Consider the following 241,229-nt stretch of genomic DNA (forward strand, 5'->3'; position numbering starts at 1 on the left):
TAACTAAAGTATGAATTGTCTCGCAGGATATGATGCACAGGGGACAAGATGGTATCTGGGAGCTGAGCTGAATTTGTTGTGAGTCTTGACTTCAGTAAGCTTTGGATCAGTCCCTCACTAAGTTGCTGTGTTCCTCCTGACCAGTACTATGTGGGAATAGTACAAGGTGATAGGTTGTTGCAGCTGATGTGGAAACCTTCAGCTGTGCTCCGTTAATGATGGTTGTCTGGAGGAAAAGGTCCACAGAAGAGCAGTTTGAGAACTACTTCTGAGCAGCAGTTCTGCTCTTGCTCTGTTGTTGCCTCTTCTTGTGTGTAATTAGGGTCAAGCTCCAGTGCACAACCGTGTCTCCTGCTGAGCCTTCCACGCACACACAGGTTTGTGAGACTTGTCAATTGCAATTAATGAAAACTAGTAGCATTGGACATGATCAGAGGTGCTCAAATGCTATAGTAAAAAGAACAGGAGTACTTGTGGCACCTTAGAGACTAACAAATTTTTATTAGAGCATAAGCTTTCGTGGATTACAGCTGTAGTGATAGTGGCTAAGGAAATGCCTATACATAAAATACACTAATACATGAGGAGTAGATGTTGTTTTGTTCTCTTTTCTGTATTTGAATCAGAAATGAGTCTGGAGGCAAAGGCTCCCAGAATTAAGGGATGATCTAAACTGGAATTGGGGTTGTGGCCCATGCCTAATTTGAATAATATTAATTACCTCCCATGTTATTTATTCTTTAGACAGACATGTTTTTATAGAGAGCGGAAGAGCACTAGGGGCCTGATCCTGTGCTAATTGTGCTGGCAAACACAGAAACTCCTGTTGGCGTTAATGTGAGTTTTGCCTCTGAAAAGACTGAAGTATTCCATAATGATGGAAGACCTGGATTTGGGTCCAAACTTTTGCACATAGCTCTTATCTTTATAATGAACTGAAGTAAACACTAAGGTGGAATCCTAACTCCATTGAAGTCAATGAGAGTTTTGCTATTGACTTTAACAGAGCAAGGATTTCACCCCCAGGTACAAACATACCAAACTTTGGTGTGCTTGAAATTCAAATTTGGAGGCTAATTTTACAGCATAAGGCTGTCTCTAATACTTATTAGATCCCACTCCTCTTCCCATTGATGTGAGTTTTGCTATTGATTTCAATGGAGCAGGATTGTTCCCTTAGTGACACAGTGCTTCAAGGTGCTGTATTTTAGAAATGGAATGACTTTAATTTATATTATCACAGGTAATTGTAGAGAGCAGACTGTGTTTTATTTATACTGGGAATGCGCTCAATATTCCCAGCCTTGGAAGGAAGAGACCTTTGTAATGTTTACCTGATGCTTCTGTGTATGACTTTAAGGCAGGGGTTTGGTCCTAATTAATTGAATAAGTACTTTAATCCCTGGCCTGAGGGTTTCCCATAGAGTATTAGCTGTATTAAGAAGGAAATGGATTGTAATCCCTTTAATCTAAGCACAGGAGAACATGATCCTTTCACATTTCTGGGAAGAATTTCCTTCCTGGGTGTAACATCTACTCTAATGGTAACTTACATAAAGTATGAATGGAGACCAGGCAGTCCTAATTGTACCTAATTTTAGTGCTGGCCTATTAGAAGTGCATGACTCCGTTTATGCTGGAGTATTAGCAGCGTGTTACAAAAGTGCACATATTAAACTGCAATTATATTATTATTTATATTTCTGTGGTGCCTAGGAACTCCAGTCATGGACCAGGACCCTATTGTGCTAGGTGCTGCATAGAGAACAAAAAGTCCCTGCCATCAGGTTATAGCCAGAAAAGTTTCTTCCTACAAATGGCCTGGCAGGGGTCTATACTGACAATGGTGCAGTGACCAAGACAAACAGATGTTTTTTCTCCTGGCTGGTTCTGCAAACTTAGCCCAGGACCAGAAAGTCAATCTCGCGTCTTTCCAGCTCATGTGCCAATAATAAAGGTCCTGGAAGTCAGAAGACACTTTTCTTGAGGGGAGTTAGAGCTGGTTGAGTTTGTTTGTTTGTGGGGTTTTTGTTGTTGTTTGTTTTGTTTTTTTTATAAGTGTTGACTTTTTGGTGACTATTTTTTAGAAAATTCTAATTTCAGTGAAGCTGCTTTGCTTCCTAATCCCACCTGCAACATTATTAATTTTTTAGGAATTTTTAAATACTTTTAGAAAACATGTTGAAATTTCAAAAAATCAGTAAAAAAAAATCTTTGCAAAACTTTGATTTTTTTTTTTTTAAACCACCTCTATTTGGAATAAGAGAGAATATATTCCAACTCACTCTCCCCTCTGTATAACATCGACAGGAATAAAATAACGTTTTTGGATAACTCTAATGGTACATAGCCTATGCGGGCCCTTTGCCTAGGGGTTCACTCATAGAGAATAAAAAAACCAGCCCCTGCCCAAAGAAGCTTATGCTCTAAGGGCCCCATACGGCCCTATCCTTGGTGGTCATACCTGTGGAAGCAGCAGGGGTTTAGTCTGCCCCACCCTCCCATGGGCGGATCTTGGGCATTCCACTAACAACAAGGAGTTTCAGACGTTAGAGCTTTAGTGCAGAACCACAAGCCAGGCCCCCTAGGTAGCTACAAAAACTAGCCACCTAACATAATATTTGAAACTCTCTGTAATGAGCAGCCTCTTCTGTCTTTTCCATACATTTGATATGGAGCGCACCTGTGTCTTTGTTCTTCAGGCAGATTACTAAATTTGAGCAGTTCAGTGCAGGGTCATAGAAAACCCCACCACAAAACCTGGCTGTTTTAGGAGCATTTAAACATGAGCTGGTCTCACAAGGAATATATACACCGAATACTGTGCTCATGAAATCAACTGACTTCCTCGAGCTGCCTAGAACCCCCACTGGAGCTAAGATGGTGGGAGGAGTGGTTTTAAAACAAGTGATATATACTGGCTCCAAGTGTGATGTCTTGACCTGTGATGCGACGTTTAGATCCACTCTCTTCTCCATCCTGGACTTCGCTGTTCTTCTACTGCTCTAGTCATTCTACTGAGCCGCAGTCCTGTCTAATACCTCACACCTGCTTCCTCCACTTCTCTTTCTGACCTGCCCTGTTGGAATCTATGGAGACAATCCAGAGAACATGCAACTCTGCTACAAATAGGTTAGGAGGACTTGTGGCACCTTAGAGACTGACAAATTTATTTGAGCATAAGCTTTCGTGAGCTACAGCTCGTTCTCTACATATATAAATCTCCCCACTGTATTTTCCACTGAATGCATCTGATGAAGTGAGCTGTAGCTCACGAAAGCTTATGCTCAAATAAATTGGTTAGTTTCTAAGGTGCCACAAGTCCTCCTTTTCTTTTTTGTGAATACAGACTAACACGGCTGCTACTCTGAAACCTACAAATAGGTTGTCTTCTTCTTTAGTTCTGCCATCTTTCTCACCAAACAGCTCTTTTGCCCTTCTCTCGTACAGTCCCATGCTAATAGTCCATCACCACACCATCTGTTGTATTAACTTGGATGCATGGGCCCAAAGAGTTAAAGCTCTTTACATGAGCCTGAAAGTGTCCAACATTTAACAGTTTTAAACAAGGTGTGGGATTTGGTATACAGAGATCTCAGCCTGCTTAGTACCATGGCAAACACGCTATTAAACATCCTTTAAATTTTTTATTGCAGATACAGAAAAAGAAGGAAACATAGTAAAAAGCATTTGAAAGGCAAGGTGTTAAATAAGGCTTTTATTTTAACAACGTCCCTTGTTCCCTTTCTCTTTAGCTGGAGAGAGTTTTTAGAGGAAAAATCCCCTTGTTTGACAGTCTTTTAGACTGTCACATAATTGTTTTGGTTTTTTGGGGGAGGGGGGGTGGAGGGATGGGAGAAAAAGGTTAGTTGAGATGGGCTGAAGCTGTCATTGTTGCTGTCAAAATTGGATCCCGTTTTATTTTTTAAGACAAAACAAGAAAAATCCACAAAGGGGAAAGGAGAACAACAAAGATAGAAAATGCAGCTTCTGTCTTTCGTGTCGACTTTCAATTGCAACCTCACTGCTGGAGCAACACAGACACGGCACATGGTTTTATTAGCTGCTCTGAGACTTGGCAAACTTGAACCAGCAATGGGCTGTTTAGGAAACTATCTTTAGCTCCCACTTTAGTCACAGGCTCACAGCATTATGGGAAAATATATTTTCTTGGCTGGCCAAGTCAGACTCTTATTAAACAGCAGGGTGAGAGAGAGAGGAAAGAGAAGAAATAAGGTAGGGAAGGAAAAGGACACATGGAGGAATAGGGTGGGAGACAGTCTTCCATCCCAGGTGGTTTTTGGGATTAGTCAAAGCCAGAGGACGTGATGATGTCATCTGTGTCCCTCTCTTGGCCTGCTCTGGTCACAGAATCTCTCAGTATCAGGATGATCAAGGTCCAATGATGTCACGGTGGATCCCAGAGTCCCAGGAGGAGATGAAGTTCCTTTCCCTTCTTTCAGTCAGCAGTTGTTGCACTCACACTTCACTAATTTTCTCTCCCAAATCTTTTCTTTTAAGGACCCCAAAAGGGAGAGATGGATGGAGTAGTCTGTCCTCTCATTACTGTGTCCACCAATTAGTCCTAATTTCCAACACACCAATTTTGGTTCATTAATTTCTGGTCCCACACTTGTTTTGTTCACCAGATAGGACTTTAACACAGTCCTTGGGTTATATCAGGAGGCCTCTTTGTTTGAACAAATTCAATCTTTTTGTCTCCCTTTTCCCACTGGCGTTTATTGTTCTACGTAATTGGAACATTTCATAAACTTTCATCGGCTTTTCCACACTTTAGCTCACACCTGGAGTAAATTTGTAGGCCCATTTATTATAACCCATCCTGGACTCCTCCTCCAGCCCTCTCTCCCTGGTGCAAGCCTATGTCATGTGCTCCGGGCCTGGCATAATGCATGAGACTCGCTGTTGCCCACTCCCACCCTGCCCTGGGCCTCACTGACCTCTTCCAGGAGCTGATTGACAAGATCCGGTACGAGATTCCTCCAGTCTGTCCCCTTCCTCTCCCCTGTGCTCTTCCCCCTCCCGTACCCTGTCCTCCTCTACTCTAGATACTGACTGTGAGGCATCTCTCATACTCTCACTCCAACCCTTCCACCTGTCCACATCACTCTGTGTCTTCCTGAAGATTGTTCCCCTCACTTTGATCCTGTTTTCATCCGCTCTTCTCCCTCTGCCTCCCTCTCCTCACTGCTCAAGCACTTTCCCTCTCTTCAAAACCCAGCCCACAGCTCCAGCCACCACCCCATCTCCCTTCTCTCTGAGCTCCTTGAATGGGCTGTTTACAAAGGCTGCCTTGACTTGCCTTGTGGATCCCCTCCAACCTGGCTTCTGTCCCCCGTGCTCCACTGAGTGAGGAGACAATGGGAGGTATTGAGGGTGACAGGCAGTGACAAGGTGTGGGCTGAAGGGCAGTGGAAGGTACTGGGGTGGGGGCAGTGAGGGGATATGGGGAGGGGTCAGTGGGTATATTGGTGTCAGGGTAGTGAGGGGATATAGGGAAGGGGCGAGGGGGGTATGGGGAGGAGGCAGTGGGGGTAGTGAAGGTGACGGTAGTGAGGAGGTATGGGGTGAAGGGCAGTGGGGTATTGGGGGTGGGGGCAGTGGGAGGAATGAGAGGGGAATGGGGAGGGGGCAGAGAGGGTTATTGGGGTGGGGGTACGGGGAGAGGGACAGTGGATTATTGAGGGTTGGGGGCACTGAGGGGGCTATGGGCTGAAGGGAAGTGGAGGTATTGTGGGTGGGGGCAGTGAGGGGTGGTATGGGCTGAAGGACAGTAGGGGTATTGAGGTGGGGGCAGTGAGGCACCCCCAATGGGGTGAAGGGCAGTGAGGGGGTATGGGGTGGGGGGCAGTGGGGTATTGGGGGGGGTGGGGGCGCCGAGGGGGGGTATGGGGTGAAGGGCAGTGGAGATATTTGGGCATGGTGATATTGGGTGTGAAGAACAGTTGTGGGAATGTTGGGCAGATGTGTCACCTCTCCACACCATGTATATCGCTTGGCAGGGTTGGAAGGGATCAGGACTGCAGGCTTCCCAGCAGCAGACATGCCCATTGCATGGTGGGGTGTCCAAGGGGGCATGTGGGTCTGGACCCCACCCCCATCTCCCTGCAGTAGGCCCCCTCTGCCCCCAGGTTCTGGAGCCAGGCACCTCACAAAGGGCGGAATGTTCTCCTGCCTGCCCTGGGAACACTCCAGCCCCACACCGACCGCCCAGCCCAGCCAGGCAGCACCCTGGGGCCAGAACCACCCAGCCACTTCTCCCACCCGCAGACCTAGTCTCACAGGTACCAGAGTGAGGGGATCATAGCGGGATGCCAAGGCATACACACACCACACCTGCCTGCCCCAGTCCCACCTCCGGTGGCCAGTGGCCACCTTTGGCGCACAGTGGCCCGTCTGTGTCACCACAGAGCTTTGGGCTGTTCTTGACATGCCATGTGAAGGATCCTCTCTGCTGTGCCGCAGGGCACTGTTGTATCCTGCCTGCTGCCATCCCATGGGGTGCAGAGCGCTACGCTTGCTTGGGTCATTCAGTGGGAGGGAGTGGATGCGGGCTGGCACAGCTGAGGGCTTAATCTGGTATATTAGTACAGTTGCCCTCAAAAGACTGAGAAGTCTCCTCCCCCCGATGGAACTAATGGGCGAATGGCCCTATATGCTCAATGCCAAGCAGCCCCTAGGATCAGGCCCGCAATCCTGCCCCACTTACTCACCAGGAGCAACAGCCCCACTGAAGACCATGGGAGCCCTTGATCCAGAGTAGGGTAAGCAGGAGTGGTTGGTTTGTTGTTTTACTAACCCATCGCTCTCTTCCCTCATTCCAGGCTCTTGGTGCACCATGGTGGATGTGATACGGAAAATATCCATTTCCAAGGTGACGCCCATACTGGGATCTCTTTCTCATTGGCATTTGCCCACTGCATGATGGTGAAAGTGAATCATGAGCTCCTTTTGTTTGTCAAACTGAGAAAAAACGTGCATCTAAGGACAGCAAGATTCCTAGTTTTCTTTCATGTCTAAATCAGTCCTCTGTAAGGCAGTCAGGGAAATAGGTGAACTCTTGGGACAAGCGAATGGGACGTATAAAATATATTCTTACCCATAAAATATATTCTACACCCATAAAAAAAAAAATATATATATATATGCTTCTACCACAAGCAATGTTTTGTATGATCCGATGTGTGGATATAGTTCCTGGCTTCTTTTAATGGAATGGTTAAGGAAAAACAAAACGGTTTGAAATAGTTAAGCTTTACCTTTTTGTTTTTAAAATGTAGTTGAATAATTAAAAGCACTTAAGCATGTGCTTAACTCCCACTGACTTCAAAGAGCCTTTAGCACATGCTTACATTTAAGTACATTTTAAGTACTTTCATGAATCAGGATACACACATGCATAATTTTAAGCACACTGAAGTGTGTGCTTTGCTGAGTGGGGCTGGATTTCAGCATGTGCCTGAGTGCATTGCATAATCTGGGCCTATATTAACATTGGATCTGAACAAACTGACCTTATTCACACAAAATAAGGAGCCTCTTGGCTCCCACAGGAAGTTAGCATGAGTAATGTCTGCAGGAGCTGGCCACAGCGGTTGAATGACAAAGCAATGGGAACATGACGATCTATCTGAACTGAGATCCAAATTGCTTGACAATGGTAATTTTAAATGGAAGATCACCTTTTATTTTGCTAATGAAAAACTGTCATTACAAAATAGGACATAGGCATCCATGGAAGGTAATTCCTGAGTCATCAAGTCCAGTCCCTGGTTATTGCAGGCCACCCCGTCACATAATCCTGGAAAACGGCCATACAAAATCTAGCATCTTGTCAAGAACAGGGCTGATCTGGGGCCAACAGCGGCTTTCTTCTGCAGCAGAATGTGTCACTCCCACCGGCTTCGGTGTCTAGGAGCAGCCACTTTTCCAACTGGATATTGATCTCATGTTTAGATCCATCTTAATCAGTCACCCTACACTGGTCAAACCCCATGTGAATGATGTTTTAAGTACATCCCAGATCCTCAGCTGGTGTAAATTGGCGTAGCTCCACTGAAATCAATAGGACTGCCGGCTGAAGATCTGCCCATAGAGTGAAATTCAGAGGCTGATGAACCATTTGCATTATATCTTGAAGGCGTAAGTGGGACCTTGTGGTGCATGGGCCTGGTACTGACCCTTTGCACCAGGGTGAATTTCTTCCCTACTCAGAACACGTTTGACATGATAATGAGGAAGCTGTTCAAAAGAAACCCCCAGAATTAGAATGGAAGAGGCCCCATTGCCAATGGCCTGATGTACACTGCTCCACAACAAGGCTGGCACAGAGGCTCTGGGACTGTCCAGCTATCCCAAGAATATTCCCAGCATCAAGAGCTGCAATCTTACATGGGCTGAACACACAGCAACCCAGGGAGACACAGACGGGGCCCAGAAGAGGAGCTGTGCTCTTATGTGGTTGTCTGAAATTGGGTTTGATAAAGCATTTAGCAGCTTTTGTGTAATGACAGCTGATCCTTTCCAAAGCTCTTCCCCCTCCACGTAATTCAGCTGTGTGAGCGGGTGATGTGATGCTATACTCTTGGAGTGAGTAACAGATTGTGTTTTCTTCTCTCTGTTCAGCCACCTGCATCTTTGGACATGTACAAGAGCTCGTACATGATGGACTACAGACCGTACAATGACCACAAACCACCCATTGAGAATCATACACAGGTACACCAGGTTTTTCCTTGTTTAGTTCATCAATCCTCCATGACCTACAGAGGCCACTTGGCAGCACAGCTTGGCTTATATCCAGGCATCACATTGTCAGCTACAGTCCGTGAGCACAAAGTAGGGTAACTCACACTCACACAGTGTGGCTCTGTTCCCCTCTAGTGGCTGGACCTGTGTAGAGAAGTTTGTGAGTTGGCTACTGACTTTGAGCTAACAGGTGGGCCTTCTAGTAAAGGCAAATAGAGTGAGATTAATGCTTTTAGATACAGAGGTCTCGCATTCCTGCTGCCGCTGATCTATCAAGGGGTGTCCTGAAACAATAGGAATTGTCCCCTCACAACTGGCCATACGGGGGAATTGAGACATGCCAAAGGGATCATTTAAGAGCACTGATCCCATGTTCGTTCACTGTGCTTCTAAATCCCCCCTATATGGTCAGTTACCAGGGGGCGGTCATACATAAACCCCCTAATCAGTACACTCCAGTTTCTTACTGAGTTATGGCGTGTGACTAGCCCAATGGGTATAAACGGGTGAGTCAGTGTAACAATGCTGGTTCTGGCGGGACCCAACTGAGAGTGCCAATTCAGGACAAATTGCTTGAAGCAGGGCAGTTACAGTCTAAGGCTGGGGTTTTTCCACCTCTAAGGCAAACCAGACCAGCCAGACAGATAGGACTTTGGTTTTACCCCACTGGCTAACCACAAGTCACACAAGCAATTCCCTTAGACGCTCCAGTCTGACACCCAGTGACTGACACCCAGTGTTAACCTGGCTGGCACGACAGCATTTGAGAGCAAAAGCTTATGCCCTAGCCACCAATGCTTTCTCACAGTCTAAAGCAGCCTGAAACCAAAGGTTCACATTAGGTTCCACACTCCGCTCCTCTTCTCCCTTCCCCCTTCTGCTTTTCCCCCCTCAGTGCCAACTTCTATCCTTCTGCCCTCTGGGAACCAGGTACCATCTTCGCGGCCGGTTCGGCTCATTAACATTCCCGACACTAAACTCTGGCTGTTCTCTTCGGCTGGCTACTGGTTTTGCAGGAAGCCCAAGCCTCAGGTGGCTGTTCCCCGTCCAAGCTCCCGGCTTTAACCCTCTGCTTGCCAGGGCGCATCCACCCCACAGCTCAGACGGAGAGAGAAGTGTTGTCTTCTGTGTCACCGACCAATACTTCAGTTTTTATTCTCTAAAGAGCCTTGGAAGGCCATGTGCTCTGTCTGGATGTCCTGACGTGTGAGTGGGCTTCTTTGGGTGATTAGAATGGGGGAAATGTCTGAGCACCAGGGAACTTCACTGGGCTACAGCTAGTGTTCCCTCTAATGTTTTACGTCCATGTGCAGAATGAATTTTGTTATGTGCACCAACATGGAGGTGATGTGTGGTGGGGGTGGGGCCAAGGGGATTGGGTGCAGGAGGGGGCTGAGCACTAGGGCAAAAGATTGGGGTGGGGGGGTGAGGGCTCTGGCTGGGGGTGTGGGCTCTGAGGTGGGGCTAGGAATCAGGGGTTCGGGGTGCGGGAGGTGGTTCGGGGCTGGTGCAGGGGGTGAGGGCTCCAGCTAGGGGTGAAGGCTCTGGGGTGGGGCTGGGGATGAGAGGTTCAGGGTGCGGGAGGGGACAGAGGGTTGGATGTACGGGGGTGAAGGCTCCGGATGGGGGTGTGGGCTCTCTGGTGGGGCCAGAGTTGAGGGCTTTGGCATGTAGGCTGCCCTGGGGCTGCGGCGGGGAGCGAGGACTCCCTCCAGCCCTCTCTCTTGCAGCAGCTCGGGGCTGGGGGAGAGGTGCCTCTCCATGGCCGGGGCAGCTCTGGGCTGTGCCAGGCCTGGGGAGGGGCGCCTCTCCCCAGACTGTGGCAGCTCGGGCTGGGCTGGGCTGGGGAAGGGTGCCTCTCTTATCTCTGCATTAAGTCCAAAGGCTGAGACGAGAGAGAGAGAGTTGCCCAGTTTAATTCTATTTCCTTTCCATTTCAAAGAACTCCAGAGAAATTCATCTTCTGGTATGAGGTACTAAAGGTTTTTGAAAGAAGGGATTTACCAGGTCGTTTTCCTTGATGGAATGCGAAGTTTAAATGAGCCACAATCCATGTTGCGTGTGGAGAAGTCAGGGAATTCCTTAGCCACAGAGGAATGGTTCCAAACAAATATGGGAGGTTGTGGTTTTGGAAAAGTAAACACGCCAATTATGTCCACATCAAACTAGACAGAGGACAGACAGATACTTAGGTATCTGGTTACCTTTTATTCACTACTCAGAGTACATTAACCTGCAATCAAACCAGCACACCTGTCCAATTATTTTGGATATTAACATTTGATAGACATGCCCGGCTCTGCTAAATATATGTATGTAGAGATGTCACCTGCTTTAATAAAACCACTCGATATGACATGTGTTGTAATGATACTCACTCTATAATATGGTAACACACTGTTGAACAGGAAGATCTGATGACTGTATTTTTGTGCAATGTCTCTTTACACAAAAGAGAACAGTTGTAACGCTTGTTTCGTTTCTGTTATTTACATGGCAAGGATTTGTAAACTTGTTGAAACTTCCTAAATAAATGAATAGTTAAAAACAAAAACAAAACAACTTCCAGTGATGGGGATTCCAGAACTTCCTTTGGAAGCCTGTTCCAGACCTTAATTTTCTTATAGTTAGAAAGTTTTTCCTAATATCTAACCTAAATCTTCCTAGCTGCAGATTATACCCATTACTTTTTGTCCTATTTCAGTGAACATAGAGAACAGTTGATCACTGACCTCTCTATAATAGGCCCTAACACAGGGGTGGGCAAACTTTTTGGTCCGAGGGCCACACTGGGGCAGCAAAACTGTATGGAGGGTAGGGTAGGGAAGGCTGTGCCTCCCCAAAGAGCCTGGCTCCCTCCTCCTATCCGACCCCTCCCACTTCCTGCCCCTGGACTGCCCCCCTCAGAATTCCTGACCCATCCAACCCCCCATGCTCCTTGTCCCCTGACTGCCTCCCCCCCAGGACCCCACCCCCTATCCACCCCCCCTGCCCCCCGACAGGTCCCCTGGGACTCCCACGCCTATCCAACCCACCCTGTTCCCTGTCCCCTGACGGTCCCTCCAGAATCCCTGACCCATCCAACCCCCCCTGCTCCTTGTCCCCTGATCTCTTCCTCCCAGGACCCCCCCATCCCGTGACCGTTGCCCCGCTCCCTGACTGCCCCAACCCCTATCCACCCCCCCTTCCCCTTGACAGGCCCTCCCGTGCTTATCCAACCCTCTCTGTCCCTGAACGCCCCCCTCTCTCCCTCCAGAACCTCCTCCCCATCTCACTGCCCCCTGACAGGCCCCCCTGGGACTCCCACACCTATCCAACTACCCCCTGCTCCCTGTCCCCTGACTGCCCCCGGGACCCCTGGCCTCCTTACCATGCTGCTCAGAGCAGCATGTCTGGCAGCTGTGCCGCCTGGCCGGAGCCTGCCACGCTGCCCTGCAGGAGCGCGCAGCCCCGCCGCACAGAGCACTGCCCGCACAGCGGTGTGGCTGTGGGGGAGGGAGCTAGCCTCCCCAGCAGGGAGCTCCAGGGCCAGGCAGGACGGTCCTGCGGACCAGATGTGGCCCACGGGCCGTAGTTTGCCCACCGCTGCCCTAACATATTTGAAGACTATCATCAGGTTCCTCCTCGCCCTGCAGTCTTCTTTTCTCCAGACAAAACATACCCTGTTTCTTTTTAACCTTTCCTCATATGTCAGATTTTCTAAACCTTTTTTAAATCTTTGTTGCTGTCCTCTGGAGTCTCTCCAATTTGTCCATATCTTTCTTAAAGCGTGGTGCCCAGGATGGGATAGAGTACGCCAGCTGAGGCTTCACCCATGTGGAGTAGAGCAGGACAGTTACCTCCTGTGTTTCACATACACTTTCATTAATATACCCTAGAATGTTGTTAGATTTTTTTCATAACTGCATCACATTGTTGACTTTTATATTCAGTTTGGGATCCACTGTAACCCCTAGATCCTTTTCATTAGTACTCCTGCCTAGACTGTTATACCCCATTTTGTAGTTTTTCATTTGATTTTTTCCTTCCTAAGTGTAGTCCTTTGCAATGGTCTTTATTGACGTTCATCTTGTTGACTGCTGGTCTTAGCTTCTGGAAAATCACCTGGGTGTGATTCAACTTACTCCTTCCCCTTCCACTGTCCACCCTTAGGCTTTTTATAAAATTACTAGCATATACATTCTTTTTGCTCCTCTTCATTGGTTACTTCGCCATTTTAGAGTGGAACCCAGGCTATTGCAGCAGTATGTAGCATTGTTCTGAAGTGGGAATGCTTCAGATTCCAATATGTTCTCTAAGACTGTTCCCGTATTACGGAAAGATTAGTCAATAACAGGCACATTGGCTTTTTAGGCTGTTATTCTTGCTGTCCATCAGCCATGATTCCAGGCATCATGGCTCTGTTTCAGCTTTTCTTGAAGGTATTATCCATGCTGTCAGTAAGCAGCAAGCTGGGTATCCCCCTTTGCTGGCTTGGCTAAAGCTTTTGATGCTGTGAATTATTATTCTATTTTATCTGACAGGTTGCTGTTTGCTCAGAGTCTGATGAACTGGGTTCCAGGGCTCTCTGCAGCAACGTAAGGAAGGCGGGCTGGTTTTATTTCTCAACATCATGCTGTTATTGATGAAGTCCAATTAGGTCTGTTGTGGGTCCAGTCTTGGATCCTGCTCCTGGATCAGAGGACAGACCCCAAGGTCCCCGTGGAAACCTGTTAGAGTCACACAAAATAACGCCCCACAACCATAGCAAAAATAGCAATGAAAATGGCAGAAAGACGAGGAGGAGGCTGATCTGTGACTTTCCGTACATTTTTAATATTGTATGTTTCATAGATTCATGTAGTAGTCTGATCTCCTACATTGCAAACAAGCCATGGAATTTCACCCCCCTCTATTGAGCCCAGTAACTTGTGTTTGACTAAAATATATTTTCGAATGCTACAGTTCTCCCAATGGCTCTGGTTTAACAAAGTATCTTATTACAGGTAATCTTATAGCTACTTTTAATATATTTGGAGACACTGATCCCAAAGGGTTCTATACTTTGCAGTAGGCAGGTAACCTCACATTTGGAAGTCACTGAACCATCTTTCCAATGTACCCACCTCACCTCCATTCACCTGTGACTTGTTTCTGCAGATGATTAAGTTAGCAGAAGCCCAGCTAAAGGCCAAAGAGTTGGCACGGCCTTCCAAGTCCCAGCTTCCAATGATGTATAAGGAAGATCCCATCAGCCAGAGAAAAGAAACTGCAGAAGGACCACGCACTCAAGCAGCTGTTCGCTCTGATGGCAAATTGGAGATGGGTCACACAGACTGCTCATTTGGTCCTGAATCGTTCCAAGAGGTCCAGGAAGAGCAGAGGAAGTATTTTAATACAGTCCTTCCAAATGCTGAATGCTACCTCTCTAAATGTTATCCCCATCCTGAGCAAACTGCAGCCCACGAGGACAAAATGGAGAGAACACAAATGCCCACCATGCCAGAAAGAGAGGCTTCTTCTCCTTCACCATTTTATCCCCAGCCTCCTGTAACAACTGAGCAAGGTCCAGGAAAAGATGGTAATTCTCATTGTACTTCAGCTGAGGGTTGTTTAAGAATGCAGATCTGAATTAGGTGGCTGAATAGCTGGATCTATCGAAGGAACTTGGGTGGCCCCCATTACCATAGTGTTTGAGCACCTCACAATCTTTAACATATTTCTCCTCACCACACCTCTGTGAGCTAGGGCAGTGCTGTTAGCCCCATTTTACAGATGGGGAACTGAGCCACAGAGAGACTAAGCCCAGATCCACAAAGGTATTTAGACTCCTAATGTCCATGGAAATCAATGGAAGTTAGGAGTCTAAATACCTTTGTGGCTCTGAGCCTAAGTGACTTGCCCAACGTCAGGCAGGAAGTGACCGTTAACCACAGAACCATCCCTTCTTTCAGCAGTCTGACGTGCTGGGGTGCCTCACAAACAGTAGACAGCATCATTTCACAAAGACGTTAATATCCACTTGCTTAACATCATCATTCATCTCCCTCCTTCCCTCCACTCATGAAATAAACTGTGATCCTGATCCCAGCCGGTATAACTCAGCGAAGCTCTACTGAAGTCACTGGGGCTACGCCAATTGATACCGGCTGAGGATCTGCCCCAGCATCTTTATCAGGATGGAAGCCAAGAGAGTAATTTAAAAATGATGGTGACTTTCCTTATATCACAATGTGTGTTCTCCTCCTCCTAGATCAGGAAGGGCCAGAGTTTTCCAAGCGAAGACAAAGTCAGACCTGGGACAGCTATCAGCAATTTATCCTGGAGACGTGCAGAGCAAGGCAAACAAAAGCTCAGCAGAACAGGAGCATGGTCTTGGGGTCTTCTGTGTTTGGGAAAGGTTGGTTGATTTAGCTGCATGGCAACAGTCTAACCGTGAGGTGTCCTTACAGTGGAGCGGCTGGCCCAGCTTTGGGTTTTGGTGTTAAAGCCAATGAAAAGATACTAGGGCGAAGAATGGGAATTGAATAAACAGGGTGAGAACATTAGATACATTTCAGGGCAGAGTGGAAGGGGGCTCTCATTTGGCACCCACAATTCAAGTGCAGGTGCATGTCAGAAGGGCAAGTGCTCAGATTTGCACCCACAATTAATTTTTGTGGGTGCAACATTTTGCAAGTGCAAATTTCACTCATGCCAAAGGAGGTTGGAGGCCAGTCCCTTGAAAATTTGCTTTTGCCAGTTTCTACAGAACTCTGTGATTGGCCACATCCACATAGATCCCATGGTCCATCTGCTTAACCACACGTGGAATCTTACGTGAGATCTCTGGCTGAAAATATACGTCTCTACTTACCTCAGACAATGGGGAATGTCTGTTAGTTGTCAGTAGCATTAAGGTAAATGGGCCTAATCCAGAGCCCAATGAAGTCAATTTTCCATTGACATTGCTGGAGTTAGGATTGGGCTCCATGTCCTCTTTTGGAGCCAGCTGCTGGAGTGCCACATAATCACAAACCCTGATTCTGTCCAGCAGGGGGCAATAGGGCACAAATATTAACCAGTACATTGCGTTCTGACCAACATTGTTCTGCATTTTAAAAAAATGTTTGAAGATTGTAAATGTTTGTTAGTTACAATATGGTTCAGTACCACCCTGAATCATGTTATAGCACAAAAATAATTGCTAAAGCTCTTTACCATTAGTGTTAACTTAGCATTAACCCAGTCATCGTTATTTTAGGGCAGTTTTTCTCAACCTGTTTGGGCTGGTGATCCCCTTTGGACTTAAAAAAACCAAAAACCATGATCCCCCTATTAAGGCTTTAAAAGGTAGGGGGATGAAGCCACCCAAGCCCCACAACCTGTGCAGGCGCTGAAGCCATCTGAGCCCTGCCACCAGGGACTGAGAGCCCAAGCCCGTGACTCCCTTCTAAACCCATCCCGTGACCCCCAGGTTGAGAAACACTGATTTAAGGAATCCCTACAGGATTGAGCAAGAGATGACAGCCAAGAAAGTGGCCATTCCCCTAAACCAGCTCCTTCCAGCCTATAGATCCGGTCTCCTACAGAGAAAGAACAGAAGCACTTCTATTGGGATAGGGATGGTCGGGAGAAAAACCAGTGCAGCAGAGCTGGCAATCCTCACTATCCCCTCCCCTAGCCTAGATCTGCCAGGTATTTGTCCTCTCCGCCTGTTGAGAGGCCACCCTACAGTTCTAATACTGGGACTGAGTCGTTGCTTTTCTTTGTCAGCCTTTGGGCCTCTTATCTGCATCAGCTTACTAACAATATCTGTCCTACATTCCCATGCACATTACTGTGTCACTTATTAGAAGCTCAGAGAGTAGGACAGACTGTACGAGGGCGGGGTGGAGGGGCGGGTGGGAATAATCCTGCATGGGCCTGGAGAGAGTCTGAGTGACCAAAGAGATCTGTTGTACTTCTGCTTTCTTTGACTTTCTAACTCCAATCTCCCAAAATCCATATAAGATCCGGAGGGAATAACTTAAGTCTAAAAAGCTCTGCCGACCCTCTGGAGACATTGCTAAACCTCTTTCCACTGTTGCTGTCTCTGGTTCATCTCCACTGGTGGTAGCAGCAGTGGAAGCCCTAGTGTTGACAAGGTGCTAGTGGCTGCTGATGTTTCCTGCCTTGTGTCTAAGCAGGAATCCACCACAATGTGCTCAGGAAGCCTTGTCTACACTAGGGCTGCCATGAGTGGCAATAGCGGTGGGATAAAAGCCTAATGCAGAGACCCTATAGAGCTAAAAGATATGTCTATGGAGCAGCTGGGAGGTGTGGTTCCCAGCTCAGGCAAGCGTACACCTGCTAGCTCTGCTCAAGCTAGTGCACTAAAAATATCAGCGTGGCTGCAGCCGGAGGCGGGATGGGCTTGCTGACTATGTACCCAGGCTCTCAGATGGGGCTGCACCTGGGCAGCTAGCCAGAGCCGCTGCGTGTGCCACCGTGGCCACCCTGCTATTCAAGCTGACATTTGTACATCCGCTTGAGCCGGGAAATAGGCCTTCCAGTGGCTGTGTACGTGCTGTGAAACTCCTATGGTAGCAGGAGGGGCGGTGTGGACAGACCCTTTAGGTATTTGATCGCGCTGATCTTTTAACAGATGGCAGCAATTCGGATGGGGCAAGCACCTACAACACAGATTACAAATGCTGGTCCGGAGTCCACAACGGACGCTGCAAAGCGCAGAGGAATTTCTCTAAAATTGTCTTGGAAGATGGCCACTTTAACCAGTAAGTGATATTTGGGCATTGGGGCGAGGGGGAGGGGAGAGAGAGAGAGCTTGGGGATCGTTATCTGACGGTTTAGAACCATACAATAAGATGACATGATATTTCTCAGATGTCTCTTTTCTTGCGCATACTAGGCAATGTGTAATAAATAACTGAACAAATACAAATAAAGCACCCCTTCAAGATAAAATAATTTCACAAGGCCTAGTTCAAGGCCTCCCTTTTAAAATGTCATGCAAGGGGATGTTCAACTCCAGTGGGCACAGGCACTGGCTTCCTCCTTTCCCCAGGGGTGCTCAACCCCCATTCTGTCCCATACCCCATCCCCACTCCACCCCGCCCCGCCTCTTCATGCCCAGTTCCACCCCCTCCCCGAGCATGCCCATCCCCACTCCTCCCCCGCCCCATCAGTGCCTCCTGCATTCCGCTGAACAGCTGATCGCAGCAGGTGGGAGGCACTGGGAGGGAGGGGGAGGAGTTGATCCTTGGGGCCATTGGTGGGCAGGAGGCAGTGGGGGGAGGGGAAGGAGCTGGCTGCAGTGGGGTGCTGAGCACCCACTAATTTTTTTTTCTGTGGGTGCTCCAGCCCTGGAGCACCCCTGGAGTTGGCACCTATGCCAGTAGGTTTCCCGCATTGGAGTTTCCTACCAAACATCCCCTCAAGAAAGCAGTTTGGGGCCCTGGAGCTGGCAGCATGTATGACTCCTCTGTACAGGCCAAACAGCCAGGCACAAATGACTCCTGAGAAAATTAGGAGTGGCAGATCATGCCATATCTCACTGGAAGGGTGATTTCCCCCCCACCCCATTAGATTTGCACTGAAGTCTTGACTTTGATCGATGACCTCAGAGTCATGTGACGTCCAGGGATCCTTCCTACTGGAATTAGAAATTCTCATAATGCCTTATCTAAAGCAGGGGATGTTTCCCAGTTACAGCCTTTGGTATAGCAGTAACTCTGCAACTCCTAGTTCAGACAGGCAGAGTCACTGTTTGCACCAGTGGAATGTATCCCAATTTCAAGCAGGTACAAATTGCATTTTTCCTCCTCTGCACCTGGGGTTTGCACCAATGCTCAGGTGGCTGGCCAGCTGCTGCTGAAACTGGGGCAAATCCCCGGTCTAGACAGGGCCTTAGTGCATGGAGTCTAATAGGGTAGAGCTTGGCTTTGATGTTACCTTCTCACCCATTATTCTTGTGCTCCACAGGAGCCCCTGGGTTTCAGAATACAAGGACAGCTACAGTATTTTCTTGCAGAAGCTGAACTGGCCGTCTCACCACGCCATGTCAGCTCTGTGCTCTGCCGTAAAGCCCATCACACATCTGTCCCATGGGCTGGCTTCCCACAAGCCCATTCCAGTGAATACAGTCTTCTGAGCCTTGCCATAAAGGCCGTGGTAGGTGCCAGGTTCACCCACAACGTTCTCACTAGAGCCAAGTCACATTTTGACATTGTCATGAGAAATGGACAATTTTTTTTTTTTTTAAATAATCCCAAACTTGAGACATTTTTTGATAGGGTCCCCCCCCTAACTAATTGGGACTGATAATGAAGTCATCCATGCAGAGCCAAGACCTGGTCTCTTAACTCATGCAACTTGTCCCCAGATTTTGGGTTAGGGCTCCTCTTTGATGCACAAAAGGGAAGAGATTAGAGGTGTCTGGCTGTTTTACAAGCAGTTGGAATCCACAGAGATGAGAAAGACCTGCCAGTGGGGTCAAATGTCATCAGGAATAGCTGTTACTGGGGCTTCTGAGCTGTTCTTTGCTTCTCAGGTAACTCTGCTCCAACTCTGTAACTTCTGACCCTGCCTCTTCATTGTGAATGAACGGGGCTTGTGTCTTGAGCGAGGCCTGTATTCAGAAAAGTTCTTAAGCATGTGCTGTAAATCCATCTTCAGTCAGGACCGCATATAAGCACCGGGTCCAAAGCATGTGCTTAAAGCTGAGCACGCCTGTAAACAGCCAGTCCCAAGTCAGGCCCTATAAAATCATGAGATTTTAAAAAATAATAAACTTTTGGTTCTTTTTATTTGTCTTTGGGTTTTTGAGCTTTTTGGATTCACATTTTCAAGCTTTTATCCACAAACTTGTGGACTAAAATCTTCATATATTTTTTTAAAAAGCTGGGATTCCCACATAATCACTTGACTCCAGAAGCTGGGGCTTTAGGAAAGACACCAAATAGCATGTGATTTGTGATAAAACTGCAGAAGCTGGGACCACTGTTTAAATACTGTCCCGATTGGGGTGCTTTTCTCAATCGGGGCCTTAACGTGTAATTTGTCTATAATTTTCTATACTAAGAGCTTTCATCCCAATGTCTAAGGGTCTCGATTTCTTTAGCATGCATCACCCATGCATCTCTTTTTCTGATTGCAGCTCTGGGATCTCTCCAAGATGTCAGCCATGATAATATCTGAGCAAGACTGTAGAGACCTGGAAGATCCTTTGTTCCATATTTACTGTTGTGTTTATAGAATATTTTTGAAGTAATTAACATAGGTCTTTTTTTTTTTTACATACAAATTTTTATTAAAAGAAAACTAGAACTCTGGTTTCATTGTATATGAAGAATTCTCTTGAGTATAGTGCGGTATGTTTAGCTAAAGAAATATTCAGGATGCTTCAATTAGTTGTGTTATAAATAAAATTTGGCAATAAAATTTATTTTCCAACAAGCAGTAGGTGGTGGTAAATTGTGTTGATTTAACCTGCTGTATATTAAATGGCTTGTATTCTCATTCAGTGAAATTTATACCTGTATTCGCTAACAAAAAGCTTTGTTTATTCATAGTTTAGGTTGCTGGGTGGTACCTGGTGTCCTTCCTGAACATTAAGATCAGCTACACTCAAACCTCTGAAAACTAGGAAATACATTGTTAAAACACACGCTACCCTTACAATACAACCTTAACTCTGCCCCCTGCAGCTAGCAATAGCTACCGTAATGATCCAGCAAGGGTGGTGCCAAAGTAAGCAGACATGAACAACGACAAAGAGAATGTGCCAATGTTTGCACTGTACTTGACAGATTTGAATTCCAGAATTGATCTGCATGGTCACTGGAAGGTCTGCTGCTAAGTGCGCAAAATTAGTGATGGATTGTGAAGGCTTCCAAAAATTCTGCTATGATGTCACCGATATTCAAACATGGATAAACAGATTTACTTCCTTTTCTGCATGCACTCCAACTGCACACTGAGGGTGTGTCTACACTACAGCAGCACGGCTACGGTGCTACAGTTGTGCTGTTGTAGTGTAGCACCATAGTGTAGACATTTCCTATACCAAGGCAAGGGGTTTTTCCACCAACGTCGTCAATCCAACTCTCCGAGAGGCACCACCTAAGTTGACAGAAGAATTCTTCTGTTGACCTACCTACATCGAGAGGGTGGGGGCAGATCAGGTTGGAGGGATTAGTTGGACGAGCTGTCACCGCTATGAGGGGAGGTGCACGTTTACTCTGAAACACCAAGTGTGCCTCTTTCAGCGCTGAGTTCTGAAGGCTGCATCGTGAGTGGTGCACAGGGGTCTTCTTCTCATAGGGTTTGGCAGCAGCCTGGTGAAAGAGTTATAGCATGCAGGAATTCTGGGGTAGCTTATGTGGCGTAGGCTCAGTGTTTGAGGATAGGCAGCACCCATTCGCTATGCCTGACCTAAACACAAATTTTGCCTTGGCAAAGAGCAGGACTTCGTCCTGCAGTGCTTACGTGCTCTGTTCTCCAAGTGTTCTGAAGCAGCTATATGGGCAGACTGTTAGTGTGTGTGTGGGGGGGTGATGAATGTGTTGAGGCATTGTGAGGGCACAGTTAAGGGTGCACTGTGGGGGTGGCGTGCACCTTAACTGTGTATCTCCTGGATTTCAGAGGTCTGAGTGTAGCTGAACTTGACATCCTGGAAGAGCACAAGGTATCACTGTGTTAATGAAGTTTTTAGTCAGAGAATTTCCTAGGGTTTTGCAGTTTATTTATAAACTGAAAAAGAGCTGCTGTTTGTAGGAGTGTGTGTTAAGTTAGGGAGGTACAATTATCACCTGGGTTTGCAGATTGGAGTTAGAACAGGTACAGGAGGCTACAGGGTTTGTAAATGGTCCTCCTCCCACCTGTGCATTTTGTTATAGGCGAATGATGAGAGTGGTCATACTATGGAAGTTTGAGTGTGGCGGTCCTGACAGGGTAGAGAGAGAGAACAGCCATGGGATATTTCACAACATTTTGAAAGTTTTTGTTCCATGTAGGTTACAGTAACCTTAAGTATATGGGAGGAGACTGGTGTCTCTCCTTCTCAACCTGCCCCCACTGTCCCCTGCAGTATATAATATCCCCCATAGCATGTAGTCCCCTCCGTAGCATCTCTCCCGCAGCCACCTGCATTTCCAGGTCCCGCTTCTCTTTCTGTCCCTGTGTCCACAGCTAAAGCTGACCCTGAGCAACGTGGAAGGCTCAGAGTGTGGTAAAGCGGCCCATTCATCTCAGTGTGATGTTCTCAGCTGAATAAGAACACCCCATCGAGAAGAGCCTGAGATAATTCTTCTGTCAACCTAGCTATTGCCTTTTGGAGAGGTGAATTAACTACCTTGATGGAATAACCCCTTCCATTGATCTAGGAAGTGTCTACAGTCACTATGGTGCTACAGCAGCACGACTGTGGTGCCATCACTGTGTGCCGGTAGCATAGACACACTCTCAGTGTGCAGTTGGAGTGCATGCAGGTAAGTAAGTAAATCCATGGAGATCAACACAACCTGAGACAATAGCAAGTGTGTGTGTGTGTGTGTGTGAAAACAGCTCCATTCAGCTCAGGTGGGTATCTTATCCCCTGTCTAGATTTCAGCTCTTGCGCCAGGCATGGAATATACCTGTTCTCAGCAATTCACCCCACTCTCAGCACTGTGTGCTTGGTGCATGCTGTAACCATGCCCATTATCAGCTCCCAGCTAGGATCTCAGGGCTCTGTGCTCTGCACCGAACATGCCCATTTCATTCCCCTCCCCTAGCTCTGCATTGTTTGCCTCGTCCCTGCAGCAAGTATGCCTGTTCTTAACTCCCCACAGAACATACTTAGTCCCCATCCTGGGCATATTTAGAAGAGAAACAGAAATGGGGGATATGGAAGCAGGAAGGTTTTGGGGGGCAGAACTGAAGCCCCCTAAATCCCTCATTGCCCTGCTCCTTCTCCCCTAAAAGGTGAGCCTGGATCCCCTTCCCCATGGCTAGAGGCAGCATGGGGAAGGCTAAAAGTTCTTTGTCCCTTCCCTTCATTGGGAAGCAATGGAGGGAAGGGGAGGCCCCTGAATTTCTTCTCTCAGTCTGGTGGAGGAGCCATGAGGTCTGTGGAGTAATGGTGGGAGAATGTGGGGGAATGCACAGATGGCTCCACTTCTCTCCCTCCCTCCAAATACATCACTGCAGGGGAAGGTGCCCAGCTTCCCTCCCCCCTCCCCATTCTTATGGTTCTGCTCTGTCAGTGCCCAAAAAGCAAAGATCCCTCTGAGGCCAATCCCTGATTCATCAAAGGCTCATAGAAAAACTAAATTTTTTGAAAGTTGTAGTCATCAGACTGGATTTTCAAAGCAGTGGTTGGCTGAGCCCTTATACTAGTAAGGGTCATGGGCTAAGGGGGTGCTGGCTCCGTGGTAGCTTTACCAGGTCACAGCCCTAAGGGGCTAAAGAGCATAGTCCCCATTCTGTACTGCCCCCCCCCCCCCCCCGCAACACGCACTCTCCATCACGTTGTTCCAATTCCCTAGCTCTGCAACAAAATAGTTATAAGAATATGACAATGTTATGAGCACTCGTGTTTGGGCTTCCCTTAACCAAATGACCCAGAGATTTGCTTTCTTTGATCACGCTCAGTTTCATTATGCAGAAAACATAACGACTGAGTCATGAGGACATTACCCTAAAGGTTTATTGTGTTTCAACTTCCCTATAATCAATGCCAATTTCCTTGACAATACTTTTAAGGTAAAAATCGGAGTCCTCATATGAATTTTAGAGCCCTTTAGATTATTGCTCTTAAAACAGAAATGTTAGCCTCAACGCACAGCTTACAAAAATGAGCCTCAGTGGAAGGCAAGGAATACACAAAGGCCATTATCTGTAAAATACCAAGGGTAGGGCTCAAACTGACAGCGTATGGGTCATACATCAGAATCAGGTGATTTTGAAAAGTGCTAGCTTTTTGGTGAGGGCTGGCTGTATTTCTGGAACCCTTTGCTCAAATGACTCCAGATGTGGGCCACTGATACTACCCAACACGTCCACGAGCCACAGGAAATTTCAGACTAATCAGAGTGAGCATGTCGAATTCAAATAGTTGAACTATTAGAACTTATAAATAGAATAAATATTAGAACTTATAAATAGAACTTCAAATAGTTGACATTTAAACAGACAATGATGCTAGGATCACTGCACATCATTAGCCATACATCCTTAATAAATATTCTGTACATGGTCTTTTTTTTACCAGGCTTAGGAGATTTAGAAGCATCCTCCTCTTCTATTATATATTTATTAAAAACTGAGTGTTTTCTGGGAGTTACATAGCTTTGTAGCATGTATAACAAAGGACAGAGTAGCCATAAGAAGAATCTTAACATACCGTTTCTCTTCAGTTGGATCTAGCTAGGTATTTAGACTGCATTCTTCACCATGGTCATCAAGCACCGGACTTGGGCCTCTGTCTAATGCTTTGGATTTGGTCATAAGGGTCCAGCTAACAGCTGTTATGCCAGGATCCTATTTCAGGATGCAGTTATTTTTAGAGGGATTTCTTGGGACTCAGACAGCAATGCTTCTTCCTGCCTCCAGATGGCACTGCATAGCTGTTGATTCCTTCCAACTACAGAGTTGGAGTTCAGAGAAACTCAGTGAGACTATGAAAGATGTCAAATAAATGGTACTTCCAAAACAGATGGTGGGAAAGGACATGTGTGTGAAACAGCTTACCCACAAAGCCCCACTGAAACACCTCTGCATCATCAGGTGTAAACAAAGGCTTCTGAACGGGCATTAACAAACGTACAGAAGGCTATTGATTATTATCGATAGGTACTGCAGTAGTGCCCAGAAGCCCGTGTCGTGGACCCAAACTCCATTGTGCGAGGTGCTATACAAACACAGCACAACCAGATTATCCCTACCCCAAAGAGCTGCCAAGCTGAGTACGGAAGTTAGTTTTCCTGTTTCCTTCCAGCTTGAAAACACAGCGCGACCCTCTTACTTTGTCTTTCCGACCTGTTCATCACTAAAGTGCAAAGGATTCATAAAGCACTCCTCCTGAAATGGTTACAGCCGTTCGTTATTCAGCCCTCTCATGTCACTGCCCGGTCTTACCTTGGGAGGTGGTGGGGCGTAGAGGTTAGAGCTCAAAAGCTGGACTCTGGCAGCTAGACACAGATATGATATTAACTTGCTATGTGACCTTGGGCGAGTCACAAATTCCAGCTCCTTCAGCTGCAGAACTGGGCTAATTCTCACCATGCACTGCTGCACGGTGGGGAATGGACATCTGTAAATTCCTGATGGCAGGGCCCACGGAAAGGCAATAGAGTTGGGACAGCTATTAGCAGAAAGGAGTCAGACTAGGAAATAAAGCATTTCAGGAAGCCCCCCTCACTCTCCCACCCATGGGGCATTATTAAAGGCTAATCAGTGCAGCGGTCAACTACCTACCAACTACTGTTAGGGTTTTGATACGATATTTTCACCATGGCTGAAGACAGCAGGCTTGCACAGGAGTCACTGTGAGCACATGGGGGGGTACAGAAGTATCAAATGAGGACATAATCGGAAGGCAATCGGGTGGCAAACCCTGTAGAAATTAATACAGTGAAAATTGTTAAAAATGGAAAAAAAATACTTCCCCGTTTTGCTGGGTTCTCCTGTGAGGATACATCCATTAATGAATGTGAGGCATTCACATTTCACAGGCAATGGGACCATGTAAGTAGATAGCCTGTTAATAGGACACGAATCTTTACTCCTCATTGTCACGAGTTCAGATCCATCCAGGTTCATCACTACTTTAATGATATTTAGTTTTTCCTGTGCTTTTACTGTGCGTGTGGGAATCTCAGTCTAATTCCAGCAAACAGATGGACATATTACCCCAAACGGCCACAACTGACCCAGGATTCTCACATGACAGGCTCAGCAGCAAGCATAACAAGCCATGGAGCCAGAACTGCCCTCTCATTATAAAAGTTGCTAATTAGGCTCAAGCAACCCTGGTGGGTCCCAGTGTTAGTGCTGGCCTTGATTTCTAGCTAAATGAAGGATACCTGGTTCCAAGCATGTCAACCTACACTTTTCCTAAGCATTAAAGCAGTCACTTAATATCAAATAAAAATAAAATGTCAAAGGATCTACAAAGATAAGGTACAATGGTATCCTAACTACCATTGTGATGAATGGAGTTGATTAAAAAACAGGAATTTTGCATCCCATGGGAAATGCTGATATTTCGACAACAGGAAACAGGCGTTAGATACACACAAAAAGAGAAGACCTGAGTTGTCAGAAGAGATATCTGCTGCAATCAGATATACTAATGCTACATTTATTAGTGCAATACAGAACAGTGTCTTTGGAAAGGAAAAAGGTTAGCAATATTGAGGATAGTCATCCCTGGTGGATATCTTTCAGTAACAATTATTTAGCTCCTTTTCAGCTTTGGCAATTAGGCCGAGTTTTTGAGGTGTGCTTACAGGGCAGGAGTGAAGTTGCTGCGTGTCACCTTTTTAGCCTTTGGACCCCCCCCGAATTCTGCAGAAAACTGGGGATCAAACTGGGGGAGGGAGGGGGGCTAGCTCAGTGGTTTGAGCATTGGCTTGCTAAATCGAGGGTTGTGAGTTCAATCCTTGAGGGGGCCATTTAGGGATCTGGGGCAAAAATTGGGGATTGGTCCTGCTTTGAGCAGGGGGTTGGACTAGATAACCTCCTGAGGTCCCTTCCAACCTCTATGATTCCCTGGTCTCCTGTAAGTTGCAGCATTCTGAACGCTCCTGGCCTATGGGGCCTTTCTGGCAGCCAGGAATAGCAGAAGTGCAACGGCATCCCAGCTACACCCCCTTTTCACTAGCCACACTCTCTCTGCCAGGAGCCTGGATGGGGAAGGTACAAAACAACTATATGGTTATGCACCCCCTGGGGAATTCCCAGGTAGCTAGTTATGCTAGTGACCAGAGCAGGTGAAAAGAATCTGGCCCTTTGCATCTTTGGATTCTGCCTTTGTTCTTCAGAGAACTTATTTATTTTCTATTACTTCCTTTTCATGTCTGGAGAGAAACTCGTGTTGCACTCTCTAATGTCAGCTTTTTCTGATATTGCCAGTGATGTCTATAAAGCTTGTTTCTTTTCACCCCCTGCTATGGCAGAGATGACTAAAAGCCACTTTAGACATATGTATGGCCTGACAAAGTACAAAGTGTGAGTCATAGAAGCTTTCCAAGCTTTTTGTTGCAGTGATCATTATTGAAAATACAATTGTGAAATCCCTGGTGACACTCAGCCTATGTGAAAATAAAGGAAGGAAAGACGTATTTGAATACGAGATTTAGCCAAAAAATTCAAAGAGCTCTGGTCTTGGTGCCCCACACAGGACATAAGAATGGCCATACTGGGTCAGACCAATGGTCCATCTAGCCCAGTATCCCTGTCTTCTGATAGTGGCCAATGCCAGGTGCTTCAGAGGGAATGAACAGAACAGGGCAATTTTGAGATGCATCCCCAGTCATCCAGTCCCAGCTTCTGGCAGCTGTAGATTTAGAGACAGCTGGAGCATTGGGTTGCATCCATGACCATCTTGGCCAATAGCCATTGATGGACCTATCCTCCATGAACCAATTCTTTTTTGAACCCTGTTATAGTTTTGGCCTTCACAACATCCTATAGCAATGAGTTCCACAGGTTGACTGGGTGTTGTGTGAAGAACTATTTCCATTTGTTTGTTTTAAACCTGCTGCCTATAAGTTTCATCAGGTGACACATAGCTCTTGTGTTGTGTGAAGGGGTAAATGACACTTCCCTATTCACGTTCTCCACCCCATTTGTGATTTTATAGACCGCTATCATGTCCCCCCCCTTAGTCATCTCTTTTCCAAGCTGAATAAGTCCCAGTCTTTTTAAACTCTCTGCATGTGGAAGCTGTTCCAGACCCCTCATCACTTATGTTGCCCTTCTCTGTACTTCTTCCAATTCTAATATCTCTTTTTGGAGATGAGGCAACCAAAACTGCACACAGTATTTAAGGCGTGGGCATATGATGGATTTACATAGCTGCACTATGTGATTTTCTGTCTTATTAGCTAACCTGTTCCTAGCAGTTGCTAACCTTCTGTTCGCTTTTTTGACTGCTGCTGCACATTGAGCAGATGTTTTCAGAGAATTCTCCCTACGTCCAAGATTTCATTCTTGAGTGGTAACAGCTCATTTAGACTCCATCATTCTGTATTTATAGCTGGGTCTATTTTTTTCTAGTGTGCTTTACTTTTCACTTATCAACATTGAATTTACTCTGCCATTTTGTTACCCTGTCACCAAGTTTAGTAGATCCCTTTGAAAGGGCCCCCAAACGGGACTTTCTGTACAAATACCCAAGTCTAAAAATCAAACTAAGTGGAGTCAAAGAGACTTGGAGACTACAAGTTGCCTCGTCACAAGATCTCAATGTTTTTCCCCACACAGCACATAATTAGCTGGTGGAACTCATTGCCACAAGACAACATTAAGGCTACATCAAGGCCATGATATTAACAACATTAAATAAGGCATTAGATGTTTATATGGAGAACTTCCAGAGTTATATTAAAACACACACACACAGAGGTTTTAGGAAAGTGTTAGGCCCTCATTTTTCAGGGCATAAACCATCCTCTAACAGAGGTCAGGAAGAAGCATTCCCTGGGGGGCAGGTTATCCCGTAACTGTTACTGCAGGTGCCTTGCATCTTCTTCTAAAGCAGTGATGCTCAAAACTTTTCCACTCACGCCCCTGTCTACCAGTAATGGAAGCTGTCCATGCCCCCCCCCCCACACACACACACTCATTACTGCACAGCCAAGGCTTCCTCAGCAATGGAGCTTGAGCTGAAGGTGGAGCTGGGGGCAGAACTGGTCTGAGAGACGGAGAGGGAATGAGGGCACAGGTGGGCTGAGGCTGGGACTGGAGCAGGGGTCGGAGAGGAAGTGAGCGTGGAGCTGGACCTGGAGGCGGATCAGGACTGGGAGCTGAGCCTGAATGGGGTTGGAGGCAGAGCTGGTTTGGGGGTGGGATGGAGGTGGAAGCATGGCACTCCCTCCCCATGGGGGCTGGCCCTGGCCCTGCTGCATGCCCCCGAACGTTCCTCCATGCCCCCCTACATTTTGAGAACCAGCCACTGCTCTAAAGCATCCAATATCTGCCACTGTCAGAGACAGGATAGCGTATTTAGGTGGCCTGCTGGTCTGATCCAGTGGGGCAAGTCTCATGATCAGTAATCTTCCCCAGAAAGGAAAGAATCAAGGACAGGGCAGTAACTGGAGAGAAGATCAGTGCCAAGAAGTGGTTTGTTGAGACAGGCTCTATAGGAGAAATTGGGTTCCTGGTCTTCTGCAAGAGCCAGTTGACATTCTACTCTGATAGGGTTTCATAGTTGTAGCTGCGTTAGTCTGTATCAGCAAAAACAACGCGTACTTGTGGCACCTTAGAGACTAACAAATTTATTTGGGCATAAGCGTTTGTGGGCTAAAACCCACTTCATCAGATGCATGTAGTGGAAAATACAGTAGGAAGATATATATACAGAGTACATGAAGAGAGGGGGTTGCCTTACCAATTCTAATGAGACAATTCAATTAAAGTGGGCTATTATGAGCAGGAGCAAAAATCACTTTTGTAGAAGTAATCAGGGTGGCCCATTTCAAACAGTTGACAAGAAGGTGTGAGTAACAGTAAGGGGAAAAATTAGCATGGGGAAATAGTTTGTAGTTTGTGTAATGACCAATCCACTCCCAGTCTTTATTCAGGCCTAATTTGATGGTGTCCAGTTTGCAGATTAATTCCAGTTCTGAAGTTTCTTGTTGGAGTCTGTTTTTGAAGATTTTTTGTTGAAGAATTGCCACTTTTAAGTCTGTAATTGAGTGTCCAGGGACTCTGAAGTGTTCTCCGACTGGTTTTTGAATGTTATTATTCTTGACGTCTGATTTGTGTCCGTTTATTCTTTTGCGTAGAGACTGCCCGGTTTGGCCAAAGTACATGGCAGAGGGGCATTGTTGGCACATGATGGCATATATCGCATTGGTAGATGTGCAGGTGAACGAGCCCCTGATGGTGTGGCTGATGTGATTAGGTCCTATGATGGTGTCCCTTGAATAGATATGTGGACAGAATTTGCAACAGGGTTTGTTGCAAGAATAGGTTCCTGGGTTAGTGTTTTTGTTGTGTGGTTGCTGGTGAGTATTTGCTTCAGGTTGGGAGGCTGTCTGTAAGCGAGGACTGGCCTGTCTCCCAAGGTCTGTGAGAGTGAGGGATTGTCCTTCAGAATAGGTTGTAGATCCTTGATGATGCGTTGGAGAGGTTTTAGTTGGGGGCTGAAGGTGACGGCTAGTGGCGTTCTGTTACTTTCTTTGTTGGGCCTGTCCTGTAGTAGGTGACTTCTGGGTACTCTGTCAATCTGTTTCTTCATTTCAGCAGGTGGGTACTGTAGTTTTAAGAAAGCTTGATAGAGATCCTATCGGTGTTTGTCTCTGTCTGAGGGATTGGAGCAAATGCGGTTGTATCTTAGAGCTTGGCTGTAGACAATGGATCATGTGATGTTGTCTGGATGAAAGCTGGAGGCATGTAGGTAAGTATAGCAGTCAGTAGGTTTCCAGTATAGGGTAGTGTATATGTGACCATTGCTTATTTGCACTGTAGTGTCCAGAAAGTGGATCTCTTGTGTGGACTGGTCCAGGCTGAGGTTGATGGTGGGATGAAAATTGTTGAAATCATGGTGGAATTCTTCAAGGGCTTCTTTTCCATGGGTCCAGATGAAGAAGATGTCATCAATGTAGCACAAGTAGAGTAGGGGCGTTAGGGGACGAGAGCTGAGGAAGCGTTGTTCTAAGTCAGCCATAAAAATGTTGGCATACTGTGGGGCCATGTGGATACCCATAGCAGTGCCACTGACTTGAAGGTATACATTGTCCCCAAATGTGAAATAGTTGTAGATGAGGACAAAGTCACAAAGTTCAGCCACCAGGTTTGCCATGACATTATCAGGGATACTGTTCCCCCACTACAGCAGAGCAGGCTGGAGAACATGTGTATCCATCTCACTATTTCTCCCCTGCTCTTCCATTTGAGCTAACTTCCCCAACCTGGCTCCATCCTCCCAAGCACCGCAACGGGGAGAAGGGCTGGGGACTGTGATGATGCTGCCCATGGGAGACAGCTGAGGTCACTCAATTAGGGTGAACTGCAAAAAGAATGGGGCAGACAAACCCCAAAAGCTGGTGGATATTCCAATACTTAGATTTACCAAGCCGGCACAAAACAGCTTCTATATTACCTCACTGGTTACTTAGAAGTTCAAATAATGCAGTTCCCTTAAAGTGCCCAGCCGCAGGCCTCCACCCAGACACACATATCAGATAGGAAGATGATTACTGAAAATCTTATTTCATCATATAAAATAAAAGGTTCTTCCAATCCCAAAGGATCAGCCATACACTCAGGTCAAATGACAATTTAGATCTTACCCAAAATACACGCTTATAGCCAATTCTTATTAACTAAACTAAAATTTATTAAAAAAAGAAAAGAGAGAGAGAGTTGGTTGAAAGATCAATATACAGACAGACTTGAGTTCAATTTCTTGGGGTCCAGACACATAGCAGAGATGAGTTTGTAGTCGCCAAAAGTCCTTTTAGAAATAGTCCATAGGTTATAGTCCAATGTCCCTATTCAGGGTGACTCCAGTCAGTGACTGGGGATCTCAATTCTTATGTCTCAGGGTTTCCCCTTCTTGAAACCCAAAGCAAATCTAAGATGAAGGAGGATCATGTCCCAGGGTTTTTATACATTTCCAGCAGCCTTTTGGCCTGAGAAAACAATAGGCTTAACTTTCCTTCTCCCAAACATCATGGCAATTAGCACAGGGTAATTTATCCATTAAACAGTTCAGATACAGGTTACCACAACCTTCAAAGAGATATAGACAATAATACTATTTCACTCAAGTGTCTTCCTAAATATTAATACTCCTTTTTTTGATCTTTGAATCAAAGCCATAGTAATAGACAAGACTTGTTTGCTTACATCACAAGACCTGAGCAAACAGCTACCCTTCTATCTCTAACAATGCAGGCTTGCATTTCAAAGCTCTATTCATTTACATATCTTCCTAACAAACCTTTAAAGTTCGGCCATGGGTCAGGTCAGTCTGTGTGTTAATTAACTCTTTCTGTGTCACCTTTCAATGAGATATTATATTACACTCATAACATCAGAGGGACGAACAGCTTTCTGCTCCCCAAGGGCTGGCTTTTTGGGAGGCCAAGCAGGGAGAGGGATGGAGGCCACTGGAGGAGCTCAGCCCGCTGACTGTCAATGGCTTCTAAAAGAAGGGCAAGCAAAAACACTGGCACTACTTTGCTGCTGGAGAATGCAGGTATTGATCCTACAGCCTCTTGCATGCAAAGCAAGTGTTCTACCACCTGAGTTAATTCCCCTGCCTTGCTTGCAAAGCTCTTGATCCACACATGTCATACCAGAGGCCACACCATCCCTGCACCAGCTGGTGACTCCTTCCAAAAGGGCCCGGCAAGCACTCAATTCCTGTGGGCCAGCTAGCTCAGCTGGTTAGAGCATGGTGCTAATAACGCCAAGGTCATGGGTTCAAGCCCCATGCTGGCCACTCAGTGTGCTGGATGGAGAGGGTGACTTCTGCTCTTTTGGCTGACTACTAGGGCTCAGAGAGGCCAAAAGGAGATGGGCTGAGTGGCTTGCAGGGAGCAGGCAAGAGCCTTGGTGGGGGAAAGGGCCAGACAGCTCAGGTGCTGTACAGGGTGAGGGTGACAGCGGGAGGCTCCTTTCCTCCCCTCTCTGGGCTCCTTGCTCAACCTGCTGGCTGAAACGGACTTGGGCCCGGGGAGGGGAGGAAAAGTGGTGCTCACACAGGCTCCCTGGCACAGCATACAGCAAAGTGACCCTACCTCCGCCAGGACAGACACCCACAGACTCACTGTTCCAAACCAACGCAGCCCTCCCCCCTTTGGCTCTCTCTGGGCTGTCTGTGTCCTCTGGTCCACGGCCGCCATGCTGGCTGAGATCAGGAGGCTGTGTGGTTTACATGGTCTCAGCTCAGCTGGTATCACGTGCCTCCCTGTCCCATCTCCTCATTCCCTTCATGGACCCCTGGGATGTGAGCAATTCTGTATTTGAGTGGCACTCTCTCCCAGCCAATCAACTTTGTGTAGACTAGGAAGGCGGGGGAAAGGGATCACGCCCTAGTGACAGCTCAAGAAAGGGGCAGGTCCCCCACTACAGCAGATCAGGCTGGAGAATACATGTATCAGTCTCACTGCTTCTCCCATGCTCTTCCATTTGAGCTAACTTCCCCAAGCTGTCTCCAGCCTCCCAGCCAGCGCAAGGGGGAGAAGGGCCGGGGACAAACAGCTTTCTGCTCCTCAAGGGCTGGCGTTTTGGGAGGCCAAGCGGGGAGAGGGATGGAGGCCACTGGAGGAGTTCAGGCCACTGACTGTCAAGGGCTTCTAAAAGAAGGTCCCTTGCCGCTGGAGAATGCGGGCATCGATCCCGCTGCCTCTCGCATGCGAAGCGAGCGCTCTACCACTTGAGCTAATTCCCCTGTCTTGCAGACAGGCCTCTTGATCCAACCATGTCATACTGGAGGCCACACCGTCCCTTTGCCAGCCAGTAACTCCTTCCAAAAGGGTCAGGCAAGCACCTTCTTCCAGTGGGCTGGCTAGCTCAGCTGGTTAAAGCATGGTGCTAATAACGCCAAGGTCATGGGTTCGTGCTGGATGGAGAGGGTGGCTTCTGCACTTTTGGCTGACTGCTAGGGATGAGAAAACCAGATGGGCTGAGCAGCTTGCAGAGAGCAGGCGAGAGCCCTGGTGGGGGAAGGGGCCAGACAGTGCAGGCGCTGGGCAGGGGAAGGCTCCAGCCACCTCCTTTCCTCCCCTCTCTGGGCTCCTTGCTCGACCTGCTGGCTCAAAGGGACTTGGGCCCATGGAGCAGAGGAGAAGGGTGAGCCTGGCCAGCTGCCTTCCCAGCTCATAGGAGATGAGGGTTGAGCTGGCAGCCAGGGAAGCAAAATCACAGGGCTGCTGGCTTTCCCCCATTGTCCCCAATGGGTTGGCCTGATGGCCCCAATTCTTGCTGGCCGCCATCTCCACCCAAATGTACCCAAAAGCGGATCATGCTCTCCAGCCCAAGCCACAGAGGAAGGCTTAATACTCGGCACCCCAACCTAGGGGAGAGGCTTCAGAGTCGGCCTGCGCAGGGTGAGCTTGGGAGTTCCCTGGACCCCATCCTCCCACTGACCACAGGCAGCCCCCCAAGCCCACACTGGAGCCCAGAACTCAGACAGGAAGGAGCAGGAGGAGCACTCTGCCCTGGGGCACCACCACTCTAAGTCAGCTTGAGTTGCTTTCTCTTCTACCCAGGGGTGGCAGGTTTGTAGAAATTTTGGTGTTGCCCAGAACCCTCCTGCCCCAAACTCTGCCCCCGACCTTCCTAAGGCTCTGGGAGGGAGTTTGGGTGGGGGGGAGGAGGTCTGGGGTACAGGCCCTGGGCTGGGGATTAGGGTGCAGGAGGGGTGCAGGTGCAGGCTCTGGGATGGAGTTTGGGTGCTGGGTGCAGGCTCCAAGTTGGGGCAGGGGGTGGGGGTGCAGGCTCTGGACTGGAGGTGTAGGAGGGGGTGAGGGGTGCAGGCTCTGGGACGGAGTTTGGGGGCAGGAGGGGGTGTGTGGGAAGGGGGAGAGGTGCAGGCTCTGGGAGGGAGTTTGCGGATAGGAGGGGGTGCAGGGGTGAGGGCTGTGGGGCCGAGGATGAGACGTTTGGGGTGTGGGGGGATGAGGGCTCTGGCTGAGGCTGGGGTTGAGGAGTTTGGGGAGTTGGAGAGGCTCAGGGCTAGGGCGGAAGGGCAGGGTAAGGGCAGCCTGCCCTGCCATTAGTGAATGTGGGGCACTAGGACCCTGCGGCAGCAGTTGATGTGGGGAGCCGGCAGAGCAGAGTCAGCGTGAGCTGCAGGCTCCAGGGCCGGGGGAGGTGAGCCGGGGCAGCAAGTGGGGGCCAGAGGACACTCGGAGGAGGTGCGGGGAGGGGTGGGGGGCGGCAGACGGGGCCGGGGAAGAGACCTGGCCCCAAACATTGGTGGAGCCGGGACCCCGGGCCCTGAATATTGCTGAAGCCCAGGCACCACGAGTGTATATAACTCGCCGCCCCTGCTTCTACCCCTTTTCTCCCAAATTCTGATGGCCTCACAGGAGCCATCCCTGGGACACAGGGAAGACACAGGCACGGGACTCTACCTAGCGGAAGCCAAACGCGCATACCAAGAGTTTATCACAGGCTATTGAAGCACTGTAGAAACCCCACTCAGATGCATTGACGTAGCTAAACTTTACTTCCAAGAGCCCTACGTGTGCAGAAAGCCAACTTTCTTGTGAAAAATTCTCCTCTTTTGGCTAACTTTCCAAACTGCTCCAAATGGGAAAACACACACACACTGAAACCCCCAAACACTCCTAATGCTCCCAATCGAAAAAGAAAGGAAAGAAAAACTAACAACTGTTTCCCCATGCTAATTTTTCCCCCCTACTGTTATTCACCCCTTCTTGTCAACTGTTTGAATTGAATCACCCTGATTACCACTACAAAAGTGATTTTTCCTCCTGCTGATAATAGCCCACTTTAATTGAATTGTCTCAGGCAACCCCCATCTCTTCGTGTACTCTGTATATATATATATCATCTTCTTACTGTATTTTCCACTCCATGCATCTGATGAAGTGGGTTTTAGCCCATGAAAGCTTATGCCCAAATAAATTTGTTACATTCTACTCGGATAGTGGCCTCAATACCTCTTTACTGACCTTTTACCAGCCATCAGGAGCATGGATCTCACATGCCAGAGCCTGTAGATCCTCCAGAGCTTTGGAGGGTGACCTCTGGTGATACTGAACCAGAGAACACTCTGCTGCATAGAGGCAGAAAAACCCATTCAAATTCAAGTGATTTTATCTGCAGATGAATCTGACAGTTCCTCACAATGGGACACGCTCTGTTACAGAATGCAACAATCCAGACTAAGTAGATTTTTATTGGCCACCCACTGGTCAGGGCTTTGGCCTTGTGGGTACAATAGCTCAGGTTCACCTTCAGCACAACCACAGTGTAAGCTTCTCAGGGTTCCCTCCCCACTCTGAACTCTAGGGTACAGACGTGGGGACCCTCATGAAAGACCCCCCTACATTTATTTCTACCAGCTTAGGTTAAAAACTCCCCAGGCACAAATTCTCCCTTGTACCTTGGGTTTAAGTAACTGCCACCACCAAGTGATTTAACTAAGAACCAGGGAAAAGGACCACTTGGAGTTCCTCTTCCCCCAGCAATCCCCCCAAGCCCTTACACCCCCTTTCCTGGGGAGGCTTGAGAATAATATCCTAACCAATTGGTTAAAAAGTCATCAAAGACCCAAACCCCTGGGTCATGGAACAATGGAAAAAATCAGTCAGGTTCTTAAAAGAGGGATTTTATTTAAAAAAAAAGAAAGGTAAAGATCATCTCTGTAAAATCAGGATGGAAAATACTTTACAGGGTATTCAGATTCAAAACATAGAGGATCCCCCTCTGGGCAAAATCTTAAAGTTACAGAAAACAGGAAAAAACCTCCCTCTTAGCTCAGGGAAAATTCACAAGAAAACCAAAAGATAAACTAATCCGCCTTGCCTGGCTTACCTATACTGGTTGCAATATTGGAGACTTGGATTGGGATGGGTTGGAGAAGATGGATTTCTGTCTGGCCTCTCTCAGTCCTAGGAGAGAGCCCCCACACAAAACAAAGAGCACAACCAAAACCTTCCCCCCACCTCCCAAGATTTGAAAGTATCTTCTTTCCCCATTGGTCCTGTTGGTCAGGTGCCAACCAGGCTATTTGAGCTTCCTAACCCCTTACAGTTAAGGAGGCTACCCTTAGCTGTATGTTTATGACAAAGCTATAAAAATGCTTTAGCTCTAAAGGAGTGAGTTTGTGTGTATATAACTGCTACTTGATGGATGTGACAAGAACTGCTCAACCACAATGTGGCATGTTCTTTACAAACACTGTACAGCAGGTGTGGAATCCTTACATGGCGGTGAGTATTTACCAACTACTGGCATGAGTAAACACTCACCAAAATGAGCAGGGATTGTACGATCCAGCCCCATGTCTATAACAGCTAACATATGTCCCTTACATTTTAGTGGCAGGAGCCAGAGCATTTTGGAGCAGGTGAAGTATGTATAACTGTATAGTTTTGCAATGCTGCCATACATGTGTATTATAGTCCTGGGGGAATTCTGCACCACTGCACAAGCGCAGAATTTATGTCCCCTGCAGATGTCTTTGCTTCCCCTCAGAAAAAGGGCTTTCTGACAGGGAAGCAAAGGGAAGCCAGAAGTGCGGTCATGTGACCCTCGCCAGCAGTATGTTTTGGGTGGCCAGGGCAGCTGGCAGAGAGGTAAATACCTGTGGGGCAGGGGACAGGACTGGGGAAGACACAGCTGGTGGCTCCTACCCTGTGCCGGACTCAGCTGCTAGTCCTGGCTCGGCTTGAGAGGATGGGACTTCCTGTTCTTCTACATGACATCTGGGGCCAGGTCAGACCCACCCCCAGATTTCTCCCACAGCTGCAGGAAGCTCTGAAAACTCTCGCCCTGCCCCCATTGCTCCTCAGCTGCAGGGAGAGGGATCCCTGTGCAGGGAGCTGTTTCCCCATCCACCCAACCCCCATGCATCCAGAGCTCCTCATACCCAAACCTTCCTGCTGAACTTTACCTCCCTGCACTCAGAACCCCCCTGATGAGCCCCACACCCCCTGCACCTAGACCACCCCGACAAGTCACCCACACCTAGATCCTTACCCCACCAAGCCCAAACCAGCTGCACCTGGATCCCCACCCCACTGAGCCCCACTCCCCCAGCGTCTGGATCCCCCACTGAGTCCCCCACATCCAGACCCCCCTTGCTGAGCCCCAAACATGTTCACCTGGTTCCCCCTGTGGAGTCCCATTACAATTGCACCCAGAACGCCCCAGCAAGCCCCTGTGCATCTAGATCCCTCCCCGTACCTATATCCCCCACTGAGCCATCCGCACTCAGACTGCCCCACACAGAACCCTTTCAACCCACACCTGAATTCCTCCACACTTGGATCCTGCCTTGCTGAGCCTGCCTCCCCGCATCTGGTGCGCCTGGCATGGAGGGGCAGGGCCCTGAGGTGTTTCTGGTGCAGGCCTGGCCCTTGCGCTGTGTCAGCATTGGGTGCAGCCTCACCGCTGAGTCCGTGTCCGGTGGTTCGGGGGAACTGCACAGTGATCACCCACCTCTGCAGCCAGTGGCCTGTGCTCCCCAATGCCATGCTGGAGCCTCCACATTATTTGACAAATACAATTTGAAGAATCTTAAAGTATTGTGTGCAGAATTTTGAATTTTTTGGCACAGAAGGCAATCAGGAGTAGTATTACAGCCTTCTCCTGTATTGAAACAGAACAACTCAGTTACATCTCAAAGGCCCAGTACAGCTCACACCTCACGGATATTCTCTTCTAACTCATGTGATGGGGGCCTTTGTTTTTGGAAAAAGAGAATTTTGGCTCTCGGCTATTTGCAAATTCACTGCAACAAGCAAAGGTGTGTAGCTTAACGACAACTGTGAAGTGCTTAGATTGCCACACATGTGTTACAATAGATGTAGCAACTGGGACTTTTAAAAATTGTTATTTTACTGCTCTTCACAAGAAAGGGCGCAAATTGGAGGTATTTAATTCATCTGCTCTAGCCGATAACCAATTCAATGTTTCTGCCCACCCCTAAAATCACCTTTTCATTGGAATTCTAGAAACCCTCCAGCAATCTTAGTCTTTATGATACTCAGACTAAGGAGAGGAGTACTTGTGGCACCCTAGAGTACTCCTTTTCTTATTGCGAATACAGACTAACACGGCTGCTACTCTGAAACCTGTCAGACTAAGGAGAGTCAGCAGTTTTCTTCCTCGGTCTCTGCTCTTTCAGTGGTAGTGCTGCAAATGGAATAGCTATAATCAGTGAGCCCTTACCCAGCTGGACTTGGAAACACTAAAGCAGAGAATCAGATATAACACATTGAAAACACCAAGGCAGCTGCTAACTCCTATTTTCTTTGTGACACTGATCATAACTCCTCCTCCTAGGTGCATTTGAATTCCATCTTTTTTTATTTACAGAAAACATGTTAATTCCAGGCACATTGTGTGATATCCAGTTGAGAGCAGGACAAGCTTAGTCCTTTCTATTCAATAAAGCCACTTTCTTTCAAACGACTTTAAATGGTACAGCTTCTCTGTATTGCCTTGGCAACAAATGACACATGCCAGCTTGGTAAAACTTCCTCTTAAGGTTGAACAATCTCCAATGTGTCCAAGTGCAAGACAACTAGGAGTGAAAATAATGGAGTGTTACTAGCGCAATGCCTTCCCCCCCACATCAGTTTTCCCTTAGATCCTGTTTCAATGCCACAGTTCCCATGTGAATTGCTCTCCTGCACACATTCAAGAGCTGAGATTTGAAGTATGGCTACAGACATACTATCTGTTTAGATGTTATATCAACAGCTTGTAAAGTATACGTCATGTCCCCCAGTAGTGGCTGGTTTACAAGAGAAGGTAACAGCCAGCTACTGCTGCTAGCTAGTGGAATTACTCCTTTAGTCCAAGAGGCAAAGATCTGTGCTTTTATGCTGAAGGCTCAGGGTGATGGGCTGGGTCACAGAAACCCCCTTAGGGCTGCCACCTGATGTACTGAGACTACCTCTGAGCCCATTTTCCCTGCCAGCTTGGGACTTCAGTACCTTGCCTGGTCGTGCCAGACATGCTAGCCTGCTACAAACACAGACCCAGGTCTGAACCACATCCCCAGAAAGCTGCAGGCTTAACTGAAAACAGCTTAAGAAGTGCTCCTGTCTCTAACACCCAGATACCCAGTTCCCAGTGGGATCCAAACCCCAAATAAATCTGTTTTACTCTGTATAAAGCTTATACAGGGTAAACTCATAAATGGTTCGCCCTCTATAACTGATAGAGAGATATGCACAGCTGTTTGCTCCCTCAGGAATTAATTACTTGCTCTGCGTTAATTCATAAGTAAAAAGTGATTAAATATAAAAAGTAGGATTTAAGTGGTTTCAAGTAATAACAGACAGAACAAAGTAAATTCCAAGCAAAATAAAACAAAAACACGCAACTCTAAGCTTAATACAGTAGGAAACTAAATACAGGTAAATCTCACCCCCAGAGATGTTCCAATAAGCTTCTTTGACAGACTAGACTCCTTCCTAGTCTGGGTCCAGCAATCACTCATACCCCCGTAGTTACTGTTCTTTGTTCCAGTTTCTTTCAGGCAACTCTTTGGGGTGGAGAGGCTATCTCTTGAGCCAGCTGAAGGCCAAATGGAGGGGTTTCCCAGGGCCTTATATAGTCTTTCTTGTGGGTGGAAACCCCTTGTGTTCTCCTGTGCAGAATCAGAGCTACAAGATTGAGTTTTGCAGTCACATGGGGAAGTCACATGTCCATGCATGACTCAGTTCTTTACAGGCCAACGCCATTGTTTACATGTTAGTTTGAACCTTCCCAGGAAAGCTCAGATGTGGATTGGCATCTCTCAAGGTCCATTGTTAGCTAAGTACTCCCAATTACTTGAACAACCCCTTCACAGTATGTTGACCAAATCTGCTTTATGTACTTCCTACAGCAAACACTTTAAATACAAGCATAGAGACAACACTCATAACGTCAGATGTAAAAATGATACATGCATATGAATAGGATAAATACATTCAGTAGAACATAACCTTTGCAAAGATATGTTACATGGCATATCAAGCATAAAACATATTCCAGTTATGTCATATTTATATCCATAAGCATATTTCTATAAGGCATTATGGGGTGCAACATCACACTCAGAGTTCAGACTCTGCTGATGGTCTATGCCAGGTGGACATCACATCATTGTGACATGCTGGGGTCAGGGTGTAATCCAGACCAGGGAGGCACTGTGTCACCACTACCCTGCAACCTTGGGTGCCTTGCAATACTTTGCTGCAGTAGCTCCCACCTGGGATGCTCAAAAGCAGCCTTCCAGCATGCCAGTCACATCCTGAGTGTCTGTGTGCAACTGCAGCCTGCCAGCCACACTTCAGTTACACTCTGGCTTTTACCAACTTTGGTTACCTCTTCTGGGTGATCCCACCACACTCCCAGTCCGGGATGTTCCCCCAAACGTGTACGTCTTGTACTGTCCAGCCCTTTCCTGGACAGTTCAAATGTATTATGTACATTATTCCTTTAAAGGAATAATATATACTAGCATACCACCTTAAATGGAGTTACCCAAACAATTTAATTTAAACACACTGGATTAGATAAAACAATAAAGCAAGTTGATTTAATTATAAAAAGATAGATTTTAAGTGAGTACCAGCAATGAGTCAGAGTCAGACATGGTTACAAGAAAAACAAAGATACAATACTGGATTTAAAGCAAAATTTCTCATCACATACTTCCAACAGCATTATTGACTAAACACTTCAGATCAGGACTCCACCCCCAAAGTACAACAGCGGTTTCCTTTGTCTTCTCGGGTGCAGAGAGTGTGGTGGACAGGAAGAGAGAGAGGGGTGTCTTAGCATGTTTGCCCCTCCTTTTTATAGTTTCAGTCCCTCTTTGAAAAGCATGACCATCTGATAACCAAGAGCGTAGGTGCCAAATTCTTCTGGCACAGGTGGGTGCTCGATCCCTCCCGCCCTGCCCCGACTCCATCCCTGCCCCACCCCCTCCCACCCTGCCCCCATTCCAACCCCTTCCCCAAAGTCCCCACCTCAACTCCACCCCCTTCCTGCCCCTATTGGACTCCTTCTCCAAATCCCCGCCCCTGCCCCGCCTCCTCCCTTGATCGCACCGCGTTCCTGCTCCTCCCTCCCGGAGCTTGTTATTCTGCAAAACAACTGTTTCACGGTGGCAAGTGCTGGGAGGAGAAGCGGGGATGTGGCGCACTCAGGGGAGGAGGCAGAGGTGAGGTGAGCGGGGGAGGGGAGCTTGGCTATTGGCGGGTGCATAGCACCCACGGAGTTGGTGCCTATGACCAAGAGGCAGGGTGTTGGTGGAGGAAGAAGACCTCATGCTCTTTCTCTGCTAACAAGCAGATCTTTGTCTCTGCCCGCCTTTCTTGCCAAAGACTGGCCACTTCATAGGCGATGGCCCATCAGCTTTGTTGACGCTTGGCCTGCATCAGCTTGCCCTTTGTCTCTGAGAAACTAGTTTAAACACTCCCCAGACTTATCTGGGAAACACACTTCAGTCATGATTTCAGCTTATGTTCATAACTTTACACATAATGTTCTTACATGCATTTTACCGTGATATTACTGATCAGCAAATTGTGAGTTTTCAAATTGTACCTCACAAGACATGCCTTGTACAAAGATTATTACAAAAGTGTATAGGGTGTGAATACAGGGGTCCATTCCATCATAATCATCTCTACAAAATAGCTACATAAAATAACCCTTGCTTTCCTCTTGTACTACAGGAGTCAGCAGTTCCAAAGTGGTAGTGCTTTTGGCTTTTTATGACCGGTTCTCTAGGTTCCCATTAAAAATGAGCATCTGTGCTGGGTCAATTACCCACTCCAATAACCTTCGGGCAACTGCCAACTTTGCCCGAAACAAAAATGGTTCAATTCCCCACTGGTGGAAAGAATGGAGGTGGCGGTGTGGGGAGGGCAGGAGACAGGTAGGGGGACAAGGTGGTAAAACTAAGAAACAAAAGTCAGGGCTAAGGAGAAGTCAAAAATAAACCAACTAAAATAAGTGGGCCTTGTAGTAGCTTTATGGGCATTTGGAGAGATAGCATATTCTACAGTATATTCTGAATTGAATAGTCAAATCTATTTCTGAATGACTAAATGAACTGGGTAGTTAAAGTCATGAGTTCACCTGTGCCGCAGTTATTTGGGCTTTTTCAAGGTTTACTGAAAGAAAATAGAACATCTATCACAAATCCATCCAGATAGACACAATATTAACTACAAAAATCTACCTGCCATGAAAACTAAGTCTTCCCCTCTTCCTCAGTATCCTGTGTGAAATAGGATAGGCTTTCCCTAGTCTATTTCCAAGTGACCTGAAGGTCAATAAATTCAACTTCTGTTGGACCAAAAGTGGTGGTGGTGGGGGGACGTGACTTCCAGAGTCAAAGGTCCCCTCACTGAAAATGTTATCCCTCCAGTCCCAATTCATGATTCTAAGGAACAGTAGGAGGGAAAACAGCAGAATAAAGATAATGAACTTCAAGAATGCAGAATTTAGCAAAAATCAGATAATTGGAAGGTAAGATCCTGTGGGAAGCAAATCTCATGGGGGAAAAAAAAGAGACCAGAGAGCTGGCAGTTTTTTTAAAGAGACATTATTAAGGACACAAGAGCAAGCTATCCCAATGCGTGATAAAGACAGGAAGTATGGTCAGAGATCACTGCAGCTTAACTAGGAAATCTTCAGTGACCTGACACTCAAAAAAGACACACAAAAAGTAGAAATTAGCTCAAATTATGAATGATGACTATTAAAAAACAAAACAAGTATGTAGGGACAAAATTAGAAAGGCCAAGGCAACAAATGAGATTAAAATATCTAGGGACTATGACAGGGTATACCTGTTGGAGGCCCTGAAGTCCAACTACACCCCTTCTCAGGAAGAAGCAGAGAAGGGGAGTCCTCCGGGTCTGCCTCATGGAAACAGCCAATCAGAGCTCAGCAAGCAGAGATAAGAGGAGCTTCAGGGCCTTAGCAGGTCAATTCCTAGCTAGGGCAAGGAAGGGTGCTCTGGCCAAAGGCACTTGATGGGCTGCATTTGCTAAATCCAAGAGCAAGAGAATCTGAAAACTCTAACCCTAAGGTAACAGGTAAAGGGACTAGGTGGGAAGAAACCCAGAGAATGCAGCAGCAACTAATTAAAGGAAGCAGTATATGGCTTCTGTTTATAGAGTCCCTGGATTGGAACTTGGGTTCCCCTTCATCCCCCAGCCACTAACAAAGTGGCCTAGCCCCAAGAAGAGACAAGGTTTCTTTAGAAGCCTGAGCGAAGTGTTGGATTTATAGGGCCCAGAGATGGGGCTGAAAAACCTGGTGAGGGCAAACAGTTTGGTGAACTCTTTGCTACCCTGAAAGGGGTCCATTTTGACGGTGTGACTTGGCTGGGTGGGTGAGCCACTGAAGATCTGTTTAGCAAGGTCTGCAACCTACAGCGGGTGCCAAAAGTGGGGGAAAGATTGCAATACCACACTCCTCCACTAGGAGGCACTTAGGAGGTGAGTGCATCCCAGGGATATAAACGGTAACAAGAAAACATTTTAGAAGTACATGAGAAGTAAGAGGAAGACCAAGGACAGGGTTGGGCCATTACTCAATGAGAAGGGAATGTACTAGCAGGAGTGCTGTAAGCAAGACGTGAGAAATAATTCTTCTACTCTTCTCAGCACTGGTGAGGCCTCAAGTGGAGTATTGTGTCCATTTCTGGGCACCATACTTCAGGAAAGATGTGGACAAGTTGGAAAAAGTCCAGAGGAGAGCAACAAAAATGATTAAAGGTCTAGAAAACATGACCTATGAGGAAAGCTTAATAAAAGGGGGTTATTTAGTCTGGAGAAGAGAAGACTGAGGGGGGACATGATAAGTCTTCAAGTATGTAAAAGGTTGTAATATAAAGAGGAGGGTGATAAATTGTTCTCCTTAACCACTGAGGAGAGGACAAAGAGTAATGGGCTTAAGCAGAAGCATGGGAGATTTAGCTTAGACATTAGGAAAGAATTCCTGTCAGGGTAGTTAAGCACTGGAACAAAATACATAGGGAGGTTGTGGAATCTCTATCATGGGAGGTTGTTAAGAACAGGTTAGACCAGGGGTTGGCAACCTTTTAGAAGTGGTGTGCCGAGTCTTCATTTATTCGCTTTAATTTAATGTTTCGCGTGCCAATAATACATTTTAACATCTTTTAGAAGGTCTCTCTCTATAAGTCTATATATTATATAACTAAACTATTGTCATATGTAAACAAGGTTTTCAAAATGTTTAAGAAGCTTCATTTAAAATTAAATTAAAATGCTGATCTTACGCCGCCAGCCCGCTCAGCCCGTTGCTGGCCTGGGTTTCCATTCAGCTAGGCCGGCAGCGGGCTGAGCGGGGCCGGAGGCCGGGACCCCGGCTGGCAAGGGGCAGGCAGCCAGAACCCCAGACCGGCAGCGGGCTAAGTGGGGCCGGCGGCCGGGACCCCAGCTGGCAAGGGGCAGGCAGCCAGAACCCCAGACCGGCAGTGGGCTGAGCGGGGCTGGCGGCCGGGACCCCCAGACTGGCAGTGGGCTGAGCGGCTCAGCCTGCTGCCGCTCAGCCTGCTGTCCGTCTGAGCTTCCATCCGCCGGCTCCTGCCAGCCAGGGTCCCAGCTGCTGGCCCTGCTCAGCCCACTGCCAGTCTGGAGTCCCAGCCCTGTCCACATGGAGTAGGTACCTACCTTCTCCCTGGGTCTAGCCATTCTCTTCCTCTCTCTCTGCACTGAGCTGAGGGTGGGAGCGCACTGAGCACAGGGCTGGGGGTGAAGGAGCAGGCTGGGGGTTGGGGTGCAGGGTCTGGCCAGGAGCTAGAATGAGGGAGGGGGCTCAGGGTTGGGGCAGGAGGTTTGGGTGTGGAACGCTTACCTGGGCAGCTTCCATTTGGTGCGAGGGGTGCAGGTGGGAATGGGGGTGTGTGTGTGCAGGAGCTCCTGTTTGGTGCTCAGGGTGGGAGTGGGGATGTGGGGGGTGCAAGAGTCAGGGCTTGGGGTGTGGGGGGGCTGGGTATGTGTGGGGGGTGCAGGAGTCAGGGCAGGGGGTGTGTGAGGAGGGTGCAGGAGTCAGGGCAGGGGGCTGGGTATGTGTGGGGGTGTGCTGGAGTCAGGGCAGGGGGCTGGGTATGTGTGGGGGTGTGCTGGAGTCAGGGCAGAGGTTGTGGGGGGGGGGGGAGTGCAGGGGTCAGGGCACGGGGCTGGGTGTGTGTGAGGAGGGTTCAGGCATGAGGGCAGAGGGCTTGGAGTGTGTAAGGGGGGGGATGTAAGGGTCAGGGCAGAGGGCTCGGGGTGTGGGCTGGGGTCGTGGGGGTCCTTCCCTGTAGCAAGGGCTGTCAGCTGATCGGCCGCAGGGAGGGAGAGAAGGAGGGGCAGGAACCCAGCACGCTGGGGGAAGAGGCGGGGGGAGGGGGAAGCTTGCCTGCCCTGCAAGGAGAGAGCAGTGGGCGGAAAAGAGTGGGCCGGGCCGGATTTTTAGTGGCACGCTGCTCTCTGCCCGGGTCTGGCAGACAGCAGCGTGCCATTAAAAATTGGCTCGCATGCCATATTTGGCACGTGTGCCATAGGTTGCCGACCCCTGGTTAGACAAACACCTGTCAGGGTGGTACAGATAATACTTAGTCATCTCTCAGCACAGGGGACTGGACTAGATGATCTATTGAGGTCCCTTACAGTCCTACATTTCTAGGATTCTATAAAACTCAAATTACTAGCTTTGGACAGTTTACGGCAGACCTTCACATTGTTTTAAGTTTGCAGTGTTATAGCTGTTGGTCCCTTGGAGAGACAAGATGGGTGAGGTTATATCTTTTTTTATTTTTCATTATTTTAATGCATTCTTTATCAGAGAATTTTTGAAAGTTCATTAAAATGGTTATTTATTTAAGGGCTTTCTAGATCCCACCACAAATTATTCTTGTGGACTCTAAGAGGTTTTGGATCTCTCTCATTCTTATCTGTTCAACACCATTGGGAATTGGTGGAAGTCCCATCACTGCAATCTTTTAAAAGGAGACTGAAGAAAGGCTTGAGGATATTTTACAGATGACAATTATGAATTGTCAGGACATGGATAAAAACAAACCAATAGTTCTTACTTAGCTATCATTTCTATGGATTCATAACCACAGTGGAGTTGCACAAATATAACTGTATCCTGAAGCTGGCTGAAAATACAGCAGTCAAAATATTGGTGTTTTGAACATCTAAAGTTTTCTTTTAGATTCCAGCTGATACTCTCTGCAATTCACATAAAGGGACCTGCAGCAACATCAATTAACACCTATACAATTTCCTTACAAATTAGGTTCCTAAATATTTTATAACTGTGGTCTTTTTGAAATCCTCTGTTTATAAAAATCAACTTCAGTCCTGCTGTGATGATTACCTGATTCAATATTAAGTCTCTTGTGAAAGACTGAATACAGAAATTCAGAATTCTTAGAACCCGCCACTTAAAATGAAATATCACAACCATTATTCGCCATATCCTATAATATGGATCTTCCTCTTTCTTAACACTTGGAGAATCAGAGAAGGACTCTTAACCTCATGTCTATCAATTGTTTTAACTTTATAAACCGTATTGTTTGGTGTAAAAATGACTGTTTCCTATGATGTTTTACTGCCCGCCTGCAAAGTGTGTCAGATCTTCTGCTGTGTCAACATCATTTTTTGGACAACCAGTTTTTCCTCTCGTTTTCTAAAGGAAGTTCTATGCCATGACTGTGGCTCCCATCTGACAAAGCACTTAACTTTATTAGTTAAGCACATGCTTAACTTTAGGTACCTGACTACTCTCATTGGCCTCCTGTGTTTAACAAGCAAGATCAGATGGATTATTGGAGGGAGTGAGTTTAGTAGGCAGACACCATCCACCCACACAGCCGGCCCACATTGATTTTCCTAGCCTATTAACTTCAAGGGGACTATTCCCACACTTAAAGTTAAGCATAAGTTTAAGTGCTTTGTTGAATCAGGGCTTGCAGGCACAAATAAATTTCAGATTGGAATTAAGGTGCAACTTTTTAACAATGAGGGTAATTAACTATTGGAACAATTTAAGGGTGTTTGTTAATTCATCATCACTAGCAATTTTTAAATCACAATTGGATTTTTTTCCTGCTCTAGTTCAAAGAATTATTTTGGGGAAACTCTGTGGCCTGTGTTATACAGCAGGTTAGACAAGTAGATTATAGTGGAACCTTCTGACCTGGGAATATCTGAATCATAACACTGTGGTCTCAAAGAGGATTCTTCCCCAAACTAATTAATGGATCTGATCAGCAGATGGGGGAAATCAACATGGGCAGGCTGTGTTTAGGGCAGGATTCATGACTATGAAATGCCCTCCTTCCAAAGATCTGAGATAATGTTTGTTGGTCTTCAGACTATGCAGCACAAGTCTCATCTTTGTAGCCAAGCCTCTGATTCCTTGCAGACACTTTTCTTTCTTCGTCACGCTTCTGTTTTATTTAGTTCTTTATGCCTATTACCCATAATTAAGGCTTCGTGTCTGTCACGGAAGCCACGGATTCCGTGACCTCCATTACTTTTTCTCCAGCGCCCAGTGTGGCTGGCTTGGGGGTTGGGTGCAGGGTAAGTGCTTGCCTGGGGGGACTCCCTGGAAATGGCTGGCATGTCCCTGCAGCTCCTAGGCAGAGGGGCCAGGGGGCTCTGCATGCTACCCCTGCCTGCAGGCATTGCCCCCACAACTCCCATTGGCTGTGGTTCCTGGCCAATGGGAGCTGTGGAGCCGGGGCTCGTGGCAGATGCAGCGCGCGGAGCCCCCCTGATCTTCCCTCCCCCGAGGAGCTGCAGGGACATGGCCACTTCCAGGGAGCTGCACAGGGCTGAGTAGAGAGCCTGCCAGCCTTCCCAAGCATCACCCCCCCCAGCACCAGCTGAGGTCCTGAGCCACCCACTCAGAACCTGCGGCACCTCCGGACCATGCACCCGCAGCCCCCCAGCCCAAGTTTTAGTTAGGGGTATATAGTACAAGCCATGGACAGGTCACGAGCCATGAATTTGTTTACTGCCCATGATTTTTACTCAAAATACCCGTGACTAAAACATAGCTTTATCCATAATTGCCAGAGTAGTGAGAATGCTACTCGTGACTGACTGAAGGAATGGGCAGCTGGTCTCTTTTCACAATGTTTTTGTGTGTGGCATCTCAGCTTTTGTTAGTATTCAGTGACAATATCTGCCATGCTTGTATGTGGGATACTGAATTTGTAGAAGACCAAGTGTCTTTATTTTCTTGATTTGAATTTATGGAATGAATGGATGGCTTGGATCAAAATATACATGAGTCATCCATTGGAAAATGAAACATTTTTCTTTCAAGAAAATGTATTCTTGTCTTGTATTGTGTGACTGTCCTAGCAGCAATTGCAGGGTAATAACTGCCAGATGTAAATAGATAGTCAATTCAAACTGCTCTGCCGAAGATCAGCTCAGCCATTCTTTTGTATGCAGATGGGGTTGGAGATGACATCTGCTAACTTGCACCAATTTTGTAAATTCCTTGCCTTGTTCCTTAATTACATTTTCATCAGTTATGACCTTCACCTATACTACTGGTCAGAGATTTGCCATTCAAAGTTTGTTTTTGTTGTTGTTTTTTTTTTTTTTGACAGAAAATACAGTTTCGGCAAAATCTCAGTTTTGACAGCGTTTTTTTTTTTTTTTTCTGTTTCACCCAAATTTAAACATTTTGGTTTGAACAGAATCAGAACATTTCATTTTGGGTCAGTTCAATATTAATTTTTTTCTGCCTGAGCTGCCATGGTGCCTCATGGTAGTTATAGCTAGTGTGGCTCATGCCCCCCTTCTGCTTATCCTGCCAGGGTTCTGGCTGGACTACATCGCCCATGATGAATCACATCTGTTTGACTAGAGGGGAGACTAGTGCATCATGGGAGATGCAGTCCAGCCTCATAGCCTGGCCCATAGAGGAGAAAAGGATCATAAAAGGCACCTGTATTAAATTCCCCTGAGGCACCATGGCAGCTCATGGGGACAGATTAGTGTTGAACCAAGCCAACATGGAAGATTTTGGATTGGTTCAACATTCCAAATCAAAACATATTAACTTTTACTAATTAAATTTGAATCCTACCATATTGTGTCAGACAAGCACCTTCACACAATACTTGATGCTAAAAATTGCAACATCTAACTTCTAGGCTTCTAGGGAAAAAACAGTAACAGGAACAACACTGCAAGTCAGAGAGCCTGAGTTAGGTTATGGAATGAATAGGTAGAAACTACGTACCTTAGAATGCGATCCACAAAAGCCAGCCTGCTAGCCAATGGGATGCATGGAAAACGGGCCTCACCCCTCATGGAGAGAAGTGCTTCCCAGCAGCCTGGACTATCAGCCGGAGAGTGAGAATGACTTTAGCCCAGTGATTTGGGCACTCACCTGGGATTGGCAAAGCCCTGTTCAAATCCTTTTTCTTCATCAGGTAAAGTTGGACTTGAACCTGTGGTCTCCCACATCCTGTGTGAGTGCTCCAGCCACTGGGCTAGAGGTTATAAAAGTAGACTGCTTCCACCAGCTGTCTTGTACGGAATTAGGAAGCCTCTGAGCATGCCTACCAAATCAGCCCCCAAATACAAAGTTAGGTGTACAAATGTATCTTTCTCTGGTTCCTGGATCACTGGGGTTTAGGTTCCAGGACATCTTTCTCTGCCTAGACTGAGGCAGCAGTGTGCACAAGCATGGGTGTATGTAGGGAGTATGGGTGCCTACAGGATTAGTCACCAGCCACGTGGAATTTTTGTGGAACACATTGGCACCTAAATCTGGGAGTTGGGTACCTAAATACCTGAGTCTGACCAAGGTCATTTGAGAAAAGCAGCCTGGCTGAGAACAGCCACCCACCCAAAAAAAGTTCCCAGCACTTCCTCCCCTTCCTATGCTCTTTGTGTGAAACTGTACCCCCATCCGCACCACCCTCATACCAGCTCTGTCCCCTACAGCAAACAGAACTCCATCCTCCCTTCCCTCCATACAGAACTCTGCCCTCCCCCTGCCTACAACAAACTCAGCCCTCCTACACCACCAAGCCCATCTGCCCAGCACCTGTAGTTGAGTGACTTGTACTCCGCCATCCAGAAAACCCTGTCCTGCTCCTCCCCACATAACCTCCCTCAGCAAGAGCCTCATCTACTCCTCTGTTTCCATGAAAACAGCAAATGCTATAAATATTATTGCTTTTTGTTCCTGCTCTCACCTCCCTTTTAAATTTATTAATTTAAAACTCCTCCAAGTGGCAAGTCTGCAAAGACACCATGTAATGAACAGTGCTTAATTAGTATTTCTGTGCTTGCTCATTAGAGAGCAATTGCTTTTCATTCCAGATAGACCTGTACAGCCCACCATGCCACAGATGGTCAGTTATTTGCTGTGATGGTTTGGTTTTTAGAGGACTCCTTTCCCACCCCATCCTCAACCATCGGCACACTACTGCACTTGTGGGGGAAAAGTAAAAACAGTGTCACAGCTGTCCAAGTAAGGCATTCAACGGAGTCCCTGTCTGTGGCTCAGAGGTAGAGGGGGGAAAGAAAGGAAAGAAAGGAAAGGGGAGGAAGTAAAAGAGAGACCATGGGGGGAGGAGAATAATGTCTCCCCTTCCCCCATTGGCCAAACAGTTTAAAAGACGAAGAACATGTTTGGGAAGTTGTTGGACTTAAATGTTCCATGGTAGGGAACCACAGCCAATGGGAGCTCTGGGGGCAGTGCCTGCAGGCAGGGGCAGCACACGGAGCCGCCTGGCCGCACCTCCACTTAGGAGCCAGAGAGAGATACTGGCAGCTTCCTGGGAACCGCCTGAGGTGAGCACCACCCAGAACCTGCACCCCGAAATCCCCTCCCACACTCTAACCCCCAGCCCTGAACCCCCTCTTGCACTCAACCTCCTTGGCCCCAGCCTAGAGCCTGCACCCCAAACCCCCTCCTGTGCCCCAACCCTGATCCCCCTCCTGGAGCCCAGACCCTGCACCTTCTCCCACACTCCAACCCCCTGCCCCATCCCTGAGCCCCCTCTTGCTCTCTGAACCTCCTTGGCTCCAGCCCAGAGCCCCTCATACCAGCCTCCCCCAAGAGCCCACACCCACAGCTGGAGCCCTCACCACACACTCCCTGCCCCTCCTGCACCCCAAACCCCTCATCCCCAGCCCCACCCCAGAGCCCTCACCTGCTCCCGCACCCCAACCCCAGAACCCCCTCCTTCACTCCAAACCCCTCATCCCTGGGCCCCCCCAGAGCCTGTACCCCCTCTCACACCCAAACCTCCTGCCCCAGTGGAAATGAGTGAGTGAGCGGGGATGGGTGAGAGGGAGGAGGGGATGGAGTGAGTGGGGGTGGGGCCTCAGGAAAGGGGTGGGGCAAGGGTGTTTGGTTTTCTGTAAATAGAAAGTTGGCAATGCTAGTCAGAAGCAGGGCTGGAGCAGGGTTGGGGTCCCTGTCCCTGAACAGAGTACAGACAGCCAGCCTGAGGGCTGAGTCATAGCTAAATGAGCAACCCTGGTCCTGCTTCAGCGAAGGGCATTTGTTGTTCCCTGGCAGTTGGGAGACTTATGGTGGGGCGCACAGTTCCATGGCAACTGGGGTATTCAGTGAAGAGAGGAGAAGGGAACTTATAAAAGAGGAACTATTTCCTTTGAAGGGTACAGCGGGAGATGTGTGGGGCAGGGTGTCCATTCTGGAGATCAGGCTTTCCCATTTCATTGGCAGATCTAGCCTTTTAGGAAACTGGGTGAGAAAAAGCAGTGAAACATGACAAAAGCGAATTCTGGGGGCAGCGAGGAGAAATGTTTCTTTGTTATCTTTTGGCAGCAGAAGTCGGAAGAGGCCAGAATTCTGATCTACAGCTCCTTGATGGAGAAGCACTGTCTGAATTCCCCAAGGGTAGTGATCACCATAGAGATACATCACAAAATCATGTGTTAGAGATGAAGATGACCTACATTTAAATCAGTCACTCGGAAATGCAGGTTTATTGCCTGCACTACACTCGGCATCATTTTGGCCCTATTAGTATGAAAACTAGTCAGGTAACTGGGCTACCACCAGTTTCCTTGGGAAGCTATTTCTATCGTAATATACATTTTAAATGCATGATTAATCATTATCATACTGATTTTTAAGAAAGATTAGGGCCCCAATCCTATGTATGTGTACTCAGAATTCCCAGTGAAGTAAACAGAACGTGGAGGTACTGAAGGTTCCAAGGAATTTGGGGTAGAGGACCTCTTTGGTGAGCTATGAGCCTGGACATTTAGAGCCTGAAGGCTTGGAGAAGTTGGGGGGAGTGAGTGGGGAGGGGGAGATGTCAGTTGGAATGATTGATCCCAATGGTTTTATGGCAGCATGTGGCAGGTGGTGCTGGGAAGCTGTCAGATGGAATGATGAGGGCCCAGAGTTCACATGGGAGTTGGTGTGTGTTTAAGGGGGTATGTGGCACCTAAAGTTCCAAGGTGGTTAGTTACAAGATATTGGTGGATCTGTTGGAAAAAAGTGGTAGGTTTTGTTGTTTCATAACAGCTGGGGCATCAGCGGGAGTTTTGGGTGTACAAGGAATCCAAGGTCAGATCCTTAGTAAAAAGGGGAACAGGTTTAATGGTAGTTCACAGATATCTACCTAGCTTAAATAAGTTCAGTAAATACTGCAGAGACTGAGATGCCCTTCCTTTACTAAAAGGAATACCTAGAATACTGCAAACATGAATGTTTTCTCAATGCAAGTGGCAAGTTTTTAAAGTTTTAAAACAAACGCATGACAATTCTTCACGCAGGCTATGGCTCCACTAGAGAGCTTACAGCCGCCCCGCTGCAAGCTCTCTAGTGGAGCTGCTCCAAGCTGATGAGAGAGAGCTCTCCTGTCGACTTAATTACTCCAGCCCCTGCAAGCAGAGGTAGCTACGTCAGCAGGAGAAGCTGTCCCACTGACCACACCTTCCACACGGACACTTAAATTGGCATAAATTGTCACGGGGGGAGGGGCCGACTAATTCACGCCCCTGAGCAACATACGTTATGTTGACTTAAGCCATAGTGTAGCCATAGCCAATGACCAATTGTTCCTTTGAAAGGTTTAGTTATTCAAATGAAATGGAATGGAAGTAACTGATTGACCTTTTATCACATTCAGACAAGGAAAACATGCAGTTCCATTCTTTACAAACTCTTTATACAGTGAAGACCTATACAAATTTGCTAGACTTCAGTATCTTCTCGGACCTGCATCTAATACCATAATTTGGTTTCCCTGGCAGCGAAACACAATCCTCTTGAAGAGAGTATTGAACATCTGACACTGCATTTGAAGGATAAATATTTAACTGCCAGATCCCATAATGAGACAAGGTGGGCGAGGTAGTATCTTTTATTGGCCCAACGCCTGTTGGTGAGAGAGACAACAACACTACACAGATCACAGGTCAGGTTTTAGTACCTATTAATGCCTTAAGTATGATTGCAATTCACCCACCCACGCTAATGCTAACAATATTGATGTCATGCCAGAACACACTGTAAAACAAAGTGACAATTAAAATAGCTTTTTTAATGGTGCAGTGATTTTAACCAGCCAAATATAACTCTCCACTTGCAACACATTAAACATTTTTTTAATTTATTTTTTTGCCTCTCTGTGATCTGAAGTGGGTAGGCTCCTAAATCAAGCAGAGCTATTAAGGTTCTATGGCCATTTTGCAATTACCAGGCAGGGTAGGTATTTATTGTTCTAAAGAAAAGACGAAGCAGCAGCTTTTCTTGTTGCAAATAAAATACTAAGATAATTGGGGGTTTAACGAGGGTGTGATGTGCATTGTAAAGAATCACTTTCTTCTAAAACTGAACGAGGAATTTAGTCTAAGAAAATTATCCTTATTCTGGGGCTGTAGAGCCTCTGCCTAGAACCTTCTCTAGCCTGGCTTCCTTTTTTCAAGTTGATAGTGTCCCTTTAAGATTGTCCTTCAAGAATGGAGGGGACGCCTAGCAATTTACTTGATAAAGAGACCAAAGATGGTCAGAATTTAGGTAGGTATTTTTGGATAATTCAGTTGCCACCTCTAATCAAAACAGGAAGGAGCCACCCAAAGAAGCCCCACATGAAAGCAAAAGGGAACTACAGTTCAAAGAGGTGGTGCTCTGGCGTTGTCTGTAGCACTGCCAAGTGCTACCCAAAGTAGGATACGCATGCAGGCTGACAAGATCATAGAATATCAGGGTCCGAAGAGACCTCAGGAGGTCATCTAGTCCAACCCCCTGCTCAAAGCAGGACCAATCCCCAACTAAATCCCCCAACCCCCAACTAAATCATCCCAGCCAGGGCTTTCTCAAGCCTTCCCTTAAAAACCTCTAAGGAAGGAGATTCCACCACCTCCCTAGTTAACCCCTTCCAGTGCTTCACCACCCTCCTAGTGAAAAAGTTTTTCCTAACATCTCACCTAAACCTCCCCCACTGCAACTTGAGACCATTACTCCTTGTTCTGTCATCTGGTACCAGTGAGAAGAGTCTATATCTGTCCTCTTTGGAACCCCCTTTCAGGTAGTTGAAAGCAGCTATCAAATCCCCCCTCATTCTGCCGACTAAATAATCCCAGTCCCCTCAGCCTCTCCTCATAAATCATGTGCTCCAGCCCCCTAATCATTTTTGTTGCCCTCTGCCAGACTCTTTCCAATTTTTCCACAGCCTTCTTGTAGTGTGGGGCCCAAAACTGGACACAGTACTCCTGAGGAGGCCTCACCAGTGCTGAATAGAGGGGAATGAACACGTCCCTCGATCTGCTTATACAGCCCAAAATGCCATTAGCCTTCAATCAAAAATGATAGAAATGGACTTGATTAAATCAGACTGATGCTATACTAGCATTGTTCAACCCACTCACTTATTCTGTGACAATTTACAATTGAATCAACATGGCTGCTGCCTCTCTACGCAGGGTTTGGGGTCACGGTCTACCTAAGTAGCTCAACCGGTCTGGCCAAACTGCCCTCATTCCCAGAGATCTCTGGGGGTAATGTGAGGGGAGGGATCACTTAATTATGCAGAAGTCCAGGGGCCACTCTAGCTATAGGCAAACTAGACAGTTGCTTAGGGTGGCAGATTTCTGGCCAGTTGTGTAGGGCAGCAGATTTTGATGGAGGGGCTGCCAGGCCACACCTGAGTAGAACTGTGACCTCATGCACTGTGTCACAACATAATCTACTCAGGTTTGGCCTGGCAGCTCCTCTGCTATGATGGAGGAGTGACCAGACAAAGTCCGAGTCACATTGCAACTGCCCCTGCCAGAGCACAACTTCACTCACTCAGATTTGCTCAGCTGCCCCTCCATCATGATCCCCAGATCAAATCCTTTCTCCACTTCAGGCAGAATGGGGAATTGAATCTGGGTCTCCCAAATCACAGGTGAGATCTCTTATCCCAGTGGTTAGAGCAAAGGTGGGCAGTACCACAACCTCCTCCCCTCTAGCCTTTTTGTGTGGAGTGAGAGAGGCACCTCAATCAGTGTTTTTCAAAGTTCAGGTCGCGACCCAGTACTGGGTCACAGCATGTAAGGCACGGGGTTGCCTTGCTCAGCACCCAGGGACCCTAGCGGCTCCAGTCAGCACTGCCAACCGGGATGTTAAAAATCCCGTCGGCGGTGCTGCCCAGCTAAGGCAGGCTAGTGCCTACCTATTTCAACACTGCGCTGCGTCCCAGAAGCGGCCAGCAGTGGGTCTGGCTTCTAGGCAGAGGGGCCACAGGGCTTCGCATGCTGCCCCCGCCCTGAGCTGGGGCAGGGGAGCTGTGCCTGGGGGCAAGAGCCGCGCGGAGGCGCTTGCATGCCTCCGCCTAGGAGCCGGACCTGCTGCTGCCGGCTTCCGGGACCGCAGTGGTCCGCAGTGCCAGGGCAGGCAGGAAGCCTGCCTCTGCACCCCAGCTGCACTGCTGACTGGGAGCCGCTGGAGGTAAGCCCATGCCCCAAACCCCTGCCCCAGTTCTGAGCCCCCTCAACCCCGGAACCTCTTCCTGTACCCCAAACCCCTCATCCTTGGCCCCCCCAGAGCCTGCACCTGCAGCCCACAGCCTTGACCCCTTGCACCAGTCCTGAGCCACCCCAAATGCAGAGCCCTTCCTGTACCCCAAACCCCTCATCCTGGACCCCACCCCAGAGTCTGCACCCCCAACCCAGAACCCTGACCCCCCCCTGCACCCCAACCCCCTGCCCCAGCCCAGAGCCCCTCCCACACCCCAAACCCCTCATCCCCAGCGCCATTGGGTTGTGGGGATCAACAATTTTCTTCAACTGAAAATTTTCTTCAATAGAAAAAAAGTTTGAAAACCACTGACCTAAATCATTCTCACAAGAAATGATTTAAGTGCCTAAGCTGCATGACTCCAGGCAGTGGGTTCCGGTTTGTGGATTGCTAGCAGAGATAGGCACTTATGTCCTGGCTGCAGGAAGATGCCCATCTCCCCGAAAAGGGGTGGGGCTTTGGACACACCCCTCTTAGGCAGCTCTCCATTCAGTGCTGGGTTTTGTAATCATATTCTTATGTGCCTCTCTCTCCCCATACATTGTATAGGGAGACTAGGTGCCTAACTCAGGCTGTGTGAATCTCAGTGTTGTTCCTGTGATATTCGAGCAGCCTAGAAGTTAAGCATTGCAATGCTCAGTGTTGCACTGTTTGTCCCTTTGTGGATCTGGGCCTCGATGTTTCTTTTTAGGGTTGATAGAGAATTTGTAACAAGATGTGGAGCCCGTCTTGCATTTCTTGCACACCCAGAAGTCCCAGGGCCTCTGTAGGAGTTCTGAGAACACCATATACAGGAGTCTCAGGTCTTTAATTTGTCATGCTGGTCACAGGAACAAAATCCTGCTTTAGCTAACAGCATCTTCCAATGGAGTAGGGTTGGGGCTGGTGGGAGGAATTAAGAAGGCAAGAGGCTAGATGAGAGAAAATAGTTCTGTTATTCTTCAGGTTTGCAACTGACAAAGAATTCAACGTGCACAGTGATATATGGACACCTACAATGTCCTTCCAGCTCTCAATCTATTCACAGCAGTGCTGGGGTATGAGCAGTCAGGACAATCTGAAAAGGATAGACAAGTTGATGGGAGCTCCGAGTGTGTCTATCCTTTCCATGCCAAAGTTATTAAAGGTGATTATGAAGTTAAGTCCTACACTACAGTCAGCATCAAAGTTATTAGGATTCAAGAGGCCAAAGAATGCAGGGGCTGTCTGATCAGACCACCTGCTTTCTTTATGTACCTCCAAGTTAGCCACCCTCCACCCCACCCCAGCCCCTTGCCTTTAAGGCTGAGTACAGCATTTGGTACCATGTGGCAGGAAGAGTGAGTCACAAGGAGATAGCAGGTGCCATTGCAGACCTCAACAGCAGATGCTCCACTGTAAAAATGATTTCAGGATGAGGCTTTTCCCATAATAGCCTACAAACCACACACCTTTAAACTTGGATCATCTTATTTTGGGGTGATTGGAGTCTATTACATTTAAGTTTTACTCAATATTTCACCATCTTCTCCCTGAGTACCTTGAAAATAACTTTTGGATAAATGTGATGTAGTGCTGGCTTTTGGGCTAATCCCAGGCTGTGTACCTTTAATTGCCTGTATAGCATTACATTTTGAGAATATTGTTTTGTAGTGAGATCTAAGAGATAGGGTGTTTATATCTGAGATTTCACCCAAAAAATGAGATTTTTGCACAAAATGAGATCCCTCCCCCATGAGTTCAGTGCAAATCCATTCTTGTAGAAAAGTAATTTCACTTCAAAACTCCACTGCATATAAAATGTGGTTCATTTTTAAAGCCAATATGATTTTTCACTGAATGGTTCATTTTCAAATTAAGAATTCAGTGATTTACCACCACCACCGCTCCCATTTTGGGGGAGCTTTCTGTTTTGTAACAAATATGAAAACACTTTAGATTCTGACCAATTTTTGTTGTGAAAGTGTCCTTGTATTTTTGAACCTTAAAATCTAAACTTATCCTTTCCTTTTTCTGTGTGAAGCATTTTGTTATACGAGACAATGGACCTGATTCTCCTCTGACTTTTACTAATTTTACAGTGGACTGACCCCACTGACTTCAATAGAGAGATTTCTGATTTGCACCTGTGCAAGAATAAGTCCATTGGATACAAATACATTATTTTGGATAAACCAGAGATATTTTGTGCTTGCCCAAAACAAAGATACAAGCCAATTGAAAAAGATTGCAGTATGGTTTATTAGGTTTCCAACTTCATTGTAAGTTACAATCTTGACAGAAGCCTATGTTTAAGAGGGTTTAGATAGTAATAATTCATCTTACATAAGCTTACATATTCTTTGCTTACACTTACTATTGAATCTTTCTCTTTACCACTTTAGATTCTTTTTCCAAGTACTTGCTAGTTTTCAAAAACCAGTTTGGTAAAAAGTGTCCATTATTCCACAAACTATACAGGTCCCCTGAATGGACCAATCAATCAGCATGCTGCTTCATTTACAACATAACTGCAGAATTTCCTGTTCTTATTCATATATTGGCTTTGCAATCTACAAATACATGGTGCCCATAAATGTAATGCTCTTCATTTTAAGAGCTAATCTTGCTATCAAAGGGATCTGGGGAATATGATCAATACATAAAGCAATACACTGGGAGGAAGAGAGTGGGTTACAAGTCTGTACTCAAAGAGAACTCAAGTTTTGTTTGAGAGCCATGCAACCCACAAGCTAATACTTCTCATGTTCAGGCTTTGCTTTACTTTTAAGCTTTTTACTCTAAGCCTTTTTCAGCAAGTCGTTTGGCCAGCTGTACCATTGCAAAGAAACAAACGACACCAAACAGTCACAAATGATAGCGTTGGGAGAGGGTAGTTTGGTAAAGCAGAGTATGCTGATGGGCAGGTTGAGGAGACAGTTCAGGCTGGGGTACATTGCCTGGATTGGAGGGCGGTGGTGGTAGGGTATATGCCTGCCTTTGGCGGAGTCGCTGGGGTGTTGTGTGCAGTGACCATAGTTTAACAATTTTTTTTAGAGCAAGTGATCAGAAAAAAATATTAACAAAATAAAAATGCTGAGTCCAGTGCTGTTTGCTTTATAGCTCATTGGAGATACATTCATACCAGTGTAATATCATTTGCACATCAAGGAACTGAATGTACAACTGTGGCCACAGTCCACTTACAACTTGTTTCAGTAGAGTTGTGGGGGGAGATTTAAAGTCAGAATTTGCCGTATGTTTATCGTGCATATGAACAGCAAAATAAACTCCCTCTTTTCTTGTAATCTTGAGATACCAAACCCTAATCAATGGCTTCCTCAAATCCAACAGTTTGAGCCTTAGTACAGAAGAAATCTATGTTGTGATCCCTCAGCTCAGTGAGTCCAAGCTATTTCCTAAGAGTATTTACCTCTCACTATGGAGGGAAAATTGGAAGAAAAATGAGACACTTCCAAGCTCCACCCACAAACCAATTTCAAGACCCTTGAGATGCCAGAATGAGACATTGCTTATAGAGGATTGTGAAAATCTTCATAGTCTAATTGCCTCTCTATTTTCTTACATGCTTTGATCAGCAATCACATGATTAACAATGCTGGTATTTAAATTTTAATTATTGCACATGATGATGCATCTCAGACTCAGATGAATCTCAGATGCAACAATCAACCAAGAAGTAGCCCCTCACAGCAAGATCCAGCATTGCAGCCACTCCATTCCATCTTCTCCTTCATGCCTGGTACAATGACGTGGCCCTCCAGCCACATCACACTCATTTCCATCCCCACTTGCAGGATAATTTGTACAAAAGAAGTAGTGTCCCTCAAATCAAAAGCAATAAACAGAAGATCCTTCTCCCCACCTGAGTTCACCTTCAGTTCCACACTCCAAACTGGAAAGTAAACAGAGCATAAATTCTACCGCCCTTCTTGGGCTCAATTTTCTACACACTCTTCTCCTCCCACTCTGAATCTGTAGAGCTCTTCCCCATTCTCATTACATAGCACTGGAGTGGAAGATGGCAGCATTCATGGGGCCCACTCTGTTAAGTGAGAATTCACAACGAATGCCATCAACTCGGTGACAGAACATCGCTCAGCGATCTCCAGGTCATCAGAGCAGCTACTCAGCAAATCCTAAAGTTCCTCCTCAGGGCCATACAACTTGCCAAAATGCAAGTACCTTGGAAACTTGCTGAAGACTTACAACATCAATATCCTCATGTTGCAAGAGACCCATGTTGGCAATGACCAACAGGCTAGGTGCTACCATATCTATGGATACAACCTAACAACTAGCCATTATCCTAAATATAGCTTGGCAATATACATCAAGGATCACCACCACCAATTTCAATGTTATTCCATCAACCAAAGAGGAGACCACATTTGCCACAACTATCAAAGTAGGGAAGCTCTGCATTACCAACATCTATAAAGCCCCTAGCGCAAGATGGCCAAAATCCAGCACTCCTATTCTATGACTATATGCAGGTGATTTTAATCGTCACCACACTATGTGGGGCTATAAAACAAATGAAACTGATGACAAAGATCTCATGGACTGGATATCTGCACAAGATTTACAACTCATCTACAAACTAAAACAACGATCAACATTCCATTCCAGCTGCTGGCAACATGGGTACAATCCAGACCTACCATTCATGTCTAAAGACCAGTGTGGTAAAACTCTCATCGTAACTCATGGAGCACTACTGGCATTTCCGAACAGCCAACATAGGCCTATAATGATCTATGTAGGCATAAACATTCCTGTGTTCTTTCTGAAACAGGTACCATGATAGAATTTTGCTAAAGCTGATTGGGATGCCTACAAACAGACTGAGAAGATTGTTGCCAGGATTCTAGTGAGACCGGAATGCTGTCAACGGTTCTCAGGGCTCCTGAAAGTAAAGGAAAGAAGAACATTACCCAAGGCTTCTGAAAAAAGCACACTCCCTGCTGGACAAGAGAGATGCAGGAGTTGCTCCAGCATTACAATCAGACCAGGCTCTCTCATACTGCAAAAGCCCTGCTACACTCCCTTGACACAGCAAGACACCAGCGCTGGCTTAACTGCGTGCAAAACATTGATTTTACACATTCAAGTCCTCAAGCCTGGACACTACTGTGACATCTTGGGGCCGCTAGTCCCACAGAGTACCGGCCACCAAAAATCCAGAGAAACTCAATAGCCTCCAAACTGCTGGCAAATACAAAAGGACCACTTAATAAACACACAAGAAGAAAAGTGCATCAACTCTACCGAACACTTGCATCAATCCCTGAGGAGAACCTTCCACTGTCAGCACTGAGGAAGTAAAAGGACTTGCCGTGATAGAAAAAAGAGAAGGCTGCAGGCCCTGACGGTATTCCGCCAGAATTCCTTCATCATCTCGGTCCCAAAGGACTCCAATGGCTAGCAACATTGTACTCCACTACCTTAAGGACAGTGTGGATCCCTGAAATATGGCATGAAGCAATGGTAATTGCCATTCCAAAGCCTGGAAAGCCTCCTGATGAAGCAGGAAGCTAGGGGCCAATTTTTGTTCTATGTACAACCTATAAACTTCTTGAACGTATCATCCTCAAAAGAATACGCTCTTTTACTGAGCCAGTTATCCCTGTCTGACAGACTTTTGGCCAAAACGTAGTTGTTGTGACCAAGTTCTGGCACTCAAACTCAAATTGAAGCGGGCTATCAAAAAAAACTAAAGACTGGCACAGTATTTGTTGACCTGTCATCTGTGTATGATACTGTATGGGTTAAGGGTGGGATGTTGAAACTTGCTAAAATTATACCTTGCTACCAAACACTTCACTTGCTGTGGACCATGCGGAGTAACAGACGCCTATGGGTGTACCTGGGTAACAAGACCAGCTCACCCCGTACCATAAACGGACTACCACAAGACTCTGTACTTGCGCCAATATTCGTAAGTGATATGCCTCCAACTAAATCACGAAAATTTGGATATGCAGATGATCTTGCCATGACAATCCAAACATCAAACCTCCATGACATTGAGAAAGCATTAACTACGGACCTCCAAAATATGGAATAATATTTCTGGAAATGGAGGCTCAAACCAAAGCCCTATTTCATTTTGATAATAGGAGTGCCAAAAACACACTGAAAATAGCTGTGGTAAAAATATGCAAAAGGATTAGACTCCAACATATCTTGGAGTGAAATTCAACAGCACCCTCTCCTTCCATGATCATCTTGAGACAGTAGCTGCAAAGATAAAAACGAGAGCCAACATAACCCAGAAACTAGCAGCTACAACATGGGTGCACCAGCCTCAGGGCTGTGAACAACTGCAATAGCACTTGTATATTCAGTAGCTGACTGTTGCGTACTGATATGGAGCAGATGCAGCCACACATGACTTGTGGATACCCAATTGAATACAGTGATGCGGTGCATCGCGGGAACCCTTAAGTTGACTCCAACCCCATGGCTGCCTGTCCTGTCTAACATCGCTCTCCTGCCAATACGCCGAACTGCTGCAACATTCCATCCAGGAGAACAGATGCCTTCCTATTCACCGAGACCTTGACAATGAAGCCCCCCCCCCCATCCCAGCAACATCTTTCGTCCCACAAGCCTTTCTGGGAACATTCGTTTAGCCTCATGCAGTCAGGCTGTGATCAGAGGGAGGCTTGGAAAGCAAAGTGGGCTAAACAAGACTTAAAAAATAAGCACCTCGTGCCAGATCCCACGCAGAAGGCTCCCGGGTTTGACCTTCCACGATCATCTTGATCAGCTCTGAACCAAATTCAAACCAACCATGGTAGATGCGGATATCTAACGCAGAAATGGAAAATCGAGAACTCCCCAGCGTGCGAGTGTGGTTCCCCACAACAGACCATCGAACATACCACTACCTACTGGCCAATTTATAAATACGAAGGGGGCATCACTGCAATAAATTCTGCGACTCCTGATGTAGCCATTTGGCTCGATCAACTTCAGGTGACATTGTAGTTGCTGCTCTACCCCAGCCATACGCAAGAAGAAGATTACAGAGCAGTGCTCTGTAATCACTGCCTCCCAGGGTTTTCTCCTAGAAGCACCAGCTCCTCCCAAGCTGTTCACCTGCTCTGCTTCATCCCTAGAGTCCTTCTACTTTTCTGTCTCTTCCAAGACTAGATCCTTACCCACTTCTATATGACTGGGGGGTCAGCCTTTTTCAGCCTGTATCTCAGGGCTGCCTCCTCCTCTCCAGCTGCTCTCTCCTTTCAGGGCTAGCCACAGGAGACACCTTCCATCTGGTACCTCCCCTGTCAACTAAGCCCTCAGCTGAGCACTCTTCAACCTTTTAGGGAAATCACCCAGCTTCTTCCCAGCTGAGCCTACTAATTGCCTCAAACTACTTAATCCCCAGCAGACCAGGATCAGCTGGGAAGAGAGTGCTGACCATCACAGGTGTGGCTCTGCCTGACTAGCCTTAAAGGGCTAGCCAGCCTTGGATAGTCAGTGCATACCTCCACAGATATGGTTGCAGACATCACTGCACTGGTTACATCTTGAAGGTATTCTTTGCAGCCATAGACGAGGGACTTGTCTTTAAATGGAAGCTGAGATTCGAGTGCACAAGATAGCAAAATAAAGGAGGTGGGGGTACACTGTATACTGAAGTATCTTCTCATTTCAAGCCCTGTTATGCTCACCAGCGGGGACTCCTGGACCTGCCCCTGCTCCCACTGAAGTCTGAGAGTTTTGCTATTGAGTTCAGTGGAAGCAGGAATTGGCCTTAGATTGGCAACAATTCTTGGGTGTTTTCAAAGAAAGGCAAGAATTGCACATCTCTTATGCCACTCAGCTGCAAGTGAAGAATTACAGATTGTGATCATGTCAATTGGAGTTATATATAGCCTGACTGTTCACAGAAATTCCTAGTTGAACACTCTGTTCTTGATTTGCCTTCTGTGAATGTGTCTAGTTTGGGATAGGCAATGATTTATGGATGAGGATGACTTGATCAGTTAGAGCAAATGACCAAAATGAAGACATGATAACAGGGCTCTGAGATCAAAAGGTGGCTTTCCACAAATGTAAGTGTGACATACCAAGATGGAGTCCAGACTCTGGGGCTCTCTGTCACCCCTGCCCTGCAACCTTGGGTGCCTTACAATGCCTTGATGAAGTATCTTCCGCCTGGGCTGCTCATAAACAGCCTTCCAGCATGCAAGTCATGCTGAGTATCTGTGTGTAACTGCAGCCTGCCAGCCACACTTGGGTTACACACAAGGCTCTCAGCAGCCTTGGTTCATAGAATATCAGGGTTGGAAGGGACCTCAGGAGGTCAACTATTCTAACCCCCTGCTCAAAGCAGGACCAATTCCCAATATTTGCCCCAGATCCCTAAATGGCCCCCTCAAGGATTGAATTCACAACCCTGGGTTTAGCAGGGCAATGCTCAAACCACTGAGCCAGCCATCGCTGCCCACTGCAGGGTGACCCCCAACAAACCCTCAGCCCCAGATTTCCCCCCAGAAATGTATGTCCTGTACTGCCCAGCCCTCTCCTAGACAATACAGATATTTTAAGTCCATTATTCCTGTAAGGAATAATATGCCAATTTATTATCTCAGTTATTCAGACACTTAATTTCAAACACATTGTATTAGATAACAGTAAAATGAGTTGAACTACAAAGAGAGATTGAGTACAAGTAATGAGGCCTAAATCAGAAGTGGTTACAAGAAAATGCTTACGAAATGCCTAACAAACTATATCTAATTTCAAGCAAAGTTTCTCACCACATGCTCCATCAGATGACTGACCAAACCCTGTAGGTCAGGACCCCTTCCCCAGAGTCCATCACCTGCTTCTTTTGTCTCTTCAGGTGCAGTGAATGTGACAGGCAGGGAGAAAGGGCAGTGCCTTTGTGTTTGTCCTTCCTTTTTATAGTTTCAGTCTCCCTCTTGAAAGACATTTCCAGGTAGGCACTAGGAGATAAAGACTATGTAGAAGGATGTTCCCAGCTGTTTTTTTCCACCTGTTTGAACTTCCTTTGTCTTCTCTTCCTGTTTGATGATTGTTTACTGCTTAATGCTTATTAATGCAAATTAAGCAGAGCACACATTCCTTTGTTTAGGACAAACCTGTTTGCCAACTTCTGTTTGGGCAGGGCTGTGGGGTTTGGAACATATGTTAATAACACCATACAGGGAAATCTTAACTTCACATACAGTGTTGCCAGGCATATTTTACCAGGATAATACTGACCAGCAAATTATGAGTTTTCAAAGACCACCTTACAAGGCATACTTTGTACAAAGATTACTACAATTCTGTGTAGAATGTGAATACAGGGGTGTATTCTGCCACAGTAATATTTTACATTTATATAGCACCTATCATTCCAAATGACCCTAAAGTATTTAACAAAGACCTTGTTGATAGTCATAGTTTCACAAGTTTAATCTTAAATTGGTTTATCAAATCAAGTTAGTTAACTGGTACAAATAATAGATAATCTTAATTCTATTTAAACCAGTCTTAAATTGATGTAAACTGAATTAATATTTCATCAAATTAAACTAAACTGAAAGAAGCCTGGTTTTAATCAAATAATATCTACTCTGTATTTTGCTCTGATTTAACTAAATAAGTTTATTCAAAGTTGCACAAATTTAACTAATGGGCTGATTTTTGTAGACAAGGCCTATTATCTCCCTTTAGAACAACGCAACGAATCTCATTATTTAAAGACCATTGAAACAAATTGAAAGATTCCCATTAACTTTAGTGGGCTTTGGATCAGGCCCATAGGCTGCAAGTTCTTTGGGGTAGGGACCGACTTTTTATTGCATATGTGTACAGTGCCCAGCACCATGGGACCTTGATCCTTGATTGGGGCCCTGTAGTAAGTACCACAGTACAGATTCTAAGTAATAAGACCTCACTTTCAAAATTCTGATCTAAGGGACTGTGAGAGTGAACTTCATGGAAGAAGTCAGAATATTGGGAACTCGGCCACTTTTGTTAAGAACATAAGAACGGCCCGACTGGGTCAGACCAAAAGTCCATCTAGCGCAGTATCCTGTCTTCCGACAGTGGCCTGTGCCAGGTGCCCCAGAGGGAATGAACAGAACAGGTAATCATCAAGTGATCCATCCCCTGTAGCTTATTCCCAGCTTCCGGCAAACAGAGGCTAAGGACACCATCCTTACTCATCCTGACTAATAGCCATTGATGGACCCATCCTCCATGAATTTATCTAGTTCTTTTTTGAACCCTGTTATGGTCTTGGCCTTCACAACATCCTCTGGCAAGGAGTTCCAGACCATGCGTTGTGTGAAGAAATACTTTCTTTTACTTGTTTTAAACCTGCTGCTTATTAATTTCATTTGGTGACCCCTAGTTCTTGTGTTATGAGAAGTAGTAAACAACACTTCCTTATCTACTTTCTCTACACCAGTCATGATTTTATAGACCTCAATCATATCTCCCCTTAGTGGTCTCTTTTCCAAGCTGAAAAGTCCCAGTCTTATTAATCTTTCCTCATACAGAAGCCATTCCATACCCCTAATCATTTTTGTTGCCCTTTTCTGAACCTTTTCCAATTCCAACGTATCTTTTTTGAGATGGGGCGACCACATCTGCACACAGTATTCAAGATGTGGGTGAACCATGGATTTATATAGAGGCAACATGATATTTTTTGTCTTATTATCTATCCCTTTCTTAATTATTCCCAGCATTCTGTTCACTTTTCTGACTACTGCTACACATTGAGTGGATGTTTTCAGAGAACTATCCACAATGACTCCAAGATCTCTTTCTTGAGTGGTCACAGCTAATTTAGACCATTTAGACCACCATTATGGAGGTTTTGATTGTGTCTCTATAATGAAGGAGGTGTTCCAATTTGCACTTACAGTAATTCAACCTCTTAAGTTTGAAAAATGTGTAATGTATTCTCCCTGTATTTACTGCATTACTCTGTTAGTACAGACTGAATTGTCTGAAAATGTGTCATTCACTAATATACTGACTCTCCAACATTTGTGCTGGAATCTGAGAATAGTTTTAACATCTAACAGCAATATCACATACAAGTTTAGGACAGGAAGTGAAGAAGTGTACTCTATCCTGTTGAAACTACAAAGAATAATTGTAGTGATAATAAAAGTTATGGTCATGTTAACACCACCCTATACCAAAAACCCACCGACTGCTCTGCCTACCTTCATGCCTCCAGCTTCCATCCCAGAAACACCACATGATCCATGGTCTGCAACCAAGCGCTGAGGTACAGCCGCATTTGCCCCAGCCCCTCAGACAGAGACCAACACCTACAAAATCTTCACCAAGCATTCTCAAAACTACAATACCCACATGAGGAAATAAGGAAACAGATCAACAGAGCCAGACGTGTACCCAGAAGCCTCCTGCTGCAAGACAAGCCCAAGAAAGAAACCAACAGAACTCCACTGGCCATCACATACAGTTCTCAGCTAAAACCTCTCCAACACATCATCAGTGATCTACAACCCATCCTGGACAACAATCCCACACTTTCACAGGCCTTGGGAGGCAGGCCAGTCCTCGCCCACAGACAACCCGCCAACCTGAAGCATATTCTCACCAGCAACTACACACCGTACCATAGTAACTCTAACTCAGGAACCAATCCATGCAACAAACCTCGATGCCAACTCTGCCCACATATCTACACCAGCGACACCATCACAGGACCTAACCAGATCAGTCACACCATCACCGGTTCATTCACCTGCATGTCCACCAATGTAATATATGCCATCATGTGCCAGCGATGCCCCTCTGCTATGTACATTGGCCAAACTGGACAGTCCCTACGTAAAAGGATAAATGGACACAAATCAGATATTGGGAATGGCAATATACAAAAACCTGTAGGAGAACACTTCAGTCTCCCAGGACACACAATAGCAGATTTAAAGGTAGCCACCCTGCAGCAAAAAAACGTCAGGACCAGACTTCAAAGAGAAACTGCTGAGCTTCAGTTCATTTGCAAATTTGACACCATCAGCTTGGGATTAAACAAAAACTGTGAATGGTTCGCCAACTACAGAAGCAGTTTCTCCTCCCTTGGTGTTCACACATCAACTGCTAGAAGAGGGCCTCATCCTCCCTGATTCAACTAACCTCGTTATCAATAGCCTGATTCTTGCTTGCATATTTATACCTGGAAATTCCCACTACATGCATCTGACGAAGTGGGTATTCACCCACGAAAGCTTATGCTCCAATACATCTGTTAGTCTATAAGGTGCCACAGGACTCTTTGCCGCTTTTACAGATCCAGACTAACAGGCTATCCCTCTGATACTTAGTTATTCAAACTCGAATATTATGATGATGCCAGAGCTGACATTCCTATGAAAAATGTCATGGGATCCTTAGGGTCTGATCCAACATACACTGAAGGCAATGGAAAGATTGCCATTGACTTCAGTGGGAATTGGATTGGTCCCTAAATGACTATTAATCAGTTATCTAATATAAGCTGTCTAGTTCTTGGTTTGATGCCTCAGCAAAATGATGGCTCCTCTGGCAGCAAAGCTCCCCTAATACCATTCTATGGCAGTGGTTTAGTGCTGGCTCAGAGAGCAGTGTCACCTACAATGGTTGGAAAAGGAGGGATTGAAGAAATGTGAAAGCAAGGTGGTGGTATTCAGATCAAGCCCATAGGCACAACTCCTGAGATGATTGATGGAGACATGTCCCTATCAATGAGGCCATATGTTTCATGTAGTTTCATTCCCGATTCCTTCCTATGCCAACTTTTATATGTTTGCTCCGATAAAGGACAGAGGTTGGACTAGATGTCCTTTTTCTTTTCCTAAAATGCCATGCTCCAGTCCTTGGTAGATCATTATTTCCCTTTTCCATAGGCATCTCATCCCCTATATAGCATCTTGTAGATTATTATAACCGATTTAAAAAAACCTACTACCTTGCCTACACCTTTGGAGAGCTAGAGTTATGTACACAGGCATGTCCCCTGTAAGCCACCTGAGAGATCTTTATGAAATTTCGGTGGTTGTAACTCTGCAAGCCTATCTCCAATTCTCTCCTCCCCATGTCCGCTCACACTGGCAGGCCATACTCACTGTGACTGTGGCTGGACAGTGGTGTTGTGCAGAGGGACTACAAAGCTGATGTGTCAATAAGCATGTCTGATTTAACTTATGGGAATAAGGGAAGGAAGTTCTGCAACTTATCTTTCATTTTCCATTGTGACTGTAAATACAATGATACATCCATCTGTTTTATCTGTGGCTGCTGCCATTGTGCCTTGAGGGGTGCCCCATTGTGACACAGACACCCATTAGTGATTCATTACTGTGTCAGCAGTTGTTCTCAGGCCTGACATTCATTACACCTAACACACGGTCATACTGGAATCTAAAAGGCCACATGTAAGATCATTGGAAAACTAAACTCACTGATCATTAATATTCTTGCATGACGTATATACAGGGTGTGTATAAAAAGTTATGAATGTGGAAGAATTATATTCTTAGTGAGTTTGGCAAGCCATACATAAGCCCAGTCTGCCCTAGATGTGAAAATGTGTATTTGTCAGTCCATTCTCATCATCAGGCAGAGACAAAAAAGGCCTATGTACATATAAGGTAAACAAAGCTATCAGGAGAGGGAGAAGGCAACATGACATCTGCACCCTAGGAGAAGAGAAAAACTTTACTGGGTTATAAAGACAGCAAGTCTGAATCTCAAATGATAAGTAATCAAATCAACTGATTATATACAATATTACGGCACTATAAGATTATCAGGTAAGGCCTCTTCTGAAAGCTAATGACACACTGGTGATTAATATCATTGTGGAATGTATGTATTAACACTGAGGAATTAAGGATACTCACTGATTATGTTGTAAAGTCTAATCAAATACAGATAGAAACAGATTCCCTCCCAGGCAGGAGGGAAGGCAGCTATCTGTCTCCAATTGAATTAAGCAAAGTATGACCAAAAACAATGGACAACCCATTTACACACAAGTCAGCAGAGGGGTGGGAAAACCACAGGAAAGTAAGAACAGCATGAAGTCACCTTGAGTCTGGGGACCAAATAGTGAGTTTGGAAAGATAATAAAAGGCAGGAGAAGAAGCCGTCTTAGCATCCATCACTAGTCAGCCACAAGAGGCCAGAGCTCTAGCAGCTGAGAAAGATGGGTCCTTTAACAAAGATAGTTGAAGTCACTGAGAATGGAAGATTGGTGAAGAAACTACCTGGAACAAAGACTGTAGCTTGTTAAGTTCAGTCTTAGCCCTTAGAAAGCCATTTTTTAACCCCTTCTAACTTTATTCCTTCTACTTTGTAACACTTAACCTAGGTCCTTTAGTTAATACACTATTTTATTCTTACAATAAGCCAACTCAATGCTGTGCTCAACGGGAAGGATTTATTTACCCCAGTTAAGTTAATAAGCTGTAATGTTCTTGTCTCTTTAAAGGAGCAAACAAACCTTATTATTTCTTAGTGTTCCAGGAGAGGACTGGACCCTTCAGAGCAGATGGTTCTGGGGAAATTCAAGACTGGGATTGTATTGGGGTCACCTCTGCAAGGAGTAACCAAGGACGGGTGGGTACCGGAGTGGGGCTGTTGTGTTATAGGCAGGCTGCTGGGATCAGAGTTCTGAACTAGGGCTGCATAGCACACAGACACTTGGGATACTGCATGCGTGTCTGTTGGTAACCAGGCAGTGTGCCACGGTGGCAGAACATTTAAAGCATCCAGGATTACAGGGCAGGCAGTGACACCCCCTTACTGGTCTGAATTGCACCCAAGAACGTGACACCCCTCCACATCCATGGAACACCTGACGAGGAGGAGGAGGAGAAAGTGGACTAGGGAGGACTTGTTCACTGAGATCATGCAAGCCAGTGCTGCGTTGGACCTTGAGCAGAGGGCCTGGAGTGCTAATATAACAGACAACAAGGAGAAGGGAAGAGAAGATAGGAGAAGGAGAGGGAGATGCACCAGGACATAATGGAGCTTCTCTGGTATCAAACACAAAAGCTCCAGATTCTTGACCTATAGATCTAATATTTATGTGCTCACCTCCCTTGTCAGTCAATGGCGAACTCCATTTCAGCAGTTTATTATGCTCCCCAGCATTCCATATGGCATCATGGGCTGCATCCCTGCCCCTACTCCTCTGTGCCAGGGTACAATAAGGAAAGTCACAGCTTCACATACACAGACCTTTGAGAACCATGGTTGGTGTAAGTTTGGCATAAATGGCCTGAAATGGACACAAATGTTTTCTAGCATTCTGTCCTGTCAATTTATTTTAAGAGTTTATACTGTTTCTTTGTTTCTTTAACTGCACATTATTCTTTGCACTGTTTGTTATGCAATGTTTTGTTTTTTTGAAATTTAATCTTTATTACTTCATAACATATACAGAAGAATGGCTAGTGTTACCGAAAGCCCATATTGATTGTAACTAAACAGGACCACAGAACTCAGGTTCAGCACAAAACACTTTGTAATGATTATAAAGTTACAGCGAACCCTGCATCATTTAAGGTCATTAACAGACAGTGGGATATTCATAAATGTACACCAAGCACAGCACAATTCCTAACAACATCCAAAACTTCAGGGCCAGGTACAGCACAGCACATTACTGAGGCTGACCATTAAAATGACCTTCCACAGCATCCCTCAGCTGCATAGCTCTGTGTTGAGCTCTAATTGCCCTTGTGTCTGGCTGTTCAAAGTCAGGCAACAGCTGCTCCATCTGCACCCTCCAACCCACACGGCAACTTTTCCATTTGCCTCACAGATATTATGCAGGACACAACAGGCAGCTATAACCATTGAGATATTTTTCTCATTGAGATCTAATCTAGTGATTAGACGCTGCTAGCGTCCCTTTAATCTGCCAAAAGCACATTCAACTGTCATTCTGCACCTGCTGAGCTGGTAGATGAACCTTTCCTTGGAGCTGTCAAGGTGGTCAGTGAATAGCTTCGTGAGCCAGGGAAGTAAGGTGTAGGCTGGGTGCCCCTGAATCACTAATGGCATTTCACCAGTGATAATCTGCCAGACAGGAAAGAATGTCCCTGATTGCAGCTTTCTGAATAGTCCTGTGGTTTTAAAGAAGTGAGAATCATGCACCTGGCCAGTCCACACTGATGTCAGTGAAACATCCATCAACACTTGCATAACCATAGAAAAGTAGTCCTTTTGTTGATTTACTCTGTGGCAAGGTGGTCTGGTGCCAAAATAGGGATAACATGGAATATTAGGGTTGGAAGAGACCTCAGGAGGTCATCAAGTCCAATCCCCTGCTCAAAGCAGGGCCAACACCAACTAAATCATCCCAGCCAAGGCTTTGTCAAGCCAGGCCTTAAAAACCTCCAAGGATGGAGATTCCACCACCTCCCTAGGTAACCCATTCCAGTGCTTTACCACCCTCCTAGTGAAATAATGTTTCTGAATATCCAACCTAGACCTCCCCCATTGCAACTTGAGACCATTGCTTCTTGTTCTGTCATCTGCCACCACTGAGAACAGCCTAGCTCCATCCTCTTTGGAACCCCCCTTCAGGTAATTGAAGGCTGCTATCAAATCCCCCCTCACTCTTCCCTTCTGCAGACTAAATAACCACAGTTCCCTCAGCCTCTCCTCATAAGTCATGTGCCCCAGCCCCCTAATCATTTTTGTTGCCCTCCACAGGACTCTTTCCAATTTGTCCACATCCCTTCTGTAGAGGGGGGAACAAAACTGGATGCAATACTCCAGGTGTGGCCTCACCAGTGCCGAATAGAGGGGAATAATCACTTCCCTCGATCTGCTGGAAATGCTCCTACTAATACAGCCCAATATGCCATTAGCCTTCTTGGCAACAAGGGCACACTGCTGACTCATATCCAGCTTCTCATCCACTGTAATCCCCAGGTCCTTTTCTGCAGAACTGAACTCCATCTGCAGCTTCTCTGTAAATACCACCACCAAGCTTGAACTGGTGTTCATTATATCCCTTAGCAATCTGTCCTCAGAGAAATCATGGTGTCCTCCATTGTTGTGGTACTTCCTGCAGTTCTGCAAATACCAGAGGATTGTTCATCCTGTGTTTGCAACATTCACGACAATAGTGCTTATCTGTGCAGTCTCCATGCTCCTGTCAGAGTTGGTGGACAGCAATAAATGGATGCAGGTTTGTGGGATTTTAAAAGAGGCAAAAAATTATAGGATATGGAATATGGCATTATGGGATGGAGAGAGTTGCATGATGGGAACTTGACTCCTACCTCCCAGAGCTCCCTGTGAGACTCATATCCACCCCACCATATACTGCAAAAATCCCCCAAAAGGCATTGCTCCAGAGGTGGTACGTGGCACACTGGGATACCTACCCATGTGTAAGGATGAGGCCGTTTCTTGTAGCCATATTGTAAGATCTGAGGCCTCTTTCCACAGCCATATTAGAGCAGCAGCCGTGAGCTAAGAAGCAGAATGTCACATCCTCACATTCCATCTACATTGCATTAAAAGAATGTCATATCGGGCTGTTAGGAAGGCGATCCTGTCCTCATAGTACCCATCACCACCAGAAAGAGAAACAGATCTTAAGACGGTTAAAGAAAACATTATTTAATAGCATTCTGTCTGGCAAGAAATCACTTATCAACAGTTGGGGCTGTGAAATCTCTACTTCTTTGTTTTGTCTTTATGGTCCTCGTTCCTCTATTGTTTATCTGTATGGTCTCTGTCTGGTTGTTTGATTGATTCTTTCTGTTATATAACTAATTTTGCTAGGTGTAAATCAATTAAGTTGGCAGGGTATGACTGGTTAAAGAATTGTTTTACAATATGTCAGGATTGGTTAGAGAATTGATTAATAATATTTTAGTAAAATGATTGGTTAAGGTACAGGTAAGCAGGATTCAAGTTTCACTATATAAACTGGGATCCAAAAGGAAGTTCTTTGGAACCAACTCCAGGACACAGCCCCAAGATCAGAGCTGCCAGACCTCAACACCCTGCCAATTACCGTGAAGAAGCTGGAGTTCCCCAGATGACCTGATCCTGACTGGCCATCAAGAAAAGTTAATCTGCCTTATTGACAGTGGTGAGCATTGTATGTTTAGCATGTGCATTCTGTTTTGGTTATTGCTAATAAATAGAGGTTAAGTAGGATATTACTCTGTAAGGCTCTTTCACTGGTAAAATACCCCATAAACTTGCCATAGGAATTGAGTATGGGCAGCCCTGAGCCCTAGGAACTGGATAAGAGAAGGTGCCTTTCCTCCGGAGCCCTAGGAACTGGGAAAGGGTGGGTGTGCCTACATTAACAAGGTTATGTTAATGATCTTTGCATCAACACAAGCATTCCCGGGGAGTACGTGAAGCACGGATGCAAGTAGCCAAGTATGAGCACACAGGAGCAATATACTGACTGTGATGGCTTTACACTGACGTAACTTGCATTGACCAAAGTTTGTAGCGTCGACATGGTCATATAAAAGGTGTGCAGGTTTAATTATAATGGTATAGTTAAGCAGTACAATCCTGCTAGTGAGGACACAGTTATGCTTATATCAGTGTAGCTTATTCCCAAGAGGAAGGGGAATAAGATATGCCAGTATAAGGCATGTTATACTGATATTAACTGTGTCTACAGTAGGGCATGTATGGTATAACTATATTGGTAAAAAACCCTCTAACTGAAATAGTGATAGTCGTACAAAACCTACGTTTAGGTCTTCATCTTTATAAACATTGAGATCCTCAAATGAAAATAGATATTAAGGTGTAAAATATTAACATATCTTGGAGTTATCAGACAACTGCTGGCTGTTACTGCTGTGAATCACGCCATTCAACAAGTCTTTGGTCTCTGCTGGAATCTGGATGAAATGGCTCAGAGAAGGTTATTTTTCCTGTGCACAGTTCTTCCATTACATTGTTGACATTACAGTGTGTTTAGATTTGTGGAGGTGTCATGTCTTCTCTCCTTCTCATCCCAAGTGTATAATGAGTTTGAATTCACATGATATGAATGATCAATTATAGGATTTCACATGATCTGTACAATTACTGCTAAAAATAATCCCTACTCTTACTTGCTGAAATACAAAAGTGAAACCTGGCTTATTTATAGAGGGAACTACATCATCCAAGCATATCCCTGAAGGGCTGATATTTAGACTGTCTAGTGCAGCGTTACCAGCAGTTCAATGCATATATCTCTTTTTTTTCCCCCCGCCTCTTCCCCTCCAGTTTGAATATTTCTCTTTGATTTGCAGCTTTCTACTGTGACTCTTCCTTGAAGCTCAGGTAGGACTGTTCTGACATCAGCGAGCAAGATAAGCTCTGGTACCCATGGTGGGCACCGAGACCAAAGCCAGCAGGGGGGAAAGGCACAGGTCACAGCTCAGCAGCCAAGTCTGTGATTCAAATTGTGCTGAAAGTGCAAGAGGCGAAGCGTATTGCCTCTGCAGGCCGGAACGTAAGGAGCGGGGAGATGAATCTAAAGAGCCTTGTGAAACACAAATGACTCCAGCTCTGTTTCAACATACAGGTTCTGGCAAGGGGGATTCATTTCAGCAAATCAACACAATCTGTCACGAGCAGAGCTTGGGAGCAGCGTGCGTTATACATCCATGCACACTCTCAGGAGTACCTCACCGCTTCACAACTGCTCAGTATTTTTTGACGTGGTGATATTTTTAGTGCGATTACAGAGCCAGTTAGGCCCACAATGAATCTGGCTAGAATGAGACGTTCGTCCAGTGAAGGAGAGGCCCACATTCATACCACAGCAGGGCGCCCAATTAGGAGTCTCAATCCTGTGTTTTAGGCATAATAATTTAGGCCTAAGTGCAGATTTGAGCTTCCAGCTCTGGAACCGGGCGCACCAGCAAAAGCCGGGCAGCACTGGAGAGGAGCTCAAGCTAACTCTGTAATACAAGTATGGAACGTACTGGCCTCAGCATGCTTTAAGTGCTACACAGGCCCAAAGCCTCAAGCCACCACCACTTGGGCAATGCTTCTCCCCTCTACTTTGTTGCGGGCTCTATGAACTGTAATAGAGCCCCGACAGTTTGCCTTTGGAACGCACCAGATTGTATCCTAATAGCTGATCTTTTCAAATGGTTTCCAGAATACAATAATCCCAGTCCTCCCCCAGCCCCGAGGCAAATTACTCAATCCAAAGCACTATTCAAAGGCAATCAAGCCAAGCAGCCTTGTGAGAAAGTGATGGGTTGTGTTGGAGGTTCAGCTTGCTTGCCAGCATTTATGGCATTTGGAATTAGAGCAGTGAGTCAGGCCAGACAAATGGTAGTGCCACCTACTTATTTTCCAGGGCTAGGTTCTGCAGTTCCAGAAAACAGCCCGTGTTCAGTTTGCCAGGAAAATAACGAAAGAAGAAAAGAAAAAATAACCTCCTTCGGCAGCTTCCTTGAGCTTGACAAACAGGTTCCTGGATGACTTTTCCTTGATTCTTATTTTGAGAGGTGAAAACTGCAGAAGTGTGCTCCTGCTGGAAATGTAGAACATCAGTGCTACAACATAGCATTGCCGGCAGCCAGGGAATAATACAGGGTGAGGGTAATAAATAAACTATTAATGGGAGCTGTAGAGCACCCTGACACATTATGCTGCCTACCATTTCTTTTTTTGTCAGGGTGTGAGGCATGGGGAAAATGAGAATTCATTTCTCACTCCTCATTCAGTACAGTGCTCTGCGACCTGTATTTCACTGTGTCCACGGATCGGGTCTGGTCCACAGTCAATGGGAGCTGGATCAGGCCTATAGAACCCAGACACTGGAATTTCAGTCTAAACTCCTCTTGGACTTATATTAGCAATGTTTAATGGTTAATGCGCAGAACTGGAAGTCTATTCCAAACTCTGCCACTGACTCATTATGCAGCTTTGGGCAAGTCGTGGAAGCTTACAGAAGAGTCCACTAATTTGATAGTTTATTTTTGAGTGCCCTACTTGAGACATTTTGATGTGCCAGAGTGCTGAGCATTCAAAGTACCCATTTAATTCAGAGAAGAGTTGCTCTGTTCCTCTGATAATTCATCCCTGGGTCTCTCAAATTGGGCATTTAAAAAAAAAACAAAAAAAACCTGAGGCACCCATAATTGGACAGTTGAGGAAATGTAGGGTTTAATCTGTGTCTCAGTTTACTTATCTGTAAAATGGGACTAATACTTCCTTACTTCACAATGGTAATTTGTTTGCAAAGTGCATTGAAAGTCTCAGATTTCTGGAAGGCTTTGCATAAGTGTGAATAGGAGTTGGTGCATACCCTACAGTAAGATAGGTAGGATGTGCCCTTTACAGGCAAAATTGTTTATTTTACAAGATACAGAGAAGATTCTGTGATAAACACCCACCCAAATACAAGAAATCTGCCCAGAGGCTATACAGAGATTAGCAAACAAGCAACTTCACAGAAATTAACAAATAGAAATCAACTATTATAATTCTTAGAATTTAAACACACACACACACTTCACAAAAGGTACAACAGGCACACTTGATATGCGACACTTGGTCTTATTGTGTGTGTCATTATGGCTGTGGATTCGGGTTAAGAACTCTTCCCTGCCATCTTTAGATGCTACTGTTTGAATTATAGAGCATCTCATGGACAATTCTAGTTCCAGGGATGGCTGTTGGTCAGTCAGTCAAAGTGGAGTGGCTCTATGCCTAACACTATCAATGAGACCTATCTCTAGTACAAACGACAGCCCCCTTGTAGCAGAGATATGTACACTAATAATCAAAGACTGAATTGGGAAATAAAAATAGTTTTATTGTATTAAAATGAAGAGAAACTGTACAATGCATTGAGTAATAGTCAGTTACCAGGCTGGCGGCATGGTTGTCCCCTCTCTGGGGCTAAGCACGCTCCCACAGATGACAAGCCTTGAGCTCTCACCTCTCTCAGGGGATAAGTACTCCATTTGCTCATTCTTAGACCAGGATCTGGATTACAGATCCCTGTGTACTAACCAGCAGGCTTGGCTTAGGTTTAGCACCTGCAGTTCTGGCCTTTGGTCTCTCTGTATACACCATTGGTCACAGCTCCCATACGGACTTTTCAAAACAAAGGATCATTTATTCTTAACAAGAAAACCCCTCACAGCATTGGAGAATGAGGATTTTAAAACAATAAAACAGGCCTATCTACCTAGAGCTTCTAATCGCCCCGCCCTTCGCCCCCCAGTGCTAGTCACATGGGTCCAATTTATTCAGACTCCCTCTGTGCCGACCTGATCCCCCAGATTGCTCCTGACAACTGCCCCCTCACTCCAGAGTGACTAACTCTTCAGTGTCATTTTGATCTTAGGGTCCCAGCCTTGGTAAAACAGTTGTGTAACCTGGCTCGAGCTAAGGACAGTAGGCTCTTTACAGCCACCCTGATGAGGTTTACCCAGAGGAGTCCTGTCTCTAGTCATGGTTTCATTTCCTGTGTCTTTTTCCTAACAGACTAGATTAATAGCATATAGTCAGATAGGAGGGACCCCTTACAACTGGACAATCCACAGCATATATAGCATGGCTTAATTCATACACAGCAGCTCCACATCTTTCACAGTGATAAAATAAAAATGTCCACATCAGACCAGACCAGTGGCCTATCTAACCTAGTATCCAGCCTCTAACAATGGCCAATGCTGGATGTTTCAGAGGAAGGCACAATTCCAACAATGCAATACTCTCTACTAGGGAGGCCTGCTTCTTACTGACGCCAAGCTTAAGCCATAAAACGTGAGACACATTGTGGGCTAGATCCTGAGCTATAGTAAAGTGCTCCATTGACTTCAATGGATTGATTCATGCCACCTGACGATCTGACCCTTAGAAGGCAAAATTCTACTGTTAGATATATGCAGCAATCCATCCTAAACAACCTTAAATGCTTTATAATAATGTTACTGGGGTCATTAATAAGACACTATAGAACACAACTGTCAATCTAATAGCCGGTTAGTTTGCCTGGTTAGTGGTTTCTTCCAGCCACAGTAATAGCCTTAGTTATAATCTGTTGCTTTTTTTCCTCACTATGCTTTCAGGCTATGACAGCATCTTGGGTAGTTCTGTTTTAGCCAGTAACGCCACCAGCCTTGTTGTATGTTTAATTCTTTCAAGAATGACTGTGTCAACCATTTTTTCTATGATGCCTGTATCTGGATACTGCTCAACACACACATCAGATGACAGATACTTGTCTGGTTTTAGTACATATATAGGAACACCACTGTGTCCATAGGAGTTCCCTAAGATGTGCCAAGAGTACTGGTTATTATCTTACATCAACATTTTCCTCTCCCAGCTGCACGGAGTTTCTTAATTTGCACAGAACTCATGTATGCTGTACCTGTTTCACGGGTGGCATTCCCTCTGATAGCAGATGTTTTGTTTGTGGAACAAATGCAGACTAAGGCATAAAAATGCACAGAGCAGTAAACAGAAGAGGATTTTGCTCTTATTCTGAATGTCAATAAAATGTTAAATTTGGGGGCAGCCATGTTGTACTGTGATCCTTTGAGATTCCCCACACTAAGCAAAGTTGGGCCAGGGTAGCACTTAGGAGATCTTGAATGGGCTAGAGAATTTGGATGTGGCTTGGCAGTGCCACTCCCCCCTCTAAATCAACATTGAACCAATTGTCAGGATCCCACTCAGGGCAGTCATGGCCAAGGGTGAGAGCCGGGGCAAACCTGAGGCTAGGAGTAGCCAAAGTGTTCATAGCCAGGTCCAGGCCAGGGTCAATATCAAGAGTCCAAATCAGAGTCAGGTTTCAGGGTCTGAATCACGAGGAGAGGTCCAGGAATTCAAATGCAAGGAGCAGGACTGGTTGTAACAGCTACAGAAAATCCACACTTTCCCAAACACTTCTTGGCATGCCCCTTGGTTTTATATAGGGCAGGGTGCCAATCAGGAGCCATGGCGCTGCTGTCTGTCCAACCCTTGAGGTGGAACGTCCCCTGGGCTGTGTCCACAGCAGGTTATGAGAGGTGGAGTGCAAGCTAGTTGCAAGTGCTGCTGTGTGGCAGCCTGGTGACATCAGCTACCTGGGAACTCTAAGATCTGGGTTCTAGACCTGCTGGGCCTTATCCCAATGCCTTGATATGATGCCAGGGGACACTGAGTTGCTGACTGCTAATCTTCCATAAACGTCTCATTACACTTATTGTGTTAACCCTCATGCCCTGAGCGAATTCCAGCTTACGGTTTTTCTCCCCGCAGTTCTGATTGTACATGGTATTTCCCTGCATATCCTGAAGTAAACTGTTGTAGGTGATGTTAAACATCGGATGCACTTACCCAAAACGTAGCTCCACTAGTCTCTGTGGTCTTCTCCTACTTCAGAGAGGGACACTGATTCTCATCTGCCCCTCAATCTGGCTTCTGGCTTCTATTTTGTTTTCCACCTGCCAATAGTTGTGCTCCTATTTTTGTGCTGGCATTGAGTTGCCTGTGCAAACAGGTGGTTAGATGGCTACCGACCATTACTGTCAGTACCCTGAGAGTATGCATGTGCCGTTATTTGGAGGTTCAAAATTGCTCCCACAAAAACAGAGGCCATTGCTGAAAATCAGACCCTAAGTGTGCACAGTCAGTTAAACTTGTCATTGCAGAATGCTGAGGGAAAACGTCTGACAGGGAAAATATAGTCTGGTGACTGAAGGTGGAGGAGAAAATAGTGTTAATCACAAATACGAAAGGCGTCATGACACAGATATCACTTCATTATAAGTGGAGCTGGTCGCACCACCTACCATTAAGGTGCCTCAACACTTCCCATTGTAAGACCCTGTTTTCAGTTGCTTATAACTTTGGTAAACTTCAATCCTCTGGGCTGAAGTTTTCCAAGCTGGGTGTCTCTCTGAGACTAAATTTTTTGGAAAATCTCAGCCAAAATAGTCCACCCATTTCTGAAAATGATGCAAAGGAAAAATGTTTTAAAATTTTTTTCAATATTAAAAAAATTGGCAACTTTTTCTTTGGCATTTTCTAACTGTTGAGTTCTTGACTTTGCCAACTTCAGATAGTTATTTTAAACTTAGTGTTTTTGTGTGTGTATAATGTTGTATATATTTAAACAGAACACTAAGTATGACAAATCTCAGCAGGTTTCACATCTCAAAGAAATCTAATTTTTAGTCCTGATGAATAACATTACGTTGTTTGAACAGAAACTGAGTGATGTTGCAAATAGACATGAGCTGACAGGATGCAGCATCTTAGAACAAAATATGTTTCTTCCTTTTGTAACAGAGCAAAAAATAATGTAATCGGTGGGTGCATCTTTTTGTGGATTCCAGTCAGAAGCTCTGTTTACTACCCAGCTCTCCTCAGATTTTAATAGGCCTCTATCTCAGGACAGGTATGAGAGGAACTGCTATCTCTCATTTCTTCCCTCTTATTCTTCTGCTGCTGCCACCCTGTGAATAGCTTAGTGTTAAGAGATGGGATAGTAACATCAGAGGCAATTCACCACCTCAGGAATAAAAGAGAAAAGCTGGAAGAAACTTACTGGGAACACAAAACACCCGCTGGCCAGGGGATGGGTGGGCTCTGCTGCAAAATGACCACCTAAGGCCTGCAGCTACTTGTCTCTCCTGGATTTAATGGATCAGTTTAGTAGAAGAGCACATCGGAAAAGGCTCCTATAAGAAGGTTAATCCCCAGTAAAGAGTCCATTAGTGACCAGGCAGTTCCAGAGAAAGCATTACCCAGGGAATGACATTCACTGGCAAATTAGACATTGTAGTGAGGGGAGGGGAGTATTTCTTTTTCTTTTAAATTTGTTGCTTTTCAATTTCATTCTTCTTACGTCATGAGACTGAGTCAATGGGAGCATCCAATTTACTATCACTGTGCTATTCAGTATTCTGTATACCTCAGCCAGATCCCTGTGGTGACTGGTGATGCAGAACTACGAAGCACTATTATTACTCTAAGCATTGTGCACGTCAGTGTGAGAGTCTGTCTAGATTATGCTAGGCCAGAGCAAATCACAGCGATCGCACAACAATCATACCAGCCTGAAACCAGACTGAAAATTCTCCACACAGGTGCCACAAGTACTCCCTTCTTTTCTCTTTTTTGATACAGACTAACATGGCTGCTACTCTGAAACCACACAGGACTGTATGTTGCCATTCAGACTTCAGTACCATGGACAGGTAATTGAGCACGTTATCACACAGAAAGTCCGAAGGGTGTTATAGCCCTGATCCAGCAAAGCACTTAATCATAGATCTCAATGGGACTACTCACATGGTTAAAATTAAGCCTGAAGGCTATGTTGGATAGGAGCCTATATTATTAGCAGCAGTAATCTGAATGATAATGTATTGGTACTAACAGAGTTTAATTGCCCGGCTTTTAATGGTCCCTGTGTCGTATAGGTCTTGGAAATGAGACCAGGGGAGGAAAAAGATATAAAATATAGAAAGGCTCTGATAGTTATATGAGGCAAACTAGCTATTATTTAAATATCAAGTATTTGTTGCTTCTATACCTTGATTTGAGTTTCTGTTTTATTGATGGCTCCATGTATTAGAGTTAAGAGCTTGTTTTAGGCCATTTTAAGAAGTTAATTCCTTAAATGAATTTCAGTACAATGGGCTAAAGTTTGTTTGCCTTAGTCACACATTTAGTCTCATTTCATTCAGTGGGACTACCTGCATGAGTATGGAGGTCAAGATTTGGCCAGATGAAGTCAACTAAAGGAGAGGGAAGTCTGGTCTACTGGCCAGATCACAGAACTGGGAGCCAGGAACTTCTGAGTACTAATTCTGGATCTGGCAAATGATCTCCAATATTCTACTGTTGTCTAGAAAATAGTTTGTAACCTACTGGAAAAGTGGGTGTTTTAGTGTCCTTCTAGTAGCTGGTCCACACTGATAATAACAATTACTCTTGTAGCTCAAGTGGTAGAGGTCTATGCTGGAGGTAGTAAGGTCTGCAGATGAGCCATGCGAGAGGACCTTATGGTTGGATGTGATAGAACATGTGTTTCCAGTTTTCTTTTTTCAAAAAACATATGGTTATTTCATTCACACAATGAGAAAGCATCCTTAAAAACAGATTGATAGTTCAACACATTATAACCTGTCACTTATGGGGCAATAAGCAACCAGTTACAAGTATTCCATATTTTGTTCATTTGTCACACATTTTGATTGCTGGTGTCAAATGCAGGTTTGAAGATTGAGAGAGGCACTGGGTCCAACAAACAATTAAGCAATAGCAAAGATGGTATAGTAAGTCTGGCTTCCTTAATTTTCTGGCAGTACGCAAAGCTGCTGCTTCCTGAGACTGAGTGTAAAGGTTGCCATGCAGTCCAGCAAACAAATTATTATGGCAGCTGATTCTCTTGGGGTGAGAAAAGCATGAGTCAGATGGAGTGCAATCTGCTAAGATTATGAGATGCGTTAGCGCTCAGTGTTATGCAAGCAGCAAAAGGGAACATTAAATATTTCAAACAATGGGCTTGCAGAGACAGGCAGGATCAAAAAGGACATTGAGATTTCAGATTTCAGATGAGGGCTTCATCTAATGGCCAAAGGGCTCTCCCTAGCAGGACCCTTCTGGGAAATCTGTTTTGAGAGCCCCGTGACAGACTGCGTGTGTCTAGCTTTTTAATGGCAATAACAACGGAGTGCTTGAGAATGGTGCTGAATGTTTACAGGTCAGTCACAGGACAGGCAGCCCCAGTGTAAACCGGGCCACAGGAGCCTACTGTGGTGCCTCAGTCCTGACTTGCCTCTAGCTGTCCGTCTACACTAAGAGGTAGGGGTGTGATTCCCAGCTGCCATACATATACTTGGACTAGCTGTCATCAAGCCAGCACTAGGATAAATAGCAGCGTAGCTTCCTTAGCACAGGCGGCAGCGAGCAGCAGCGCAGACTAGCCGCCCCGAGTACAAACCGGTCTGAAACTGGTGGGAAACTTGACACTTTCTCAGGGTGCCCAGGACTGTGAGTCACCTGGTTACCCACCTGCTTTCGTCAAGAGAGAGATTTGCTGGTGCTAAACCGAGTGTCGGCTCCCTGACGCCTCCAGTCTGCTACCCACCCAAACAATCTCCTCTGGGCTATACTAGCCCTTATTTTACCTTGTGGGTCTAATAATAGCTGCCCCCCTGCCCCAAACCCCCTTTGAAGTGTTCTGCTTTAGTGTCCAGCCCCTTATCCTCTGGACACTCACAGAAGTACCAGGTCTTCTGTCCCTCCCCCTCCTTTCTGCCCCCCTCAGGACAGCGTACGCACCATCCTGAATGGTTCAGCCCAAGATCAGCTCTTTGTATAATACCACAGCACTGAGTTACATTTATAGTGAAAACAATCATATGTTTTTTATCAAAGGTTACGATTTAAGAGCTAGCGAGTAAGGATAATGGAAACAGAAAGGTTACATATAAAATATTTCATAACATGCTGTCTAGAGATTAAATTTAACAGGCTAATCTCCTGTCTGAGGAAATTTGTCTCACCCCAATGTGCTTTCCAGCGCTTCCAACCAGGGCAAGTTGGGATCCCTTTTTCACGAGTTTAATCGCATTGCTCAATTTCACCCTCTGGTGCAGGATAAAGGGGTGTCCTTTTGCCTTCCCTTTTTATTTCCCAAAGTTCATTGTTTGCCCTCAGAGAAAGGGCAACCTTCTGTGGTTTGTTCTCAGGTGTACTCCTTTCCTGTTGATTCAGGGGCTATGTAAATGGGACTTCCACTATGTTGGCTTACAATGCTTCATTTACATTTCAGCAGAGCTAGACCTCTTATCACTTGTCTGAAAGAAACCTGTTTTTTTCTTTGGTGCCAGACTTTAAAAACATATTTTCAGTACCTACACACAACTCCTTAAATGTCATCCATACCTACAGTTCTGAGGATGAGGATGACACAAGCTTTCATTAGGCACCTCACAAGACATCATTTATGGATGAATACCATGCAAGTGGTGTGCTAGATGTAGTGAGTTTGTCAGGCCTGTTCGGAGTTACTGTTACACAACCGTGAACCCTTTGAGAGTTGGCACTGAGGGGTTCTTCACACCACAGAATGTAGTTGGCATGGCTAAGCTAGGCCTCCACTGTCACCACTCACGGCTACTTATACTCATGCTAGCTTGATGTGTACACAAGCTGGGAGTCATGCCCCTGGCTCGTAGCGCAGATAGAGTCTAAGGGTATGGGTCACAGTCATTGTGTGGTTTAGTGCATTGTCCATCCCCTATTATCCACAATAAAACCCCTGAAGCATGTTTCTCAAATTGAGTACAGGATGAGGAGCCCTAAATGTCTGAGTGAGGGGGGGTAACTAAACACCTAAGGCTGCAGCATGCCTTTGTAACCATGCCGGTTTGCAGCGTGGACAGTGTTAAGGAGCTTGGATCTGGACTCGATTCTCAGTAGTTCTCTACTTCCGTTCCAGCAATGCGCTGAACTCTTTTCTTCCTGACCCCCTAACCTGATCTATAAAGGTCCCTGTCCCCCGAATGCACCCGGAGTAGCATGCTGCACTGACCACCTCCGAACAGCTTCCTGCTACACACTATTTTTTTCACAGCAATACTTGCTTGCCATGGAGGAATTTCTGAGCGCAGCCGATTGGCCCACAGACGATATCTGGGTGCTTGTCAGCATCTGGGCAGAGAACACTGGGACGTGTCACTCCACATTCTTTATGAAAATATGCTTATGATACGAACATGACATAACTGAGATATACATTATGCAAGATGGCTCGTGTGAGATATCAATGGAAAAGTTATGATTTACTGAAAGCAATTATCCAATGTGTATGCCTGTATCATTTCTGTATCTGAAGTTAGGAATATTGACTATGTATCTGTATTTCAACTATGCTACTTTGAGTGACGCCCACTGCTAACACGACAGGTACAACAATGGAAAAGCCAGACAGGGTGGGTGGCCCATCAGCGAGGACAATAGACTGAAAAGCTTGGCCTTCCTGTGGACGCTCCATACTGCCACTGACTTATGGTCGCTGTAATCCTACAGAGTCAGGTGGTCTTGTCACCTGATACTAATTACCTGGGACTTCTTGTAACTTTCCACTGTAAGGGGAGCAGGGTCAAGTTTGGGAAACAAAGGATTCCTGCCTTATGTAAATCCTATTTAGGGGCGGGGAGTAAGGCAAACAGCACTCCTCCTCTCCATGGCCTGTCTGCCCAAGAAGAAGGAGTGCAAAAGGGAAGGCAAGGGGGGAGTCCAGACTGAGACAGGGGTCCAGTCTGAAAAGGAATATAACTGGAACTCTGAACCACAGAAACTTTGCAAACTGCCTGCAACAATATCGAGGGTGAGAAATACTATTTGTAACCAAATTCTTTAGAGAAACTAGCTTAGTTTGCATGTTTGATTTAATTTGCTTAGTAATCTGCTTTGTTCTCTTTGTTACCCCTTTTACCACTTAAAATCTGCCTTTTATAGTTAATACAATTTGTTTTGTTTATTATTAGACCCAGTTTCTGTAATTTTAAACTAGGGGAGGGGGTAAGAAGTGTGCAAACCTGCGTCCACATTGAGGGAGGGGGCAAATTTCATAATATATCTTTGGGTCTGCACTCCGAGGGAGGTGGACATCTGAGTGCTGGAGCAAGTCCCTGAAGCTGAGTCTTCCCAGAGCTGATCTGCAGCTGGGTGTGGCCCTGCCTGTGTGTGTGTTCGAGGAGGTTTGAAGAGCCTGGCTCAGCAAGGCAGGTTAAAGGGGGCCCATGCTGGCAGAACAGGTAGACTCAGTGATATATCAGCACATCAGGTGGCTTCCCAAGGGGTCCAACCCCTTACAAACACCACTGTGATGACTCTGGGCAACGGAAGTAAGAGGAAAATCTGACACTTTTCCTACTTCCATCTCCCAGAGTCATCACCACCATACTCCATTATTGGAGCAGTAGGAATATTCATATTTCCAGTGATATTTCAGAGAGGCTGGTAACCACCATGCAGGCGGGCGGGCAACCACCATGCAGCAAAGCAGTTCAGGGAATGAAGGAAGCATCTGAAGTTCCTACACAGGAGGTCCAAGGCTCCAGCAATCGGTCTGGCAGGGGATATTGTATGTCATCCTTCTATAAGGAACTGGATCAGGTGCTGTCCAACACCCTTGTGTTGAGCCTGAAGTGGTTCATGATGTCCTTGTAAAAGCAACATTATTTGCAGTATTTTCACTCCTCTCTGCACTGTCCCTGTAGAGATCCATGCAGCAAACCCTGGCCGGAGCAGGGGAGTGAAACCGTCCCTTCCCTCTGACTTAGAACCGCAGTGCAGAGTCTCTTTGAAGTTGCCTGAACCAAAAGCTTCAGGTGCTGAGCTTTCTCCCTGTAACTTTCCCAAAGAAAGACTATCTCCACACTTTGCTCCGCCCCAGCTGAGACCCATGCCAGCTAAGCCTGGTGTGTGGGGTGGTTCAGTGTCCAGTTTTGTGGACACTGAAAATCATTACAGTACCCCTGTTCGGTTGCTTGAGTCAAAAGCATGTGTTGCTGCATGGGATTTTCAAGGAAAGCTAATGCCGTGTTTTTCTCCATCCCTCTCCATTCCCCTGAAGTTTGGCAGGCACAGGGGGTGCAGGGCATTCTGGGTCAGCCAGGATGTTGTGTGTGCTGGAGTCACAGTTTGGGCCTCCTTTCCCCATCATAGCAGGGAATATAGGCTATTTCCATGTTTGTGTGATCCCAGTCCTCCAAGCATATTTCAGCAAATGTATCGTGCAGTAGAAACTCCAGCTAGTTCTTGAGATTCACCAGCAGTGGAAATCTACTTGGGCTACCATCATAGCTTACCAAACCCCACCATTCGGAAATATGTAGAGGGGTGATCATTAGCAGAAACATCTCTCTGGATCCCCAGCACAGTACTGGAAAGCCACCTGCCTTTTCCATTTTGGTACTTTGAAAACTGCAATGTTCTCAAGATGTTGGCCAGGCTTTAAAGGAACAAAATAGAAAATGGCAACGTGGCCCCTAGAACTAATTTCCCTACTTCACTACAAACCCTTCAGAAGTTACTAACATTGAAAATTCATAAAATCCCTTGATACAGTAGTAAGATTTTTAATAGTTAAAAACAGTAATAATTTTTTCTCACCATTATTTGTAACTGCTGCTTCCTCATGGGAATGTAAAAGTTGGTTGAGAACGAAGGCTGTGGAGACAAATTATATACCTGGAATGCTCAACAGAATCAACATTATTGCCTTCTCCAGCAAAATCATGTTATGTGGGAGGATTTCTCAGCTATTTCCCAAGGACTTTTTAGCTTTTGACACGGTCTCCCACAGTATTCTTGCCAGCAAGTTAAAGAAGTATGGGCTGGATGAATGGACTATAAGGTGGATAGAAAGTTGGCTAGATTGTCTGGCTTAAAGGGTAGTGATCAATGGCTCCATGTCTAGTTGGCAGCCGGTATCAAGTGGAGTGCCCCAAGGGTTGGTCCTCGGGCCGGTTTTGTTCAATATCTTCATAAATGATCTGGAGGATGGTGTGGATTGCACCCTCAGCAAGTTTGCAGATGACACTAAAGTGGGAGGAGAGGTAGATATGCTGGAGGGTAGGGATAGGATACAGAGGGCCCTAGACAAATTAGAGGATTGGGCCAAAAGAAATCTGATGAGGTTCAACAAGGACAAGTGCAGAGTCCTGCACTTAGAACAGAAGAACCCCATGCACCGCTACAGACTAGGGACCGAATGGCTAGGCAGCAGTTCTGCGGAAAAGGACCTAGGGGTTACAGTGGATGAGAAGCTGGATATGAGTCAGCAGTGTGCCCTTGTTGCCAAGAAGGCCAATGGCATTTTGGGATGTATAAGTAGGGGCATTGCCAGCAGATCGAGGGACATGATCGTTCCCCTCTATTTGACATTGGTGAGGCCTTATCTGGAGTACTGTGTCCAGTTTTGGGCCCCATACTACAAGAAGGATGTGGAAAAATTGGAAAGAGTCCAGCGGAGGGCAACAAAAATGATTAGGGGACTGGAACACATGAGTTATGAGGAGAGGCTGAGGGAACTGGGATTGTTTAGTCTGCGGAAGAGAAGAATGAGGGTGGATTTGATAGCTGCTTTCAACTACCTGAAAGGGGGTTCCAAAGAGGATGGATCTAGACTGTTCTCAGTGGTAGAAGAGGACAGAACAAGGAGTAATGGTCTCAAGTTGCAATGGGGAAGGTTTAGGTTGGATATTAGGAAAAACTTTTTCACTAGAAGGGTGGTGAAACACTGGAATGCATTACCTAGGGAGGTGGTGGAATCTCCTTCCTTAGATATTTTTAAGGTCAGGCTTGACAAAGCCCTGGCTGGGATGATTTAGTTGGGGATTGGTCCTGCTTTGAGCAAGGGGTTGGACTAGATGACCTCCTGAGGTCCCTTCCAACCCTGTTATTCTATGATTCTATGATTAAAATATAATAATTTTTCTCTTTGAATTAGCAGGACCTGCAGCTCCCAACAGCAAGCCCATTCCAACAGGAGGGCTGAAGCAGAACCCCAGAGAGGAGGGCATGGGCAGAAATAGGAGCAGGGCTATAGAAGACCTGACTGCTGAGACGGAGAAGAGGAGCCAGAAGCACTTGGATTTCTTCTGGGCAAGACAGGACCATTCCCTTGCCCAGGAGAAGACTGGCTGGCTGATTTTTGGAGGAGGAAAGGCATAATAAGTAATGGGTGCATTCTCTTAATGGAGTGATTAGTAAGGCTGGTGGCTGACAGAGTACAGCACCCATCTGTTGCCAAAGCCCCAGCTCCAACCTATCAAGTGCCTTCTCATGCTCCTCTACCACTGGCTGCCACTATGGAACACGTACGTCCTCCTACAGAAACCCCTCTGACTGGAAAGGAGGACAATGCTGGGTCTTCTGGAATCCAGGAACAGCAGCTTGTACCAGACCCCAAAACTCCTGGGAGGAGATGTACCTGCATTTCCCCAAGAGACATTTTCACCCAGTATTCACCCCTTCTGAGGAGGAGGAGAAGGGGAAGGGGACCAAAGGCAATAAATGGTGGGTGGTGTTCATTGTGCTCAAGTCATTTTTACAAAATACATTGTTCTGTTTTGCATGATATTGCAGTGACTACGTTTTTCTAATAATTTTACTTTTGCAGTTTTATTACTGCTTTATACATTGCCCCTATTTACTGTAATTCAAAGGTGTTTTCCTCTGACAATAAAGAACCATCTGCTATCTCTTAGTATTAAAGTTTACAATTTGTCTGTTTCCCCTCTCAGGAGTATGACCTTCCTTGTTGTTTGGGCCCCACATATGGACAGTAAAAGGTGGAATCAATGTCTTTCTTTGTTAACGTGTTTATTGACCATCTAGACAAAACAAGAGAGAGAGCGAGCAGTGAGCGTATAAACAATACAGCTGCTAACCATCACCGTCAATACAGCCATCAACAGCAGCTAACCAACACCAACCCGATAACACAAAGTGGTTGCCCAGCAATAATTGCCTTACTTAATGTGTGCACTCTGACACGTGGGGACGGATAGCAAACATCGTTAACAGCAACTCAAAATGGAACAAAACAATCATAACGCTACATAGGTCCCTAAATATTTCCCCTCATTTAGACGTACAACAGGGACAAGAATAGGTTGGTAGGGCATCCCATGGCATAAGCAAAAGGCTGCTATCATCTTCTCTCTTCCTGCTGTGCCATGATGCGTGCACATATGGTGTCCCTAATTTCCTTTGCCTACTAAGACCCAAGACCTGTATGCATATATTTTGGATCTGGCTGCCTGGTAAACAGTTCTCAAACCAGATCTGTCCTGAGCTCACGCAGGACAGAAACACTCTGCTCGGGGCTCACAAATGTTGTGGAGCATGCAGCACGGCACTATTATGATAACTGAGCTTTTCACATTAGCATCGAAACATATCTGTAAGCATCTCCAATGAGCTTTCAGCTTACCAAAAGCTCATTCCATGACCATTCTGCAGCTACTTAGTTTGAACATGAAATTCCTTTTCCCAGGGTCATTGTCGCAGGGCAGAGGTATAAAACCTTTGAGTGCCCTGCTAAAGAGCCGGCTCCCCCCTGTTTCCACGTAGGGTGGCCGGGTGTATGGGCCCAGACCCTTAGCAGGGAGCCCAGCTGCAGACCCTAATGAGGGCAGGTCTCAGTGTGATCTGCTGAGCCTAGTGGAACCAGCTGGGTTGATGACTGGGAAGGCATATAAACCCAGGGAAGATCTCAGGAAGGGGGCAAGCCAGGCAGGAAGATAGGAGGGTTGAGGCTCTGTCTCTGCGGGCTGACACAAGCCTCAAAGACCAGAGGACGCAGTGAGGGGTCGGAGCAGGGACAGGCGTTGGGGGAATTGGGACTGTACAGCCACTGTAAATAAAAGAACACAGGTGAAGCACCTGCAAGAAGCATCTGAGACCCTTTCTTTGGCCAGCCCAAGCACAGGGCACAGCGACAACGGGAAGGAAACTTGTGCCGTCCTGTGACAATCATAGATAACAGGGTATGGTTTCATAAGCCAAGTCATGAGCAGGTATGCAAGGTCCCCCAAAATAACAGTTGGAGCAGATACACTATACAGGACAATTTTGTTTGTGGGGAATAAAGTCCCCATTTCCACTTTAATTTACAATCCTGATCTTCTCAGCACACTTGTGTCATGAAACTTACCAGTGCACCCCACGTCAGTGTTCATAAATCTGCCTATGTGGTCCACAAGACCTTGCAGAACAATACAATGCAACACCTCAGGAATGGAGGTTGTTCGTAACTCTGAAATATTCATAACCCTGAATGAAATGTTATGGTTGTTCTTTCAGATGTTTACAACTGAACATTGACTTAATACAGCTTTGCAACTTTACTGTGCAGAAGACAAATGCTGCTTTTAACCGTCTTAATTTAAATTAAATAAGCACAGAAACAGTTTCCTTACTTTGTCAAATCTTTTTTTAAACTTTCCCTGTATTTTTTTAGCCGTTTATATTTAACACAGTTCTGTACTGTATTTTTTTTTTTTTTTGGTCTCTGCTGCGGCCTGATTGCGTACTTCCAGTTGCAAATGCGGAGTTTGGTTGACCGGTCAGTTCAGAACCCTGGTGTTCGTAACTCTGAGGTTCTACTGTAGTACCCTTTTCTGTTCACATATTCACTTGCCCCTTATGGTGGGGCAAACTACTGGGACATGAGTTCCATCAATGGCCCTGAGCAGTTTGGAAACCCATGTCTCTCAAAACTAGCTATTTTTTCAGGAATGTTACTTACACCAACCACCCATGGGTTAACCACAATGTTATTTGCCTCACAAACCACGACCACTACAGTGGACCTCCCACCCCCAGATTGGTTGGACATGGACCTATAGCTGTCCGAGATAGTTAGCACCACAGGGCAATACCAACCCACTTCTCAAAAGGTATGGCTCCCTTGAATCGAGTGTTCTGGTGCTCAAGGGTTGATGAAGCTCCTCACACACCTCCAGGAAGGTCCTGTTTCTCATGAGTAAAGCTATGATTCAGTCTTGGGTATTTTTAGTAAAAGTCATGGACAGGTTATGGGCAATAAACAAAAATTCATGAACTGTGACCTCTCCGTTACTTATACGAAAAATACCCATGATTAAATCTTGGGGGAGAGGTGCTGGGGAAACGGGGGGAATGAAGGGGGCTGCTGCTGGGGGGGGCACCCGGGGCCAATGGCACCAGTTGCTTGGGGCTGTGGACTGTGGCTGCTCCGGCTGGCCACCCAGGGACCACTGCCAGGGCCAGCGGACCGTGGCTACTCCAGCCAGTCGGCTGGGAACTGCTGCACGGGGCCACAGACTGCAGCTGCTCCGGCTGGCCCGGGACTGCTGCCGGGCATCACCAGAGCAGTGGCTGGTCTGGCTGTCCCTGGGGCCACTCCAGCAGTGGAGATTGTGGAATCTCCATCACTGAAGATCTTTAAGAGCAGGTTAGACAAACACCTGTCAGGGATGGTCTAGATAATACTTAGTCCTGCCATGAGAGCAGGGGACTGGAGTAGATGACCTATCAGTGTCCCTCCCAGTCCTGTGATCCCTTGATTCTATGATTCCGGTGGGCTGGCCAGTGACTGAAAAGGGCCAGGGAATGGAGGTGGGAGTGGGGATTCCCTGGGGCTGGTCAGTGACTGACAGGGGGCAGGGAATGGAGGTGGGAGTGGGATTCCCTGGGGCTGGTCAGTGACTGACAGGGGGCAGGGAATGGATGGGGCAGGGGGATTCCCTGGGGCTGGTCAGTGACTGACAGGGGGCAGGGAATGGATGGGGCAGGGGGATTCCCTGGGGCTGGTCAGTGACTGACAGGGCCAGGGAATGGATGGGGGAAGGGGGATTCCCTGGGGCTGGTCAGTGACTGACAGGGGGCAGGGAATGGATGGGGGAAGGGGGATTCCCTGGGGCTGCTCAGTGACTGACAGGGGGCAGGGAATGGATGGGGCAGGGGGATTCCCTGGGGCTGGTCAGTGACTGACAGGAGCCAGGGAATGGATGGGGGAAGGGGGATTCCCTGGGGCTGGTCAGTGACTGACAGGGGCCAGGGAATGGGGGCGGGGGGGATTCCCTGGGGCTGGTCAGTGACTGACAGGGGCCAGGGAATGGGGGCGGGGGGGATTCCCTGGGGCTGCTCAGTGTCTGGCCTGGGGGCAGGGAATGGATGGGGGAAGGGGGATTCCCTGGGGCTGCTCAGTGACTGAGGGGCCAGGGAATGGGGGCGGGGGGGATTCCCTGGGGCTGCTCAGTGTCTGGCCTGGGGGCAGGGAATGGATGGGGGAAGGGGGATTCCCTGGGGCTGCTCAGTGACTGACAGGGGCCAGGGAATGGATGGGGGAAGGGGGATTCCCTGGGGCTGCTCAGTGACTGAGGGGCCAGGGAATGGATGGGGGAAGGGGGATTCCCTGGGGCTGCTCAGTGACTGACAGGGGGCAGGGAATGGATGGGGGAAGGGGGATTCCCTGGGGCTGCTCAGTGACTGAGGGGCCAGGGAATGGGTGGTGGCGGGGGGATTCCCTGGGGCTGCTCAGTGACTGACAGGGGGCAGGGAATGGATGGGGGAAGGGGGATTCCCTGGGGCTGGTCAGTGACTGACAGGGGGCAGGGAATGGATGGGGCAGGGGGATTCCCTGGGGCTGGTCAGTGACTGACAGGGGCCAGGGAATGGATGGGGGTGGGGGGATTCCCTGGGGCTGCTCAGTGACTGACAGGGGCCAGGGAATGGATGGGGGAAGGGGGATTCCCTGGGGCTGCTCAGTGACTGAGGGGCCAGGGAATGGGTGGTGGCGGGGGGATTCCCTGGGGCTGGTCAGTGACTGACAGGGGCCAGGGAATGGATGGGGGTGGGGGGGATTCCCTGGGGCTGGCCAGTGAGTAACTGCAAGGGGCTGAGAGCTATTGCTGGGGACACTGAGGGGGATCAGGGTACTACTCCAGACTGGATGGGGCTGGGGAGAGAATTCCCTGGCTTCCCGGCCACGAAGCAATCCCTGTTTCCTGCAAGCACAGAAGCCAGTTGCAATGGCCTCCCGCACCGGACCACACTGAGCAGCGAAGGGCAAGAAGCCCCAGCCCAGCCAGCGGCAGGAGACCGAAGCGTTTGGTGCTTTGGAGAAGATGCGCCCCCGGGTGGCCTTAGGTGTTAATGCTGCCACTTGGAGCAGGTGAGTGGGCGAGTCTCGCATCCTCTCCGCTTCTGCAGCCGGCCCAGGATGTGTAGGCAGAGCTGGTGGATTTTTAAAAGTAGGATCTGCTGAATCAGAGCCTGAGAGCTGTCCAGGGCTGTGTGTGGCCATGTGCTGCAGAAGGGAGGCACCCCCTGGTCGCACACTCGCTGATGGAGAAGGAGATGCTGCTGTTCCACCTGGCACACTCTCTAGGACCCAACACTGACCTAACTTCAAGCCAGGAGACTTAGGGAAGGAAAGGTGAGTGCACATGCTCTGACTCCCTTCATTGCCCGCCGTGTTTCACCAGTCACGGGCATTGCATTTCCTCTGTGCCTCCTGTTCTGATGTGTGTCTATCCATCCATTCATTCACTGAACCATTCCCCCCCCCCGCCCCAATCCAATTGCATCAACTGGGATAACACATTTTACATTAACCTCAACACTTTACTTGTCACGATATGAGGAGGAACAAGGAATTTATAATCTAGCAGTGCCAATACTGCCTGGTTATTTGTGGTGTTCATTATATAGCATCTAGAAGCTGGGTTACTACTGTTATTTTTGAAAACTTGGAAGGTGAAATGGGGGTGGGGGGAAAGGAGGTTAGAAACGGGCAAAGTAGATGTTTTTTCGCCAGTCTAAAAGGTACCCTAGTTACCAAAAGCCAGCTACACATGGTTAGTTCCACTGTGTTTTATGTAGCAGAGGTATTAATTAGCAGCCAATTTACAGTTAGTACAAAATTCAGTATGGAGAGAATACAGAATGTGATATACACATAGATTTAGGTGTGTGTGTGTGTGTAGTACATATGTACCCAAGCACACATATTGAAAATGCATATAGAAGTGTCTGTTTCTTACGCATTTATTTTAACTATACAGTTGTGTTCATATCCAGATAAAACACATGAGCACACTGTGCAACTACACTCATCCAAGCAAAAATATAACATGGAGACAGCAGTATAGTTAACAATAAATGTCTGAAATTTAGCCTCTTGCATTTGAAGGTGTAAATTAGAATATGCATATTTCTACCTTTGGCTCTGGATTTGTAACCCACTTTATTGACCCAGACATATTTCAGTGAGTGAGACTTCCTGGGAGCTGGTTATATCTGAACATATTAAATATAAAATGCCGCATGCTTCACGGATCTGAAAAGTGTGCTGCTGATAGAAGATTGCCAGGTTTTTTTCCCCACAAAAGGAAAAATATGGATTATGTGGGAAGCAAGCAAGCAAACAAAAGCTGGGAGTTGTGTTAAGTACTGATAGCAAGGAAGGCACTGATAATGGGGAGAGGGGAAGGGGGTGCGCTGTGGGAAACCAGCTCCGAGGAAGTTTCACGCGCTGAAATACGTCTGTGTCAATAAAGTAGATTCCAAATCAAGAGCCAAAAGCAGGACTATGCATACGCTAATTTACACCTTCACGTTCCAGTTGCTAAATTTCAGAGCTTAACCTGCCCAGGGTATAGTATGAAGGATGTTTGAATGCCTTGTGAACAGGGAATGTTTGGCTGTGTGTATGAACAGTCACACATGACCCCCTGCTAGACTAGAAGCTGAAGGCTGTGCTATCTATGGAAAAGTAATTTTCCCATGAGGTCTTGGATTTTGACGTACGAGTTCAGTTAACCTTCAGCTCCTGCTAGACTATTAGGAATTGAAGAGCATGAAACTGGAAAGAACATCCACTCTTATAGTTGCCATAAGAACTGAAAAATTGACTTAAATCTCAATGCCACGGTTATTTGGAGGTTCTTAATTCCTCAGAGAGACTCTTCCAGTAGCTATCAGTACATACACTGGCACAAGTTCCTTGTGACTTGCACTGACTGTCACTTGATTTGCAGATGAGCTTTAAAGCGTTGGCTTGAAACGAAAAAAGCCATAAATGGGTGGAGTCCTGGCTATCCAAGGGACTGTCTTGCTTACCTGGCATGTGATACTGTGGCAGCAGTAATCGCGTGAGGCAGTCAAGCTAACAGCCCCCTAGTTTGATAGAGAGGGTGCTTGGGACAGGGCATTCTCAGTGTAGGAGCCTAGGTCTTCAAGAGTAATTAGTGATTTTGGGTGCAAAATCTGAGACATCTTAAAAGAGGCTGATTTTCACAAAGTGCCTTTCATTTGCCCTTTCAAAAATCAAGCCCCTTTGAAGTGTCTCAAACTGGACACCTAAAGTCAATAGTCACTTTAGAAAATATGGGCTCCAGGATCTGGAAGTTGCTTCCCCATGTGGGTTTGCCAGAACATCAAAAGTGCTAGGCTTTGGAGTGTTTGATGGGAGGTATCCTGGGGCAGGTGTCGGGAAGGAATTGACTTTGCTTTGTGGCTGGAGAGTTGTTCTGGCAGGTGGGTGAGGAATCATTTCTGAGGGCTAAGTTTGATATTTTGCAGATGGGTTACTATCTTGGCTGGTGTTAGGAGGCTTCATTTTGATTTAATGTATCACATTTTAGCATGTGTCTAGTGTGATGTGCCAGGGTATAATCCAGACTAATGAGCAGCTGTGTCACCCCTGCCCTGCAACTTGGGTGCCTTAATATGTCTTGCTACAGTAGCTCCCAGCTGCGCCACTCACAAACAACCTCCAGTATGCAAGTCACACCCTGAGTGTCTGTGTGTAACTGCAGCCTGCCAGACACACCTAGTCACAGTCTGGCTCTCACCAGCCTCGGTTATACTGCAGGGTGACCCCAACACACCCTCAGCCCTGAATTTCCCTCCGGAAATGTATGTCCTGTACTGCTCAGCCCTCTCTTAGACAGTACAAAATATTGTAAATCAATTTATTCCTTAAATGGAATAATATGTCATCTTATTATCTCAAATAGTTATTCAGGCACTTCAGTATAAACACACCGGCTTAGAAAAAAACAGTAAAACAGGTTTGTTAACTACAAAAAGAGATTTTGAGTACAAATAATGAGGCATAAAAGTCAGAAATGGTTATAAGAAAAACAAAGATAAGATGTTTACTATTACCTAACTTAACAAACAATATCAGATTCAAGCAAAGTTTCTCACCACATGATTTCAGCGTCTTACTGAGCAAACCCTGTAGGTCAGGACCTGTACGCCAGAGTCCAACGAATGCTTCTTTGGTCACTTCAGGTGCAGTGAATGTGATGGGAAGGAAGGGGGGAGGGGGGGCTTTGGGTATTTGTCGCTCCTTTTTATAGTTTCAGCCCCCCTCTTGAAAAACATTTCCAGCTGGGCACTAGGACATAAAGTGTCTATGTGGAAGGATGTTCCCTGATGGCTTTTTCCTCACCTGATTGAGCTTTCTTTTTTTCCCTTCCTGCTTGATGACTCTCTTTACTGGTTATATGCAAATTAAGCAAAGCACATATTCCTTTGTTTAGAAGAGACCTGTTTGCCAACCTCAGTTTGGTCCGGGCTGTGGGGTTTGGAACATGTGTTAATAACTTCATGCAGTGAAATCTTATTATGTCACATGGAACGTTGCCTCATTTATTTTATCAGGACAATATCGACCAGCAAATTATGAGTTTTCAAATAATACCTTACAAGACATGCCTTGTACAAAAATTATTACAATATTGTGGAGGGGGTGAACCCAGGCGTGCATTCTGTCACACCTAGAGATTCTCCAATAGTTCGGGAGGTTGGGTTTGGCTAGTTGGGTTTATGGAACTGAATTCTAGTTGCTGTGACATATGTATGCTATTAGCTTGTGACTTCAATGTTAGCTATGGATCAGCAGTACGTTTCTACTGACCCTCTTCAAATTTGTGTGCACTAACACTTCGACATGGAAATGGAGCAATTCAACATTATCAAACTGAAACAGTTTGATGTCTCCAAAATCGAAATTTGTGGGAATTTCCATTCTGTGGTAAATTTCAAAATTTCAGTTTTTCATTCTGATTCAGAATAAAAATAAATGCCAAAATGTCAGAAATTTCCCCCAAATGGAAATTCCATTTTCCAACTCTCTAGCCATGAATATATATTACACCACCATTCTGATCACGACTAGGAGTCGAACTAGGGAACCTCTAGAGATAAGAGCATAAGCCTCTCTAGCTTGACCTCAAGGACCAAATTCCATGACTAGGAGCTGTAACAGACCCATATCATCAGAGGATCGGGCACAGAGGGGGGCACATAGAACATACTGAACAATGGGTTACGTATGTATCCAGACTAAGCAGAAAAATCTTCTCATCCACCTTGACAAGGACCAAGATGATAATGAGAAAATTTTTTACTTGCCCATCAAATCAGATTACTCACCCCAGGGGAGTGGAATTTAGCAAGGCTGCTTTAATTCTAGATTCCCATTGCTTCTTTTTCCAATGCTCAGTGCTTTTTCCCTGTATCAAGCGTCCCCTAATTTTGTGCTTTTCATTCACAGGAAGGCTTTTAATTTTCATGATGCCTTTCAGCCAGTGTGGCACATATATAACACTATCATTGGGATTACAAGCTCCCCCCAGTGAATCAGTAACAATGACACAGCGCGGGCAGATTGCTAAGGAGGGTGCGTGGGACTTTTTAAGTGAATGAGACATAATTATAGTTTTCATCTTTTCTTCCATAGACCTGGAATTAATTTGCTTCAAAGCCTGTGTTTTTTTCTTCTCTGCTTCAGGTCTGAACACTGGGGGAAGATGCTGATGGACAAAAATACATCGTCCCTCTCCAACATCTCCTCCACTGCCCTGTCCTGGATAAGAGGAGATGGCAACTGGACAGGGGCAGGAATGGGTCCCCGGGAGGTGGCTGTTGGACTGATACTAACCTTCATAGACTTGATCACTCTGTTTGGGAATACAGTGGTTTTTATCTGCCCTGTGGTGGAGAAGAGGCTGCGTACCGCAACTTACATGTTTATTATGTCATTAGCCATGGCAGATCTCCTCGTTGCTTGTCTGGTCATGCCATTTAGGTAAGAACTGCTTGTAAGGTAAGACCTGCTAGTAATACACTTATTTGATGGCATTCAGTAGCGCTTAGCTCAGTGGCTACTATGTAGAAGGCAAGTCTAATGGTCTAGTAGATGGTGCATAGGAAACAGGACGCCTGGGCTCCAGTCCCAGCACTGCTACAAACTCACCATGGGTCAATCACTTCACCTCCCTGTATCTCAGTTTCTCTACCTGTAAAATGGGAATAATGATGCATATACTCAGGGTATGTCTACACTGCAGCTAGGAGCCTGCTTCCCAGCCTGAGTAGACAGACCCGTGCTAGCTCTGCTTGAGCTAGTGCACTAAAACCAGCAGGGTAGCTGTGGGTAGCACTAGCAGCTGCCTGAATACATACCCCCAGGGTCCGGACAGGTTTGCGCTCAGCTAGCTTGCAGTGTAGATGTGCTCTCCCTCCCTCAGAGACTACTCTGGCATTCCTTGTGAGCCTACGAAAACCACTGGAGGCAATGGGAGTTTTGTGGGCTCAAGGAATACAAGATCAGGCCCTCAGTTAGTTCCAGTCTTCAATTTAATAATTATGTTTCCATTAAGATAATATCTTGGACCAGATTGTTCTCTCATTTACACTTGTGGAAACCAGGGGCAACTCCACTGAAGTCAATGGAGTTAAACCAGAATAAAACCAGAGTGAGAAAAAATCTGAGCTCATATATTCAGAAAAATGTCCTACCCGTGTAGCACATAACACTTGTATTAGTAACCTGACATATTTTTAAAGATTAGATTATTCATCCTATTTTTATCCCAGTAATACCCTCTTTAATATTTCTTCTAGCCCAGTCCAAACACCAGTGGAGGAGGGGAGTGGTGTTCTTGCAAAATAAATGTTTTACCTACATAAACAGGACAGAACAATTGCTATCATTTTCAGCTGTCTGGATCTGCTTGTGATTTATAAATGGAAGACTAAAAATTTTGTTTTGTTTAAAGCTGTCTGCATTGAGAAGGCAAAAATGACCAGGATGGTTTTCCTTTATTATTGTATTCTGACTGCACTTTCACTGGTGAAAACAAATTCACGGCTCTAATGATTGACATGAGGCTAAAAAGACTAAGGAGGGATTAGACCAATCGCTTTAGACCTTTTAGGCCAGATTCACCACTATGATCTGACTGCATTGTTCTCCTTTGGTGATGCAAAATGGCCATAAACCCAGTTTAACCAGCTGGTTAAACAGAGTTTGCATCTGCTTTCAGACATCAGCAATGCAAAGCAGCCAAAGTCTACAAATGAATTTGGCCCTTTTATTTAAATTTAAACCCTGATGTGTAAGAAGTAAGACAAAAATGTTAAAATAACGTGGGGAATGGATTTCCCAGCAAGGAGAGAGTTACAGATTGAGTGGAAGCCTATTAAATAGCCTCAGAGGAAAACCAAAATGGTGTTAGAAGAGAGTTAAAGTTATCCTTTCCAACCACATTAATAGACAGTCATAGTTTCAAACTCAGGAAAATCTCAGTTCAGTTCCCAACTAGAGCTGCTTGAAATATTTTCTATATACTGTTTAACCATAGCTGAGATGTTTAACAGAGATGCATCAGTTGGTACAAAATTTTCATCAGGAAGAATTTTGGGCACGGGGGAAGAGTGAGTGTGATTCTATACCTGGGAGGTTAGCATACCTGGGAATGGGAGATGGGAGACCAATGGTCAAGTCGCTGCTCTAACTGATGTAGCGTGCTCTGGGCTGAAAACCTGTGCTCTAAATCAGGCAGAAGAGGGACATGAACTCGTGGTTCCCGCATCCCAGGCCAATAACAGGATCCACAGGCTTCTGTTTTCATGCAAATGTTCAACAGTTTGGGTTTCCTTCCAAAGCAGAACATAATCAAACTTCAAACCCTTGAATATTGCCACAAAATGCAACGGTCATCCTCCGGTCAGCTCTTGTTCCAGCCTCATCGTTGGCACCACCCTTCTATCTCCTCCCACTCCCACCTGTTGCTACACAAACTTATGTCTGCTTTGTTGGGTGTATGAATTCCAATAGCTCCAGCTTTGGTTGCATGATGAAATAACCCACTCCCCTCCTTCAGGCCCATGGGAAGTCATTGGGAATGCTGGCAGTGACTTCATTGGGAGTAAGGTTAGGGACTCTGCATCATTTACATTGGGGTCCTCATTATGAGCTGTGGTGGGGGTAGGGGGAGCATGTCAGAGCCCATGTTTGGTATACAGGCTCTGTACTGAAAAGGGCCCCCCAGATTTGTCAGCAGGCAGTTCGTCGTAGGTGGAGGCTGGCCAGGTGCACATGGCTAGTACATGACTCAGGATCAAGTCAAAATGGAACAAGAACAGGAGGTGAGGGGAGTGGGATCATGATTTGCTGCCCGGCCTGAGAGGCAGGGTGGGTGGTGTCAGGCAGTAGCTGGCAGTTAAATACTTGCTGCAGTGCGAGGAGGCTGCCAAGCTGGGCCTACACAGCTGAGGGCTCCCTCCACAAGGGACTGGCTGTGATGAGTGCTCTGCTGTTGCAAGCTGCCCCTAGCAGTGGGAACACAAGTTAACTGAGGAACCCCTATGGCCAGAGCTGAGCTGGTGCTTTCCTGATGGTGACCATGACAAAAGGAGCCATGTTAACGCCAGCTGGCTGGAGCAGGGAAAGCAGTGTCACAAATAAAGGATAACTAATAACCGTAACCAACAGGGGTGTGCTTCCAGCAGTCTGTCTGCCAACCCCCATTTCCTCAGGCTTGTTGGTACCTCCATGTCCCTGTTGAAGCCCAGAGCGGAGAATCTGCTACCTCTGCCAGTTTAGTCTCCCTCTCTCAAGACTCTGCACTGGAAGTGGAGGGCACTGCCTCCCCCTACCTTCTGCTCTGTGCTGAGGGCCTTTCTCCAGCAAGTCTTCCTGCCAGTTTGCCGTAGGGACAAGTGACCAGGGCTGGAAGTGGAACCTGGGTCTCCCATGGTGGGGGGGTTAACAAGCCCCACCTCCCCCCACAGATACCTCAGGCTCCTTGCTCCCACCCGACTGACATGTTCTTCCTCTTAATCTAGCCCTTCCTCTCCAGCGGATTTTCTTCCTCTCATTCTATGCATGACCCTTAAACACACTGTGGTTCTCTGGAGTTCCCACATTCTTCCTGTGGCCACGCGGATCCCCTCCTGGACCTTCAGAGAACTAAGAGCTCTCCCTGCAAGAGCTTCCCAACTACCCACATGTCCCCTCTGCCATCCACCTACTGACACAGCCTTCCTGGTTAGGGTGAGAGGAAGTGCTAGGGCCAGCACTGCGGACTGGGGGAGCATTTCCCAAACAAAATGCTCACCTCCCCGAACTGGGAGGGAGCATCCCTCACCAGCAGTGGGAGAGGCTTTCTTCCCAGTAAAGGAGGAGTGGAGAATTTGATGCCACATTTCCTTGTGGGTCAGCAGCAGAGCTGAGAAGGGAGGGGATGAGGTGGTTCTTACCTCCAAGGAAATGGAGGTAACAAAAAAGGCTGAGGAAACTGGTGCTCAGCAAAGAGTAATCTGTCTATGCTTATGTCTTGTAGGGAAGAGGAGCAGTGCTTGTAGGCTGAGAAAACAACAAAGAAAAAACGGGGGGTGGGGATTGTTGGTAGATAGCATTTCAAGAGGGGAAGTATTTCCATGACAACCAATGGCTTAATTATACAGTTAGAGAGAAAATAACCCATTAAGGAGAGAGACACCATATTTATCAGGAAAACTACGAGGGGAACCACATGTAGGCAAGGGTGCCATTTTAAGCACCGCAGGGGTCCAGCAGTAAGATCTTTATGTCACGGGACCACAGAATTACTGCGAGCCTCGGGGAGTTAGGAGGCTGCAAGTGCTCTGACATAGCACATCAAAGTGCTGCAGAGAATAGGCATCACTATTGTCAGCCAGCACAGAATCCAGCAGCTTTTGCCTCCAAAATCCCATTTCAGCTAATGGAGACTCTCCATTAGCTCTCCGCAGTAGAAGGGCTCTTGTACTATGCAAGCCAGCCACTAGGGGGAGAAGGAGTCAGCACAACACTTCTAACTGGAAAAGGGGAAGGTGAAAACAAACATCAGGCCGAAAAATGTGCTCCTGGGTGGAGGAGCTGATCCGAGACCGAAGGATTCAAATCTGTTGTTTTAGCATGGAGCAGTATTACCCCTGCGTTGTTAGCTGATGCTTTACGGTGCTCAAATACCACGGTGAGCTGAGTCATAGACGGAGCTTGATGGACATCTTGATTACAGGCAACGAGCACTCCAAGCACGATAAAATAAAATGCTCCAGTTTATCATTCTAAGTGTGGTGCAATGCGTAGGGTGTCAGTGGCTTGCCATTGGCCCTGATGGGTTCCCATTAAACGTCTTAGTATTGTGCAAGGCTAAACAATTGAGCCTGGTCTTGTATCGCCAGCCAAGCAGGGCGGGGCGATGACTCCCCCTTGCCCACATGGGCCATCACCACAGCATGTTACCTCCTGGCGGTTAATTTCTACGCCAAGTTCATAGAGCATACGTTCAATATAAATACATGATTCCTCATATATTACCTGTACATTCATCTCGCAATGATTGTGAAGCTTGACAGGTTGTGAGCTTTCTTGTAGATCCTCACATGCTACTCTTTATGGATAAATATTCTGTAAGACATGCGTTTGGTGTAGTGACTTTGTCAGGTCTGAGGTGAGAGTTGCTTGCAAAGAACAGGGGAACCTTTGCCAAAGAGTCTCTGTGTCACAGACTCCCAGAATGGGGAAGTTCTCAGTATGCACTTAGCTCAGGTACTATGGACATCACATATGGGGACTTAAAGGTTATAGAGACCCCCTATCAAGCTGCATGACATCTTTGGGGCAGAACCAAGACCGCCATAGACTAGCTAGCTGGCTAGCATATGCCACAAGTACAATAGAGGTGGATTTAGGTTCACAACTTCCCAGCGTGGCTGTTTCAGCTTTTACGCTGAATTGCAGCAGATCAGATGTGCTGCACTGTTTTGTTCATTAACACGTGCCAGAAAGAACAAGCCTATGTGATTCAGTGGAAGGAACATTCAGTCCCTCCTTCGCCAGCTTTAGGGAAAGAAAAGTGGTTTAGTTATAGAGACAAAGGGACTCTCATACAATGCTTCACTTGATTTCAGATTAGTGATGCAGCAAGAAGGTAAAAAAAAGTACGGTTCTGATGTTGAAATTTCTCTGATTTTTTTCAGGATCTATATTTTCCAAGCATTACAAAATAGTACTTAATATCACCACTAAGAAGGTATCAGGTCAGCTGGCAGTGTGTTCTCAGATTGGCATCTATACTATGCCTCAAACTCTTTGGCCTTCCTACAGTGCTCTGCTAACTAAGACCCCCTGTTGCTCCAAAGACTTACACAGGTGATTAATTGTACATACTCTGAGTAGTTGCATCAGCTTCAGTGGTTGACTAGAGCTGCTCGCAGTGCCTGGAGTTAAGCATGTGCATAAGTCTTTGCAGTATTGGGGCTTAAAAGACAGGTTCTGCCATCTAGTACCTTGTTTCACAAATTCTCCTACTGAAATCAATGAAGCTACTTGTGAAGTAAGGTACTACTCTGTGAGCAAAGTTGGCAGTCAGCCCCTAATTTCTCTCTCCATGTCCACAGGTGCCTACTAGGACTGACTAGAAAGTGGAATTTCTATTCTGTGGGAAATTCTGAGATTTCAACATTTGTTTTTGTTCCAAATCAGATTGAAAAGAACAAATTTCTCAGGGAATGAAAATTCCAAAATATTCCAATTTAAAATAATCAAAATGTTCTGTTTTAATAAGGTAAAATGTTTCATTCTGATCATGTGGAAACATTATATATATATATATATATATATATATATATATATATTAAATGTACAAGTTAAACAAAATGAATTCAAATGATAATAAAAATGAAGCATTTTATCTTAATGGAGCGAAACGTTTCAACGTTATCAAAATGATTCGTTTTGACTTTTTTCCCCGATCAGAAATGTTGTCAAAATTGACATGTTCCAGTAAAACATTTCAGTTTCAACAAAATTGCATTTTCAGGAGGGAAAACTGTTACATCGAAAAATGTTCAACCAGCACTAGCATCTACCCCTGTCTGGATGCTTCTCCTCTTGTTAATTGGAACATTTCAGAGAATGTTAACAACATATGTGTAGTATAGAGACTGGATACTCTCAATCTCATATTATTCCTTCATTAATGGCACCTAAGATTTGGTGCTCAGTAATGAATGGACAGGCTGTGCTCGTGTCACTGAGGATATCATCATAACACCCTTTATTCTTTAGAAAAAAGTGAAATTAGAGAGAAACCACAATTGGGTCAGCTAATCCATCACCCTGCCAGTACAGGATTGTTCCTGAGACCCTGAGCTCTTTGTCCCAGTTTAAACATCTCAAGAGAGGGGGCTTTATAGCACTTCTCATAAGGTTGGGGAGTTTGTCATGATGTCTTTAGTCAAAATGTCATCTCCCCAACTCTTGTGTGGTTTGTATGGCGCTTGCCTGCTGCCCTCCACCCCAGACGTGGCTAGATCTCAGGGGTGATGTATAGGTGTACTTTGCAGAGCACTTTGGCATGAAGCACACTTGATTTCTTTTAAAAACTCCGTCTGGCCACGTCACTTAATTTTAAGCCCATTGTATGAGCCTAAATGCATCTATTTTAAATCAGAATGGTTCCTCCTGTGTAAAAAGCTGGAGGAGATTATTGGTGTCTAGAGAATGTGCACGTTATCCAGTCTGCTGAAGGGACGGCTGACTGGTTGGGGCACTCTGTTTGCCTGTGGGAGATGCAGGTTCTAATTCCTACTCCAATACAAAGTAGAATATATCCAGCAGGAAAGACCTGAGGTTGAGAGCACACCTTCAGGAGTTGGGCCCCTGGGGCAAGGTAGGCAGGGGAAGGCCTAGTTCAAAAATCCTGCTTCAGGGCCAGCAGGGAACTGGCTTGCACTAGGGCTCTGAGCAGGTCATTAGTGGTGGGGAGGCATCGCGACGCAAGCAGCTTTGCAAATACTGATTGGCAGCAGCTCAGAGAATCAGGAGCTAAGTGGCAGCTGAGCAGTGATTTGGAGAATCTCACCAGAACATTGGATTCAGGCCCCCAATACCTTTGTGAATCCATCCCATCATCTGTAAAAAGGGGATAACAGCCCTTCCCTACCTCACAGGGGTGTTGTGAGGATAAATGTTATACACTGTGAGGTGCTCAAATACTACTGTAATGGGGCCATATAAGACAACACACAGAGCTCCTCCTAACTCCTCAGATAAACGTTTGTACATTTGTATAACAAGGCTCTGGTACTGACTGGGGCCTCTAGCTCGTACCGTAGCACAGATGCTAATACATTGGGTGCCATTACCATTCTGAAGAGGCAGAAGAATTGTAACCTGTAAAAGCAATTTTAATTAATACTAATTAAATTAATTAAACCAAACCCAAGCATTTAAAAAGAGCATTCTATATAGATTGTATTCCTTTCCTCTTTCTAGCCGGCAAAGCTGAAAGAACTCCAATAGGGTTAGAGCAACTGCTGTGGTTTTAGTGGTAAGAGACTACGAAGCTATATAGTTGCAGGGAAGGAGACGGGAATTAATTCTCACAAAGGCAGTGAACTGTTCACTGTGTCACATAACATAAGTCCAATAGAAAGTTTTTGCAGGAGAAGTCAAGGACTTATATAAAGCTGGTAAAAGTAGGAAGAAACAAATTGCAGCCAGGTAAATGCTATAGCACTGCAGACCACGCAGCCCGTTGTACTCCTGCCTCAAGCTTCCTGACTGGTTACTCATTTGTTACGAGTTTCAGAGTCGCAGCTGTGTTAGTCTGTATCAGCAAAAAGAACAGGAGTACTTGTGGCACCGTAGAGACTAACAAATTTATTTGAGCATAAGCTTCCGTGGGCTAAAACCCACTTCATCAGATGCATGCAATGGAAAATACAGTAGGAAGATATATATACACACACAGAGAACATGAAAAAATGGGTGTTGTCATATACACTATAATGAGAGTAATCAGTTAAGGGAGTAGGGATAGCTCAGTGGTTTGAGCATTAGCCCCCTAAACGCAGGGTTGTGAGTTCAATCCTTGAGGGGGTCATTTAGGGATCTGGGGCAAAAATTGGGGATTGGTCCTGCTTTGAGCAGGGGGTTGGACTAGATGACCTCCTGAGGTCCCTTCCAACCCTGATATTCTATGAAAGCCTTTTCTTAGGGGGAGGGATAGCTCAGTGGTTTGAGCATTGGCCTGCTAAACCCAGGGTTGTGAGTTCAATCCTTGAGTGGGCCTTTTAGGGATCTGGGGCAAACATTGGGGACTGGTCCTGCTTTTGAGCACGGGGTTGGACTAGATGACCTCCTGAGGTCTCTTCCTACTCTGTGATTCTGTGCGATTCTGATCAATTAAGTGATCACCTTAATTGATCACTTTCCTTATAGTGTGTATGGCAACACCCATTTTTTCATGTTCTCTGTATATCTATATCTATATATCTTCCTACTGTATTTTCCACTGCATGCATCCAGTGAAGTGGGTTTTAGCCCACGGAAGCTTATGCTCAAATAAATGTTAGTTTCTAAGGTGCCACAAGTACTCTTCGTTCATTTGTTATGGTTTCTCTGACTTTGTTGGTAATATTTTGGTGCAGGTGAGTGATTTTCACTGGCTTACTTGCCTCAGTGAGGCATTTATAGGCTAAACAACATGAGAACTGGGGTTCTCATATGAATCCCATTATCCAGAAGCTAAAATGCATGAAATCTGAAGTAGCAGACCAGATGGGAAGTACCAAAGCTGCTTGGAACGTTGGAGGAGGGAAGCTATTCCAAGCCCAGGAATTGAAATATCATGAGAAGACTATGCAGTTCAATTTTATTAAATCACATATGACATCTCTTTGTCAAATACAAAAAGAAAAACACAGTCTAAAACAGCACCATCCAGATAATACATCAAAATGTCAGTTAGAACCTAATATAAACTCTCTTCTTCAGCACAGTGCAAAAAGGGCAAAAATTGCCACCGAATTGATTACTGAAGGTGGCTGAGAAAAAACTTAAGACCTTATTTTTTGGGATGGTGATAAAAAAATCTTTTTTTTTTTTTTTTTATACAAAAGAGGCAAAATCCAGCAGGCTGAAAAATTCTACAATGCAAAAGATGAGGTTGATCTTCCAGTGCTCCAATATGAGCTGTTGTGAAGAATAGCTCTCTCGTTTTGGTTCCATAAGTGTCTTCTTGTGGCACGGAAAAAGCCTGTGACAAACATAACCATATATGAAAATAAAAATAAATTAGAGATGATCTGCACTAAAACTGCAACCATGCCAAGGGATTCCATTAAAACAGTGTTCCATCTTGTAGCATAAGTGGGACCTTAACTATGTCCCATATCAGGCTAAAGTCTTGGGCATCAAACTTGGGGATTACTCCAATTTGCCTCCTAACAAAATTTCAATGTATCTCAATAACAGTCGCCATATTTTCACTAATCTTGCCAACAGGGTATGACATAAACTTGGGTCTTGGGTAAATAGGCTTCTACATAGCAAAAAAAATAATCACTCTTCAATTGTAACAATATATTGTGTTCTCTCTCTCTCTCTCTCTCACCATCCCACAGCATAATTTATGAGGTGACAGGGATGTGGCTATTTGGGAAGCTGTTCTGTAAAGTGTGGATTTCTTTTGATGTCATGTTCTGCACGGCGTCCATTGTCACATTGTGCTTTATCAGTCTGGATAGATATTGCTCCGTGGTGACCCCCTATCATTATTCAATGAGGATGTCACGTCGAAGGCGAGTATACTTCTCAAAAGATCATGGAGATGGAGGAAGGTTTTAGGATCTGTCAGATGTTCCATCATCAGTCCCAATTCCAGGGTTTAACAACTATCATAAAACATCCCCGGAGGGCTAATTTGGACAGATTGCCATCTCTGCTCTTACACCTCAAATTCAAATGGGAGCTAAGAACTGCACCCATTAAGAAAGAATAATTTAAGATCAAGAATTGAGAGGAAGAATTATCCAGTGGGCTAGCAAGGGACTTGGGAAAGCCTGACTTCATTTCCTGATCTGCCACAGACTTCCTGTGTGACCTTGGGCAAGTCACTTAGTCTCTGTGTCACAGGTCCCCCATCTATAAAATGGAGATCATAGCACTGCCCTGCCTCACAGATGTGTGTTGTGAGGCTAAATAAAGAGTGTGAGGCAGTCAAATACTCTAGTAATGGAGATCATACAAGTACCTAGACACAGGCAATCAAGTCTCATATTCTAAAATAGTATCTATGTAATAAGATCCCAGGACTGTCACTCTGAAGCCTAGAATGTCTGTACAGTGTGAAGTGATGGAAACAGCTACAAGCATGGCTGAGAGCTCTTTTTGTTTAGAATAGCACCAGGTTCAGTCACCACTGGGGGACGCTGTCCATCACTGTCCAATTTTTAAGTTCTCAGCCATTTTGATTTTATGAAGTACACCCAGTGGTACTTTATGAAGTGGATTAGTTGGCCCAAATGCCACACCTGTGTGACAGGACAGGCTTTCAGCTCCTAGTTTATTTATATTTAACTCCCCATAGTGCTAATTTTTGAGTCCCCAAATCCTTCAGAGTTTTTACTCAAATGTGGAACACACCCTTACTATGGGCCATGACAGTTCCAGATGAGCCATTTGCAGCCACCACCCAAAATCTGATCTGTATTTGATAAGCAGCCCTTTGCACCATTTAAAGACCCCTACTTTGTAAAGAACCCCATGGCTGACCTGGCCTGCATGCACTTCTATGAATGCCCCTTTTGAATTAGGAACATGTTGCAAAATTATTTGGCTAGTAATGAGTTTTAGGCAGTGCTACAGACTTGATACATAGCTGACGGCACAAGGGAGTCAGTGTGCCCACCTACATGTTTCAGGAAGTAGTGATTCCCGGGAAAATGTAGATAGTGGGACCCTCCAAAAAAACATAAGAAGGGCCATACTGGGTCAGCCCAATGGTCCATTAAGCCCAATGTCCTGTCTTCTGACAGTGGCCAGTACCACACATTTCAGAGGGAATGAACAGAAGAGGGCAATTTAGAGTGATCCATCCCCCATCATGCAGTCCCTGTGTCTGGCAATCACAGGTTTAGGGACACCTGGAGCATGAAGTTCCCATCCCTGACCATCTTGGAGGATAGGTTCATCAATGGCTATTAGGCATGAAATTATCTAAGTCTTCTTTGAACTCAGTTATACTTTTGGTCTTCACAACATCCCCTAGCAATGAGTTCCACAGGTTAACTGTGCATTGTGTGCGGAAGTACTTCCTTATGTTTGTTGTAGACCTACTGCCTATAAATTTCATTGGGTGACCCCTGGTTCTGGTGTTATGTGAAAGAGTAAATAATACTTCCTTATTCGCTTTCTTCAATTCAATCACAATTTTGTAGGCCGCTGTCATATCCCCCCTTTAATAATCTTTTCCAAGTTGAACTGTCCCAGTCTTTTAAATCTCTCCTCATATGGAAGCTGTTCCATTCCTCTAATCATTTTCCTGGCCCTGCTCAGTACCTTTTGCAATTCTAACGTGTCTTTTCTGAGATGAGATGGACTAGAACTGGATGCAGTATTCAAGGTGTGGGCAGGGCATGTCATGGATTTACCCTCACCATCCTAACCCAGGAGTTCCCGTGGTGAGCGCAGGTTTAAGCTCCTACCAGTGTTCCATAGGAAACCTACGGTAGAGGGCTGCTGCGGGCTGGGACAGTTTAGGTGAGTGTGACTTTCCCCGTGCCCTGGCCATTTTTTAAAAAGTTCATAAATCTAGATGGGAAATTAGGGAGTTGTCCTGAGGGCCCTGCTAAGCTGTGTCAAAGGGTTGCAAAATTTGGGCACCATGTCTTACCAGCGTAAAATGACGATCACCTCCTGACCCTACAACTGGTTGGAAAATGTCAATGTGTCAATATTCTAACAGAAAAGAAAATATTCCCTGAAACAATGTTTCCCGCTATTTTTCCAACCAGTTCTATGGGTCCCTGATAAACAGACTGGCCTAAATCTAAGCATAATCCAAATAACCCAGACTTTGGAAATGTTCAAATTTGGACCCAAACAGTGTGTCTCAGGCTTCTCTATACTTACCTCTTCAGAGCACTTCAGAAGCATTGACTGATCTCCACAACACACCTGTGGAGTATCAGTAGTGTCAGCTGTTTTCAAGGAAGATCTCAGAATAACTTGTACTCCCAAGTTTTTACCCTCCTGATCTTCCATTTGCAGGTGCATCGTAATGACCTGTATGGTCTGGGTATACTCCTCCCTCATTTCCTTCCTACCAGTCATGCAAGGCTGGAATGAGATACCTGGTGTAGATTTTGATGCTGGCAAAGAGTGCATCTTTGTCACCAACTGGACTTTTGCCATCGTCGCTTCTGCCCTGGCATTTTTTGTCCCCTTCATGATTATGTGCAGCATGTATTTCTTCATCTACCGAGCATCGCGACTCAAGGCCACTCGCATCATGTCTCAGTCCCTTGACATTCACTACCATCCCAATAGCAAGAGGCAGAACAACCTGCAGCTGGAAAACAAAGCCACTCGGACCATTAGCATCATCATCTCAGTCTTCATATTGTGCTGGTTACCATACTTTGTTCTGAATATATGGCTAGCTGCCAAAGGTACCAATTCCACCGGCCCAGTCCTGGTTGATGCCTTCAAGGTCATAACTTGGTTAGGTTATTGCAATTCTACTATCAATCCCATGCTCTACGCCTTTCTGAATCGGGACTTCCAACGGGCTCTGAAGAACCTGTTCACCTGCAGGCGCAGGTCTCAGGTGGGTATTGGAGAAGATATGGTCTCAATAGCCACCTTTTCCAAGACTGCTCAAGACCCAGAATACAGCATTAAAGTCCCAATGCCTACTGGAGCGCTGAAGAGCAAGCACAAACAATAAAGTTCTGGGTTACTTGTTGCAGGATGTGACAGATGCAGAGTGTATGGGGACTGATGTGTATTTTTTTTGGGAGGGGGGGTGTCTATTAATTGAATTTTTTTGGGAAGAGATTGGGCGCAAGATTACAAATGCATTTTTATTTTGGCTGTAATCTGTGTGAAATGTGAGCAACAGGATGATGCCATATTGTCCTTTCATCTTCCTTTGTGCTGTGAACAAAATTAGTAGCACTTTCTGAAAGAGCAGCAAAGGACCTTGATCTTGCAGCTGAGTTGTCATAACCAATTGACTAGTTTTCCACTAAAAAAAAATTACACTATATATAAATAGCAGAAAAGTTTCCTGTGAATGATTCAAACTTTATGTTGAAAAAGTAGCCGTGAAAAATGAATTGTGCTCACTGAGCGCCTTTTAGCCTGGGTGTAATCTACAATTGAGTATATGTGCACCCTCTCAGGGCACTTCAATACAGCCCTGGTCCTGCAAAAGCTTATGTTACAAGCTCAACATTACTTGCACATTTTCAATGGGACTACTTGTGAATAAAGTTCATCATGCACAGAGGTGTTGGTAGGCTCTAGCCTATGAATGAAAGTCACTCATGTGCAGAGAGACATCACAAGACCCAGCCACCAGTGACCTCAGCGGAGCCTAGGTCTTGTGCTGGCTCTCTGCACCGTGGTAGATCCCATCCCAATTTTCTTCAAAAATAAGTGTGTAGTTGCAAAGCTTATAAACTTTCCAAACTAAGTCTGAGAGATTTAAAATAAGTGATTCATCAACAGCAAGTGCAGACAGATAGGAGAGGTGTTCAGGTACATGAATTGTGTGTCCCAGACCTTTGGAAGGCTGCCCAACCAAATACGACTGTTGGCTGAAACAAGTATGGAGACCTTTATCATTCTATAGAACTTATACAGCCCCTGTTGTCCAAGATGTTATAAGTGGTTTACAATTGTCTAAAAAAGCTGCACAGGACACTGGATTGGCAGGTAAGAGATGTAAGAATCACTTATCCTACCACTACAATGCCACAGAAACCTCTGGCATGGAGTTCAGCAGCTGCTTAACAGTACAACATTAACAGCTGTAGAAGGAAGTGGGGGTGGGGGGCTGGGAGATATTCACCCAAGTTTTGAATGTGACCAGACATTGTACAATAAAACCTCCCTGCTGATGAGGTGAAGCATACTGGGGCTCAGGGGTGGCTGAGAGAAACTCTCCCTGTGCCCAGTCAGTCTGACTGTGAAGCTGGGAAACTCTCTCAAGGAAGGTGGCACATGTGATCCCTCCTGTTTTGACTCTGATATAGTCTGGCTCCAGAATACCCTGAATCTGACTGAATTTTTCTGCACAGCAGCCTCCTCAAGGCAATCTGGCTTCATCAGTCAACCCGCCATTCAGAACACTTCCACTGGCTGGAAGCCATGAAGAAGGACCTTTTATGGTATGTCTACACTGCAACTAAACACCCACAGCTGGCTCTGTCAGCTGACTCAGGCTCCCAGGGCTTAGACAACAGGGCTGTTTAATTGTGGGGTAGATGCTCTGGCTGGAGCCTAGGCTCTGAGACCCTCCCTGCTTGTGAGGTCCCAGAGCCTGGGCTCCAGCCCAAGCCCGAATGTCTATACCACAATTTTACAGCCCTGAAGCCCAAGCCCAAGGAGACCAAGTCAGTTGGTGTGGGCCAGCTGCAAATGTTTAATTGCAGAGAAGACATATCCTTAGAGCCTTCTGTTACCATGACATAAAATGTCACTTCAGTCAGATGCTGGAGTCAATTGGATTCAGTGACAGACCTTTGACACTCCTCTGGTCTATAGTACACCAACCTGACTCACTCATAGGTCCTAACTAGAGGCGCATTTTGTGGAAGAGGGAGGGGGTTAGAGAGACAGAAAAAGTCCTCATCAAGGACTAAGACTTCAAGATATCAGACAAACCTGTGAGTTCTCTTTATACTTATGACAAGAACAAAAGCATCAACACAAAAAAATTTTTAGTATTAAAATTATTTTCTTCAAAACTTCCCCAATACACTCATCTCTAGACTAAGACCAGTCTTCAGAAATTTCAGGACAAAGGTTAATTCTCCTAAGAGAAAGTCTCAGTATCTGTCTCCTTCTCGTATGGCCCCTCCATCAACCGACATTTTAGCACAGCTGAAAGTCCCACCTCAGTCTTGTAAGTTAGTAAGAATCAAACTTGTCACAGTGCAAATAATAAAACTGAACTTGACACAAAAGTAAAATAAGTTGGAGAACTGGCTTTTTTATCCCCTTCAGCCCATGTAAAGCTGCCATCTGGGTTGCTTATTGTGTATAGTTTTTGTTTTTAAAGAAAAGCAACTATAAAGCTTTAAATAAAAAACTTTATTAAATCATTTAGACTTGAAAGAAGTCACAATAATTAATGCACTCCACAACTGTAGTAAGTGCATTCTGTACACCACAACCCAAACGGATTGATTCTGCATTTTATAAATAAAAATGAACATATTTACAATGAACAATAAAAGCTTCGCATTAGGCAGTTAAATTAGCAGATGACACAAATGCCTACAGTTGATTTAAAAAAGTACAAATCTACAGTATTACATAACATACTTATGACTTAATTAGGTTTAAAAATTCCAGAATTTCAAGATTTTGATATATGCTTAATTTCTTACTATGGCTCTTCATATCAGTATCTATAACCTTTTTTGGGGAGGGGGAGCGGGGGACAAAAACCTCCTTTTGCTCTCTACAGGCTTGTTAGTACAAAACACATCCCCTAAAATCTACTATGGCGTGGAAATACAATCCACCAGTTCTTCTAAAGACAGGCTATGAATAGTGACCATATGTACACCTGTGATACTTTTACTTTAAAAATAGTGCAGATTCCCAGTTTACCCACCAGGGACAAAAATGGAGTCATGATTTTTCAAAGTTTCAAGATCACCTTCATTTCTCCAGAGAGGAGAGAGATCAGGGAATATAGTCATCAGGTTTAGAGACTAATTTATTCTATAAAAATACAGTATTTTAATTCTATTTACATATTACAGATCTCTCCAGTTTCCCCAGACAGCTAACATTTACAGTATCCAAACAAAATGGAAGCAGTGTGCTGGAGCAATCAACCTATGAGGGTCAAGGTAGAAAGAGTAATGGAATGCAAAAAGTTTAGTTATTGGCTTGCATTGGGTCATCTAACAATAGTGAACAAGATTAACGGAGCTCCATCCAACCTGTTTTCTGCATAACGTGAGAAATCAAGAACAACTGTTTCAGAGAACAACATTACGTGCCAGAGGTTCCGGCCTGCTGAACAGTCACTTTGAGATGTGTTGAGCATACTCAGGATAATTATGCCCAATTATTTGCTTGGTTGTCTTGAATGCTTAATTCCAGAGGAACTCATTGTCCGTGACCTCTGCCTAAGCAGTGATTTTGCTGGGAGTTCTAAGTCTTCAAATAAAGAGTTTTCTATGATGTCTTCTGCCTCTGGTCTTTCAGTGGGACTTGGAGAGAGCATGTGCTTTACCATAGCGTACTAGAAGAAAACAAATGATGTCCTAGGTGACATTTCAGACAGCAAAACTATTTTCAAATGGCTTTGGTATTTAATGTTCTAGCTTTAGTTTTAGATGCATGAACAACTAGAAGACACCCCAAAATATTTTTCTAGCAATTTGTTCATTAATCCTTTGGCACAGTAGTTGGGAGTGTATAAAAGGCCTGAAATCTGGATTCACAGTGGCATCAGATTGACCCTTATGTCTAAAGGATTAAAGGCCCACTTGTCTAGTCAAATCTGGCCCAAGATCTTTTAATAAAGCAAAAGGGGAAAAATAATAATTGCACATTTACAAACTCTACAAATCTTGGGCCAAGTTTCCCTTAAGCATGCACTCAATCCTTAGATTTAAGGAACTACTGATAGCTAGTCTTAAAGGGAAACTCAATGTGTCAAAGCATAATATAAGTAGATACACATTAAATACATATTTGAAATAGTTAAAACTAAATATTTACTGTACCTTCAGAGAAATAACGCACCTTTAATCTCACTTCAGCTCAGTACTCACAGCAGACCACACCTGTAGAAGTCAGGCTGAAGAGGTAGCTGGAGAAGGAGGCTGATCTAGTCTGAGTACAGGGCTGAAGCAGCCAGAAAAGAAACTGGAAATGAGAGAGACTCAATTTCTCATGAAGGGTTTTTTCAAATTAGAACCCTCTTCCTCTGAAGTTATCCTACTACTTTAAAGGGACAGATTTGACAACCCAAAATATGGCATGTCATGCCCCCATGATATATATTTTCTTACACAATTTTCCCCTTAATGAGATTCAACTCTTATAGTTGGTTCCCAAGGGTGTGTGAGAGAATTCATCTGCAGCCCCAGTTTCACTTATCTAGGACTGTTTCCTGCATTATGAATATGGATTTAAAACAGGAGGATGGGATGGATGGGAAAAGAGATTATGTAAGGTGCATGCTCCCACATTAGCAAAACCAGATATTTTCAACTCATAGCAATTAGACTATGTGGGGCAAAAGGTATCAGTGTACAGTTTACAGCACTGTGATTTAAAAATTACTACTCCTTATTTCAGAGGCACAGTAAAGTACCTGAAATAGGAATTTGATTTAAAAACAGAACAGCTAAAACTACTTCTCTTGTCTTTGCCACTTGGCATTCCAGTTACTTTGTAATATAGAACTAAGATCAAATATATTTACCTCCTGTGCATATTTTTGAGTAAACAATGGTGGAAACTTCAAACTTCGTACTTCAGTTAACGTCTGTAACATTATTAAAAAGGGGTCATTAAACATCTTGCCCATTTAATTATTGTTCTCAAAGTTAAGATACTAACTTACAAATACTAACAAAATGCACTACACAAACAAATCAGTCCGGCACAATACTTTTAATACTGCTGATGAACAAGAGAAAAACGGTAGTGTTTATTAAGACTTATGTGATTGGTTAGAATTACTATGCACTTAAATAAACATGCAAGTCACTGCTTCCCATGGGACAGAGTTTGCACTCAGAGACGTGACAGAAGAGTTCTGGGTTTGTAATGCTAAGAAACCCAGCCGCTTCCCCATAGTAATTCTTTTCTGGTCCAGCCAAGTACCATCAACAGAGCAATATTATGGACAGTGTACTGCTAGGGACACTTGGAATTGTCTGTATTACACCTAGGACAATCAAGGTTAAGATCACCAGCTACAGATCTTAGAAAGCCAAATGGATATTCAAACCTACTTCATACTTAGGGACTAATGAACAGATTGATTACAAGTTTTATAATTCATTAGAAACTTAGTTGCCTTTGTGCAACATAACCTATCTCCGTTACAGTCCATGTTCACTGCATACCAAACGTGTTGACTCCCTCTAGTGGAAATATTTTCCCCAGTCAATTATAGTTACAAATTACTATGCTGCTGCAGCTAATAATGTAATAATATGCCTTAATTTCCAGTACTAACCCATGACCCATTTGAGCATGCCTTAGAAACAGGAGATGCTTTGAATTTGACTTTGTTAAAAAAAGGGCCCCATTTGCAGCAATTTGAACACAAAATCTGAAGCTTAAAGTCAGTCAAATATTATTATCCAGGAACTGAGACGTCTAAATCCCTGACGAGTCATACCGCTGGGTGGTGATGGCTGTTCTAACATGGCCAGGAAAAACAGTTTCATGGGAAAAGGGCACTGAAATCGGGGGATTAAGCAGGATGTCATCTGAAGAATCCTGCTCTCTTTGTAGGACTAAACAGATCAGCATCTGATGTTCTAATTTAGTAGTAACTTGCACTGCCACAGCCCCACATCTGCCTGAGCCCTGCGGCTTTGGTCTGAGGAAGGGGCAGAAGTGACTCTCATGCTCTGAGTCCTAAGCTCTCCGTTCCTTGTCTGTTGCCCAGGTTTTATTGGGGGTAAGGCACTACTGCCTAGCTAACAGGTCAGGGAGAGGGCTCTTATTTTTGGCTACTAGTGCTCAATCATGGGTAGTTCAAAGAGCCAATTGAACAGCCCTTTCTTACCAGCATGACAGGTGAGTGGGAGACAGCTGATGGGGGAGGAAGTGAGCACAGGATTAGCTAAAACGCCCTCCTGGGTAGGATTAGCTGAAGTCAAGGGGGTCTCTCTCTCTCTCTCTCTCTCTCTCTCTCTCTCACACACACACACACACACACACACACACACAAATAAAACACTAAAGAAAATACAGTGAAAACAAAAAAAAGGGAGATTTCGCTTCTGGTTAGCCATAGACTCATGGGGCTTGTCCATACAGACACTCACTGCATGGCAAGCCGGGGTGTAAATCTACAGCATCCCAGCCGGCTGTGCACTAAGTGTCCATGTCGATCCTGCTATCATGCACTAACAGTTCTGTAGGGTGCTTTGATCTACTGCTGATGCATTGCAGATTTACACCCTGGCTTTCCGTGAATGAAATTGCTATACAGACAGGCTCCTGGAGGTAGCACGCTGGATGCAGTGCAATTTAGAGTCCTGTTCCCTTGACTTACAGGTTTGCTTCTGCATCCATGGCAGAAAGTGGACAGACAATGATCTTACTCATTTTATGGGCTTCTTGCCTGAGGATGAGAAGGAAAAGTGTTTTTAGGGGAATGTGTCCCAGTAAATTTAATGTTACTATTTTCTGTTTCTGGAAAAGCAGAATTAGAAATGGTTTTGGCAACAAGTGACTCAAGTTAAGCAATTACCCTTGCTCTCCTGGGGCCATGTTCATATAGATTATAAAACCCCACAGCTATTAGGACTCCTTACCCAGTGGAGTGCCATACTGCAATAGGAGACAGGTTTCAGAGTGATAGCCGTGTTAGTCTGTATCAGCAAAAAGAACGAGGAGTACTTGTGGCACCTTAGAGACTAACAAATTTATTTGAGCATAAGCTTTCGTGGGCTAAAACCCACTTTTATCAGATGTATGCAGTGGAAAATACACACATACACACACACACGCACACACACACTTTCAGGTCAGAGTTATGTTCAGTGGCAGGCCTGTGATACAAAATTTGAACTACGTCAAAACAGTCCACTTCACAAAGAATTTAAATCTACCATTTGTGTCAATAACTAACCTTGGTGGAAACAACCACATGTCCTCTCCTACACACACCATTATTCACCAAGGGCAGGCAAGGCTCCTTCCCTGGCCCTCATTCCTCTGCTGTGAATGAATTCTCAAGGAGCAATATGCATTTTTCTAAATCAGATTTTCCTAACAGGACACTGTTAAGTGGGAATTATGATACAACAGACTGTAGCAGGAAAAACCAGTAACCTCTCCCTAATTCATGGCTAATGCAACATGTGAACAATGAGAGTCACCCAATTGCTGGAGAAGTAGGCAAGGCTGCCTTAAGGTCAGGAAGTCTGTTCTGACTGGATGGACTTCAAAAGCAGGGAAAAGCAGCAGAAACCTTCCCTGGATGTTTTGGAGGAAGGGGAGGAGAAGAAAGGAGAGAGAGCGGATGGGGTAAAAGGAAGAAGGTGACATAGAAAATGGATCCAAGAATTGGGTTTCAACTCAAAAGCTGTAATGTGATCTCTGGGTTCTGGTAAATTCTAGTTCTATAGCTTCCCTTAGATGGCTGTAGAGATGAAGAAATTATGGCCTCATAATTAAATTGCCCATATTTGCTCTACTGTACAAGTTCTGCATACTGCTCCAGGTCACTCTGCTTGGAGGTTGACACAAACAATTCTTTATTACACTGCAGCCAATTCTGTCATGTCTTACTGCTGTATCGTAATAACCTCACACAAATATGTGGTAAGCCACTTTCATACAGTACATTATAAACAGAAATGGTGGAATTGAGAATAGTATTTTTGCACAAGAGCATACCTACCCTAACCCGCTCCATCTGAGTATTAAAGGGGTAAAGCAGCTCAAACAGAATCAGTCCCAAAGAGAAGATATCCACTTTGTGTGAATACGTGTTCCCATAAATCTGGAAAATGCAAAATCAGCTTCATGTTACTTGCAGTGTTCTGATAGTATTGATCAGTGCATCTGAAATCACTATGGAACACACAAAACCCCGTTTAGTTCAACACACACAATCAGTTCTGTACAGGGCTGAAGAGGGTGATTCATCAGACACTCTATTCAAGTATTCAGATTTTATCTGAATAGAGAACAGTAATGGTCTTTCCTTAGAAGCATAACTGAACAAGTTTTACAAGTAATGTTTTAAAAGTAACACTGAAAATGACAATATCAGATTTCAGTTCATACTGAAATTTTACTTTGATGGGCACAGCATAAGAACCCGAACAGAACTCTGATCACATCAAGTTACAATCCTCCAAGCTAAAAAACAGATCAAGGTCCTGCACCCTGGGAATCTGCTATATATTACCAGGAATAAGGTCATTATTCCTTCAATTCCTAGGCTGGATTTTCAGCGGGGCCTCAACGTGGCTTCCACGTGCACTCACCCAATTTTGCATGTGCATTTTTCCAGCACCAACCTCTGCATGTGCAGTTGGACTTAAAAAAAAAAAAGCTCGTGTGAATTCCATCATGTGGGTTCACATAAGTCAGTGCTGGAAAGATGTGTGTACAGGCATGTATGTACACAAGTGGATGTCGAACTCCAGTTCTTGATAACCCCAATATCGGAACATACACAATCATGGCATAAAGTTGATCCTGATCACTTAATACTTGTCTGGTACGCAGAAATAAATTAAATAAACTTTAAAAAGACATTACATTTTTTCACATCTTTTTTTCAAGAAGAGAATTAAATCCATTCATGACACTGCATCGTGCAAGAGAAAAACCTCACCTGTTCTGGGCTCATGTAAAGTTTGGTGCCAACTTGTCCCGTGTGTCTGGCATAAGCTGGCATTGGAGTAAGAACAGATTCTTCCTCCTCATCTTGGTCCATAGCAGTTACCAGGCCAAAGTCCCCAACCTTTACTATGTCATCCATTGTAAAAAATATATTGGAAGGCTGGAAAACCAATCAGATGAGAGATAAAAAGAATTACAAACATGAAACAAAAGCCTTTACCTCTCTATCTACAGGTTTCAGAGTAACAGCCGTGTTAGTCTGTATTCGCAAAAAGAAAAGGAGAACTTGTGGCACCTTAGAGACTAACCAATTTATTTGAGCATAAGCTTTCGTGAGCTACAGCTCACTTCATCGGATGCATACTGTGGAAAGTGTAGAATATCTTATTATATACACACAAAGCATGAAAAAATACCTCCTCCCACCCCACTCTCCTGCTGGTAATAGCTTATATTACCAGCTTATATTAATAGCTTATATTACCAGCAGGAGAGTGGGGTGGGAGGAGGTATTTTTTCATGCTTTGTATGTATATAATAAGATCTTCTACACTTTCCACAGTATGCACCCGATGAAGTGAGCTGTAGCTCACGAAAGCTTATGCTCAAATAAATTGGTTAGTCTCTAAGGTGCCACAAGTTCTCCTTTTCTCTCTATCTACAGCAATTCATTCAGGCAGACTATATTAAAGGTGAACTGCAAAATATAGATTTACTTAACTGAGAATCCCAGTTACTCTGGCAAAGAGCATGCAACATTAACTGAAGTATCACTTTCTTTAAAACCCTTTAACTGATAGTGGTTTGCTACTGCCTCCCTGTAGAAGGTTGAACACACTTTACAAATATCTATTGTCAACATCTCTGAGGGAAACACTCCTGGAGTAAGAGTGGGGGCAACTAAAGGTGCATCTACATGGCACACTTCTTTCAGCAGCATGTAGTATGCCTATATAGGATGCCCCCAGCAGGGGTGTAAAGAGCAGTGTAGACCGTGAAGCACTGCTTAGACGAGTAAAGACACGCCTGAAGTCTGTGGGTATGTACCTGGGTATATATCAAATACGGTTTCTACTTGCCCAACCAGTGTCTTCCTGTCTATATTGCTCTTTTTGGCAGTGCAGTCTCCTGCTGCCTCCCTGCTGCTGGAGCCTTTCCCCGCCACAGGGAAATACTCTGGAAGTGGAGAAAAGGCTCTGGCAGGAGGAAGGCAGCAGGAAACTGCCAGACTTTCCCTGCTGCCTCCTCCCTGCCAGAGCCTTTCACTGACATGTAGCTACATGCCACAGTGTGGACACAGCCTGCTTTTCACAGCAACATGTAGCTTGACATACCCTAAACACTGTCTACATTGGTATGCAGTGTAGACATAGCCTGAGTCACAGAGAGGTTCCTGATTCCCCTTTGATCACCTGGCTGGGTTGGGAATTAAGTCACAAATCAGTGGCTGGGTCAGGAATGGACATCTGTAGTGCTGACCCCCAGTCCCCTGATCTGACCTGTAGACCACACTCCCTTCTGAGTAGTTTTGACCCAAACTGCAACAACACTCTTAATTACAACATTACAAACATAATGGAAAGCTGAGAATTAAGTCCTGCTTTCCTACAGATATTATGCTGATTTAACTGCTGGAAAGCCAGACAAATATATGCACAATGGAACAAAAAGATAATTCCTGATTTAAAATCTAATATTTTTATGGTTTATGAATGTAGTAGTGAACTAGTCTCAGCTTTGCCTCAGCCCCAGCTTACTAACGGCCAGAAAACACAAATCACTAGCAATAGCTACTTCTGAATTATATAGAAATGGAATGATCTCACAAAGAGCAGCTCAGGAATGCCTTATAGCTTCTGACCCATAACGACGTTTATGGTGTGTGTCTATACACACAATGCTGCACACAGAGAAGATCATCTATATAACAATGGTTATTTCTAAATAATGTGCTGCGAGTCTCTATTCTGTTTGGTCAGTGCCCTCAGAACTTCCTACTGACATGCCCACAACACACATGGCTGCCTACCCTCCCACTACTTCAGATATTAAACACATGAAAGGAGTTATTTTAGTGGAGAAAGGGTGGACTTTAAGAAGGGGCCAGAAGAAGCAGGGATGGATGAGACATTAGGAATGGGGCTAGGTGAAGAGATGGCTAGAGGGAGTTGAGGAAGTCTACTCCCCTCAGAATTCATCATCAGATTACAGGGAAGTGCACGGCTGAGAGGACACAGGACACGTTTATTGTCCGTTAACTGTGGAGCAGGGAACAAAACTTCCTTGGCAGAGCTGGCGCTGTGGAATGCTTTTCCACAATAGTAAACAATGGTTACAAACCTGACCACCATCATCTCCAAAGCACACCTCACTACCTTGGCTTTTCCACCATTGCCACCTGCCCATGGTGTGGGGTAGCGGGATGAGTGAGCAAAAAAAAGTCTAACCAATTTATTTGAGCATGAGCTTTCGTGAGCTACAGCTCACTTCATCGGATGTAGCTCACGAAAGCTCATGCTCAAATAAATTGGTTAGTCTCTAAGGTGCCACAAGTACTCCTTTTCTTTTTGCGAATACAGACTAACACGGCTGTTACTCTGAAAAAAAAGTCTGTTGACTTGTGTGTCAAAAGCAGATAGCTCTGAGATGAACACGGTATAAATCTACAGACAGGGAGTGCCTTGTTAATTCAGTAATAATCACTCCCGGAGCTGGTGAACTCAGCTTCAGGGTTTGTTTCCTACAATAATTTCCTAAAATGAATACCTTGGCCTTGAGAGTTTTAGTGCAGGATAATTACCACCTTGTAAATGCAGAACATCCTCAAATTATCTATAAAGGTATTTATATGGCCCTCATCACCAGTGTATGAACACCTCCCAACTAAAATGAATAAAAACTCTCCCTTCCCCAACCTTCTCTTCCTGTAGGTGAGTTATCAAAATACGTATTTCAGACTGTAGTATGGAACTAGTCTTCTGGGCACAGATTCCTCCACTAGTGATTTAGATACCATAGCCTCAGGTTGTCTCCAGTTTACTGACATGCAGGAAGTTGAAGACAAGATTACACTTCCTCCTCCAAGACAATGAAAAGGAAGGAAGTGTTATGGATAGGGAGAGGGAGGGATTCTAAGAAGAAGGGGAATTGGACCCTTAAGAACAGATTTTTTTTTTCCCCCAATCCTCTCTCCCTTTACCTAGCCTAGCCTATAGCTTCAAGCAATCAAGGAGATCTGGAACTTTCAAACATTGCAAATGGCAGCAAAAACAAGCCAATGAGTAAACAAGGAAGAATGACTTCCTGAGAGGAAAAGATCAAGCAGTATAGTCTCTGATGTAAGGTAACAGGTCAAAGGGAAACTTTAGAGGGATGTGGCAATCACTCAGACTCTCAGAAAACTTTTCTAGAACATTCTTTGAACAAGATAAAGAAGTTCTCAGTAGTATGATTTTTTCATGTCAGCAATGGAGCAAACTGCCTTTCTGGAAAACTGCTGCCTGGTTAGGGAACTCTGTCTGCAAGGTTTCCCATCCAGTGAGACCTTTCGTCTTATGGTGTCATTCTGGGATTATGATGCTTTTCAAGCTCATTCTGGCATTATAATGAAAACGACAGTTTTATGTTCACGTGGCTCATTCCCTTCCAATGAAATCGAAGTGTGACATCTCTCACTGGTTGAGGGAATAGCATAAATTCCTTTTAACTTGAAATGAGGCCAGCTCTGATCAGTGTGAGCCTTAAATACCTGTATTTATAATGAACAATCCTGGAACTACACAGTTAACGAAGTGTGGTTACTTACTAAAATGGTACGAACAACCTCTTATTATATTGGACAAACCACAGAATTCGGTAAAGATTTGTTCCAGTAAGTTTCAAGAACCACAGGAAAAAAAAGTGAATAAACTAACTTGTTGATTCTACCAAGAAAACTCATAAGCTTCCCTCGTAAAACAGCATCCAAATATCGTAGCTGCAAGATACAGATTTTAGACACTTTTTTGGACACTGAATAAAGAACGTTGTTAATTCAAGGGAATACCCCGAATGCTGCTTATACTAAGCAAGAATTTAGAAATGGGAGAGATTTAGAATATCTTATCCACCTCCTTGCCAGTGTCTATAAAACTTTTAGGAGGCCCCCGCAAGATTCTAACTCACAACTGCTGGTTTAGAAGAGCAGAGCTCTAACTCAAGATCTACAGGAAAGACAGTTACCTGTTCTGTAACTGGTGTTCTTTGAGATGTGTTGCTCATGTCCATTCAATGACCAGCCCTCCTTCCCCACTGTCGGAGTTTCCGGCAAGAAGGAACTGAGGGTGGGGGGAGCCGGCAGTGCCCCTTATACTGTGTCATACGCGTGCCACTGCAGAGGGCACCAGAGCCAATCCCCTATGGATACCTCTGAGGGAAAAACTTCCGGCACCAGTGCATGTGGCAACCACACACACCTACAATGGAATGGACATGAGCAAGCACTCAAAGAAGAACCTCAGTACCCTTATATTGGAGAACCAGTTTAAGCCACTGAGCCCAATGAAAGGCTCTAAGAAAGCTATAAGATACCTATAGTAGTATTATTACTATTGTGTTTTAATAACTCCTCCCCCGCCCCCCATGTGCGGCAAGGTACCAATATGTTTACAGTTAAAGTACCTGAAAATTATCCTTCTGTTCCGTTTCTCAGGGATTAAAATTTCTGATTCTTGGTTCAAAAATCAATAGTAAAAGAAGTTTGCTGGTCCCAAAAATATTTGGACTGGTTCCAAGTGTTTCTAACTCTGGCATATTTTTGCTGTTGTAACTGATTTTGAACTCTGTAAATGTTGGTAGTTGCACAAACCTTAAAATTCTTTGTACCTGTGATGGCTGCCTTCCCCAGCACAGTCTGACTGTGTGTTGCAGTCAATGTCAAACAGTTACTGTTTCCATGTTTGAGGAGCTATAACATTTCACATAAGTGGGGAAAAAATGTGGACTTTATTTTGTTCTTCCAAGTTCAATATTTACTCCAATTAATTGGGCAATGACAGCTCCTCAACCAAACAGGAACTACCTCTGATGTCAGCAACAGCATGGAACTCAGTTTCTCAGAATTCATTGGGAGAAGCAGCGACAGTGAAGTACAAATAGTATCTAAGTTTCGATATTCATCAGTAACTACTGTTGGTGTACAACAGTGATTCTAACGCTAGAAGTTCTAGAGCTAGCAGCCACTAAAGTCAGGTCAGAATTTAAGTAAAGGGGGAAAAGGTACAATGACAATCAGAATGATGCTATTTTAATTTAAGACCTCAATATCTCAAACCATCAGAACTAGAAACAAACACTGCAACAGCTTCCCCATGGTGAACAGCATTCACGTCTAGTCCTGATGTTTTAATAGATATCAGACATTAAAAAGACATTACAATCCTCAGACCAGTTGTACTGGGGTTTTGGCATTGGTCCAAGAATTCAACTGCGAGTAGTTTAATTTTCAATTCTGGAGTTACAGCACTTTTTACCTTCTATAACCAGAGTTCCTAGCAAAGGGAAGAAGAGAGATACCAGTATTAGCTGGTTAACTTTGAATTGTAGAACTGATTTCAAAATGGAAACTAACTATGCCCTCTAGCTCAACAACCACCTAAGGTGCATGCTACCATAAAGTAACTCCACTGGAAACAGAGTGAACTAAAGGATGTCATAATGAATGCAGCTTAACTGTGCCTGGTAGGAATAATCCTATAGTTGGGAAATCTTCATAGCCATAATTAATGGTAATATTTACCGCACCTGGACAAGTGTATTTCCAAAGCACTGTACAAACATTAACTAACCCTCATAACACCTTGTCGAGGTAGGAGATACTATCTACTACCTCAATGGAGAAAAAAAACACAGGGCTTTGCTTTACTGAAGCCTTAGTTTGAGGTATAACTCACGCGCTACCCCTAACTCTATCCCATACACACACAAAAACTCAAGCTAGATTAAAGCGGTGCTTTAAACTTGAGCTAATTGGCCCATCTGTGGGTGTGGGTTGAAGCTCAAGAGGTGCTGAAGCTCAAGCTAATAATGCAGTGGGGATCAGCTACTCCATGCTGTTAATACACTCTGTGCTACCCACGCATTGTTTTGCAGTGTGACTGTTCTCACTTGGGCCAGGTTAAGTCAAGAGGAGGTAACTGGAAGGCACATAACTTGCGCTAACACTGCAGCAAAGACAAGGCCACAGAAGGGGAGAGAGAAAGGACACCTGCCCAAGGACACACAGTGAGTTAGAGACAACTAGGTTTACAATTCAGGAGCTCCAGGCTTCTAGTGATGCACACTGTTCACTAGATCATGCTGGATAGTCAAAGGCGTAAGATCTGGATAGTCTTCCTTTATCAATACAAACCTTGAGGTCTCTATGCATTAGCCCTTTACCATGAAGAAACTGAACTGCCTCAGCTATCTGCAGGAATATCTGCAGACACTCTGCTCTTTCCCTCTCCTCTATTGTGCATCTTCTGTTCATCCAGTCTTTGAGGTTTTCCTTCCTGCACAGCTGCATCTGGATATAGAGGTATACTTTTGGCGAGGTGGGTTTGACTTTTTCTGCAGTATTTTTAGAAAGGTCCAGACTTAAACTTGTTGGTCTTGGTGGAGAAACAGACAGAGAGCTTCCTGAAGGAGATTTCCTATTCTCAAATCCTTTTTCACTTGTTGCTTTTTCCTCACAATGGCAGTAGTCATGTGAAGCATCACTTCTGTTACCTTCCTTACTGGAAGTGTTATCGCAGCCAGAATCCTCAAATACAATGGAGGAAGAGGTCCTCTCCCTCAGCCGTACACCAGGCACAGCTGGAGGACAAAGTTCAACGGAGTGGCCGGGATCAGTCTCATCAACAGTACTGTCCTCTATATCACAGTCTGTAAGGACACTGTCCTGCAGGTTTAACATCAGATCTGCTGACTGGTTCAAGTCCCGGTTGTCAGTGGCAGAGAACTCCACTGGAGAAAGTTGGCTCTCTGATGAATCAGACTGGCCACAAGCTATCCCCACAGAGAAAGACTTAACGTTCTGTGGTGATGTAGCAATAACTTCAATGTGCTCCTTTGTAGAGAATGGCTCTGTTCTAATTTTGAATGATGGAACTTCCATCGGACTGGGAGAACTGAGTGGCCAGTCAGTACTAAAAAAAGGAAAGTCAGATTAATACTACAGAATTGGGTTTAATCCTAAATGCATTGTCTGCAGATAATACGGATCATTTAAGGGGATCTAGTAAGATCCCTATTAGCTTTGCTAGTGGAAAGTAAAGCATGTCATAGTAATAAATTAGAAAACACAAGCAGAGTTATTAACAATCAGGATCCTTCATTATTTATATTTCTTACTGACAGCATTGTTTTTCCCTCTATACTCGTAATACACTATGAAGACCCTATCAATCAAAAATCCTGAAACTCACTAAATGAAAATACAGAGGTCATATAATGGACCAGAAAAGTTTAGCAGGCAGTAAACAGAAAAGTTTAGCAGGCAGTGTTCATTGTGCGAAATTATGCTTTTATTGTAGCACAGAAGGGGTTAAACTAGTAGAATACCCCTTGAAATGGTGATTAAAAGATGCTTTTGTATGCAGTTTGGAAACTGAAGCTATGGTTGTAAAATTTAAAATTACATTGTAGCAAAAGAAGAAACTTCTAATCACAAAAAGGCCCAAGTGCAAAAGTCAAACAAAGTGCTTTAGGATCTCCCATAGGCAGAAAACAGAATTTGATTAAAAGGAAAGAGGACACAGACTAAGAAAAACATTTTAAACGAGACGTAACATATTTGTATATTGCTAATTAAGCCCATCAACTTTAGTTTAAAAGTTTATAACCTTGTCTATACTGGCTGGTCTCTGTATATTTCTTGAATAGATCATCAGCCTTCCCATCCCATCACTAAACACAGTATCGCTTTCAAAAGATTCAGAAATGGTATATTACCTTTCGTCTTTTATCCACAGTTCATCCATTTTTTCCTGCCATCTCTCAGGTGGTGCTTCCAGCCATGCATTGAAATATCGAACAATACCTGGGTGCTCAAGTTTAGCTAATGCTTTAACTTCACGCATCACCTTTTCACGAGCCAATTCCCTAGGATTAAACAAAAAATATCACATAAAGCAATAGTCTTACTCAGGCGTTTCTGAAGAGGATTTAAGCACTGAAATTTAACCAAAGCTAGACTAGTATGAGTTGGTCTATTGGTATTATTCTGCATAGATCTGAGGAAGATCATCTTAAATTCCTCAGCCTCTCTCCCTGCAGTTAAGAGTGCTACAGATACCGCAAGTTCAGTAGTTATGAGCACACCCACTCAGAGATCTCTTTTTCAACTAAGGAGGAGCAACATAAAAGGAGAGACTTTTCATCTCATTCTAGTCTCAGTCATTCTCTAGAGGTGGGGAAAGGGTTAGAAGGAATATGCCTCAGGTATGCAGAGGACCCTTAGATACACAAAAGCAAAAACTAAACAAAGGAAATTAAGGTTTTGCAGGATAAAATTAAATTCATTTTATGTCAAACTACTCCAGCACCAAGGACTTTAAACTGTAACATATAGAAGTGTTTGTGTTTAGAGTCATTGCCCCACTTAACTCCCACAGGAACAGAAGAAAAATACAATCTTTAATTACAGTAAAGAATCTAGAAAATTAGTTATGATGCATAATACTTTAAGTAGCATTTATAGAGCATCATTCACGGAAAGAGCTTTACACGAGAGTAAAGTTTATCCAGGTTTTACCGATGGGGAAAACACAGCAAATAGGGAATAGAACTCAGGCCTATGATTCCCTGACCAGTGTTCTAGTTACTGGGCCAAGTGAAAATCTCTTTAGAAGACTAACTAACTAAAGTCAAATCACAATTGTTTCATTCAACGGCGAGCGGTAGGACAGGGTAAAATTCAGATACAGTACTTGCACAATTTTCTGAACAAAACCTTAAGTGAGTTATTTTCACTTGTAGGTTAACATATTTATGAAGAAAACAGATTTAATTGCTTAGCCCCCTCTCCCTTCCAGTAGGGCTGCTTCTGTTCTAGGCCTGGTATAGACTACAATGTTAGGCTGATGTAAATTGACTTATTTGAGCATGCATCTTACTTTCAAATTGGTCTCCTACCAATGTAAGTGACCTGTTACAGTAGATGCAGTAATACCACTTCCCCGAATGGCATGGAGCCATGGCCAACCTGCCTAGGTCGACACAGTGCAAGTGTAGACACTGCGTGACCTGTGTTGAGGCTAACAGTTCTCCAGTTGCTGTCCCATAATGCCCTGAAAGAGCAACTGCTAAGATCACAATGGTAAACGTGACTGCCCAGGGATCAGATACCAGAAGCCCCCTTTAAAACTCCCCACATATATTTGAAATGACTTTTCTGATAGCTCACTTCGGCAAGCACACTCTGAAGCTCTCCCTTGTTGTGTGCAACTGCCCAACCAACCATGTCAACTACACACACTAGATGTGCTCCTGACTGGAGTAACAGGATGTACTGGATCTCCTGAGCCTGTGGGGAGAAGAGGTTGTATCGACCAAAAGCTTCCACAGGGGATGCAGCCAAAGGCTTAAACAGGGATCAGCAGCAGTGCTGCAGGAAAGCAAAGGACCGTGCCAGGCGTCCTACAAAGCCAGGGAATACAACGATCAATGTGTGTTGAGCTGCAGGCCATACTCGTCAGAATCCTCATCTTGCAGACCACCACGGATACCTCAGAGGAACCCGAGACAGATACCCTGGCCATGAACAGTAAGGAGGAAGAAGGCGGGGGAGGGGAGAGACTGGGCAGGGGGCTCCAGCTATGCCACGAGCCAGGACCTATTTGAGACTCCACCACAGTCTAAGCAGTCCCATCAGGCGAGTGCAGATGAGCATGACAATGGGGAAGAGAACACAGGTAAATATGTGCATGCATTTTTCCTTATAACGTTTAAATTAAAGATAGTACCTGGCCCTTCCCCAAGTTAAGACACAGACATTGACTTGTCATTGGTTTTACTCGTATGAGAAGAGGTAGAGGTACAACAAAGAGTTGGAGTTGGCACCCGCTTTTCATTCCCCCGTTGGGTTAGGCAGGGGTGGGGAGGCCAGGCAGAGCGCTGTTTATGTACACAGGGATGTCTCTAATTCATAGGTTCAGGAAAACACCCATATTTATAAACGTACAGAAAGCACTACGTAATTCTTAGCAGCACCCAAAGGTCCCAGCAGAGAATACAACTGTGTCTGACCATTAAAGTGCTCTTTCAAAGCCTCCCTCAAGTGCACAGTTCCAGTCGGGTTCTTTTAGTGGCCTTTCGTCTGGCTGCTCAAAGTCAGTGCACAGATACTCCATCTCAACCCTCCATCTTGGAAACAGTTTTCCGCCCTTTTCCTCACAAATATTATGCAGGACACAGCAGGCAGCTATAAAATCATAACCAGCGGAATATTTTTCTCACTGAGACCCAAATTAGCAAGTAAACACTGCCAGCGTCTCTTCCATCTACCAAAAAGCATACTGAGTGATTCTATACCTGCTGAGCCAGTAGTTAAATCTTTCCTTGGTGCTGGTGAGCTGGCCAGCGTACGGCTTCTCGAGCCAGGTAAGCAAGGTGTTGGTTGAGTCCCCCAGGATCACTACTGGCACTTCAAAATCTCCAAAGGTCTTAAAGACGCGAGCCTCAAGCACCCACCCCAGCCAGCCCACACTGATATTGGTGAAGCATCCCTTGTAATCCACCAACAGAAAACCACAGAACCACCACAGAAAAGCAACCCTTTGTATTGATGTACACTGGGGGAAGGTGGGCTGGTGCCCAACTAGGGACATATGTGCTATCGCCCCACCACAGTTTGGGAACCCCACTGCTGCAAATTCATACACATTGCTCAGAGTCACAGTGATGCGCAGTAGGAGACGATTAATGACCCTGCACACTTGCATAACAACCCCACTCATTGTGAGCTTTCCCAACTCCAAGATGGTAGCACTGACTGGTAGCAATCCAGTATTGCAAGTGTTCAGAGTGTGATTGCCACCTGCTTCTCCATGGTCAATGCAGCTCTCATTCTGGTGTCCGTGTTCTCAAGGGTGGAGGCCTGCTCAGCACACAGATCCAGGAATGTGGCCTTTTGCATCCAAAAGTTTTGCAGCCACTGCTCATTGTGCTAACCCTGGATTTTGATGCAATCCCTTAAGTCTGTGCTTGTTTCTCAGACCCAGAAGTGGAACTTCAATGTCTGCAGCTGCTCCATGAACTCCATCAACAACCTTGAATTGTTTTTCACTATTTCCCTTGGCAAATCATCCTTGAAGAAATCTTCACATCCCCCATTGTTGCAAAACTTCCTGAGGATGTGCAAATACAGGAGAATCGTGTCTACTGTATTTGAAAGTTTCAAGAGAATAATACAGAGCTCTGCAGGCTTCAGGCTTCTGTCAGAGATTACAGACCCCAAACAGTGCTGCAGGGGTTCATGGAATATTTTTTTTTAAAAGGCATGAAAATTATGATAAGGATGACATTATGGGATGCAGAAAGCTGCATGCTGAGAACTTGATTGTTTCCTCCAGAGATCCCTGGGTGAATCATTACTATCTCACAAAATAGTGCAAAAATGTCTCAAAAGGCATTGCGCCAGATGGCGGAGCATGGCACATGGGAATACCTACCCGTGATGCATAGCACGTTACATCGACACAAGCACTCCTGGTGAGCATGAGCAGCACCGCTGCAAGCAGCCAAGTATGCATGCGCCCGAGTGACATACAAACTTTGGCAGCTGTACACCAACATAAGTTGCATCGACCACAGTTTGTAGTGTAGACATAAGCCCTAATTCGAGATTTCCAGAAGCAGAGTCTCTCATCTCACACTAAAAGGAAGTGCTGCAAGCTCTGTGTAAGGCAATTCAGAAGCTTGGCTTGACCACCTATGGCTGAAAGAAAGGCAAGGGTTGTGGAACTAGAAAATGGAAAGGTTGGATAGAACAAAGTGGGAGAGTGAGGGAAGAAAAGAGAAGGAAAAGGTGAAGCAAAAGAGGTAGGAGTGGAGGGGGAAAAGCAAATTAATAGTGCTGCAAATAATAAGAGGTCCAGTTTCCATTCCTCATGGAACCTAAGAGAATTCCTACTCAGCACTGGCATCTTTTTGAGCATCCCATTGCAAAATGATGCCCTGTCAGCACTTCACACAAGCTGTTTAAAGGGGCCACCACTCTGCTGTGGTTAAGTTTGTCAACCATCTGACACCAGGAAAACCTCAAAATTATAAAAAAAAAAAAGTGCATCACTCATCCTAACCTACTGATGCTAGGGTATCAGTTCAACAGCAAATAATTAACTGCAAGACTGTACCCCATAACAAGTTGTCTTTTCTAAATATAAATAAGCTCATTCATTACCTATTAGGTAGACGGATCCTTTTGATAGCATAGTTGCAGTCATCTACTTTGTTTCTGGCTTCGAAAACAACTCCAAATCCTCCTCGACCCATACACTGAATTGGTTCAAAATCTGTTAAATACCTGGACAAAAAATTTTACTAATTATTAACATTTTGAATGTCAATTATTTCTGTCTAAACTACGACCTGCTGTGGGCCCTTTGGAAGTCATTTCACCTCTCTGTTTCTCCATTCCCCGTCACATTTCACCGTATCTATTTAGATTGTAAATACTTTAGGGACAGGGGACTGTTTTATTATGTGCTTGTACAGTGACTAGCACAATCCCAATCTCAGCTGCAGCCTGTAGGTGAGACTGTAATAGAAATTATACAAACTTTACACAATAAGGCATGTATGCTTAATATAAAGATTATGAACATTTAAAGGTGTGTCTTCACAGTAAAAAAAATAAATAAATAAAACAACAAGGTGTTCTTAATCCATGTTCGCTAACCCAGGTTACAACACCAGTGAAGACATGTAAACTCATATTTTAACCTGGGGTAGCAGCTCAAATTCAATTCTAAGATCTCCTATAACAAGGGTGGGCAAACTTTTTGGCCCAAGGGCCACATCTGGGTATGGAAGTTGTATGGCGGGCCATGAATGCTCACGAAATAGGGGGTTGGAGTGCATGAGGGGGTGAGGGCTTCGGCTGGGGGTGTGGGTTCTGGGCTGGGGATGAGGGGTTGGGGGTGCAGGAGAGTGCTTCGGGCTGGGACCGAGGGGTTCGGAGGGCAGGAGGGGGATCAGGGCTTGGGCAGGGGGTTGGGACACAGGAGGGGGTTAGGGGTGCAGGCTCTGGTTGGCGCTTACCTCAAGCGGCTCCCAGAAGCAGCATGTCCTCCCTCCAGTTCCTATGAGGAGGTGTGGACAGGCGGCTCTGCGTGCTGCCCTGTCCACAGCCGCTGCCCCTGCAGCGCCCACTGGCTGTGGTTGCCGGCCAATGGGAGCTGCAGGGACAGTGTGTGGAGCCCCCTGGCTGCCCCTATGCATAGGAGGCGGAGTGGGGACATGCTGCTGCTTCTGGGAGCTGCGTGAAGCCCCGGCATGCGCAAAGCGGGGCAAGCCCTAGACCCCGCTCGCCGGCTGGAGCTCAAGGGCTGGATTAAAATGTCTGAAGGGCCGGATGCGGCCCCCAGGCTGTAGTTTGCCCACCTCTGCCTTATAAAGCTTTAACCTGAGTTGCTAACCCAAGTTAAAAGCCCCATTGCTGTCTTCACTGATATTTTAATCCAAGTTAGCAACACTTTTTTAGTTTTGGAGTGAAGACTTACCCTTAGTTTAAGTTTTCATCCCAATAAATATAGCTTTACCACCCGGTCATATAACCAAGGTGGTATTTTTCATTTTTAACTCCTACAGAGTAGTCTTCTCAAGGGCAGCCCATTTCCTCAAAACCTCATTTGCTGCAGGTCCTCCTCAAACTATCCATTTATTATGCCATTTTTCCTAAATGCATCTCCTTTTAGATACAATCATTCCTTTTACTCACATCCCCCCCTTTCCTCCATTCCTCGTATTCTTCAATTCCTACCTTTACTAGGTTATGACTGAACTGGAGGTATTCCAGTAATATAATCTCTTATTTCCCTTTCTCTGTATTTCTCCAATCTGCAGATGACATGATCCCATATGCATCCCCTTTCCAAACACCCCTCCTCATGTCAACAGCGGAATTGCTTATAGCATTAAATACTCTCTCCCCTTCTTCCACATGTGAAGTGTCATCTTCAGTTCTCCCCCAACTTTATTCACAAACACAGCAATAGAGAGGTAAACACTGAGGATCAAGGGTTATTTTATCACTCCACATGACAACAGATAACATTAGTTCAACAAACACATGCAACTGGTCATATGATCTCCCAAAGATTGTTTAGAGTGACCTTATCTGCAGTCTGACTGATAATGTAGAGATAAGGCCTTAGAGAAGTAGTTGTATTAGCTGTCAGTTTTCATGTGTAACAGAAAAATTAAAGTAGTTAAGAATCACTAGCCTGCTTTTCTAGATAGAACTAGTTCTCAAACTAAGACACTTTATGTATTTTGTTGAATTGAGGATACTTTGATCTCTCACCTTGAAACATATCCAGAGTACTTAATGTCATTCCAGCTGTTATCTTTAACCTCTCCACTAGCCGGCTCATATTTACTGTCAGTCGGACACTGTGTTTCAGATTCCTTCCGCTGCTGACAAGGATCATAGAAAACACAAAAAAATCCTTTACAACACTAAATAAAGTTGAAACTAGTTGATATTGTCAAATTAGGAGATGAAATCATTTCAATATAAAGATTTCCAAAGATTACCAAAATAGGTAAAGCAATGTAGTTTACTTTCTGCAGCTGCTAAGTAAATCCCACATAGCAGCCAACAGCTTTCAAAATCAGTTCAAAATCAAAGCAGGTTTTCATTCCCACAATTTCTTTAATAATTTAAGATCTGTCAACTACTTAAACTTGCACATGTAAGTCTGGAAACCAACAGAAAAAACCCTGAATAGGATTTTAACACTTTTTTAACTGATTTGATTAAGCAACAGGATTAAACAAGATACTTACTCTGTTGTGAGGATGGGGATGGAAGAGCTTGCGGACGATGTAAGTTGTTGCTACAATGCAAAATAAGATGGTGCCAACTATTTCTTTCCACCAATGCAAAAGCAGAACTGGATCCTTTTTGCGGATATTCTTGTAGTTCATATTGTCAACAAACCTAACAGTGATCTGGGTGCTGCGTTTGTTCCTCTCTCTTTTGTAGTATGGTAAATAGTAACCATTGTCTTTGTTTAAAAAAAAAAAATAAAAATAAAAAAAAAAAAATGTAACTTTGTTTATCCCAACTTATCAAGCAGTTCTATTTTGGACAAATGTATCTGTCCTTACAGATGTGAAATACTGCACCAGAAGTTGATCTTTCAAGAGATGTGGCTACTTACAAAAACCAGCACACTGTTTGCTTCCACATGGCTAAACATTAAGAGATTTTTGTAATACTGATCAAATTTAAGCTATCAGACTTCTATACAAGTTCAATTATCCAAGGTCAAATTCCACAGCAAGCAGGGTCTCTCCCGCAGAGTTAATAAACTCCGGAAGCATACATGCTTAAAGACTTCAGTGCATGACGTTTTTCACATACAAAATTTTATACTCCAACATCAAACCTCCGAAGACATAACCAACATTTAGACAAGAGAGTTTTCTGGTTTACCTAGTAAATCAAGTTGCTATCATACTTAACATTTAAGAGTTATCTAATGCATTTATGACAGGTTTCAGAGTAGCAGCCGTGTTAGTCTGTATTCACAAAAAGAAAAGGAGTACTTGTGGCACCTTAGAGACTAACAAATTGTTAGTCTCTAAGGTGCCACAAATACTCATTTTCGCTGATGCATTTACTGAGCTTTACTGGTAAACACTGTCCCAAGTTCTGAACAGTGTGCTTCAAGTGGCAATAGTTACCAGTTAATGAACAAAAACCCCATCACTGTTACCACATACCATATGGATACTGCAGAACTGAAAGGGCTCCGTTACTGTACTCTTCATGAGAAAACTTGTCATTGCTGAGACATTTATCAAATTCATCAGACCCCACCAACACAGGAGTCCTGGACGGAGAATCTAGGCAGAGACAGGAAATTCTTTTTTAAAAGCTAGGAGTGTTATAACAACCCACTACACTCCCACCATTTCCTGACTAAACCTCATTCCATTACGATTCCCATTGTTCAGTAATAGAAAATATAAATACTGTAAAGAACTGACTGATTTTCATGCAAGCAAAATGTTAAGGATGAAATCAATCTTTAATAAAGCCACCACTTCACACAAAAAACCCAACCAAACTCCTCCCCCAAACCCACCAGCAGCTCTTAAACAAGTCAAGTAAGTGCCATTCATGTCACTATAATCATTTATTTCTTTTCTGACAGGACCAGAACGCCTATTTGATTTACAGGCAGTGGAAGGTTTGATTATTAAAAGGAGTCTGTCAATCACTATGACAAATCAAAGGCAGTTCACCTTCAACACAAAGATTAAAAATTTTAAAGCACAGAACAGAATCAATTTCCAAAGGAGAATACAATCTTCCACTTAGAGACATCAGACTAATTCTGCAGCTAATGGAAGTCACAAGAATTGTCTTGTCACATTCTGCTTTGAAAAAGACAATTAGCAAAACTCTGGATCGTCACTTACGAATTAAAGGTTTCCACTTGATTGTGGGCAGCGGGATAATTGCATTGTCGTTTCTGGATTCCAGAGCCTTTGGGTTGGTTGGGAACTTCTCAGAAATTCTGACTGACGACTGAAGGTAAAGCTGGCCTCTGTACATTCCTGAGTAATAAACCAGAGAGCACATTTGACTTCAGATTTAGTTCTCCCCACCCCCCAGCACAAAGTTGCACAACTAGGAACACAGTTTCAAGACTCCTAGTGTTTCAAGAGAAAATGAAGGATTTAAGATGAACTTTTTACATACTACACAATTGACTCTTCTCTTCAGAATCAGAGAAGAATGTTTTAGCCATTTACTGCTCATTCCTTGCTCTCCACACCAAGAGAGGCTGGGAGTCATGCAGAGCCAATGACCAGAGTGCCACTGGGGATGAGGGTTCCTTTTAAGTATACTCCTGGGAGAATTCTGCACCAAAAAATTAAAAATGCTGCAACATTTATTTGTCAAAATAACAGAATGTAATCATGCCAGTTTCAATTATTTTGGTAATTTATTTCAAAGTATCTGTCAGCAAGTTTGTCTGTAACAATACAGACCAAAAAAAAGATTCTGGTAATTTTTTTTGACAAATAAATTCCTTACTAGGCATATTAGCACAGAACTGTGAGTACTTCAGTTAAATGACAATACAGAACTGTATTGCCTGCACCGTTCAGAAGCAGTGCAAAGGCTTGGGGGAGTCGGGGTAACAGAGGAGCTGAGGGAGAGGGAAGGAGTCTGGAGTGAACCTGGAGGGTTGTTAGGTGTGGGTGGGAGAAGCATGGAACAGTTTTTTTATTTTTGTATTTTTAGGGGGTGGGGGGAGACTATTAGGGACTTCGGAAGCCTCCCCCACGCAGACCCTTGCTGACCCCAAGCCTCTCCCATTCAGTCAGGCACATCTGCCCCCTCCCAGCACCCCACATCCCCATGGGTCTACGCAGCCTCCTTCCCCATCCTCGTGTGTTCCTGCAGCCTTCCTCCTCGTCCCCCATGTAGCTTTGCACCCCCACTCTCATTCAGCACCGGGGTCAATGCTGTCACCCCACCAGCTCCTGAGCCCGCCCCAGTCTGTCCCCCCCTCCCACCCCCATTAGCCATTCTGAACCCCAGTCTGTAACGCCCCAGCAGCCCTGTGTGCCCCACTCTGTCTGTCCTAACCTGGCTCTGCAGGCAGGGTGCTGTAATGAACTTCTACTCCTGGGGGAATTCAACGCCAATGTGCATGCACAGAATCCCCCCCCTGCACCGAAAATACGTTCTGCTCCACAAGTGCTGCAGTCTGCCTTTTGCCCACCAGAGGCCGCTGTGACACCAGAACAGCCAACAGCATGAACACAGCCGGCTGTTCTGGTGTTACAGTAGCATCTGGTGGGCAAAAGGTGGAACTGCAGCACTTCTTGGGCAGAATGTATTTTACGCAGAAAAATAAAATTCTTTGTGACACATGAATTCTGTGCCTGCGCAGTGGCACAGAATTCCCCCGGCAGTATAAGTAGATGAAAAATTTCAGAGGGTCCCCACCCAAACTAAAAACAAATATCACACACTTAACCCTGAGAGAGGGTGCAATCAACACTATATTGTCAGGAGCATAGGTGCTGACTTTTGTTTTTGCAGGTGGGTGCTTTTGAAGAGGTGTGTTTGGGGAGGGCACTCAGCCAGTTTTTTTTTGGGGGGGGGCTATTTTCAGCATATTTATACACTTCTTTCATATTCTAGTTATTGAATGTGTTTCTATCATTGGTCTCCCTACTATTTTAATAATGATTCAATTGTTATGAACTACATAATTACATTCTCCTGAATTACAGTTGTGACAAAGTTCCTCCTCTACCTTGGTGGGTCTTGTGCTTATTGGCGGATTTGCTCACCTCGGAGATTCACGGCAGCCCTCAGTTTGGCCGTTTTTGTGAACCCACAGTCCAACTTCTCCTGTGTCTGACCAGGAGTTGGGAGGTTTGGGGGGGAACCCGGGCTCGCCCTCTACTCCAGGTTCCACCCCAGGGCCCTGTGGAATGAAGCTGCCTAGAGTGCCTCCTGGAACAGCTGAGCGACAGCTACAACTCCCTGGGCTACTTCCCCATGGCCTCCTCCCAACACCTTCTTTATCCTCACCATAGGACCTTCCTCCTCGTGTCTGATAATGCTTGTACTCCTCAGTCCTCCAACAGTCCGTGTTCTCACTCTCAGCTCCTAGTGCCTCTTGCTCCCAGCTCCTTACATGTACCAAAAACTGAAGTGAGCTCCTTTTTAAACCCAGGTGCCCTGATTAGCCTGCCTTAATTTATTCTAGCAGCTTCTTGATTGGCTGCAGGTGTTCTAATCAGCCTGTCTGTCTTAATTGTTTCCAGAAGGTTCCTGATTGTTCTGGAACCTTCCCTGTTACCTTACCCAGGGAAAAGGGACCTACTTAACCTGGGGCTAACATATCTGCCTTCTATCACTCTCCTGTAGTCATCTGGCTCGACCCTGTCACACAGTATATTAAAATCATTGCAGTCATCTAAAAGCTGTCTTCACTAATGTCCCAGTTTAAAAATGTTACATCTCATTGTAGCTTTCTGAATGAAACTGTCAGCAATCTTATTTACATGTAGGTTTCCTGGTATTGTTTTGATGCACGTTAAAGACAGCTACATTATTCAGTTGCATCTGTCCCATTGATGACTGGAGATAATTTTTAAGTCTTCTGAAGCTGGAGAATGAATTCAGGATGATATAGGCACAGTGAGAAGGATTCTTATGAATCTGCAGTTCTCTGGAAACAGAATGCTTCTAAAGTACTGTAAATGACTCCAGGATCTCTTTCTTGATGGGTAACAGCTAATTTAGACACCATCATTTTTATGTATAGTTGGGATTATATTTTGCTAAGTGCATTACTTTACATTTAACATTGCATTTCATCTGCCATTTTGTTGCCAAGTCACCCAGTTTTGTGAGACCACTTTGTAATTCTTTGCAGTCTGTTTGGGACTTAACTATCTTGAGTAATTTTTGTATCATTTGCAAACTTTGCCACCTCAGTGTTTATCCGTTTTTGCAGATCATTTGTTAATATGCTGAACAGCACTGGTCCCAGACCACTACAAGCCCCCCAGGGGACACCACTATTTACTTCTTTCCATTCTGAAAATGGACTATTTATTCCTACCTTTTGTTTCCTAACTTTTAACTGGAGTGCCTGGGAACGCTTTCAGGATCATCTAACAATCCTTAATTCAATTTAATTACAAGCCTTCTATCTTAATCACCCTGCCTCTGATTATAAACTAACTCCCTACCCCAGGGGGAGAAGTTATTCGCAGCACAGAAATCAGATTCCACACTCAAGCTCTGATTCCTGGGTGCTGAGCACCCTCTATTTTTTTTCCTGTGGGTGCTTAAGCCCCGGAGCACCCACGGAGTCGGAGCTTAAGGTTGGGAGAAACATTTGTATCTACAGATGGGGAATCAGGCCATCATCACAACTAAGCATTATTTAATGTGGAATAGCATAGTGTCCATCACCGCAGCACCATTATTAACTCTAACAGGTGCAGAAGAAGGGTGGGTGTCCCCTCCATTTCCTATTCCCCACCCAGAAGAACTTTGGCACAGCTACTCAAATGAAGAGCATAAGCAGCAATTGGTAGAATGATGAAAAGGACTCCTTACCCTAAATCAAGAGACAGTGCAAAATTCCAGACCCTGATAGTCCAAGAAGTTTGAGGAACTTTTTGGTATTTGTGAATCAAGCAGCTTGATGAAGGAACCAGAAATCCATACTAGCAAGTTTTAAGTAATAGAATATAGACTTTACAGTTTGTGCTGTTTTGAAGAGAAAGTGTTTGAAAATAGGTTTCTTCATATGCACGGTAACTAGCCGAGATGAATTTTAAAAATATGCTCACTGTTCTCTTCATTCTAAAACACAGGCCATCAGAACTGCCCTTTAATTGTTCTGGGCTCTCTGAGTTACTAATCAACTACACATACTTTCCCTTTTAGAAATATTCATCATGCTATTCACTTTTTGTCCAAGTACCAGCAACACAAGCTGACAAAGCCCTAGCAATAACACTAATAAGAACGTTGCTGTTACCTGTTAAAATGGGGGGAGGGGTTGGGGGTGGGAAGAATGCAAAATCATAGTCCTCCTCAGATTTATATTTGTCTTTTTTGTAGATATTGCAAGATGACATGGTAGCTAAAATGCCATTGGCCTGTCTATGGAAATGCTCTCACTATAGACTACCATTAGAACAGTAATACTGGTGTTATCCCTGCTGAGAAAAGAGAAGGAAAATAAAAGGTCTAATATGAACAGCCTCAGGAGGCCACAGTGCATTTACCTAGAGTGAAGTCAGTGGTAAGAAATTTAATAGTGCTAAGGGGAAGGAAAGCTGATGGCACAATACTCAAGGCTGTTACAAACCATATCAAATAAATTCTGACCACTGGATGAGACTTAATTTACAGAAATTTCAGCTAAAATTTCATATATGGTAACTAAGTCTCAGTAGTCAGTGCAGAAAAAAATCTTAATGTGACTAAAACCAATGGTCTGAAAGAAGAGACGTCTATATCAGGCAATAAAACTGTCTCCCATTAACGAAATCCCAGTTTAAAAAAGCTTTAGAACTCTATTAGTCCAAAAATACCAAGACTATACATAAGCCCACATTTCAGAGTCAAAATGAAAAATGCATTTTATAGGTGAATAGACTTAAATAAATAAATAATAATAAAAAACAACTACCCTGTTATATTTGGTCAAAATATCAAATGAGTTATTCATGTGACCACTGGGGGCATACTGCCGCTTGTACTTAGAACAGCGTGAATACAGCAACTCCTTCAACCACAAGTTTTTCTCAAAGTTTTAACCACGTTTGATATGATTGTGTTCATGCCCTTTGGTGTTCAGTTTCCATGAATGTGCTAGCCAAAGGGATTACTGACAAGGATGTTGTGCTGAAGCTGCAGCAAGTTTTACACAAAAAGCACAGAATATTCATGGAATACACATTTCAGATTTGTAACAGTATTTTTGCCCTGGAAACCAGATTCATCCAGTCAGGGCAAAAAAGGTAGCATGGTAGCTTCTTGGAAAGGTCATAGGGCAGGGATTCAATTATCCAATCAAAATAAGGGGGCAGGTGACAAGAAAGGCATAACAAGAATTAACAGCTGGAAGTTAAATGCAGAAAATTTGAACTTTGAAATAAGGCACACATTTACAACAGCAAGGGTAATGAACCACTGGAACAAACCAGCAGTCTCCTGAAGTCTTCAGATCAAGACTGGATGCCTTTCTGGACAATATTCTTTAGTCAAACATAAGTTATTGGGCTCAGCACAGAAGTAACTGTGTGAAGTTATCTGGCCTGTATTATATAGTGGGTCAGACTTGATGATCTAATAGTCCGTTCTGGCCTTGAACTCTGAACCTATAACTTGAAACCACCTGGTTTACTGAGGTTCTTAGAAGGCTGAGAGAAAGATAATGCTCAACAGAAGGCATCGCAGTAGACATCTCACCTAAATAGACACTAGACTCTGTGGCTCCTCTGGCAGCTTCCACAAGATCCTCTTCATCTTCTAGGACCTCACTGTTAGCGGTGTAACTTGTATCATCAAAAAGACTGATGGGAAAGACTTTCCCATCTCTAACCAGCCAAGCAGAAGCAATTGGAGTGCAAAACTAAAGAGTAAGGAAGGAAAGGGCAATTTAAAATAACTTCATAGATTTACCAGAGATTTGTTCTAAATAACTCTTCTGCTTGAAAATCCCTGGTTCAGTTCATAGCTGCTCAATAGCTCAAAATATAGAATTCCAGTACAAAATACTACAGGCAGATATACATTTTTTTTCACCTCAGCAGATGTGCACTAAATCAAAATGCATGAGATTCTCCTGTAATGCGGCAGAACTTCAGTTTCCATAACATTTAATACTTTCGCATTTCCAGTACCTGATATTCCCATTCCAGATGTCCTCCCTGCTTATTAAAAGCCATAACCTTCCAGTCAGCTACTGAGACCTTTATCACCATATCCTTCATCACAGCCTCCTGCTCCTCCACATCCGAAATGATTTTAGACTCTTCTTTGTTTATACTTGATTTAAAATTGCTCTCAATAAATCCCACGCTAGTTTCGATGTCTGGGACATAGCGCAGTTCAAAGTGACCAACACTAAAATTCCACCTTAAAGTTAAAAAGAAAAAAGGTTTCTAGAAAAGAGGTTTAAAAGGAAACCCCAGCCACCCATCTTAGAAATCTGTAAATGAAACCTGATATGACATTTCACTAGCATCTCTGCAGTAAATTCAGTAATCATCCACTGAACTAAACTGCACCTCTAGAGGGAGTGTTAACACACTTAATTGTGCTATTTCCAGAATGCAAAACACAAAACAAGTGTACAGTTTTTTCAACCAAAGATGACTTATTATGAATTGATAAGTTGAAGTAATTAAAGAGACATCAAAGTCTGATGGGGGAGGGAGGAAGGGGAGGCAAGCATTAAGGACTATATCAGTCAGTTAAATAACAGTGTAGCTGTTTACCCAGGAAGACCTTATCAGATAAGAACAACAAATACATTAGAATTTAAGAAATGGTACTTTAAAATAAACTCTTTAGGCATGTAGCAGCTTTTTTTAAATATCAAGCAGTTTACAACTTGTGAAATTTTATGCTGGCTGTAGAGATGGAATTCTGTGGACAAAGAAAGCTACGACTGCAATTTATTGATAAGGACATCAGTATAACTAGAATTGCTCATCCCCTAATCTAACCTATCTAGAAATAAGGCTGATTTTTTTGTAGACAGACTATATCAGCAATGTGGGTCGGAATAGTTCTGTATCCTGGATGCCAGAGATCCATTAGCTTTATGGTACATATAAACAAAGGCAGAAATATTGAGTCCTATTATCATGAACGGAAAGACTGTGCAGAACAATGCTAGAACGGTCAAGACACTCATAGTTTGGATAATAGTTCACACTGAATGACAAAGGGGAGAAATATTTATTCAAAAGTAACAATAGGTTTGGGTTCCCAAAGATATATAGGACCATATTGTAAACTTACCAGGACCCACAGACTGCCAATTTAAAAGGCGTATATTTATATATAAAATATGTTCAACTTTTATCTTTTTCTGCTGAAATTTATACAATAGAAGCTGCTATTATGGGCCAAAATCAAAGCTACCATATAAACAGTCCGTACAATGTTGCCAGGGAAAGAACTGCTTTTGATCTCTCACTTACACATAGAGGGACCTAGATGAATCAGATGTCACAATGACTCCGGGGAGCAATGAAAGAGGAAATGTGGCAGCTGCCTTACACTTTAGCACTAACCCTATCCTGGTCAATGCTAATCACAAAAAAGCCAGAAAATCCCAACTTCCAAATCAGAGTTATGGGGCTGCAAAACTGCTCAGATTCAAAATGGGGTCTCTATTGCCAGAGCCTAGAACTGCTAACTGTCTGGGCATGCTGCAAAGTCCATTCCCCACTTTAGGCTTTTGAGGTAGAGTTGGACTTTGGGCGTAGAGGGGTTTTATTATCCTCAAATTAGTTGGTGGATATTTACTGTGATGACAGTATAAAGAACTGGTCAACTCCTATATTTTGTACTGTGTATTTTAACTATATGGAATAGGTGCCTACAGAAGTTTTTTTTAAGTTTAAATATAGAAAGTGTAGGTGAGGAGGGTGGACAGCCATTTTTGACTTGATTCTGATCAACGGGGAGGAATTGGTAGAGAATCTGAAGGTGTAAGTGATCAAGAAGTGATGGATTTCATGATTCTAAGGAAAGGAAGGAGAGAAAGTAGCAGAATAAGGACACTGGACTTCAAAAAAAGCAGACCTGAACAAAGAGAACTGGTCTATAAGGTCCGATGGGAAGGAAACCTAAGGGAAAGAGTTCATGAGAGCTCACAGTTTCTGAAAGCAACAGTATCAGAGGCACAACTACAAACTATACTGAGGTGAAGGAAAGATAGGAACAATATTAAGAGGCCAAGATGGCTCCATCAGGAACTCTTTAATGACCTGAAAAATCAAAGAATCCTATAAAATGTGAAAATATGGACAAATTGCTCAGAGGAGTACAAAAGAATAGCACAAGTAAGTAGGGACAAAATCAGAAAGGCTAAGGCACAAAATGAGTTACATCTAGCAAGGGACATAAAAGGTAACAAGAGGGTCAATAAATATATTAGGAGCAAGAGAAAGATGAAGGAAAGTGTAGGTTCTCTACTTAACTAGGAAGAAAAGCTAATGAATGATGACATCAAGAAAGCTAAGGTGTTTAATGCCTGTTGGCTTCATTCTTCACTAAAAACGTTAATTATGATCAGATGCTTAATGCAATATTAACAAAAAGGGAGAAGGAACACAAGCCAAAATAGGGAAAGAACAGGTTAAAAAATATTTAGATAAGTTAGATGTACTCAAGAAGGTGGGACCTGATGAAAGTCATTCTAGGGCAGTGGTTTTCAAACTGTGGGTCACGACGCAGTAATGTAAGGCACTAGGTCGTGGAAGCTCTGGTCAGCACCACCAACCGGGCCGTTAAAAGTCCCGTTGGTGGTGCTGCCCGGCTACAGCAGGCTAGTCCCTATCTGTTCTGACATTGTGCTGCACCCCGGAAGCGGCCAGCAGCAGGTCTGGCTCCTAGGTGGGGGGGACGGGGGATGGGACAGGGCTCTGTGAGCTGCCCCCACCGCAAGTACCGGCTCCGCACTCCCATTGGCCGGGAAGGGTCCCTGCGGGCGAGAGCCGTGCTGAGCCACTTGCACGCCTCCACCTAGGAGCCAGACTTGCTGCTGGCCGCTTCAGTGGAGCAGCGCAGTCTGCGGTGCCAGCACAGGCAGGAAGCCTGCCTTAGCACTCCTGCTGCACTGCTGCCTGGGAGCGGCCCGAGGTAAGTCTACGCCCAATTCCCTGCCCCAGCCCTGAGCACTCCCGAAACCCGGAGCCCCCTCCTGCACCCCAAACCCCTCATCCCCAGAACCTGCACCCCCAGACCAGAGCCTTGACCCGCTCCTGCACCCCAAGCTCCTGCCCCAGACCTGAGCCCCCCACAACCCAGAGCCCCCTCCTGCACCCCAAACCCCTCAACCCCAGCCCTACCTCAGAGCCTGCACCCTCAGCCCAGAGCCCTGACTCCCTCCTGCATCCCAAGCCCCGCCTCAGCCTTGAGTTCCCCCAAACCCAGAGCCCCCTCCTGCACCTCAAACCCCTCATCCCCAGCCCCACCCCGCAGCCCTCACCCCCCAGACTCCAACCACCTGCCCCAGCCCTGAGCCCCTCCCACACCCCAAACCCCTCATCCCCAGCTCCGCTGGTGCACAACTAGTTGAAATATCATTCTCAAAAAGTTATTGATGGCTCGCTTTCCAACTGGGAGGGCATATCAAGTGGGGTGCTGCACTATTCAGTTTTTCATTAATAACGTGGATAATGAAGTAAGAGTAAGCTTATAAAATCTGTAGATAACACCAAACTAGGAGGGGTTGCAAGCACTTTGGAGGACAAGATTAGAATTCAGCGTGATCTTAACAAATTCGTGAACTGATCTGAATTCAGCAAGATGATATTCAATGAAGCAACATGCAAAGTACTTCACTTACGAAGTTAAAAATCTACACGTCTATGATATATGATCCCATATAAAATAAGTGCATTGGCCTGGCTGCATTAAGAATTATTGTGCACTATTCTGGTCTCCATGGCTTTGTAAGAAGTACAGAGAAGCTGTAATAGACAGTAAGTGATCAGCCAAAATAAAGGGATTTGAGAATAGGGTTTAAAGGACTAAAGGAATAAGTGTTATTTTAAAAAGAGTTACATTGAAAATGACAAGTGTAAACACTGAATATAAAAATATACAAAAGGTTATTAAGGTAAAGAGGTGGGGAAAGAACACTGAAAAATAGCAATAAAACAAGGAGCGACTTGCTTAAGTTGGAAAAGGACACATTTCAATATGTATACTCAGAAATACTTGTAATAGTTAGGATGAGCAGTGTGGCAATGTTTCCATAGTGTGGCATCTTTCGCAAACTCATTAGATGTATTCAAGTCCAAGGAAAAGTCATTCCCATTTGATATAGGAAGGGTAAACTAAATGTCCAGCTCCTTTCTTACTTCATCATCTATGACACAACTGGAGACTGAAGTTAGAGAGATTTCATCAAAAATGTTAGAAAGCACAGGGTAAGAATCCAAATGACAGAAGTCTGGCAGGTCTCTAGTGGGAAAGCTAAAACCCCATTGTCATAAAAATAAAGGGAAGGGTAACCACCTTTCGGTATACAGTGCTATAAAATCCCTCCTGGCCAGAGGCAAAACCCTTTCACTTGTAAAGGGTTAAAAAGCTAAGATAACCTTGCTGGCACCTGACCAAAATGACCAATGAAGAGACAAGATACTTTCAAACCAGGAGGGTGGGGAAACAAAGGGTCTGTCTGTCTGTCCGTCCGTGTGATGCTTTTGCCAGGAACAGATCAGGAATGCAGTCTCAGAACTTCTGATAGTTAGTAAGTAATCTAGCTAGAAATGCGTTAGATTTCCTTTTGTTTAATGGCTGGTAAAATAAGCTGTGCTGGATGGAATGTATATTCCTGTTTTTGTGTCTTTTTGTAACTTAAGGTTTTGCCTAGAGGGATTCTCTAGGTTTTGAATCTGATTACCCTGTAAGGTATTTACCATCCTGATTTTGCAGAGGTGATTCTTTTACCTTTTCTTTAATTAAAATTCTTCTTTTAAGAACCTGATTGATTATTCATTGTTCTTAAGATCCAAGTGTTTGAGTCTGTGTTCACCTGTACAAATTGGTGAGGATTTTTATCAAGCTTCCCCAGGAGAGGGGGTGTAGGGCTTCGGGCGATATTTTGGGGGAAGACGTCTCCAAGTGGGCTCTCTCCCTGTTCTTTGTTTAACACGCTTGGTGGTGGCAGTGTACGGTTCAAAGACAAGGCAAAGTTTGTACCTTGGGGAAGTTTTTAACCTAAGCTGTTAAAAATAAGCTTAGGGAGTCTTTCATGCAGGTCCCCACATCTGTACCCTACAGGTCAGAGTGGGGAAGGAACCTTGACACTCATAAATTCCCAATTCAATAGGGGTAAAAGCATGTCAAATCCTGAAGCAATAAGAATTAAAAGATGTGTGTTTGTTCCCACTCACTACTGTTACACTGTCTTAAGAATAGCTCTAAGACCACAAACTGTACTCATACATACTTCTCATTACCACTACGTGGCCCGACAGCACGAACTGTTTTCTGGGTTCGATGCAGGAGAAGAATATCTTCTTGTTCTGTTTCATCATCATCCCAGCGGCGACAGCCTATAGCTGAACATATGTACTTCACCTAAGGGAGAAGAAAAGAAATTCACGTAAGCTTGGAACATCAAATGTCAACACGAATGCAAACTAGGTAGCTCAATGACGACATTCAAGTCAACAAATCTTTGGAGAATTTTTCAGCTCCTTACGAGCAAAATGATTTAGAGACATAGGCCAACATTTAAAAAAACTACTAGTCATTTTGGGGTTCTGAGTTTTTGGGTGGCCAATCTGATTCAGCCTGAGACACCTTAAAAAGGCCTTGTTTTCAGATGATGGGTACTCAGAGACCTGCGATTTTCAGAAAGTGCTAATAAGTCTCTGACTGGGGACCTAAGAATCACTAGTTGCTTTTGGAAGTCTTGGTCTTAAATTCTTAGCAAATTCTTATGTGACTTATACAGAAGTCACAACTCCACCATAATCAATACTTCCCCATTTCTCTCATCATACCCTGACATAAACAGAAAGATTCAGAAAACCCCTTCCATAAGACTCCCAGGGCCCAATTCTGATGTCACACTACTTTCACATTAATGTAGCTCCAATGACTTCAAACCAGCTACTCCTGATTTATACCAGTGTAACGGATCAAGCGTTGAGACGACAATTTTCTGTCTACAGAACAGAAAACACTCCTTCAGTACTGCCTAGTCAGCCTGGAGAGTGATTAAGAGTATCACAATCTACCTGCTGCAGTAGTGCACTGACTTTAGCATTCCTAATCCTAGGGCAGCTAGACTGGAATTATTTTCCTAATTCAGGTCTTCCAAGTGGGCAATTTTATTTAGGACGGTGGGTGGAAATCTCCCCTCTAGGAAACCTTAATCCCTTCTTCAGTACCATCCTGCAAGATGCTATAAGTCACTCTAACTCTGTGGCCAAGGAAGGCTGGGCACTGTTTCCTGTTCAGAGCAACTCTGCTGCTCTGAATTCTAGCCAAAAGTCAAAGTAGAAACCCAAAAAGCTCCTTCCTCTCCGAGGAGGCGGCAAACATCATCTGCAGTATATACAGTCCAACTGTCAACCACAGATTCAAAGGGAACCCATGCACTCCTCTACTGCTGCAGTCCCGGGTCTTCAACATCACTATCTTTAGCGACTGCTGTATACCATTCCCCGAAGGTGTACTACATTCAGCCTGCTGCATTAAAGTACCTGGTTGATTTAAAGAGAGCTGGCCAAAAAAGGGAAAAAAACCAAAACCTAGTTTATTGAAAAATTTTCACAAAATGTAGAAGGTTCAGTTCAAAACAGAACCACTTTATTTTTTTCAATTCTCCATCCAGCTTTTTCACCTCACAAGAAGACACTCTCAAGATTGCTTTTAGCTAAAATTTGGTTTTTCCTAAGCAAACTTTAGGTAATCATTTGACCAATATTCGATCAAAATTTTGAAGACATAGAAAGGCACACTTTTTTTCCATAAAAAAATATTTCAACAATGCGGACAATTTTCTGTGCATTTTTTTTAAAAGTTGCTTTTTGATAAAATAAAATAAAATATCTTCTGTAGCAGTCAGTGGGTAATTCTACTGGTTATCTTATATGACTTTAGAAAGTGTAAATAATAGTTCTTATAACAAGTACTAAAATAAACTTGCCAGAAATAAGCACGTCTGGCCAGATATTGATGTGTCTTTCTCTCTCACACTCCCTACACACCCTCGCTTTTCAGCTTGCTCTAAATTGTTTAGATTTCCTATTCAGTAATCGAAAAAACCAGACTGAAATTCATGTACCATCTAATTCTTTCTTGAAAATTTGGGAGGCTGAATGACAAAGTATCCATCAAGGATAAGTTTATTCCAAATCCAGTCACCAGCTGGACTTGTTGACCAAAGAAGTTGCAAATCTAATCAAATCTTGTGTGCGCCACGCAGTTTACACTAGAATTAGATCTCAAATTCTAAACCCTCCTGTCCCCGCCCCCCCATTCCATTTTTAGAAACAGTTCTCAAAAATACATACACAAACACACCGACTTCCCCACTGTCAACTGTTTACCTTCCCCGAGTATGAGCTCAGCCCATATGTGGTCAGGGACTTTCCCCCAACCAAAACCACGTCATCTCCAAATTTGTAGGATGACTCTAGAAGCGATTCAACTGTGAAAGGAACAGCTTCCATGCTCTCTCGATCACGATCCCACTGGAAAAGATCTCCATCCAAGGAAGGAATGATCATCTTATTCCCAAATACCTAAAAGCAATAAATAAAACTGAGTACAGAACCCACACACACACACACACACAATGCCAGAGAGCCAGAAACGTTTTTCTCAGAGTCAAGTATAGTGTTAGATGACAGCATATCTTAAATTTTTTTCAAACTATCAAAAAGGCAATCAAGCTGTCAGAAATAAAGTTAACTGAGCGTTTGCTCGTACATTTAGACCAAAACCAAAAACTATTAAACTTGCCCTGTTCAATTTCTAAAAGGAAAAAAAAAATGGTTAGTGCTTTGTGCCAGGTTTTAAGGGATTGCTAAATGTATAATAATAAAGTTCAGTCAGTTGACAGGATAGCATTTATCTAGTTTGTGTAAAATATGATGCTAAGGGAAAGCAATGATGATATTTCTATAGGAGGGTGATCAGCCATTACTACATGCGTTTTGTGATGCTTTCAAAAGAGAGTTATGTTATATTATAGATATCACATTGCCTTTGCCCTCTGCTCTTTTAAGAGCCCATTGGCTGATACCTATGAACCCCACCTTTCCTTGCAGTATGGTTAGGAGACTGAATCCCATGAAAGGGAAAATTGTGAAGCAATATGGGTACCCTCTCTAATTTACACCATTGTGCCTTCATATTTATTGAGCTCCAGAAAGTACATTATCCTATAGACCAGTCACAGCAATGTTTAGGCCCAGCAGGGTTAAATTCAGAGTTTGGGGTTTATTTCTGAATTTCTTGCTTCCTATACCTGTAGGTCTAACCCCTCCCCCTGGAAACACACAACCATCACACACAGTACATACTTCTAAAAATAATAAACATTGTTCAACTAAATTTAAAGTATTTCATTTTCAACATACAGCAGATCAAATAATCCTCAAAGGAGTAGAGAATTCATTTTCCAGTACATTTAGATTTTCATGGAGATCATAGGTCAGAAGTATGAGTCACTGTCAAAGAGTACTTGGGGACTTATTAACAATCTTAACATCCTGATAGATCTCAACTAATTCTATGGAGCCGCAATGGCTCTGCTGTGCCAAGAATAGCTGGAAACTAACTTGCAAATTTTAACTCTTCAGTGTGTGGATTAACATGACAAATCTTAATGCTATTTCAGAACCGATGTCTCTTTTGTCAATGCCCAACAACATAATCTCATTGAATTCACATACTATGAAGTGCAAGTGCAAGGAAAATATCTGGCATACTAGATTAGTGATCTTCCAACAGAGCCAAGGAAGACCATACTTTACATTCCATATTTCCAAGCAGATAAAACATTTTACAGAATAAATCTAACAAAATACTTTTAATGGCTTCTTATATATTGCAAAGCTGAAAAAAACCAAGCCCAATATAGTTAAATATCACTCCTTTGCAGATCACCCTTAAGGGATTTGTCCAAGGCTATAATGCAATTTAGTTAAAGAGCCAAGGACAGAGCCTGAAGTCCTACCTCCCTAGCCTTGCCACTAAACAAAACAGCCTCTAAGACAACTTCTGCATTAGAAAGTTTTTGCAGAAACTTCCACTTGGGTTACCACCAGTTCAGCTGCAGACAAGACTTTGGTGGTTTCTAGCATTTGCTATATATCAATTAATTTTAGCTTGCAGGTTTACGAGGCGTAAACAAAGCCTCATTAAAATTTAAAAGAGTAAAAATGAAATAGCATGATGCCAGCCAGCATTTTATACGGTTTCACTGTGCTTTAATTATTTTTCTTCATTTATATCTGGGTCCACAGTTCAAATTCTAGCATGACCAGAACTTAAGGAAATTTAACCAAAGCTTCAGAGTAACAGCCGTGTTAGTCTGTATTCGCAAAAAGAAAAGGAGTACTTGTGGCACCTTAGAGACTAAACAATTTATTTGAGCATAAGCTTTCGTGAGCTACAGCATCCGATGAAGTGAGCCGTAGCTCACGAAAGCTTATGCTCAAATAAATTGGTTAGTCTCTAAGGTGCCACAAGTACTCCTTTTCTTTTAACCAAAGTGAAATTCACAGTAGGTTTTCCCATTCATGAGCAGCACAGCAGTTAAGTGATCACACCGATAAAAAGAAAAGGAGTACTTGTGGCACTTTAGAGACTAACCAATGTATTTGAGCATAAGCTTTCGTGAGCAAGTCCTAAACAAAAAATACCCCATTTGAGAGTTTAGGTCTTTAGAACTGAGCAAACCAGAGAAGCTTTACTTTGTGTCTCAACCGCCATGCACCTAGAGACCCTCCAGTTAGGAAAACAATATTTAAAAAAAAAAAAAAAAAGGCAGAACTTTGCCCAAACCTAGACACTGTAGTTCATGAGATCTTTCCTGGGCATAGTTATTTACTAAAAACATTTAATTGGCAGAAGTAATTAAAATAAAGTCCTGCTACTATATGAGGTACACTACAAAGCAGAGTAAGATATGTTCCCAAATTCAAGAGTTTACAATATAAAACAGAAAAGACAAAAATGGGATATCCAGTCAGGTATGGAGGAGCAAGATGCATGAAAAATATTGCATTTTGATTTACTTAAGTAATTAAAAAACCCAATATGGTAACTAAAGCAAGAAAACAAGTACGTATACAATATAAATCTATAGCAACATGTGGTTAAGTAAAGTAATCAGAGAATTAACAGTTGACAGTTGCTATTTAAAATCATTAAAGAAGATTGCTCTCATGAAATACAGACGAAGATTTTGCAAGGTGTCTTTCTCAAAATAAGACTAACAGAAGATCACACGCTTTCAGGAATCAAAGTTGCATCTTGAACAGAATTTGAGCAAATTTTAAAAGTTAGATTTTTGCATAGTATAGAAGAGTTAAGAATTACATACAACACATCTGTTTCATAGCATAAATTTGTTCATTGATATTTACAACGTGGTAATTTTTTGGTGAAGGATTCTGAACTATTATTTGATGGCATAAAGCCTTCCAAAGGTACAGTTTATAAGAATGGAGTAAATCATGTGGCCCATCACTACTTGAGAATTTATGACATTCTGCTTTCACCCATCCAACTAACTACAGCACTGAAGAGTTCTCTTGGGTTGGTGTTACTCTCTCTTTTGCACATGCAGACTTGAATATTAAGGCATTTAAACCACTTTCTCTCAGAATGTTCAAGTCTCAGGATAAAGAGCAGGTGAGAGACTGTTAGGTCTGGTCAGCAGGTGCCTGAAAAAAAATCAGTTGGCCAGACTGTGGAGCCATTATGCTGGTGAGGTCTTACTCATGCACTTACAGTCAATGGGACTACTCCCGTGAGTAAGTGCTCAACAGCACGTTTGTCCTATGTATATTTACATCAGTATGAAACAGTTCATGGAATAAGAAACATGAAGACTGAATGACAGATACTATGTTGTTATGTTGCAAGCTCTCCTTTTGAATCAGTTATTCAACAGAACTAATGCTGAAATAGCTTCTGTACTATCATTTCAACTAACTTGAGAGATCAGAACAGATTTACAATATTACACCATCTGTTTAACAGAAGTAAATCTGAATAAAGAAGGACACTTTTGTCTTTTGTTTGTTTTTTTCAGTGTATTTATACTCAGCAGTTCTGAAGCAGGTTTGAAAGAAAGCTTTCGAATTTCTCTCAGCTTATAATACCTTCAGTTTAGGAATATATACATATATGAGAGAGAGAGAAGAAAGAAAATTTAAGCCATTTCACTTGCTAGGTCTCTACAAAGACAAAGAATTAGTACCAGAACTCATAAGAGTCATCTGAATTGTTACCCAGTATAATTGAGGAAACAGAAAGGGACTATTCCTTGAGAGCAACAAAAATCAGCATCGGCATGCAACTCAGGTAAAGAAATGACATCACCCTCTATCTCTAAAGCATTACCTCACCTCCTAATCCAAGGAGTGAGTCACACAGGCAGTCAGCTGCAAATCTCTTGGCACAGCAAATGTAGGTTACCATGATGCACTTACGCATTCCTCTGATCTCTCAATGTAAATAGCTATTTGTTCAGCTTCACTGGTCAGCAATATGGCACATAATTGTTAAGTGGCGTGTCTTTCAGAAGTAACACTTTAAATACATACTCTTCTGACTACAGAGTTCAAATGAGAGTTTTTAAGTTGAAATTCATACATTGGCTGGCAGTATCATACCAAGCAGCCAATTGGAATCAGACTCTGAACAATCACCAAGCAGGCTGGTGAGGTAATGCAATTTCTAAAAGCCTTAACAAAAGCAAAAAGGCATAACAACAAGAAATGGCACATGCTACCAGGGAATTCATTGTCTAGACTGTTGACTGGAAAGGAGGGCATCACATGTAAGATTCCAGTACAGGTCGGGACAGGAAAGGAGTAAAGCTACTATTTCATTTTAGAAAGGGGCTCAAATGAATAGACTTAAAAGGAATCTAAAGTGCTAAAGCTTCCATAAATTATTTAATAGAAAAAATAATACTACATTTCATTCTATGACCAAAGTCCTGTTGTAGAAAGCAAGTATTAGAACATGTTCATGTGCAAACACTAGAGCTGTGTGAAATCTGGTCCCAGAAAAATGTCAAATTTTCCTGTTTCAGAGTTGCTGAGCTTCCATAGGATACCAAAAATATGGAAGACATTTAAAGTAAAATGTCTTAATTAGGGTAATTTTGACTATTGCACACCAATTTTTTTTAATTCTTTTTTTTTTTTTTTTAATTTCAGCATACTTTGTTGTGATCACTAACAATTCCTAGGAATTCCAGCTCCTGATTGGCTGAGCTTAACCCCTATGGTCAATAATGTTAAAAATGCTGTATGATTCTCTATGGTTGTTAGAGACAAGGTGGATGAGGTAATATCTTTCATTGGACCAACTTCTGCTAGTGAAAGAGACAAGGACCAGGTCTACACTACAGACTTATATTGGCATAACTACGTTGCTCAGGGATGTGAAAAATCCACACCCCTGATTGATGTAGTTATACTGACCTAACCCCCAGTGTACACAGCACTATGTGGGCAGGAGAGCTTACCTGTCAACATAGCTACTGCCTCGCACAGAGGTGGATGAACTACTCTCCTGTCAGTGTAGGAGCATCTTCACTTAAGACAATGGTCCCCAAACTTTTCACATCATTTACCTCTCTCTGCGCCCCACCCCTCCTGGAGCCGGGGTGTGGACAGAGGTCTAGGGGCCAAGGCTGGGGCCGCAGCTGGGGCAGATCTGGGGCTGGGAGAGGAGCTGCGGCCAGGGACTGAGGCTGGGAGCGGGGCCAGGAGCGGAGCTGCAGCCGGAGGCAGAGAATGGAGCTCTGGTTGGGAGCCAGGGAAGGGGAAGCTTCAGCTGGGTGGCACTCCTTCCCCACCCCCAGCGGGGGCTGGCCTGGGCTCTGCCACACCCCCTGAATGTTCCTCCCTGCCCCCTAGGAGGGTACGTCCCACAGTTCGGGGACCCCTGACAAGTGCTGTGGATGTGCTAATGCAGCATTTTAAGGGTAGATTTCGAGCTTACACAGAGCTCTTCTTCAGGTCTGGGAAAGGTAAGCAGAGTGTCACAGCTATACACAAGACGGAACACAAGGAGTTAACACATGCTGTAAGAGACCATTCAAAGTGAAGTGGGCAGTTAACACCTCTGCAGTCATAGGACAAAGGAGGGTTAGTGGGTTATCACTCTCTTTACAGTAAAAAGAAAAGGAGTACTTGTGGCACCTTAGAGACTCTCTCAGGTGCCACAAGTACTCCTTTTCTTTTTGCGAATACAGACTAACACGGCTACTACTCTGAAACCTGATTGTTATAATGAGCCATATATTCAGCATCTTTATTGAGTCCATGATTTTTAGTGCCAAGCAAAGCTATGAATTTAAGATCCTAGGCTCATGTTGTGCAGGTTTCTTTTGAAGACAAGGACTGAGAGGTCAGATATGGAGTGATCACTTTGTGAAAAATATTCACCCATAGTGACAAATATTCACAGGGCATTTTTGGCTTATCATTTCTCAGAGATTTCATTCAGGCACAAACAATGGAAGATACCAAATTTTCTCTATGGCTGAATCTACAGTAGGATTTCTAGCAAAAAGTTTCCCACATTTACTAACAATGGATCAGCTTCACTAGTGACAGAACTACCGTCGATAAAAACTCCATTGGCTACAGGAGCCTTAATACCATGTCTCAACTAGTTCAGATCAGTTCCAAATAACATTGTTTGAGCCACGAACAGCAATCACCATTTTCTACATTAGCATTAATGCTGTCTACATGGGACTTTTGTTGAAAAAAGCCCATAAGGAAGATAGAGTAGCTACACCTTCCACAGAGTTTTTATCATTAGAACACTCATTCTGTGTGGTCTGCCTTTTTATTTATATTCATATAGTGTACTGACACACCCCTCAGTGAAACCAGAACCGTAAAACACCGCATTACCCCTCCGCCTCAGCAAGAAGCAGCTTTGCTGCTGCTAAACTGCTCTCTGACGCTTGAGGCTGTCTGCCTTTCCAACAAACTCTTTGAGACTACCAGTCAAAACCTTGCCTTGCAGGTAACTATCAGCAAACCACAGTTTCTGACCTCCCCAGAGATGTCTCTCTGCAGCGTCCAATCCCACTCACTGGACACACACAGAAGTTTGCTCCCTCCAGAGAGATAGCGTACACACCAGCCAGTTAGGACAGCGAACAAGTCACTCTGTACTTCAATAGGACAGCACAGATTATTCTTAGTGTTACTATAAACTAAGTATATTAATAAAGAACAGATTTAAACAAGAGTGATATTAAACAAGATAAAAAGACAGGTATGGTTACAAACAAAAACAATACATACTTTCTAGCGACTAAAATTTAACATTAGCAAGCTACAATCTTTTCCTAAGCAGCTTTCTCACATCAGGGTGTCAGCATCCCTAGACCTCTGGGCCATAGTATCCACCATTCACAGGCTCAGAGGTTGCTGTTCCCTATGGCCCCCAAGTGACAGATAACCAGAATGTGTTTTTTACACCCCCTTATATTTTCATAACTTCGTTGTCTTTGTCTCAAGAGCCAGGAAGACTTCCTGGGGTGCAGATTCTCGCCCTCACCGTGCTTACTAAACTGTGTCCTCAGTTGTTTGTTAGCTGGATTGCTTTGTTTACCTTATATGTAAATGTACTTTCATTGTCCTCTGCCTGCAATCAAGCCAGACAGACAAGTCACATTCCCTTTGCCTAGGGCAGACTTGATTTGTGCACTGCCTTCAAAATAAATTTCCAGCACACCTACATAATTCTTTATACACAACACGTACATACATCATGCAATGACCAGTGCATCACCAGTTTACATAGGATACCTTACAAGATACTTTTTGGATACCTATTATGATAACAGTGTGTTGGGAGTAGTAAGTGTGATATGGCCTGATATGAGTTACAGTATAGTGGGTATTGAGGGCTCTTCCTGTACCACTACTATATACCTTCTAGCGTTGTGAGGCCTACTTCATAATGGGCCCAACACTGCAAAGTGTTGAGCAAGTCCTGGAAGTGCTCAGCACTCTGCAGGACTAAGTCCAGTCAGAAGTTCAGGTCTATCCTGACATTCATTTGCTGCACGCTATTTTGCCAAGTGCATTCTCTGTGAACGTATCTGTACTAGGGACAAATTTCCCACTGAGTGGAGCTGATTACACCACCATTGTTTCATATTTTCCTGCCTGTAACACATTAAGAAATTTGCATCAAATATCCTCCTGCCTCCTATAAAATGTACAAGGCCAATCAGGAAATAGGGATCAAGGTATTCTCAGTACACTTTGCCAGTACATTCTCAGTACACTTTATCATCAAACCATTAGGTCACCTTGCACCTGATAGATTCTATTTCTTTTTAAAAGAGGACAACTGGCTGACAACAGACAAGACAAAGGTTATGCTAATGAGGCAGAACAAATATTTTAAAGATGTTTTCAGGCAGACTTTGTACATACAACATGCATAGCTGAATGACAGGCAGATATGGAATTTAGGTGTCACTATGCCAGTGGTTCTCAAACTTTTGTACTGGTGACCCCTTTCACATACCAAGCCTATGAGTGCGACCCCCTTTGTAAATGGAAAAACACTTTTTAATATATCTAACACCATTATAAATGCTGGATGCAAAGCAGGGTTTGGGGTGGAGACTGACAGCTCGCGACCCCCCATGTAATAACCTCGCAACCCCCTCAGGGGTCCCAACCCCCAGTTTGAGAATCCCTGCACTATGCACTGCTCTTGACGCTGAAGGTACAATGTCTTAGATTGTTATATGCCCCATATTATCTAGGAAGTCTCCCCTTTCCTGTCAGAAGCAGGTTTTGTGATACAAGTTCCTTAGCATCATAGGAATCTTCATTATACAAACTTTCCATCAGAAATGCCTCCATAACCCCCAAGATAAGTTGTAATCAATTCCCAGTATTTCTCTAGAAATTGACTCAAAAGCAGCAATGCAAAATGGATGTGCTTCTTAATACAGCACAGGTAGATGTACAAGAATCTGCGGAAGCCACCAATAAGATGACTTGCACTTTAAGATCTTAATGCTGGTATAAAGTACCAACATAAGTACTGGATCATCTTTCAGCCCATCTGGTTATTCCTCAATTTCAAGTTGGTTCAGGGCAGGTGCAGAGACTTAAGTTGTAGTACCTAAACGTGTAGTTTTCCTTCCCCAACTGTCAAAACACCCTGTAGTTATTTTCAAAAATGTTTATTTCCTCTCTGTTTGGAGCCATTAATGTCTATTTCCATGCACCCTCTAGTATCGGAGGGAGCAGTGCCCCAGATATTTTTTTTATTTTAAACTGCTATTTTATGTACAGTGTCCTTGGGTGATGTATGTTTTAGAAAGAAAAATAAGATATAGGACCCAGTTCTGACGACCCAGATCTTTACTTTGCAAACAGCCCTGTAAAATAATAATTATAATAATCAAATCAAGCAACAATCATAACAAGAACTCAACATTTCTGAGCTCCCAAATACAGATCTGCATGTGACATCAGTAGAACAAAACACCGAGGTAGTGATATTTTGGTTTTATAGACTAGCTTCTTTTGTGCCAAAGAGAGGTGGTTGATTGGCTGCTTTTGTTTTTCCTCTTAGCCAGATTGTATTTTTAATTATCTGTCAATAATGCTTAGAACCTAACACAGGCATTCTTTGCTTATGGGCTGAAAGCAAAATAAATGATAAGTGTGCAAAAACCAAGCTGATTTGTTGTGTTTTGAATGTCTGAGCTCCAACAACTATGACAGAGACTACTGTTCTAATTTCAGAGCTCTCATAATGCTAATAAAGGATATTGAACAACAAACATGAAGGGATCTTTCTGTGTGGAATGGTGAGAGTTGGTCAAATTTAGTATCTGTAAAACCTGACAATATCTCTTCACATACAAGGTGAAGCACAGGTTCTGTCATACACAAATTATGAGACATTATATACCAACTAAGGCTAGAAGTCTGTAAATAGAGGACAAACATCCTTCTCCAGAAAAAAAGAATCTTTGAAACATTCCTATACAGAGTTTATTGGATTCAGCCTCCCAATAGGAGTTGTGGGGGGCAAACAATTTTAAGAGAGCTCAACAAATTTGAGTGCAGTTGTATGACAGGGTTGCTTGTGATGGTAGGGGAAGGGGTTTGGCAGCCTTGGGGCTCACCTCCAGTTTATGTCTTATGTTTTTAAAACTCATATTTCAGGGTCTGTCTCACCCTTTCCAATGTATTCTTTGGTGGGTGTGGGTGGGTGTGGGTGGGTGTGGGGGTGTGGGTGTGTGGGTGTGGGGAGGGGCGGGGGGAGATGGCCATGGCTGGAGATGGGACAGTGAACGGGGTGGGCCAGGGCTCTGTGGTGGCACTGAGCATTCTCTCTCAGGTGGTTGGCTGGCTGGATCTTGCTCGCATGTTCAGGATCTAACTGATCACGATATGCAGGGTCAGGAAGGAATTTTCCCCCAGATCAGATTAGCAATGACTGGGAGCAGGTTTCAACTTCCTCTGCAGCATAGGGTGCAGGCCACCTACCAGGATTAGCGGGAGATATATGTAAATATAAATATATATATATCACTTGATCTTTTCCCTGCCATTGCCGGGGCCTCGAGCACTGGTGCAAATTGGTCTCTCCTATTCTCTGCCTGTGGGACACAGTAGTACAGATTCCTGGGGACTGTAATAATTTTGATTGTTGGGTTTAGGGTACAGGTGCTGCATGGTCTTAGTGGCCTGTGACATACAGGAAGTAAGACTGGATGATCTGGCCTTCAACCCTATGACTCTAATCATTAAACTGGAAAAACTAGCTGACTCCACTTCTCTTAAGTTATGTATTTTGATGTAGGAATAAAATACACTTCTGCCTTGGGCTTAGTGACAAAAAATGACTGATTCTGAAGCATAGTAACCGATGTTCTAATTCTCCAAGGCTGTATCACCAATTATTCTACTACCCACCGTGACGGCACACTAAGAGCTAACCTTTGCCCAACATATGAAACAAAATGGAACCTTGATTATCCAAAATGAAACTTTTAATTGGACAGAGGTCAGATAATATGGACAAGGACCAATTTAAGACAACTCCTTAAATGCTCACTCGTAGAGAGCTTAAACAATAGTTCTACCCCCAAAAAAGGTTTATAAAAAAATAACATTATGGGTTTCCATATTCTTCAAGATCCATTGGTTTCAATAACTAGTTTGGAAGAAGAGAGGGTCCCTACCCAACTGTTAACCCCAAAAATGGACTCCAGGCTTTTTAACCATCTTGCTCCATTCTTCTCATGCATCACCAGTAAGAGGTTCCACAGTCCAAACTACTCTCTACATTATACCCATGGAATCCAACTTTCTTCAGATTACTCTCTCAGTGACACCTGGGCAAACCCAATGGCTTTCTTCCTCCTCCAACTCCAACTTCTCAGTTTCAGTAGTCTTAGGCACGATCTCTAACCACAGCGTGTAAACGGAAGAAGTCAGAACAAGGCACGAGTTCAAGTTGTCAGGGACGTCACATTAAGCTCTGCAGGCTGCGTATGGCAATGTTATCACCTCTACAACAATATGATCCCTCCATTAGCTTTCATGCTTCCCCCTCCCCCTAATTGGAAACACAAGTTCTTGTGTGCAAACTTTAGGAGGTCATTGTTTCTTTCCACCACCACCTCATGCATCAATTGTTAATAACTGCCACTTGGGGTGTAAAACCAATACACCAAATTAGATATGCACAAATATAATTACCCAGAAAGTTCTTAATCCACCTATATTTTAGAGCAACCGATCTCCCCTTCCTAAGACCTGAATGCAAAAACAGGATTTATGGTTGTAATAATATTATGTCACAAAATTCCAGGACATCTGTTTACAATATAATTTTTTCAGGGTTATTCTTCATTTGTTGGGGTATACGGTTTCTATATGCCGTTGGACAACACATAACTGAGACCAGAGGAAGCAACCCTTGCCATTCTATCTGGCAAAATCAGAACCAAGATCACAGCAGGCTCTTCTGCAACAAGGCCTCCAAAGTGTAAGCAGATTCCACAGTGTCAAGTAGGAGCTGCTTGTGTAGTAGATGTATTCTATCCCTTCACAGAGGCTTTAAGATGCACATATGCATAAAAAACAAATTAGTGCAACACTAATGACAATTAGTCACCTGTATTATTTTGCCCTATTTCTTCCCTTTTTGCTAAAAACCAAGATAAGAGAATGGAAGTCCGTGCTTTATATGGCTGTACAGTACAATAAGTTTATTGCATGATATGCCTGTGTGCTTGGTTGAAATAAATCCATTTCTAGGTTCTCTTCAATGAATTTTAAAACAAGAAAAATCAGTCTAAAACAAAATCATGCAGGTTGATGGTTGCATTAGTATTCAGCAGGTACCACAGTAAAGTGCTGATGCTCACAATCAACATGACTGACAGCCTGAAGTGCTCTGTTTTTGAAAACAAATGTATCTCATAGTCCTTTGTTGAAGGCTGTTTGCAAACAGTGACATGAGTCTGAATAGCTGAAAAAAAACTAACTTTACCCAGAATTTCAGTGAGGATCTTTAGGCTAGAAATATCTAGAAGTGATACTGTCAAATCTGCAGAGACTCAACATTTAAGTATATGAAAAGTAGGTTTTACAAAACGTGACAGAGAAACAGGTCAAACTTTTAAAAATTCTAATTAAAAAAAGTTGAATGTAAAACCATTCTCATGAAGCGTTTGCAACTGAAACATGCTAGAACACGTGAGTTAAGAAAGTGAAATTCACTCGTTTTAATTATCCACACGGAGCATAATGTAAGTAGTTTAACATCCTTTCAGTTTTAATAATCTGAGCCATTTACATCACAAGCAAGGAATATTTTTAACACGACACTGACTTATGGAGAACAGCATCTGAAATATTTGAACAATTCAACAACTAAATGTTTGAAGATGTGTCGGCTAGTTTTGCCAGTGTGCTATTTGAGTTTAACTTCAATAATTCTGTACATTCATGAAATCATAGAAATGTAGGGCTGAAAGGAACAGCCCTCTGTGCTGACACAGGTCCGAGTAAACCTAGACAATCCCTGACAGGTGTTTGTCTGACCTGTTCTTAAAAACCTCCAATAAAGGGAATTCCACAACCTCCCTTAGAGTAAAATTTTTTTTTAATAATATCTCCCTTGCTGCAGATTAAGTCCATTACTCCTGGTCCTACCTTCAGTGGACATGAAGAACAATTGATCACCATTCTCTTTATAAAGTCCTTAACTTATTTGAAGACTTATCAGATCCCTCCTCAGTCTTTCCAAGACCCAGGGTTTTTTTAACCTTAACTCAAAGGTCAGGGCTTTAAAACTTTTCATCATTCTTGTAGCTCTCCTCCGGACTCTATCCAATTTGTCCACATCTTTCCTAAGGTGTGGCACCCAGAACTGGACACTATATTCCAGACAGGGCCCTGCCAGTGCCAAGCAGAGTGGAATAATTACATCCTATGTCTTACATACAACACTCCTGATAATACACCTCAGAATGATAACCTTTTTTACAAGTGCATCACCTCGCTGGGTCATATTCAATTTGTCAATCGTTATATACTCTACCAGGTCCGTTTCCGCAGAACTACTGCTTAATCCATCAGTTATTCCCCATTTTGTAGCTGTGCTTTTGATTTTTCCTTCCCCAAAATGTAGTACTTTGCACTTATCTTTACTGAATTTCATCCGTTGATTTCAGATCAATTCTCCAATTTGTCAAGGTCATTTTGAATTATAATCCTGTCCTCCAAAGTGCTTGCAACCTCTCCCAGCTTGGTTTCATCAGCAAATTTTATAAGCACAGTCTCCACTCCATTATCCAAGTTGTTAATGAAAATATTGAATGGTATCGAATCAAGACCTGACCCATGCAGGAACCTCTTCAAGTATGGTCTTTCAACCAGTTACACACCCGTCTTATAGTAAGTTCACCTAGACATGATTTCCCTAGTTTGCTTATGAGAATGTCACATGGGACTGTGTCAAAGGGCTTACTAAAATCAATACATCATGTCTACTGCTTTCCCCCTATCTACTAGACTAGTAACCATGTCAAACAGGGAAATTAGGTTGGTTTACATTATTTAATCTTGATATATCTATGTTGACTATTCCTTATTACCCTATTATCCTCTAGGTCAGTGGTTTTCAGACTGGGGTACTTGAGAAAAATCTTTAATGGTGGACAATGCATTTTGTTTAGTAAGACTTGGCAATCATAGGTCTATTATGACCCTATCTCAGATGGGGGTATGCAGTAGACTACATTTGGAAAGGGGTACACAGCCCAGAAAGTTTGAAAACCACTGTTCTAGGTGCTTACACACTGTTTAATAATTTGTTGCAGTATCTTTTCAGGAATTAAAGTTGATGTTTTAAGTTTAAGGATCTACACTGGGACGAAGTTAAACAATTTATTAAGGCAATTTAGTTTTCCTTTGTCCAGAATGCTTTAAAAAACCCAAACTTCCTCACTCAGGGGGCGGCAGAACAATCTATTAGTTCCAGACTTTTGCACCAGGTACTAGGGTTAATAACTGCTCCTCTCCATACTCTAACCTGACATAGTAAACATGAGAATCAGCCAGGCAAAAGTCACATTTGAAAGTGATCTATCAAATAAGCACAGAGAGCAGTTCCTTATTTTTAATACACAACAGTTTTATAAGATTCATATAATCCTTTCAAGGGCAGTTTCACCCCTGACATTTCATGCAAGAAGTTTTAGGTTAATATAGTATATAGCTTGCCTAGCTATTGGCACTCATACTATTGCAAAGTGTAATACACATACAGTATTACCTTCTAGATTAAGCTACTCTAATCATCTTCTATCAAAGGAGTCTCAGAAGAGAAACAATGAAAAAACCAAGAACTAACCGTGAAAAGATGATCAGAAAGTGTTTATTTAAAGGTAACAGTTTATTAGGAGATTACCTTCTCTGGGGACACAGAGAGAGGAAAAAACTTCCAGAGTGAAATCTCAGTCCCATTGAAGTCAATGGAAGTTTTAACAACATCTTCACTGGGGCCAGGATTTTACCCAAGGAATTTTTAGAATCCAAAGTAATTGACTGAAAAGGAGAGGCTTATATTAATTTCAGTGGGAACCAGACCAGTCTTTAAGTCACTGGTGTCCTTAAATGTCTCGCTGTGTTACTTATTTGGGGCATTTAGCACTAACTGCCATTCTCTGAAACTAGAAATTAAAGTTTTGGTTTTAAAAAAAATAAATGTTATGTACCACCTTTAAACTCTGAAAGTCCTATATTTGCAAGGTATATGTCACAACCTTAAAGGTCTCTAAAAAGTAAGATGAAGAGTTTTACCTACCAAGACCCCATTTAGGATTTTCTATTTCTTCAGCATTTGTTGACATTACTGATATTTTGGGGAGAGATTTATGATCCCCTCTGTATTGTACCGGTCAGTAAATGTCCTTAATTCAGCAAAAGAAATATAAAAGTTTGATAATCTATCTTGGCAGATAAGCAAGAGAATTAAATCATTTTCAAGTACGATATTTTGAAGTACTCCATGGTATACTGAATTAATTTCTAGTTCTGGAAGGGAATTAAATGTTGGACCTTAAAAATCATGACACCTATCATCATGTCTTTCAAGCACAAACTTTGTGCTATTTTAGCTGCCAAAAATCATATCAGCATTGGAAAGGGGACAAGATACAAGATGGTAAGTAAGCCAATTTTTAAGGCCTGGGCATCTTAACTTATTAGTTGTTTTGTTGTGGAATACTGACTTCATAAAAATTCAGAAGTTCCACAGATGCAATTAAAGTGCAGCAGCCCTGTTGACAGTAGTCAGCACATACAGCTCATCTGGTGCAATAAAATTCAGATAGACAATTAATACTTTAGGTATCTGGCATTTGAAGTCAATAAGAACCCGTCACAGTTTCAAGGTTAACTGCACCTTTGACCCCCTGCCCCCAACCTCCTACCACTTGGTCTTCCTTAAGGGTACCCATATCTCTCTACCTCCAGATTGGGGGTTTAGGCTTCCAGACCCCCTGCATCTCACAGTGATTTCCCCAGCGGGGGTCTAGCACCTGCGATTAACCTGTCTCCAGGCGCTACAACAGCATATACCAGTTACCAGCCAGCCTTCACATAGCAAAATACATTTATTCTTAAGGTAAAAACATTACAGAGAAAACAATACAAAACAAAATTTAAACACTAACCCTACCAGGAGTCATGCATCAGTCTTATGAGGCCCTAGTAGGCCAAAAGTCTTTGCAACCCTTCCATGAGAGTTGGGTGGCTCTTTTGGATAGAAGGTACTGTACATTTGATGGATCAGAAAGAAGGCCCCACGTCAACTCAAACCTAGCCTCTTTATGCCAGAAGTCCTCAATTTGTCTGCTGGTCTCTGGAAAACCCAGTTGAACCAGTATATGCAAACCTCCCTGGGAGTGATACCTCTCTGGAGGCGTTAACAACCTGAGTGATTCTCCTTAAACACTCTCCGCTGTTTTTAATTCCTGGAGAAGCTGTGGTGACCTTCCCACCAGGAGCGGCTTACAATCCCTGGCACACAGTGATAGATCACCTTTCATAAATTTAATACAATATGGTTCCCAAAGATATTGCACATGGCAGAAATATCTGTCATGCAATCAACCTGCAAGATTCACCAGCCAGATAACCAGGAAAGAATTATCTGAGTTACTACAGAAAATTCTTTCCTGGGTATCTGGCTGGTGAATCTTGCCCATATGCTCAGGATTTAGCTGATCGCCATATCTGGGGTCAGGAAGGAATTTTCCTCCAGGGCAGATTGGAAGAGGTCCTGGAGGTTTTTCGCCTTCCTCTGTAGCATGGGTCACTTGCTGGAGGAGTCTCTGCTCCTTGAAGTCTTTAAATCACAATTTGAGGACTTCAATAGCTCAGACATAGGTGAGAGGTTTTTCATAGGAGTGGGTGGGTGAGATTCTGTGGCCTGCGTTGTTCAGGATGTCAGACTAGATGATTATAACGGTCCCTTCTGACCTTAATATCTATGAATCTATGAAACATCTGGATTTATCAGCAAAACAGGCTAAAGAACGAATATTAGTACATCACTTCTTCAAAGGACCACCTAGAAACAAAACATTTTACTGGATAGCAGTAAAAAATGAGTAAGAACCTGTCTTACTCATAAGTAGAATGGATGTTTAGTGCTCTCTGAAATCTTGCTGCTCCTTCCACTCTGATCTGAAACGATTTACAATAAGAATCCCACTTATGCCTTTTTTTTTTTTTTTTGAGAACTTCTTTAAGATGTAGAGAGACCTAAAGAAAACGGTTTCTCTTTAAAAATAAATGGTTTGGTTCTGTTTTTTTATCGTAGAAATACCAAGAATATCAACGCTTGTGTTCCTTTATTTTGCTGGGAGACTTGAGGTATATCTCAAAGGATGCACACTGCTAGCTTTCACAGCTTAACTAAGGAGGCAGAGCTGAGTCTTTAACAAAGACTATCTTGCTCCAAAGTGTTCACCATTTAAATCAAACAGCAAAAACACAAACTCAAGTTCAAACAGTCTGAATAACAATGATTTGCCCTCTTAGGCTATCTCTACCCTACATCACTTACACCAGTGCAGCTGCCCTGATGCAGCCCCACCACTGTAGCACTTCTGGTGAAGCTGCCCTAAGCCAGAGGTGGGCAAACTACCTGCGGTACCATCCTGCCCAGCCCCTGAGCTCCTGGCCAGGGAGGCTAGCCCCTGGTCCCTCCCCTGCTGTCCCTCCTCCCCCGCAGTCATGCCACCACGCAGGCAGTGCTCTGGGCGGGGCGGCTGCCAGACATGCCGCTCTGAGCAGCATGGTAAAGGGGCTGGGGGGTTGGATAAGGGGCAGGGGGTCCTGGGGGGCGGTCAGGGGACAGGGAACAGAGGACAGTTGGATAGGGCAGAGGTTCGGGGTGGGGGGCAGGGGATGGGGAGGGGATTAGATGGGCGTTGGGTCCCAGGGGACAGTTGGGGCAGGGGTCCCGGGAAGGGGCGGTCAGGGGAAAAGAAGCCCGGGGGGGAGAGGGGGTTGGATGGGTGGGAGGTTCTGAGGGGGGCAGTCAGGGGGTGGGAAGTGGGAGGGGAAGAATAGGGGGCGGGGGCCAGGCGTTTGGGGACATGTGCACAGCCTTCCCCACCTGGCCCTCCCTATAGTTTCACACCCCGATGTGGCCCTCGGGCCAAAAAGTTTGCCCACCCCTGCTCTAAGCTAATGGGAGAGAGCTCTCCCGTCAACTTAGCTACTGCCTCTTGCAGAGTAAGAGAAGTTATGTCGGTCGGAGAAGCTCTCCCACCAACACAGCACCATCTACAGCTGGTGCTGAGGTCGGTATAACTTATGTCGCTCAGAGGCATGGATTGTTCACCCCGAGCGACGTAAGTCATACTGAAGTGATTTATAATGTAGACATAGCCTTAGCTGCTCAACTTTCATTCCTTGACTCTTGCAATACCAAAATTGCATTAATCATCTAGTTTCCAAGAGTATGATAGCTGGCGAAGCCCTGAACTCCTTGCGTAAAAACAAGGAGAATTTTTCCCCCCTAAACCCTTTAAGCCTCTTTTATTATAGTGGTATGACAGCACTATTACAGTTCAGATTACATCACAGCTTCTACTTAAACCTTTGCTTAGTTGGATTCATATGAAATTTGGTGTGCCTCGGATGGTGCAGTATAGGGTTAGCGACTCAAATCTGAAGTCAGTTGAGCTAGGGAACATGGAGATACAAGTCCTGAAAAACAGCCATTCCTTAAAAGGTTCCTGGGAGCGTTGCACAGAGCTAGAGGTAAGTCTACTGATGTAATGCAAGTCAAAATGGTCTCAAGGTAGCGTATGGCACCCACTAAATCTTTGGGGGACCCAAACTGATAATGGCAAAGAAAACGTACATTTTTTTACAGTGTGCATGGCCAATACAGAAAAACAGCTAGAGGGTTTCCATTCCCACCATTTTATATGCTTTAAAGCGCAATTCTTGCACGTGTTCTAAAATCCAAACAATTACTCCTATTGCTTTGGAATTTGATGTGCCTCATGGGTGATCCAGATTTGGGGTCATTTGACCAAGGGAATCCTGAGTTACAGAACCCCCGATAAAATCAGTTTCCTCCTGCTGCCTTGTACTGCTATAATGAGATACTAATGACTGGATGACTCACATACCTTGTTGAGACTGATGGCTGTGGACTCACCCTTCAGTTGACCTACCCCATGGTAAAGTCCACCTAAGTTAAAAAGAGTTTTGACTGTGTGGCCTGAGGTTGCAACAATTTGAGAGTCATGGGTGGTAATTTATTTGGGGGAAGGAGGAGATGTAATCAAACTCTTTGGGGGAAAAAAATAGACATGTGAATGCTTCCTGGAAGGGGTTTGGGGCCGCAGAGAGGGGAATAAATGGGGATGGAGGTTGGGGAGGAGCAAGGGGTTGGGGGCTCAGGTGAGGGAGGCTTGGGGGAGTGGAGGGATGGGACAGTAGGAAGGGGAAGGGGGATGTGGGGGTGAGTTGCAGGGGGAACTGGGGAGAATAGAGGGGCAGGGACATCTTTCAGCCCCACATTCTCCCTTCCTGGGTATATGCACAGATCTGGGAGGACTCTTGCCCCTCTAGGTGGGTCTAAGCCCCCCTTACTGCTCTCTCATGATCTAGGATATGGGGGGCCTTGCCCTTCTGGGTGATGTCTGAGCCACTCTCGCTGCTCCCATCTACAGGGGTTGGATCCCCCACCTATCCCCCCCATGAGAACCAGGTTCTGGGACAGCTTGCCCTTTTGGGACAGTCTGACATCCTCGTCCCTGCCTTCCATGTGAGGCAGAATCTGGGCAAGTCCTGCCTCTCTGGGTGACTAGTTAAGAATGGGTATACTTCATGTATACTACAGTCTCCAAAGCACTCTGAGGGGGATGAGAACACCCCCTGAGATGAATGGAGCAGTTCACATGTCTCAGGGCTATTATTTCCAGTTGTATTTCTCCTTGGGGTGGTCTTATTAAGGGCTTGTCTACATTTACAATGCTGTGATGCTTCAGTGAAGACACTACCTATGCCAACAGGAGGTCTTCTCCTGTCGTCGTAGGTAATCCAACTCCCCAAGAGGCGGTAGCTAGGTCGACAGGAGAATTCTCCCGAATGCTGTCTACACCGGGGGTTAGGTTGGCTTAACTGCGTTGTTCAGAAATGAGGATTTGTCAATAATTTGTTAGCGTAGACCAAGGCCTCAGTTGAGAGGAGCCCTTTTCCCTCCATCATATCTCTATCCTTCCTCTTTAAAAGGACGGTGCTTCTAAGTGTTCTAAAATCTGCATGCTTGCATAGATTTTCTTGAAATTGGCAATACCTCATGGGAGTGCAGAGTAGGGTTAATAACGCAAATTTGGGTCACTGAGTCAGGGTTCTGGAGATACAAGCCCTGAAAAAAAAAATAGCCTTTTAGCAAAAAGCTTTTAAGTGTGGTGGCATTTGTTTTTTTCCCCTTGCAGAGTTAGAGATGAAATTCTTGCTGTGGGTAAAAATGATCCTAATTAGTCAATGTTCACCCAGGGTAGCGCAGGGCACCTACTTAGTCTTTGGGGGATCCAAACTGTGAATAGCGTTTAAGAACATATTCACATTGTGCAGATGCGCAGTCTGGAAGGATTACAGAAAAGCCCCATTTTATCCTTGCCTGGGCAATTTAAGGGAATGTGTCAACGCCATTGCCCTGGCGAATACTCTGCCACGGTCATTTCTAGGCTGAACCTTTGTACACCTATGCAATAAAAATTTAATAACTCCTGTTGCTTGCTACAAGTTGTCTCTGTTACAAGTTGTCTCTGTTACAACATGTTTTTATTTTATGGAGAGATTTCTGTAAGCATAGCAGAATAGTCAGCAGCCAGTCTGACAAAAAAAATTTGTTATACCAGATAGGGAGGAGCTGGAGACAGAGGAATTTTGTGGAGGGTGGGAAGGAGTGAGGGGTTGGGAAAATGAAGGTGGGTGATAGGTTGTTTGAGAAAATCTGTATTTTACTAGCTCCTGGGAGAATAGTGGGTGGAGGCTTGTGGGGGGCAAGTGTCTACTTCTTGATCTCATGGCAGATTAATGTGGTATTTAAAAGAGACATGCCACAGAGGTTTGGAACTGACAGCACAGGTACCTTGACCACTGAGGGAAAAGACATGTGCACTTGCCAGGGTTGCCAGTGTGTGGATTCTGGGCAAATCCTGGATCACAAGCTTACAGAAGTTTGTGGGAGAGCAAGGAATACACTATGACATAGGAAATGCTGGCTATGGACTGATTTGGCTCAGTATGCAAATTGCAGAACATGAAAAGTACAACTGCCTAAAGGACTACTAACATGTACCAACACCACATCTTTTCCTGTTCTAAAAGGAAATTCCACGGCAAGAAATTCCATTAATGTAGAGTTAAGATTGGTTGGTGGTATGTTGTCCCCTTGCAGAACACTGAGTTGAGCCAAACTCAAACTTCTGAAAACCAAGAAATGCACAATTCAAGCTGCCTGTGCACCATTAACTCTGCCTTCTTTCAGCAATATCCCAATACACCCCAACAACATACTTTTACTCTGCCAACACCACAGTTCCTGAAACGTACAAGTTCTTCACCTCCTTCTACAGCCCACTCTCTCTCACCCACCAGGTTCCATTTAACACTATTAAAGAACAAAATGAAAACAGAAGGTTGCCCACATCACCTTCCCTCTCCCCTGTACAAGCAAAGCCTCAATACGCATACAGCACAAACTCATACTGGCCGTGTTGGTATTAGATGTTGTCTACAAGGGGATAACATAGCACCAAGAAATCTTAACTGTGTGTTACTATAGTTTTTTTGCCAATTAATCAGTATTAAAATTAATCAGCAAGAGAGGGTAAAAGCCCTTCCCTCCATCTGCAGGTCACCTTTAATGCTCCACTTTATTGCTAGGCCAGCCTGCTGACAGAATAGACTGTGTTATGTAATGTGCACAAAAATTCACATGGTGTCTTAGAGAAAAAAGGACTTCCTCTGCTGCTCCCAACAGAAAAGAATACATCATTTGTTACAATGAGCAAAATTATCTTTTTCTTTTTACGTAGATCCATGGACCACTTTGAACTATACATAACTGAAAACTGCATACAATTCCTATAGATATCATGCCATACAATATATCTGAAGAGCTATGTTTATACTAATTTTCTCCCTCCTTTAAAAAGTCCCACTATTGCCATGGTGGAGCTACCTCTGTGGTAGCAAACTGTGGGCAATCTTAAGAAAAAAAAAGTTTAGTGCAGACAAAGCCTAAGAAACAAACAAAAATCAGGTAACATATAAAGTCTTACCTCTGGTTTACTGAGGCTGGATGACACAAGAGAACCAGATCCCACATCCAGATCCCATTGCTTTCTGCCACTATTCTCAGGGTCAAGAGCAGCAATTCGTCCATCCAAAGTGCTGATAATTACTAAGGATCTGCCAATCACAGAAACATTCGAAGTCAGAAATAAAGCTGCTATAGATATGCCTAACTATATTTTCTGACTTCAGATTACATTATCTTCAATAAATCATAGTGTTTACATTTTGCATTGTATCATTTAACTGGGCAGCTCTAGAAGAGCTGTAAGTTTGTAATTGGATCTCAGAAACTTGTTTCATATGCCAGGATGCAACTTCTAATCATTTCAAGAGGTCACTTGGAAGCAAAATAAGTTACAGTCACTGTTAAGATTGATTTATGTTTTCACCAATCTTCCTATTTGAAGTTCATATGATTTGTATACCCTAACCAAAAAAACCCCCCAACAACCCTCATATGGTTTTCAAAAACAAATAACCCACTAGGTCAGCATGCAAGTAATACTGCAGCACAGACTGAGTAAATCTGCAAATAACTTGAGCAAAGCATGGAAACAAATTTGGATGTGAGGAAATGTCTCATAAGAAAGCAATTGTTAAAAAACAACATAGCAGAGCAAAAGCATTCATTCATTTGGAAATGAAGGATATGCCTACAAAGCAAACGGGCTAGCCTGTTCTAGCTCGCCTAAATCCAACAATAGCTGTAAAGACGGCACAGCACTGGTATCTTTGCAAGAAGTACAATTTAGCAGGTTTAAAACAAACAAAAGGAAGTATTTCTTCACACAATGCACAGTCAGCCTGTGAAACTCTTTGCCAGAGAATGTGTGAAGGCCAAGACTATAACAGGGTTCAAAAAAGAACTAGATAAGTTCATGGAGGATAGGTCCATCAATGGCTATTAGCCAGAATGAGCAGGAATGGTGTCCCTAGCCTCTGTTTGCCAGAAGCTGGAAATGGGAAACAGGGGATGGATCATTTGATGATTACCTGTTCTGTTCATTCCCTCTGGGGCACCTGGCATTGGCCACTGTCGGAAGACAGGATACTGGGCTAGATGGACCTTTGGTCTGACCCAGTATGGCCATTCTTAGGCTATATCTACTCTACGAAATTAGGTTGAATTTATAGAAGTTGGTTTTGTAGAAAGCGTTTTTATATAGTCGATTGTGTGTGTCCCCATACAAATGCTCTAAGTGCATTTAGTCAGCGGAGTGCATCCACAGTACCGAGGCAACCGTCGACTTCCGGAGTGTTGCACTGTGGGTAGCTATCCCACAGTTCCCGCAGTCTTTGCCGCCCATTTGAATTCTGGGTAGAAATCCCAGTGCCTAATGGGGCAAAAACATTGTCGCAGGTGGTTCTGGGTACGTATCGTCAGGCACCCCCTTCCCTCCCTCCCTCCGTGAAAGGAACGGCAGACAATCGTTTCACGCCTTTTTTCCTAGGTTACCCGTGCAGACACCATACCACGACAAGCATGGAGCCCGCTCAGCGTCACCGTATGTCTCCTGCATGCTGGCAGATACGGTAACTGTATTGCTACACAGCAGCAGCTCATTGCCTTTTGGCAGCAGACAGTGCAGTATGACTGGTAGCCACCATCGCTGTACTCCAGGGTGCTCTTTTAGCCAACCTCAGTGAGGTCGGTCAGGGGTACCTGGGCAAACATGGGAGTGACTCAGCCAGGTCATTTCCCTTTTAAGTTTAGTCACATGGCGATTCAGTCCTGCCGGCAGTCCTACTGCACCGTCTTCTAATGAGCACCCAGTAGACAACGGCCAGCAGTCATACTGCACCGTTCATGGCATGGAACGCCGATTCTGGGCCTCGGGAAACAAGCACAGAGTGGTGGGACCGCATAGTGTTGCGGGTCTGGGATGATTCCCAGTGGCTGTGATACTTTCACATGCCTAAGGGAACTTTCATGGAATTTTGTGACTTGCTTTCCCCTGCCCTGAGGCGCAAGAATACCAAGATGAGAGCAGCCCTCACAGTTCACAAGCGAGTGGCAATAGCCCTGTGGAAGCTTGCAACGCCAGACAGCTACCGGTCAGCTGGGAATCAATTTGGAGTGGGCAAATCTACTGTGGGGGCTGCTGTGATGCAAGTAGCCAACGCAATCAAAGATCTGCTGATATCAAGGGTAGTGACCCAGGGAAATGGGCAGGTCATAGTGGATGGCTTTGCTGCAACAGGATTCCCTAACTGTGGTGGGGCCATAGACGGAACCCATATCCCTATCCTGGCACTGGAGCACCAAGGCAGCAAGTACATAAACCGAAAGGGGTACTTTTCAGTGGTGCTGCACGCACTGGCGGATCACAAGGGACATTTCACCAACATCAACGTAGGATGGCCGGGAAAGGTACATGATGCTCGTATCTTCAGGAACTCTGGTCTGTTTCAAAAGCTGCAGCAAGGGACTTTATTCCCAGACCAGAAAATAACCATTGGGGATGTTGAAATGCCTACAGTTATCCTTGGGGACCCAGCCAACCCCTTAATGCCATGGCTCATGAAGCCATACACATGCACTCTGGACAGCAGTCAGGAGCTGTTCAACTATCGGCTGAGCAAGTACAGAATGGTGGCAGAATGTGCATTTGAGCATTTAAAAGTGCTCTGGTGCAGTTTACTGACTAGGTTAGACCTCAGCGAAACCAATATTCCTGTTGCTATTGCTGCTTGCTGTGTGTTCCACAATATCTGTGAGAGTAAGGGGGAGACGTTTATGGCGGGGTGGGAGGTTGAGGCAAATTGCCTGGCGGCTGATTATGCGCAGCCAGACACCAGGGCGGTTAGAAGAATACAGGATTGCGCGGCGCGCATCAGAGAAGCTTTGAAAACCAGTTTCATGACTGACCAGGGTACTGTGTGACACTTCTGTTTGTTTCTCCTTGACGGAACCCTCCCAGTTTCACTCTACTTTCCTGTAAGCTAAGCACCCTCCCCTCCCCCCTTCGATCACCGCTTGCAGAGGCAATAAAGTCATTGTTGCTTCACATTCATGCATTCTTTATTTATTCAGCACACAAATAGGGGGATAACTACCAAGGTAGCCCGGGAGGGGTGGTGGAGGAGGGAAGCACTGGGTGGGGTGCTGGAGAAGGGAAGGACAAGGCCACATAGCACTTTAAAAGTTTAAAACTTTAAAACTTATTGAATGCCAGCCTTCTGTTGCTTGGGCAATCCTCTGGGGTGGAGTGGCTGCGTGGCCAGAGGGGCCCCCCCCGCCATCGCATTCTTGGGCATCTGGGTGAGGAGGCTATGGAACCTGGGGAGGAGGGCGGTTGGTTACACAGGGGCTATAGTGGCAGTCTGTGCTCCTGCTGCCTTTCCTGCAGCTCAATCATATGCTGGAGCATATGAGTTTGATCCTCCAGCAGCCTGAAGCATTGACTCCTGCCTTCTTTCAGCAAGCTGACGCCACCTACCATCTTCAGCCCATCACCTTTCCTCGCGGTCATATTGTGTTTTCCTGCACTCTGAGATTGTCTGCCACCACGTATTTTGCTGTGCTCTGTCAGTGTGGGAGGACAGCATGAGGTCAGAGAACATTTCATCACGAGTGCGTTTTTTTCGCCTTCTAATCTTCACTAGCCCTGGGAAGGAGAAACATATGCAGCTGGTGGAGGGGAAAAAAAGGGACAGTGGTAGTTAAAAAGACATTTTACAGAACAATGGGTACACTCTTTCACAGTAAACCTTGCTGTTACCACATAGCACATGTGCTTTCATTACAAGGTTGCATTTTGCCTCTTGAGGGTATGCCGGTTTGGTGTGAGAGATCACTCACACAGGGCCGGGCAGCAGAATTTGGCTTGCAGGCAGCCATGATAAACCACAGTCTTTTGGCTTCTTTAACCTTCATAACCATGTGGGAATGGTTTCAAACAGCAGCACCCTTATTTCCCATACTAAGTAGCTATTGGGTTGGCCATTAAAAATAGGTTGGCAATTTAAAAGGAGGGGCTGCGGTTTCCAGGTTCATGTGCAGCAGAAACCCAACCCTCGCCACACACACACACGCAATTCTCTGGGATGATGGCTTCACCCCCTCCCCCAACCGCATGGCTAACAGCGGGGAAGATTTCTGTTCAGCCACAGGCAAACAGCCCAGCAGGAACGGGCACCTCTGAATGTCCACTTACTAAAACCACCCTATTTCAACCAGGTGACCATAAATGATATCACTCTCCTGAGGGTAACAGAGAGATAAAGAACGGATGTTGTTTGAATGCCAGCAAACACCGGGACCATACGCTGCAATGCTTTGTTCTGCAATGATTTCCGACTACGTGCTACTGGCCTGGCGTGGTAAAATGTCCTACCTTGGAGGACGGAATAAGGCTGCCCTCCCCAGAAACCTTTTGCAAAGGCTTTGGGAGTACATCCAGTAGAGCTTTATGGAGATGTCCCTGGAGGATTTCCGCTCCATCCCCAGAAACGTTAACAGACTTTTCCAGTAGCTGTACTGGCCGCGTATGCCAGGGCAAATTAAATAATTAAACACGCTTGCTTTTAAACCATGTATAATATTTACAAAGGTACGCTCACCAGAGGTCCCTTCTCCGCCTTCAGGGTCCGGGAGCCTGCCTTGGGTGGGTTCAGGGGGTACTGGGTCCAGGTCCAGGGTGATAAACAGATCCTGGCTGTTGGGGAAACCGGTTTCTCCAATTCCTTGCTGTGAGTTATCTACAAACTCCTCATCTTCCTCGCCCCCAAAACCCGCTTCCATGTTGACTCCCACTCCTTGGATGGAGTCAAAACACAGGGTTGGGGTAGTGGTAGCTGCACCCCCTAGAATGGCATGCTGCTCATCATAGAAGCGGCATGTCTGGGGCTCTGAACCGGAGCGGCCGTTTGCCTCTGTTTTTTTGGTAGGCTTGCCTGAGCTCCTTAATTTTCACGTGGCACTGCTGCAGACCCCTGTTATAGACTCTGTCCTTCATGCCACTGGAGAATTTTTTCAAATATTTTGGCATTTTGTCTTTTTGAATGGACTTCTACCAGCACAGATTCATCTCCCCATACAGCGATCAGATCCCGTACCTCCCGTTCGGTCCATGCTGGAGCTCTTCGACGATTCTGGGACTGCATGGTCTCCTGTGATGATGAGCTCTGCATGGTGACCTGTGCAGTTGAGATCGCCATGCTGGCCAAACAGGAAAGGAGATTCAAAAGTTTGCGGGCCTTTTCCTGTATACCTACCCAGTGCATCTGAGTTGAGAGCACTGTCCAGAGCTGTCACAACTGAACACTCTGGCATAGCTCCCGGAGGCCAATACCGTTGAATTGCGTCCACAGTACCACAAATTCGAACCGGCAAGGCCGATTTCAGCACTAATCCCCTCGTTGGGGTGGAGTAAAGAAATCGATTTTAAGAGCCCTTTAAGACGAAAAAAAGGGCTTCATCATGTGGATGGGTGCAGGGTTAAATCGAGATAACGCTGCTAAATTCGACCTAAACTCATAGTGTAGACCAGGCCTTAGACACTGACCCTGGGTATGCACTCTGTTCACTAGCCCTCTCTGAAGTCCACATTGTGATGTATTTACTGCTATTGAATCCCGATAACACTGGTATCAAGATAGCTTGAATTTAAGCACTGGTCATAGATTCACAGATTATCAAGCAATCTGATCAACTAGTCTGACCTCCTGAATTAATTCCTTGTCTAGTGGCCAAGGCACCAACTTGGAACATCGGGAAAATCTGGTTCAATTCTCTTCTGTGCTACAGAACTCCTCTGACTTTAGCCTACATTTGAGAATGTGAGCAAAGGCAGTGCATAACTTCTGCTGTGTATACATACCCTAAAGCTAAGGGAGAAGAAGGCAGCCTGCCTGCTTGTTAAGTGGTGTATCTAACTGACAGCACATGATAGCAGTGGGCGGGCTGTTGGTTTCTAGAATATAAGCCTAAATGGACTGGGACCTGCCAGATGGAGAGGGTGTATCCACATGAAATAGTACCACAGTTAAAATCAGAAGTGGTGTTTTGGCTAGAATTCCTTTTTTTTTTTTTTTTTTTAAAACTAAAAGGGAGGGCTGAAGTCTGTTGACCTTTTGGACATGCTGAAAAGCTTACCCATTTTCACAGGCTTCTGGGGAGTCGAGAGCATAGATAAAAGGGGTGTTTGCTGGGAAGAGACATTTTTCTTAGTTTTCCGGCTGGCTACTGTCAGAAGTGGTTGTGAAAGGAGGCTGCTGGATTTACAGATATTTTCATTAATTGTGTTTTTACTGCTAGTCAAGAGCACCTAAATTTGATATATTAACTGCAGTCCAAAAATGAAAATTCAGACTCAGATCAACTGACACCACACAATTTTGGAGTTCAGAGAGGAACATAATGCATTTTAAGGGATATGTCAGTATTCCTTTTAAAAATGTCCATAAAATATATAAAGCATGATTCTAAAAGATATGCAAAAGGGCAGTGTCTTATACAGTACTGGTAAAACATCAACCACAATAAGAGACCATGTGCAGTGTTGCAATTTTAAATTTAAACACATTCCACCACTGAAAAAAACATCCTTGTAAAGAATGTATTACATTGTTAATAATCTGAACAAACACTGTGTGACAACTATATACACACACACACACACACACACACACACCCACCCCTATTCCAACAATATAGCACCACATTTTTCAAGTGTAATGTTTGTTTTTTGAATCAAGAAACGTAGATTTTAATGACAGGTTTCAGAGTAGCAACCATGTTAGTCTGTATTTGCAAAAAGAAAAGGAGGACTTGTGGCACCTTAGAGACTAACATATTTGAGCATAAGCTTTCATGAGCGACAGCTCACTTTATTTCCACTGAATGCATCCAGTAGCTGTAGCTCACGAAAGCTTATGCTCAAATAAATTGGTTAGTCTCTAAGGTGCCACAAGTACTCCTTTTCTTTTTTTAGATTTTAATGTACTAGGAAAGGCATCAATTCTTTTGTCAAATATTTGAGAACTACAGCTTCACTCAAACTTACTAGCAGTTTTATAAACTGAATGTGATAATTACTGCTATAAAGGTACAGGAATCACAAGCAGGCTAATAATGTAGTGCAGTGTATCCATACTCAAGCACTCTAATGGTCACACAATTGTACATTATATTGTAGCTCTCAGTGTAACTGGGTTCTGCTAATGACTGTGCTTGTTCAAAACCCAAAAGCTCAAAGCACACTTAACAACAAAACACAAATGACTATTCAAAGTGTATCTATTTAAATTAGGGCTGTCAAGTGCTTAAAAAAATTAATTGTGATTAATCATGCAATTAATTGCACTGTTAATATTTAATATTTTTGGATGTTTTCTACATTTTCAACTGATTTTAATTACAACACAGAATACAAAATGTACAGTGCTTACTTTCCGTTTATTTTTCATTACAAATATTTACATTGTAAAACAACAAGAGAAATAGTATTTTTTAATTCCCCCATTATAAGTACTGTAGTGGGATCTCTATTGTGAAAGTTGAACTATCATGAAAGTAGAATTATGTACAAAAAAACTGCATTCAAAAATAAAACAATGTAAAATTCCAGAGCCTCCAAGTCCACTCAGTCCTACTTCTTGTTCAGCCAACCACTAAGACAAACAAGTTTGTTTATCTTTGCAGGAGATAATGCTGCCTACTTGTTTACAATGTCACCTGAAAGCGAGAACAGGCGTTCACATGGCACTGCTGTAGCTGAGGTCGCATGATATTTATGTGCCAGATGCACTAAAGATTCACATGCCCTTTCATGCATTAACCACCATTCCAGACGACATGCGTCCATGCTAATGACGGGTTCTGCTCGATAACAATTCAAAGCAGTGTGGACCAATGCACGTCCATTTCCATCATCTGAGTAAAATTCTGCCAGCAGAAAGCTGATTATCTTTTTTGGTGGTTTGTGTTCTGTAGTTTCCGCATCGGAGTGTTGCTCTTTTAAGACTTCTGAAAGCATGCTCCACACCTCATCCCTCTCAGATTTTGGAAGGCACTTCAGACTCTTAAACCTTGGGTCAACTGCTGTAGCTATCTTTAGAAATCTCACACTGGTACCTTCTTTGCATTTTGTCAAATCTGCAGTGAAAGTGTTCTTAAAAACAAACAAACGTGCTGAGTCATCAGAGACTACTATAACATGAAATATATAGCAGAATGCGGGTAAAACACAGAGCAGGAGACATAATTCTCCCCCAAGGAGTTCAGTCACAAATTTAATTAATGCCTTATTTTGTTAACGAGCATCATCAGCATGGAAGCATGTCCTATGGAATGGTGGCCAATGCATGAAGGGGCATACACATATTTAGCATATCTGGCAGGTAAATACCTTGCAACGCCGGCTACAAAAGTGCCAGGTGAACTCCCGTTCTCACTTTCAGGTGACGTAAATAAGAAGCGGGCAGCATTATCTCCCATAAATGTAAACAAACTTGTTTGTCTTAGTGGTTGGCTGAACAAGAAGTAGGACTGAGCGGACTTGGGAGGCTCTAAAGTTTTACTTAACTGCACTCAAAAACAAAATAGTATAACAAACAAACAAACAAAAAAAATCTACATTTGTAAGTTGCACTTTCACAATAAAGAAATTACACTCCAGTACTTGTATGAGGTAAATTGAAAAATACTATTTCTTTTGTTTATCATTTTTACAATGTAAATATTTGTAATAAAAAATAATATAGAGTGAGCACTGTACACTTTGTATTCCGTGTTGTAATTGAAGTCAATATATTTGAAAATGTAGAATCATAGAATATCAGGGTTGGAAGGGACCTCAGGACCCTGGGTTTAGCAGGCCAATGCTCAAACCACTGAGCTATCCCTCCCCCGCCCCGATAAGAAAAACATCCAAAAATATTTAATAAATTTCAATTGGTATTCTACAGTTTAACAGTATGATTAAAACTGTGATTAATTGTGATTAATTTTTTTGAGTTAATCATGTGAGTTAACTGCAATTAATCAACATCCCTAATTTAAATTTCACCTTGATCAAATCAACACCAAAGAAAGAAGATTAAACAATAACTGGCACCTAGTCAGTGCCAAACACTGCCTTCCCACCTAAACCATTGCTTTTGCTAATCATTTCCCTTGCCCAACTTGCTTTGTTCCTATATAAGCAGCTATTTATCTTTCTGCATTTTACATACCCACACTACCTTCCTCCCCAGATACAAACTTCAGCCTTCCCAAAATTATCTGGCTATGAAGCATTTTTACCAGCTTTATTGGTTTCACATGTCTTCCTATACCATGAATTCAAGCCTCTTCACTAGAAAGACTTAACAACAGCTGAGAAGATGCACCATGATGAGTTTTCTGTTTGTTAAAGGAGAGAATTCTTTCAAGTCTTCATTCAAAACAAACAAAAATATTCTGCACGATTTACATATGCTTGTTTTAAAACTGGGGTTTTTAACACCTATTTGCTGCCCCCAAACTCTTTTGAATGCCATTATACATAATCAAAATGTTTTCCACTAAATAGCTACAATACCGTGGACTTTACATGACAAGACTCACCTACTAAGCAAATACTTCCTTCCAAACCAAGATTATTTTGTTTGAACAGACCATAGTCACAAGACCAGCTCAGCCTTATCCAAGTCTTACAGCTAGCTACATTTAGAGCTGGAATCAAAGAATTAGCTACAGGAGAAGCGAATGTTAGTCTTGTACGGGGTAATCAATAGGCGTACCATGGGCCAAATCCAGACCGCCAGACGCTTTTGAATGGACAGCAAAAATCTTTTAATTTCTTATTATTGTCATTGTTGTTATTTTTTCTGAAATCTGGACTTTGACTAAGAAATATGGACCTTGACAAAAATAACTAATACCCCGGTAGTCTCTGGGGGATTGTTTCACTTTGACCTAAAATGCTGCCTTGTAAATTCACAAGCCTTGTAAATTATTTGAGATACTTCTGGACCAAATCTTTAGCTTGCTGTCAAACAGTATTCCTGGGACTTCACAAGTTTTAAATTCATGACCAGTAGAAATTTGCTAGAATGTTTTCCTAGTTCTGATATCAAGATTAGTTTTAAATTTACCATTTCAAATATTTTATACGTTATACAATCTTACTATATTTTGCCCACCCTTTGGTGGTTGTCAGGTTAAAGTGACACTATCAACTTAACATCTAATCAGTTTTTGAAAAGGTTTGAGGTACTACCCATCTGCCCTAAGAACCCATCATTTTTTATAGTTTCGCAATCACATTTTCGTATTTTAAAAATATTTTTCTCTCCTTTTTCTGTGTGAAAGGCCCAGAGTAAACTGACTATTCGCAGGAAACAGTGAAACTGATTATAAAGTGCTGACAACTTCATAAAGTAAACTAAAAAAAATGAAAGTTTTCCTCTAACCTTTCTAGTAATCTTAGTGTTACCGATAGCATTAGGTTAAAACATTGACACGAGATTTTTAAATCGGCAGTGTCCTTTTCAAAAGGACACTAGTTGCTTTTCTCAAGAGGATTTATAAACTGGGTAGATTACTTAGTTTTTCAGAGATTCTCTGAAAATTTTTCTTTAGTCACACCTATAATTGGTATTACATCAGATTGTCACAGCATACTATGCCAAATTCTTAAAGCAATATTCACACTTAAAAGTAGAATGTGCTTAGTGAAAAGCAGAATTGTTAACGAATAAGATGACTATATTTAGCCATCTCTCTTCACAAGTCTTGTGTTGACTGAAGACGCTTCAAATAAAACTGCTACTCAGTTACATGAGCACACTTGAGAGGATGTGGGTATCCTGCATGCATCACTTGATTCAGACATCTGATCAAGTTTGTTAAATGAATGGAGGATCCACTGTGTCTGCATTCTCCCTTTAGTTTGTATTTTAGTTAAGTCTGAAAACTTTTGAAATAAATGTGTTCTAGAAACACCAGACCCTATCACTTGCAACATCAGCAGCACAAAGTGACATGTCAATATCACCTTCCACCTGCTTGATACAGCAGAGTACCCTAATAAACAGCTAAGGACTGCACTTATGAGAAATATTATACAAGTACATTTGAAATTTAATAAACTATGTCAAAGTTCGTCATAATGTTAAACTCTTTCCATCCAGCTGTTTGTAATAATCCTTTTGGAATTACTAATTTTCTGTCCTTCATTCACAGATACTTAAGTGCTCCTTGCATTGATTTCTCCTTTTAAATTAATACAGAAAATGCCACAGATAGATTTTTCACACAGATGAAAAAGCTAGTCAAATCTGGAGCCAAACACCTCTAGCAGTATCTATTTATGGACAGAGTGCACTACGTCTACTACCATGCTTTTAGGTAACCCCATTACAACTCTATTCCACTAGCAAAATACATAGGACCTCACCTGCCCAGTTACAGAAACTGAATTAGGGTTCTGACTACAACACAAGATAAACCCATGCAAGGGGACATGTAACCAGGACAAGGAACAACTGCATTGTCACTGGGTCCACAGCAGTTGTATCTGCAGTATAGACAAGCTTCAATGTTTTTGTTTAAGGAAACTCAAAACAAAAACAACCACTCTCTACACTGAACAGTCAGGTCAGCCCAACACTTGAGAATTAGCATCCCTTCTACTGCTCTTTAAACAAATAAATCAAGCCATATTTGGAACTACTAAGAGTATCTTCTCAAGCACAATATATAAAAGATACTGCAAGCTGACTGTAGAATACAAAGTCAGCAAATAGCAAAGTGCTCCTCCAATTTTATAACCTATGCACCTAAACATCTATGTATAACAACATTTTTCAGCCCTTGTGTCATTGAACTTTACAATTTAATAACCCTCTGAATATTTACTGTATCTTGGGAGGATAGGAAAAACCCCTCACAAGCTACAATATAGAATGCTCATTGTATTGATTTAACAGTTATTGCAACACCAATTTATTTTAACAACTAATGGCCTGAGTTCAGCTACCCTCGGCAGTGCCATAGTCTACTGCTCAAGAGCAACTGAACAAGTGTGAATCCAGATAAGAGTCTGCATCTTTCACGTACAGGCAACTAACACAAAGAATTAACATTTATGGTAATTCCTCACTCCTACTACAGCTACATAGCAATTCTACCAGTCATCCAATAACAGCCTATTCTAGTGCACTAATCAGAGAATGGCTGTCTTTAGTCTTTGGCTTCAAATTATTAGGTTGAATATTTTATACAGACAGATAACCCAAGATTACTTCCAGTAGTTCAATGTAAAATGTATTTTGCAAATTTTAAATTGAAGAACAGAAGGCTGCTTTTTCCCCTAGCCAGAATGAGAAGCGCAGCAAGCCAAGTTATAATTTTTAATGAGCCAACACACAAAAGAATGACTCTTCACTGTTTAAGAGGGAGGAAAATCTTAAACTGGCACAGGATGTGGGTTAATCAGACAGTTACTTGTAGAAACTGAATTATTCTAGCATCTGTGAACTCAAGGCTTCAAATCTCTCACTTCAAAACAAAGTCTGGAAGTGTACTTTGCTTCATTAGAAGAAAAAAGTGATACTTGATCATATTCTTCCCCTTTAGCTCCTGCAATGACATAATTCCTGATCTTTCTTCAGCCAGATCAGAGATGCACTGGAGACTGCTCAATGTTACTTTTGTATTTTAATCACCTCTTTATTAGAATCATCTGTTCACCAATGATTTTTATCCAAGTTTGCCCCAATACGTTGCAGAATGGGGGGAAACAAACCAATGGAAAAGGTAGTTTGTTTTTCATCTTTTTTTCCTGTTCTAGTGCACACCAATGTGTATATTATTACACATGAAAGGAAAAGACAAATTAAGCTTTAATTAGAATCCTTTTCTTCTCCAATGTAGAGCAGGATGACAGAAAGGTGCATAATACACTTTAACAACCTATTATATGCAGGTGTTTGGGAGAGGACATAGGATAAATAAAAAGACTTAGTAAACTACAGATCCAGGAGCCCAGACACTTTAAACAAGGCACAAGGTGGAGCTGCTTCCCAGTAATAAACTAAGGAAGGAGCCAGACCCACAGCTATCACTTTCCCACCCGCAATGACAAGCCAGAGCAGACAAACAACGGGGACTACTCCTACCATGTAATGAAAACAAGGCCAGGGCAACAACAAACGCCCTTCACCCCGACAGGGCGTAAAGGGAGAGAACACTAAACCTACTTGTGGGTTCTACCCAGAAACTTGCCCACAGCACCATGTCCGCGCCCCCTCCTAGTCCCCCTTCTTCCCTGCACCCCCAGCCCCCCCCATCCTGCCTGCAACCCCTCCCACCTAGCCCCCTTGCCCATCACTTTCACCTCCCTTGCGCGCTCATCTCCCTCCTCTCGTCCCTTCCCCGGCAACCCACTGGCAGAATCCCCGCCATCCCCGATTCAGCCCCCTCGGTGCCCCTGCCCCGCCACCCGCTCACCTGCCGCCGGGCCGGGTCTCCTCCTCCTCCTCCTCCTCGGGCTCCTGCTCCCCGGGCCCCGCAGCCGCCACCCCGGCCTCATCGTCCTCCACGATCCCGTCGGGCCCAGCGGGGAGAGCGGCGGGGGCCGCGGCCGCCCCGAGCCCGAACCCGACCTCGCCTCCACGGGCATCGCCGCGAGCCGGCTCGGGGGCCGCCGCCCCCAGCAGCACCAGCACCGCCAGGGCAGCCAGAGCGCTCCGGCACCGCGGCGCCCGCATGGAGCGGCCCCCTCAGCCCGGCCCCGCCGCGCCGGCCGCTAGGACATGAACACTCGCTCCCGCCACCAGGAGAACGGGGCACCGCCACGCCGCAACCAACCCCGCTCAGCCCGCCCCCTCCCGCCTGCCCGCGGCCACGTACCGGCGTCCTGCGCACAACCGCTCTTGCTGCTTCCCCGCCCCTTCCGAGGGAGGAAGCCCATTTGACAGACTTGGTGTCATACGAACCAGTACCTGTTTCTGATTGGTCTATCTGGCTCAACCGGGCGGGCACAGTGACGATGTTAGTCAACACACCTGCTGACCAATGAGATGTATACGCAGTCTCGCCTACTAAATCAGACTGGCCAATGGAAAGAAGTCACTTCCTTTCCTTCTCTGTGATTCGGTACTCCGCCTTCAAACCTGTTTCTGATTGGATAATTTGGAGACGACGGATGGAGCGCGACGATTGGGGTCGGCTATCTCCGCCTCTTCCTGATTGGGCAACTCTAGTGTTTCATACGTGGCCGATTTTGAGTGTCGAAAGGGGCTGTCTCAATGGAGGCACCTGGGGCAAACCAAGAGGATGAGAAAATAGGGGGGTGTCTTAAAGGGACCGGGGCGGAATGGACTCGCCCGCTCTCAGGGGACGGGGGAGCTGCAGAGACACAGTCAGGGCGGGGGTTTGAGCTATGCCAGGGCTACGTGACCCAAGATCTCCTGATTCTGACAGGAGAGGCCCTAAAGGATCCTGGGATACGGGTGACACCTAGGCCGGGAGCCAGGTATATGGTCTAAAGAGGGGGAGCTGCTGCTTCTGTTCTCCCTGCTTCTTGACACCACCCCCGGGGATGGTCCGGGACATGGAGAGGCAGCAAATTCAGAACGGAGACAGGGAATTACTGTTTTCACCCAGCATGTGATTAGGCTGTGGAACTCACTGCCACAGGAAACTGTGGAGGCCAAGAACTTAGGAAGATTCAAAAAGGGATTGGGTGTTTAGATAAGAAGAAGATCTAAATTTATCATAATTAATAATGTTTGTACTTCATGGTCCAAGAGACACAGACAAGGTTTTCATCTCGGGGCCAAAAGACCAAAAACATCAAGACACTTGATCGCAGCCTTTGATAGACCAAGGGACTACTTACACTTGATCTTAGCTCCAAGGAGCCGAAAAGGGCTAAAATAATGTCGTGGATGGGATCTTAAACTTCATGCTTTGCAGCTTCGACCAATCTCTGATTATTAGATGGTAGGATGAGCATTCTGTGGTGGGCAGATTACCCTACCTCTGCTTGCTCTAGCGTTTTACACCTTCCTTCTTCTGGTCACTGTCAGAGACATGATACTTGCCTACGTGGCCCTCAGATCTGATCCAGTATATTGATTTGTATGTTCAACAGTGAGGGACCACAACACATGGCACCATGACCCCTCAGCCTGATAATACAAGGTATTGCTGTGACGGCACTGGCCATGGCCATGACATTGAGACATAGCATCAGTGCAGGATGTCATGGCACTTTGACAGCATAAGGCATCACCTTGACTGTGTGGGGCATTGCTGTGACACTGACATATAGCACCAGAGCAGGGCATTGCAGCACTCCCACAAGAGCATCAGTTTGATGGATGCTGGCCTTACAATGCTCTGTGTGGAAGAAGTCTTTATTTCTTACTTGTCTGTACTGTACTGTACCCATGCCATACACGTTTGATATTATATACAAATAGTTAAAATGGTGTATAAGAGCTATTATTATAATTATTTATTTATGTGGCTGAGATATGCTGTGAAGTTTAGTTTTTGTCAACATGTTGCACCCTGGCGTGATGCTTTTTAGTATAGCAATGTGTAGCATGATGTCATTCAGTTGTTTCCACAGTATGCATCCGATGAAGTGAGCTGTAGCTCACGAAAGCTTATGCTCAAATAAATTGGTTAGTCTCTAAGGTGCCACAAGTACTCCTTTTCTTTTTGCGAATACAGACTAACACGGCTGTTACTCTGAAACCTATCACACTGTGATGGCTGTTGAATGTATTGTTGTAGTGGAATGATATTTAGCTGCATTGTCAGCACATTTCCTCTTGACATGATGATTAGACAGATTTTCATGGTATGATGTCATTGCATTGCCTTGCGGCATGATGGCATTCAGACATCTCAAAGCAATCTGAAAACTCTTAGACACATCAGCACTGCATTGTATCTTGGCATACTGATATTTAGGCCTTGACTACACTACCGAGTTTTCTCGACAAAACAGCAGAGGTGTACACATTACAATGCTACTTTTGCCAACAAAACTCTCCTGTTTTGTTAACAAAATAAAACCACTTTGATGAGCTGCATAGAGCTTTTTGCACAAAGTTTTATCGACAAAGTGTCAGTGCAGACACTGCGCTTGGTTTTGTCACTGTAAATGGCCTCCAGGAGGTGTCCCATAATGCCCATCCTGACCGCTCTGGTCAGCAGTTCCAACTCCGCTGCCCTGCAGCCATGTAAACAAGCATCTGCCCATCCCCTTTAAAGGCCTGGGAATTTTTCAAATTCCACTTCCTGTTTGCTCAGCATGGAGAGCTCACATTGCACCTTGATCATGGTGGTTCCACACGGCAAACGCTCTCCGCCTTGTACCACTGTGGAGCCATTGGATCTGCTGAGTATATGGCAAGAGGAGGCTGTTCAGTCCCAGCTGTGCTCCAGCCACAGGAACTTTGATACCTATGGGCAGATTTCTCCTGGCTTGTGTGAAAAGAGCTACGAACGGGACACGGTGCAGTGCCAAGCGAAGATACAGGCGATGAGGCAGGCATACCAGAAGGCAAGGGAGGCAAACCATCACTTCAGTGCTACACCGAAGACCTGCTGCTTCTACAAAGACCTGGATGCTATCTTTGGTGGCGATCCCACCTTTGCCGCCAAGAGACCCATGATACTTCTGCGGAGCTGGAGGTGGCAGAAAGTTGACTGAAGCCCGAGGATGCAGTCGTGGACGAAGAGGCGGAATTGGAGGATGTTGTGGAGCCCACGGCAGGGTCGCCAGGTAGGATGGCAAGTCAGGAACACTTCTCTACTCCGGAGGTGTCTAGCTAGTCCGAGCAGTACATCTCCAGTGAGCAAGAAGCAGGAGAGGAGACCCCCTGGTAAGTGATCTTTTTGAGTTGATGCTGCTTGGTTATATGACATTCAGCTTTCTTTTGCTTTGTGTACTGTAGAAGTGGGTGAAGGGACAGAAATGTGAAAGACTAGCTGTGTCTGAGTGCGCTACAAATACCCCTGTGCAGGTAAGCAGCGCAGCGGAACAGTGTGTTGATGCACACCAAGATTTCATGGGAATCCTCCAGAGAGATCTCTAGGAAACTTTCTTGGACGTATTCGCCAATCCTCTGCCAAAGGTTCCTTGGCAGAGCTGCTTTGTTCTTCCTCCACTGAATGAAACTTTCTCATGCCACTCGGAAATCACTTGTGCAGGGACCAAAGCACTTACAGGCAAGTAGCATATGGACCAGGTCTGAAGTCACACGTGTGTAGTAGATGCACCCTTACATCCTTGCTTACCCTCAGTAGTGAGATACCTGATTCAATGATCCACACCTGTGGAAAATGATGGCAGAATATGGAGAATTTGGCAGAATGTGTCCCTAGTCGCCTGCACTGATACCCGTAAATTATCACCATCCCTCTTTACCCCAGGTGTTACCAGATTTGTCCGTTACTTTGGGGTACATTCACTTATTAGGGTTACTCTTCTGGGGTGAGATTCTGTAATTCTATCAATGTACTGCGTGTGTCACTTGTGTTCTCATAAAGAGCTCTACTTCTCCCTTCTGCATGCCCCTCCCAGTGGAGCTATCTTGCAGGACCTAGGTTCCCCAGGGGTGGGTTCCTCCAGCCCCAGAGTCAGATGAACACATGCACACGTTAACTGAGCACGTCTGAGAGGACTGTGTCAATCAGCACTCCCAAGCTGACCCCTTATATGTCCCTGGACTCAGCAGGCTGGGTCGAGCAACACTTTCAAGCTGTCACCCTCCTATGCCATGGGCACTGCACTGGAATAGAGCACGCCTGAGCAGCTGGGTCGAGCAGCACTTTCGAGTTGCCATCTTCCTATGCTACAAGGTCAGCACAGATCTGTCCCCACTTTCATGTTACAATTGTTCTGGTAGTAACCCACTTGATGAGAAAACCCTACATGATTTTTGGGCGCTGCAGGGATCTTTACCTTAGGTATGAGGAGCGTTACTGCAGAGCGAAAGGGGAAGCCAAAAACACAAAAGAGAGAGAGTGAGAGAGGGAGGGAAGCAACCGGCGTAACCACAAAAGTTATTTATTGCTAGGTAATGACCATACAACAAGGAAAGCCAAACAAACAAAACAGTTACAATATTAAATGACAGGTTTCAGAGTAACAGCCGTGTTAGTCTGTATTCGCAAAAAGAAAAGGAGTACTTGTGGCACCTTAGAGACTAACCAATTTATTTGAGCATAAGCTTTCGTGAGCTACAGCTCACTTCATCGGATGCATACTGTGGAAAGTATAGAAGATCTTTTTATACACACAAAGCATGAAAAAATGGGTGTTTACCACTACAAAAGGTTTTCTCTCTCCCCACCCCACTCTCCTGCTGGTAATAGCTTATCTAAAGTGATCACTCTCCTTACAATGTGTATGATAATCAAGTTGGGCCATTTCTAGCACAAATCCAGGTTCCCCCCCCCCCACCCCACACACACACAAACCCACTCTCCTGTTGGAAATAGCTTATCTAAAGTGATCACTCTCCTTACAATGTGTATGATAATCAAGGTTGGCCATTTCCAGCACAAATCCAGGGTTTAACAAGAACGTCTGAGGAGAGGGGGAGGGGGTAGGAAAAAACAAGGGGAAATAGGTTACCTTGCATAATAACTTAGCCACTCCCAGTCTCTATTCAAGCCTAAGTTAATTGTATCCAATTTGCAAATGAATTCCAATTCAACAGTCTCTTGCTGGAGTCTGGTTTTGAAGTTTTTTTGTTGTAATATTGCAACTTTCATGTCTGTAATCGCGTGACCAGAGAGATTGAAGTGTTCTCCGACTGGTTTATGAACGTTATAATTCTTGACGTCTGATTTGTGTCCATTTATTCTTTTACGTAGAGACTGTCCAGTTTGACCAATGTACATGGCAGAGGGGCATTGCTGGCACATGATGGCATATATCACATTGGTGGATGTGCAGGTGAACGAGCCTCTGATAGTGTGGCTGATGTGATTAGGCCCTGTGATTGTGTCCCCTGAATAGATATGTGGGCACAGTTGGCAATGGGCTTTGTTGCAAGGATAAGTTCCTGGGTTAGTGGTTCTGTTGTGTGGTATGTGGTTGCTGGTGAGTATTTGCTTCAGGTTGGGGGGCTGTCTGTAGGCAAGGACTGGCCTGTCTCCCAAGATTTGGGAGAGTGTTGGGTCATCCTTCAGGATCGGTTGTAGATCCTTAATAATGCGTTGGAGGGGTTTTAGTTGGGGGCTGAAGGTGACGGCTAGTGGCGTTCTGTTATTTTCTTTGTTAGGCCTGTCCTGTAGTAGGTGACTTCTGGGAACTCTTCTGGCTCTATCAATCTGTTTCTTCACTTCCGCAGGTGGGTATTGTAGTTGTAAGAATGCTTGATAGAGATCTTGTAGGTGTTTGTCTCTGTCTGAGGGGTTGGAGCAAATGCGGTTGTATCGCAGAGCTTGGCTGTAGACAATGGATCGTGTGGTGTGGTCAGGGTGAAAGCTGGAGGCATGTAGGTAGGAATAGCGCTCAGTAGGTTTCCGGTATAGGGTGGTGTTTATGTGACCATCGTTTATTAGCACTGTAGTGTCCAGGAAGTGGATCTCTTGTGTGGAGTGGTCCAGGCTGAGGTTGATGGTGGGATGGAAATTGCTTCCCTGCTTTTCTGGTCCCAGAGTTCAGTGCGGTTCTTGCCTTGGAATCTCTGTTCTCCATTCTGTATGCTAATGGAGATGCCCTGTCCCATCTTCGATGCAAATGAGGCTAGGAGAGTTGCCTTAATCCTATCACCCTTGTCCCAAGGGGTTTAGGTGTGTCTCCCACCTCCTTTTCATTGCTTTTTGTAAGTCTTTCTTCTGATTAGTTTTGGTTCAAGCAGAGGCTGTGGGGTGGGAGGGAATGGGTGTCCTTCATGAGTCAGACAGGCTGGATACTGTGCCCTGGTTCCCCAAGAACCAGGTAACAAAGGCCATAGACATAGGGTAAAGATGACATTTACACACACTGGTGCAGCACAGCCTTGTAGCATGAAAATATTTAGACACAACAGTGAGCACAAGGTATTAAATAGAACACGATGCTAACGGGCAATGCTATGAACTGCCATGTCCAAAGTTAACTCCGTTACACTTAAAAATTAGTACTGTCCCAGAGAAAACATAGTGCTCTCCCACCTGAATTCCAGTAACATATCTCTTGCCAGTTTGAAATAACAGCCCAGGGTGTTTATAGCTACTAGTAACCAGAAAAAGTAATAAATATCAGATTATAACTGAACTTCAAATCATTTTACTTGTTCTCAAGAGTCGGTTCTGGTTCATAAAAAACTTTTATTATACATAGAATATGGCATTGTGCAATTTAAAATTGATTGATTTCCTCTTCTGGGAGGTTAATTCAATAGGTGATGTGGCAATGATATATGCAAGTCCTTAAAACAAACACCTGTATTATGTACAGGAAAGTATGTTACACAATATAAAAAAAAATTGTGCCAGGAAAACAAAACTTCCTTCTGTGTGATGGGAACTGCATTCAGTCCTGATAGTATTTATTAGATTAATTTTGATCCAGTATAGTATCAACTTAATATCTGACCAGTCATTTATCTGGAAACTATAACCTGCAATTGCAGGAAGCTGTAGTCAGTCTAAAAGGTATTTTTCATCTAAATACCATCTTCTTCTTAGGGTACGTGCAACGTGCCTCAGATGGCATGTGACCAGGATTCATCACCGAATTTGGTCCATTGGTTGGAAACTATCGTGATCGTTCAGGACTATATTTAGGTAGATGCTTTCTATAACTAATAGGGCTGGGCAGTGAAAGAAATAATGTGCCATCTTGTGGCCTGTCCATGTTGCAACAAGTGAAAAATACATTAATGTACCTTGAGACTCTCACTCCAAGGGTGATGTAAATTAATACTGTTCAGAGTGATGATAATTAGCAGAGTGCTTTCCATCCAGAAGAATTCAAACATAATCTAGGGACTACACAGATAAGAATCACTTTACCCACAACCACCACTGAGAGCCTGTCATGTGCAGAGTGAAATGCAGTGACTTTTCAAACAGTACAGCAGATCAAAACACAGTATAACAGAGACAAAAACTAAAGAAAGTTGTATCCAGCTGATATATTTCTGAACCTGAGATTGCAGGGTAAAATTTTAAGTAGGCAGAATGAAATGACCTACACGGGGATATGACAACACCACCAAGATTAAAGGGATACTAACAGTTTGAAAAGTAGTCAATTTTAAAAAAAATAGTTAGAAGTATTTTCAGATAGTAAGCCTGCCCTTGAATCTCCCTTGTCCATTTGTGTAGAAATACAGTCACATTAGTTTGGTTTTTTTAAATGTTTTTCTCATCCCTGTTGTCATGTGAAAGATCAATATGATTAATCATTAATTTGACCTGCTACGTTGTGTGAAAACCACAAACTGCCTGGTCTTTGCTAGGATTTTACTTTGCATTATTTATCACATGTAAGCTAACTCAAGAGAACACACCTTTTTTTCTTAGGAACACCAGGCCAAAGAGGGGAAGCAATGTTAGGACTACTTAGGGACACAGTGAAACTGACTATACACAAAGTTGCATGCATGAAGTAAGCATGAGGAACAAACAGAAAAATAATTCTTTTAGTTAAAGGAATCATAGGTGTCACTTGAAATGCCACTCAGAAATAAAAATATTCAGACACAGAAGTGTGATTTTTCAGTTGACAGGATCCCTTTATACACCCTACTCTTGCAAAGTGGTGAGTGATCAAGAACTTCATTCGAATCTCTTCTAAGCTCTTTGGGGGCAGGGACTACCTTAATGTTCTGTTTGTACAACACCTAGCAAAATGGGGATCTGGTACATGACTGGCGCTCCTTCGTACGCCTACAATACAATCCAAATAAATAAGTAGTATACAGAACAATCCTGATAAACTGAATCTTAGGCCTGGTCTACACGTAAAAGTTACACTGATATAACTATTTTGTTTAGGGGTGCGATTTTCATACCAAAATGATTACACCAATAAAAGCCCTAGTGGGGATGCAGTTATACCAGTATAAAGGTGATTCATACCAGTATAATTATTCCCCTCCCCATATGGGAATAGTTCTACACATGCAAGCACCTTTATACCAATATATGTCTTCACTGGGGGGGGGAGGAGGGGGTTGCACTGCTTTGATTATATCAGTGTAGCTAAAGTGGTATAGCTTTCTAATGTCGACAAGTCCTTACTTAACCAGCATTGGGCCATGTCCCTTTGGCTTGTAATTTGTCTCTTGAACTGGGGCTCCCTCTCTTCACTGTGCCCTGGGTTGCCCCATCCTGGAACACATCTGTCGGTATCTTCTGCTGAAGGGTTCCTGTACCCTTTCCAACCGCATCACACACATCTGTAGGCTTGGCTTGGGGAATGAGCACAGCTTGACTAGTGGAGTCAACCAGCCTTGGGGAAGCCCTCTGGCAGTTTCTGTAATATGGAGAGTAGGCTTTGGAGCTGGTGCTCCTGGATAGAGAAAACCTACATGCAGACTTCAAAGCCCGCATCCGAATCCCTGTACCATACTGATGCCGAGCCATTCCTGGCTACAGGTCATACGGTTTGGGCTTCTCAGGTCTTTCTTAAGGCACTTTCCCTAGTGAAAATGGTCGAGCGTTACCACATTGTCTCAAGAAGTTCTGTTCAAATGTAATAGGCTTAGATACCTCCCGTTTTGTTAAAGCAGCGGAAAGCAGGGTTGGTGCTGGGTGTAGTCATTTTCTGAGTGTCAGCCAAGCACATGATCTTACAAAAGGAACTTTAGCCACTTTCAAATAGAGATGGGTTTGGCTGGAACTCAAGGGGGGGAAAAGTTCAAAAACAGCAAGCCTTCCCTTGTGCTTGTGTCGTGCATTGGTTTGGGCCCAGTCCCGTACAATGTATAATTTGTACATTGGTATAAATGAATCTAACCAGAGCTAAACAAATACAATTAAGCTATATCTGTACAGTAGCTTTTCTTTCACAACACCATCACATTTATGCATCCATGCCTAACTTGCTGCATTACGATATTGGTATTACTGCATTGTGATGTCTGGATAGCTACTCCATAATGCCTCTGCAGGGGGAAGAGTTGGGATGCTCCTACAACATGTGGGTCCAGGTGCTCTGAGATGCCCTACCGCACAAACAGCTCGGAGGAAGGAGTGCCACTTAGATGGTTACACAAACATGGTCAAACAGGTCTGTCCACACTGAAAAACAAAGTGCACCTACTAATCACAGAAGGATAAACCATGTCCCAGCTTAACTGCTAGCAGGAATGACACATGGATACTAACTGAGTACAATATTGCCAACCCTAAGATCAAAAATCATGCATCTGACTTCCAACAATCCTGAGACTGGTTTAAAAATCATGAGATTAAAAAAAAAAACCCACAATACAAGTGACATAAGAACATAAAACTGACATAATGGGTCAGACCAATGGTCCCTCTAGCCCAGTGTCCTGTCTCTGATGGTGGCCAGTGCCAGGTGCTTCAGAGGCAATGAACAGGACAGTTCTGAGTGATCCACCCTCTGTCGCAGCTTCTAGCAGTTGGAGGTTTACGAACACCCAGAGCACGGGGTTTTGTCCCTGACCATTTTAGCTAATAGTCATTGATTAACTTATGCTCTGTGAACTTATCTAATTCTTTTTTTGAACCCAGTTATACTTTTGGCCTTCACAACCCTATAGCAATTAGCTTCACAGGCTGACTGTACATAGTGTAAAAAAAAGGTACTTCTTTTTATTTATTTTAAATCTGCTGCCTATTAACATTGGTTTCTTTTTATTTGCCTTCTGGGTTTTGAACCTTTGGGATTCATATTTTTAAGCTCTTCTCTGCAACCACACTAGAAACTTGCTTTTTTTTTTTTAAAAAAAGAGAGAGCTGAGAGTCTAGTGTAACAAAATGATCGCAGGAGCTGGGGCTTTAAGGAAAGCACTAAATAGCATGAGACTTATGATAAATTCAAGTGAACAGACAACCCTGTGAGTCTTAGAGATTATCTACACTTGAAACACTGCAGTTGCACCACTGAAGTGCTTCAGTATAGCCACTGCCTATATTGGCAGGTGAGATTCTCCTGTTGGTGTAGTTAATCCACCTCCCTGAGAGGTGGTAGCTAGGTTGATGGAAGAGGTCTTCTGTTGACCTAGCACTGTCTAGGCTGGGCGTGAGGTCGGCTTAACTATGTCACTCAGGGGGTGTGGATTTTTCATACCCCTGGGCAATATAGCTGGGTCATCCTAACTTTTTAGTGTAAACCAAGCTGTAACTATGTTCTCTCGTGAGGTTACAAACTCAGGCCTTTGTCTACCTTGGGAATTTGCCCTGATCCCAGCAGTCAATGGCCAGCCATCGATGGAGTCGCACTATTCAAGCCCTAAGCATACACAAGGAAAGCTGCAATTTGCATAGGAGATGCTCTCTCCTGCTTGAAAACAGGGTAACACCACAGTCCTGGCTTTCTTTGTCTACACTTGAGCCTGATCTGCACTAAAAAAATTAGGTTGACCTAGCTACGTCCCTCAGTAGTGTAAAAAATCCACACCCGGGAACGATGTACTTAGGCTGAACTAACCTCAGGTACAGACAGCACTAGGTCAGGGAAGAATTCTGTCACCCTAGCAACCACCTCTTGAGGTGGCTTAACTACAGCAAGGGGCATCAACACAGGTAGCGTCTACACTGAACTGCTACAGTGACGCAACTGCAGCTGTCGCATTTCAAGCGTAGCTTTGCACTGGTGAAGCTACATCACAAACTATTTGCTTATCATAAATAAAGATAGTTTAGGAAAGATTATATAGGTCAGCATCCACTCAAATCCAACCTATCCTGCACTTCAGTGAAGATGTTGATTGAAGAGGCTGGCAGATGTCCTTTCTCTGTAGCTGCAGTATTTGTGCTCCCTCAGCACAATACACATTGAGACATTCTTGAAGCCAGACCCTTCAATGACTGATGCAGGGATAAAAATCAGGCCCCAGTATTTTGTATTTTGCTTCAGTTTTCTATCACCATCAAGACCACAGTTCAGCACAGCACTTAAGGACACGCTTAACCTCAAGTCCCATTGAAGTCATTGGGATTGAAGCACCTGCTTATAACTAAGCCTGTGTTTAAAGAGCTTTGCTGAATCGATGCTAACACTCCAGAACTGAAGGCATGCTGCTGTTGTCTCAGGGAGCAGTCACACCTGTTATGGATAGCAGCAGCCCAAACACCAAGCTCACTAAATCAGACTTCAGGTTAATGCAACATGGAAGAAAATGATTTTTGGTAGCTGGCTTTTTCTGATAGAAATTGCATCCCATGTGTGGATTTGCACTGTAAAATAGACTATTCAGCAGGCAGCGCACAATTCACTAGAAAAGGTCTCTTGCAGCTAGTAGAAAAGTCCAGCCTTTTTCACATACTGACTCCTTAATAGCAAGTCACTGACAGCTTGCATAAAGGAAGGCTGGCTTGGATCAACCAAGTTTGATTTCTGGACAAAAGAGGCTCTGCTGGAAGAATGCCCCATTATTTGAAGACCAGCGCTCCAGCATTGCCCAGTGAGCCATGACAAAGGGGATTATTTCGAGTCCCTAAAAATCACAGCAACATTGTGGAGAGTTCTCACCACAAGCTCCGAGGTACGTCAAGAAGCACTGAGGCACGTCAGTGAAGTATAAAAAGTTAAAAAAGCAACAGAGGCTTTTTCGTTATCAGAACCAAAGTGAATGGATGTTCTCTAGTCACTTGTGAGCTGAATTTTTCAAAAGTGCTGCTGAGCACCAGCAGCTCCCATTAACTTCAGTAGGATTTGTAGGTGCTCAGCACCTCTGAGAACCAGGTCACTTTTATTTAAATGCCTAAATATGGATTTAGAAGCCTAATTTTAAGCACCCAAGACTGAAAATTTTGGTCTATGAAATTTTGTCCTTAAATATCAATGACTGCCTCCCCTCTAATTTCCTGGATTCTTGGCCAGGATTTAGGAAAAACAACAACAACAAAAAAGATTCCCTCCTCCCGCGCACCTTCACTGCCTGAAAACCCATATTAGACTTTATAGTGAACCCCATGCATCCTAGGACGGGGCTGTACAACTTTGGTCAATGATGTGTGGATACAAGTCCCAACACGTTCAGGAAAGCTTATAGTCAGGTGCCTCACTACTGCATCTCAGTGTTTTGATATAAGGATCTCCCGCTAAGCTGGGACACAGCACCCCATCTTGGTGTCTAGACCCTATCTGCACTAGAAAAGCAGCAACATGTTAAAACTTCCATCTCTCAAGGTTGTATTGCCAACATGGTTGGAGCATATAAATTTATTTAAAACAGTTTTTAAAATATTGGTAGACTAAATGGTGATCAAACTAGGGAGTGACCTAGGATAAAATTGTTCAACAGTTCCTAAGGGATTTAGATGCTTAAACAATATCAACTTTCAATATGATTTAGGTGCTTAAATCACTAAGGCACTCTTGAAAATGCTACCCTTAGTCTCAAGTATTTTTAAAGTAGATTTAACAAAGTTATGTCATGTTCCCACTGGCAGGAGGAGATCTGAAACTTTTGGATAACTGGCTGTTCAGATAAAAAGAACTAACTAATTAACTAAAGCCTGGATTACACTTAAAAAATCAGATCAACCTAACTACATCACTTAGGGCTGTGAAACATTTTGCAGCCTGAGCTCTGTAATTAGATCGCCTAACCCTCAGTGTAGATGCAGCAAACTCCAGGGAAGAAGTCTTCTGTGAACCTAGGTATTGCCTCTTGGAGAGGTGGATTAAAACTACACAGATGGAAAACCCCCTTACAGGGATGTAGGAAGCATGGACAGGCAGAGCACTACAGCAGCTGAAGTGGAGCCATGGCCTAACGTAGGGCTGCAGGGGGCCCACTGTGGTTTCAGGGAACTAGGATTTTTCAGATAAAGGGAACTGGGGGTAAACTGGAGTTTGTTAAGGAGTACTGGTGGCACCTTAGAGACTAACCAATTTATTTGAGCATGAGCTTTCGTGAGCTACAGCTCACTTCATCGGATGCATACTGTGGAAATTGCAGAAGACATTATTATATACACAGACACCATGAAACAATATCTCCTCCCACCCCACTCTATTACCAGCAGGAGAGTGGGGTGGGAGGAGGTATTGTTTCATGGTGTCTGTGTATATAATAATGATATTCTGCAATTTCCACAGTATGCATCCGATGAAGTGAGCTGTAGCTCACGAAAGCTCATGCTCAAATAAATTGGTTAGTCTCTAAGGTGCCACCAGTACTCCTTTTCTTTTTGCGAATACAGACTAACACAGCTATTACTCTGAAACCTGGAGTTTGTTAGTCTCTAAGGTGCCACAAGTCCTCCTTTTCTTTTTGCGGATACAGACTAACCCGGCTGCTCCTCTGAAACCGGGAGTTACAGGGTTTCACACAGCAGTCCAGGGCACAGGAGAAGGGCTGTACCCACCAGCAGCGCGGAGGGGAAGGAGAAGGCGGCAGAGTGTAGCCACGCGGACTCATGCGCGGCCTTGACCCCCTTATTCCTCCCTCGCAGCACAAGTGACGAGTGCCACAGGCGCTGTGCCGCTCGCCAGGGGGCAGGGGCCCCGGGCCGCTCGTCCCACCCATCCCTGGCGCACGGCTTCAGCCCCGAGGTTCACCCCGGGGGGGAGCTCCCCTCCCAGGACTGGACCTCCCGAGCAGCAGCGCACCCCCAGCGGGCATGGAGCCGCTCCCCGGCCAGCCCGCTTGGGGCAGGCGGGCTGCATGGTGGGAGCTGTAGTTCCCCCCGCTCCCCAGCCCTTGCACCCCCCTCCCCCAGCCGGCGGCACTACAACTCCCAGCCGCCGCCGGGCCGTGCCAGCCCCCGCCCGCTCGCTCGCCTTCCCCGGCTTCCCGCGCGCGCGTGGGGCGGCCCCGGGGGCGGGGAGGCCGCGGAGGAGGCGGGCGGCGGGGCGGGGTCGCTATGCGGCGCGGGAGGCTGCTGGCCGGGGCGCTGCTGGCTGCGCTGCCCCCAGGCGGAGCGAGGGCGAGCCGGGCCCTTCCGCACGTGCCGTTGCCAGCGCGCAGGCCGCTCGGCAGCCGCAGCGACATGTCCGAGGAGGCGAAGAGGGCGGCCGCCTGGGCAGCTGTCGATAACCACGTGAAGGTGAGTGGGGGACCCTCGAAAGACCCCCCATTCCCCCCCCCCGTCTCTGCAAAGGGCGGCCCCCGGAGTTTGCAGCAGCTTCAATTCGTCTGGGCGGGCTGCATCAGACCCCCCCCCCCCACTCCCCCACCGAGAGTTGTAAAAGTGGCCCCTTCCCCCCGCCCCCCAGCAAAATGTTTTGCATCGTGCCTGTCCAAGTGAATATGCCAGTAATCATGCACTTTAACACGTGCCTGTGTGCAAAGAGGCTGGGGATTTTGCTGCCCTGGGGTTCTGCCCTTGCAGCTTCCAAGCTTGTGGCGGGGGGATGGCATAGTTTGACCCAGCTCTGGCCAAGTGCCTGTTGCACTTGTGCTTGCAGGGTTGCTGCCAAGCCTCACTGTCCGTGAAGGAGTCTTTTTGCCCCTTGCTTTTCAAGGGTATTAACCAAACCCTATCTAATATTTTGGGACCCTCGTGGCTGCAGCTACACTGCATACAACAAAAACCCCTTTCAGTTTTGTGCCTTTTATGACGGACAGTTTTCCATTCCTTGCTTGGTACAAGTTGTCTGTTGCGCAGGGCACAGCATATGCCTACTGCTCTCTATAAATGAGGATTTTGGTTGATCTCTGTTTCAGTGAGCCATGCTAATATTTTTCATTTTCATGGCAGATTTCAAAATAAAATAAACTAAACTAACTGCCGTACAAGTTGGGGCCAGATAACAAACTTCCAGTACTCTGATGGCCCTTGCTGAGCTGGATTGGCATTTCTAAGGTGGTCATTGCGCTACTATCTGAGCACCACACAGACTTTAATGACCAACAGTGCTGTGAATTAGTAAAGTATTATCCACATTCTACCGATAGGGAAATCGAGGCAGAGCAGTTAAGTGACTCATTGAAAATCACATAGGATCTCTAGATCAGTTTTTGGTACAGGCCTGTCTGGAACACATTGAGCCTCAATCAGTTTGAAAACAAAATCCTCCAGCTAATCAGAACTGCGGGGCGAAGGTCTATGCTGTCATAAAGTTGAGACTTCCGTGTACTAAGCATGCTTTTTATTCTGGTAAAATAGAACACTTAACTGTTGTCCTTTTAAAGTGGGAAAGGAATACAGTTAAGAATGTAAAAACAACTATTTGTTCTGTGTCCAGGAAAGCTCTCAAGGCTTTTCTGGCTTCCCTTGTATCCTGGTTAAAATACACGGTCTGACGTAGCTCGCAAAGTAAGACAGGTTGTGGCCTTGTTTAATTTTGTAGTAGTTGCTTCTTAAGTCTTTTGTAAACAGTAGTAAATAAACTGGTAGGAGCCATTGAATGGGTGTTAGATGGTTTTGGCTATCGGGGAAAATCCCCTCTGTTCTTCCTTTCACTGATCTTTTCACATCAGAAGCAGAGAGCTCAACATTTTAAGGGGTAGTTGTATTTTTGGACATTGCAGCTGCCAGTGTAGTTGTCACTGTTAATTAGTCTCCCAACACTAAGCAACATACTTCCTCATTCCTATTATTATTTATTCATATTACAGTAGTGCCTGGAGGCCGGGCCCCCTGAGACAGGAGCCCAGTTGTGCTAAGCACTGAATGTACACCTAGTGAAAGATGGTCCTTGCCCTGCAGAACTTACAGTCATCATACGCCCTGATCCTACAGACACACACATGCTTAGCTTTGATTACTACTCATGCTAATAAAATCAAGCACGTGTATTTTGCAGGATCAGGGCCTTAGATTTGTCAGCTCTTTGTGGCAGAGATCTTATTTTTGTTTAGTGTTTGTACAGCACTCGCACAACAGGGTCCAGATCCATAACTGGGACATGGTCTATGCTTAAAAATTAGATCAACATACCTGCCTCATTCAGGGCTGTGAAAAATGTCATGTCCTGAGTGCCATGGTTAGGCTGACCTAGTCCCTGGTGCAGACATGGCCAGGCTGACAGAAGAATTCTTTATTCAACCTAGCTATTGCCTCTCAGAGAAGTAGATTAACTACATTGATGGAAAAATCCTTTCTGCCAATGTAGAAGTATCTACTCTACAGCGGCGTAGCTGCAGCATAAAGGGCCATCTTCCTCCAAGACACTACCAACTTCCTCCAGAACTCCACAACATTAACAATCTCTCCAGAACACCACACTTCACATCATGGATATCGCCTCCCTGTACACCAACATCCCTCACCGTGATGGCATTGCTGCCTGCCTTGATACCTACAAGATGAAGTGCAGCACTTGGAAAGCCACCCAAAACACTCTATGCATGACACTAAATGTATCCATTTCATCCTTACCCTCCACAACTTCACATTTAAGAACATAAGAAGGGCCATACTGGGTCAGGCTAATGGTCCATCTGTTGGATCATATTAAAGAAGTTCTGTATTAAAATCACAAATGAGTTTGATTCCCCATAGTTTAAATTCCAGGGTATTACTAATTAAGAGGTCTCTTGGTTTTTGGTACTGTTTCTCTCCCTCTATGCGTGAAACTTGCAAGCTGCTAATTGTGTTAGTACATTCTAAGACAGAGTCTGTTCTCAAAGCAATTCACAGAGAGAGAGAGACTCAAAGCAATACTCTTAACAACAGAAACAGCACCCAGAGACTCCCCGCCCTTTTGTTGTATTAACAATTGTGATGAAAATAGAGATAGAGGATGTATGTGGATGGATGCTTGGTGTGGATAATAACTGAATGATCAGGGTGGTGCCAGCCTAAGAATTCAGTGTCCATCGGCTGAAGAAGGCGTTAAGTGGAAATAACCAGAGGACCCCTGGAGGGCAGACTGGAATCCACCCAACAGCCTCAAGAATGGGAGAACCAAAGAACAAGATAACATCTAGCAGCACGGAGCCGTCAGGAATGTGCTATCTGCTGATTGATTCAGCAACAGCATGATGAAGCAATTCCCATAGACTGGCATAGGAAGAAATTCCTATAAAAATAGACTCTAAAAAGTGAGAACTTTGGGGTCTGATTCTGCAAACCAACTTCCAGGAGCATCAGATGAGCATCTGACAAGGCCCTGCTCCCTCCTCATGTCCAGGCCACCTGGCCAGTGGCTTGGCATGAGCAACTCTAAGGCTGGTAACTATGATAACAACCTTACAGAACCTGTGTGTGTGTGTTTGTATGAATGAATGTGTGGAAAAAATGTGAGATTGAATGGAATGTTATAGCTATAACTAACTGCTTACTATGATTCTTTCTGTATTCACAATAAATGTGGCATTTTGCCTTTTTCCCTTTAATAAGATCCCGGTTTTTATTTTATTGGTATAACACATCTAGCCCATGGCTTTTGACAGTGGTGGGTGCCATGTGCTTCAGAAGGAATGAACAGAACAGGGCAATTATCAAGTGATCCATCCCCTGTTGTCCAGTCCCAGCTTCTGGCAGACAGAGATTTAGGGACACGCAGAGCATGGGGTTGCATGTGTGACCATCTTGGCTAATAGCCACTGTTGAACCTATCCTCCATGAACTTACCTAATTCACTTTGAACTCAGTTATACTTTTGACTTCCACAACATCCTCTGGCAACAAGTTCTACAGGTTGTGTGTTGTGTGAAGAAGTACATCCTTAGGTTTGTTTTAAACCTGCTGTCTACTAATTTCACTGGGTGACCTCTCATTCTTGTGTTACGTGAAGGGTAAAATAACACTTCCCCATTCACTGTCTCTACCCCATTCACGATTTGATAGACCTCTATTAATCAGTCTCCCCTTAGTAGTCCCAGTCTTTTTATCTTCTCCTTATATGGAAATTGTTCCATACCCCTCATCATTTTCATCCTCTGGACGGATGACCTAAACTTCTTTATAGATTTTCACCACAACTTCAACAACCACCACCCATCCATCCAACTCTCTCTAGAACACTCCCACACCAAGATCAACTCCAAGGACACCACGATTCGATTAAAAAGTGGAACCCTGCAATTTACTATATACAAAAACCCTACAATCACCACATTATCTGCACAGTTCCATCAACCATCCCAGACACATCAGAAAAAACTGTTATCTACAGTCAAGCACTCAGATACTGCAGAATTTGCTCCGAAGAGGAAGTCCTGGATATACATCTAAACACACTTAAGGCTGCCTTCACTAAACAAGGAAACTCCACCAGAGAAGTACATTGCATCTTTGAAGTGGCCACCCAAATACCCCGGGAGAACCTGCTTCAGTACAGGAAAAAAAACCCTGCTGACCATGCTCTCTAGTTGTCACCTACCACTGGATTCCATAGGGGATCTCATCAAACATTTACAAACCGTGTTTGATGGGGACCACACTCTGAAAGAAATCGTTCACAAACCCCCTCTTCTGGCCTTCAAACAACTCCTCAGTTTCACTAAGCACATCATCAGAAGCAAGTTCCCCACAGACCAAGACACAGCAACTCAAAGTAGCACCAGATCCTGCCAAAACACCCTACTGTCTGCTAACCCTCAGCTGCCAATTGCATTTGAAGTGGTCTAATTCAGCATATGTGAACCCTTATGCTTAATGATCTATTCTATCTTATATTTAGCGGAGACATTCTGATTACCTTCTCCAGATCTGAAGAAGAGCTTTGTAAAGCTTGAAAGTTGTCCCTTCCACCAATAGAAGTTGGTCCAGTAAAAGATGTTACTCTCTCTCGTCTCTCTCTCATGTCCTAGAACCAACAGGGCTACAACAACATTGCAAACAAACAGAGAAGACAGACAAAGGATGGGAGATAAAGTATTATCCCTGTTTTACAGTTGGGGAAGTGAGACAAAAAAAAGCTTTAATAAATCTCTTTGGGATTTATACACTTTATTTCCGCACATTCCGCCCCTTGTTTCAGGCCTTTGTTGGAGAATGGGATCCTTTGTGATTTCCCAGTTTTTCCTTTCTTAGGCCTTGTCTAGACTAGGGGCTTGTCTACACTTGAAACGCTACAGTTGTGCCGCTGTACTGCTTCAGTGTAGACTCTACCTACACCGACACAAGGGGTTCTCCGAGCGGTGTAGATAATCCACCTCCCCAAGAGGCAATCGGTAGGTCGATGGAAGAACACCAGGTGGTAGGTTGGTATAGCTGCGTCTCTCAGTGGTGTTTCTCTCACACCCCTCAGAGACATAGGTACACCGGTGTAAGTTCCTAGTGTAGACCAGCCCTAGGATTTGGAAGATGTTAGCACATGGTAACAACCTCTTGTAGACAGAGCAGTGTGCCTTAACACCATGTTCAACTCCGACAGTTTAATGTTAAAGGCACACTGCCTTGTTTACACTAAGCAGTTAACATGTTAATCTAGGACTTGGAAGGTGCTAGCTCTGTCTTCACTATTAACACTATACCTTACCCTTACTTGTTGTTTACCTTATCTGCCTAAATCATAGTAAAAACTACCAGAGCCTTGGCTCCACTGGGGTTTTACAGCAGTGCAGCTAATGCACATTAGTTATCCTGCTTTAAAAGCACACCTTCTGGGGGGGCAGTGAAGACGTATCCCTAGTCTAGACAAGAGCATGTATGTTTTGTCTTACCTAGATTGTTGTAGGCAGGCTGGAGCTCCCTGTCTGTCTCCTCCTTCTGTTCTTGACCTTGATCTTCCCTGGGAGCAGTGCAGCTTCATTGTGTCTTGGCCTTACACGACCCACCCCCCAGCAGGAGTAGGGAAGAACTTAGGAGATTGAGTCTCTTCCATTTTTATGGCATCGCTGGCGCCACTGGGAACATAGAGATGTGATTCCTCTTCAGGAGGAGTCATGGCAGACAATCTCTGGTGGGTTTGTGGGGGTAGGCTGGGATAATGTGGGAGCTCCCAAACTTGGGCCAGATTTAAAGAGTTAAACTTTTTGTCAGTGTCACTTAAGGGGCAAGTTAAGTCCTTAACCCCTCTGGGGGATTGATCTGCTTTACCCTTTTCCTTCTCAATCAAGCTTACACTGCAACAATGCTCCCACTCGCCAAAGCAAGCTAGCTCCATCCAGAGCTGTTCAACTCCAGTCAAAGCATCAGACACAGGAGGTTGCTTGATATGTAATTCAGTGATTTTGTCTACACTTGACAAAGTCTACACTTGTCTAAGGCTTGTCTACACTTGAAACGCTACAGCAGCACAGTTGCAGCTGCACTGCTGTAGTGATTCAGTGTAGATACTCGTTACAGTGATGGGAGGGGTTCTCCCATCTCTTGTTAATCTGCCTCCCGAGAGACGGTAGGTAGGTCGACGGAAGAATTCTGCACTGAGGGTTAGGTCTTAGGTTGGCTTAGCTATGGCACTTATGGGTGTGGATTTTTCATACCTCTGAGCAACATAGCTGAGTTGATCTGACTTTTTAGTGTAGACCAGGCCTAAGAAACATTAAACTGCTCATTAGGTAATATGTAAGGACCAAGTAGTGACACCTTGTGGATAAACTTATTTGGGGAATGTGGCTAAATGCAATAGAACCTCAGAGTTACAAATACCAGAGTTATGAACTGATCAGTCAACCACACACTTCATTTGAAATTGGAAATACACAATCAGGCAGCAGCAGACCCCCCCCCCCCCCCCCCCAAAAAAAAAAAAAAAAAAAAGAGCAAGTACAATACAGTACTGTGTTAAATGTAAACTACTAAAAAGTAAAGGGAAAGCAGCATTTTTCTTCTGCATAGTAAAGTTTCAAAGCTGTATTAAGTCACTGTTCAGTTGTAAGCTTTTGAAAGAACCACCATAACATTTTGTTCAGAGTTACGAACATTTCAGAGTTACGAACAACCTCCGTTCCCGAGGTGTTCGTAACTCTTAGCGTGTATTGTAGTAAAATCTTGAGCTAACGTTTTGTGATTCTTTTTCTGGCGCTAGCACAGTTCCGCAAGTGAACTGAAGCTTTGTACTCTGGCTGAGGAAGTTGCTCCTGTATGAACAGCACAGAAGTATGCATGGGATGCAGTTAGATCCCATCAACACTTAGATACCCAGGTGATAGGTAAATATAAGAAGTGGATCCACAGTGCAGAGAATGCCATTGTAACATGCTAGTGCCTATCCACCCCACCTCCCAGTGTGTCTAAATATATAATACAGTAATGTGTAGATGACACTGAATGGTCTTAAACATGCTCCTGAACCAGGCTACCATCCTGGAAAACCTGGGGCTATGCAGTTAAAACTCCTCTATGTTGAAAGAATTAAATCCTGTTTTAAATGCATCAGGGGGCTATTGTGGAGCAGGACTTGGACTCAGTTGCACCATGTGTCTACAGAGCAGACAGGATCTGACTTCTGAGTGTGAGGGACGGGGTGGCCTGGTACTCTGCTTCAGGGTGTATGCTCTTGCATTTCTTGCTTTGGGCAGCAGTACTGTTTATGAGCGATATTGTTCCCAGCAACAGTATTTCACTGTGTGGTTTCCTTGAAACACAACATCAAATGGTTTCAACTTCCTCCCCTGCTGTGGCAACCTCTGAAGGCTGCAACTGTCGTGCAGAGTAATAGGCAGGCAGAGAAGGTGCACTGTTAGCTGGTTTCTCTGGTGTGGGTGGGGGAGAAGAGGCACATCTGCTGGAGACAAAGAACTGCTCTACACCAGAACCAGGGTTTGTAAACAGAGAGGCTAGTTTAAAGGAAGGTGCTGCATCAAAAATCCAGGGTTAAAAGGAAACACAGTAGGAGCGAGCCTTTATCCCACGCCTCAGGAAGATTTTCAATGCTGGTATTGTGGGAAGTGTTTCCCAGGCATCCTTAACCCCTCTGTAATCTACATTATTATATCCCTTCATCCAAAGGACTATCATGTTTTTGGAGCTGACCTTTCTCTACTCCTTTGAAGGATTAGTCAGGCTCCTGTATGCTCCAAATGGATCTGTCCTTCTAGTTTTTCCTAGACATTTGTCCCGTTTGCTCTTGCGAGTTTGTCGCCCGAGCCCTGTCGCAAGAGCAAATGGGACAAATGCCCAGTTTTGGCAAAAAAGTTGGGACATCTGGGACAGAGTTTATAAAGGGGATTGTCTGAGCCAAAATGGGACATATGTTCACCCGGTATTGGAGCCCTCCGTAATGTGCTATGAAAACATGCTTCTCTCTTTTTCTGGTTTGCAGAATAACCAAGTCCTTGGAATTGGAAGCGGCTCTACAATTGTCCCTGCTGTCCATCGACTAGGTATGGTAATAACGTTGGTTCCATCTGAAGGAAAATCCTCTGTTCCAGCAGCCCCAGCTAATTGGAATGCTAGTGTGGAGAAGTGAAATGTAATTCCTGCCAGCCTGCCTGCCTGCTGGATAAACAGCTAACTTGCAGTTAAAAACCTTGGGTGTGTTGATTGGTCAGCACATTCGATCTGAGGCAGAAAGTAAAACCTGTCCTCGTGCCTCAGTTTCATTGTAAAGGCCGTCACCAAGAATTAATGAGTTTGTTGGTCTGTAGCTTTTATTAGACTTGAGCTCTGCTCTGCTCTTGCCAGACAGTCCAGTCTCCTGAATTGTGCTCAGGTTGGAGCTAAAGGTCTAATTCCAGCTCTGCCACTGACCCACAGTGTGGCTTAGGTTAAGGGACTGCCCCATTCTTCAGCAGTTGACTCATTTGTAAAATCGGGGTAATGTTACTCACTCACCTCTCAGATGTCGGGAAGGCTAATGTTTGAATGGTGCTTTGAAGATGTGGCATTAAATCCTGCTGTAATTCATATGTCCTGCAACTCCACTGGTTGTACTGGGTGAAAGTCGGGGCAGAGTTTGTCCCATAAAGTGCTGTGTGTAGGCAAACTCTTATTGTAATGTGACCCTTTAGCAAGTGGGCACAAGACTAATTATATACCTGCGTCTCGCCAAGGTGCAGTGTGTGGTACCAGCAGCGTTTTATGGGTTAACAAATGGCAGGAGGCCAGGGCTCATTTTCAGCCTTAGGTCAGATATGCTCATCAAGCGCCCTAGAATCTTTTTGAGTCAGTCAGCTCAGGTCTGCCCCTTGTTTTTGAAGGGAGGGACTCGCAACACGCTTAATTCTAGAATGCAATTCGTCTTGGCAACAAAAAGTGGACAATCAGCTGTCTCTTATTGGCCTCCCATAGAAAACAGAACAGCCCCCTATGGGGAGCTGGGACTGCTGGACAAGCTCTGTTTGTGGGGTTTTTTTTTGTTAGCTCAGCAGCATAAGGTCCCATCTGTTCCAAATGAGAGTTTGGGATGTTCCGCCCATCAGGACTCTGAATACTGCTTGGCGCTATCTATTGACTATAACTTCAGTGGATTATGCACCTGAGCAAGTGCTGTTTGCAGGTCGAGACCTAACAGCACGACTGGTAATAGAAGATGGGAGAGAGCAAAAGTTACTGTTAAGATTGTGGAGATGCGCACTTGTGTACATTGTTTGCATCTTGTTGATTCCAGGGTGGAGTTTATGTTAGTTTTTAATACTTGTGAGGTATTTTAGGACTTGGAAGCTCTGCTTCCTGGTATGGTGGCTCAATGTCAGAGCTGCTCTGATTCTAACCAAATCTTTGAGCCATGAATACATTTATAAAGCACTATTGGCCTTCAAGACTGCTGAGCTTGGCCTTATGTCTGAGCAGTGGCATGCCAAAAGCAGGGCTTTCTGAATGATCAGAACAGGTGAGGAGTTTGCCTGCATCACCTGTTGCCATTAGGTAGCACTTACCCATGTTCACTCAGTCAGGCTGTTGGATTTGCCTAAATTTGAAACGTAGCATTTTATGAACAAAATTTATTAGGGAATTATCTTAATACGTCCATAATAACATCTATTATCTTAATAATAGATGTTCATCTTTTCAGGTTACACGGAGGGAGGAAACATTTAATTCTTTTAATGGAAATGCTGGATTTTGCTCCATTAGTCATTCCCCTACCATATATTTAAATGTTTTTTATTACACATGATATGAGGCCCTGAGGCAGCACAATCTTTCAGACAGCTGCTATTATTCACCTAAAGCTCTCTTGTTTACAAGGAGTGCAGTAAAATGTGTATAATATAGGATTTAATTCCCTAGGTGATGAATTATTCTTTACTGACTGGGCACAATTCTTGCTTGCTCTACTGCTCCGATATGAGATGGGTCATTAGCCTTTTCATCATAGGCTGACCCAGAGAAGTTGTTTAAACATGGTTGTCACCAGAAGCTACAGTTTATCCAGCACAGGATGACACTTGTTTGTAGTTTGTGCCTGACTCTTCTTTGCAAATACAGGTAAGCCCAAGTAACTGGAATGTTTCGAAGAGGCTGTTTGAACTAAAGTTTCTTAAAGTGAAGCTTGTTGCACTTTCTTCCAGCTCTATTGTTTGTTGAGCAAACTAATGCTTCTGCTTCTTCCTACAGCTGAGAGAGTTAAACAGGAGAATCTGAATATTGTCTGCATCCCAACATCTTTTCAGGTAAAAAATATTGTCCCCGCCGGTGCCCTTTCTTATGGGTAAGACACTTGGGGTTACAGTCTATCAGTCTATGGAAACTCTAGGGCAATTTCTGAATTAGCCGGTACTGTAAATCTGCTCAAAACCCCAGTTAGTTAAAGGAGAACGTTGCGAGATTTCAGCACAGATTCATGGCCGTGACTTCAGGTGGGGTGATGGATAGTTATTGCGCTGAGCTGAGATTCACAACAAACCCATGCAATTTTTGAGAAGCTTATGGTGTTGAGTTTCAGACAACATGCGTGATATGTGAGTTACCATACGGCTCAGTCCATGGCTCCAACTCAGGGGCGAGCAAACTTTTTGGCCTGAGGGCCACATCGAGTTTCCAAAATTGTATGGAGGGCCGGTTAGGGGAGGCTGTACCTCCCCAAACAGCCAGGCATGGCCCGACCCCTATTCAACCCCCCTGCTTCTTGCCCCCTGATGGCCCCCCTGGGACTCCTGCTCCATCCACCAGCTCCCTATCCCCTGACCACCCCCAGACCTCCCGCCCGACTGCTTCCTGCCGCCCCATCCAATTCCTCCTGTCATTCCTGACTGCCCCCACGGGACCCCTGCCCCATCCAGCCCCATCCAACCACCCATTCTCCCTGTCCCCTGACTGCCCCCAGAACCCCTGCCCCTGGCGGCCCCATCCAACCCCCCCTCCTTCCTGACTGCCCCCCCAGGACTCCTGCCCCCACTCAACCCCCCGTTCCCCGCCCCCTGACTGTCCTGCCCCCTATCCACACCCCCGCCCCCTGACCAACCCTATGGAACTCCCCTGCCCTCTATCCAACCCCCTCCTCCCTCTTACCGCGCTGCCTGGAGCACCGGTGGCTGGCAGCGCTACAGCCGAGCCGCCCGGCTGGAGCCAGCCACACCACCACGCAGCACAGAGCACCGGGTCCGGCCGGGCTCTGCAGCTGCGCTGCGCGGCAAGAGCTCACAGCCCCGCTGCCCAGAGCATTGTGCCATTGAGGCTGCAGGGGAGGGACCACAGCAGGGGAGGGGCCAGGGGCTAGCCTCCTGGGCCAGGAGCTCAGGGGCCGGGCAGCAGGGTCCCGTGGGCCGGATGTGGCCCGCGGGCCATAGTTTGCCCACCTCTGCTCCAGCTGTATAGAAAAGCTATCAATTGTGTCGAATTAGGGGCTTGATCCAAAACCCATTGGAAAGACTCCCTCTGAATTTACTGGGCTTTGTATCAGGCTCTGGAAGCGGTAAAATTTGAGCTGCATGCTGCACTGGTGGGATCACATGCACAAGAGGATATGGAAGCACATGTAGCTGGCTTGCACGTGGAACTCCTGAAAAGAAATCAGCTTAATCTGTCCCTTGCTGTGCAGCCTTTTACAGGAACTAGCTTTATACCCCCTGAGCTGTAGAGCTGTGAGCTGTTTTTGGAGAGAGGAAGAAAGATCTTGTGGAAGCACTGGGGACTGGGTGTCAGGAGAACTAGGTTCTGTTCCTGACTCTGCCACGGAGTTTCTGTGTGACATTAGGCAAATCATGTTAGTTGCTCTGTGCCTCCCTTTCCTTAATAATGAAATGGGAATACACAGGCACATTCTCTTCCACGCTGTGCTTCCCCTTCCCCTGTAGAGCATGACACGAGAGTGATATCATCAGGCAAGTTCGTGAGACAGGAAGGGCAACAGACCATTGGCAGAGGCAGTTTGGCCCAGTGGATAGGTCACTGGACTGGAAGTCAGGAGACTCAAGTTCTATTCCTGGTTCTGCCACTGACCTGCGCTGAGACCTTGCGCAAGTCACTGCACCTCTGTTTCCCTTCCCACCCTCTGTCTGTCTTGTCTGTATCGCAAGCTCTTTCGGGCAGGGGCACTCTCTTGCTATGTGTGTGTTCAGTGTGACACAGAGACCCATTGGTGCGAACTAGCAAAGGGTTCACTGTTTGTTATGAGAAACTCCTGTCTCAGATCTGATAAACTCATTATACGTAATACACTGTGTTCATGGTATTTATCCATAAAATGTAGCATGTGAGGTCTCTACTGAAAGCGTGGAATTTATCAGTACTCATCATCGCTGCAAGATGTGTGCCCCGAGAAGTGTCACATTCAGCGCCTAGCAAGAGTGGGGACACAATCGTGCTACTGTAATATAAATAAATAATAATAATGTTAATTGAAAGAGTGAAATATAAACTCTATACACAAAATGCTGCCAAATACACAAAGTAATTACTTTTTTCTTTTTAAAAAAAATATCTTCCGTACTCTTTCATTTGGAGTGATCTAAGGTGTTATATGCAACCGTATATTTGAAAAAAAATTCAGACGGAAGTGACTTTACTTATTAATTGATATTGTCTCTTTAATTTCCCTAAAATGGTAACACTGACACTTGTCCCACCTGTATATGATCTAACTAGAAAATGGGTAAATTTCTTTTGACCTCAACCATATTAGTTCTTCACGCTGATAATTAGTTGAAAATGAATGTGTTCAACCTTCTTCAATGCACCGGTGTGAAGTGTGGCTGTAAGAGGCTGCGCTGTGGTTTTAGGTGGAACATTTACAGTTGGGAAAATTGGTCTTTCATTGATAAGGAGCAAGATCTTTCTGAATTGTAGGAGAGACACGCTGTAATTCTCGGTGTTCATTCCAGTATTGGTGATTGAACTTTTCTTACTGCTTACCGACGTGAACCATGTTGCACTGTTGTAGCTAAATCGAATGCAGACCCTGCTCATGGGAGAAAGCATGCTGTGTCACACGACTGCCTGGGGGAAATGGGAAGGGGACAGTAAGGCATGCAGTAGCTGGCCTTACCATGTGGGTTGCACTGAGACCAGATACTTCTTTTCCTAGTCTTAGGTGAAAACTAGTTACACTAATGTAGTCCTACCACTTGGCACAATATTCTAAGTTCAACTCACTTGTCTTTTATCATAGGCTTTTCTTTTTCACTGTTACCTGGATGCTAATATGCATATGTTAAGGAGGTCTAGCCAATAGAGCCCTGGACTGGGAGCCAGGAGACGTGCGTTCTAGTCCCAGCTCTGATACTGACCTACTGTGTGACCTTGAGCAAGTCACTTCACCCCATTGTGCCTCAGTTTCCCCTCCCACACTTTGTCTCTTTCGACTACAAGCTCTTCAGGGCAGAGTGTGTCTCTTTCTGTGTGTATGTACAGTGCCTAATGTAATGGGGCCCCAAATTCAGTTGGGGGACTCTAGGCACTACTTTAAATGTTGTGCCATCATATTTTAATACAAAACTCTCCTTTCTGCTTCCTGGCTATGGATGGCTAAGGAGTTAGTACAAGAGTTATCTAGCATAGAGAAGTAGGGAGGGAGAAGCTGACTCCTGTTTCCCCTACCCTGTACCTTCAAGATGAAGAGATTGCTTTGGGGAGTTATAAGGTTAAATGCCAGGAGAAAGTCCTGCAGGATGGGATTCATGTCTGGTGTGTATCCATTGACTCCAGGAGAGTTGTTATAGGAGCGAATTTGGCCCTATGTGTGTAGTTAAATTCAGATCTGTTATGAAATGATCATGACCATTCACCCCAATGGAGTTTGATTTACACAGTAGAATTAACAATAAAAAATGTTCGACAGGTTCCTGGACACTAGGTTTGTAACGAGGAGCGTGTTCAGGCCGGGGATCTGACACCTTGAGACATGGGGACAGATTTTCCCTAGCTGCCTGGCACCTTATGCAAAGTTAGCACTAAACACCACCAGATCAGTGTGGCAGCATCTTACTTCCACTTCCCCCAGGTGCACGTAACTGCATGAGGTGTAAGGGAGAGGAGAATCCGTGTCAGTGGGCCTTATTCAAACCCACCCCACCCCACCACTGGTGTAAATCCTTTGAAGTCAGTGGAGCCAAACCTGTGTGTATGAGATTGGAAACCGGCCCTGTGTATCTGTGTCCCTTTCCTCTTGAGTTGTGCACGTACTGATCACCTGAGTAGCCACCCGGGGGGTAATAACCTAGCAACAGGGTTGTTTCTTGGCAACAAACTGTAGGTTTCCATCTAATACTGAGAAGAGCTCTGGGTTCCGCCTAATTAAAGCAGTTGTAGAGCCAAAGCAGGCTGCATGTCAGTGAGATTCCAAGTGCTGGGCAGTTCCATGTTTGTCTTGCTACACTTAGGGAACCTTCTTCGTGTACCTATAGGGAACGTCTCATTCTAATCCTTGACGTATGTGCAGGAGCCATATCGTTACTGCCGGTTTATCTCTTGGTCATGAGAACTCTGCACTTGCTTATGACTCCGTGAGCCCAGCCTCCCCATCCCATCGGCGCGAGTAACTCCCAAATGCTGTCGTGTCCTGAGACCTGCATGCGTGGCAGATGCAGAGATCCGGGTCCTCAGCTGGTGTAGCTCCACTGACTGAAGTGGAACTCCACTGCCTCTTTCACTTCCCCAGGATCTGGCCTAGAATGTTTAAAGGGAAACCGCACTGTAATATTAGAGATTTTAGTAAACAGAGAGTAAAATCAGGGAGCTCTTTAAAGATGTGTCTTCGCCTCAGTACAAAAGAACAAAAATTAAATAGTAGGACATGTCAGCAGTAGGGGGGCTGATACATCCCTGGTGTTGCCATTGTTTTATACAATACTCAAAAGTGTGCCAGGAGCTTTTGACTTGAGCGAAGTTATATTAGGGATGAATTTGGCTCAGGTAACGCAACTTGCTATAACACCTCCCTGGATGGGGGTTGAAACTGACACCTTTGGATCTATAAGCAAGAACCTCTTCTGCTTGAATTAAAGGGATGCAGCAGATCCTAAACATCTATACAGTTTAGCCAGCACAGGGGATAGAAATCCACTCTTCGTTGGGGGGGTTAGACTCATCATTGCAAAGCATGACAGAATCAGGAGACTTCCTCAGTCTTTGTCAGGGAAGTTTGGTTCTCTCCCCCCCCAATTTCTCTTTTAAAAGAAAAAATGATTTTTCATGCAGCAACAAAAAGCATTTTCCAACTGTTAAACCTCTCTGCACTTCTGTGGGGTGAATATTACTACCCCCATTGCACAGAGAGGGACGAACTGAAGCACAGAGAGAGAAAGCAACTCGTCCAAGGTCACACAGTGGGTTAGTTTGTGAAAGAGACAAATGTAGAACCCGGGAGCCTAGTGTTTCCCCGATCTTGTAGGATTTAAGTAACTCCCACTGAAGTCAATGGGAACTGATTGTGCCCTGCAGGAGGAGAAACCAGGAACCCTAACGTACAGCCCCGCCACTGCAATTCAAAGCAGCGGTAATACCCTTTGTTACAGAATGCCAGTCTCTAACTAGCAAAGGAGACTTCTTCTTGTTACTTGGTTCTCCTGCTCCTGCTGCAGGACAAGATGCCTTTGGAAGCTGAGACTGGAGAGCTCAAGCCATCTCTTTGGTCAGACTTTGGAGTTGGGACACCGACAAAAGGAGTTTGAGCTGTTTGTGCAGCTTTTAGAGAATCTTTTAATTATCAACAAAATGTTTGTGTTGTTTTCATTGTGTAGGCACGTCAGTTGATCCTCCAGAATGGTCTAAGCCTAAGTGACCTGGACAGGCACCCGGAGGTAAGGGAACTGTAGAAATGAAATCGCTTCTGGCAGGTGTGTTGAGATAACGCCCTCACCTTTTGGCTCTCGGGACCCGGGTTTGGATTGTGAGCTAGGGCACAGGTGGAAATGAGCCTGCTGTGTTTTAGTCCTAGTTTGCTCCCAGTGCAGAACCACAACCTGGCTAAGGGTCTGTGTTCAGGAGAGAGCCAGGGATGGACTAAAAGAGGGTGTGCAGGTTAGAGTGGAGATCTAGCACCTGAGCTGTAGGAAGCTTGTTCTGGCCGATTTGTTTGACCCCTCGATTTCATGAGCTCTAAATCCACTCCCTAATCCTGAACAAACACAAAATGAAGTAAACTAGAAGGGCCAGACATTGCATGTTGGAATTTGGCCAGGACTCAGGGTGCTAACAGCCACTCCCTGGGTGAAGGTTCAGTGGCACCGTTCGCAGCCCAGCCTCCCTGCCCCACGCTGCGTGTCAGTTCAGCACTGATCTGGAGTGAACAGTGCTAGCTGCTGGAGTCACCCCGCCACCACTTCCTGTAGTGGCTGTATTTTCCCTGGGAGTTTCCCATTCACACACTGTCCCTACTTGTCTAACAAGACTAAACCAGATCAGCAGCTTGCCATGGTGTGGTAGGTTATAGCTGGACTTGCTGGCTGCTTGCTGTTTATCTGTGGCTGTGTATCTCTGTGTAATTGTTTTCAAGAGACGCTTATATTGAGCCGTCTGGCCTTGAGTCTGTCCAGAGCTAGTTTTCGATGTACTCATCAAGCCTTCTAGAAATCGGTGATTGTTTCCAACAGTATTTTGGGTTCAGGCTGGTGTTGACTAGACTCTCCATGTAGCATCGGACCTCCTGCTGGCATTAGGATACTTTTCTGTGCAGTAAAACGTGGACAGCTCTTAGCGGATGCATGAGTTGTGGGGCTGAGTGCAGCTGTGCAGACAGCAGGTGCCTGCTTCATGCCGCCGTTCATGACCAGCACCTTTGTTTCCCAAGGTTTCCAAGCCATGTTTTCTTTTCCCACAGCTTGATGTCGCCATTGATGGAGCTGACGAAGTGGATTCTGACCTCAGTCTTATCAAAGGTGGCGGGTAAGCAATGCCTTCTTGTGTCTGCTTACAGCTGCAGTGCTGCAGCCAGGCTTAAACAAATAGATTAATCTACTGGTGTTGTTAGAAATGTTTCTGTTATGGTAGTATAGCTAAACTGAAATCAGGGCCCCACTGTGTGTAGTGCTGTCTAAAAACTTAGTGAGAGACAATCCCTGACCCGAAGAGTTTCTAATCCAATATCCAAAATGGAGTAGGGGGTGGGAGTAGGAGCAGCATCGGCATCTAGTGATACAAGCAGTGATTGCTTTGGGTTGTGGCTTTGCTAAAGTTCTTAATCCTTTCACGCAGATCAGTCAGGAGCAGATTTGTGTTTTTGGGATTCCATGTGAATTCAGTGCTTCGAAGGGTGCCAGGCTGACAACCCTGGGTATCCACACAGTAGGTATAGTAATATTGGCCTGTCCACCACTGTGCCTCACGCTGGGCCTGATTGGACCACCTGTAGAGGTTGAAAGAGTGCAGTCTTCTGTGTCATGGGTGTCTGTGCTAAGTCCCCCAGAGACTGTGTTTGTTAGTATGCTTGGCTGATTGCCATCTCCCCAGTGACCATGGCTATCAGTCTGGTACCTTTCACAAGCACTAACTTACATTAGGTTTATGGGAAGGGGAGGGGGTGAAACAACCTCCAGAATGAGTGGGGAGAATGTGAGGGATGCTGTCATCCCGTGGGCCCACCGAGCATGACAAGGCCAGTTTAATATGTTTACTTCTTAATTTTCTTCACAGAGGGTGCTTGACACAGGAAAAGATAGTAGCAGGCTATGCAAAATGCTTCGTCGTCGTTGCTGACTACAGGTAAAATATGTACTGCAGTTCATTCCCACAAGGTGGAAACAGAGGGCCAAATTCAGCCATAGCTAAATATGTGAGTTCATTCACTGAGTGAGCGCATTATTTTGCTTCCAACGCCATCAGTGGGCGCTTGGCCCTTGATGTCAATGGGAGCAGAACCAGGTCTAAGTAAGCCCAGCTCTACTGACACCTCATTAGTTGAATTTGACTTTTGTTTTTTAATTTGCAAAACCCCAGAGTTCCCAAATTGCAGAAAGTGCTCGCTTCAGAATTTATCTGGACCCATGCCTTTGGGAGTGGGTATGCCCAGCTGCCTTGCCAGCTTTCCAACTTGACTGGGCATCATCATCTGTTCTTGGGCTAACTTCCCCCTTTGCTTACATCTGTAGGATAATAGAAAATTAACCTGCAGTCTTTCTGCACAAGTGGCTGGGTGGTAACTGGATGAACTCCTGTGGCCTGTGCTATACAGGAGGTCAAGCTAGATGATCTAATGATCCCATCTGACTGTAAGACATATGAATCTGTTTCAAAAAAGGCTTAAGGGGGATTTGAATGGAGCACGAGGCTTTCTGCTGCTCCTCTGAATTTCCCCCTAAAGGACTTGGATATTGTGCCCTTTGGGGCTTTATATGTGAGTGTATTAATAATAATAATAATAATAATTATAATATTATTTATTATAATATTTTAGATGCTGTAATGTTAATATTAATCCTGTTTAAAACCAATTTCCTGTAGAAAAAATTCTAAGAACCTTGGGGAGCAATGGAAGAAGGGAATCCCCATTGAAGTCATCCCAATGGCTTACGTCCCAGTCATCAGAGCACTGACCAGGAAGTTTGGTGGCGCTGCTGAGCTGAGGATGGCTGTTCGTAAAGCGGTCAGTATGATCAAAGGTCTCTGAAGAAGGCCGCTCCCCCAGATGGGTGTACGTGGCGTGTGGCAAAACAGAAATGTGACGGATAATGTCTGTGCAAATATATGGTTTGTGCTTTTGACTATATATAAAAGAACAAAAAACCTCTTGGCCTAAATTTTCAAAAGTGACTAGTGACTTTGTGCATCTACTCTCTGAGCATTCCCTTCTGAAACTCAGGCCCCTTTACGGTGTTTCAAATAATACAGAAAAACACAATGAATGTTCCGTACGTTTCTGGAGACAACATTTTGTTTCAGAAAGTGGCGGAAGTGCCAAGGGGCACAGCCATTTCAGACTTGATTCTGACTAAGGGAGGAATGGGTTGTGAATCTGAAGGTTCCAGGCAATTTGGATGAAAGTGATCATGAAGTGATAGATTTCAGGATTCTAAGGAAAGAAAGGAATGAGAGCAGCAGAATAAGATCATTGGACTTCAAAAAAGCAGACTTGAACTAGCTTAGAGAACAGGTAGGCGAGGTCCCATGGGAAGGAAATCTCAGAGGGAAAAGGAGCTCTAGAGGGCTTACAGTTTCTCAGAGACAGTATTGAAGACACAACAGCAAACTATCCTGCTATGAAGGAAAGGTAGGAAGACTAGTAAGAGGCCAAGATGGCTTCATTAGGAGCTCTTTAAAGACCTGAAAATCAACAAAGAATCCTATAAAAAGTGAAAATATGAACAAATTGCTCAGAGGAGTACAAAAGAGTAGCACAAGTATGTAGGGACAAAATCAGAAAGGTTAAGGCACAAAATGAGTTACATCTAGCAAGAGACCTAAAAGGCAATAAGAAGATGTTATTTAAATACATTAGGAGCAAGAGAAAGCTGAAGGAAAGTGTCCATCCTCTGTTTAGTGAGGAAGGAGAGCTAATAACTGATGACATCAGGAAGACTGAGGTGTTTAATACCCATTTTGTTTCATTATTCACTAAAAAGATTAATGGTGACCAGATACTTAACACAATTAATATCAACAAAAAGGGAGAAGGAATAATAGGGAAGCCAAAATAGGGGGGAAAACAGGTTAAAGAATATTTAGATAAGTTAGATGTACTCAAATAGGCAGCGCCTGATGAAGTTCATCCTAGTGTAATTAAGGAACCCTCTGAGACAATTTTGCAATTGTTAGCAATTATCTTCGAGACCGTGTGGAGGACGGGTGAGGTCCCAGGGAATTACAGACCAGTCAACTTTATTTCAATGCCTGGAAAGGTACTGGAACAAATTATTAATCAATCAGTTTGTAAGCACTTAGCGGATAAAAGGGTAGTAAGGAATAGCCAGTATGAATTTGTCAAGAACAAATCATACCCAACCAAACTAATTTCCTTCTTTGACAGCATTACTGGCCTAGTGGTTAGGAAGGAAGCAGTAGACTAGATGTATCTTGATTTTAGTGAGGCTTTTGACACAGTCCCACATGACATTCTCATAAGCAAACTAGGGAAATGAGGTCTAGATGAAATCTCTGTAAGGTGGGTGCACAACTAGTTGAAATACCATAATCAAATAGTTATTGATGTTTTGCTGTCAAATGGGGAGGCCGCATCTAGTGGGGTCCCGTACTACTCAATATTTTCATTAATGACTTGGCTAATGGAGTGGAGAATATGGTTATAAAATTTGCAGATAACATCAAGCTAGGAGCAGTTGCAAGCACTTTGGAGGACAGGATTAGAATTCGAAATGACCTTGACAAAGTGGAGAACTGATCTGAATTCAGCAAGATGATATTCAGTAAAGCCAAGTGCAGAGTACTTCACTTTGGAAGGAAAAATCGGCAGCACAACTACAAAATGGGGTGTAATTGGCTAGGCAGTAGTACTGTTCATAGAATCATAGAATATCAGGGTTGGAAGGGACCTCAGGAGGTCATCTAGTCCAACCCCCTGCTCAAAGCAGGACCAATCCCCAATTTTTGCCCCAGATCCATAAATGACCCCGTCAAGGATTGAACTCACAACCCTGGGTTTAGCAGGCCAATGCTCAATCACTGAGCTATCCCTCCCTGTTGAAGAGGATCTGGGGGTTCTAATGGATCACAAACTGAATATGAATCAGCATGATGCAGTTGTGAAAAAGGCTAATATTCTGGGGTGTATTAACAGGAGTGTTGTATGTAATACGAGGTAACTGTCTGGCTCTACTCAACACTGGTGAGGCCTCAACTGGAGTACTGTGTCCAGTCCTGGGCACCACACTTTAAAAAAATATGTGGACAAATTGGAGAGAGTCGAGAGGAGAGCAGTACAGATGGTAGAAGGTTTATAAAAGCTCACCTCTGAGGAAAGGTTAAAGAAACTAGGTATGTTTAGTCTTGAGAAAAGAAGACTGAGGGAGGGACCCTGATAAGTCTTCACATATATGAAAGGCTGTGATCAAGAGCTTGGTGGTCATTTGTTCTCCATGCCCACTGAAGGTATCAAGAAGTAACGGGCTTAATCTGCAGCAAGGGAGAGTTAGGTTCGATGGTATGAAAACTTCCTAACGATGAGGGTTGTTAAGTGCTGGAACAGGCTTCTAAGGGATGTTGTGGAGCTCCCGTCATGGGAGGTTTTTAAGAACAGGTTGGGCAAACACCTGTCCGGAACAGTGTAGAGTTACATAGTCCTGCCTTCATGCAGGAGGCTGGTCTTGATGATCTTTGGAGGTGCCTTCCAGCCTTACGTTTTTACATTCTAAATTGGGCACCTGGAAAGGGAGGTACGTAAAAATCTTGAAGATGTAAGTCCCTATTTTTACCTTTGCAGAAATCTGTTTCTTTAAGTACTTTTATCCCCGTTGTACAGATGGGGGAGTTGAGGCACTGAGAGGCCTGGCCCAGGATCACACAGGAAGTCTGTGATGGAGCAGGGCATTGAACATAGGTCTCCCAAGTTCCAGACTAATGCACTAACCCTTGTAGTCTCCTTCTTCTCTACCTCTCTGCTGGGAGGACCGAGATTATATGTGGTGGTAGTTAAATTTTATTCTAGGTGTATTAGGAAGAAGCTTGCTGTTACCAAAATACAGTAAAAAAAATCTTTCTCTGACAGCCATAGGTTAATAACATCATCCTGGCCACAATCCTGGGAGATCCTAGGTTTTGATCATGGGGCTAATGCATCCATGAGGAATGTTACTCATGGGTGTAGTATTGCTCTGAAGGGCCTAATCTAGTCTCAGATGAAGGCGATAGGAGTCCTTCCACTGGCTGAGTAGGCTATGGATTAGGCTCTCGGTTTTGTATTGTTCTGTGACTTTTGAGTTGTATCCATCTTCTTATGGTGTATATGAGTGACAAGATCCCAGAGAGCACTGATGAGGAATTGCTTAGCGGTTAGGGTTCAGGAAGGTCAGGTATGGCTGGTGTGTCTCTCTTCACCTTCAGGCCAAGCAGGGTCTCTCAGCCCTGGTGGGAACATGGTGATGAAGAGGTTTAATGTCCTCTGTCTGTATCCTTTCATAGACTGCAGATGTCCTCACAGCCACTCTCCAAAGCAGTAAACTAGAAAGGACCATTAGGCATGCAGTAACTCTCCACGGTTAGTCTATTGCTAAGAAATTAAGACTGTATTGGAATGTTTTGCTCTCCTTTGCTGGTCAGAACTCCTCATGCTGATCTTCTCCAAGAGTAAAGTAACGTCACAAGACTTGTATCCTCATCTGTTTGTTTGAAAAATCAACCTTTGAGACGTAGCTATTATCTCACTCTTTCAGACAACCAGCTGAGTTCTGTTGAAACCAGATTTTCTGACAGTGGATATGACAGTCAGCTCTGCCTGTTGCCATACAGACAAATCTTTACATATTGAGAAATAAATGTTTCCAAGTGGCGTGCTGAGAGTTCTACCATGTGACTTTCCTTTGATGTTTGTGGTGCTAAATCCACATGTCTCTCTACAAAGCACTTTGAAAAATCCCCCTCTAGTTTTTAACACTTACCTTATGGGGAAACTCAGAATAATGACTTTGAATATTCAGTTCCATAGGATTCTTTGCATAAGGGATTGCACAGCTTTCCGCTCTAATATGCAGCTTCTTTGACTTTCTCAGCTGTGATGTATCTATAGAAATCCAGTGGACAGGAGCACCCTGGCGATGCTAGTACTATTTTCATAAGACTGCTAAGAGATGAATTTCCAAAGTACTTTGTTCATACGGCATTTTGGTTAATCTCTGCCAGGGCTTCCCGGAGGGTCCCCGGCCCCATTCAGGGCTCTGGGCTTCAGCTGCAGGTCGGGCTGTGTGTGTGTGTGGGGGGACGGACGGTGGCGGCAGCTTCAGTCCCACCGCGGGGGCGTGAGGCTTCAGCCCCTCAGTGGGTGCCCCAGGGCTTTTGTGGGCTTGAAAATATTTACTGGCTCTGCTCTGGATGGCTCCAGCTGAATTTAAGCCCTGATCTGTGCCAAACTCCTAGGGTCTACCATTGACTCAACTGTGCCACTCTGGGAATATCACCTATCTTCTTTGGTCCTCTCTTTCTTCATCTGTAAAATACTTGCCTACTTAACAGGTGCTTTGTGAGAAGTAGTGAGTGAGGATTAAAAGAGCAATATAGTGCTTAATATCATGTATTGTTTCCTGTTCGGCCTGATCTGTTCTCCAGTATTTGGTGCCTTGCAGGCTTGTTTCCATTAGGATGAGAAATTGTGAGATGAGGCAGGTCTATTCTTGAAGTCATCTTGTTTGTGGACATTTCTTGTAAATAAAGTCCTGTTACCCTGAACACAGCAGCAGGTGGTGTCCTTTGGAATGCCCAAGTCAGCTGCTCCAAAGAGCTCTGTGCCCAAGAAGATCTGTCCATCTTCTTCCTCTCAGGATCACACTTCTCCTGCAAACCAAGATGTTAGCACCCATGTTTGCAAACAGGGCAACCCCTCCACAAGGGTTAGCACTGACACGTCATGAGGTCTAGTGCCACAGCCCCTCGCTGTTTTCACTACATGAAGGGACTTATTTGCTCTTTCTGTTGGGCCGGAGAAAGTAGTCGGCGTGTCCGTTGGCCTTAGTGAAGGGATTATCCGTGGCTCCAAGACTCCTCTCATGGTCGCCATTAGCACCTTTTGGTATAAGTATTAGAAGTAGTGGGGGTGTTTTGCATTGAAGCTCTTCTAACGGCCAAGGACAGACTCTTTTAGGGTACCGAAATGGGTTACTCTATGAAAAGCATCCCCTTATCATGCTTAAATTGGTTAATTAAGGGCTGTGTCTTCCAGCCTCTGTGTAGAATATGACTAAATGCCGTGTGTGTAGTAGCAGTTTATTCTTGCACTGCTGAAGCCAGTAGGGATTTTGCCATTGACTGCAGTGGGAGCAGGTTCATCTCACAAGTACATACATTTTTAGTCCCACATTCACCAAGGCGTCTAGGTGCTTTCCATAGTCCACAGACCCACATGCTTTGATATAAACTGGATAGCTCTGTGTGTGTGTTTTGTTGTTGTCATCCTCCCCACCTGGTGCAAAACAGTGAGTGGGGCAGTGACACAGTTGAATAACAGCAAGTTTCTTTATTTCGTATGTTCTGTTTGAGACATTTATTTCTAGTGGAGAGCTGTGTGGGCAGCCAATTTTGTGCCTGAGTTTAAAAAAAAAAAAAATCCTTACAAGATAGTTAACAGCTCATCTTTTTGCCTAGGGTCCCGTGGTGACAGACAATGGGAATTTCATATTGGACTGGAAGTTTGACAAGGTCCACAAGTGGAATGAAGTGAACACAGCTATAAAAATGATACCAGGTAATCTCTCAGATTAAAAAATCCCTGAGTTCCTGAGGTCTGGTCTACATTGGAAATAAGGCATCAGGGGTTAACAGTGAAAGTAATGAACCATTGGAACAATTTACCAAGGGTCACGGTGGACTCTCCATCACTGACAATTTTGAAATCAAAATTGGATGTTTATTTTTATTTGTTCGTTCGTTTCTTTTTTTAAAGATCTGTTCTAGGAATTACTTTGGGGAAGTTCTTTGGCAAGTGTAATGCAGGAGGTCAGACAAGATGATCACAATGGTCCCTTCCAGCCTTCGAATCTATGAGTCCATGAAGTTATACTGGTATAACTCTTTTGGTTAGGGATGGTATAATTTGCTTCCTGAACTGGAATAAGTTATCCTGGCATAAGCGTACGTATCCTGGTGTAAAACTGTGTATACCCTGGATGGGATTTTGTCACTTTAACTATCCCAATATAGTTAAAACAGCAAAACTTTCTAGTCCAGATGAGTCCTAAGATCCTAATTCAGTGAGATACATAAACCCTTGTCTAAATTTTAAGCATGGAAATACCATGGTGCTACTCGCATGCTTAAAGTTAGCAAATGCTTGAGTATCTTGAGTGGTCAGATGTCAATTACATTGGTGTCCATCGATGCCATTGACTTTACACCACTGTAACTTCATTAGGAGAACTAGATCCTAGTCTTTTTCAAATGCTCTTTGTGCTGCTTCAGGTAGGAGCTCCTCATCGCAGCGTTGATGGATTTCTTGGGCTGGGATTTTTCAAAAGCATCGAAGCCCCATTGAGAGATGGGGTGATTTGTGCCCCTAAGTGGGCTTTTCTGCATGCATGCAGTAGGGCTCTAACTTCACCAGGGTCGTTCCAGTGGTCCAATCCCCCTAGGGCAGAAGCAGTTCGTACCAGTGTAAAGGTGCTTGTACCAGTGTAGCTATTCCCATGCAGAAGGGAATAAGCTGTGCCAGTGTAATAGTCTCCATGCTGGGGGCTGCACTGGTAAAACTATTGGTAAAAGAATCTCATCCCAACCGACACAGTTATACAGATACAAAATCTATCTAGACCCGGTCACTTTTAGGTGCTTTTAAAAAAAAAAATCTCACCCTTATTTTTATAAAGGTTTACAGTGGCCAAGAAGTCACAAGTGGGGCTGTCCTGTGTAGGGTACGTCTGCATAGCAGCTGGGGAGTGTGATTGCCAGCTCTGGTAGACATACACACGCTAGTTTGGGAAACGTGGCCCTGTGGCCGTGGCGGTGTGGGCTAGCTGCCAGGGTACGATCCCGTCTAAGATCATAGGTACACACTCCGGCATCTCGTCTGAGTCGCCGCTGTGCTGCCAGAGCCACAGTCCTTCTCTTAGCGTATGTCTATTCTACCCGCCGGATCGGCAGGCAGCGGTCGATCCAGCGGGGGTCGATTTATCGCGTCTAGTCGAGACGCGATAAATCGACCCCCGAGCGCTCTCCCGTCGACTCCTGTACTCCACTGCCACGAGAGGCCCTGGCGGAGTCAACTGGGGAGCGGCAGCCGTCGACTCACCGCAGTGAAGATGCTGCGGTGAGTTGGTCTAAGTACATCGACTTCAGCTACGTTATTCACATAGCCAGAGTTGCATAACTCTGATTCCCTGCCCCGGTGTAGACCAGGCCTTAGTGCGCTAGCTCGATCAAAGCTAGCCCCTGCACATCTGCATGAGCTGGGAATTCCACTTCCCATCTGCAGTGCAGACATGGCCATAGAGCTTCGGGCAGTGATTTAATTTTGGGAAGAGAATTTTTTTTTTTTTTTAACCTTTGTATATCTCAAAAAGGGGTTAGTCAGATGAGCTTTTGTTGGTCAAATAAAATAAAACAGAAAACTTCTATATTTCAACTCCCAGTAAGAAGGTCGACTGCTTTTACCTCTGACTTAAATTACACTTATTAAAAAAAAAAAAAAGGTGATCTCTGTAGTTCTGAGATCATCCACCAGGTGGCAGCATTGTTTCATTCATCTTTTCAGAACAAACTTTGTCTGAGATGGTACACAAGTAATTTAAACTCGATTCTGCAGCCCTACTCTTTATGTGTGTCATATTTGTGAGGAAACGTGCTGTGCAGAGATGCTAGCCCTCCCTAATTTTCCATAATCTTCCCGGTTTTACGTGTAATTACAAAATTCGTAATTCAGGCTTAAATCAACTAATTTTGCAAGTACGCGCGTATTTCATAGAATAGAATATCAGGGTTGGAAGGGACCTCAGGAGATCATCTAGTCCAACCCCCTGCTCAAAGCAGGACCAATCCCCAATTTCTTGTGTGCGCGCGTGCATACGGGTCACTCACCACCACTGAGGTCCGAGGAGCACAGTGAACAGTGCCGCCGTGGCTGGGGGAGCTCTTCACCACCTTGTGGCACATACGCAAACTGCGCAGTGAGGCTCTGATAGGAGGCGAGCCATGTTGAAGGGGTTGGGGTCTGCTGGGTTCACTGCCCAAGCCACAGGCTGTTCTTGCTCTTGCTGCCCCCTTGCTCTTGCTGCCCCAGGTGGGCCCTGCTGGACAACGCTAATGCGCGCTGAGTAACGAGTGCGCTCCAGCAGGGTCTGCCCGGGGCAGTTAGAGCATAACACACAGCCTGTGTCTTGAGCGGTGAATCCAGCAGTGCCCCAAGCCCCACTGACCATCACTGCGGCTTGTCTCCTGTCACACCATCACTGCGCAGTCTTGGGGAGAGGAGAATCCAGAGGGGCAGGAGGACACAACAGAGGAAGAGAGCAGGAGTGTGACAGAGGAGGAAGATCATCTTGGGAAGAAGGTTCAGGCCCAGAACTGGCCAAGGTAACTAAAAGCCCTAAGCAGCATAGGAGGGCAACTTTCCTTGGTCCAGACCTTCCCTTCTCCCTCTTCGGCGGTGGGATCAAGGGTGCAATGAGGGGTGGTGCAGGGCATCCAGGCCTCCCCGTTGGCCATAGACTGGGGGGTGGAGGGAGAGGTCCTGTTTACTCTCACATGTGCAGAAGTGCATCTAAAATGCAGCCCAAGTGGTCAAGGTGCTATCCCCAAGCCCCTGTCTGTATTTGGCTTCACACCTTTGGCATTTGCTGATGATCCAAGCAACGTCACTGATTTTTTCCATAAACATTCCTAAAAGTCTCAGAGCAAAGTTGGCAGCTCTGCACAGGAGTAAGGACAACTGAGCATCAGGTTGGCCAAAAAACCGGCCCTTACGGATTAAAACCTCTCAGCAGAGTTTATATTTTATTTAAAAGAAAATACTAAGTATTCCTGGGTGCAGTTCTTCATCATATGGGTGTTTTCTCCACGTTAAACAGTGTCCACAGTCTTGCAGTGTGTTGTGCATGGGCCAGTGTAACAACCTGCCTGCTGGCCCTGTATTGTAGCCTTGGGGCCTTACCCAGGAAGCGTGTGGTAATGAAATGGGGTATTCTGGAAGAGGTATGAGGTTACTCGATTCCTAATTGATGTTTGCTGTTGAAACCCTTAATGGCAACAAAATCATGGTGTCTTGCATTTCATAACCCTTTTTCTTCCCAAAGCAAAATTAAACTGGTGTACAAATTACGGCATCACTTCCACAGGCCACTGAATGGAGCCCGCTCTAGAGGAAGATGTGTCAGCTGTTGTACATAGCATTGCTGGGTGCTGTTAAACAATGTAAGGCAGGAGATGAAAAGGGCGCTACAGGGGAATTTCTATTGTGGATTACTGGCATTTGGTCACGGTGTCAGTGTTAACACTTCTCCAGCCATAAAGAATGCATCTGACTTTCAGTGCCACAAGTGAACATGACTCTGTTCAGAGACCATTTAAATACATGCCGCTCATTTCATTTCGTGTTGGGATGAGCACAGCAGTGTCATTCGGGAACAGGAGTCTGGAGGCCTGTTGTAACAAATACAGCTTTCGCTATTTCGCTGCATAATGCAACTGGTCGCCAGGTGATTTTGTTTCAGATACTTTTCCATATTTAACACCAGAAGAGACCATTAAATCATCTAGTCTGATTTCTTGCATACCACAGGCCAGGGAATTTCATCTAGCTCCTCCTGTATTGCGCCCAGTAACTTGCCTTTTAAATCAAGGAGGGGGAAATTAAATCTTGGTCATATCGTTTAAACCCTGTGTACCACTCTGCACAATTTTCTCTATTGTTATTTCCTCCCTAAAGCCCTGATTGAGCAGGGTACTTAGCATGGCTCTAGCTGTAAGGGTACGAGCAGTCCTGTTGCCGTCAGTGATCTTACTCATGCTAAAAGTGAGGCTTGTGCTTACGTACTTTGCTGACTCAGGGCCTATGGACGTATCTACATCAGAGGTGGTGGTGGTGAGAATCATTGGTTGCTGCTCGTGGACTCGGTAGCAGTTCTGTTGAGGGAGGGGGGGATCTCTGTAAAGGGGCCACTCACCGGTTTATTTTTCGTGCTCTGAACCATTATAAATGATCTGATCTCACCCCTCCTAAGAGTCTCACACCTTGTTGTGGCAGACTTGTGGGGAAAACCCCAGACGCCCCTTCCCCCTGAAGTAATTGGCTCTGGGGCATAAGAACGGCCATACTGGGTCAGACCAAAGGTCCATCTAGCCCAGTATCCTGTCTTCTGACAGTGGCTAATGCTAGGTGCCCCAGAGGGAATGAACAGTGATCAATTCCCTGTCTCCCATTCCCAGCTTCTGGCAAACAGAGGCTATGGACACCATCCCTGCCCATCCTGGCTAATAGCCATTGATGGACCTATCCTCCATGACTTTATCTAGTTCTTTTTTGAACCTTGTTATGGTCTTGGCCTTCACAACATCCTCTGGCAATCCACAGGTTGACTATGTGTTGTGTGAAGAAATACTTCCTTTTGTTTGTTTTAAATCTGCTGCCTATTAATTTCATTTGATGGCCCCTAGTTCTTGTGTTTCTGAGAAGCAGTAAACACTTCCTTATTTACTTTCTCCACACAAGTCATGATTTTGTAGACCTCTATCATATCCCCCCTTTAGTTGTCTTTTTTCCAAGTTTAAAAGTGCCAATCTTATTAATCTCGCCGCATATGGAAGCTGTTCCATACCCCTAATCACTTTTGTTGTCCTTTTCTGAACCTTTTCCAATTCCAGTATATTCCAGGTGAGTTTGGCCATTTGCTGCTCCATAGATGGTGTGAGACCCAGGCTAGCACTGGATTATGAAAGCATCAGGGGCCACCTGCTAGTGCAAAAACCTGCCTCTGCTGTGAGGCCTGGAGCAGAAAGCGATGATGAAACCTGGCCCCTCTTAGTGTTTGCAGGAATCACAGTCTGAGGGCCTAATCCTTCGTCTCCTAGTGATTACACCTGTCGTACCAAAGTGGCTTTTTGCTAATCTGGTTCCTAGCCCAGCTTTGCGTGGAGGAGCTCCACATTGTGACATCTGACCCAGCCCTGCAGTCTGCCCAAACCACTGCAGCTTAAATAGCCTCCCTGTACTGCTTGGACTTTGTGTGATGTCCTTCCTCCACCTCCAAGAATATCTCCATTGGCTTCTCCGCTTCTGCCTTAAGCATAAGACTGTTGTCCTTGCTTCAGTGCCCTGCACTACTCTGCCACCTTATATTTCTGTCCCCCCCACACTTCCCTTTGTAGTCTTGTCTCACTCTCACCTTCCTGCCTCTTCCGATGTTCCCCTGCACCTAGAACTCCCTGGCAAAACGGGGGAGCCACCTCCTTAAAGCTAAGCCATAGGTGGATCTTACCCCACCTTAATGAAAAGCTGCCCTGCTCCGCGAGCCTCCCCTTCTCATCCAGGGTACTGGAATCGTTCTGTTCTGATCCTGCGAGGTGCAGGGCACCCTTAGTTTCGCCGCCGGGGAATCTCGTAGGATTGGATTTTGGACTGGAAAGCACCAGGTGGCAGGGGCAATGTCAGCGCAGTCAGCATGAAAGATCTGGAAGTGAATTATACGCCTGTATCTGCTCCCTGTAACTTGCTGTACATGGATCAACTGTATTGTTTTATTACAGTTAAAAATAATGGGTGAAATCCTGCGCCCCTTGATGTCCCTGGCAAAACTCTCATTGAGTCCAGCGGGGATAGGATGCCACCCGGTGTCTTGACGTTCACCATTCCACTGTGTCTGAATATATTTTTCTGTGCTGGCTTCCAGCAGCCAGTTGATATCAGCCTTGAGCCCCAGGCAGCCATGCTAGTAAAACGAATCTAAATTAACTGGTGAAAGTTGCCATGTGTCACTTTCTAGAGTTGCACAGCAGGGACCTGCCGGTTTCACGTGCAGCTCGTGAAAACCCTGTGCCATTTGTCGCTGTTGTGACAGTGAGTCCTTTATTTTCTGTTCTGAAACGTGCCCCGCTGCAAAGAGGGTGGTCGCTTGTAAGGTAGAAGAGGAAGAGAAACAGAGCCATCAAGACGTGCATTCTCATCCAAAGCTCCCACTGATAGTACTGCTGCCACGCTTGTCCTCCCTTCCCTTGTATATCTCACTCCTGCTGTTATGTGTAAGCTTGGTGTGTGTTTGTGCAATGCTTGCTTCAGGCCATGGTGCTTACTGACTGCTGTGGGGCTACTTGCTTAGCCCCCCCGATCCTTCTGAAGGCCACAGAGCTGGATTCCTGCACGGAGAACCACTGGCTTTAGCGGGGCTCTCCATGGGTGCAGATGTCCTCTTGCACTGAGCTGGTTGCAAAGTCAGGGTGTTAGCAAGTACTTCACTCTATGTTCTCTTCATACCCATAAGAACGATCATTCCAGATCAGCTCAATGGTCTATCTAGTCCAGCGTCCCTCCTTAACAGTGGCCAGTATCGCTGCTCCAGCGGGTGGTGTAAGAAATCCTGTAGTGGGGAATTCTGGGATAATCTGCCTATAGGGAAACTTTTCTTAACCCTTTCTTCCCCCCATCAAATTCTAGGTTGGCTTATGTCCGGAAGCATAAATGTCATAAGCTTGTCAGGACAGAGACTGATTTTGTAAAGCCATAGTGGACTTTGAGGCCCAGGTCCTCAAATGTATTTAGATGTGTAAGTCCTTTTGAAATCAATTGGAGTTAGATGCCTAAATACCTTCTGAGCCTCTGGCCTGAATGCCTGATCAGTAATACAGTCCCTAATTCTAGAGGATTAAAGCAGCCGGGGTAAGCCTGGCAGATAAGAGATGGTTTGAGCCCTAACCTGTGTGTGAATGTTCTCTTCCCAGGAGTGGTGGAGACAGGTCTCTTCATCAACATGGCCGACGTGGTTTACTTTGGCATGGAAGATGGTTCTGTCAGCGCCCGTGAGAAACTGGCCCTCTGACACAGTCCAGCCACACGATGCTCCCTGCCTTCCAAACAGCGGTCGTAATGGTGCCAACCTGACACATTGCCTTAACGAGCGGCTGGTCAGTCGCAAAGGTTGGGGCAGAAGGTCTTTCGGGATCCGCTGACGTGCTACTGAATGTCTTTTTTAAAAACTATATTCTCTATTTTTTATTGTTCAGGAACGCTTGTCATTTTTTTTAAAAAAAAGAGTCACTTGAATAGAAGTTGCTTTTAACATTTTTATTTTGTTTTATAAGAAGCATTTACCAAAAAAGGACACATCTTACAGAACTTGAACCCTCTGGTTGCTCTGACAGCGTCTTGTTGCGGGGAGAAAGGTGATCACAATGTATTATTTTTATTTAGTTTGCTGGGAGGAAAAATTAAAGATGCAGCATGTAAAACCAGGGCATATCCAGTTGGGACCTGCTGATGCCTTATTGGAACCTTTTGGTTCTGTATTTTCTCCCCTTTGGTTTTTTTACATCATGGTTTTTAATAGTACAGAATGCCTAGTTATTCTGCATGGGTAAAATTTACCTACTGTGCAGAGGATCAGGACAGAAGTGTTGCATGGGCTTTTTCTGGCCCTTTGCACAGGAGTGAATTTCATCCTTTGGGCCAAACGCTGCTCTGTTAAACCAGTGTCAATCCACAGTAACTCCCATCAAGGTTAATTTCAATCAGTGAAGTTACTCCAGATTGACATCCTTGTAAACAAGAGCAGAATTGGGGCCTGGATCAAGTTTACAGAAGTGTATTGGAGAAGCTTTCAACAATGTCTAGTACCTTAGCGGCAAATCATTTGGTTAGGAAGACAATTTATCACACCTCACAGCTGGGTTGATTCATGGGAGGATAGATCGGAAAGCAAAGGAATATTGAGTCTTCCTGCCTGGACTGGATACAAATGTAGCAGGAGGACAAGGCAATCATCTGAAGTATCCTATTCCTCCTATAGGTGCTTTGCATGTTACGGTGTCAAAAACGTGAGTCATCACTTTGTATGTTATGGGCTCTGAAATAAAGAGCTGTAATGCCAGGTTTTTGACTGTTCTGATTCTCTTTTACGATGAAATATTTAATACCTGATGGGACAGAACCTCAGTTGGTGTAAATCATCTTCACTAGAGCTATGACTCTTTCCACTTGCCGAGGATCTGCCCCGATTTGGGTAGCTTAAGGCCTTATGTGGGATTTAAATGGGGCTTAGGCTTTGTGCCGGCTCTCTGTACAAGGGTGAATTTCACCCACACTGAGTGCACCAGTTCACATTTGATTTCCTCTTTGATCTTATCAAAATATTTTGTTTTGCTGTCACCCAAGTGTCTGAACAACACCTGTTAAACTGCAGCACTTGCATGCAAATTCTATGAAACTGAGTGAGAATTTGCATCTGTGTCTAAAAACGGCACGTGTGAGTAAGATGTTATTCCCTTTTTGCAAAAAAGGTTATTTTGGTTATCTGAAACCTCCTCCTCCCTGCAGACGTGTCCTGTCAGGTCTAAAACTGCCCCATAGTTTTATACCAAGATGGCCTGCGATAGAGCATTTCCAATAGAGTGATTATGATGGAACATTGTGGTAAGAAACAGTTTGTAAGATACTATCACAGCAGCCTAGACTAGGAACATGGAGCCAGAGAGACGTTGTTTCAGATTGATCGAGTGAAATTTTCAGACTCTTCATCCCTTTATTTTCTATAACATCATAGTAGAATGAACAATAAAGCAAAACTAATTTAATTCCCACACAGGATTCTGTCTTGTTGCACACTGTGCTTTCCAAAAAGAGGCGTTTTTTTGGGTAGGGAGGGACAATTCCTGTTTTCTGCATATTTTGATTTCCCTAAAACAAATGGCCATGTCACCAAAATAAATCATTGGGCCCTCGTATTTCACCGTGAGCTTGATCAATGAGTCCAATGGGAGGATGCAGTAGCAGGCATCATGTGCTTGTTCACCCTCACATTTCTAATAATATCTGGATGTTTTCTTTGTGTGTGTGTGGGGGGGGAAGGGGAGCAGGTGGTGGAAGCAAGTGTAATAACACTTTATTATAATTATATAGCACATTACAACTGAGGATGTCCTCTGCCTGACCCTGTGTGCACGGTTACTGTCTGGGTGTGGAATAAGCCATGATACCGCATATCTCATTAGCAGCAGGCCCTACTGGATTAAGGAGACAATGTTACAGACATAACTCTGACTCCCCTTGCTGTGGTCAGGTAACTGGCTGTATTCAGTGTTTCTTGTGTTTACCGTCTCTGTGCTGTAGTAATGGGGTTTGTTTTAGTTTACACACTTGGACACTTTCTGTGTATGGAGCTCAAAATGCAGAGCCACGTATTCCCAGACTGTAAATGCATGAGACACTACTAGGGATTTGCCAGAGAAAGGCAGAGCAGTGGTCCACCACGTCCAGTAAATAACCCCTGACACTTCATAGATTTAAAACAGATCAGTGATACTTCAGACCTCAGCTGTTTCCTTCCCATGCATCTGGGCCTCTCACTTCCCAAGCACTAAGCACCGTCAGCTTTCATTGAAGTCCCCATTGTTACACGATATTTAAACACATACCTAACTTTCATTACATGATTCCTCCCAGTGCCTTCCATGGGACTTGTCATGTGCTGGAATTCAGGAGCAGTCTCAAGTATCCTGCTGAACTGGGGCTGGTATGAGTGGGTGCTGAGAGCTTGTAGGGTTGAAGTCCTTGGGTACTTGCACAATGCTCTCCATGGCGGTGGAAAAAGCTCCCTGGCTCCCACAGCAATCCTTTGACACCCTAAAATTTTGAGATTCAATTGTTCCTATCAGTGTACGCATAGTGATATGAGCTCAGTGACCATGCAGCTGTTGTTAAAATTATCCAGCCCTTTTTAAAATTGGACTCTGACCTCTTGCAGCAATGGAATCCACAGGGTCTGAAGGACTTCCTTTTTATGTACTAGCTTATAAATGTGCTGGCTGTTATCTTTTGAGTGAGCATTCCTTGTTCAAACAAGGGAACAGCAAGTGTGCAATTAACTAAGAAGAATTCTTCCTTAAAAAGTCCAACAGCACTAGCCAAAGCATTCCAGAACTCTTTAAACTATACACTGCTGAGTAGGGGATAGACTAAGGAAAACAGGGAGCTGCCTCCCTTGCCGTTCTCCTCAGGCTAGAAGGTCTATAGATCAGGCCATTGTAACAGAGGAAATTCAAGCTGTGATACTGAGTCTCTAGAAAGTTTTCTGGAGAGGGGGCTTTCTAGCCAAGTTCTAGAAGCCCTTTGAAGAAGGCCTGATATGATAGGTAGCTTGTGAGCCAGGGGAGTCTGCAGAACATATTGCTCTTCCTTGAGAAGAGTCCTAATATCCAAAATGTCTAGCACGTTCTTCTGCGTAGGAAGGTTCATGGGTCCTTTCTAGTTTTGTTCTGTCATTGGAGCTGCAAACAGACTGTAGATCAGTGCAATGGATCTGTGGCACCTTCCTGCAGAAGAAAGGAAATTTTGGTCTAAGCACAGATATCTTTCTCCCTCCCCTTTTCTTTTTCTTTTTTTTGTGGGGGATAACTTGTCTGTCCCTCATAAAGGGACCCGAGCAGTGCATGCTCGGGCTCTGCTCAGACAGATGGGAGATCTGGTCTGGCTCAGACGGCACACAGGTGAAAATGGATACGCTCTGCATCTGGGTTTAACCTGCTTGGTCAGTACAGTTTTCAGAGAAAAGCGTCACCACATGTCTGCTGCTGTTTGTATTTAACCACCCTGCATGGCCACGCTGACACTACTATCCAGAAAATATAAAGCACAGTCGCCTTAGTAGGAGTTAGACCTAACCCAGCTGCCCATGCCTTGATGTTCTGGGTTTGTGAGAAGCTTCAGCTGTTCGCAAGGAAGGATGGTCCAGGGTTAGGATGCCAGCTTGGGATTCTGGTGGGCTGGGTTCAATTCCCAGTTCTGCTGCAGATGTTCCTGTGTGACCTTGGGCAAGTCATAACTTCTCTGCCTCAGTGCTCCACCCTAATATGGGGACAATGGCACCTCATAGGCATGTGGTGAGGATAGATTTGTTAAGGATTGGGAGGTGCTCAGATGCTAGGACCCTGGGGGCCGTGTACGTACCACAGATCAAGTGATCTTTGTAGTTCAGTTCAGAATCTTCGCACAACTTGTCGGGGACACCAGAAGGTCTCCCCACTCCCTTCCCTTTTGCTGGCTGTCAGGCAGTCACTAGTTTAACTGGGAGGCGAAGGCTGCTGGGGCCTTTGATGCTTCAACCAAGTGCCCCTCCTAAATGACATCTTGAAGAGTCACTGTTGCATGACTGAACTTCCCTCCCTCGGAAACTGAGCTCATTGCCCCCTGTCCCATCCCACTCCCAGACGTTCTCCCCTTGTAGTTCTCCTGGCAGCTCTGGGCGGAGCTCATACTCTCTTCCAGTGGGTGTGGGAAGGGGATGTGTGGTGTGGCTCCTCCAGGTGGCCTTTTGCTTAGAATTGTGGATTACTATTGCTGCTCAGAACCTGGCTTCAAAAGTTGGACTATATAGAAAAGCTCCAGTCAACACTGGGATGAAATCTGGGTAAACTGTCCAAGCAGGAGACTGTGTGAGCCTTGCTATAAATACCCACTGGAAGAGACAGCCATGTTCCAGGGTGTTTTACCTTGTGTCTCACCAGGGCAGGAGAGCTAATCCTGATCTGAAATGCTCTGTGTCCTGACCATCATTAATGTCTTTAGATGGTCTTGTCTCCTATCCCTTTTGATATTTCTGTGCAAGCATTCAGGGGCAGGTGCCCTGTCTACCTTCACCTCTGGTAAAGAGGAGGGATAAGATGGTGTATATTATGTTTTTTATAGTGTTTTTTAAATTTTAATTTTATTAAACAGAGATGGGTTTGTTCCCACTGAGCCAGAAAGCAGCACCTTTGGCCCGGGGCCCAAAAGTCTAAGTATACCGAATTCTGCTCTCATTAAGCTTGGCGTAAATTCAGAGCTGATTTCAATGGAGTTACTCTGGTTTTGAACCCTTGTAACCACGATCAGAATTTGTTTCCATGCATCCATTAGCAGCTCCCTTTTAACTGCTGCCTGTTTTTGCAGAGGCCAGTAGGGGGTGCTCCAAAATAGCATAACTTGGTCACTAGAGTCTGCACATGCAGCCCCCATCCATGCAGCCCCCACCAGCTCATAGTCTGGGTGTTCCTGGGTTGATTCTTCATGGCAGACCCCTCACTGCAGTGGTGTTGCTGGGCCACCCTGAAAGGGCTTCTCTTCCGTTACTGACCTCATCCTGCTTCTCAACTTCATACGTGTCTAAGGGGAAGGAGGGAAAAGCAGTTGAGAGTCCAACACGTGTGTGTTGTTACTGAAAAGCAACGTATGTGTGAAATCAAAACCAGCAGCTGGAAAGAATCTGTTCTTTATACTTCCTTCTCCATAGTAGTGACGAAGTTGTTAACTCCAATGCAGAGTGACTCAGATTTTATTGCATCAGAAAGGATACAATTATGCCATGTTTTAGAGAAAGGTGATTTAACTACATTGATCCAAGTGAAGCCAGCAAAGAGGAACAGGCTCCAACTCTTTATATGAGTATTTATAACCCCTTGTAACGTCAGTCCCAATTTACTATGGCAAACACTCTGATATACCTTTCAGAGGCATTACTCTCTACAGCAGAGCACACCATAGCTACACTTCAAGTAGGAGCATATAGTACAAATATTTCTGTTTGCCATTATCTCAGGAGATTTTGTCCATAATTTACCATGTGCCATCCACCCCAATAGTCTTCTCTCAGTGGCTTTGGGACTTGATTTCACTTCTCTGGATTAGTATCCTTGGTTCTTGATGTTTCGTAACATCTTCTGATCATAACAGCCTGGCCAGCTTGGGTTATGTTGTCTTTCTCTAGAAGGGAACTCTTCAAAACACCTTCAGAAATGGTGCTTCTGTTTCTGTTCCACTGTCCCCCATTACAGCATGGAGGTCAGTCCCTGGACACACTCTTAGAAGGATGGTATTCTGAAGAACTGGAAGGAAAAGCCCAGCTAAATAATGGAGTAGAGTATTGTGGGGTTTTAGTTAGTATGTAGGGTTTTCGAATATGGCGCACAGAGTGCAGCGTTCAGAATTTTCTAGTCCATTAGGTTCCTGTTACTGGACATTTACCACAGTGAGCAATGATCACCCGCCACCTGCACATAAACTCCTGGGTAGCTTTTTTTAAAAAAAAAATCTTGCCCATAACATAATGGGTAATTCAGGTGATTAACACTGAATTGCAGATTACGTTTACGCCAAAATAAAGTCAAACATTTCAAGAAAGGTCAATAATTGCACTGAAATGACCAAGCAGGAACAATAAAATAAAATCCCTCTCTCTTAACCCAATAAAATAAAGTCAGGAAATTACTTTCAATAAAATAAATGAAAAATTCATTAATAAGCCAAATGTTCACATTAATAAATTAAATTATTTAATTTAAATTAAGTAAAGTAAAATAGATAATTCCTCGAGCTCCTATTCTAAAGTGTGTGTGTGTATATCTATCTATCTATCTGTTTTACCATAGCTTTCATATTCTTTTCATTATAGCACTCATTTTATGATCTGATAGCACTTCTCAGAAATTTGGCATAAAAAGGGATGAAAGTAACTAAACAGCAGAGCTGATCCATAACCTGTATATTAGGTAGTTTAGTGTAATCAGAATAATCAGAAGAAAATCAGCACAACTTAATTACATAGTGAAAAAAACATCTTGACTAGAGAAATCATCTGGAATGAGAATTATGTCTTGAAAACACAGGCTCTGATTCAACTTCTGTTCTCCTCAGTGAAAGCCTTTCCGTGGACTTTAATGGGAGAGGAATCAGGCCCATGTGGACGGTCAAATTGTGCTCTCAGTAACCACCTGTATAAATCTGGAGGCACAATGGACTCCAACGGGAGTCAAGGATGAAGTCACGGGACTTGCTTCAGATTTGCACCAGTTGAAACTGAGAGCAGGATTTGACCCCAGCATTTTCTTTACAAGAGTTTGCGAAGGATCGTACATTGTAGAATTGTCAGTGATTCTGAGGAAAAACAAAGAAATGCTCCTTTTTCTAGGTGACTTTTCCCAAATGTTATTTAGCAAGCATCCTTCTAGGGCTTCTCGAGTCTTGTGTTTTACCCACTCTATCTGTAC

The 241,229-nt window shown here is 44.6% G+C and overlaps 4 protein-coding genes, 1 long non-coding RNA gene and 2 other non-coding genes across 12 annotated transcripts; 4 read left to right on the top strand and 3 right to left on the bottom strand.

Annotated features, from left to right (window-relative positions):
* Positions 1-212: 212 nt before the first annotated feature.
* LOC122465644 lies at positions 213-20,198 on the top strand. Of its 4 annotated transcripts, XM_043545778.1 has the most exons (8): positions 216-377; positions 6,846-6,895; positions 8,647-8,739; positions 13,909-14,329; positions 15,002-15,148; positions 17,375-17,504; positions 18,712-18,900; positions 19,886-20,190. In XM_043545778.1, exons 2-7 carry the CDS (start codon positions 6,860-6,862, stop codon positions 18,878-18,880), a joined length of 996 nt encoding a protein of 331 aa, XP_043401713.1. In that variant the 5' UTR covers positions 216-377; positions 6,846-6,859; the 3' UTR covers positions 18,881-18,900; positions 19,886-20,190. The 4 variants fall into 4 exon arrangements, with proteins under 4 accessions (XP_043401716.1, XP_043401715.1, XP_043401713.1 ...); XM_043545781.1 differs by lacking the exon at positions 18,712-18,900 and having other exon boundaries at positions 213-377; positions 19,886-20,198; XM_043545779.1 differs by lacking the exon at positions 6,846-6,895.
* A 12,114-nt stretch (positions 20,199-32,312) lies between these two features.
* TRNAI-AAU lies at positions 32,313-32,386 on the top strand. Its single transcript has one exon. It is a non-coding gene; the product is annotated as a tRNA-Ile (tRNA).
* An 878-nt stretch (positions 32,387-33,264) lies between these two features.
* Positions 33,265-33,337, bottom strand: TRNAA-CGC. Its single transcript has one exon. It is a non-coding gene; the product is annotated as a tRNA-Ala (tRNA).
* Positions 33,338-95,297: 61,960 nt separating this feature from the next.
* On the top strand, positions 95,298-114,698 carry LOC114021666 (histamine H2 receptor). Its single transcript, XM_027831473.3, is given in 4 exon segments — positions 95,298-95,572; positions 99,941-100,237; positions 109,873-110,049; positions 112,520-114,698. Coding segments are annotated over 3 exon segments (1,188 nt in total). The 5' UTR covers positions 95,298-95,572; positions 99,941-99,959; the 3' UTR covers positions 113,253-114,698.
* Positions 114,699-115,551: 853 nt separating this feature from the next.
* Positions 115,552-187,965, bottom strand: EIF2AK3 (eukaryotic translation initiation factor 2 alpha kinase 3). Of its 3 annotated transcripts, none has more exons than XM_037898313.2 (18): positions 187,605-187,965; positions 174,151-174,280; positions 152,108-152,302; positions 149,995-150,125; positions 144,701-144,935; positions 144,267-144,429; positions 138,722-138,859; positions 138,020-138,142; positions 137,078-137,298; positions 136,593-136,705; positions 134,469-134,591; positions 130,019-130,168; positions 128,436-129,213; positions 122,040-122,207; positions 121,095-121,196; positions 117,930-117,992; positions 117,245-117,346; positions 116,606-116,738 (listed from the first exon to the last, which is right to left on the bottom strand). In XM_037898313.2, the coding sequence occupies exons 1-17, from the start codon at positions 187,862-187,864 to the stop codon at positions 117,263-117,265; spliced, it is 3,177 nt and encodes a 1,058-aa protein (XP_037754241.1). In that variant the 5' UTR covers positions 187,865-187,965; the 3' UTR covers positions 116,606-116,738; positions 117,245-117,262. The 3 variants fall into 3 exon arrangements, with proteins under 3 accessions (XP_037754239.1, XP_037754241.1, XP_037754240.1); XM_037898312.2 differs by having other exon boundaries at positions 117,245-117,367; XM_037898311.2 differs by lacking the exon at positions 117,245-117,346 and having other exon boundaries at positions 115,552-116,738; positions 187,605-187,963.
* Positions 187,966-202,106: 14,141 nt separating this feature from the next.
* RPIA (ribose 5-phosphate isomerase A) lies at positions 202,107-235,790 on the top strand. The gene is made up of 9 exons (XM_037898315.2): positions 202,107-202,310; positions 210,364-210,424; positions 212,601-212,656; positions 218,162-218,221; positions 219,241-219,305; positions 220,053-220,121; positions 220,860-221,001; positions 226,662-226,761; positions 233,937-235,790. The coding sequence occupies exons 1-9, from the start codon at positions 202,128-202,130 to the stop codon at positions 234,032-234,034; spliced, it is 834 nt and encodes a 277-aa protein (XP_037754243.1). The 5' UTR covers positions 202,107-202,127; the 3' UTR covers positions 234,035-235,790.
* On the bottom strand, positions 205,830-213,082 carry LOC122465516. Its single transcript, XR_006290436.1, has 3 exons — positions 213,072-213,082; positions 210,075-210,083; positions 205,830-205,971 (listed from the first exon to the last, which is right to left on the bottom strand). It is a non-coding gene; the product is annotated as an uncharacterized LOC122465516 (long non-coding RNA).
* Positions 235,791-241,229: the final 5,439 nt, after the last annotated feature.

The sequence above is a fragment of the Chelonia mydas genome, chromosome 4 (assembly GCF_015237465.2).
Source record: "Chelonia mydas isolate rCheMyd1 chromosome 4, rCheMyd1.pri.v2, whole genome shotgun sequence".
Lineage (NCBI taxonomy): Eukaryota > Metazoa > Chordata > Testudines > Cheloniidae > Chelonia > Chelonia mydas.

What these genes read in the sequence shown, in the direction of transcription:
- LOC122465644 (XM_043545778.1), top strand. Translation starts at nt 6,860, where the DNA reads ATGGTGGATGTGATACGGAAAATATCCATTTCCAAG. An exon ending in GCAAGGTCCAGGAAAAGATG is followed by an intron (nt 14,330 to 15,001) that starts GTAATTCTCATT and finishes TCCTCCTCCTAG; the next exon opens with ATCAGGAAGGGCCAGAGTTT. An exon ending in GAAGATGGCCACTTTAACCA is followed by an intron (nt 17,505 to 18,711) that starts GTAAGTGATATT and finishes TGTGCTCCACAG; the next exon opens with GAGCCCCTGGGTTTCAGAAT.
- EIF2AK3 (XM_037898311.2), bottom strand. Translation starts at nt 187,864, where the DNA reads ATGCGGGCGCCGCGGTGCCGGAGCGCTCTGGCTGCCCTGGCGGTGCTG. An exon ending in TGAGCTCATACTCGGGGAAG is followed by an intron (nt 150,126 to 152,107) that starts GTAAACAGTTGA and finishes CTTCTCCCTTAG; the next exon opens with GTGAAGTACATATGTTCAGC. An exon ending in CCACGTAGTGGTAATGAGAA is followed by an intron (nt 144,936 to 149,994) that starts GTATGTATGAGT and finishes TTTAACTTTAAG; the next exon opens with GTGGAATTTTAGTGTTGGTC.
- RPIA (XM_037898315.2), top strand. Translation starts at nt 202,128, where the DNA reads ATGCGGCGCGGGAGGCTGCTGGCCGGGGCGCTGCTGGCTGCGCTGCCC. An exon ending in CTGTCGATAACCACGTGAAG is followed by an intron (nt 202,311 to 210,363) that starts GTGAGTGGGGGA and finishes TCTGGTTTGCAG; the next exon opens with AATAACCAAGTCCTTGGAAT. An exon ending in AGCTATAAAAATGATACCAG is followed by an intron (nt 226,762 to 233,936) that starts GTAATCTCTCAG and finishes TTCTCTTCCCAG; the next exon opens with GAGTGGTGGAGACAGGTCTC.